The 278655-nt window shown below is 39.3% G+C and overlaps 1 protein-coding gene across 9 annotated transcripts; it reads right to left on the bottom strand.

The window, feature by feature from the left end:
• Positions 1-35306: 35306 nt before the first annotated feature.
• On the bottom strand, positions 35307-229399 carry HMGA2 (high mobility group AT-hook 2). Of its 9 annotated transcripts, none has more exons than XR_009155995.1 (7): positions 228855-229359; positions 226323-226409; positions 224825-224886; positions 202382-202432; positions 62413-62445; positions 36193-39156; positions 35307-36127 (listed from the first exon to the last, which is right to left on the bottom strand). XR_009155995.1 is itself a non-coding variant. In XM_058189969.1 (6 exons), exons 1-6 carry the CDS (start codon positions 228972-228974, stop codon positions 38973-38975), a joined length of 537 nt encoding a protein of 178 aa, XP_058045952.1. In that variant the 5' UTR covers positions 228975-229359; the 3' UTR covers positions 35307-38972. The 9 variants fall into 9 exon arrangements, 6 of the variants coding, with proteins under 6 accessions (XP_058045952.1, XP_058045956.1, XP_058045954.1 ...); XR_009155996.1 differs by lacking the exon at positions 35307-36127 and adding an exon at positions 178979-179070 and having other exon boundaries at positions 39059-39156; positions 228855-229387; XM_058189969.1 differs by having other exon boundaries at positions 35307-39156.
• Positions 229400-278655: the final 49256 nt, after the last annotated feature.

The following is a 278655-nucleotide window of genomic DNA, read 5'->3' as shown; positions in this document are numbered from 1 at the left end:
CTCTTATACAATAACAGGAACAGAATAATGGAAGCCTGAAGTTTCTAGGATTCTTTGATGTAAATTCTATTTGCCACTGATATTCTCCCTTTACACATATCCCTTGAGGATCAATTGCCTGCATAATATATGAATGTGTTGCAAATAAAAATACTTAGATTACATCATTTCCAGTGCATGGAGCTGAAAGAACGGTATCTTTTTTTCCTATGCAAAATTGCCAGTTTGGTGGCATTTTTGCTTCATAATAAATTCCAGACCGCTTCTCATGATAAATCTAAGTCTGCTGTAAAGTGATCTTATGGACTCTAAAGAATTTTGTCCCTTACTGCAAGCAGAAGCTTTTACTGTTTAAGTTTTCTTTGTTAAAATTGTTTTGAAAGTCATTTCATGAAATTGTGTTTAGCTATGTATATGCTCCAAAATTAATTTAGGTGATATCTGTCTGGTTGTCTTTGAAAATAAAGCTATGTTTCTTATTTAAGTTTAGTTACAAAATCAATATGTATATATCAGATTCATATTAAAAAGTTAGTACAACGATCAAGGGTATCTGCAAGCGAAGTCCGAAGTCAGGTAGCATGAAATGCATGTAAAAAAAGATGTGCTCTTCTAACTTTTCTGCAAACCACATAATAGTGACTTAGGGCAATAGTTACATTGGCATTTTGATTGCTTCATTTGTAAGAGGTTTTTTAAAAATATAATAGGATCCATAAAATATTTAGGGTGTGTCATTTGATGGGATGAAAAAAAAACTTTTTTTCAGTAAGAGGTTCTAAAAATATGTGTTTTTACACCAAGAATTCAAATTGCTGTTATTTTTGCAATTGCATAACACTTAGCCTGGTATGGTAAATCCACATCTGATCGTATACCCTACAAAAGTATCTTGTAACCCAAATACTGTTAACTTTATCTTCTCAAAATTACACCTTGTGCTACAAAAATTAAAGTTTTTTTCTGCATGAATCTTATCTAGCTAAGCAAAATATAATCCATCCAATCGTAAACTAACATCAGAAAGCATTTCTCTAAGTTACAAAAATGTTTAAGTGAGTTTCATCAAGTTTTGTTTTGATTTGTTCTTTGACATCAGTGCTGACTTGCTTCTTGGCCTCGGATATAACCCTCATGTTTCTCATGTGTATACACTCTGCTTGCTGCCTCTGTGACCTGTCTCACACATCTCTGTATTAATTGGGCATGACAAGGCCACTGTGGTACTTGCATTGGTTCATCAATGAATTTCTTTATTTTTGCTGTAATCACTTTGTATGTAAAAGATGGCTCATATAAACCTTAAGTCCAGTCAATCAGCTCCAGCAGAGTGGATGTTCTGGCCTTGATTAAAGGCATTTTTCTTGCACATACAGAAAAATCTCCCAGCGCATCATTGTCTGCACCCTTCAAGTCAATGATCTTTTGCACATCAGCTCTCCTCTCTTGAATGTCATCTGCACACAAGAATGTCTGAATTATCATTTCACTGCAAGTGTACCACACTGAGATCTTAATGGTTGGCAAAACAGCATCTACTACAGCCTTCTTTTGCAGTCCGACTTGCTGCAGCTGGAACGACACATGATGTGGGCCTTCAATCCAGGAATGTTTTATTTTGATGCAGAGGTGGGTGGCACATGAATTAACAACCGGTTCGCCCAGTAGCAAAAATGTGAGCACACCTTCCACGCATGCACTTGTGTGCATGTATACAGCTTAAGAAACACAGCTAAATAGGATGGCATAGCACCGGGGTGGGCGGGCCCACCTGCAGGTTGCAACTACCAATTCGTCTGAACCAGTCTGAACCGGCAGCAGCCCACCACTGCTTTGATGTTGAATCAGCAAGGGTAGTACATACCAATGATGTATACGACTATCATTCTTAAGTTCTGGAGAGTTTTGCCTTTAAAGCAATGTTTTGAAACCCATATTCGACAAAGCCTATTTGCAATTGTCAACCAGCGTGAATGGCTTACAAGGCCAATTTCCAGAAGAGTCAGATCTGTGGGAAGTTCTCCTGTCCTTATTGCCTGTGTGATCTTATATCCATACACTTGATCAGTAGACAGATCCTTTACTACACTGTCACTCAGTGAAATGAGAGGCTTACCAATTGAAACTCTGATGAATGAAGGATCAATGTCAAGTTCTGTTGCAGTGTCTAGCACGTTGCCAATTTTACCTGCCCATTTGTTGTTAGACAAGGTCTTTCCATCTAATTTTCTGATTTAAGTGTTGTAGGGGTAACTCATTTGTGTGGAGTGCACACACACACACACACACACACACACACACACACACACACACACACACACACACACACACACACACACACACACACACACACACACACACACACACACACACACACACACACACACACACACACACACACACACACACACACACACACACACACACACACACACACACACACACACACACACACACACACACACACACACACACACACACACACACACACACACACACACACACACACACACACACACACACACACACACACACACACACACACACACACACACACACACACACACACACACACACACACACACACACACACACACACACACACACACACACACACACACACACACACACACACACACACACACACACACACACACACACACACACACACACACACACACACACACACACACACACACACACACACACACACACACACACACACACACACACACACACACACACACACACACACACACACACACACACACACACACACACACACACACACACACACACACACACACACACACACACACACACACACACACACACACACACACACACACACACACACACACACACACACACACACACACACACACACACACACACACACACACACACACACACACACACACACACACACACACACACACACACACACACACACACACACACACACACACACACACACACACACACACACACACACACACACACACACACACACACACACACACACACACACACACACACACACACACACACACACACACACACACACACACACACACACACACACACACACACACACACACACACACACACACACACACACACACACACACACACACACACACACACACACACACACACACACACACACACACACACACACACACACACACACACACACACACACACACACACACACACACACACACACACACACACACACACACACACACACACACACACACACACACACACACACACACACACACACACACACACACACACACACACACACACACACACACACACACACACACACACACACACACACACACACACACACACACACACACACACACACACACACACACACACACACACACACACACACACACACACACACACACACACACACACACACACACACACACACACACACACACACACACACACACACACACACACACACACACACACACACACACACACACACACACACACACACACACACACACACACACACACACACACACACACACACACACACACACACACACACACACACACACACACACACACACACACACACACACACACACACACACACACACACACACACACACACACAGTTGCTGGTCTGAATTGTTTGCTTACAGCTCAACTTTAGGTGCATCTATACAGCTATCAAAGAAGGTGCATTCTATTTCACCCTTCTTACAGAACTCATCAAATTCTTGATCTAGGGATTTCATAATTTTTTCCTGGGCTCTCTTTATTGCAGTCAACTACAATTCTCTTGTCTTCTTCAGGGATCAAGTCAGCATCTATGAAGGAGGCTGTGGTAATGGCAGCAGTGGCACATAGATCGGCACCATATCTTATGCTCTACATAGCGATATTTGTTATTTTAGTCTATTGTATTCTCTCTTTTCTCTTGAAGTAGAGGACACATGTGTCTAAAACCTCTTCATAACTTCCATCACATTCTTCTTCATTGTCATCATCAGTTGTCTGTCCTTCATTTTCATCATAAGAGATAATTACTTCATTTTTCTGTATCAAAGTATTGAATACTTCTCTGCTTATATCTGGAATGGAATGGAATGGAATGGAATGGAATGGAATGGAATGGAATAGAATAGAATAGAATAGAATAGAATAGAATAGAATAGAATAGCAGAGTTGGAAGGGATCTTGGAGGTCTTCTAATCCAACCCCCTGCTTAGGCAGGAAGCCCTATACAATTTCACACACATGGTTGTCAAATCTCTTCTTAAAAACTTCCAGTATTAGAGCATTTACAACTTCTGTAGGCAAGTTGTTCCACTGATTAATTGTTCTAACTCTCAGGAAATTTCTCCTTAGTTCTAGGTTGCTTCTCTCCTTGATTGGTTTCCACCCATTGCTTTTTGTCCTGCCCTCAGGTGCTTTGGAGAATAGCTTGACTCCCTCTTCTTTGTGGCAGCCTCTGAGATATTGGAAAACTGCTATCATGTCACCGCTAGTCCTTCTTTTCATCAAACTAAACATACCCAATTCCAACAACCGTTCTTTATCTGTTTCAGCCTCCAGTCCCTAATCATTATAAAGTGGTATTAACACTTCATGTGATCTTAATTCTATCCCTCTGTTTATGCAATTTAGGATTGCATTGGCTTTTTTGGCTGCCGCCGCACACTGCTAGCTCATATTTAAATGATTGTCCACTAGGACTCCAAGATCCCTCTCACACTTATTACTATTGAGCGAGGTACCATATATACTGTACCTGTGCATTTTGTTTTTCTTGCCTAAATGTAGAACCTTACTTTTTTCACCATTGAATTTCATTTTGTTAGACAGCGTCCAATGTTCAAGTCTGTCAAGAACCTCCTATATCTTAAGCCTATCTTCTGCAATATTGCCTATTCCTGCTAGCTTGGTGTCATCTGCAAATTGATGAGCTCCCCATCTATCCCCTTGTCCGAATCATTGATGAAGATGTTGAAGAGTACTAGGCCTAAAACAGAGCCTTTGGGTACCCCACTGCATACTTCCCTCTATGTAGATGCAGTTCCATTGAGGACCACATGTTGAGTGCGGTTGATCAGCCAGTTATGAATCCATCTGGTGGTGATGCTGCCTAGCCCACATTTTTCTATTTTATCTAGTAGTAGGTTATAGTCTATCAAATGCCTTACCAAAGTCCAAGTAAATTATATCAACAGTATTCCTTTGGTCCACTAATTTTGTCACTTTGTCAAAGAATGCAGTGAGATTAGTCTGGCATGATCTGTTTTTGAAAAACCCATGTTGGCTTTTCGTTATTATTTTGTTTGCCTCTAGGTATTTCCTGATAAGGCTGAAGTTTCCTGCATCTATTTTTTTTCCCTTTTTTGAAGATGGGAACTACATCAGCTCTTTTCCAGTCCTCTGGTAGTTCCCCAGTGCTTCAGGATCTTGGAAAGATATAGTTCAGTGGTTCTAAAATCACATCTGACAATTTCTTTAGAAACTGTTCTGGTGATTTGAATTCACCTAGGGTGGACAGATGCTCACTTACCATTTTCCTCCCTATTTTAATGTGTTCTTAATCTGTTTTTTACTGTACTGTTTTTGATAGGTTGGACTGTTTTTTCCCTTTGTGTAAAGACAGATGTAAAAAATGAGTTGCTTTCTCAATGTTGCTTGTCACCTTCTTGCCACTTTCTCCCACCAATGGACCAACTGTTTCCTTGACTTTTTTCTTGTTTTTAACATGTTGGAAGAAGCTTTTTTTGTTATTTTTGACTTTTGTTGCAAGCCTTTGTTCATTATGAGCCATAGCCAGGGGTGAAATTCATTTACCTTCTCTACCAGTTTGCAAATTCATCCATGAAATCTTCTCAAACTCTCTCTAGGTTCATTGAAATTAGCTCTCTTTATTGAGAGAGTCTGTCATTTGCACCTCTATAACTGTCTGGTTTGGTTCTGCAACCCAACAAGAAAGACACAGACTTCAGAGGATAATTAGAACTGCAGAAAAAATAATTGCTACCAACCTGCCTTCCATTGAGGACCTGTATATTGCATGAATCAAGAAGAGGGCCGTGAAAATATTTACAGATCCCTCACATCCTGGACATAAACTGTTTCAACTCCTACCCTCAAAACGACGCTATAGAGCACTGCACAACAGAACAACTAGACACAAGAACAGTTTTTTCCCGAAGGTCATCACACTGCTAAACAAATAATTCCCTCAACACTGTCAAACTATTTACTAAATCTGCACTACTATTAATCTTCTCATCGTTCCCATCACCCATCTCTTACCACTTATTACTGTATGACTGTAACTTTGTTGCTGGTAATCCTTATGATTTATATTGATATTGATTGTTCCTGATTGGTTATTTGTACCCTATGACCATCATTTGTGTTGCAAATATTGTACCTTGATGAAGGTATCTTTTCTTTTATGTACACTGAGAGCATATGCACCAAGACAAACTCCTTGTGTGTCCAATCACACTTGGCCAATAAAAATTCTATTCTATTCTATTCTATTCTATTCTATTCTATTCTATTCTAGCCAGGGATGAAATTCACTTACCTTCGCTACGGTTCAGGAATGTGAGCATGTGTGCTTGCTACGCTTGCGCGCCTCTTCTATGCATGTGCGGAATCTTCTGTGCATGAACAGAGGGTCAAAATGGGACATAATGATGTCCTGGAGGGTGGACGGAGCCTCCCACCACCGGCGTTACCAGTTTGCAAATTCATCCATGAAATCTTCTCAAGCTCTCTCTAGGTTTATTGAAATTAGCTCTCTTAAAGTCAAGACTCTAGTTTGACTTTTTCCTATTGCTTGTGCTTGCATAATATTGAATGCCAATTTTGTATGATCACTCCCCTCCCCCATGGTTCCTGTAGATTCAACACCTTCTATCATGTCACCTCTATTAGTGAGAATTAAGTCCAATATGGCTGATCCCCTTGTTCCCTACTCTAATTTTTGGGAAACAAAGTTGTCTGCTAGGTTTGTCAGGAACCTATTTGATCTTCCAGTTGGTGCAGAGTTTGTCCCCCAGTTGATGTCTGGAGTTTAGCAAGCTTTTGTCTCTCATTGTCTTGCCACTTTTGCCTTTTGACTAGTTGTTACTCCTCAGGAACATCTGGCAAGCCAATCTGGTGTGATCCAAAATTGTCTCTCTGACCTTAACAAAAGCAAGTTCCTTCAATAGTATCTTTGTCTCCTTAGAATAGGTACAGTTAATGTGAGCTTCTTCTTCTTTTTTTTTTTTTGCAGCCAGCAGGGCAGCCGAATTTGGCACACAGAACAATTTGATACTTGCGTTGAGGATGTCAAACAGTTTTTCAAGTTTCACAGTGAAAGTCTCTTTTAAATCTAGCTTTCCTCTACCAAGAGATATGTTTTTGACTTGATCCCTGCTGTCTTGGATCTTGTTCAAAATTGTCACTCGTGAATTTACAAAAGAATAAAATAGAATAGAATAGAATATTTTAATTTATAGACCGCCCTTCTCCCGAATGTTGTTAAGTGAGACATTTGTTAAGTGACTGTTAACCCATTTTACAACATTTCTTGCCACAGTTGTTAATGAATCACTGCGGTTGATAACTTAGTAACCTAAAGCCTGAATTTGGCATTCCCATTGACTTTGCTTGTTAGAAAGTCTCAAAAGAAGATCACATGACCCAGTGGTGAAATGCACTTACCTTCGCTACCGGTTCAGGAATGTGAGCATGTGTGCTTGCTACGCTTGTGCGCGCCTCTTCTATGCATGTGCGGAATCTTCTGTGCATGAACAGAGGGTCAAAAATGGGACATAATGATGTCCTGGAGGGTGGACGGAGCCTCCCACCACCGGCGTTACCAGTTTGCATGAGCCAGATAGATCCAGCCGGATTTCTCTGCTGACATGACCCCAGGATGCTGCAATAGTCATAAGCATGAACTAGTTGCCAAGAATCTGAATTTTGATCACATGAGTATGGGGATGCTGCAAACGTAACAGTGAAAAATGGTCACAAGTCATTTTTTCCCCGGTGCTGTTGTAACTTTGAACAGTCACCAAATGAACTGTTGTAAGTAGAGGACGACCTGTAGGTCTAACCTGGGAAATCTAGAAGATGAAATATAGGAATATTTGATTTTTTTATGTATTTTTCTTTTTCATTTTAAAGATAAGTCTAGCTCTACTGTCAGTGCAAACTACTTGGCTACTACTACTTACAATATTGCAAATTGTATACTTCTGCTTGTCATTTTTAGGATACTAGGCCTGAAAATTTCTGATTGATGATTCTGTGTTTTGGTTAATGTGACTGGGAATTCCCATATATTTGAAAGTTGCAGGTTAGTTAAGGCTACAAAGAAGGAACAACGATGATGCTTCACATTACTGTTTGAAAGAAAACTCATATAAAATGATGTATCACTGGTATTTGACTTTGGATAAAATGTACAGAGGGGCTTCCAATAAGTGCTGGAAATGCAATAAAATTGCAGGTATCTTTTACCACATATTGTGGTCTTGTACGAATGCTAAATCAGATTGGATAAATATAATAAAAACAGCAAATATTTAAAATGCAAATACTAATGAAGTCTGCAGCTTTTCTTCTAGGTATTTTGAACAAATTGATGGAAAAATAGTTTGGAACGTTATTTCTTTACATGCAAGGATTGTTTATTCTAAATATTGAGAAAAAGGGACATCAACTGTTGAAGAATGGACTTTAAAATTGGCTGAACTGGCAGAGATGGTGAAATTAACCACATTGATTAGAAACCATGAATCAGACAAGTTTATCAGAGATTGGAAGCCGTTTGTGGACTTTACACATGTTAAATACAATAATAGATGGCTTGCAGAGGACTTTGAAGACAAATTTTACTTTTGGGGTTACCTGTTGATTTTCTTTTTTATATAGTGAATAGATGATGGGTCGACCTGATTGGCAGATAGATTTCCGCAGCAGTGACATATTTCTATGTAACAAATGGGAAAGTTCATTATTATTTGTAGATGTGTTATTTGGGGGGGGGGGAGAGAATGTACCAGATATTTTAGATATATTTTTCATCATTCAACCAAGTGGACATTTTATGTTCAATGTTAATGATATAATTGTCATTTACTTTTTTTGTACACAATTTTTAATATTATTATTTGGTTGCTCTGTTTGCAGTTGATGTTTTTTTTCCTTTTCTTTCTTTTTCTCTATTTTGTATTTTAACTTTAAAATAACTTTTAAAAAATTGATACTTGTTTCATGTCCACCTAGTCAATCATTCTTGCCATCTCCCCCAATCCCATTCTTTTCAATTGCTATATGGTTATTTCCTTGTATGGAGCTGCCTAGGGCTGCTGGGAAATGGGTAGCATACCAGTTTGATAAATAAATACATCAGGAACTCTGCTACCAGGAATTTTATTTGCTGGGCAGAAAGCCATGGCAATGCATTCTCAGATAATCACTTTTCTTCTGTATCTCTTTTATATAGAGGGATTTGTAGTTTATTGTTTTGTTATCCACAATGGCAACAAGATGGAACTTAGCATATATTCTGTTCGATAATTGGCTTGATAATGGGTTTTAATAGAAATGATCAAGAACAAGTTTTGGACAGGCAAGCCCTTGGAAAGTACCTAAACAATTGAAGATTGAGAATCTCTTATCAGTCCAAGAGTTTACAACTGTAAGTGACAATGATTCATTCCCTTTAAGTAATAAATACAATTTATTAAAACAGCTTAGTTCATCTGGGCTTGAGGACATTAGCCCTCTTTAATCACTGCAGCCAGGTTTACTGACACAAGGGGATGAACTCTCATTAATGGAGTCACAGCAGATGGCAAATTTATCAGCCCATGAGGTAATGGCCAAAAAGCCCATGACAGAAATAATTTCAGTTGATTTTATAGCAAAAGTGCCTCCCTGATGGCAGAAACTGTGACTTCAGTTTCAAAAACTATCTGTTATCACAGAAAAGCTAGATAAGCTTCAACACTCTTTTAATTGCTACTATAAAAGAAAAAATAGATGACATAAATAGAAAGGATTGCAAGTTGAATCACAACAAAGAAACAGATCTTTCGATGATAAAGTAGTTAGGGGCCACCCAACCACTCATATATAAGGGGTATCTCATTTTCATGTATTTCAATCTGCAATTAATTTTTTTCCCAAGGAAATCGGTTCACTTACAAAGCAATAATTTTAAACTGAAGTCAGCCTTTACCAAATGTTCCAGGTTGACTTGGAAAAGATGGAATGGTTTCCAAGGGCAATAATAGCAACGGAATGTAATTGAAGTTTAAATGTCCAGTTATATCCTAATGTTTTAGAAATGAAAATATTCTTGGTTCTTCTTTAATTGTATCTAACTGGATATGCCAAGGTATTGGTGTTAGATCATTCTTATCCAAACTGTAAAACAAAAATGGAAGGTTTAAATGGCCCATAAAGAGGTAAATAATTCTGATTAGTATTAGCAGAACTCCAAATAATCTTAAAATGGTCTTTATATAAAGTTTTTTTCTGATGATAATATGCTAAACAACTTTTAATTTATCATTGAAGGACAAAGAAGCTGATTCTTTTTGGAGACTGGAAGATTTAAAATAATCTCTCACATTTCTATACATAGTCGTTATTCTACTCACTACCTTGCTGCATTTCAGAACGCAAGCAAGGAATGTGGAAGAACAAATGTAGCAAAACACAAGATTACAAAGCAGACGGTGTCAACTTCAGACTGAACCTGGCAGAAGCCATTTTGTTGGTTTTCAGTAGCCACACAATATAGGGGGTGGGCTAGTGCCTTAGGCATAGTAGTGCCTAAGGAGCCCACCAATGAAGCTAATTGGACAATGTGACCTGTGACACTTGGGGAGGGGATCATTTACTATTTTAACTATACTGAAACTATGGGAAATATTCAGAGTTGGTTTTATATTTAATTGTGGTGATATGATGTGCCCAATAAAGAAATTATTTGAGAGAGATCTAAGTCTCTGAGTTCTGATTTGCTTGGTTTCATTAGTCAGAACCATAACAGATAGTTGTATGACTTTTCTTAGCGCCTGCAAGAGATTTATTTGCAAGTAATTTAAAATCTAATCCTCCATTTTTTAATTAACAAAGTGGAGTAGAGAAAAGTGGATTGAATCCTTGTAGAAGATGGCAAAGTCCAGAAAATCTTACTTTGGAGAATGAGCTAAGTTTTCAAACTGGACAAGAATTTGGCCATCAGAAACTAACAGCAAAGATAGGGCCCCTAAAGATTTTGTGCTGACTTCTAAGTTAGATGATAAAATCCTAGTTGAACCAATGTCCCAAACTTATGTGGTTTAGTGGAGCCACATGTAATAGATTCGGCCTATTATTAGAACATACTGAAATAATACCATGTTTCTCCAAAAATACAACCTATTCAAAAAGTAAGGCCTAGGCCAATTTTTTGGGGGGTGGGAGTAATATATGCCCTACCCCCAAAATAAGCCCTACTGAAGGGGTGGGTGTAGCCAGCTCAGGAGGCAACCCTTGCCTTCCCTGGTCATCTCATGGCTGCTCAGCTCCTTAACCATGGACAATGGATCAGCTGATCCAGCAAGGGCTGGGAGTTCTGTCTCTCCGGGTGCCTGGAGATATTTTGCTAGCCCCAGTCCTGCCCATGGCGCCAGGCAACCTTGTAGTCGAGGGCCCCTCTGTTCTGCAGTTTATTTGTGGCTATGGAGCAGGTGACCACCATGGTTGAAAGGGTTTCCTCTGTGCCATTTCTCTTCTCTGCTCCACCTGCCTGCCTGCCCACCCACCGCACCTGGCCCTGCTGGGTACCATCCACCCCAAAACAAATGGTGGGGAGGCTTCAGGACAGTGCCCTTCTAGCGTCTGACGCTCTGGCAAAAGCAAAGCTGAAGCAGGTGGGGTCTGCATGGGGCTCCTCTGATGGCCTCCCCACCCACCTCACTTGGCCCTTACACGAGGTGTGAGTATGGGTCGAGTTTGGCATTTCACCTTCCTGGCTTTTGTGAACTTTTGGCTGCATGCAACGAAAGCAGCAGAAGCAGTAGAAGTCTTTCTTTCTCTGCCTCAAATTCTGCCAGAAATGAGTCTTTGTGAGACTCGTCGCACCGCTGCAGCCCCTTCGAGCAGGATTCTGTAAGACTTGTTGTGCCATTGCACGCACAAATGGCAGCACTGCCGTGAGCTTTGTCATACTGGCACAGCTGGTGTCCTGCCCCTCGCTCAGCCATCCGCCCCCTTTATTGAGGGGTGGGGCCGGGAAAAAGCGAGATGTGTGGCGCGAGATGGGGCTCCTCTTGCCATCTCTTCTCCCCCCTCGCTGGGCATAGCAGGGCTTCTTGCCCCTCACTCAGCCACCCAGCCCCTTTATCAATGGGGTGGCAGGTGGGGAGGGGTGGAGTGAGGGAGAAAGGGTATTCCCAACTCCCGGACCAACTGGCTTCTTCCCAGTAGCTCTTTCTCTGCCTTTCAGTATCGGCCGTCAAAAATGAGGATTTTCTGGACAGAAAAGCTTGCACCACCACCACCACCCAGGTTCCCTTGTGTCCTCCAAGCCTTTCTTTGCTTACCAGTACTTGATTTCCAGCTCCATCACACTTCTCGCCATTGTGTGCAGGGAGACAAGTTTGTGGGACTACCATAACCTGGAATGGTTATGGTACAGGAACCTGGAATGTAAGATCCATGAATCAAGGCAAGCTGGATGTAGTCAGACAAGATGACAAGACTGAACATCAACATCTTAGGAATCAGCAAACTAAAATGGACCGGAATGGGTGAATTTAATTCAGATGACCATCAGGTATACTATTGCGGGCAAGAATCCCTCAGAAGAAATGGAGTAGCCTTCATAATCAATAAAAGTGTAGGAAAAGCAATACTGGGATTCAATCCCCAAAATGACAGAATGATCTCAGTTTGAATCCAAGGCAAACCATTTAATATCACAGTAATCCAAGTCTATGCCCCAACCATTGACACTGAAGAGGATGAAATTGATGAGTTCTATGAAGCTTACAGCACCTTATATAATTAATACCAAAAAACCCGATATCCTTATCATCATGGGAGATTGGAATGCTAAAGTAGGAAGCCAAAAGATAACCAGAATAACAGGCAAGTTTGGCCTTGGAGTACAAAATGAAGCAGGGCACAGGCTGATAGAATTCTGTCAAGATGGTGATAGCAAACTTAACAACCCAAGAGATGACTCTACACATGGACATCACCAGATGGTCAAAACAGAAATCAGACTGACTATGTGCTCTGCAGCCAAAGATGGAGAAACTCTATATAGTCAGTAAAAACAAGAGCAGGAGCTGACTGTGGCTAAATCATGACTTAAATTGAAGAAAGTAGGAAAAAGCACTAGGCCACTCAGATATGAACTAAATCATATCCTTGATGAATAAACAGTAGAGGTGACAAATAGATTTAAGGAATTAGATCTGATAGACAGAGTGCCTGAAGAACTATGGACGGAGGTTTGCATATGTACAAAAGGTAGCAACTAAAACCATCCCAAAGAAAAAGAAAGGCAAGAAAGCAAAATGGTTGTCTGAGGAACGTTTGCAAATAGCTGAGGAAAGAAGGAAAGTGAAAGGCAAGGGAGAAAGATACACCCAGTTGAATGCAGAGTTCCAGAGAATAGCTAGAAGACATAAGAATGCATTCTTAAATGAACAGAAATGCAAAGAAATAGAAGCAAACAATAGAATAGGGAGGACCAGAGATCTTTTTAAGAAAATTGGAGATATGAAGGAAATGTTTCATGCAAAAATGGGCATGATAAAGGACCAAAATGGCAGGGACCATTTTGGCAGAAGAGATTAAGAAGAGGTGATAAAATTACACAGAAGAACTATTCAAAAATGAGCTTAATATCCCTGACAACCACTGACCTTGAGCCAGACATCCTAGAATGTGAAGTCAAATTCCTAACAATCAGGAAGCAGCAGGTGAAGCTAAGCAGAATCACATCAGATACCTGTACAATTAGCACAGCCCCTGACTCCCCAAGAGTCCTTCGGGAGAAGGGCAGTATAAAAATCAAATAAAATAAATAAATAAATAATAAACTGTGTGCTCTCCCCACCTCTCCCCACTTCTCTTCTCTCTGTATACTAATGACTGCATCTCTAATGATCCATCTGTTAAACTAGTGAAGTTCGCAGATGATACAACAGTGATTGGTCTCATTCGAGACAATGATGAATCTGCATACAGACAGGAGCCTTATGGTGCCACCGGAACAGTCTGGAACTGAACAAACTCAAAACCATAGAAATGGTGGTAGACTTTAGGAGAAACCCATCCATACTTACAATACTAGACAACACAGTATCAACAGTAGAGACTTTCAGATTTCTAGGTTTTACCATATCGCAAGATCTAAAATGGACAGTTAACATAAAAAACATCATTTATTTATTTATTTATTTATTTATTTATTTATTTAATCACATTTTTATACCGCCCTATCTCCCAAGGGACTCAGGGCGGTTTACAGCCTATTAAAACACAAATACACAAATATAAATACAAGATAAAACATTAATTAAAAAACTTATTAAATAAGGCCGAATTTAAAATTTATAAATCAAAATAATAAAACCCCATTAAAAACTAAATTAAAATTAAAATCCTAGCCCAGTCCTGCATAAATAAATAGATGTGTCTTAAGCTCGCGGCGAAAGGTTCGAAGGTCGGGAAGTTGACGGAGTCCCGGGGGAAGTTCATTCCAGAGGGTGGGAGCCCCCACAGAGAAGGCCCTTCCCCTGGGTGTCGCCAGTCAGCACTGCCTGGCGGACGGCACCCCAAGGAGTCCCTCCCTGTGAGAGCGCACGGGTCGGTGGGAGGCAGTCGGTGGCAGCAGATGGTCCCGTAAGTATCATCAAAAAAGCACAGCAAAGAATGTTCTTTCTGCGCCAACTCAGAAAGCTCAAACTGCTATAAACCCTAATTATAAAGTTTAAATATGAAAGAGAGAAAATGGATAATGATAAATATAAATGGACTTAATTTGGCAGCTAAAAAAAACAAAATATTTCATAAACTAGAGAAATTAAAGCTAGATATAATTTGTTTACAAGAAGTACACATTAAAAAAAAGCATGAACATTTATTGATAAATTCAAAATTGGGGAAAATATTCACCTCACTGTCACAATGCAAGAAAAGGGGAATAGCTTTATATATAAAAGATATAATTGGGGTGAAGAAAATATTTACAGATGAAAACGGCAGAATTTTGATGGTGGAAATAACAGATAATAATATAAAAATACTCATAGTAGCAGTATATGCTCCAAGTGATAACCAAGAAGACTTCTACAGAAAACCACACGTGAAAATTGTAGAATTGGACTACGAAAACATCTGCGTGATGGGAGATCTTAATGGTGTAGTTAATGGAATTGTTGATTACAGAACACAAAAGACAATGAAGAAAAGCAGGAAAATCCTTCTGAAATCCTTCTTTAGGATGGTAGAGGAAATAAATTTAAAAGACGTATGGAGAGAAAGAAACCCAGTAAATAGACAATATACTTTTTACTCAAATAGACACTTATCATGGTCCAGAATAGATATGATATGGATGACAATGGAATTGACTCTTAACATTCAAGAAATAAACATAGAAACTAGCACATGGTCGGATCATAATCCAATAACAATGAAATGGAAAGGTCAAAGGAAAAGAACTAGATGGACTTTAAATACTACAAGTCTAAAAGAAAAGGAATTTGTACAGAAAATGGAGAAGGAGTTGGCCTTCTTCTTTAAGGAAAATAAAAAAGAGGACACAACAATACAAAACCACTGGGATACAATGAAGGCCTATGCAAGAGGCTTAATGATAGATTATACAAGGAAAAGAAATGCAAAGAAAAGGCAAATGTATAAAGCACTAGAAACCAGTTACAAGAAACTTGAGGAAGATCTACAGAAATGTCCTGACAAAAAAGATATTAAAATGAAAATGGAATTAACTAAATACAAAATGGGCTTAATTGAAAAAGAAGAACTAGCACAAAAAATGAGGCGCGAAACAGAATTACTTTGAAAATGCTAATAAGCCGGATTGGTGGTTAGCTTACAAACTGAAAAAGGAGAAAGAATCCCAGAAAATACTAGGACTAATGGATGACCAAGGCCAGCTCAGATTTGGGAATGATGAGAAGTAAAAATTGTACAAGAATTTTATAGGAAACTATATGAACAAGAAAACATAGAAGAAGAAAAAGCTAAGCAGTATTTACAGAAAGCGAATCTACCACGGATCTCCAAAGATACTGAAACAATGTTGGAAGGAAATATAACAATGATGGAATTGATCGAAGCACTTAAAAAAATAAAGAAGGGGAAAGGACCAGGCCAGATGGATTACCAGCAGAATATTACAAGACATTTCAGGAGTCGTTGGGACTCCCATTATTGGAAGTCATGAATGAAGTGATGTTAGAGAAGAAGTTACCAGAGACATGGACTGAGGCTTATATAACACTATTTCCGAAAGATGACACAGATTTGCAGCAAATTAAGAATTAACAAGAATTGTTAAATTCAGACTCTAAAATCTTTGCTTTAATATTGGCAGAAAGACTTAAAAGATATTTAAATAACTTTATACATTCTGATCAAAATGGATTTCTGCCTAAGAGACATATTAAAGACAACACGAGGATAGTTCTAAATACCTTGGAATACTATGAGGCCCATTTTGAAAAACAAATGGCTTTGATTTTTCTTGATGCACAGAAAGCTTTTGATAACGTGAGTTGGTGGTTTGTGCTATTACAATTGGAACAAATGGGCTTTGGTGGAAAGTTCACTAAGGCTATAGAAGCCATATACTATAAACAAACAGCTAAAGTAATGATAAAAGGGGAATTGACAGAATCAATTCAAATAAAAAAAGGTACAAGACAAGGTTGCCCACTGTCACCTCTACTGTTTGTCTTAACACTGGAAGTTTTAAACAGAAATATAAGAGAAGAAGAAGAAATAAAAGGCATGAAAATTCAAAAGGAAGAATATAAATTATAAGCCTTTGCAGATGACCTGGTCTTTATTATTGAAGATCCATTAGAATCTATAACCAAATTGATAGATAAGATAGGAGAATATGGCAGGACTGAAAATAAATAAAGAAAAAATGAAGTTTTTAACAAAAAACATGTTAATAAAACAAAAAACTGAACTGGCAGAATGCTCGAAGATCCAGATTACAAACAAGGTCAAATAGGTGGATTACAAACAAGGTTACGGATTACAAACAAGGTCAATGGGTGGAAACTAATCAAGGAAAGAAGTAACTTAGAACTAAGGAGAAATTTTCTGACAAAACAATTAATAAGTGGAACAACTTGCCTGCAGAAGTTGTAAATGCCCCAACACTGGAGATTTTTAAGAAGATGTTGGATAACCATCTGAGATGGTGTAGGGTTTCCTGCCTCAGCAGGGGGTTGGACTAGAAGGCCTCCAAGGTCCCTTCCAACTCTGTTGTTATATTATTAGTAGTAGTAGTAGTAGTAGTAGTAGTAGTAGTAGTAGTAGTAGTAGTAGTAGTATTAAATATCTTGGAATATATTTGACAGCAAGATGTAGTACACTTAAAGAGAATAATTATAATAAATTAAAACAACAGATTGCATCTGATTTGGCAAAATGGGAGAATTTGCAATTATCATTGATTGGAAGAATTTCAACGATTAAGATGAACATATTGCCGAGGATTTTATACCTGTTTCAGACTATTCCAATTAAACTGGGGAAAGATTATTTTAAAGAATTGAATAAGATAATATTGAAATATGTTTGGCAGGGTAGGAAAGCGAGGATAAAATAGAATAGTTTTTCCCTGAATGCCATCACTTTGCTAAACAAATAATTCCCTCAACACTGTCAAAATATGTACTAAGTCTGCACTACTATTAATCTTCTCATCGTTCCTATCACCCATTTCCTTCCACTTATGACTGTATGACTGTAACTTTGTTGCTTGTATCCTTACGATTTATATTGATATTGTTTCCTGATTGCTTATTTGTACCCTATGACTATCATTAAGTGTTGTACCTTATGGTTCTTGATGAACGTTTCTTTTCTGTTATGTACACTGAGAGCATATGCACCAAGACAAATTCCTTGTGTGTCTAATCACACTTGGCCAATAAAAAATTCTATTATTCTATTCTATTCTATTCTATTCTATTCTATTCTATTCTATTCTATTCTATTCTATTCTATTCTATTCAAATGGTTCTTAGAAAGTCTGAGCGACAACAAAGCTAGTGGAGAAGACTGTATTCCAGCTGAGCTATTCAAAATCTTAAAAGACGATGCAGTAAAAGTGCTACACTCAATTTGCCAGCAAACTTGGAAAAGAAATTAAAAGATGCTTGCTCCTGGAGAGGAAAGCTATGGCAAATCTAGACAGCATACTAAAAAGCAGAGACATCACCCTGCCAACAAAAGTGCATACAGTAAAGGCTATGGTTTTCCCAGTTGCAATGTATGGCTGTGAAAGTTGAACCATAAGAAAGGCTGAGCGCCAAAGAACTGAGGCCTTTGAACTATGGTGCTGGAGAAGACTCCTATGAGTCCCTTGGATTGGAAGGCGATCAAACCAGTCAGTCCTAGAGGAGATCAACCCTGATTGCTCTTTAGAAGGCAGGACTCACTGGAGAAGAGCCTAATGGTGGGAAAGATTGAGGGTAAAAGAAGAAAGGGACAACAGAGAATGAGGTGGCTGGAGGCAATCACTGAAGCAATAGGCGTGAGATTAAATGGACTCCAGAGGATGGTAGTGTTCTGGCTCCAGCCCCTCCCTGGGCCTGGCCCCCTGCCAGAGAGTGACTCAGAGAGTGAGAGGGAAGGGCCGTCAGAGCTCCCTTCTGCAGGGCTGGCTTCCCTGGCTCAGCTCCAGGAGCCAGAGGCAGGCCAGGTGAAAGAGGTGACGAGGCCTCTGTCTCCTGTATCCCCCCCCAGGTCACGCTTCCAGACCCAGCTGAGGATAATCAGTCCTGGTTAGACCCCAGGTTTCGTAGACAAGAGAGGCGGGAACAACAGAAGCAGGGGTGGGGCAGGCCTAGGAAGTGCTGAGTCACGGAGCCACACCCCACAGGGTATAAAAGCAGCAGGGGCTGCTATACTACTTTGTGGCGAACAAATCAACTGCTTAGAGAGAACTTGAGCTGAAGTACTGTTTGTTCCTGGTTTCCTGGTTGACTCGCCAGCATCAAGAAAAGATAACAGAGAAACTTGGCAGACACTCGCTAGTTTGCTGCCAGAGCTGATAGCTGCCGTGGACTGAATTGCTGGCTAATTAAGTCATTGCTCATGCCTCCCGGACTGAGGTGGGGGGGACAGAACAGATAGAGGACAGGAAGGCCTGGAGGAACATTGTCCATGGGGTCGCGATGGGTCGGACATGACTTTGCAATTAACAACAACAAATGTATGTATGTATGTATGTAAGGGACATAGTGGCTCAGTGGCTAAGATGCTAAGCTTGTCAATCAAAAGGTTGGCAGTTCAGCAGTTCGAATCCCTAGTGCAGCATAACAGGGTGAGCTCCTGTTACTTGTCCCAGCTTCTGCCAACCTAGCAGTTCAAAAGCACGTAAAAAATGCAAGTAGAAACAGGAACAACTAGCAGATATGTGCGAAGGGAACCTTTACCTTTACCTAAAGATAGACTCTTTGTGAAATTGGTAATCTCTTCTATTGACCTCTAATTATGAGATTTCATTAAGGTTAGCTGTGGTATTTTAGCATACTATTCATTCCACTTTCTATTCAAAAAGGAGTTAAGAAAGTTGTATCCTAGCCTCCTTCTTTTCAACATTCTTTTCAACATTTAATAAAATTAGAGTTCCACCCTCCAAAGTTGGGAAATAAATGTTTCAATGCTATATATGATGAAGCGTACTATCTACAATATAGGTAGATCCAAGTGGAGTTTTCAAGCCTCTCACATTATGGAGAGAGGAAACACTTATCAGTTCTAGCAAAACAAAAGTGATGGATCTTACTAAGAGGCCTGCAAGAGGTAGACATTGCTGGAAGATTAATAGCATCTGCCTAGAATAAATTAAGGTGTTTAAATATTTTGAAATTATTTTCAATCTCTTCCAGTTCGAAAAACAAAATAAAAGCTGTTGCTGATTAGGCCTACAAAACTGTTAATGCTATTACTTATTTGGTATCAGCAGATGTAGTAACTATGTTCCTGCTGATATAAATATTTTTAATTCACAGCTGATCAGCCATTTGTCATGTGGCTTCCAGACTTGTAGTTGCAAAGATTCAAAATCTTTGGAACTGGAACAGCCAAAATTTCTAAGTGCCATACCCTGATTTTCCAGGAATATTTCCATTTTTATTGCCCTTGGAAGCTGCACTAACTTCTCTAGTGGCTTACAAGAGGTTCTGACATTTAAAATTCGGGCTAAAATTTGAAATTTCCCCTTCTCTTTCTTTTAATTGTCTTGGAAGTTATCTTTGATCATAAAGTTTGTTCTATTTTTAAGTAAAAGAGTCTAAATTAAAAATTACTGAGAGGTAGCAACCTTTCTAATGCCTCATTTAACTATTAAAGGTATAATGTTTGCGTATATTAAATCCTAGATCCATATCAATGGAAATATTTTGGAGACACAGATTTGAAAATTATTTTAATGTAACTATATATTTTGGCATAGTTGGGAATATATGAAGCAAATTTATTAAAATATTAAAAGCAAAAGATAAATGGTGTAATATTCAGGCGTAATGGTATTATACTTTTCCAGATAGTTTACTTGGTAGTGAACATTAAAAGAACTCTATAGTTACTACTCAATAGCTATTTTAATGTTGGAGATATTTTATATATTTCCAAGCTCTATTAAGATGTCGTCTATCAAATAAAATTGAAATTATTACTTTTTGTGACAGCAGTGAATGGAAACATGGTATTTTAAATGAAAGACTTTATAGGCAGCAAATATTTAAAGAATCTGTGAATGGGCTTTGTATGTATGTCTTGGTATTTCAAAAAGTATATGCATATTTTTATCCCATTTTTATCTACCTCAGAGTGAAAAGGTCAATGGTGAAGTTACAATAATGAAGATAGGATTTATATGATATTTCTATATCCATGCTTCTGTTGGGTTATCCAGGAAATTTTCCCATGCAAAATTTGTTCTTGGTCATTGTGTTGGCTAATTAGGAAGGTTTATTGTGCTTTGAATCTCATCAACTAAATGAAAATGTCACCAGATGTTACATGCTATTCCAGGTCTTTGCTGGCATATTTTTTATATGTAGTAACAAAATGATTTGTGCAATTGGCATTGCCATTGTTTTTCAAAGCAAGCCACCACTGGGGCTGCACATTCCTGAGGTGTATATAGAACCATGAATATATTTATAATTTAGAGCTTGGAAGATAAAAAGAGTATATTTGCACTCTGAAACCTACTATATACTGTTTTGAGAATGAGGAAAATGCAGTGCTCAAGGTCATTTTTTTTCCAGGTCAAGGATAATTACTAAAATGACTGGGAACAACTCTGAAGTTGTTAATGGAAAGCAGATAGAATAGTGTGAATGTTTCTTGTGTTCTATATAAAATGAAAAAAGTACTATACATATTTCCTTTGGAACTCAGGAGATGCATCATATAACTTTATGTGTCTGCAAAGGAAAAGGATTGGCTTCATATCAACTACATTTGTGTTACACCTATTTTCTAAGGAAAAAATTATGGCTTTTGGGAAGCCTACTGAACTCAAGTAGTTGCTTGAGGATATTGCTATTAATACAACCTGAATTTAAACACATTTAGTTGAAAGAAAATCTTCTGATTTCAATGAAAGGTTCATTTGTACTTATGATTGCATGTGTAGTGCATTTTTGAGACATTGCATATGAATGGGGCTTTGTTTGCAACTTCTAATATTTTATTTAAGCATGAAACTTAATACAAGTAGTCCTGGATGAAACAGAAGCTGCATTCATACATTGTTGTGAATGCTCCAACACTGGAAGTTTTTAAAAAGATGTTGGATAACAATTTGTCTGAAGTGGTGTAGGGTTTCCTGCCTAAGCAGGGGGTTGGACTAGAAGACCTCCAAGGTACCTTCCAACTCTATTATTCTAAAAAAAAAAGTATTCTAACTGTATTAGGCTATAATAAAAAAATTGCATGAAAATGTGTGAATGCAGGCTTTTTTTGGTGGTTAATTTAATAAACCACATGTAATAAGCCATGGTTTAAATATATGTAAAGGCAATATTTTCAGAGTTGAAAATAGATGAATTGAAAATAGATGAATTGAAAGAGAGGAATTCCAGGAGATGAATACAGGTTAAGAGCTGAAATAAAAGAAAATTCAGACTGTATCATCAAATGTACAGAAAAAATAATAACCATAAAATCAAAGTTAGAGAAGAAAATTAAGCAGAGTCATCAGAAAATGAGGTGAGGTCTCATGTCATGAAAATAGAAAAAAATTATCTAACCAATTATCTTATTGTAGAAGAAAACAATATACTTTATCATAATAAAAGCTGGGAAATGGAAACATTCATTTTGATTTAATAAGAATAATATGTGCCTAGAAGCGCAATTAGTCAAACTCACCATTTTCTGATAACAAACTGGGCATGGCAATAGTTGCTTTGGGTAGGAGCTCCGTATGGTTTGCCCCTGCTGAAGACTGGGGTGCTCAGCCCGATCAGCTCACTAGTTCTGTCTGTAGCATTCTGCAAGTTGACAATTGGGGTTCCTGTTCTATCAAAATGGATAATTATTGTTTGATTGATGAGAAAGTTTGGAAGATCAGATAATTCTACTTGTGATTTAAATTTCACAAACAGCTAAGAATAATTAGTGACTGGCTGGGGAATTCTGGGAGTTGAAGTCCACAAGTCTTAAAGTTGCCAAGGTTGGATTTCCCTCGCCTAGATGGAAGATTGAGTGGAAAGTTAACATTTATTGTTTGAAGTTACATGAAAGAATGATGAGCTACTAATTTAACTACACCTGTCTATCATTTATCATCTCGCACTCTCTCTCATTTGATTAGGATCAGCATAAAATCAATGAAACTGTACAAAATGAGTGTAGAAAAAGCTATGGTGCTTTTTTATGTGATGGAAGAAAAGTAGCATTATCATTACTATTGAAATTTATGCTAAGAACATTTTTAAAAGCTGTATTAAATACTCTATGTATATAATAACTGTGCTATGTTTCTGACATACATTGAAAACTGGTTTTTTCTTTCTGCCAGTAAATAGGGTTAGGACAGGGGTGAAATCTAAAAATTTTCCCTACCGGTTCTGTGGGCGTGGCTTAATTGGTGGGCGTGGCTTGGTGGTCAGACGACTGGGTGGGCGTGACCAATAACAATAAATAATAAAAATAATAAACAAAGTATAAAAAAACAATAAGAGGTACCAAAAACCAACTTTCACACTTTACACACACACAACACAACACAACACAACTGACTCACACACAGTGTAAAAGCAGCTGCACTTCACACTTCACACAGCCACAAAAAGCTCAAAAACCAACTTTCACACTTTACACACACACAACACAACACAACACAACTGACTCACACACAATGTAAAAGCAGCTGCACTTCACACTTCACACAGCCACAAAAAGCTCAAAAACAAACTTTCACACTTTACACACACACACACACACACACACACACACACACACACACAAAATACCACATACAGCTTTCTGACATTTTGTGTGTTTGTGTAGTTAGAGTGAAACACTACAGAAACAAACCAAATCTCAGAAAGCTGCACAAATATTTTATTTTATTATTTTATTTTATTTTATTTTATTGTGGACTTCAATTCCCAGAGTTCCTCAGCCAGACAGCATTAATCACTCAGTGGTGAAATAGATTAGCTAAGTTTAGATTAGTTGAGTCTAGTGCTAAAAGCAAAACTGGGGCTTTCCGGCTGTGAGAAAAGCCATGAGGTCGATCAGTAATCAGGTAAGTGTCTTAGACTCTTTTAAAAGGAGTTTTTCTACATGTTTTCTACAGAAAACATGTTTTTTAAGGTTCTGCTGATGAGGAACTCAGGTGAGATCCCCAGAGTAGCCTTTAATTTTAATTTTTAAGTTTAAAGTCTGCCGGTCTCAGCTGAGGGGCGGGATCCTTAAAGGCTTTTTTTTTTACTTTTAAAGGCCTGTTTCGGCTGAAGCAAAACCAGCTTTTAAAAGTTTAAAAAAAAACACCTTTGCTGATGGTGCGGCTCAGCAGAGGTGGGGGGGCGGGGCCAGGGATTTTTGCTACCGGTCCTCCGAACCAGCAGTCGCCATCGCTACCGGATCGTGCGATCCCGTCCAATCCGGGAGCATTTCACCCCTGGGTTAAGGTTTACAATTGATTTAGGCAACAAAATGGCAACATTTGACTTCAGAATACTGGATTGACTTTTCTGTGGCATAAATAGTTGTAAATGGAACCTTCGTCTTCATGTTTATGTTTGTACTACCTAGGTTGGGAATCTATGGAGTGCTGAGCAGGGCTTGACTAATTCTTAGCTGAAGTCAAAGTCATCAGGCACCAGCTATCAGGTATCAAGGGAACAGCTCTTGGGTTGCAGGGAGCTGTAGAAATCAAGCTATTCAGAAACTGAGAAAACTCCTACAGAAAGCTGCTGATGAAGATGAAAGTTACTTTGATATGGGTGGTGAACTCACTAAACATCTAAATAATAAAGCAGGTCAGCCAAGTGCCCATACTATTCTGATAGCTGATAGGTAATAAGAATTTACTACTAACCACCCTGGGGTATTATCAAAATATCTCAAGGTAGACTTCTGGTAGCGACATCACAGTGAAACGGACTGGGGAAACGGAGCTCTGTTATTCTCACCCAATTTTGCCTATGAGACCTTTGATGGTCAAAGTTAACCCTGGAGGGCTTGACGAAGATAGAGGGGAAGCCCCGAAGACTACGTGGAGAAAGACAATCTTCCATCAGAGCGAGGGGAAACTCCTTGGAGCTGACCGGAGAGAAGAAAGTCAACATGGCCGAACTGAAGCTGTGACAGCTTGGTGAGAGACAGGAAGAGAAAAATCAATGAGTGGCTGTGCTGGTGAGAACATTTTAACTTTCTACAAATGAATTTATCCTGATTTAAGTATTAAAAGCCTTGAAAAGTGGGACTCAAAAAAAAAAGGTGAAGCAGGATTTACTGCTCCTTGAAAATAGCGGCAACTAAGCTTCTAGAGGTATTGATAGATCCAGAAAAGAATAGAAGAAACTTAAAGGAATTAAGTTTAATTTAAAGGAAAGCCTGGACCAATTATCTTTAAAGAACTTTAATTATCTGAAGAATATTAGAACACATATATTAGTACCTTTTGGGATTGACGTCTGATTTGGAACTCGTAAAGGGGGATTTTGAGTAATTAAAGGAGAGTAAGGGCACCATTTACTGACCAGAAGAGGGTGTAAGAAGAGGAAGTGATCTGTTGTTATACCTATAAACACCTACAAAGACTCCATAAAGACTCTTGGGATCTGTCAGATACAAAATATATCTCAAAGCTGGCTATAGTTATTGGTGAGATATCTAGAGACAATCTGTGAGGACATTGGGCAGTTTGAGCTGTGGAAAATTGAAAAAAAGAAATATTCATTGCAAATTTGGAAATAGTGTTTTCATCTAGGTACTGCTTTGAAATGAAAGCTTAGTGACCTGATATGATCTGGGGCCTTGGTGGATTACAAATTCTAATTCTTGAAAGGAAAAGGAATTATTGGCAGTACAGTATGAGATGTAAAGAATACAGTATAAAGAAGAAGAAGAGACACAATGATAATTGTGGTTACTGGGTATTTAAACATGGACGGTGAATATAGAACTCCTTGACTGAGGATATGGAGATATATATATATAGGTCTTTGTTATTCGGGTTTTCTCCCACATAAAATTGGAAGTGTCTTGGCGACGTTTCGATGAAGTCTCATTCGTCATCTTCAGGCTTCAGCTTTGTGCTTCTGGGAGCAATGTGTGATTGCAGCTGTTTCTTCCTTTTTAACTGCTAGTGGGGGTTTGAACTGATTGGGTGGGAGCTTGGCTGTGCTCTGATTGGATGGGGGATTTTTTGTGCTCTGATTGGCTGGGGGTGTGTCCTGTTTGGGTGGGGGCTTGGTTGTGCTCAGATTAGTCTGAGTTGCAGGGGGATTTGAGCTGGTGAGCTGCATTGCTGTTGTTTGGCTTTGTGTTTGTGGTTGTGCTACATCTTCATAGTGGGTGTCTGTCTGCTGTATGTATGGATTGGAGGGGTTTGAAATAGCTAATGTTGAAGCTGCGGTCTGGCTTCTGGTCCTTGGTCGTGCTTCATGATCAGTGTGGGTTTGGGTCTGCTTTCTGGGTGGATGTGTGGCGGTGACATCATGTGTGGACCTCGTGAGTGTGGGTCTGGTGTCATTCCTCGTGTTAGGGACTCGTTTGTCAATATGAGGGGGGTTTCCAAATGGCTGGTAGGCGGGAGGTATCATCTCATTTGTTCATGCTGTGTGGGCGTTTTTCTATCTCGATGGCTTCTCTGATTATTCTGTTGTTAAAATGTTCAGTTTTGGCGATAGTTCTGGTCTTTTTAAAGACTTCGTCAAAACGTCGCCAAGACACTTCCAATTTTACGCGGGAGAAAACCCGAATAACCAAAGACCTACATACAAAAACCCGCGAAAACCTCAGAAAACAAATATTATATATATATATATATATATATATATATATATATATATATATATATATATATATATATATATATATATATATATATATATATATATATATATATGAGAGAGAGAGAGAGAGAAGGACTAAGAACCAGATTAGATTGACATTGGACATATATGAGAGAGAGAGAGAGAGAAGGACTAAGAACCAGATTAGATTGACATTGGACATATATGAAATTGCTTTCGTTTTTGGCAAACACAATATCATATTCCTGCCAGAGATGGAGAATTAAAATAATAGGAGTTCTGTCAGAACTATGTGGATTATAAATTTAAACTGTAAAAGGAAGAAGGATAGAGGAAGCATCTATTCTTAAGGTAATTATGAGTATCCAACAAACTTGATAGGATTATTAATTCTGTAAATTACAAAGATTTATTTTTGTTAAATGGTGGGAATTGGAAATTTTAGATTGTGAGTGTATATTTATAGATATTATAACAGAGAATTGAAGGAAGTGTACTTGGGGGTTGGGGGAATAGTCTCTCCGTGTGTAGATATAATTCTTTGTTTTTCCCCATTTGATAAGCTCTTTTCTGAATGGTAGAGATGACAAGTATACTGAATATGTCTAAGATAGGAAAGAAAGCCTCATCAGCAATATCAGCAACAGCATCCAGTCCATCCAATCAAAGGTCAATAGAAAGCATGCTAGGCTTGGAGAAATCAAACTCCTTTCAGAGTATGCAATTGATGCTACAATCAATTCAAGAAGCTATGATTAAAAGTCAGGAAGCTATGTCCAAAAACCATGACTGGATTAAGAATGAAATAAGGGAGATAAAGGGGGAGATACGAAAGATGGATGAAAAATTAGGGTACTTCCAGCAAATGATAGCAAAGAATGAACAGTGGATACAGAAAATAGAAATAAAGGCTGGGTATACAGGAAACAAATGGAGGGAGTACATCAAAAGCTATCACAAGCTAATAAAGAATTAGAAGAGACAGTAATATTTCTAGAGATGGAAAAGGCGGCCTACTACCTGAGATTCCAGAATATCATGGAAGAAAAAGAGGCGGACTTGATGACAGAACTGCTGGCTGGAGCACTACAGAAAAATAAACAAGACATACAAAGGGAAATAGACGAAATATTTAGAATCCATACAAACTATGCAAGAAGTCATAATCTACCAAATGAGGTGCATGTGAGATTCACCAAAAAGACATTGAGAGATGAAATATATAAAAGAACTAGAGATGACCCTATGATGTATAAAGGGAGAGAAATCATAAATTTAAAACAGATACCTAGGAGAGTCAGAGAACAGAGACGACAATACCAATTTTTGACAGCACAACTAATTAAATACAACATGACTTTTAGATGGTTGATACCAGAAGAAATTCTGGTTACCTGGTAAGACAAAAAATTTAGGGTGGATATACTAGATAAAGCTTATGAATTCGTTGAACATCACTTTGAAGAACAGGAAAGCAGAGAAGAAATAGAAAGTAAAAGTCAGGATGAAATATAAACAGAAGAAAAACTATAGAACAAGAAGAAAGAGAGAAGGGAAAAAATGAGCAAGCAGAATGAAAGGGTACAAGATTAAAAGGACGAAGAGAGATAAGAACAACCAGAAGGACAAGACCTATATATAAATGAAAAGATGGAAGAAGAAATAAAGATGTTATCAGTTAACATAAATGGATTGCATTCTCCCATGAAAAGGAAAAAAAAAACTTCACAAAACTACAAAGATTAAAACTGGACCTAATTTGTCTCCAAGAAGTGCATATTAAAAAACAATTTGGCAACCTATTGGAATACCCCAAAATTGGGAAATTATACTCGGTGTTAGCAATCAAAAGAAACGAGGGGTGGCATTATATGTCCGAGAACCATTAAAAGTCAAACAAATATACGCAGATGAAGAAGAGAGAATATTAATGGTTGAGATGGTAATAAACCATAAGCAGATCCTTTTGATTGCAATATACACTCCAAACAATAAGCAGGAAGAATTTTATAAGACTCCACAAAAAAATAACTGAGATGGACTGTGAAAATATATGTATGAGAGGGGACTTCAATGCAATTGTGGACACAAAAATAGATTACAGAAGCAATAAAAAAAAAAAGACACTCCCCAAATCCTTTTTTGAAATGACACAAGAATTAGACTTACAGGATATATGGAGAGAGTTAAATCCAAAGACAGACCAATATACATTCTATTTGAATAGACATCAATAATGGTTGAGAATAGATATGGTATGGATGTTGCCAGAAATGAGAACGGACATCCAGGAGGTAGATATAGAAGCAAATATATGGGCAGACCACAATCTGTTAAAAATTACATGGAAGGGACAAAGGAAGAAACCGAGATGGACATTGAATCAAATTATTTTTGAAGATAAGGAGTTCACACAAATAATGGAAAAAGAAATGGAATTTTTCTTAAAACAAAATAGAAAAGAAACATCACTGCAAATTGAGATACGGCAAAAGCTTACATGTGAGGATTAGAATAACGTATATAGCAAGAAAAACAAAACAAAACAACAGCAAAATACACTACAAAAACTTTAAAAAACTGGAATAGAATTACAGATGATCCGCAAAAAAATAAGATAAAAGAGAAAATTGAATTAATAAAACATAAACTAAACCTGAAATGGCACAAAAAATTAAACTTAAATTAAACTAAAATTAAACTAAAGATGAAATGGCACAAAAAATTAAAATGGTGAAACAAAACTTTTTTGAAGAGGCATATAAGTCAGATAGATGGCTGGCACACAAGTTGAAAAAAGAGAAAAAAGAGAAATAGAAGAAAGTGATATACAAACTAATAGATGAGATGGGGACTCTTCATCATCAGAATGAAGATAAAAAGAAAATAATCCAGGAATTTTTTAGGAAACTTTACAATCAAGAAAAAATGTTATAAGAGACAATAAAACAATATTTGGAAAAAGCAGGTCTACCTAAAATACTGGCACAGTGAGAGTAATATTAAATGAAAGAATAATGACAATGGAACTAACAGAAGCAATTAAAAGTCAAAAAAACACAATAAACAGCTGGAGCAGACAAGCTTCTGGCAGAACTCTATAAAAATCTACAAGAGGCACTAGGGTTGTCAGTGCTGGAAGTCTATAATGAAATGCTATTAAAGGCCAAGCTTCCTAAAACATGAACGGAAGCATACATTACTTTAATGCCAAAGGAAGAGTCAGATCCTTAACAAATAAAAAATCACAGACCAGTTGTCGTTGGTCGGAAGGATAGCCACAACAAAAACAAATATTTTACCGATACTGCTACTTTTATTTCAAGCAATTCCGATAAAACTAGAAAAAACGTTTTTTGAGGACCTAAACAAATTCATTTTAAAGTTTAAAGAGCCGAGGTGGTTAGAGTGCAGTACTGCAGGCTATTTCAGCTGACTGCTAGCTGCAGTTCGGCAGTTCAAATCTCACTGGCTCAAGGTTGATTCAGCCTTCCATCCTTCCAAGATGGGTAAAATGAGGACCCAGATTGTTGGGGGCAATATGTTGATTCTGTAAACCACTTAGAGAGGGCTGTACTATGAAGTGGTATATAAGTCTACGTGTTATTGCTGTTGTCTGGCAAGGCAAAAAACCAAAAATCAAACTGAGAATATTACAAGACACCAAAAATAAGGGGGAGTTGGGACTACCAGATTGGGAGCTGTATTACCAGGCCTCAGCGCTACATGAATTTTATAATGGAAAAAGAACATGTAAAAGAAGCTATGATAGTATGGGCCAAAAATTTTGGATATACTATGTTGTTGTTGTTAGTTGCGAAGTCGTGTCCGACCCATCGCGACCCCATGGACAACATATTATATTTAACATAAGTATACTATAGAATTAGACAATTGGCAAAAACTTTGGGAAGAAGCTACAAACTCACGATGTCAACAACATATAAAGAAAACCTTTACAAAATGGTCTACAGATGGCATTTGCCACCAGCAAGAATGGCAAAGATGTTCCAAAACACATCACCAGTGTGCTGGAAATGTAAACAGATACCGGGCTCCTATTACCATATGTGGTGGACCTGTCCAATGGCGAAAAAATATTGGTTAAAGATAAAAAGGTGGTTAGAAGAAATGATAACACAACAAATAGTTTTAAAAACAGAAATGCTCTTGCTAGGTCTATTACTGGGAAAATATAATAAAAGAATTACATATTTAATATTACATGTGATAATGGCAGTAGCAAAAAAAATCTCAAGGTAAAAATAGATTGGGGGAGGGGCAGAACTCTGACTTATAACCTTGTCTTTGTCTTTGTAGGATGGCTACTATCTGTACTCTCCTCTCCTAAAGATTTTATAGGGGGGAAAAATAAGAGAGTCTTTGGTTAATTGTTGGAATGCTTGTGCTCTATATAAGTCTCTGTCAGGTGATAAGATTGTATAGAGTGACAGGAGAGCTCTACTTCATTGTCACTGTTCCAAAATTCCAATAGACTGATGACAAGCAAATACAAGAGGCTGTGACACTGATGAAAGACAGTAAGCTATTCACTTTTTACAGTCTAGTTAAAAGCCGATTCACTCTTTATATTTGGCTGTTAATACAGTTAGAAAGACATACTGCAATGTATTTGGATCCCCAAACTGAATTTGTTTTATAATCCATCTTCTCCAGGTATATAAAACAGATGTTTTTACAAAAAGGTCAAGAGATTTCAGCCTGTGGTGAGAATTTTTAAAATGTTCAGTGGAGGTCTTGAAATCTTCTCCCCACTATAGCATGTATAGTATGTCCAGCCAATGTGTTAGCCAGCAAAAGTAAATGCAGTAGGAACCAAAATGTTTAGAAACCACAAAACAACTTTACTCTGGAAACATTATTCATCATCATGTTTCCTATTGATGCTACTGTAAAAACCACCCCACAGCAATCAGAGACAATATGGTCATTTTTATGAGAGTTACTAAGAATAATTTGTGTTCAGGCATTAGTCTTTGTTTAAGTATGATCTGTTCTAGGATTTAGGAATTTGGAAACAGAGAAGATGGGACCACCATAAAGCGCCAATTGTAGATGGCAATGCAAAGCAATAGCACTTGTTGAAGAAAAACTGGTATAGATACTTCATTTCCCATTTTTCCCTCCTGGAGCATCCCTAACTATCCATGATACTTAGCTGTATATCTCAGCCTGTGGTGAGTTAAGTGATGCCGAGTCATCCCTCTGGAGGTTCTTAGGGGCTGGACGGGGAGCAACGGGTTGAAACTAAAGCCTGGCAGGTGGTGGTCGTGGCCAGGAGGGCCTTTGCGCAACTGCAGGTTGTGCGCCAGTTATGCCCTTTCCTGGACCAACAATCTCATGGTCACTCATGCCCTAGTCACTTCCTGTCTTGGCTACTGAAACATGCTCTACTTGGGGCTGCCCTTGAAGAGCATCAGGAAGCTCCGGTTGGTGCAAGTGTAGTGGCCCACATGATTTTGTGCAGACCTCAGTGTGCACATGTATTACCTCTCCTGCGGGAGCTGCATTGGTTACCGATTTGCTTCCGGGTGCAATTCAAGGTGCTGGTAGTCACCTTTAAAGCCCTTCATGGCTTGGGACCAGGTTATCTGAGAGACCGTGTCTTGCTGATCACATCTACCTGACCCACCAGAGCGGGGAGGCAAGGAATGTTGTGGGTCCCATCCTTTAGGGAGATACACCTGGTGGGACCCAGAAGAAGGGCCCTCTTCATGGTGGCTCCCTCTCTCTGGAACATCATTCCCCCAGAGAGTAGAATGGCCCCCATTCTAACACTCTTTCAGAAGGCACTGAAGACCTGGTTGTGCCAACAAGCCTGGGGAACGCAGAGCAGTATGGAGCCCATTAAATGGCTCACGTGATGTGTTGTTGCCAGAGCAGGGGGTTATTTTATTTTATTATATTATTAATTTATTATAGGATTCGCTTTTATTAGTTTTATTGTTTTTATATGAGATTTTTATATTCCTGTAAGCCGTCTTGAGTTGCCATGTGCGAATAGGCAGCAATATAAATTTCCATAGATAAATAAATACTGGTTGGGGCAATATAATCACCACTCCTTCTTTTGATCCTTGTTAAAAAATAGTTGGCTTTATTGTGGAAGATGGCTATTGGAACTGGTCCAATTGTTGTAATTAATTTCTCAGTGAGGAAGGACAGAGTGCCATGAGTTGTTTGACCTCGGGGGAGGCTGGCGGGTGTCCTGGGTGGGCGTGGCCAGCTCGATGTCACCCGAGGCTCTGTTTTTGGGTGCAACGGCCTCCTGCAGCCCTCTGCCAGTGAAAATGGAGCTCGGGAGGCTGCGCATGGCTCACCCTGGCTCCATTTTTCCTGGCACTGTGGCCCCGTCCTCCACTGTTTCCAGGGGGGGCTGTGGGCTAGATCTAAGCACCCCATTGGCCGGATCTGGCCCACAGGCCTTGAGTTTGACACCCCTGCCCTAGATCATGAATGATTATGACAGTTCTGTGACTGAATTGGCAATTAGAATGCCAGCTTGGTAGATTTTCTGAATATGCTCGAGCATTGGAGGGGAAATAAATTTTATCTTGCAGTGCTGATTGTGACACCTTTGCATCTACTTAGTTTCATTCAATTTAGTAAAAACTCAAATGACCAACCATCAGTCTAGGTTGTGGAATGTAGCAGCTTGAAACTTTAAATGTCCATTACGTTTTGTTTCTTAAATACTAGGTAGCATATAATAAACTGTTGATACCAGTATATTTAGTATATCCATGCTGTTACGGATTGAATATTTTTATTTTTGTGCATTCTGAAGCCATGGAGTATTACATGCTTTTTTGACTTTGGCTTACTTTTCCTTGTTAGTGAAATTTCCCAGGTTTTCTTGGAAGTGCTGTTAATAACTGAGCATCTTTATATTATTTTTTAACAAAATGAATGCACTTTTAATTATAATTGCAATTAGTCTAAGATGTTTTTTATGGTGCTTGCATTCTAATTACTATTACTTTCTTGGGTATCAGAATGGATAAAATTGCATTATACAGTAAGCAATTTCATGTTTTTCTGCCTTTATCCAAATTAGGATGCTTTAAGTAAAATTTCCATTCAGGCGAATTCGTTCTGCTGATTTCATTAATATACCCATTCAGTTTTTTTAGCAACAATATATAAGTGGTATGCCAACATATTTTTCTGGGATGTTCCTCCCCTTGGAAGTCCAGAGGAAGTTAGCCAGTTGCTACCAATAAGGTAAAACACCTTAACAAGTCTTCCTTGTAAATGTTACTTTCTGCTCTGAATACAATCAATGCTATAAAGATATTTATTGGATATCATTTGTACATTACCTTGCTTTATGCTATTTAAAATCTGATTTTCTGATTATTATTCTTCAGATAATTGTATAGCATATGAAATATTTTCAATTCTGCATATCTATATTTTTCTTTAGTCACTATCTGAATGTTTATATCATTCAATTGAAATAAAAATAAACTCATGATTTGGGAGTGTAATTCTTTATAAAAATTATATTTCAATTGAAGAACATAATTACATTATTGGAATGTGATTTATACTCGTTTTCCAGTTGACTTTACTATTGAAGATCTTTGAATTGCTACTATCAAAACTATTTCTGCTTAAATATTTTGTTATTTTTATCTTGTTCTTTCTTGAAACAGCTCAGAAAAGTATACATCCTGCTGCCCCACTTTTATCATTACTCATCAGTCTTGTGAGATAAGTTAGGTTGAGGCAATGAGTGTAATTTACTCATGAAGATTAGAAATTGCCTACAGGTGCTCTGCAATATCCTAATCATATCATTTTGGCTGTATTCATGTTATCTGTTGTTTAATACACTTTACCTTTATCTAAATAGAAGGCAAGATTAGAGTAACAAATTATTGTCTCTGTATTGATAAGAATAGGATAAAATGCATGATATTTAACTTACTAATTTTCATCAGCCAATTAAAAAACAAAACAAAACCCTAAAACTTAAATACAAGTTAATGGCTATGGAGTTTAACATTTTGCCAGGAAGTTATCCTTAACATTTCTTCTAGAATTAAGATAGAAGAACCCATAAATTCATGAAATTGCTAGTTATTTTTCTATATATTTGCCAATTGCCTTGCTTCAAAGTCTGATTGAGTACTTTCAATGAGAACACAGCAATTTTTTTTATAACAGTGGAGGTTAAATATAACTGTGTCAGGTATGCGTACATGGCAGTATCATGGCACTCTTGAGTTTCCATTTTTTGCTATACTTTGATCATTACATCAGATAATTTAGAAACGGTAGCAAGTACAAGGGATGGTACATTTCTGTTCACAACAGTTATCGTATGTACTTAAAAATTGTGTTGGGACTAGAACTCACACTCTCCTGGTTTCTAGCTTGGCACCTTAACCACTAATTGGTTCTCCCTTTCATGTATCATATATAATATATAGTTTGAATGCAGTAACATTTGTACAGCATTTTAAGTTTTTTAAAAATAAACTTGACTCACTAAGACCAAACTTTATTGCTTAATTATGAAGTATTGACAAAATACTAGCAATTGAACATGAAGATTACATAAACCATGAGTTTATTGTGCTGAACAAACTGTGATAATCCAGCAAAGTAACAAGCAAGCAATTCAAAATCATAGACAGCAACTCTATATGAATAACAAAGCAACGAGCTAGAAAACAGTTAAGGAAAATAGAAAAAAACTGTAGGTTTTTGCAAGTATATCTATTGCGCAGAAATGGCAGAAAAAATAATGTCCAGTCTTATTTAGGAGTGACCAATGACAGCAAAGAACAGTCCTATAAAATTTATCTCCCATAAAAATAAACTATATATATAAAAATTTTATGATGTTCCTTCTATTTCAATGGCCACAAGGTTATTTTCAGTCTGAAAAATGAGGTATAGAAGACCCTGAGAGGTAGTAATGTGTTTTGATTGTTCTACAATATACAGAAAATGTAAGATTTCATCAAAGCTGTAAACCCTAAGGAATTTCATGCCTGCCCCCATTTAGTTCATCTCACATTGTTAAACTGATTGAGAAACTCCATTGTAAGGATACTGATGCTCACACAGAGTTCCATGTAGATAAATTTACTAGATTTCCTTCAGTAATTCATGGTATATTCCTATGTGCACAATAGGGATTTCCTATTAGAGCCACACTGTTCCTTAAAAATACATCCCTTTTCCTGGATGGAGCTTTTGTACATATTAGAGCCATGGAATTAGGGAGTGTGGCCTATGCCAGTGTTTCTCAACATTGGCAACTTTACAATGTTCAGACTTCAATATTTAGAATTCCCCAGCTGGTAAGGCCAGCCGGCAATGCTGGCAAGACTAGCTGGGGAATTCTGGGAGTTGAAATCCACACATTGTAGTCACCAAGGTTGAGAAACACTGGCCTATGCTATTAAAATCCATAGTCTAAAGAAGCAAGGCATTTTTGAAGTCTTAACCAAGTGTTCCTCATCAGTCACTAAGCATTTTCTTCCCAATAATATCCCTTATGTCTCATCACTATTCTAAGTGATTTGTTTGGGAGGTGGGGGTGTCTGTTGGCTGCACCCAGAAGGAAACATTTGTGCACTTCCACTGTAGTTTGTCTTTCAGGCCACAGCTTGAATGGTCATGACTAAGTTCCATATGCAGTTATTGTATAATTATTTACAAATTAGGTAACATTAGGACACCTAAAATACACTTTTCTTAAATGCTCTTTTTCATTGATCCCTAACGCAAGGCACTCATGTTACTGGAGCTGGTATTTGTTCTTAACAGTCAATCTTGTGAAGCAGCCAGTAAGTAGCTCTCCTTAGTTGCATTTGACTAACACTAAAGTCATACCGAAGAATGTTTTCCTGAGAATCTACCCCTGGCCCAAATAATAAAACAATGTTTACCAACAGATATATCCACTGAGGGTGAGATAGACAGACAGACAGAGGAAATAAAAAGAAAGAAATCAAATAAGTCAGAAAGTATTAATCTCTACATAAGAAGCATTTAAAATAAATCTGGTTGACACATATTTTTTTTAAAATCACATTTGTGAAAAAAATGAAAATACTTGATGAGTATTCTCATATAATCTACTAGTTTTTACACACATACACACACACACAAACATACGCACACTTATTTGTGATTGCATTATGCAAAAAGCTGAGCTTGTTGCGTCCAACCTACAAAGATTCAAGTTTCTTTGAGGGGTGGTTTTAATATGAAAAAAGTTAATATGTGTTCATTTTTCACAAAGCTCTTTTACAAAAATAGTTCTAATTGGGGGGTTTTCTTGCTTGCTTTTGTTTTATGTTTTTGCAGTCCTAAATGTTTTCCCAAAAACAAATGTTGACAGAAACAGCAAGTTCATCCATTAATAGTCTGGAGGTAGGTCTTGTCAATCGACTAGTCCATTTCTTTTTTAAAAAAAAAATCAATTGAGGTACAAACCTGGACAGTAATATTTAAACACTGCAGTTAATTATTTTTATGTCATGTAGTGTCAATGAAGAAAATTATCATTACAAACCTTATGAGCAATTTGGTACAAAAATATATTCAAGTTAATGGTACATTATATAGAAATTTAGCAGAGAAAGGCATAGCGTACTTTAAAAAGAAAAAATATTGTAATGCTGAAAAACATTAACAGTATTGTGTTCTTAATTGCAATGAAGTGACAAAGTAAAAAAAGGATTGGGGGAATGCAGAATTTATGATTACTTATCCAATAACAAGTTCTTGCATTGTATGATCATAGCAGCAAGTGTTTATATGATTGTTGAGTTCAATGTAAATAACAGAGGTAGTACTGAAAAGTGGGGTAATATTGCAGTTGTTGTTAAAAGTGCTGCTTTTTAGTAAAAATAAAATAAAAATAAAAAATGGGGACATATAACTGGGCCAACCTGCCCAGATAAATATCCTATGTCAATGTATATTGCTTAAAAGTAATAAGCCCACTTGAGGTACATAGTATTGGCTCTTGAATGGAGATGTATTAGTGAAGATGATAAGGCCATTCCTTGAAGGAGTGGAATGGGCTGGCAGCACAGTAATAAATCAAACTAAATATCTAAACTATTTCCCTTGGTTCCAGTATGGTATGATTTAAAATCATTCTGAGGTATTGTTTAAAATTCACTAAAATCCAGATTTTAGTTGCTAAATTTCAGTCCTGAAAGAAAGTCTGATGTAAGTCATTTCTAAACAACATGACAATCTCTAGAAAGCAGATTCCCCCTCAGGGTGTATGAACATGTTTCCAGAGAGGGTGCTGTTGAGTTCCATTTGGTATTATTTCAGCAGATATGTGTATTGCTATTATACAGAGTATCTTTGTCATTTTTTCCCTTTTGTTGCAAAGTACCTTTTTTCTTTTGACTTTTGCTTCCTGATTATCAGATGAATTAATTGAAAGAAATTAACCTTTGATGTGTCTCAAAAGAACAGTAACATGAGAAACAAATAAGCACAAATCTACTCCAAGGCTAACAAAATAGTATCTAATAGGGCTGGGCATACTTCAAAAATTATTTCAAAGAAGCACTTCAGATCTTCCAAAAATAAACTCTCTGCTGTTCACTAAAGTTACCTAAAAATTATACAGCTGCTTTAAAGATCTGACTCACTGAAATTAGTGTGAGACAAGCACAACACTAATTGGGTAGTCATTAAAGGCATTTGCATTTTGCTTTCAGGCTGCTTTAATGAACAGCAGAGAGGTATTGTGTTTGCATGAGGTGTGAAACCCTCCTGAATCATTCTGAAGCATACACAATCCTAGCATCTAAATCCTTATCTTTGGTGTTCTAAAGGGGGAATTCACTAAGCTAGGGAGTGGGTTGTCAGAGATGTTGTAAGAACTAGGGTTAAACACCAGTCCTTCCAATTTAAATGCCCATGGTAATTAATATTTTAAAATAGTCATATATAGGCAGTGCAGTGAACAACTTGAAACCTGCTTCTGAGATTTACTGACCCATTCACCCTTACTTAGCAGCTCAAACTATTAGTAGGTTAAAGAAAAATAAGAGAAAACAGTAAGTATATGTTGGTTGTTAATCTGTGCCCCCTGTGTTACAGCAGTTTCACAAAACCTGGGACAATGAAGGGATTGCAGTAACAATTATTAATAAGTCCTTTTTAAGGTTATATGGATTCCTTCCCTCCTCCCCATCCAGGCCAAGTAGAAGATTGTAGAAACAGAAGCAAGTGGTCATGGCAGTATCTTCTCCCTTCAAAAGATCCAACTGCTGATGAGGTAGAAATAGAAATGTGTGGTTTTCTAATCATCTTCTGCTGATTCTTGTGAGGATGTCTCTTCAGGCTGATCCTGGAATGAGCAATTAGAGTAGTAAATTAATTATACAACTATTAAACATACTGTTAAGTTGAAATTAATAACGGAGTCAGTTCAAATAATTGTATTTTAGCAATAGCTATAGCACTTAGACTTATATACCGCTTTACAGCCTTCTCTAAGTGGTTTACAGAGTCAGCATATGCCCCCAACAATTTGGGTCCTCATTTTACTCATCTCAGAAGGATGGAAGGCTGAGTCAACCTTGAGCCTGGTGAGATTTGAACTGCCAAATTGCAGTCAGCAGGCAGTCAGCAGAGGTAGCCTGCAGTACTGCACTCTAACCACAGCTCAAATTTTAGCTTAATAAGAGTGAGATATTCTCAGAACCTATGTCCATATCTGCTTCCTTCCTTGCTTTGCAATATGAAATATAAACCAGGAATTTATTATCAATAACTTTCCCAGAATTATTCAGACTTACTCAGAATGTGCTAGTCAAGTTTCAAAGCGTAACTGAGTACACACAAACATGAAAGCCATGGTTTGTCTTAGCTTGTTGAAGAAGTCACAATGACTGAATTCATGTAACATACTGCATTAAGATTGACAAATTGCATTGTGGATGAACAAGGAATATGAAATGTGGCTACATTTTAAGATGTGAGGTAAACTGGAACTGCTAACAATGGGGAAGGGGGGAAGGAAACTATGATTGAATTCCTTTGCTCATGTTACACAAATCAAAGGGGCTACAAAGTCATTAACATCTTAACTCACTAGGAACTAGTTTATGCTGTTTTTAAGCTGTTTTCCAGAAGTACCGAAACTTAGAGACAGCTTTCACAATTAATTTCTGTAACTGGAGGTGCTGTTTCAGTTGTAAACTTTAGTTCACGCCATTCTCATATTGCTCCTTTGAAAGATATTTAAGATTCCAAATATGTAAATATGTAACAACAAAAATGTGTTTAAAACTTCAGTTTTCAGGTTAAAGAAAAGGCATGTGCATCTCATGTGCATTGTTCTCTTGATATTAATCACATCTTCAGGACTTTTCAACATACAAAGTACTTTACTGGGCTTATCTCATTTATCCACTCAGCTAAGAGTCCTGGGAAGCAGGTTATGCTGGGAAATGAAAAGCTGCCCAAGGCCACCCAACAAGCTTCAGAGCTAAGTGTGGATTTGAACTTTGGCCTCTCATATCCCAACCTATCACACCACACATGACAGCACAATAGTCTTCCAGTTCAGCTATTACTGAAATTTTTAACCAAACACCACACTAACATTCTGCCTGAAGCTTAAAACACATGTAAGCGTAACTCTGTTTTGGGAGGCAATGTCTAAAATCTAGGTTAATGTACAAAACCAGAAACTGTCGGAGGTCTATTTTGCTATGACTTTCATTCTTAGCTCCAGCCTCCCCCCCTCCCTTTGGTCTTAAAATACATAGGGCCATCTTCTGACCTTGCTCCCCTGTGCCATTCTTTTTACACTCCTTATTCAATTAATGTGAAATACCTTTCAGGATATGGGTGGTAAACTGGAGACAATAAACACTGCTGATAAAAGGGGCTGTTAGGGAGAAGTTGATTTTTATCAAATTCTGCACATCATCTTGTAAGACAGCATGTGAAAAAGATCTAGGGTGAATAGGTAAACATTTACCCATATAGCAAACTGAGACCTTTTAAGAATGACCAGCTTATAACAGTCTTCATACTTTAATAGATTTGATTTTCCACATGGCTTCATTTTGTCTGGGTGGCTAGCTGACACAATTTATAACTCTCTTCCTTTCCCAGGCCACTGCAGTACACCACTCAGCAAAGCCTGAGGTACAGCTTGTCTGCATTATGTGACCAAACTTCCATTCATTAGTGTTTGAAACACTTCAGCTGTGAAGGGGATGCTAAATGCTACCATGTGTGACACTACTGCACAAGAGCAGCATGGCGAGAAAAAAACAACAGTAGGCTTTAATCATAGGCCACTGCTTTCTGCAATCCTTTTTCAAAAGGTTTCAAACATTCGCCCCCCAAAAAAGGCTTGAAAAAAGCTGTAAATCCAGGGAATAAACACAAGTACAAATGAATGGATGACAGCTTTAAAAATATAACCATAGCAGCATCAAGTCATGAGATTTCACACTGGTTTTGTTTAGTCTGCTCTGGGTTATGTGGGAAATGGGGAAAGCATGAAGCAAAAAGGCCCCCCTGCTAAACTGTGGGCCTCAAATATTTAAGCCAGTAGGTTTATACCTCTTGACTAGGAAACAGGCCATGACCCTGAGATGGTCTCTGGAGAATGAGGCACAAAGAAAGATGTAGCATGATCAAAGCCATGGACAGGCGAAAGAGAGGGAAGCCAAGTGTCAGCTAACCTCTGGCCTTATTTTTTCAATTAATATTTAAATTATAAAAAGGCACTCAACTATTACAAAGATATAGCATTTTCCACAATCTCATTTCCAGTCACCTTCATGCTCTCTGGCTGCACAATTACAGAGGATGTATGAATACATAGAAACTGTGGTTGGTATAAAGGTTGTGAGTTACTGTTTATTATTTCAACTTATTTCCTAGACTTTTCAAAATATTTCACAACTATTGTCCAAAGTATTAAGTCGGGAATTTTTGACTTGCTGTAGTATAATCTAACTATTAAACTAAATTACTCATTACTTCCTCTTTTTTGATGACACTGCTAGCTGTTCTCTTGTATGTTTCTGCTTCAGCTGCTCTGATCTTATCAACTGCCTCCAGATATCATCAATGGAAGTGACATTTTATGCTTAGCTATGGGATTACTGTTATTGGATCTGGCCTACAAAAAAACAGATCATGGCTAAACAGGGGCAGGAAGTTAGATATGTCTGTATCTCTCTGATACCAATTAGTGGTCCTCCAGATTTTTGCAACCCAGAATTCCTAGCCCTATGAATGGTCACTAGCACCCAAACCTATTGCATTTTCTACTACCTATTTTCAAATACATGCAACAAGTCTTTCTGTCTATTTATCTTGTGTGCAGAATCTAAAAAAACCTTAGGAGACAACAATCTGAGCAGACAGTTGTTCACATACTAGTTCTGGGGTCATGTTGTAGCACTAATATGCATGTAACTGGTGTACAGGGAATCTCAAGGCTCACAATATGAGTTGTTTAAGAATTCTTGAAATAACTTTGTCTCACAAGAAATCCCCCAACATCCCCACATGCAGGTGAAGCAGAAAGAACATGCAACTGGTAGTGGTGGTATGCATGTGTGGGTATAGACACATTGTTGTTTTTATGATTCAAGAGTTAGTTCTTTTATGTATTATTCATGTGAAGGGGAAAACAGGGAACTTAAGCCCTGTCTATACACACTTACATTTTCGCATTGCTGTTTGCAACAACAATAAAAAACCTTTGCATGACCTGATAGAGATTCAAATTGCAATCTGTGCAATATCAAATGCCATCCTGAATGTAAAGTGTGGTCTAATTTTGTCAGCCAATTATAAGTATCCAAAAATATGCAAGTTATCAAAGTTTTCACCTTGTTTCATTAGGAAAGAGGTCCATGCATCAAAAGGGTGGTGATAGGATATTGACTTAAAGTCACAAGTTTTGGACTCAATGGCCTAAATAGCCTTTTTTGAATTGTATAATTCTTTGAAACTGTATAATTTCTAAAATTATATAAATGATTCAGGAGGACAATATGACTGAGAGTTGCCCTGAGGTCAAGAAGAATAAACACAGTTGCATTCTGCCTATCTAATCCAGAACACAAATACTAGGGCAACCAAGCTTACTTCCATCCCAAAATAAAGCTTGACCCTGGATTAACATCTCTGTGTGGGATTCCCTTTAATTCTTAACTGCTGCAGCTATCTTTAGAAAGTAGATGTTTCTAATTTATTCTTACCACATCTGCTCTCAATATGGCTGCTGCAGAATTATACAACAAAATGGGGTCTTTGGAAAGATATTTCTCATGATAAAGGGTCAGACTAGATGAGGGGAAAAGGATACAACAGTGGTTACTGCTCCTATGTATATATGACTAGGAGTGTCTATGGAGATTCTCAGTCATCCCGGTCGTTGTTGTCCCAAAGGTGCTTTTTCAAGAGGCAACTGGACTTTCTGGTTTTTCTTTGAAGAGATTTTGCTTCTCATCCAAGAAGCTTCTTCAGCTGCAATTTTTCTGGAAATCCATTAATCCATTCATACTCCCGCACCATTTGAAGGGTATTCATTCCAAAGTGCATAGCTAATCTCTATTGATGTTTAGCTATGCACTTTAGGATGAACAATTTCCAAATGGTGCGACAGTATGAATGGATTTCCAGAAAAATTGCAGATTACAGGAACCATTTGTTCTTCAGTTTGAGATGCAGGACTACTCAGGTGACCCTGAGGACACAGATAAATCTCCAAGTGGCCTTAATGACTCTCTAAACAAATACAAATGACCAGCTGTCTGCAAAGGATATAAATCCTTCCATTCCCCATCATCCAGTCAGAGCTGAAGAAGCTTCTTGGATCAGAAGCGAAACCTCTTCAAAGAAGAAAAAGCCTCTTAAAAAAGCACCTTTGGGACATAGGACTAGGAAAAAGATCTGTTGAACTCCAACTATTTACTTTATGGTAAATATACATAGAACTGGATTTCTATATTGCTGCGCTGCATGTATGAAAGAGCTGGGAGGTGCATTTTATTCACTAAAACTCTCATTACATACCTCCCATCAAATGTTAAAGGAATTGCTTTGAAGTTAAAGAGAAAGAGATTGAACATCTAAAGCCAAATGCTGTGCACACCTCATTAGGACCTAGCTATGTGAAGACCAAGCTGTCCCTTCCTAGTCAAGCATGCTTACCCATTGGAAAGGGGGCTCAGAAATGTAGATAAAAGAGCCTTTCAAAGTGGAAATGCACAGTGACATTATTGTGAGTCAAGAAAAATTTCCTAATACTGAACAGCTCACAATGTTACATAGTCTACTTAGCAGATAAAAATGGATGACTGCTACAACAGGCTATAATCACATTCTTGCTGGTTGAACGAGAAAAACTGTTTTTAAGTGGGCACAGTAAACGTTTTCCTGTTTGTATATTGAATTACTTTTGATGTTATAAATTATGATCATAATTACAACTGCTTGAAGAATGCTCAGAGGAAAGATATATCCAAGGTCCAAGACTGCCTCAAGTGATATGTTCATGAAGAATTTGGATAGTGTGTTGTGGTATTTCAATTTGGAAGGGGGTGGTGTTTTTGATGTGAAAAAACCATACAATGTCAGCACCACAACAAATCACAGTAAGAATGATGACAAATATGTGAGATATCCTCATATAAACACTGCAATTAAGTATTTTGATCAAAAAGAGAGAAACAAGTACACAATCTGTTGCATATAAGTGATATTGTTATGCATGTATTATTATTCATCACTCCTTCAGACCCCTAAAGGCTTTTTAAAATAGCTGGCTAGCTTTGACATTTGTCCCACAGACATTTGGACCAGCAAGAAAAAGCACCAAAGTATGTTTTTGTCCTACACCCATATAAACTATAGTGAAGCATACATATTTGCTAAGTTGCACCATTGGCCCACTAGACTAGCACAATCCACTTTTTTTTTTAATAAAGTGTGTGACAAAAAAAGAGATAAGACGTTTTCCAGTGCCTACTAGATGATCCTGTGTGAAAAGATGCTGGAGACTGAACTGGAGTCTATTTATCTGTGAAGTAAATAATGTCCCAGAGCTATGTATCAGCTCTTCACTTTAAATTATTGCTGATGGGCAGAAAGGCAGCCCACTCTTTTACATAATTTCCTTCCAATGGTTTGTTGGGTTGGAAAGAATAAAAATAGCAGTGCCAACTGGTTGATAGCTTTCAGTTCACTGAATACTACTCAGAATAGTAGTGCTTTTTATCACTAATGGAAAGAAGTTTCAGAATAACTACAGAAATCAAAACAGTTAAACATCTGTATTCATAAATGTTTTGCGGTATACTAAATTAAGTTTTTATTGTTCCAGATAATCAAGACTATTCATTTATTTACATCCAAATACCAAAATAGTGTACAACAGGGGTCTCCAAACTTGGTCCCTTTAAGACTTGTGGACTTCAACTCCCAAAGCTGGCTGAAGAACTCTGGGAGTTGAAGTCCACAAGTCTTAAAGGGACCAAGGTTGGAGACCCCTGGTGCACAGTACATAAGTGATACAGATACATCTTCATTAAAAATGCATAAAAAATTGAATCACCAGTGGAGACCCAGTGCTTCCTGATAGAAATGCCATTGTTACAGAATTTAGCCCTAATGAGAAAAATAACAAGCCAATTGTGTAATAGAAATTATGCTACCTTTTTGTTAGAGTGACCTAAGTATTTAGGAGGGAATATCGTAGTTTACAGCTCCAGCTACCATAAAGAGGATAATGCTGCAATATATGAAAAATTGCTACCATAGCATTATCTAGGCACAGGCATAAATATTTCAAGCTGGAACACTATACTTCTTTCCCCTAGCATCCTAGAGAGCGAGACATTAACAATTGCTATAATAAAAACATTTCTGTAAGTCTTTCTTTCTTTGTGTGTGTATATGTGTTAGAGAAAGGCCTGCAATAAAGGTCTTTGTTGCAATGGCTTCAGGCCTTATGGCTGCCCTTCAGATCCAAGTCAAGGACTATTTGACCACCATTAAGGCCTAGGAAAGGCAACATGATGAAAAATTCTGCAGAGAAGCCATAATAGGCAAAATTCTTGGCTATACCTGTTTCCCACAATACAGTTAACAATAGCAGCAACAAAACAGACTGAGCCAAGAGCCCAACCCAAAGACTAGTTGTACTCGACATTTTAATGACAGATCTTCATGCAAATCTTAACAAGGGCAAAACCAAATTCCAAGCAGTGAAGTGCATTAAGCACCAAGTAAAATTCTTAAAGCTTTGACTGCAGTGCATTCAAGTCTTTACAGAGACAGACCTTTTCTGTCTATAAAATGAAGTCAGCACCTTTGTTTACAAGCACTTGGTGGCAGCAGCTAGGAAGAATATATTGCTGTTTCATCTGGCAGAACTCAATATAGATTTGAAGGCTTCTGGGAACAGGTTGAGAAGTAGAAATTGATATCACCACACAGTGAAGGATTGATTCCAAATACTTAAATAGCTTTGTTCATGTTCCACTTACATTAAGAATTATTTATTAACAAAGGTTAATAAATAAGACAATTTTAGTTTCAGCCTACTTGATTTAAAGTTCTACATCAAGACAAGGTGTCAATTGAATTGCTCTTAGTCTCTTGACATTTATGTCTCTTCTTTTCTTCCATTACTCTCCCCCAAATGGAAATAAGATTGTTGTTTAGGTTTGGGGAAATTAAGATCAACCTACTTAGAAATAACACATTTACTTCCATTGTAGTGTTCAAATATCTTATAAATATACACAGACACAAAATTACTACTTAGCATTCTGAAGGCTTTCAGCCTTTCTTCTGCACCAGACTTCAAACTATCCTAAAGAATTCTTAAAGCATATTTTTAAGAAGTTTTAGAAGTTTTAAAAATTATCACTTTGTTAATCGTCATGTTTTTCTAAAAAACTGCTAAAACAATTCCTTTTGTATTATTTCACAATGTAATTCACCCATAAAGTATGGCACTTTGCATATGGAACACAGCTGTTGTAAGCTGCTTGTAAATGAGCAAACTGACATTATTTTCTCTATGTTTATAATTTAACTATAGAATTCACTTGACTAGAATTTTAGAATTTTAAATTTTAAATTTGGTTTTAATGGGGTTTTTACTATTTTATTGGGGTTTTAATATTCGGCTGTATTTAATAAGTTTTTTAAATTGGGTTTTAACTTGTATTTATGTGTATATTTTACTTGGCTGAGTCCCTCGGGAGATAGGGTGGTATAAAAATATGATTAAATAAATAAATAAATAAAATAGTATCAGTTTAATTTTAGTGACTGAAAGAACAATGATATGGGTATCTCCTACTTTAAATCCCAAAATAAGTAAGATTCTTTTTTCTATTTGGATGAATTTACTAGTGGCTTACAAGATGATATGGTATCTTTTCTAGCATAAGCTCAATGCTATTCTTCTGTCATTCTAAATTATTCCTCAAGCTTTCATGTGGATGTAACATAATTTAACAGTTTCTATTAATACAAATAAGTAGAACCTGTTATTAAATTCTCCAGCTACAAGGCGGAAAATCTTCAGGGTTCTGTAACTGTCTGAAGGTAGTTTGGGATTTAATACAAAATCTCCATGACTCTAAATAAAAAAGCATACATCCCTAATAGTGACTGCAATTTCTGCATGTGAAAACTGAAATATAAGATCTGGAAGGTATAAAGGCATTTCAAATGCATATTGGAAATGTGACCAACATGAAGGAATATTTTATCATGCTTAGTGGACATATAAAAAACTTTAAAATTTTGATTCACATATATTCAGATACAGAGGATTTTATGATATAAATGTCAAGAATTTATATATATGCAACCCTCAGAAAGATATAATCTTCATCAAAGTATTTCTGGTTTTGAACATGATAAAACTACATTTGAAACTGAGTTATGTACTAATGGCAAATATAGCTAAAATGAATATTTCTATTAAGATCGGACATAGAAAATGAACAAACTTAAAATGTTTAAGCTAAACTTTTTGGATATAATGAATAAATGCAGCAACAGGAAAATATGTGGACCAAAAACTTGAAATTTATAATTTGTTAAAATCTAAAGGAACAGTTCCATAAAATGATGTATGGATAGCGTACATCACCAGAGAGATTGCTAAATATATATATGGGACTTTTAACATGTTGGAAATATAAACACCAAGTAGGAATTTTTTATTACCTTTGACGGACTTGTAAAAAAGCTAGAAGTTATTGGACTGAAATACATATACATTTTACTATGCTTGGTGCACATACAGTATAAAAAAGCTAGAAAATTGATAATGAGGATTTTAAAGATTAATATTTAATAGAAGCCAGAACTTTTCCTTTTAAGAACTAATGGATAAATAGTTAGAAAAGAATCATGGAACATTATTTCAATATATTAGATTAGAATAGAATAGAATAGAATAGAATAGAATAGAATAGAATAGAATAGAATTTTTATTGGCCAAATGTGATTGGACACACAAGGAATTTGTCTTGCTGCACATGTTCTCAGTGTACATAAAAGAAAATATACCTTCATCAAGGTACAACACTTACAACACTTAATGATGGTCATAGGGTACAAATTTAACACTTAATGATACAATACTTAATGATAATCATAGGGTACAAATAAGCAATCAGGAAACAATCAATATCAATATAAATCATAAGGATTATCAGCAACAAAGTTGCAGTCATACAGTCATAAGTGGAAGGAGATGGGTGATGGGAACAATCAGAAGATTAATAGTGCAGATTTAGTAAATAGTTTGACAGTGTTGAGGGAATTATTTGTTTAGCAGAGTGATGGCGTTCGGGGAAAAACTGTTCTTGTGTCTAGTTGTTCTGGTGTGCAGTGCTCTATAGCATCGTTTTGAGGGTAGGAGTTGAAACAGTTTATGTCCAGGATGTGAGGGATCTGTAAATATTTTCATGGCCCTCTTCTTGATTCGTGCAGTACATAGGTCCTCAATGGAAGGCTGGTTGTTAGCAATTATTTTTTCTGCAGTTCTAATTATCCTCTGAGGTCTGTGTCTGTCTTGTTGGGTTGCAGAACCAAACCAGACAGTTATAGAGGTGCAAATGACAGACTCAATAATTCCTCTGTAGAACTGGATCAGCAGCTCCTTGGGCAGTTTGAGCTTTCTGAGTTGGCACAGAAAGAACATTCTTTGCTGTCCTTTTTTGATGATGTTTTTGATGTTAGCTGTCCATTTTAGATCTTGCGATATGGTAAAGCCTAGAAATTTGAAGGTTTCTACTGTTGATACTGTGTTGTCTAGTATTGTGAGAGGTGGAAGTATGGAAGGGTTTCTCCTAAAATCTACCACCATTTCTACAGTTTTGAGTGTGTTCAGTTCCAGATTGTTTCGGTTGCACCACGAGGCTAGTCGTTCAACCTCCCATCTGTATGCGGATTCATCATTGTCTCGAATGATCGTTGGAGATGCAGTCATTGGTATACAGAGAGAAGAGAAGTGGGGAGAGCACACAGCCTTGGGGCCGCCCTGTGCTAATTATACAGGTATCTGATGTGATCCTGCTTAGCTCCACCTGCTGCTTCCTGTTTGTTAGGAAGCTTGTGATCCATTTACAAGTCTGTTCAGGTACCTGTAGCTGGTTTAGCTTAGTTAGAAGAGTGTCTGGGATGATGGTATTGAATGCTGAACTAAAGTCTACAAAGAGGACCCTTGCATAGGTCTTTGGAGATTCAAGATGTTGTAGGATGTAGTGCAGAGCCATATTAACAGCATCATCTGTTGATCTATTTGCTCGGTATGCAAATTGCAAGGGGTCTAACAGCGGATCCGTAATGGTTTTCAAGTGGGACGGCACTAACATTTCAAAGGTTTTCATGGCTACAGATGTTAAAGCAACTAGTCTGTAGTCATTCAGTTCCTTGATGGTGAGCTTCTTTGGCACTGGGATGATGGTAGAGCGTTTGAAGCAAGAAGGAACATAGCACATCTCTAGTGATTTATTGAAGATATGGGTGAAGATGGGGGCCAATTGGTCAGCACAGACTTTTAAGCAAGAAGGAGTTATCTTGTCTGGGCCTGGAGCTTTTCCTGGCTTTTGTCTGTGAAATAGGTCCTGCACTTCCTCTTCTGTGATCACTAGGGTTTGTGAACCCAATGGGATGGGGTCAGTTGTAGGAGGCTTGGCGGTTGGTTGGTGTGTCTGAGATGGGGGTTGTGGAGATAGGTGGCTGTAGTTTCCTTTCAACCTGCCGTAAAACTCATTCAGGTCATCTGCCAGTTGTTGATTTCCTTCAGCTTGGGAAGGAGGTTTGCCATAGCCGGTGATGTTTTTAAGAGTTTTCCACATATTTGCTGGTTCATTTGTTGAGAACTGATCCTTTAGCTTTTCAGAGTAGCTTCTTTTTGCTGCTCTTATCTCCCTTGTTAGTACATTTCTGGCCTGATTGTACAGCATTTTATCACCTTTTCTGTAGGCTTCCTCTTTGGAATGTCGTAGCTGCTTAAGTTTAGGTGTGAACCAAGGTTTGTTGTTACTGTATATTCACAAGTTTCTTGTCGGTACACATAAGTCTTCACAGAAGCTAACATACGACGTTACAGTATCTTTGAGTTCATCCAGGTCTGCAGAGGTATCTTCAAAAATATTCCAATCAATGCAGTCAAAGCAGATCTGTAGCTTTAATTTTGCCACCTCAGTCCAGGTCTTCACTGATTTAATTGTTGGTTTTGTGGTTTTAAGTCTTTGCCTGTAAGCAGGTACAAGGTGAATCATGCAATGACTAGAGTGTCCTACAGCTGCTTGTGGTAAAGACCAATAAGCATCTTTTAGTGTTGTGTAGCAATGGTCTAAAATATTCTTGCCTCTAGTGGGACAATTGATATGCTGAAAATATTTTGGTAGCTTTTTCCTTAAGTTTGCCTTGTTTAGATCTCCCAAAATAATGGCCAGCGAATCAGGGTATTTGGCTTCAGCCTCCATGATTTGGTCAGCTAGAGTTCGTAATGCCTTGTTTACACCGGCTTGTGGTGGGACATAAACAGCAATTAGAAGAAATGAGGAAAATTCACGAGGCGAATAGTATGGTTTGCAGTTGATAATTAAAGTCTCTAAATTTTCGTCACAGAATTTGTAAATTACAGTTAAATCCTGACACCAGCTGCTGTTAATATATAGGCATAAGCCTCCTCCCTTCTTTTTACCAGATGTCTTTGTAATTCTGTCTGATCGTTCAATCTGAAACCCTGGGATATGCAGGCTGCTATCTTTAATTAATTCATTTAACCAAGTTTCAGAGAAGCATAGGACTGCTGAATTGTGAAAATCAGAATTGTATTTGTTTAAGAGGAGTATTTCATCCATCTTATTTGCAAGTGAACATACATTGGTTAGGAAAATTGAAGGCAGAGGAATTTTATTTCTCTTATTTCTTAGCTTGATTAGAATCCCCACCCGTTTACCTTTCCTTCGCTGCTTCCACAATTTGGTTTTTTTGGTAATCCATGGCTCCGGGGAAATTGCCTCTTCCTGTGTTAGAATCTCCTCCGTGTTTGTAAGGATGGGTGGGTGGGGGAGATCACAGAGCTGCTCCTTAAAGAAATGTTGCTTAATTTTTAGCAGATGGTCTCGTGAGTAGGAAATCCGTAGTGAGTCACAGAGAATAATTAGAAATAAAGAAACCATTAGAGACCATTTCATCGAGGCAGGTGTTGTGTCTTGTCCGCTCTCACCGCAGCCGGGGTCTGCTTATCTGCTCCCGAACACAGAGGAATGTATGCCTCCCGGCCCCAGTCCTGGCTCCATGCCCAGACAAGCTGCAGAGGAGGGGGCACCTCCCGGTCCCAGCCCTGGCTCCATGCCCAGGCAAACGGAGCAGCTAGACCCCTCCCCCTCCTCCACAGCATGTGAGCCTGAGGAAAGTTTACTTCCAACAACTGATTGGAGTGACCCTCGCATCAGAAGATTGGATAGGCGGAGGCAACAGAAGGAAGGGAGGGGCAGGCCTTAATGAGTGCTGAGTCATGGAGCCACACCCCATGGCCTATATAAAGGATCTGCTTTCTGGCAGTCTCTGAGTCAGGCAAAGTCGAACTTATCTTGCTGAAGTCACTTACTGGTCTCCTGCCTGCTCTGAGGACTTTGCTAGGACTTTGGGCAGAGCTGCAGAGGCAAGCCTGATTCGGATTTCCCTGACCTGGCCGTCAGCGGAGGAGTGGGACACGACATCAGGCTTCAGCGGCGCCCTCTTGGTGTGGGGGGATGAAGAATTATTATTACTATGATGACTAGATTCATAATTGGCTTAACCCTATCAGAGTTCCTTTCTTATGGTTCTGGCAATCCAGAGTCATAGTAAATAGACCAATGGCTACTATTTGAAGGAACTCAAGAGTTCTTGCACATCTTCACCAATTTTTCCTGTATCCCCTGATCCTACACCAGCAGGGAAATGGAAATAGGTCAATGGCTTCTTTCTGACTGGCAAGCAAGGCCATAGTGAATGTGACCTAGCCATAATATTTGAATGAGATGCTTTATTTTGCCAGGCCTTGGCAGTGAATATTGTAATACAGCTCACTGAATTTTCAGCCACGTCACATCTCTTTCTAATTTCTTGGAAAAATGACTAGGCAGAATTGTTTTACTATCCCACAGATGACTGGTTTATTTTAGTTTTGTACAACATAGCTGTCCGGGACAAGCTAATTTGACTTGCAACTGGTTTGGTACAAATTGGTTCAAAACTGCTCTAATCTTTCCCCAATAGTGATAGGCTTAGTAAGTTCATTTATTATTTATTTATTTATTTTATTAAATTTTTATACCGCCCTTCTCCCGAAGGACTCAGGGCGGTGTACAGCCAAAGATAAAACACGAAATATATACAATTAAAACATTTAAAACCTAGCAAATTACAAAAAGGCTGATAATTAAAAATTTAGTTTTAAAATTTTAGAAATATTAATAAAACCCCGAATTAAAATTTAATACTATTATGCCAGTCCCGCTTGAATAAATAGGTGTGTTTTTAGCTCACGACGGAAGGTCCGAAGATCAGGCACTTGACGTAAGCCGGGGGAAGTTCGTTCCAGAGCGTCGATGCCCCCACAGAGAAGGCCCTACTCCTGGGGGCCGCCAGCCGACACTGTTTGGCGGACGGCACCCTGAGGAGACCCTCTCTGTGAGAGCGCACGGTCGGTGAGAGGTATTTGGTAGCAGCAGGCGGTCTCGTAAGTACCCGGGTCCTAAGCCATGGAGCGCTTTGAAGGTGGTAACCAAAATCTTGAAGCGCACCCGAAAAACCACAGGAAGCCAGTGCAGGCTACGGAGTAGTGGTGTTACGTGGGAGCCACGAGTGGCTCCCGTTACCACTCGCGCAGCCGCATTCTGGACTAACTGTAGCCTCCGGGTGCACCTCAAGAGCAGCCTCATTTATTTATTTATTTATTTATCATATTTATATACCGCCCTATCTCCCTAAGGACTCAGGGCGGTTTACAGGCAGTTAAAACACATATAAATACAGATTAAAACGACAATTTAAAAAAACTTATTCTAAAGCCCAAATCATTAAAACAGTATAAATAATAAAAAACCCCTTAAAACCAAACTTTAAAAACCTAATCCAGTCCCGCGCAGATGAATAAGTATGTTTTAAGCTCGCGACGAAAGGTTCGGAGATCCGGAAGTTGACGTAGTCCTGGAGGGAGTTCGTTCCAGAGGGTGGGAGCCCCCACAGAGAAGGCCCTTCCCCTGGGTGTTGCCAGACGGCACTGCCTAGCTGACGGCACCCTGAGGAGTCCCTCTCTGTGAGAGCGCACGGGTCGGTGAGAGGTATTTGGTAGCAGTAGGCGGTCCCGTAAATAACCCGGCCCTATGCCATGGAGCGCTTTAAAGATTGTCACCAACACCTTGAAGCGCACCCGGAAGGCCACAGGTAGCCAGTGCAGTCTGCGCAGGAGAGGTGTCACACGGGAGCCACGAGGGGCTCTCTCTATCACCCGCGCAGCCGCATTCTGGACTAACTGAAGCCTCCGGATGCCCCTCAAGGGGAGCCCCATGTAGAGAGCATTGCAGTAATCCAGGCGAGACGTCACGAGGGCGTGAGTGACCGTGCATAAGGCATCCCGGTCTAGAAAGGGGTGCAACTGGCGCACCAGGCGAACCTGGTGGAAAGCTCTCCCGGAGACGGCCGTCAAATGGTCTTCAAAAGACAGCCGTTCATCCAGGAGAACGCCCAGATTGCGCACCCTCTCCATCGGGGCCAATGACTCGCCCCCAACAGTCAGCCGAGGACTCAGCTGACTGTACCGGGATGCCGGCATCCACAGCCACTCTGTCTTGGAAGGATTGAGCTTGAGCCTGTTTCTCCCCATCCAGACCCATACGGCTTCCAAACACCGGGACAGCACTTCGATAGCTTCATTGGGGTGGCCCGGTGTGGAAAAGTACAGCTGGGTGTCATCAGCGTACAGCTGGTACCTCACACCGAAGCCACTGATGATCTCACCCAGCGGCTTCATGTAGATGTTGAACAGAAGGGGCGAGAGAATCGACCCCTGCGGCACCCCACAAGTGAGGCGCCTCGGGGCCGACCTCTGCCCCCCTGTCAACACCGTCTGTGACCGGTCGGAGAGATAGGAGGAGAACCACCGATAAACGGTGCCTCCCACTCCCAATCCCTCTAACCGGCACAGCAGGATACCATGGTCGATGGTATCGAAAGCCGCTGAGAGGTCTAATAGGACCAGGACAGAGGAACAACCCCTATCCCTGGCCCTCCAGAGATCATCCACCAACGCGACCAAAGCCGTCTCCGTGCTGTAACCGGGCCGGAAACCGGACTGGAACGGGTCCAGATAGACAGTTTCATCCAGGTGCAGGGGAAACTGATATGCCACCATACTCTCTACAACCTTCGCCGCGAAGCGAAGGTTGGAGACCGGACGATAATTACCTAAAACAGCCGGGTCCAGGGAGGGCTTCTTGAGGAGGGGCCTCACCACCGCCTCTTTCAAGGCGGCCGGAAAGACTCCCTCCAACAAGGAGGCACTCGTAATCGCCTGGAGCCAGCCTCGTGTCACCTCCTGAGTGGCCAGCACCAACCAGGAGGGGCACGGGTCCAGTAAACACGTGGTGGCATTCAGCCTACCCAGCAACCTGTCCATGTCCTCGGGAGCCACAGGGTCAAACTCATCCCAAAAAATATCACCAAGACCACCCTCAGACGCCTCATCTGAATCGCCGCAATTTTGGTCTAAACCGTCTCGAAGCTGAACGATTTTATCGATAGATAACCGTTACACTCCCCACCACGTCCCTGCAACGGGCCATCCCGCTCCCCCTGGTGAAGGAGGAACGGGTCACCCGAACCAGGGCGGCTGGGCGGTTATCTGCCGACGCAATGAGGGAGGAGGCGTAACAACGCCTCGCTTCCCTCAGTGCCACCAGGTAGGTCCTAGTATAGGACCTAACTAGTGTCCGATCAGCCTCTAAACGGCTAGACCTCCAGGAGCTCTCTAGGCGTCTTCGCTGGCGTTTCATCCCCCTCAGCTCCTCGGAGAACCAAGGAGCCGGTTGGGATCTGCGCCGGGTCAGAGGCCGCAGAGGCACGACACGGTCTAAAGCCCCAGCCGCAGCCCGTTGCCAGGCTGCGGCTAGTTCCTCTGCCGTGCCGTGAGCCAGACCCTCAGGAAGTGGCCCAAGCTCCGTCCGGAACCTCTCCGGGTCCATCAGGCGCCTGGGACGGAACCAACGTTGTGGTTCCGTCTCCCTGCGGTGGTGAGTGGCGGTCAGAAAGTCCAGGCGAAGGAGAGAGTGATCTGACCATGACAAAGGTTCTATGACTACATCTCTCAAATCCAGATCCTTCAACCACTGACCAGAGATAAAAATAAGGTCCAGAGTGCCACCCCCGATGTGAGTGGGGCCATCCACTACTTGAGTCAGGTCCAAGGCCGTCATGGAAGCCATGAACTCCCGAGCCACTGTCGATGACGCGCCGGCAGATGGCAAGTTAAAGTCCCCCATGACTAAAAGTCTGGGGGTCTCCACTGCCACCCCGGCAAGCACCTCCAGGAGCTCAGGCAGGGCAGCTGTCACGCAGCAAGGAGCCAGGTACGTGACCAGCAAGCCCATCTGACACCTATGACCCCATCTCACAAAGAGGGATTCGCACCCAGCAATCTGAGGTACAGTGGTCTCCCTCGGCTCTAGACTCTCTTTAATAACAACCGCAGCCCCCCCCACCCCTACCCTGGGCCCTCGGCTGATGGAATGCACGGAAACCCGGTGGGCACATTTCGACCAGGGGAACGCCCCCTTCAGTGCCCAACCAGGTCTCCGTAACGCCTATAAGATCCGCGGTGCCCCCCTGAATAAGATCATATATTAGAGGGGCCTTATTGGCCACGGACCGTGCGTTGCATAACATCAGACGAAGGCCCAGGCTCTGAGGGTCTTGACCATCCGGGGAACAGGAAAAGTCAGAGGGATCGGGGCACGCGATCGCTTGCAGACATCGAACGCGTGACCCCCTAGACCGATACGATCCCCCCCTTCCGCCATATCTGCCCCTCCCACTTACCGTGCAAATGGAACCACCCTCACAAAAAGGAACACTTTCCCCCCCCATAACCTCCGAACCCACTAAATAATCGCCGCGAGCCCGCGCAGGGACTGGTTTCCCTCCCGACGGGTTACCCCCAACACCCGCCCTAACCCTCCCACCCCTTAAAAATGCCCTATCTAAAAAACCCCAAAGGCTCTTTCTCTTCGCATGCCACCTCTGTGGGTCCCAAGACCCGTCATTGAGGCCGGCCTTAGGTAAAGTAACAGGCCGTTCCCACGAGGCGGGGGCACCTCGCAGGCGCAAGAGTTCGGATCTAGAATAGCACATGCAATAAACAATAAAAGTCAGCAGAAAATAGATTGTCCCAGACTAACAGAGATGTTAACAGAGATGTTCTCATGAGGTAGCTCTCTAATTAGGATCCAGATATAAGATGACATAAGATGTAAAAATGGACAGTCAGCATCCATGGTACAAATGGGATATAAGATGTAACATATGGCATATAAGATGTAAAATATATTCTAACCATCAGACCCATGGTACGGTCCTGGTAAGTCCATACTCCAGAACCAATAGTCCAGGACTTAAATAGCATAATCTGTCCAGAGAAATATCCGGGTCCCAAAAAGAGGGGGGGAAGGGAAAGGCGCTCCATAGCTGTCATCCAAGTCGCCCTTGTAGAGAGCATTGCAGTAATCCAACCTAGATGTAACCAGAGCGTGAGTGACCGTGCATAAGGCATCCCGGTCAAGGAAGGGACGCAATTGGCGGACCAAGCGAACTTGGTAAAAGGCCCTCCTGGAGACGGCCGCCAGATGTTCATCAAAGGACAGCCGTCCATCCAGGAGGACGCCCAAGTTGCGAACCACCTCCTTTGGGGCCACTAACTCGCCCCCAACAGTCAGCTGCGGATGCCGCTCCGTCTTGGAGGGATTGAGCTTGAGTCTGTTTCTCCCCATCCAGACCCGTGCAGCTTCCAGGCACCCGTACAGCTTCCAGGCACAATACATTGCATTCTTAACTAAGGACAAATTGTGCTGATGCCACCAACTTTTGTATTCTTGCAACAGCTGCTAGAAAATGATGCCAAATCTACTTGCAGGGCATGTTAAATCAAACTTTACAAAAACATGCATGTGTATTTTATAATGGCAGAAATACAGGAATCTACTTTGGTGGCTGGTTAATTTAACTAAGTATTTTTCCTCAATAATCTGTTTTCAAATTTAAACTATTCTTGGATTTGTTTTTTTCTCCAGCTTGATGTTCTTCAGATAAGGTGGATGTCAGCTCCCATAATCCTACAGACACCACAGATGGGAACTGAAGTCCAACATATTCAAGTTGGTGAAATTGCACTTTAGACTATTCTAGCTCCTTAATTCAAAGGGCAAAAAAACCATTCTCACTGATCTCAACTCATCGATGAATATATTTCTGACTTAATACAAAAAGCATTATGAAAAAAACATCTGTGAAGATATTAGAAGGAAACAGATGGAAAAAGAAGTGACTCTTTAGAAGGCAGCAAAAGATTTACATTATTCTCCATGAACTTCCATGGAGTCCTATGTTTATATTTTATCACTACTTCCTCAGATAATTCAGATTAAGAAGTCTGCCTGAGCTCATCTTCTCATCCATTTTGAATATGAACTATATTTGCCTTTAAAAACCATTTTGATAGTAGGAAACAAAAGGGAATAGTAAAGTACTTTAATGTAAATTATGACAGGATTCACATCCTTCTTAGGTATGTCATCCCTCTCAGGCTTATCCTGTTCTTGTCTACAGAAAACAATTATGACTGTTTTGGGGCCTAGTTTCTGAAATTCAGAAAGGTTTAAAAAGATTAAAAAAACAGAACACGTTTGTCAGAGTCTGACATCTTGACTATTTGTTTCAAGGTTTTTTCTTTTCTATGCATTTTTGAAAAACATTTCTAAAATGTGTCTTTTTAGTATTTTCTTTTCTATTATACTTTTAACAGGCAGAATATGTGATGAAAAATACAGAAGCAAGCAGGAAGTGAAAATGTCCCTTGCCTTTTGGTACTTTGCTCTGAGATTAATCTTTTTTAAAAATACTGAGAAATAGTTTCAAATTTGATATTTTCATTTCATTTCATTCATTTATTAGATTTTTATACCTCCCTTCTCCCGAAGGACTCAGGGCGGTTCACAGCCAAATAAAACAATAAAAAGTGCACAATAAAACAATAATTAAAAAACTTATTAAATATAAAGCCAAATTTTGGATTAGATCCTATGGTCTTAATATTTTGTCAAAAGGTTTTCTATTTCTACATACTTCTACACAATTACTATTTCTAGTAATTGTAATTAGAATTGACATTTCAGTTCTCAAACAAAATAAGGAATGTGTTTGGTCACAAATTAATAACTAGAACAATTTTGAAGAAAAGATAATCACTCAATTAAAAAAAAAGCCCTATTATTACTAAGCAATATACAGGTAATTCCATCATTATTTTTGTAGCAAATTATGACAAATTGAAATAGTTAGTTTTTGAAAATGTTTTGTTCGAGAATGTGTGGTGAAGGGAAACCTCCAGTCTTCTTTTGAGTACACCAGAGTAGTAGAATATGAGTATCTGTATACAGTATAGAGACAGTATGGTCTAGTGCGGGGGTCAGCAACCTATGGCTCCGGAGCTGCATGAGGCTCTTTGGGGCCTCTGGGGTGGCTCCCTGTCACCCAATTGCAGCAGTGGCGTGGTCGGACCCTTAATGCGGGAGCGAAGTGCCCCTGCACTTGCCTTTGTGCGGCAACAACATTCCGCCTGGTACATTTGCTGTTGCCACCAGCAAAGACTGCTGGGAGAGAACAGCGTAGAGGTGTGGTCTGGCTCTCACAGCAGAACACGTCACTTTCTATTTCCTGAGCCTTCTCTGATCTCAGCTCTTTCAGAAATAGCTATATTTCTGTTGCTTTTGTTTCCCTGGGCAGCGATGGCTGGGGCCATGGGAAGGGGGAGTAAAGGCATCAAGGCTGCTTCCCCCCTTCAGCAAATAGACCTGGAAGAGCACAGGGAGTTGCGAGCGAGTGCCAGAGGGTCAGAAGACACGCTCCGACGTTGCCCCAACACGCATTTCCAGTGCGCACTCCTCTGTCCTGAAGTAGGATTGAGCAGGGTGAAGGGAAGGAGAAGCCTGGGTGGCTTTCCTTTAGCGTGGGGCATGGGGGAAGACCCAATACCCCTTCCATGGCCTGCAGCGAAAGCGTGCTTCACAATGAGTGAGTCTGGATCCCCTCCTCCTCCTGGAGCCCATTCCCTGCCCCATTCGCCCTGGCAACTCTCCCTCTCTCGGGGCAGAGAGCAAACCCAGAAGTAGCCACCCACCATCTCCCACCAATCAGGCAGTGGCTGGGGGAGCAGATTGAGCTCAATTCAGCCCTCGCCAAAGACACATCAGCCAGTCTCCCTCACTCTGTGTCTGTCTGTCTGTCTGTCTGTCTGTCTGTGAATAATGTGTAGCTGTCTCTCTCTCTCTCTCGCTCCCTGGCTCTGTTTCTTCTCACTCTCGGAAAGCCCTGCAGCCCTGCATGCTCTCTTTGAGGCTTTTTTGCCAGCTCTTTTTTTCCCCCCTTCCTTTTGGAAAGCCGGGCTGGCAGAGCAATGAGCGCAACCTGTGGCAGAGGCTTTCCTCCTCCTCTCGCACCCCCCTGACCGGCTATGGCGGGGCCAGGAGGGTGCACACAAGAGGAGGGGGAGAGAAGCCTCCACCGCAGGAGTTACCTATTTCCCATGGAAAACACGGAGCCACAAAACCTGGGAAAACGTGGCTGAGAGGGTGTCATGTGACTGGGTGAGAGTGAGTGGCATCAGTTGGCCATGCCCACACAGGTTTTGTGGCTCCCAGTGTTTTGTTTACTGTGGAAAACGGGCCCAAGTGGCTTTTTGAGTGTTTAAGGTTGCCGACCCCTGGTCCAGTTGTTAGGTTACCAGGCTAGAAAGTGGGAGACCTTGAGTTCAAGTCCTGAAAATCAGCTAGTGACTATAGGCCAGTCACATTCTCTCAGCCCATCCCATCTCACAGGCTTGTTGTTATGGGAAAAATTAGAGGAGAAAGATGTGTTGGATATCTTTGTCATCTTGAGTTGTTTCTAAAAATAATAAGATGGAATATTAACTAATTATATAATTAAACCTTAGTGCCTGCTAAGCAAGACTAAGCAAGACTGCTCTGATGAAGGAGCAGGTGTGGAGCTGGAGAAGGAGAGGATAAATGCTAGTGGGGACAAGAAGAGAAATTTCTACATGAGAAAACACCTGTTGGGTTATCCTTATCAGGCTTGTACATCCCTTCCACCCTCCTTCTATATTGCTTGGCCTGGTCTTAGCTCATTATCCAGGCAGAGAAGAAAGTTGTTTCCTCAAGGTCTTCCGTGGAGGAAAGAGAGGACCAGAGTCTTACACAAGTAAGGAGCTGCTTATGTACCCACAGCTGAGGCTAGATGGCTTATTTTGATTGCTGCTGATGGAGCAGGAGAACAAGTTCCAAACTGCTACTACAGAGGGGTTTAACTTCCTGGTTAGGCATTTTATTTTGAACATTCTTAGTTTGGATTGAGGAGATTCCAACAACCTATTTTTATTTCTGAATGCTCAAGAGACTAGGGAAAATAATCTTCAACAAGTTCTCTATATTGTTGGAGTCCGGGGTTTTCTTTTTGTTGTTTGCTCCCCACTTCTCTGTCTACTAGGTCTGCCATATTGGTGTTTGAAGTGGGAATCAGGAAACAACCTGGTTAGGGACCCACCCAAAAAGTGTAAGTAGTTGACCCATGAACACCAGAGGAGCTCCCTCGGGGTGCTAAACTACAGAAATGTACTGTATGTTGAATGCACTAGAATTATGTCCTAAAATCCAGGCTTATTCTCAGTTGGTCCAGCAAAAAGACTAGCCACAATTGAGAATGTGAATGAAAATGTGAGGACCCTATCAATACACAATTGAGATTCTGCCAAGCTTCTGCTGGGGTCGGAGTGATCTACAAAGTATCTGGCAAACACAATGAGGAAAAACTTTATAGATTCCTTAGCAGACTGAATTTTGAATTCCCCACATATTTTTTTCCCTGGAAATTGAAGGTGTTAGCAGGATTTAAATCAGTAAGATATATAATATCACAAGATTAATTAATGAAATTTCATAAGGTTATTCCACTGAGAGCCCTATCCATCTTAGCATTTCACCACTTCTGGCGCAGGAAAGGCTATCAATTTTTCATCCAAAATGTTAGATTTTTTTCAATTTTAGCAGCTTTATTTCAACACACATCCCCAATCTAAGCTTTATCAAGGAGGTTGCTCAAATACAAATAATTACTAATATTCTAATTTATATTCTATCCTATGCCCTTCTCATTAATTTTACTTCAAATGCACACATATCAAATATTTTTTTATTCTAATTTTCAGTAGTGAAAATTTTGCACAAAAGTGTAAGCTTTCATGACATTATGCCATGGTAGTAAATGGCCAGAAAAAGTTCACGTGCTGACTGGTAATTAAATTATATTTATTTTGAAGGTGGCTGCAGTTTTGAATTTTCTGATTTTTCATTGCCCCTGGAAATGGAAGTAATTTGGTTTTGAGCTTCTCTTCCCAATTCATGTAAAAAATTCTGCAACTTTAAGATAATCAAACCAAGGTAACCATAACCTGCTTCTATATTTCAAAATGATTAAACAGATCAGAGCATTTCTTGCATATTGTTTGAAAGTATGGTTAATTAAATAATACAGCAAAAAGAAGTTATTAGGAATCTAAACTGATAAATTGGTAATGTATGTCATGGTATAGTTTTAGTCTTTGCAAAAGACGTTTTAAAAATATGCATAGAATTATTTTGTCATTCTGTTGTAAGTACATAAAATGTATATTTCCATTCATTTTATAGTAACGTAACAAGTAAAGAACCAAGACAAAAAATTACAAGGAACTGAATTAACTATCTGGCAAAAACAATTCACTTTTTACCTTAGTTGGCTTCTTCTGGACCACTTGCTGTGGCTGCAAAACAATAAAACAAAAATAAATCTGGGTGATATATATGTGTATATTAAAATATCATTTAGACAATTTACATGAGTAAAACTTTCTATATTTTCTATTGTAATATAAATAGAAAAATGCTATTTTAGCATAACATGCAAGATGGCTTATTTATCCTTGCTTACAACTACATGTTGATGCATTTACAGTACTGAGGTTTACATTTACAGTAAAATAAATAGAATGTCAGGTAATTTGCATATTCTAAACGGTATGTCTAATTTAGCTGCAAACACTCTATTTATATATATAAACTGCAGATATGCATACTTAACAGCAGACTGAAATGGTTTTATTTTTTGAAGTTTTGAAATATACAGTAGTCTGAAAAGATAATATCACAGGGTGATGTGTGAGAAGTTGATTTTGGACTCAAATTCAGCTCCTTTTGGTTTGATCAAGTATTAGGAAAAGATGTAAATCTTTATGTGACTTATCATTCTGCGTCTTCATTAAGATCTGTCTAAATCAGGGGTGAAATGCTCCCCGTTCAGACCAGATCACCCGATCCGATAGCGATGGCAGTGGGTAGTTCGGATAACTGGTAGCAAAAATGGCTGCCCCCCCACATGCCCAGCTGAGCCGCACGATCATCAGAGCCTTTTTTTTAAACTTTTAAAAGCATTTTTTCGGAAAAGAAAAAAAAAAGCCCTGATGATCAGCTGGGATCGTCAGAACCCTTTAAAAACATTTTTTTCTACAACCTCTTTGGCCAAAGAGGCTGTAAAAAATGCTTTTAAATGATTCTGGTGATCAGGCAACTCAGCTGGGATCATCAGAACCCTAACATAACATAACATAACATAACATAACATAACATAACATAACATAACATAACATAACATAACATAACATAACATAACATAACATAACATAACATAACATAACATAACATAACATAACATAACATAACATAACATAACATAACATAACAACAAGAGTTGGAAGAGACCTTGGAGGTCTTCTAGTCCAACCCCCTGCCCAGGCAGGAAACCCTACACCATTTCAGACAAATGGCTATCCAACATTTTCTTAAAAATTTCCAGTGTTGGAGCATTCACAACTTCTGCAGGCAAGTTGTTCACTTATCGATTGTTCTAACTGTCAGGAAATTCCTCCTTAGTTCTTAGTTGCTTCTCTCCTTGATTAGTTTCCACCCATTGCTTCTTGTTCTACCCTCAGGTGCTTTGGGGAATAGTTGACTCCCTCTTCTTTGTGGCAACCCCTGAGATATTGGAACACTGCTATCATGTCTCCCTTGGTCCTTCTTTTCATTAAACTAGACATACCCAGTTCCTGCAACCGTTCTTCATATGTTTTAGCCTCCAGTCCCCTAATCATCTTTGTTCTTCTTCTCTGCACTCTTTCTAGAGTCTCAACATCTTTTCTACATCGTGGCAACCAAAACTGAATGCAATATTCCAAGTGTGGCCTTACCAAGGCATTATAAAGTGATATTAACACTTCACATGATTTTGATTCTATCCCTCTGTTTATGCAGCCCCAGAACAGTGTTGGCTTTTTTGGCAGCTGCTGCACACTGCTGGCTCATATATAAATGGTTGTCCACTAGGACTCCAAGATCCCTCTCACAGTTACTTCTATTGAGCAAGGTACCACATATACGGTACCTGTACATATATTTTTTTTTGCCTAAATGTAGAACCTTACTTTTTTGACTGTTGAATTTCATTTTGTTAGATAGCACCCAATGTTCAAGTCTGTCAAGATCCTTCTGTATCTTGAGCCTATCTTCTGGAGTGTTGGTGGCAGGATAGATGGGGAACTCATCAAGTTTGATGAGTTCCCCATCTATCCCCTCGTCCAAGTCATTGATGAAGATGTTGAAGAGTACTGGGCCTAAAACAGAGCCTTGGGGTACTCCACTGCATACTTCCCTCCATGTGGTTGTAGTTCAATTGAGGACAACACGTTGAGTGCAGTTGGTCAGCCAGTTACAAATCCATCTGGTGGTGGTGCTGTCTAACCCACATTTTTCTACTTTATCTAGTAGTAGGTTATGATCTACTTTATCAAATGCTTTACTGAAGTCCAAGTAAATTATATCGACAGCATTCCTCTGGTCCATTAATTTTGTCATTTTGTCAAAGAATGCAATGAGATTAGTCTGGCATGATCTGTTTTTTACAAACCCATGTTGGCTTTTGGTCATTACTTTGTTTGCTTCTAGGTGTTCGGTGATTTGTTACTTGATTATCTTTTCCAGAATCTTCCCTGGTATTGAAGTCAGGCTGATAAGTCTGTAGATTCCTGGATTTGTTTTTTTTCCTTTTTTGAAGATGGGAACTACATCAGCTGTTTTCCAGTCCTCTGGCAGTTCCCCTGTGCTCCAGGATCTTTGGAAGATATAGTTCAGTGGTTCGGAGATCTTGTCTGCCAGTTCCTTCAGAACCTTGGGGTGTAATCCATCCGTTCCTGGTGATTTGAACTCGTCTAGGGTAGACAGGTGTTATCATTTTTCCCCTATTTTAACTTGTGTTCCTAATCCGTTTTTTGTAGTGCTGTTTTTGATAGGTTGGATTGTTTTTTTTCCTTTTGTGTAAAGACAGATGCAAAAAATGAGTTAAGTAGAACTCTTTAAAAACATTTTTTCTACAACCTCTTCGGGCAAAGAGGCTGTTTAAAAAAAATGCTTTTAAAGGGTTCTGGAGATCAGGCAACTCAGCTGGGATCGTCAGAACCCTTTAAAAACATTTTTTCTACAACTTCTTTGGCCGAAGAGGCTGTAAAAATGCTTTTAAAAGGCTCCTCTGGCGATCCCAGCTGAGTTGCCTAATCATCAGATGCTTTTAAAAGCATTTTTCTCTTTTTTGGCCGAAGAGGTTGCAGAAAAAATGCTTTTAAAAGTTAAAAAAAAAAGTTGGCCACGCCCACCCAGTCACATTACCCCCCCACCAAGCCATGCCCACAGAACCGGTAGTAACAAATTTTACATTTCACCCCTGGTCTAAATCTACTTGGAACCTCAGCGTAGATAGAAGCCCATGTCAGAAACATCTGGGCTGGAATCAGCAACTTTTACTTCATGAGCAGCTATTTTATAAGAGGGCTACCAGATCTATATTTGGAGTATCTTCTAGAGCAGAGGTCACCAACCTTTCGGACCTCAGGGACCACTAAATTCATAATTTTAAATCCCACGGACCACTAATATGATTTTTTTAAAAAGATAAATAGTATTTAGTGCAATATAAAAAATGCAAATAATTTTTCTGTGGACCACCAAAATTTTCTCACAGACCACCAGTGGTCCACGGACCATTGGTTGGTGACCACTGTTCTAGAACAGCACCCCCCTTTTGGGGGGGGCACCAGGGACTGGTTTCATGGAAAACAGTTTTTTCATGGACCAGGGGAGGGATGGTTTTTAATTTGCTCATTCGCCTGCCGCTCACCTCTAGCTGTGTGGCCTGTTCCTAACAGGGCATGGATTGGTAGTGGTCCCTGGCCCGGGATTTGGGGACCCCTGTCCTAGAGCAAGAATTCATTATAGTAAAATTAGTCGTACAGAAGCATGAGAAGGAGCTGAATCTAATATATGCCACAATAATTCATTTTTTTATCTTACTTGGTAAAAGGATTAATTTTGGAATAGGTAGATCAGTGTTTCTCAACCTTGGCAACTTTAAGAAGTTTGGGCGTCAACTCCCAGAATTCTCCAGTCAGCATTCTGGCTGAGCAATTCTCGGAGCTGAAGTCCAGACATTTTAAAGTTGATAAGGTTGACAAATCATGCTAGATACCACATCCTTTTTTATATGAATGGCTAAAAAGTATTTCCTATTTAAGCTCAGGCTCTCACTGAATAACTTGCATAACCTGCCCCAGTTGAATACTCTCCAGCTGGCTGGGAATTCTAAGACAGCAGTAATATTATCAAAGACACCAGGTTGGTAAGTGTAATGATATGTAATATATAATCCCTCATCAATTCATTTTTGTTTTGTTTTTTAGCTCTCACTAACTTGTTACTGATTAAGCTTCAGGCTTGAGATCAAGCCGCGGTGTGGCTCAGGCTGTAAGAAGCCTGTTATTAAAACACAGCTGCCTGCAATTACTGCAGGTTCTAGTCCCACCAGGTCCAAGGTTGACTCAGCCTTCCATCCTTTATAAGGTAGGTAAAATGAGGACCCAGATTGTTGGGGGGCAATAAATTGACTTTGTAAATATACAAATAGAATGAGACTATTGCCTTACACACTGTAAGCCGCCCTGAGTCTTCGGAGAAGGGCGGTATATAAATGTAAACAAAAAAAAAAGCAAGATGTTCTGTATATATCAAGTTCATGAAATAGTGAAACAGATCACTATAGAGATACAACTGATGCTATTCACCATATATATATACATCTATGCTGAGGATATCAAAACAGTGAACTATTTTCCAATACAATCTCTCTGAATATGGCCAAATCTCTTAAAAGTGTGTGTTGATTTTTTCTATATGAATGCCTAAGTTTTGAGTGGAAAGCTTAGGATACAATGAATTAAAATATGGGAATAAGCATGAGGAATAAGCATTCACTGCCATAATAAAAGGAAATATTTGATAACTATTGAGCTCTCTTTTGTTCACGGCAAATTTGCTTTAGCAGTTAATATGCAACCAAAGTCTATATAATCCCTCATTTCCAATTTTTACAATGGAATTTTGATCATAATGTTATCATAGACTAAAATTTATATTATTATGTATCAGCAGCAGCAGCTAAACAATTTCTCCTTGTCTCAGATACCATTTTTCTTTGTAGGCATATGTAATCTAAATTTAGAAACATATTTACCCCTTTCCCAGCACATACACAAAAGCTGGAAGCCTGCTGAAAATATAAAAATGAAACTGTAAAAAAAAAAGGCAAACTTTCCTCAAAGTGAGCAGGAGAAGGAATAAAAATGGAAACGGGGGAAAAAAAAGAAGGCAGAACTAATTTATAGAAGAATAACCAAACCATCTCCAATCACAATTCTATGCTTTCTAAATCACAAACAGTAATCTAGATGGCAAAGCTTTTATCGGAGCTGTTAGGAAAAGCCCTGCATGAGTAAGATTCCTCTAAACTTTGGTCTGCATCCAATCAAAGTACAATGTTTCTTTTTGCTTTTTTTCCATGAATGGCTGCAGTATTGTGCCTCAGTTCAGTCAGACTCCTCTTCTGCAGTCATTCATAAAAATAAAAACAAATCAAAACAAACGCCTACAAAAACTTTCTGAGCCCAGTCTGGAGCCAGTGGGTGCCAGAGGCTGAGAAAACATACTGGCAGCTCCGAGCCTAAACAGCATTTAAGTATTCAAGGATCTGCTTGGTGGTCTGTAAAGTATGAAGTGTTGTGTGGAAGGGCAGCTGGTAGAATTATGTGACACATACTAGGCAGTAAGCCAGAGCTGGCCTTATTTCAAACATTGTCTTTCCTCTCATTGAAGTGTCAGGACCTAATTCATGGAAAATTTGGTGAGTTGGCAGCTGTTTCAGAGGATTTCATTGAGTTGCAGTGTGCAGGAGTCACATGAATGCCAGGAACACTGCCAAGAAAAAGGGGATTTCTAAGCAGTAGAAATCAGTTAGCCTACAAGAATGTACATGAGTTTGATGTGGTTTTGGAGTAAACATGTCGTGTACAGGTGTAATCAGCAGGAGAGAAGCAAGAGGCAAATGGGCTTGTATGATCAAAATTATTACAAAAGAGCTACAGTACTCATATGACAGCATCTCTTAGGTCTCTCGAAGTGATCAAAGTCATGGTTTGCAAAATATTTATGGGCAGAACTAGTAAAAATTCTGAATTTGCATATGGCTCATTACTGAGATATAACTGATTCTAAAAATAAGCAGTTTGTTGGGGCTTAGAAATAAAACATATTTTACCAAACATGTTTATACTGTACTTGCAAAACTATTATGAATAGACAGTACTTTGAATTAGCAAGTACTCTAATTTTGTGAAGAACAGCACAAAATGCTTTCATCCTGGCTATTCTGCATTTTCAGGTATAGATAATAAATCATTAATACTCAGCAATTTAAAAGGGAAAGTGAGACCAGTTCCTTGTGACTTAGTTCCAAAACTGAACATTCCAAAACTAGGGAAAAGTTGTCAGATGGATGAGATATAGATAGAAATGAAAAAAAAAAAGGACAAGTTATGACAAAGGACCTTTAGAGAATTGAGAATGGGCCTTTTCCAGATATTGCATTGCTCATAAACATCCACTTACAATAATACTTGAACAAATAATATAAAGGTATTTTATATAGCACATTTCACATATAACAGTCGTTTCTTATTATTACATTTTGGAAACAGGAACTATATCTCCTGAATGCCAAGCCCATACAATGAATGAGGAGAACATTCTCAACATGCTTTAAAACAGTTTAATTCACATATGCATGCTAAGGAATAGAAAATCGAAAGCACTAGTGGATATGGTAATGTATCTCAACTTAGAAGAGGTTACTCAAATCTCCTCAATAATCTGTTTTGGATTTGGATTTTAGAAGTAGTATTTTAACTAAATACTAAACAGCTACAAATTGTAAAACAGCAGTCTTTAATCTTCATCTTCCCTTTTTAAATTTGTAAGCATGAGCGTAATAGTATACATGCAATAGCATCCATATAATAGGGAACTTCAAAGATAAGGGTCAAAAAGCAATCCACCACTTAAAATTCTCTTGCCCTAAAGACTAAATTGCTGATCTTTCTGCTGATTATTGTCATTTATCTGATGAAGTAAATGACTTGAATTTTACACCAGATTCTAAAGGAGCTTCACCAAAATGGAACTGGATGTCAGAATTCCCAATTGCCAAATCATTCAGGAATGGTAGCGTTTTGTTCTGCATAGCTGTAATTAAAACCAACTGACATTATAAAGAATTCCAAAAAAGTTTAAACGTGTAGTCAGATTCCTTTTTAACCCGAGCTTGCAGTGGCTGGATATAATACCATACTTAGCGAAAGATGTATAAAAGAAAGGGTAGCTTTCTTTTAGTTTTATTTCTATAGATTTCATTTTGTTAAAAAAGCATTGGTTTCTGGAACACGTGGTTGCAATTTCTGCTTAAATTCTATTTTTTTCAGTTTAATACCCAACCTAGTATTCATAAAGTATCACAAGCAAGCATAATATATTGTGAATTCATTTTTTTTATATTTTCATACATTATTTTCTAGGTTTTAATTAATGCAAATGATATAAAAGGGCTGTACAACTTAGTGAATTTATGAAATGACTTCTTCCTATCTTTATAGGCAAATTCATTGTAAGATAGGAAACCATGATGGTACAGTGGTTAGACTGCATTATTGCAGGCTGACTCAGCCCACAGCCTGGAGTTCGATCCTGATGGGGCTCAAGGTTGACTCAGCCTTCCAAGGTTGATAAAATGAGGACTCAGATTGCTGGGGACAATATGCTGATTCTGTAAATCACTTAGAGAGGCTGTAAAACACCATGAAGTGGTATATAAGTCTAAGTGCTATTGCTATAATGTCTGATATTTCATGGTGGCAATATGTATATTATAATATGTATGCAAGTTTTGATGGGAATGACATTATGGAAAAACAATACACTTCAAAATTATTTGTAAGGATACTCTTTAAAAATTCAAGTGTGCTTTCATAAAAATCTCAAGCAATTAGAAGAAAGTAAACATTTGGTATTGGAAAATACTGTCTATAAATTTTTATTTATTTCTCATTTCAATTTATATAGTTGCCCTCCCACATACATGGCCTTGGGTAGCTTACACAAAATTAAAGTAATACAGAATAATCGAAAATAAAAAAGAATACAAAAATAATACAAAACAATACAAAAATTCACAGCTGAGGTAGTTACATCTTTAAACAACACTAAATATAACCACTATACCAGCGCTATCACATTCCCTGGGGCCCATGCTTGTTGATAGAATCATGTTTTTAGGTTCTTCGTTTTGGCCAATCTATGCCACTCTTGCATATTGTTGGAATCATGCCTTTGCTCCATGGTTGAACAAAGATTATTCTTACTGTTGTAAGCATAAATCTTATTATTAAATTATTGTATTTCTTGTTGATTTTTTTTCTGATATTATAATTAATGAGAAAAGTTGAAGCTTCATTTCAAATTTAAATTCTATTATTTTGTGCATCAAACGACATATATCTTCTCAATACTATTTTTTAAATATTCATTACATACAATAAGACATTCCTTCTGTTTTATGGCATTTCCAACATTTGGTACTATAAAATTTGTCTATCTCAAATATTATTGATGGAGTTGTATATCATCTATAAAACATTTTGTAGTAATTTTCTTTTATGATGTGTAACTTTGGATCATTTTCTTCAATAAATAAATGAACATGTATAATATTTTTGACCATGTGTGTAGTTTCCTTTATCTAGTTTTATGTTTTTTTGTGTAGAACAGATAGTATTTTATGTCATATTTATGCAGAAATATTGAAAATTCAAAACATTTCACAAACTCTTAAGCATTTCTGTAATTCCAATATGATAAAATAACAATAAATTTTGATTGTAGAAAAATAAATCTTCCAATACAAAATTATTATTTTCAACTTCATTCACAATGCAGTTGAACTGTCCAGCTTTTTCCAGTAGAAATGATATGCAAGTACAATAGTTTAGAATATATGTCTGTATATATTTTACTGATGCACTCATCACAGAACATTTCTTTTGGCAAACTAACCACCATTAAAAACTGCCAAACATATTTAATGGATTAGTTTGATGTTTCAAATATATCAAAAACAGATACTTCTTGAGGATTCTTTATGTTATTATTTTGTCCAGAGAGCAATGAGAATAAATAATTGAATGCTAAACACTCAATGATTTGAATGCAGCAAATATTTTGGAATTGAGGAAGAATTATTTTGCAGTAAAATATGAACTTAACTTTGTTTCAGTTTTATCTTTTGGAAAAGTGGATCCCATTAATGATTTATGTCTGTCTCCTTGAGGTAGGTTACAGATGAGAACTGTAGTTCATCTAGAGGGCACCAGTTTATGGAAGACTGGTGGATGGCATCATATCTTTCACGGCCAAACAATTCCTAGTTGTATCTGAAAATTCTCAGGGGACTATCATAAATCTTTATTTTTTATTGGTTTGCTTGGTTGTTAATATGTTGAGTTTATTTTAAATAGATCCATTAGGTTTCAGAAGTACTTTATAGCTCCAAACATCAGTATCAAATGGTTTTATAACTTTTCATAATGTTTTCCACATTTCCTTAAGTGATGAATTAAATTGTCATTAGATGATACATGTAATTATTGTTTAATTTAATTAAATAGAAGCAGAGATCTAGCTTAGATCCTTGATTTTTGCGGTACCTGGGGGCTCTACTTTGTTCTCATTCCTGTTTAAAATCTTTATGAAGCTGTTGGGAGTAAAGGCACCTGCTGACACAGGATGAGCTATTAATACACTGACACCCAACTATATCCCTAGGACCCTGATCACCCAGGTGATATTATCAAGACCCCCCCACCCAAATTTCTGTAGGCTATCGGCTTGGATGGGCTTAAGCTCACTCCTCCACACTGAATGGCTATAGATTCTGAGACCTTCATGAAGACTTTCCACCTTTAACTTTGAAGAGGCTGGCACTCTTCAAGGCACCCTTCACTTATGGGTCCTGATTAAACAGAATCATGGATAGGAGGCCTTTGCCAAGTCCAGCTTATGTGACAATTGTGCCTATTTCTGGATTGGAATGCTCTATTCATGGCTGTTCATGCTTTAGTCTTCTCATTTGAACTACTGCAATGTGTTGTACACAGTGCTGCCCATGAAGATCACTAAGAAGCTGCACCTTGTCCTTAGCCTCCCCTCCCTCTTTTTTTTCAGTAAGGTCAAAGAATTTCAAAGAATACAATTATTTTTGGAAATAAAATAAAATGACAGTTCGCAAAGATTACTAGGTGCAAATAGAAATACACATCATTCCCATAGCAAGGAAAATAAAGCAAGAATGGTTAAATTGATTGTTTCATTCAAAGAGGAAAATATGCTTTCATTTGGATATCACTTCTGGAATTTGTGCTTGTGAAGAAAAAAAATGAAACTTTGGCTTTGGTTTTGTGATTAGAAAGATTTGATGTTATAGGAATGGCTAGTTATATGTTAATGTGTAAAAGCAAAAAGTTGAGGTTGGAGTGTTTGTATCTTGTACTGTGTTAAGAAGAATTGGAAATCAATGCCTCTTTTCTTTCTTTTTTCTCTTTCCCCTTGTATCTCACAACCCCTTTTTCCTGCTCCCTTTCCTTCCCTTAATTTCCTATATTCTTCTTCTCTTCTCTTCTTTGTATTTTATATAATTAAAAAATAAATAAATAAATAAAAATAAAAAAAATATTTTTGAGATAAAGAAAAAAGAAGCTGCAACTTGTGGAGGGCAAGGCTAATCAAGGTGTTATCTACAAAGCTTTACAAGGACTAATAATTGAGGACCACTTGTTTTCAATTATTTCTTTTACCACGATCTAACAGAGTGGGCATATCTAGGTCCTCTCCATTGATTTCAGCAGGAATTCCTTGGTACCAAACCATATAAGGCTTTTATAAATGAATCCATCACTTTAACTTGACCTGGAAATCTATGGTTAACCAATGCAAGACCTCATGATAGGAATAATTCGATCATAGCAACAAGTGCAATTCAACAATTTGAATTTGAACGACTTTCATCAGTATAATGATGGAATTGCATCCCAAGCCACCAGATGAATTCTTCGATCAGTTTCATACATAAATTAAGAACCCAGTGGTTCACTACAGGAGAGTCTGCCTAGTGATCCTTTATGGTCGCTAACAGAAAATACTCATTGAGATAGGAGAGGAACCATTGTAGAATAGTGCAAATGGAGTTGCACACATGCAACTCACATAGAACCATCCCCTCCTCTCCCACCACCCCGGTCTGCAAAGCTGAAAGATTGAGGACCACTTCTCTAGCATATTTTAAAGTTGGATTCGTATTATGTGCCTCCCCAAGGAAGGCTTAAGATTTGTAAATAATTGTCACCCAATGATGAATTTATAAAGGCCTCATAAAAGGCAAACTTTACAACTTTCTTCAAGACTCCTTCCATTATGTTTGCAAAGATGTTGTAGAAGTTGACCACCTTTCTAATCCAGGTGAGGCAGGAATCACCCTAAGTAGCACTTTACCCCACCTTCTCAAAATTTACAGGCCAAAAGAGTCCATTATAAGAAAAATAAATGATGATTCAGTCACCTCATTAGATTCAGCCAGGAGGATCAAGGCTTTGATGAATGAGCAATTTTGTTGGCAAAAGGCTGAGCAAAATGGCCTGAACAGCCAAATAGGAGATTTTCCTGCCCATTCCTGCCAAGGATATAGTTCAAATATAATTAAAACATAACTGTTGATGTAGCATCAGGCATTCTCATGTTTAATAAACAAAATCAATTAACATTGATAGTGTATAGGATTATTCTCTGAAACAACTGAGGGGAAGCATTTGGCTACGGCTGTCTCTAGTTAAACACGTATCTTAACAACAACAAAGATAATACAATACTTAATTTTCCACATTCCAAGTATTCTAGGCTAAGAAAAATATTAAGTAAATGTAAAAAGTTCCCCTGTCAGTTGCCTCTGACTCTAGGGGAGCGATGCTCATTTCTGAACAGCCAGCGTGGTCCGAAGATGCTTCTGTGGTCAGGTGGGCAGCATGACTTACGGCATTTCTGGATCTTTGCATGTGGATAGCTACATTCCTATCAAGCAGATATCAAGTAGTTAAAATTGTAAACGCTATATCAAACCCTGCACCATTTAATAGTGGTGTTCCCCAAGGCAGTGTTCTAGGACCAACACTCTTTCTGCTTTATATTAACGACCTTTGTGATCATATTACAAGCAGCTGCGCCAACAATGTAAAACTAGTTAACAACACAGACAATTCTACTACCCTACAAAATGACCTAGATTATGTATCTGAATGGTCAAATAATTGGCAACTCCAAATCTCTGCTAACAAATGCTCAGTCCTGCACATTGGCAATAAAAATCAAAACATCAAATACAAGCTGGGCGGAAACAATTTAAAAGATGACCCACACTAGAAGCTAGGATCATTTCAAAAGATCTATGCCCCCGAGCTCACTGTAACAACATTGCTAAAAAGGCATTACAAGTTATCAATCTTATTTTACAAAGTTTTCTCTCTGGTAATGCTATACTTCTAACTAGGGCATACAAAACCTTTGCCAGACCTATCCTTGAATACTGCTCACCTGCCTGGAACCCACACTGTATTTTGGACATTAGTCCAGAGGTATTTTACAAGAAGAGTACTCAACTCCTCTGCTCGCAATAAAATTCTCTTTACCACCATGCTTGCAATTTTAGGCCTGGATAACCTTGAACTATACGGTCTATGTTCTGACCTAAGCTTAGTTCACAAGATTATCTACTTTAACGTTCTATCTGTTAATGACTTCTTTAACTTCAACTGCAATAACACAAGGGCTATCAATAGATACAAACTAAATAGTAATTTGCTCTAATCTTGATTGCAGAAAATACAACTTCAGCAATAGAGTAGTAAATGTCTGGAACACTCTACCTGATCCTGTTGTTAGTTTCTCTAACCCCCATACCTTTTACCTTAAACTGTCTACCGTGGACCGTACATGTTTGTTAAGAGATCCCTAAGGGGGCGTATATAAGCATACCAGCATGCCTACCATCCCTGTCCTAGTGTCCCCATTTATATGTAATCATTTTATGTGTTTATGGCTATGTTTTGCTTATTTATATCCATTTATTTGTGCCATTTTTTTCATGTGTTCATCTCTATGTCTATACTGATACTTGTTTCCTTGTGCTTGACAAACAAACAAACAAACAAACAAATAAATAAATAAATAAATAAATAAATAAATAAAATAAATGACTATATGTTGAAGGTGCATGGAATGCTGTTACTTTCCCACCAAAATAGTACCTATTTATCTACTTGCATTTACATGCTTTCAAACTGCTAGGTTGGCAGGAACTGGGACAAGTAACAGGAGCTCACTCCATCACACAGTACTTAGGTCATGAACTGCCAACCTTCCAGTTGATAAGCCCTGTATCTTAACTCAACCTCCATACTTTATGCTGGCATAAGTCTAGGATCCTGGTCAGCCTTAGCAAGTTCTTTTAAACGGTAGGAACAATCTATTATTAACTGGGGAATGAGTGGGTAAGAGAAAAACCTATCATACAATGTGGAGTGGTCTTGCTCCAATTAAAGGCTTATCCTTAACCATTCCTTTAAAAAAAAATACTTAAAATTCCCTAGTTCACTTTAGCATATAAATGAAGTCAAATGAACTATGGGCATGTTCACTGTCATGTAAGAAACTTCCTAGGTTGCCTTTAAAACTTTTTCTTTCTGGAGAGACTGACTTCTCTGATAGAAATAATATACTACCACACAAAAAAATTGTAAGATGCTGCATCATGATTAAAATGTTAGATTAACTCAGATAAAAGACCCCTCAGCCATGGAAATTCAATAAGTAACTTAGGACAAATCACTTCCTGCCAAGTCAACCATACAAAGTTGAAGGGAAAGAGTGAGAGAATCTAAAGAAAGAAAAGTGAGACATCATCATCATCATCATCGATTTTAGCCTACCAAGACTGTACAATACTGTGTCTGTTCAAAAAAAAATTGTTACGACAGAGTTCACATTCCCTGTAAAAGAAGTATGATTCTTTTGCACCTTTTAGAATTTCATTTAGGTACTTTCAGGATGTTGCCTAGCTGACCATCTTAATGCCCTCTAGGACAATGGGATAGTATCCATATGGTAATAATTTTTGCTTTCTGGCAATATAAACCACATTTGAATTCAGAGTCCTAAGCTGAAAAGGGTGGTGTCTTATTACCACCCTCTTTCCTTATTTGCTTAAACTTTTGCATTCTTTGCTTCAGGCTTCCTTTGTAAAAAGAAAATATGTGCCCGTCCCATCCCGTCTCCCCCCCTCCCGGAAGACATTTCTGTTTACAGACAGCTACTTGTGGTAAAATCAGAACTGAATTAAATTCCTGCAATTATCACATTTACCAGAAAGAAGAATTTAAATTTAAAACAACCCTCCCAGCCTCACCAAACAGGATAAAGCACAAATTTGATTGACAAATAAATATACATATAAACAAAGACAAAAACTCTTTCCTACTTATTCAGTTTAGGATTGCCAATACCAACTGCAAGCAATCCTGAAGATCTTTCTCTTCCCAGTAAATGTGAGTCTGCAACAAAGCTGGGCATGCACACATTTACATGACTGTATGAACCTGCAAGAGTCTGCATTAAAAAAAAGTATAAGGCTAGGACATCCTGCGAAACAATAATAATTGAATTAATACATATTGATTAAGAATGAATTGCTGTAAAATAATATGTCCCATACTATAAAATTAATTCCACATCAATAGGCCAAACAACATAAACCTTTCTCACACAATCAGATTTCCTTCCCTCTTTCACAAAGAAATCTCAAAAATGGGACTGAGTTTCTTCAAGGGGAAGAGGAAGATGTATAGGGAAGGGAAGAGAAAATTGAAATTAACTGGATGAGATAAGGTAAAAGACAGAGATAAGTAAGGAAAATGTTCTTTATGGTGTTTCAGAGACAATTACAACAAACTAAGAGTAGCATGGGCTACTCTTTTATTTTCAACAGCTTCCTTCAATCTTATCACAAGATAATCTTCTCAGTTCATAAAATGATTTGGGAGATAAATATTTAATTGCTCTCACAGCAGTGGATTAAAAAAAGTGTTTTATATGTGTATGTGAGCACACATACAGAGAGAATATAAAATGGCTTCCATTCTTCTTCTGCCATATTTTATTGCTTAGGGTTTAAGGCGCGTGTAATAGTTATAATGGAAAAATAGGTATTTTATCAATTATTTTCTTTAAATTCACCAATTTCAGTTATCAGCTGCTCCTACTACAAATACTCTACAAAATGGCATGGGTTTTTTAGTGAAATTCTTTCTTAGCAGATTTCCTAGGGCAGGAAAGGCCAGAAGCATGGTACTCAAACGAACATCTGTGATGTACAACAGAGCAACATGCGGAGAGATCCTATCCAAAGTAAAAATGTTTAAATCAGCCTATACAATATATAATACTTTCAGTTATTTAAATATAAGAAGCAAGACATTTGAAATATCTTTTCTTCTTTTAGCTGATTAGAACATGAAAGAAACAAAAAAAACACAACCTCATATTAATCACATGCTGTTAAGGCACTATCTTTTTGAAATGTATGTGTTTGTTTAAATATATGCCTACATTGAACAAAAGATATGACTCTTAGTTTTGAATCTGACAAGATAAGACATTTTTTGTCTCATCTACTACCGGTATTACAAACTGCTGCTTGTCTGCCTTACCACTTTGGGGTTAATCATGGAGAGGTTAGCTGTGTCTCAAGCTGCAATTTGGTCCCCAGATGGCTGTTGTTGTCCCAGCTATGACCTCATGAGGAGCTTTTTAGTTGCAATGAAATATGGTTGGCTTACTGGCATGCGTTAGAGATGATGCAGTCTTTGAACAAGATCCAGAAACTATATATTAAACTATAAGGCCCTAACTGCATGAAGCAAAGATATCTGAGTATCACACCTTTTTCTTAAATACGTGCCTGAATCTTCATCAGCTCCCAACCCCCACCCATCTATAATCCCTTTTCAAAGTCCTGAATTTAAAAAGGTGGGTAGCATTTACAAGGAAGGCCTTCTAAATTATGACACTCAAGTTAAGTGATAGCCTACCCTTTGTGCTTTTTGTGGATTAGGCATCCCCTTTAAAAGTTTTGTTTAATTTTTTTGCACACAATGCAATGCTAGGTTTCACTAAGTATTATGTGCAGTAGCAAGAACATATAAAATATCAAGCTTCCCTCCTCTGTTTCTCCTTTATATTTGAGAAGAGGAATAAAAAACCTGAACTAATAATTTTAAGCACATTCCTGAATTGTGTAACTTCATTTTAATGCCATTGTAAGTTAATTTCAAACCTTATATTCTTTTTCTAGTTTATTTAGTGCAAGAGGTTCTTAAAAGAGAGAGAGAGAATAGCTGGTTAGCCTGTTTTCTGGCACACAACAGAAATCTCCTATAGATAAAATAAGTACTATAGATAGTCCTCAAGTTATAACTATAACTTAGACCAGAATTTCCATCACTAACTGGTGCAATTCTTAGGCTATCTTGTAACTGCACTGCTTAGTGATGGCAGTTCCAGTAATCCCACACCCACAGAACCCGGTAGGAAAAATTTTAAAATTTCTATTCTGCCTATTTTCCCCTGTCGCGAGATGCCTATAGCCTCAGCCTCTTTTTTTCGGTGTACCTGGAGGTGCTTCTTGCACTGAAAGATGCAGCGGCTGCAGGCTTCTTGCAGCGAAAGTTACCGGAGCCGCTCATCTTCTTGAATGAGCTGCTGCCATCACCGCCCTATTCCATGCACCAGCCATGCACGCGCACACTGTTTTCTGCTGCTGCTGCTGAATGACAAATGAATAAATAGTGTGCGCAACCGGCGCATGGAACAGGGTGGTAACGCATTCAAGAAGGGGAGTGGCTCTGGTAACTTTCTCTGCAAGAAGAGTGAAGCCGCTGAATCTTTTGGCACAAGAAGCGCTCCCAGGCACACACACAAAAAAGAGGCTACGGCTGCAGGCATCTCGCGACAAGGGGGGGGTGAGATGTGGGCTGGCAGAGAGCCCAGCGGCAATGGCTGAGCCCTGGCTTGCCTGCCCTGGCAGCCAGCTGTGGGAGGAAGGTAAGGACGCATCACATGGCAAAGGGAGAGCGGGCATCTGGCGGCTCTGGGGCAAGGCCGGAGCTGGGGAATGGTGCATTCCCCAACCTGGTCGAGGTGGGCGGCAAGCAAGCAGCAGCTCTGGGGCAAGGCCGAAGCCAGGAAATGGTACATTCCCTGACCTGGTTGAGGTGGGTGGCAAGCGGGCGGTGGCTCTGGGGCCTTGGAAAATGGCTCGTCCCTGGGCCCTGGTCCACGACCCAAGGCGAAGGATGAATGGGCAGCATGCATTGCTTACCTTTGGTGAGCTGAGCGGGTGAGGCAACTGGCGAGGTGAATAGCTGGGCCGCATGGTGAACAGAACTCATGGCAATGTGTGGGTGGGCCAAGCAGCTGGAACCAGTGAGTGGCTGGAAGTGGTGAGTGGATGAGTGTGGGCAGGGTCAAACATGGGTGATTACTACTGGTTCAGCGAACCTATGCCAATCGTCCCTACCAGTCCTCCCGAACCGATCAGATTTTACCCCTGGTCTAAGAGAGTGCTATTGTTAGGTGAGGACTTTTACATTTATGTCTGCTGTGATTGCCTTTGATCAATTCTCCCAACCCACTAATCTCCTCTGATTTGTGCCCTTTTGTTGCCCTGCAGCCTGCTGCCTACCTTTGCCACCGCTGCTGCCCAGAGCCGACTTTCACCATGTTCTTCCTCCTGCAGCTGGACCGGGATCCAGACGATGAGAAAGGAATGCACAAGGTGAACAAGGTAGGACATGTGGAGTCTCCTCTGCCGAAGGGAGTTTGCCAGGCCTGGCCAGGGAGGAGGCAGAGACAGAGAGGCATAGCTGAGCAAGGCAGGAGAGAGGTGCAGCACATACTATACAGCTCATTTTGGAAGTGCTTGTGGAAAACTGGCCTATGGACTTAGCGATGGGTGAAGGTGAGCTCAACACAGCATACCCTACCTGCAGGCCCTCTCCTCAGTCTCATTCCAGCTTTACTCCTGCAAAGCCACATAAACCATCAGTAATTTTCAATATGCTAAAGCCTGAGACCAATTCTGCTGGGGCATATCCCTCAATTCTGCCATCACCCCAAACTGCCTGTTACACAGCTTTCACCTTTGCCCGAGGAGCGGCTGCCAGCTCTGCTTCCCCTTCCAGTAAAAGTGAGTGCCACGTCTCCTTCATAGCCAGGACTGGCATGCTCCCTTTGGCAGACAAGGCTCTGCTGCACTCACTGCATGCATCATAGGCTACACTCTTGCTTAACACATAGATTTGGATCAGTAGAAGACAATGAAGTTCACCTGGGTGAAGTATTGTTGGCAGGGGGTCATGTAGTGGAGTGCAGGGCACCCAAAAAGCAAATATGAAAGGGAAGATAGGTGGGCTATCTGGGGTAAAATGTCGTTTGACCGTTGTAAAGCTATTTAGAATAGATGAGTAAAAAGTTTATGTTAGATATAAACAAAATAAATGTTTGCATTCAACAGGAAGAATTTTTTTTCACTTCCAGCTATTGTTTCTCTTTGATAGCATATTGGTGTACTTTGTGGCTCATATAGAAGAAATACAAAAGAGAATTCAGCTTGTTTCCATTTATAGTTGAGTAACAAGAGAGCCTGATCATGTTCTTTTTTTCTAATGTTCAAAATATTTTTATCACTATGTTAATTGTGGCTGAATCCAGTGGTGGGATTCAGCTGGTTAAGGTGAACTGGTTGTTAAATTGCTGGCTGCTCCCCCCCCCCACTTAGTGGCCTCACACGCCTTGGCTGGTGCCTTAGAGTCACATCATGGCATAGCTGCAGCTGCTCTTTGGCTCCCTTTCCTTAACCATGTGGCCATGCGGCCCTGCCTGCTTGCCTGCCTTTGCCACAGCTTATGACGACACGGTGGCCTCCCACTCGTCTTGGCCTGCTCCCAAACACCCTCCTTGGCCTGCGCCCGACCACTCAATCACCAGAACAGGTAAGCACAGCTGGGTGCCCCCTCAGGGAAGGGGGAAGGGTGGTGGACTGCACCCACCCAGCTGCCTACCCCGATCCGATCACCTCACCCTACAGCCGGCACCCTAGGCCTGTGCCCGCTTCCCACCCAGGCAGCTGCTGCCTACCCCCGTCGGATCGACTCACCCTGCATTTGGCTGTATCCAGGCCCAGTTTCATCCCGAGCAGTGATCCCAGCACCGGTCCAGCAGCCACCATCACCTCGCAAGCCAGCCAGCCAGCCTGCCTAGCCCAAGCCCAACAGACTCCTGGCCAGTCTCCTGGGTACCGGGCGATTGTCCACAGCTGCTGGGTCTCACCTGCCAGTGAGTGGCGAGCGACCAGGGAGCACGAGGCTAAATGGCCCGCATCTCTCCTCTGCCAGTTACCCCTCCCTCACCTGCCCACCAGGCCGAGCTCTTCAGCCTAGTGCGGACTGCTGCTATGAGAACAGTGTGAGCCCCATGGCCTGGAAGGTAAGGCTGATGGTGCAGAAGGAAGATCCGCTACGAGCTTGCTGCAGTCAGTCAAAGGGACGACTTGCGTGGGGGACATGGCAAGGCTCAGCCACCTTTCAGGCCCAGCTTTGGCTTCCGTGGGGCGTCTGGGTGGGAGGCCTGAGAGAAAATGCCTCCCCCAAGGGCTGGCCGCTAACCCATCCACTGGCTGAGCTGCCCTGGAAGCAGCATGTCTTCCTTCCGGAGTGGATCTTCCTTCCCCCATGTCAGCCTTACCTTCCAGCCCATGGGGATCGCACATTTTCACAGTGAGGGCCTGCGCTCAGCCGATGTGTTTGGGCTGATGGGTGGGCAAAGGAGAAAAGGAGGGGCGGCTGGCAGAGGGGTGATGCAGGGATGATGCAGGTGGCATAGTCTGTTTCCTGCCAGTGGGCTGGGCAAGGCTGCAGCATATGTCTCTCTTGAAGTTCCCATCCCTTTGTTGAAAATCTCCCAAAAAGAGGGAGGGGAGGAAGTCCTGCCCCTGGCCCCTTTGTTGGACTCGGAAGCCTTGTATTCCGGCCTTTCTGAGCAACGTGGGGCCAGCTGCAATCGCCCCTTCACGCCTGGTTCCCGAGAGGCTGGCCAGGAGTCTGTCAGGCTCGGGTTAGGCAGGCTGGCTAGGTTGCGAGGTGGTGGTGGCTGCCAGACTGGTGCTGGGATTACCGCTCAGGATGAAGCTGGGCCTGGATATGGCAGATTGCCCTCGCCCGGGGGCTCCAAAATTAAATGCTTCCTTTTCTTGCAAGTACATACAAACATTATTTGTATCATCATGAAATGATGAGTAAAGGAGAAGGGAAGTTCTGTAACCAAAACTGAGAATGAAAACAATGTATTCCAGTTAAATTAGAAGTGGTTCTTTGTGAAGGATCTGTGAAAATTTTGGAATATTGCAATAAGGCCCAAGAAACAAAAATAAAGCAGAAAGATTTAATTAAAAGAAAAGAGAAAGAATGCTAAGACATCCAATGACTACTTTGAAAATGCGTTTCAAATGGATTGGAAATATTTGCTTGACTATATGCTTTTTAATATTCAAAAAAAATAATCTTCATCAGTATAAGCAGAAATGTATTGCTCAAGCTTTAGTGCATTTTGCAAAAATTATTGCAGTAAATTGAATACCACTGTGGAACATCATTTCTCACCCAAAATGCAATTTAATGGAGAATAAAGTAAGATTTTAGGCAAGAAAAAAAATAAATACACAGGTATAGTGCCTGGCTCAATTGGAAGTAACTGTGAGATGGATTTGTGAGATGGAAACTTATCAAACAGATCCAGCATAGAAATAAGAAGAAATTTCCTGACAGTAAGAACAATTAATCAGAGAAATGGAATGCCTTCAGAAGTTGTGAGTATACCATCATTGGAGGTTTTTAAGAAATTAGTCCATAATTGTATAGGGCTGTGATGGCAAACCTGAGGCACGTGTGCCACAGGTGGCACACATAGCCATATCAGCGGGCACGCGAGCTCAGTTCCTGCAGGGGGGTTCGTACGCATGCTTGCCCACACCCATAATTCTATGTGCCCCGCCCCTGCGCATTCATGGGTGATCCCCCCACTCCCCCCTGCTCCTGGCACGTGATGGCACAGTGGGCCCGGTAGACCCATTTTTCTCTCTCCCCAGACTCCAGAGCCTTTCTAGGATCTTGGTGAGGGTGAAAACAGCCTCCCCCCCCCCCGGGAGGCCTTCTGGACCCTGGAAACGGCCTATTTGCCAACTTCCGGTGGGACCGGAAGGCCCATTTTTTGCTTTTCCCCAGGCTCCGGAACTGTTCTAGGAGCCTGGAGCAGCTAAAAATGGCCTTCCCCTGCTACGGCCCACCGGAGGCAGGAAACAGCATGTTTCCCTACTTCTGGTGGACCTAGAAGGCCCAAAAATCAGTTGGCCAGCGCACGCATGCATGCCTGAGCTGAACTCACATTCCCACCAATATGGCACGCGTGCCATAAGTTCACCATCACGGGTATAGGGTCTCATGCTTGTCCAGGGGTTGGACTAGAAAACTCCAAGGTCCCTTCCAACTCTGTTATAATTTATAAATCTCTCCATTCAGTCTTATCAAGAGAATGGTGATAAAACAATACTTGGAAATGTACATCAGGTTTTCTGTTAGCAAAATCTCATCTTATTGGCTAGTATCAAGGGCAAAATAATTTTGAAAAAGCTTCCTGTCTCACCATAACATGCAAGATGAGGCAAGGTCTGGCTGGGAGGGGAGACCCTCCCTCAATGTGAGTGACATTGAGTTGGCCACCCCCACCCAGTCACATGACCACCCAGTCACGCCCACCAAACCACACCCACAGAGCCGGTTGTTAAAAAATTTGAATCCCACCACTGGCTGGATCTGATTTGTTATTCAAGGGAAGGACATTAGTAATTTTTTTAACACACTGCTTTAATTTTTCTTAGTTGGGGCAACACTTTTTGCAGTCATGTGTTTTAAGATTCTGTGGCAATAAACAGATTTTGTCATCTGTGCATAATCTATTGCATTAACATTAGCTACTAAACTCAGATAAACTCGTAGGTATTATGTCAGGGACGCCTGTGGCCACCCAAGAACTCTGCCACTGAAAATGGGCTCCTGAGTTCCATTTCTGGCTGCGACCACCTCCTGTAGCCCTCGTGAGCTCTGTTTTTGCTGGCAGAGGCACCATGGGCCAGTCCTTTGCTGTTTCCAGGGCAGCCTCAGGGGCCAGATCTAAGCACCCCTTGGGCCAGATCCAGCCCCCAGGCCTTGAGTTTGACACCCCTACTTTATACCTTTACAGCCTATTACTTCTTTCAATATCCATTTTAATGTCTTTACTAAATTTTTGTATTTAAAATAAAATATAGTTAATCAAAAATTGTCAGTCTTAATCTTGACCGTATAAGAAACAAGAAAGGTTCAAATAACATTATAGTAAATAAGTAACTGAAAAAAGCATATTCCTAATTATGGAGAAGTGAGAATTTATTAGAATCTTATACTTTTATTATTTCAACTTTTGAAATAAAATTCTACATTTTATGAAGCCATATCAATTTTTGTTACATAAAATGAAACATCTAGTTATTTCAAATGAAAGTGTCTTTCTTTAGATTATTTTCAGCATATATTCCCATTAATCAATAGCACATGCACAATTTTTGTTATTTCTTTCTGTATATTCATGGTTATTTCCTCCATTACAGAGTTATGAAGCCTTGGGGGGAAATATTCAGGGAAAAATGCATTTTTCTGTTTATTTCTGTATGTTTCTAGATTTTTGAATGTCCCCCGCACCCCCAAAAAAGTAGGACAATTCTTATGAATATTCCCTAACAATTTCATTTAAAATCAACACAAAAGGTTTACAATGTGCAAAAAAGTTTATGAAAATACACATATGAAATGAAGATATAAATTAGCATGCAGTATAATAGTATCATCCAATGCTTCTGTTTTTATAACTGAATAAAACTGGCAAAATGTGGGGTCCTTGATGCTCTCTGAACTTGGTTGTTTTCTTACAGATGTTTTATTACCAAACTAAGTACATCTTCAGTGCTAGGAGGGAGGGGAGTTTGCTCTCATTTTAAATACTAGTGCCTTGCCCTGTCAGGAGTGGTGGGAGTGGTCTTGGTGGTTTGTTTATTAGTCTGTTGTTTACTGTTAACTGGTTATCCAACTCAAGACAAATTCTGACAAAATACATTATGGGATATAAATCCTAGTTTTTGCAATACAAAACGAAGACAAGACATTTTATGGTATTAAAAACTGGATACTAGAGGAGATTAAAATTCTAGGCAGAGGGAGAAAATTTTTGTGTTACTACTTTTTGTGTTAATTAACTGGGACCGAGAGAATGAAAAACATTCTGACACTGAAAATACTGAAAGAGACTAATAGAAATATTGTCCGTCAAGCAATATTTTATTTTAATTAATGTGATTAAAAAAATAAATGAAATGGTTTATTAGTTGAATAGATTTAAATCTCCAGAGTCAAATGCATTACATTCTGGGATATTAAAGGTATTTGTCCCTAACTTCAAAAAGGAGGAAAGAGGAAATCTAGGAAACGACTCACCAAGCACAAAGAGACCTTGACATAACTGTATGTTAACAAATGATTCCTAAACTACTACTGACAGATATTTTATCCTTCCTTGGAGAAAACTCCTTCTACCTTTAGATATTAATCTCTGCTAACTGCCACTTAGCTACTAACTAAAAATAACATTCTTGCATTGTCCACCAATTATGAAACTTCTTTTTTATCCAAAAAGCATGAAGATGCTTTTGTTTGTGCTTCTTAATTCAATAAAATAATAGGTATTTTCAGACCTTAGCTACTAAATTCTCTTCCCCTCACTTTGTATTCTTTTTCTACTTAAAGCATTATTAGTTGAAAGAGCTAAAAACCAATTCTAAGCCATCTGCAGCAACCTATTATTTTATTAATCAATATTTTATTGTCTCTTTGCAGTTAAAGCAACATCTCATGTTAATGCCAAAAGAATATATACTTTTTTCCTGACCCAGGACTGAGGGCAGAAATAATGCACAACAGTTTCTTAGCATTTGTCATATTTAAAAAAGGTTCCTTGGGTTAGTTTTATTTTATTTTTACTTTTTCGGCTAAAAATGCTCCTTTTCTTTAAGCTGTATTTTTTATTATACGAAAGTCATAAGTTTTCAGGTCTCTGAATTTGTATACATTTAACTTTCTAGGGCAGGGGTGTCAAACTCATGGCCCGGGGGCTGGATCCGGCCCATGGGGTACTTAGATCTAGCTTCTGGGGCTGTCCTGGAAACAGCGAAGGACTGGCCCATGATGCTTCTGCCAGTGAAAATGGGGTCCCAAGCTCCGGTTTCAGCTGCCACACTCTCCTGCAATCCTCTGTCAGTGAAAACAGAGCTTGGAAGTGCTCTGCCAGCAAAAACAAGCTCCCAAGCTCCATTTTCACTGGCAGAGGGTTGCAGGAGGCCGTGGTAGCCGAAAATGGAGCTCGGGAGCCTGTTTTTGCTGGCAAAGTGCTTGGGCCACCACAGGCACCTTGAGTGATGTCGGGCTGGCTATGCTCATCCTGGCCCCCCAGTCAAAACAAACCCTGATGCGGCCCTATGTGAAATCGAGTTTGACACACCCCTCTTCTAGGGTGTTGGAGCACATCAGACTTACTGCTAAAAGAATTTGAACAGCATGATGGCACAAACGTTTTGCATGTATTGTACCAGTATTATGTGTAAAGCAAATAAGAGTTATTTGTTGAGATGGGAAGCTACAGCAAACAAGCAATAATCCTAGCATCTCATAAGTGAACATGTAGCCTCAGTGGTGATTCTCCAGTTTTCTTCCTCTCCTAATCCATTGTTTTTTATTTTCTTTTGGTCTTTTCTCAACCATCTTAATTTGGGTGGTATTCTCCATCTGGGACTTGTTTAAATTTAATTGATTAGATCCAATTTGAGGAGGGATTCTATGGGGGATCAACTGAATGCAAAATGGTGTTGCTTGTTCAGCTATGGGATGGAAGCAGGCTAGAGATAGCTTAATAGCTTAATTTCAGAACTCTTCTTGAGTCTTTTCTATTAAAAAAGAAAAATCTATTCCTGGTTATCCCGTATTTCCCTACTTCTGCAGAATATAAAAAGGGAGAAATGAGCTAATTAATTGATATTATTTCAATATATCCAGAAAACATTTTAATGGAAAATTAGTTGAAGCTGATACAGGTAGACCTTGATTTACAACCTCAATTGAGTCAAAATTTCCATTCCTAAGGGAGACACTTGTTAAGTGAGTTTTGTTCCATTTTTTGTTCCATTTCCACAAGCTTTCTTGCCACCATTGTTAAATGCATCACTGCAGTTGTTAAGTTAGTAACAGGGTTGCTAGGTCAATCTGGCTTCCCCACTGACTCGGCTTGTCAGAAGCTGCAAAAGATGATCACATGATCTGGGACACTGCAATAGTCATAAATATGAGTCAATTGCCAAGCATTTGAGTTTTATCAAGTGACTATGGGGATGCTACAATGGTCATAAGAGTGAAAAACAATCATAAGTCACTTTTTTCCACTGCTGTTGTAAGTTTGAAAGGCAGATCACAGCTTTAGAATAAATATTGGCAATTCTGGAGCTACCACCAGTGATTGATCCTAGGTTTATTACTCTAAGGGTTTGAGAACTTATTACTCAAACTGTGCATATGTCGCTACGTAATTCATACATCTTTAAGTTTGAATGTTTTTCCATGTGGTTTTCTTGGTAAAATACAGGAGTGGTTTACCATTTCCTTCCCCCACATAGTATGAAATGATGCTTTTGCTATTGTAATTAAAAAGATCATGCCTTTGTTGGTTGGCATTTAATAGGTGCATGAAGAAGAGCCGATGGTTTTTAGGAATACTTATGGTATACATGCCATGATTAAAGAGTTTGGAATGTCTAGTTGCTGATGTTGCCATGCAGGTAAAAAAACCACAAAGTTGGAAATGCAGAATCACAATTGGGAACATGGAGTATATAAGAAAAATGAACATGAGAAAGTTCAACATTGTGAAAGATGAACAGAATCAACTTCACATTGACAACAGGCATGAATAGATTTCATTTTCACTTAGAAGATTCTACTGTTTCAGAACATGAAAACTAAAAAAGAAATGGCATTGCTTATATAGTCAGAAAGAATATTGTAAAGACAGCCCTGGGACAAAATAAAATCAGTGACAAAAATATAAATAAGATTTCATAGGAAAAGACTAATGAAAAAGAAGAGGAGGTTGATAAATTTAAAATTGACAGAACATGCAAGCAAAATGTTCTGATTGTGGTTGAAAGCTAGAATTCCAAAGTTGAAAATTGTAATGAGGAAAATGCAATTAAACATGACCAAGAAACAAAAATGAAGGAAAATATCTTATCAGTTTTTGCCAGTGATTATTAGCACATTCTTCAAACAACCAAAAATAGTGCTTCAAACATAGCAAACAAACTGATTATATTAGTGGTACAGAGAGGTAGAAGAGCTAAGTTGTAACAACAAAGATGTGATCATATCAATAACTGCTTGTATGCAAATTTCAAGTCAAGCTAAAGCAGAAGAATAAAGCCAGCCAGTTTTCACAATATGATCTTGAGCACCTGCCCATCATTTTCAACATCAGGAATCAATTTGAAGTCCTGAACCTCATTGATAGAAAACCAGAGAAACTGTGGAATAAAATCAAAGTTGTTGTAAAGATGAATATAAAACAGGATGCCAGAGACATGAAACAGAGGAAAGTAACCTGGATATCAGAACAGATGATGGAAATTGTCAAGAAAGAAAGAAAAATCAGAAGGAAATTTAAAGAATTTCAAAAAGGTTAAAAGAAATAGGAAGCAATATTACATCTACAAAGACATTGAAAATGGAAAAATAATGGAAAAATAAGGAAAATCTGAAAAGATATCTGAATTCAGAAGGAATTTTCAGCCTTGAATTGGTAAAGTAAAGAATATGCTAAAATACAATAGAGATATCAATATCCAATATACATTAGAACCGTGATGGTGGGCCTGTGGCACGCGGTGCCCTCTCTGATGGCACGTGAGCCATCACCCCAGTTCAGCTTTGCTGTGCACACATGCACAACTCCGACCATTCAGCTGGGGGGCAGGGCACATATGGGGGTACCACGTGCACATGCAGGGCGCAGGGTGTGCATGGAGGCTGTGCGCGCATGCAAGGGGCAAGGCATGTGCGGGGTGCGCATATGCATGGGGGCATGCACAGGGACTACGTGCGCATTGCATTTTGCGAGTTCAGGCATGCATATGTGCATTTGCGCGCTTGCTTGCTTTGGGCACTCGGTCCAGAAAAGGTTAGCCATCACTGCCTTAGAATATATTCCTTTCTTATTTATACTAGAAGATGAACTTTAAAAGTTAGGGAAATTTGTGGAATACCTGCAGATATAGGGCAAGAAACTGAAGAAGAATCAGTAAAGGCTCGCTCTATTCAAACTGTGCCAGTAAATCTGGAGAACAATGAATGTTTGTGGAGCTTCTCAGTCATCTAGGTCATAGCTGACAACACAGTGGATGATATATTTCAAATATTACTCTGCAAATCAATACCAAAGAAAATCAAGAGAGTATGCAAGTAATTGCACAACTATATGCCTAATAATGCCCTAATCCTAACCCAACACAGATTAGAGTGCTACATTAAAAATGAGATTTCAGATGTTCGAGCTAGATTTAGAAAAGGCCAAGAAACAAGAGATATTTATAAAGATGTACCCTGTTAATTAAGAAAGCCAACATCAGAAATACTGAAAGTCAGTTTGTATTCCATAGATTATACAGTAAAAGCCTTTGATTGTGTTGACCATATTAAGCTGAGCAGATGGCAACCAATGGCTAGAAGGGCCTTCACACACCTTCAGTTAATGTGCCACTTGCAGCCATATTTGGATCAAAAGGCTCTATTCACAATAACTCATGCCCTTGGTACCTCTCATTTAAACTACATTTGGAAACTTTAACTGGTGCAAAATGTGGTTGTACTTTCTGTACCAGTTGAAGTAAATGGTGCCAAGTACACAACACGTGTAACACCACTTCTGTGTGAGCTTCATTGGTTACCAGTATTTTTCTAGGTGCAATTCAAGGTGCAGGTTGCTATCTTTAAAGCCCTACCTGGCTTTAGATCAGGGTACCTGAAGAGTCATCTTTGTCCAAGAGTCTTTACCCATCCCACCAAATCTAGCAGAATGGGTATGCTGCAGATCCTGTCAGCCAAAGAGTGTCAGCTGATGGGGACTAGAAGGTGGGCTTTTTCCACAGTGGAAGATCTGCCCTTTGGAGATTACAATGGCCCCAACCCGGTTTGCCTTTTGTAAAGGCCCCAAAAGCTTTATATTCCCATATCTGAGGTACTGAATGTGTCAAAGGCCCTATTTCCTGGCTGTATTGCTAACTGACCAAGAATCTTGATTTTACTGTTTTACAATGCTTTTAATATTTTTGATTGTAATATATTTTTTGAATTGTAAGTCTCCACGAGTCATTGATTATGATGAGCAGCTACAGAAATTGAATGAATGAATGAGCTGCATGAATGTCATTAGGATTACTCCCAACCGAAGTAAAACTCCAAGGCAGCCATTTTCCTCAAAGTTCCATTTTATTAGATGTCATATTGGCACTTCTGGGAAAGCCTGAATCTGAAAAGCCTCCGGGTTTTCCCCGCCCAAAGTAACGTCAAAGTTTCTCCCCCTGCACCCACATGGTCCAATCAGGTCTCTGTCCCAACTGGAGTTGTTTCCCAGTCACACCTCTCCAGGTGCAGGCTGAACGTCCTTGACTCCAGGGAAAGGAATATTGTTATGGCTACACATCTCACCCCGTCTCCATGCACTACCACCCCCATTTCCTACCCATCCACCAAGTGCAGCAGCCCTGAAGACCCAAATTTAAAGATGGCTTCCAGGGCTGGCACATAGAAGAGATAGCCATAGTCCAAGTGGAACATGATGACATGCACCGATTCCAAAAAATTGAGATGCTTGCTACCTGTATATTGAGGTAGGTTGGATTGGAAGAAGTTGACCGTGGTTTTGAAACTGGATAAAGAAACATCAGTAATGCACACCATGCTGAAATGCAAATGATCTAGTAATCAAAATCAAGAAGCACAGTGATACAATGGAACTGTAATTAAATACAGATACAGCAACCAGACTTAGATCTGACAATATAAATACTGAAGTAGTGGACTGTTTCTGTTTTATAGGATGGACTAGGAACAAGCATTCAATAAATATACCACAGATTACAGTTGGGAAAATAGCAGGGGGGGACTTAAAAAATACTCATATGGCATTTTGTGTCCATGCCTACACAGTTCAGAATGGTGCAGTTAATGGTTTTCCTTGTGACATTCAATGGAAACAAAATTTGGATTCTGAAGAAAACAGAATATTTATTTATTTTATTTTTATTTGCATTTATATATAGAATAGAGACAGTATCGATGCTTTTGAACTTTAGAGTTGAAGAATACTATGGATAGCCAAGAAAACAAACATATCATAGATCATAGAACAAATCAGTTCAGAGCATTCAATTGAGGTGCAAATGATCAGCCTGAAATTATCATATTCATGCTAGATCTCTTAAGAAGTCTATAATACTGGGAAAGATGGAAGGAAAGAGAAAAGAAAAATTAGCAGCATGTGATTGTATCTAATTACAGTGGTAATGTTAAAAGACCTGAAGGGCCAGGTTAAAAACAGATGATCCTGGGGAAGCTCTATCTATGTGGCGCCAAGAATCAATGTTACTTGATGGCACATAATCATGAATCAAAACCCTTTTAAACCTCAACCAAGGATGAACAAGCCTCACATATAGTTTTAACATTTGTGGAAGCCCCTGAAGGCTACATTTTTCCATAAGACAATCCAAATACTTTCATCAATAAAAGAAAGTAAGCTATATTTCTCCACAGTTAATATATTACGTAAGATTTTGTATGTTTTATTTTTGATGTTATTATAGATGGTGTCCATTATACATCACTGGGAGTTCATCCTGATTCTGGTGGTATATATAAATTTAACCCCTCAGCCACTCATAATTGCCTTGAATCACAAGATGGGCTGCAAATATATTTGACAAATAAAAATGGACCAAATCAGCAACGTGGGCTGAAAAGAATGCAGTAAATTATTTTTATGCTACCGAATAGTGCAAATGATTGAACTCTGTGCTCTCCTTCATGGACCAAAATATTATTTTTAAATAATTTACATTATTATTTATTTCATAGCAAATTTTATAGAAAAATTGCAAGGTAAAAAAGAAATATGTGAAAAATTGTTTTATTTTTGTAATTTTGTAAATTTTTTCATATTTCCTTTTTTGTATTTTTAAAATCTTTTTATTACATTTGTTAAGAAACAAATAAAAATAATAAAAATTAGGCAGAGATCTATTGAATTAGCCCATTATTTCAGATCCAATAGTGGCATAGAATGCATTTTTATCAACTGTAGGTGTAATTCACAACAAGCTCTATGAGTTAGCCATTATACTGTTATTTGCACACCACTGTCAAAAGGACAAGTCGGATCTTTTCTAAGCAAATTGTTTAAAATGGATCTGTTCAAACAAAAAGAATAATTTACCATGGATCAACATAACAAAAAAGTTTAAAACTTAACATATTTTACATTTTACCTATGTTGCCTATTGTGAACAACAACAACAACAACAAAATACAAAGACCTACAAATAGAAATAGAACTATGACTAAGGCAAGTAAGAGTAGTACCAAAAGTAATAGGTGCCTTGGGTGCAGTCCCAAAACAACAGGAGCACCACTTGAACAGCACAGACATTGACAAATTTGCCATCAGTCAATTGCAGAAGGCGGCTTTACTTGGAACTGCTTCCATCCTGCAACGATATCTAGAACACCATCAAATATCCAGATTTACCTATCTCAGGTCCTTGGTAAAGACTCGATAGGTAGACAAAAATGCCAAACTCAGTCTGAACATCTGGCTGACTGTGCAATGATGATGATGAATAACAATAACAATAAAAATAGCTGGTAGTGATAATCTTTGTATAGTTGAAAACTACAAACTACAAATTAAGAGATGTGCTGGATTTAACCACAAGGTTATCTAAGGAGTATTTTGTTCCAATAGAGGCCAGCTAGATCCCTGTAGAAAACTGAGTGCATCAACACCATCCTATTAATATTTTCCTGGATCTGGAATGGGAAATGAAACTGCCACTAATTCTGGCTATAATATAGCTACCAGCTTAGTCTTGGTTTTTGTTTAAAACTCTCTTGTGAAACCTGGCCATTTTACATGGAACTTTAAACAATTAATTATTTTTATGTTCAACTTGCCTGAAAGGAAAGCTAAAAATAGGTATTGCTTTCAAATAGATTCTGGGTGTAATTTGAACATATGCTGGCTGAGGCACTGTTTAAACAGACAAATATTTTATGAGTTTACTCATATGGAATGTAAAATGACCACTGGGGGGAAAGATCAAGTGATTCAATGACTACTGAGTTCATTTCATAAATAAATACTTTAAAAAATGACTGAATAATTTCTACAATTGCCATCTGCCCATAATCTAAAATGTAATCCATGCTCTCTAAAGAAAATCTAACTAACGTAAAGTTTTATTGCTATGAAAATATAACTATTTTATAAAACTATTTCATTATTTTGCCTATAAAAATTATTAAAACTATCTTACTTGTGAAGAACATTTTAAATATTGATTTGTCTGACCTAGATTGATTCAACATATTTCTACTACAGGTGGTCCTCAATTTATGACAATTAAGCCCAAATTTTATGTTGCCAAGTAAGAAATTTGTTAAGTGAGTTTTGCCCCATTTTATGACTTTTCTTGCCCCAGTTGTTAAGTGAATCACTGCAGTTGTTAAATTAGTAACATAATTGTTAAGTGACTCTGGTTTCCCTATTGACTTTATTTGTCAAAAGGTCGTAAAAGGGGATTATCTCACATTCTTTTCAAAGAGATTTAGGAATATTGTATTTTTATATTTTATACAGTTGTCATTTTGAATTAGCAATATCACTTCAACATGTTAGAATATTTGACAACTACAGAAAAAAATAGAAAAAAATGATGGTTAAATTATTATACAGATCAAGTTGTATGAATGAGATGACAGTGGATTGGAAACGTGTCTGATCATTGCTTTTAAAATTTTGTTTAAAAATATGGTGGAAAGCCTGCCTATTCACTTCTTAATGCTCTCCATGAATAGTTTTTTGCTGAGAGGTTCACTATGGCACAGAGTTTTTTCCCTTCTTCTATAACAGGGGTGTCAAACTTGCGGAGTCACATGTCATCATATGACGTATCGTGACTTTCCCCCCCTTTGCTAAACTGGGGGTGGGCGTGGCCAGCACGTGACGCATCTGGCCCATGGGCCACAAGTTTGACATTCTTGTTCTATAACATTAAGGTTAGTTCATTTAAAAGTGGGATCAAATTTAACATACGTCTCAAATTATGAAATGACATAAAATATACTATTCCTCAGCATCGTAATACATTATTTTCACTAATTAAAAAGACTCTACTTCATTATATAGACCTGCAAGAGTCAGATGACTGAACCTTAATTTCTTCTGGAGTTTTTGGTTGGAATTGGAAAGTTACAATTATTTTTCCAAAGACATTTAAAGTGTATTTGTGTTGTTCCAAAATTGTACCATCTTCCTAGTCTTAATTTATAGCCATTTGTTTTTTCAATACTGCCTTGCTAAATTGTATCACTGATGTTACACAGTGCAGGAAGTCATCACAGACATTTGTGGATCATATGGTTTAAGAAAACCAACTGGGTTACATAGTAGTGTAATCAAAATAGGAAAATGGTATTATGAAGCAGCCGCTGCCACTAGAGAAATAAAATATATCCAAACATATATTGATTTTCATCTATGTTTATGTGACTAATAATAATAATAGATTTATACTGAAATGCATACTTTGGAAGCAAACACAAACAATTTCATGTGATGGAGATGGTCTCTGAGACTGACAATCTCAAATCATTTTGATAACTCACAACCTTTAAAGCAGACGGGATTACAAACATCTCATCACAGCTATTACTCACAAATCTAGTGGCAGGTGGAAATCAAGGAGCTATCCCAAAATGCAAACCTTACCATATTTTTCAGAGTATAAGATACACTTTCCCTCCAAAAGAGGCTGAAAATTTGGGTGCGGCTTATACTCCATATGTAGCTTTTTCAAAGCTTTTTTTCAGCCCTAATGAGGTGCAAGCAAGTGAAGCGATCTTCCGGCTTTTCCTGCTCCCTTCGATCTCAGCTGTGCTTTAGAAGCAATTTTTTAGCCCTAATGAAGCACTAGCGAGTAAAGCAATCTTCCAATCTTCTTTTCTCATTGCTTCTCTCTCCAAAGATCAGCTGTGCTTTAGAAGCTGGTTTTTATCCCCAAGCAGGGGATAAAAAGTGCACATGTGCATGCAAAACCAGCAAACTAATGTGCTGAAGCTGACCAGACTAAGGACGCTAGCCAGATGAATACTTGGTAGGCAGATTTCAACCCCCCCCCCATTTTCCTCCCAAAAAAGTAAGCTGCGTCTTATACTCCACTGCATCTTATACTCCAAAAATAGTTTTTGCTGAGAGGTTCACTATGGCACAGAGTTTTTTCCCTTCTTCTATAACAGGGGTGTCAAACTTGCGGAGTCACATGTCATCATATGACGTATCGTGACTTTCCCCCCCTTTGCTAAACTGGGGGTGGGCGTGGCCAGCACGTGACGCATCTGGCCCATGGGCCACAAGTTTGACATTCTTGTTCTATAACATTAAGGTTAGTTCATTTAAAAGTGGGATCAAATTTAACATACGTCTCAAATTATGAAATGACATAAAATATACTATTCCTCAGCATCGTAATACATTATTTTCACTAATTAAAAAGACTCTACTTCATTATATAGACCTGCAAGAGTCAGATGACTGAACCTTAATTTCTTCTGGAGTTTTTGGTTGGAATTGGAAAGTTACAATTATTTTTCCAAAGACATTTAAAGTGTATTTGTGTTGTTCCAAAATTGTACCATCTTCCTAGTCTTAATTTATAGCCATTTGTTTTTTCAATACTGCCTTGCTAAATTGTATCACTGATGTTACACAGTGCAGGAAGTCATCACAGACATTTGTGGATCATATGGTTTAAGAAAACCAACTGGGTTACATAGTAGTGTAATCAAAATAGGAAAATGGTATTATGAAGCAGCCGCTGCCACTAGAGAAATAAAATATATCCAAACATATATTGATTTTCATCTATGTTTATGTGACTAATAATAATAATAGATTTATACTGAAATGCATACTTTGGAAGCAAACACAAACAATTTCATGTGATGGAGATGGTCTCTGAGACTGACAATCTCAAATCATTTTGATAACTCACAACCTTTAAAGCAGACGGGATTACAAACATCTCATCACAGCTATTACTCACAAATCTAGTGGCAGGTGGAAATCAAGGAGCTATCCCAAAATGCAAACCTTACCATATTTTTCAGAGTATAAGACGCACTTCCCCCCACAAAAGAGGCTGAAAATTTGGGTGCGTCTTATACTCCAAATGTAGCTTTTTCAACGCTTTTTTTTTCCAGCCCTAATGAGGTGCAAGCAAGTGAAGCGATCTTCCGGCTTTGCCTGCTCCCTTCGATCTCAGCTGTGCTTTAGAAGCAATTTTTTAGCCCTAATGAAGCACTAGCGAGTAAAGCAATCTTCCAATCTTCTTTTCTCATTGCTTCTCTCTCCAAAGATCAGCTGTGCTTTAGAAGCTGGTTTTTATCCCCAAGCAGGGGATAAAAAGTGCACATGTGCATGCAAAACCAGCAAACTAATGTGCTGAAGCTGACCAGACTAAGGACGCTAGCCAGATGAATACTTGGTAGGCAGATTTCAACCCCCCCCCCCATTTTCCTCCCAAAAAAGTAAGCTGCGTCTTATACTCCACTGCATCTTATACTCCAAAAAATACAGTTCATCCAGAACTTGCTTCATTGCAGTCCAAGACTAGCCTCCCCATTTCTTTATCAACAGTACCTGAAATGTCTAGATTTAATTACAATTTGCTGTTCTTCATGCAGACTACTATCAAGAGTATGAAACATTTATACCTATTCTGTTTAATATTTATATGAAGCCACCAGGACTTAGGATAGTGTAGAATGTTAGCACACATCCCACTCCTAGAAGAATGAAATATGCTAGGAAATATTAAAAAGGCAGAATATTTCCCCTAAAAAAGAAATAGAAATCTTAAGGGACACAGAAACCAGCAGATATTTTGGTGCCAGCTTATCTACAAGGCAAAAGACCTTCGGCTCCAATGTGATAGGATTAGCCCTAACTCAGGATCAAACCAAGACAAAGCATTAAGCCAAATTAGGGATTACCCAAAGCCCCTTCATTACATCACCCAGCAAAATTCAACCAAGTCTGGGACTCAAGACAACCTACAAAGTTACTCCTACATGATCCCATGGGAGTCTGACAACAATCAGAATACATTTCTTTCACAGGAAGAGGAAGCAAGTTCAAAGCCCAAGAGAGGGTATAAATCTCTCTCACACACACACCCATGTACTCAATTGCCCAGGACCTCAAACCTGTCCACCATTAAACCATCTTTCCAAACAGCTTCCATGTTTCCAGTGTCTTTCTCTCCACTTGTAACTAAACCCAGATGGACATTTCTTTCTACAATAGGACATTCTGAATATCTATTCTAGTACTTTTATGTACATGAATACATTAAAAGGTAGAATCCTGAGGAACACTACAGATAAATGACAAAATAATACATTTCACTCTGAAAGATCCGCATCACAGCAAAACAATGCTCCTAAGATCCACCTTTACCAGAAAATACATACTGTATCATAGCTAATGGCATCAAAAGCTACTTAACAGTCCAAAAGAACTAGTATGGCTGTATTCTCTTACCTAAATATCAGCATGCAGTTATTTAATGAGCAAAATAGGCTAAGTACCATATCCTGAATGGAATTCCAAATGAAATTGGGTTTGCTATTTGTCTTTAATTAAACCTCTACTACTTGGCCCATGCAATTTTGTCTGTTCTTCTCCTTCCACAGGTGTAGATAAAGTGTAAGAGGGGATTATCTTTTCAACCTTTGTACTAAAATTTCCAAGTATATGGTTTGCATGCGTTCAATGCCATGGAAGATGACTATCACATGTCCCAATCTGCAGCACATCTGTTGACACAATATCACTTTTCAGAATTGGCTGGATATAATTACTTCATTGGCATCAGAGGAATTATTGCCAGCACCCAAACATTCATTATAATGCTTAGTATATAAATAGCTTCTTTATTTATAGAAGTTCAGCTATATCATTTACATAACCTCCTCCTATATTAAAATATATTAAATAAGTAAAACTAATAATAAATAAAATATAATTAAGACTCACATGAAGTTAAAATCATTACATTTTTATGAATTTAGTCACACTTTGCAGATCTTATCAAACTGATCATTAATAGATCCCAGGAGGTTATCTAAATTTCAAAAAAATACAAATGAGACAGAAAAGTTGCTTTTCTAAGGAAAATATTCTGAGGAATATTTATACACAGACACACACACAAAATTAGGCCGATAAGGTCTCCCTGATTCAATTATATGGGTATTAAAATAATGTAGTTTTTGAAAATAAAGTTGGGAACATGTATTGTTCAAAATATTGTCCAATTTTCAAAAAGCTCACTGGGGAAAGATGCATTTTTATATCTCTTCTTCAATGTATAAAAATGTATGATTCAGTCTAAAAGCACTTCCAGGATGCCCAGAAATCTGAGTAATAGGAAATTCAGCAAGGAGAACTCTTAAATGTCTTTCTATACTGGCCAGAAATGTTCTTCAAAATGATAAAACCACAAAAAAGTATGTATTTACAACAAATGTCAACATTCCAGCACAAAGCAAATCAAAATCAAAACGTATGTAGGACAAAATGTTCCAGTGCCTTTTCTTACTCACCAATTATATGGAGGAAGTGAGGCCTCCAGAAGTAACAAAAATATTGATATTCTACAATAAGTCTGGGCACTGAAGATCCCAGAACTTGCACTACAGCTTCTATAATCCTTACCCATTACCATATTGGCTAAGGCTGAAAGTTAAAATTCTGAACATGTGGAAGTCAACACTTTTAACCATCATCTTCAAATAATTCATTCATATTTACTCATCTACAAAATATTGATTCTGACAGAATGCAACAATATGACAAAGGCCAGGATACATTTGTACATGTAGTACAAAATATTTACATATCATTTAAAAAAGGGGTATTAAACTTGATTTCATTGAGGGCCGCATCAAGATTGTGCTTGACCTCGGGGGGCCAGGGTAGGCATGGCCAGCTCGACTTCACTCATGTCAGGGGCACCTGTGCTGGCCAGAAAGCTCTGCCAGCAAAACGGGCTCCTGAGCTCCATTTTTGGCTGTGATGGCTTCCTGCAATCCTCTGCCAGCGAAAATGGAGATTGGATGGGCCGCACACAGTTCTCCCAAGCTCCATTTTCACTGTGACACTGCAGAGACACTGTGGCCAAGTTCGCTGTTTCAGGTCAGCCTCTGCAGGCCAGATCTAAGCACCACTTCGGCCAGATCTGGTCCGTGGGCCTTGAGTTTGACACCTCTACTTTATAAGGTGTTTATATTATTCTCGAAAGAGGGACTTTAGATAGCTTAATCTAAATTTAATTTCTTTTTTTCTTACATTTTTCTTCCCATCTTTGTGCATGAGGGCAGGAGAGTACATATTTTCATGTCCAGCTAAGAGAAGATCATAAAGATTTTTATTTAAAGGTGGGGGACTATTTTTCCTGCAAATTGTAATTTGAGGGCAAGCTAGCATTCCAAAGGAGATCTAATTCTAATTTGCACATACTTCATTGCAAAATGATGAACTGGGTTTGCTGTTAATCAGAAACAGAAACATCTAACCTTCTTGTCTTTGGCAAAGTGAAAGATAAATACAAATTACATAGGCCAATGCTTCAAAATAGGAAATACACCAGTTTATTCCATAACAAAAGTCCATATTTTAAAAACCAATTATCAGAAAAACACATCATCTAAACAAGCTGTCGTCTAAGGAACACTAAGCAAGGTATTTGACAAAAAGAGACCCAAATGAGGAAATTATATTAGATGTTGACTGATACATGGCCCAACATATTAATAGCTATTCTTGTAAGAATAGCCCCATTCCCTTTTAGCACTGATAATGTTATCTAGTCTGGTAATGAAATGTCTGCAAGAATAGAAAAGCTCAGAGAGCACTCCACAGTTCAACCTGGAACGATAAAGACTCTGAACTAAAAATATTCCATCAACACCCCAATCAACAATTAAAAAGCCACACAACAAGGCAGCAATAGCCCAAAGCACACATTCTAATAGAGAGAAGTTCCGTGAGGATGAGTCCAAAAGCTCAGAAGGCTAAATCTGGTGACTGACTAAGATTGGTTTCTAAAAATATTACCTTCTACACTATTCTTAACTAACTTTACAAAAATCAGTATGTTATTTCCTCAGAAATTAATTTAGATTTAACTGACTATACTATTCTTGTTTGCTGTATTAGGATTACCAAAATCTGACAAAGTTTTTTTATCTTTTTGTTTGCAATTATCATTTTTTCTTTAAAAATCCAGAACGTGCAATAAAATAAAGAATGAATTTTACAGCAATCTTGCCAAAATTTATCTAAAAATATATATATACACCTTATCAAGATATATTTATTTGTATTAGCTAAATTATGAAATTAATATGTTAACCGTGTAATAACAAAATCATAATTATCCCATTAATCCAATATGTGTTATGTTCAGGATATAATAAGATAAGAAAAAATAGCTAATAATTAAAATAAATGAAGAAAAATTGCATGAATTTCCAAGTTTTGTTTAGTGTGAACCCCAATTCACACTATTAACAATTTGAAGATTGTTAGCAAAATGTTTGAAAAGTTTCTGAGAGATGGTAACAGAACAAAACAGATTGAAAAATAGAAAAACAGATTAGAAATAATATTGAATTCAAAATCTGAACTACTTTTACTTTGAAGGAACTGCATAGTGGATACGTGTCAGCAAATAACATATGGAAGTGGACAGTCAGGAAAGATTTACAGTAGTAACCAAGAATGTAATGTATTTAAGCAGAACTTGTTTTTAATTTGTATTATTATTTTGAATGGGTTTCGCCCGGCAGTGAAATCCATTTACCTTCACTACTGATTCAGGAATGGGAGCGAGTGCGCGCTATGTGTGCATGCACCTCTTCTGCGCATGCACAGAGCCTTCTGTGCATGCGCAGTGGGTCAAAAACAGGACATAATGATGTTCCGGCGGATGGGCAGAACCTCCCACCACCGGTGCTACCGGTTCGCGCAAGCCAGATAGATCTGGCTAGATTTCACCACTGGTTTAGCCTTCATTGAAATATTTATTTATTTATTATTTTTCACCTATTCAGGAAAGAAATCCTATTAAAGGGTTTATAGATACTGTCAACAAATACAGTAAAAGTTTGATTTTATGAACGAAGTAAGAAACCATAATGTCCATTAAATTAAAATTTATGTAGCATACATAAATATTACATATTTCACATAATTTTTACATACAGTAAATTAAAGTGTATGTAAACTGTACCAATTGTGTCCTGGCTATGGATAAAATTGCTGTTTGACAAAGCAAATGGAATGCATATTTTGTCCACTGCAATAAGTCTACAAAAGTCTGATGTTTTATGCAAAAACACAACTACATTTAAAACCAAAAATAACAACTATTAGATCCTATCCATAAGCCAGTTAATAGCAATGACCTTGAAGGAGTGGAGGAGGAAGTCTAGCTGGAAAAAGTTAATGGAATGGTCTCAGCTCATCTTCTTTCTTTACTCTTATCTGGCCATCTGGGTTAGTATTAGCAGGATGAGGTGGAAATGCTACCATAATTATACATATATGTTCCCTTCAACATTTTATTTTGTAGCAAAATAAAAACAAACCTAATTTTTGTACAAATTGGGTTTCTATCACTTCTCTACCCACAGATACATAAACTTGGAATCTACTATCCAAAGTGATATTGGCCAAATATGGCTTGTTCTGCTCCCCCCCCCCAAAAAAAATACCAAGCATTACTCAACTGTAAGGAATCAGGGACACATTCTCCATTTCTATCCATGTAAAGCTAGCTAGTCCTTGACTTACAAGTATTCATTTAATGATGAGTCACAATCGGAAAAAAGTTACTTATGACTGGTCCTCGTACTTATGACCATTGTAGCATCCCCCCACAGACAAACAATCAAAATCTGGGTGTTTGGCAACTGGCATGTATTTACCTATTTTCCTGGAAAAGCTGCTAATAATAAGAGTAAACAACAGTAGTCAGTTTAGGCATTAGGCACTTTCCTATGTTCTGGATGTTCACAAAGTGATTGTATTAGTTAATGAATATCTGACAGTTGGGACCTTCATTCCAGTGGTAAAATCCAATTTTTTTTACTACTGGTTCTGTGGGCATGGCTTGGTGGGCATGGCAGGGGAAGGATGCGGCAAAATCTCCATTCACCCCACTCCTGGGGGAAGGATATTGCAAAATCTCCATTCCCACCCAACTCTGGGGCCAGCCAAAGGTGGTATTTGCTGGTTCTCTGAACTACTCAAAATTTCCGCTACCGGTTCTCCAGCACCAGCTGGATTTCACCCCTGCTTCATTCTATGTCAGCTATGAAAGCTATGTGTTTTCCACACAAGGTGGAAAATGTCATGAACGAATAAATAAATACATTGTTAGAATACCTTGCTAGCAAGCTCCTAATTGTACATTTTCAACTGAAGTGCCATGGTGACAGAGGTGGTCTCTATAGTTGCTAATCTCAAACCATTTCAAGATTTATAGGCTCATGCTAACAGATTGCATCTGGAAACCCATTAAACCAGTACAAAGTATAATGTGCTCCATATGGGAACAACTGCTAAGTGCAAAAACAGGCATATCCGACCGAAAGTAAATTTTCCAAATGGACACTCTAGAAAATGCACTTTGACAGTGACCTCACTATGGTCACACACAGCTAGCCACTTCAAACCAGAAATGGATAACTCTTTTCATCAAACAAGGTTGATGCCGAGTTATATGCCAATAAATAAAGTAATTTTTAAAAGATGTGTCCTCTCTAAATCTGCATGTATGCCCGCACACACACCCTTTTCCACACATTATTTTTCTGAGACATGAAGTAATGAATGCACATGAATATATATATATATATATTTTGGTGAATGTGCAGGAATTCTAGCAAAAATTATATTCAACTTTACAGTCTTGATTATAATTGTGAAGCTGTTTACAATTCTTCAGCAATTTTAATAAGATTTGTTAGACCTGTCTCACATCCTATTTGATTGTTGCCTGTATAAGAGGGTGAGAGACAGGTACCTCAGTCTATATACTAAACGAATGATCCATTGGGAACCCCATATCAAAACATCTTACTTTATGTGCAGCCAGAATTTGAAAACAACATTTAATACAGAACAGTACTTGAGCAAAATGGTCGGTTGAGATCAGCATATGTGGGACTGATTGGAGTAGATTGTAGGGGTGACACTGAAATATAATTTTATCTTATTTTATTTAACCATATATTAAATTATTGTATTTTATTCCAATCTCATTTTAAACTGTATTTTATTCCAATTCCTTTTTAAATTGTTTTTTATTGGATTTTAGTAATAATTTGTGTTTGGAATGTGGCACTTCGATATGGCCCATGGGCTAATCAATAAAGTAAATTTTAAAAAAAAGAATAAGATTTATTATTATCTAAATGTGGATGAATGCTCTACAATTTTAGAATTATTTTAACGTGAATCTTTGCATACTGGGTATATTATGGCATTTGGAGCACACATCTTGCATCCTCAATCTATGTCACAGGGAATAGCATAACATTTTTTGGACATGTATAATTTGCTTGTGTTCCATCAGTATTGCTTAGAAAGACATTAACTTTTTCCTGTGGGCTGCCAATACCCATACTTGTAATAACAATATTCTTTTGAAATGTAAGCATTCCATGAAAGTCATGACACCTCAGATATATTCTGCCACATGTGCAATTAAGTGTACACATGTGAAGAATATATGCATTATATCAAACAACGTAATTTAGAAACGATTACATGAAGTCAAAGATGCCAACAACTTTTTAAACAGATTTATATACCATTTTCATGAGTTTATTGAATATTAGTTTATTTAACTATGTATTGTGGGATATAATTTTATCTGCATAGTTTTAATATTTTATTACTTTTCTATTTATCTTTTTTAATCTGTAGGCCTCCCAGAGTTGTCTTAGAGGGGAAGATGGGGACATAAAGATTTAACTTCTCTCCCACTCCCTCTCTTTCTCTCTCTGCCTCCCTCTCCCTTCTCTTTCATTGTTGCCAGTGAATCATCCCAATGTGATACTGGGGAATGAGAATGCTAACTGGCAAAACTTTGCCCTAGCCGCCTAGTGGGAAAGAAAGGTGGCATGGTTCTTGTCTCATTTTTATTTATTAGAATCTAAATGGCTAACCTAAATTTACAGAGTTATGTAAAAATGGTTTTCTGGAAAAAAAATAGGCTACAGATTACTGTGTTCTTGTTCTTTGACTTGAGTCTTGGTTTCCCAAGACTCAACCAACCTTTCCCACCCACATTCCAAATCACAAATAGCAGAAATTATTATTCCCTGACTTAGCATTTAACTTCAGTGTTTGCAGTCTGGAAATAAACCAGAAAGAAGCAGACTGATATATCTAATGTCTCTTTTTTTGATTCAGCATGTTAAAATCCTAATGCTATTCTTTCTTTCATCCTTAACTATGAAGAAGACTCCCCTAGGTACATATTTATTTATTTTTTCACTCCAGAAGTGATTCAATCAAAGGGAAATCTCCACTGGCTTCTTCTCCTTCTTCAAGTAGTAGTCCATAACTGCCTTCAGGCATGGTGAAAATACACTCACTTCTTGCGAGGCCTCCGTGGCCAAATAATGCTATTGGCTCAGGAATTGAGGTCTTCTTACCAAAACTATTGTGAAAATACAGACCACTCTTTCTATCAGCTATTATTTTATATTGTATCATTATGGGAGTGTGGATTTGATTAAGAAAGTCTCCTTAAATCCTTTTGTTGATTTCGCTTCAGACAATTGATTTGTTGATGGACAAATATCTCTTCCAATATAAAAAAACTCACATTCAAGGATAAGAACGTCCTCACCTGTACACCCAGTGAAGTCTGATTGGGGGAGATAGGCCTAAGGAACTGTAGTGTCAGTTAAATCAGGAAGTGGAAGGCCTCAATTTTGTATGCAAAATACTTTCATTGCCACCCTACCCTTATCCTGATAACCTGAAAATAACCCCAAATTTGGGTCAAAAAGATCCACCGAGGGGAACTGTGCAGCTCAGTAGCCCTCCCCCCGCCAGGTGGGGCATCTTGCCATAGATCTTTTTCTAACACTACAGTTACCCATATTTTAGATATTATTTATTTATTTATTTATTTTATTAAATTTCTATACCGCCCTTCTCCCGAAGGACTCAGGGTGGTTTACAGCCAAATATAAAACAATATTCATAATAAAAATTAAAAACACTATAAAAATCTAATTAAATTTTGGCTCACATTAAAACTATTAAAAACGATAATAAAATCCCAACTAAAAAAACCATAGCACAATTAGGCCAACCCTGCGTGATGAAACAAGAGAGTCTTGAGCTCGCGTTGGAAGCCCTGGAGGTCAGGGAGTGATCGTAACCCCGGAGGAAGCTCATTCCAGAGGGTAGGAGCTCCCACAGAGAAAGCTCTCCCCCTGGGTTGCCAGCCGACATTATTTGGCTGATGGCACCCTAAGGAGACCCACCCTGTGGGAGCGCACAGGTCAATGGTAGGCTATCGGTGGCAGCAGGCGGTCCCATAAATAACCCGGTCCTAAGCCATGGAGCGCTTTGAAGGTGATCACCAGCACCTTGAATTGCACCCGGAAGACCAGTGCAGCCTGCGCAGGAGAGGTGTTATATGGGAGCCATGAGTGGCTCCCTCTATCACCCGCGCAGCCGCATTCTGGACCAGTTGGAGCCTCCGGGTGCCCTTCAAGGGGAGTCCCATGTAAAGAGCGTTACAGTAGTCCAGGCGGGAAGTGACGAGAGCATGAGTGACCGTGCACAAGGAGTCCCGGTCTATGAAGGGGCGCAACTGGCGGATTAGGCGTATCTGATAAAAGGCTCCCCTGGCGACGGCCATCATATGAACTTCTAACGACAGCCAGGCATCCAGGAGAACACCCAAGTTGCGAACCCTCTCCATAGGGGTCAGTGACTCAGGTCCAACAGCCAGCGATGGAACCAGCTGGCTGTACCGGGACGTCGGCATCCACAGCCACTCAGTCTTGGAGGGATTGAGTCGGAGCCTGTTCCTCCCCATCCAGACCCACATGGCCTCTAGACACCGGGACATCACTTCAACGGCTTCATTGGGGTGGTCAGGGTTGGAGATGTACAGCTGAGTATCATCAGCGTACTGGTGATACTGCACCCCATATATAAGTTATAGGAGTGCTGCATTTAAAGACTGACTAGAAACTTCACTTAGTAGTCTGTGACAGTATTTTGTATTTAACCTGAACGTGGTCTTATGAATTTCATATGCAAATTTATATTATCTTTATTCTCTCAGTTCATTTCCAATCCCATTCCAAGGGGATAGCATTAAATTAAATTGTGGTTGTAACTTGAGGTTGAAGTTGAGGACTACCTGTAAATGAAATTACATATTCCAGAATGACAAAGTATCTAGAAGATAATCAGATTCTGAAACCATACTTCTAGTTGGTTTCTAGACAATTTCCAATATCCAACATACAGTTTAATTCCTGTATGTTGGACATGGAACTTCCTACATCTTTTTAAATTTTACAAGTTATAACATTCATACATAACTGTACAGGACCCAGCACATGCCTGTAAATTACAATTAAAAAGTTTAAAATGTTTACAAATTAGATAAAATAAAATAAAAAGAAAAATAGAACGTGCATAAAAGAAAACAATAGAAGAAATATAAAGGAAAAAGAAAATATACAAAAGAAAAAGAAAATATATATAAAAATGGCTTTCCCTTTCATAACAATATATAAACAATTTTAATAACCTATCATCTTTTCTTAAAGTGCAATAAATAATCTCTCTGTCCCATATCCCATTTGTTATCAATCAACAAAGTCTTAATTACCAAGGATTAAGAGGGAGGGAGGGAGAGGGGGGAGAGGGGGGAGAGAGAGAGAGAGAAAGAAGAAAGAATTATAAAGATCCGGTCTACTTGCTGGCTCCACCCACTGTGGTTATTGACTACTTTTAATGGAGCTATCTTTAGTTCATTATTTATTTATTTCTTGGAAGTCCCAGGCATAGCAATAACTTTGGTGTGTTCTATTCTGAAAGCACTCAACAGGAATCAGGTTTAGTAAGCAGTGCTGCTAAAGTTAAAAAGATAATATATGATTTATTTATGTAATATGTTTTAGTGGGCCGAGTCACATGCATAGAGGAAAGAAAAGAATCAAACTAAAAATTAAAATCAAAGAATTCTTACTTTTAACCTTAATTTGTATCTCCTAAAAAAGTTTTAAACAAATGCATCTTCCCAAAGAAGGTGAACTTCAGACCTAAATTACATCAGGTAGAAATAACTGTATACAATGATACCTAAGTACTCATCATTAATTGGTTCCAGGAAGTGCACTGAGTACCAAAAACAATGAATATAAAAAAAAATTCCCATAAGGAATAATGAGTCACAAGGCAGTTGACAATGAGAAGTTCTAGTTTGTGTGTTTCATCAAGCAAATGATGAGTACTGGGATGAAATTTTCACATCAAAATTCGAGTACAAAATTCGATGAGTTTCAAAGCAGTTGAGTATCATGGTACCATTGCACTATATAAGTAATTGCAGTAGAATTTCAGTTGCTGTCAGAGAACAGAGAATATTACACTTTACAATGTGTAATTTTGGAGGATGGACCCTAGAAATCTTTCTGCCTCTTAACAAGGATGGGTCAAGAGATGACACAATGCTTCACAGTACATCTCTTTCCATGTGGATGCCAAAAAAACTTTTTTTACTGTTTTAGCTAAAAGAAATCTGGCTCATATGCTGTACAGAGGATGCAGATCAGCCACTCAGATTTGTTAGGATGCAGTCAAGTGCTCAGACAGACCCAATATGCATAATTTGGGAATCACATTGTACCTTAGAATTGACCTTTAGAGTCTGATGAGGAAGTACAGGTTGTATAACCTCCCTAAAAAAGGATGTCTGTCTCCATATTAAATGCCCACAGTCATTTAACTAATTAATTAATTAAATTGCATCTGAGGTCTTCTGAAAAGTCTTTGCAAAATATATGAATGAATTCTGTACTCAGAAACTCTAGGAAGCTCCCCTTTCTTATACAATGAGTGACTTCCACTTTCATGCAGTCAGGTGATTGTGATGTGGTACTCAATGCCACATTTGTGATTATGATGTTGTAGCAAGCCATGATCATGTGTTCACAATTTCCAACATTCCCTGCCAGTTTCTCACAAAGTCAGTAGAGAAGGCAACAGGAAGTAAGAAATCATGAACACATGAGATCCTCACTTAACCACCTGTCAGGTCCTTACTTTATGCTGGCAAGCAGGATGGCTGGAATTGCTGTCTGTGTGCAATGTGGTCACCTGACATCACACTTTATGACCATGACACTTAGCTATAAAAAGATATTATTAAAAGGTAATGACTTCTTTTGAACAGTCCATCAAAGTTAAGCAAGCTAAGGTAGACGTATAAGTATCAAGACATTCATATTACATTATTCCTTCTACTGTATTATTTAAGGATTTACATCCTACAATTGCATGTGTATCCCTCTTTAAAGAACTCCCATATTTCTGTTATTTATAACTTTTTTCTGTCTTTGACATACAAATCTTTTTTAACTTTAAAGTAAACCATGGTCTATTGTGAATCAAAAGCATGAAACAACAAGAATAAAGAGTCTTTTTAAAAAAGAATGTAAACCCTGCACTTTGCTGTTTCAGACTGAAGTAATACTTTAACACATATTGACTTATCCCAAATCTGCTATCTTTTCAGTTTTAGTGCTGTAATTAGCTCCATTTCCCTATCTCTAAAGGTTAACAGGATTTTTTCTCTCTAGGATATGGAAATTAGAATTCCTTTCATTTCTGAGACCCTGCTGTGCTAACCTTTTTTAATACACGATCGCTGCTCTGTGGTCTCATGCTAATTAATACAGTTCAATGTTTTCTCTGTGTGTAATGCAATCAAGGACTATACATTAACAGTTTAATGTATTAAACAAGAGGAACAGTTTGGAAGCTATATACTTATTTATTTTCTATGTTACAACAAAAGCACATATGCCACATGGATCATGCTGCAGTCGCAATAAAAGTAGGTCATGTGTATTGTTTCAGATTCCTTTTCATTTTTAAAAGCAAATAAATATAGTCAAATAATACAGGATTTCAGTTTTTAAATAGAAAAAATTTGGTTATTAACAGCTCTACAGCAATATGGATACTCCTTGCCCTTGCTCTCAAAGGAAGCAGGACACTGGCAAGATAGCTACAATTCCTTAAATATCTGATGCAGGAGAAGGAGTGGCAGAGCCTGGGGGCAGAGTCAAAAGAGGCATCAGCCTAGAGTCTCTACTTTGCCACAAGCAAGGTATATACAACCCCTTTTGAATTCCATCCAACCGCTTCCCCTTGAATTAAGTTCATTTTTATCTAGCACCAAAGGTAGTGTTGTTAGTAGAGAATAAATTCTCATGCATAGGCATGAGCAATAAATCATTTTAACTTTAACTTAACATGTGACTTATGGCCCTTGTCTTTCCCACATGACACCTTCTCTCCTTTCCCCAAAGTGAAGTTGTGTTAAAATTCAAAAATAATTTTGCCGCCTTGAATATACACCTATAGGAAGTATAATACCACTAGGTTAGATTCAATGGTCAATGGCAATCAACTTTAATTTTTTTATAAAAAGAAAAACAAAGAAAGCAAAGAAAATAAGGAACAATATCAAGAAAAGAGATTAAAATATATAGTGAGCCAAGTCCTACATGTTTATGAAAAAAGCAGGTGTTTATTGGAATAGTCATTTTTTTAAAAGGACATCTGTCTATTTATGAATTTTGTACCTGTTTATAGCTTTTTATAGCTATTTTAAAGGAAAACTACCTTTTTATACATGCTAAAGCTTAGTCCACATTTTTATCTTCAATCTCCCAAGACTGAAGCAGTAATTCATTATTCAAAGCATTTACATAAGTAAGCATTTATAGAGAGGAAAGTGAATAGGTATGTGAATATGCTGATGACTTTCCCCCTCCACAAAATACTCTTCTATATTCTTCATTGAGAACAGCAACTCTATATTTTCAAGTGGAGACAGACACTTTTTAAGGGGGGAACAGAAGATTTTACAATTCTACCAAAGGTAGTCTCTGCTTGCCTGTATTACCGCATACAGTGGCGTAAATAAATAAAGTACAAATTAAAATACTAATATGCTAATAGTAAGAAATATCAACTAGACATAACTGTGAGGGAATGTCTTAAGGAGATGGATTCCCAAGAAGGTGGGGGTGCATTCCAGAGGAGTAAGAAGCAGCTCAATCCAGATATTACCTGTGAGAGAAAGACAGTAAAAACCGCATCCTCCCCCATAAAAATTCACAAAGTATATTGTAGAAACAAGACAGACAAGTGCTCAGTCTGGAAAGATTTTGTCTATAGTTATGAAATAATAAAGAATTCAGCTTGGAAGAATCACCATGTGACAATAACAATGCTACCTCTGACAGATGCCACAATCTATGCCAAAAGCACATTGAAACAACAGTTTTTACATAGAAAGGATAAGATAAATCATGCCTTAATGAAAGCATATTCCCTCAACCTAGTCCCTCATTGCTAATAGGCTGTTTTTAGATGATATCCATATTAAGTTCTTTATTTATTTATTTTTATTTATTTATTTGTCGAGTACGTATTAGATAATATATATATAAGTATAAGCATGAATTGAATACATAAAATGAATACAATTAAAGGGAACATTAGGACAGGGATGGTAGGCACGCTGATGCTCTTATGCAAGCCCCTTACAGACCTCTTAGGAATGGGGTGAGGTCAACAGTAGCCATTCTAAGGTTAAAATTTTGGGGTTTTTGGGATGAAACCATAGAGTCTGGTAGTGCATTCCAGGCACTGACCACTCTGTTGCTGAAGTCATATTTTCTGCAGTCGAGTTTGGTGCAGTTTACCTTAAGTTTATATTTATTGTGTGCTTGTGTATTGTTGTGGTTGAAGCTGAAGTAATTATTGACAGGTAGGATATTGTAATAGATGATTTCATGAGCTATGCTTAGGTCATACCGAAGGCGGCGTAGTTCTAAATTTTCTAAACCCAGAATTTCAAGTCTGGTGGCATAAGGTATTTTGTTCCGAGCAGAGGAATGAGGACTCTTCTTGTGAAATATTTCTGGACACGGTCAATTGTATTAATGTCCGATATGCAGTGAAGGTTCCAGACAGATGAGCTGTATTTGAGAATTGGTCTAGCAAATGTTTTGTATGCTCTGGTTAGTAGTGTAATCTTACCGGAGAAGACGCTACGCAAGATTATGTTTACAACTCTTAATGCCTTTTTGGCAATGTTGTTACAGTGGGCTTTGGCACTTAGATCATTTGATATGAGTACTCCAAGGTCCTTGACAGAGTGAGGGTCATCTACAAAATCATGTCCACTCAGTTTGTATTTTGTGTTCTGATTCCTTTTGCCAATGTGTAAGACAGAGCATTTGTTGGTTGGGATTTGGAGTTGCCAATTTTTTTACCTTTCCAACACGAAGCCAAGTTCTTTTTGAAGGGTAGCAGCATTGTTGGTGGTGTTAAATAGTTTTACATCATTGGGGAAGAGAACGCAGTTACTTATAATACGATCACAAAGGTCATTTATGTATAGTATGAAGAGTGTTGGTCCTAGAATGCTGCCTTGGGGGACACTGTTATTAACAGGTGCAGAATTTGATAGGGCACTCCCTATTTTGATCACTTCTTGTCTGTTCGACAGGAACACAGTTATCCAATTATGGAGGGATCTGGAGATGCCATAGGATTTTAGTTTTAGAAGTAGTTTGTCATGTATCACTGAATCAAAGGCTTTACAGAAGTCTATGAAAATTGCATCTATTGCTTTGCCCTGATCAAGATTTGTAGTCCATATGTTTTTGCAGTGTAGAAGTTGTAGATTACAAGATAATTTTTTTTCTGAACCCAAATTGTTTATTAGAGAGTAGGTTTCTAGGTGGAGGATAATGGATTGGTTGATGATTGATTCCATGACTTTGCAGGTGACACAGCATAAAGAGATTGGTTTGTAATTTTCGACTAGGCTGGGGTCTCCCTTTTTGAAGATAGGGATGATCATGGCTAGTGACTATAGGTTGGGCAGGGAACTGGTCCTGAAAGATTTTTCAAAGATTATGCTTAGGGGTTCTGCTATAGCCCATCAGGTCTAAAAGATAGAGATGGTTTTAGTCTACGTAGTGTTCCAATGTTAAACCATGAAGTGTGTAAATGGCACTCAACCCCAAATGCTTGCATTTTTCAATGAAGTCATTTTCCAGGGCCATGCTGCAGAAAGCCGGATCCAATATGCACAAAATCCAAACAACATGCCAACCTACCAAAATAGTCCATCATCAAGACCTATCTCATCACTTCAAATTAATGATGCTTCTAAAATCCATGTTAATGTATGCCCAAAACCTACCCCGATACTAAGAACAAGATTATCAAGTCTTCCAAGGAGATGGCACACCCACTAATTACAGAAGCAATAATAACATTTTCTTCCTTAGAAATAAAGGAGTTCAAATAATTTCAGAACAAGTTTCTACCTCATCACAAACTGAACTGGTAAGTGATCAGTCCACAGCCTCATTACTGAAAGGCAACAATGTCTACTAAGCAATAACTATGACTTCCTTAGGCCTGCAAATGTAACAGATTCTGGATTCAATTCTTGACCTTGTCTTCCAAGTGGTGTACTTAAAGAGTATTTGTGCCAGTAACATAATCCTTGCTTACAGTAAGTTCACAATATCTGTCAAAATTAGCATTTCTTCCCATTAACAAAAAGGTAGAAAAATTAGATAAATGTCAATAAGGAAAATATAAATTATTTTCCAGGAACTGTCTGTCATACGCACCTCAGAAGAATCAGTGTATGAGAAGATGGAACAACTACACAAAGTACATTGTGAAACAGTGCCTAGAGGAGAATGCAAATGTCACAACTGTTGTTTCTCTTTTTGAAAGTAAGGAACAATGCCTGTTTTAAAAATATTCACACAAAAATAATAATTAAAAAAGACAAAGGAAGAGGAAGGAAAATCCACTCATTGCTATTGTATGAAATTCCCAACTGCAGGAATCTGAGGAAAAAATGAAAGCCTTGCTGTAGGCATGTTATAGAACATAATCTTGCAAGTCTAATTGTGTTCCTCCTTCTGTATCTTTTATAACCATGTAAATTAGGGAGATGACTGCACATACTTCTTACTTGTCCTGGACTTCTCATTTCTTTTGCTAATATCTTCTCTTTCTCCCACAAGGCCATTCTCTTTACTCTGTACAGCGGAGAAGGGCTGAGTAGGCTGGTAATACCAAGTTACAAAAGATTTAAATTGATTTTCTACACATACACAAAACCTGTATATGTGATGCATATGATGAAGAATCCTAGTATAAATATAAGGATGACTAATTGTAAAAGTTCTTACACATAATAAATCAAATAAATTTCAAAGAGGTTAGTATATGTTAGATAGACTTACACATGTTTATCAACAATAAATATTCAGACATTTAATATTTTCTTAATATTTGAAAACTAGATTATTAACTTTGTCTACAATGTTCAACAGATTTGATGGAAAGCCTCACTAATGTCTATGGAGCTTACTTCACAATAAATAACTACTTTAGAATAAATATGTATGTACTAAATATTTTAAGTTCCATTTTTGTTCATTTTAAGTAACAAAAATACTCATGAAATTAGTTTAGCACATATGTTTGCAATACTAAATAAAATTACCCAATCACAAAAGCCCTTATATATAGAACAAGGCATTCAATATTAGTACTACAATTGTTATTTATTGCTACACAAAGGAATGCCAAAAAGAAAGAATTCTTCTTGAGCTCAAATGAATGAGATAAGGCAGTAAATGAAACAAACTGCTAGATACAAAAAGATCTGAGCAATTTAAAATTGGCCAAAGAAAAGTAGAATCACATCCTTTTCCCTATTCCTATGTTGTCCTGAAGCTATTGCTTATCTAACCGATAAGATGGTATTCCGTTGATTGTTCATGTTAAAACATTGCATTTATTTTTATTTCAAGATTCAACTCTGCACCTACAAAAATGGAGCTTGTTCTTGAAGTTTCTGACCTCTTTTGATTTCATTCTAATTTCCAACAAAATACCAGATGGACTTCACTTCAATCATCTAAATGTGACCTATATGTGATGTTCCTTATATGGATTTAGCTTATATGGATTTAGCCCTCACATCCTGGACATAAACTGTTTCAACTCCTACCCTCAAAACAACGCTATAGAGCACTGTACACCAGAACAACTAGACACAGAAACAGTTTTTCCCTGAACGCCATCACTCTGCTAAACAAATAATTCCCTCAACGCTGTCAAACTACTTACTAAATCTGCACTACTATTAATCTTCTCATCGTTCCCATCACCCATCTCCTTCCACTTATGACTGTATGACTGTAACTTTCTTGTTTGTATCCTTACGATTCATATTGATATTGTTTCCCGATTGCTTATTTGTACCCTATGACTATCATTAAGTGTTGTACCTTATGATTCTTTATGCATGTATCTTTTCTTTTATGTACACTGAGAGCATATGCACCAAGACAAATTCCTTGTGTGTCCAATCACATTTGGCCAATAAAAAAATATATTCTATTCTGTCATTATCTTAATGGTCAGACATTATAAAAAATAGAATAGAATTAGATTTCAAAGCTCTATTCTCTGTCATTTGAAATTAATATACCAAATAGCAATTAAGCAGTGATTGGTATTTTATAGCATTAATCTTTTGAGAAGAGTAACTTTTAATGGAACTATAATCAAAAAAAGACTGCCCTTTTAAGTGAGCACTAAATTCCAAACAAGTTATAAATCAGCTGAATATAGTTATAGAAATCTTGTTGATAATACCTTATGGGAGAATTTGGAAACAAGAAGATAAGTACTATAAGATTAATAGATTTTCTGCTGAACTTTAAACTATTTTTTAAAAATCCATTGAGCTATTTAATAAATAGAAAAGAGCCTCATGAAGTTGTAAAACATTATGCATCAAAGTTAATTCAATCATACTAAATTCTGTTTTAAAGAAAGTTACAGCTTTTATAGTAAGATTGAAATATTTATAAAATTTATTTTAACTGCTTCACATATAAAATCAGATTAATAGTGTACCCTATAAATTGGGCCAATCTATTTATCCAAGTAATGCAGATAGAGTATTGAGGTAGATAGAAAATAGGTTTCCATATATCTAAAGTATATTTTATATGCTATGCTGTCTTTATAATCCTATGTTGCCATCCACGGGAACAATGGAAACCTCACTGGACAATTGGTAATTTGAATGGAAATGTTAACAATCTGATTCTTCAAATTACACATACCATACATTGTTTGTTCATGGACAATACACTGATTGACTGCAACAGGGACCAAGATAAAGACATTAAGAAATGCTAACTTATAGGATCACATGCCTGGTCATCTGCAGGTATGTAGGAAATTGACATGCAGAGTATGTGTGGGATAATATTCCTATCCCACGAATATATCCCAGCAGCTGGTATTTAAAGTTATATTATTTCTGATCCTAGAAATAATAAACATGATCACTATTAATCATTTATAGTCTTTTCTTCATGAGCTGGACTATCATATTGAATTTTGGAATGATCACCTCCTTCCCCTACCAATATTTGGTTAGCTTGACTGCTGGCCTTTAAAAAAATGTTAAAAACTTGGTATTCCCGTTGACATTGGGGTCAGACCAAGTAAGTTCCTACTGGGAGAAATATTAATGTGAACCAGGTAGCATTTTATTGATTATTGGTTACTGTGGATTATTTTATCTAGTTGTTTTCTGTTTTAAACCACCTAGAATCCATCATTCAATTCTGGTGGCCTTCTTTAAATATATAAATAAACGATTAATCTTGGCATGAATCATTCTGCAATATCAAAAAGTAAAAGAACTTTAGACAATCTGATTTAAATTTATACTACCCATTATTCATGTGTCCAATACAAACTAAGTTGTCAATGCTAGGGAATACATGGTCATGAATAATCAAGTATACAGTGGATCAGGCATCCTAGGTACTATGTACTATAATTCAGTTAATTTTACATTTTTTAAAGCACCCATAAAACATTTATCAACTCACATTTATTTTAATTAGTATTACTTTGAAGTTGCAGCTGGGCTGTTTAATTCATAATTCAATTTCTTCCCAATTTTCAGTCAGCTAAGGACATTTCTGTTCTACATCAAAGTGACAGAATACTGTTTCTCCCACTATCTTAACCTCCAATGTATAGTCTACATAAGAAAACAAGATAATGGACTTCTATGTCTAAGAAATATTTTGATTATGATCAAATTGAGATTTCAACGTCGATTCTTTTTCACTTATAAAAATGATTATGATTTGTCTTTATCAGTTATAATTAGGTAAGCTAAATGAAATAGGTATCAGCAATGTAGTTGGTAAATGCTATTAATTTGATTGTCCCAACCTTTTGGACCTCAGGGACGACCAAGTTCATAATTTTAAATCCCGCAGACCACTAATACAAATCCAGCGCACCATTTGCTGAAGCACCTGGACTCCCAGTGACGGGATGGGGTCCTTCAGGCACTGTCCCTCCTTTCTTTCTCCCCACCCCTTCCCTCTCTCTCCCACTTTCTCTCTCATTCTCTCTTTCTCTCCCCCTTCTCTTTCTCTCTCTCCCACTCTTTCTCTCTCATCTCTCTTTATCTCCCCCCTCTCCCCCCCTCTTTCTCTCTCATTCTCTTTCTCTCTCCTCTCTCTCTCCCCCACTCATTCTCTCTCTTTCATTCTCTCTTTCTCTCCCCTCTCCCCTCTCTCTCTCATTCTCTCTCCCATTCTCTCTCTCCCTTTCTCTCCCACTCTCTCTCTCATTCTCCCTTTCTCTCCCCGTCTCTCTTTCCCACACTCTTTCTTTCTTCCCCCCCACTCATTCTCTCTCTCTCCCACTCTCCCATTCTCTCTTTCTTCTCCCTCTCTTTCTCTCTCTCTCTCTCCCCCCCACTCTTTCTCTCTCTCTGATTCTGATTCTTCTCCTGAGGCTCTCTCTTTCTGATTCTTCTCCTGAGGCTGGAGGAGCTCAAGGGTTCAAAAGGAGATGAAGTAAGCATCTGAAGGACCAGGATTAGATCCCAGTTCGGATACCTGTGGACCGGAGGGGGACGCAGATTGTAGGCTCCCCTTAAGAAATGGCAGATACGGGGATGTTGAGAAAGTGTGGAGGTCCCGTCACAGAAAAGGACAGTGGCAAGAGCTGCAATCTGCCGACGGATAGTGTTGGTGGCCAGGCCTTTGTCCAATCCATCCTGGAGGAATTGCAGGATCTGCTGAATAGAAGCAGAAGTGGGGACTATTTGATGTCTAAGACACCAGCGGTGGAAGCATGAACACGTGGCCTCATAAATGCGCGTTGTGGATGGGCGTCTAGAAGCCAGGAGGGTGGAGATGACCCCTGCGGAATGCTTTTCCTTCCTTGGGATCTCCCGGTCAAGTGCCAGGCAGCTAGCTGATAACATTGAGGCTCCGGATGAAGAATGGCTCCTTGGCGTAGTGAAATCTGATCTGGTGGAATTCACCAATGTGGAGTGATGGATAGGCTCATCAGATCCGCAAACCAACTCCAACGAGGCCAGTAAGGGGCTATGAGGAGGATCTCCGCCTTCTGTTCCAAGATCTTCTGAATGACCCTTGGCAGAAGAGGGGTCAGAGGAAAAGCGTAAAGAAGATCCCAGGGCCACTGACATCGTGGGGCATCTGTTCCTTCTGCTCCTGGGGTGTGGAACCTGGAGAAGAATCTGGGCAGTTGGTTGTTGGTCAGGCTGGCAAAAAGATCTATTATGGGCAGGCCAAATTTGTTTGTGATGGAAAGAAACAGATCCGGATTTAGTTGCCACTCTGATTGGTTGATGGTGGTCCTGCTCAGCCAATCCGCTTGTGTGTTGGCGACTCCGGATATGTGTGCTGCCTGTAGTGATAGAAGATGCCTTTCTGCCTACAGGCCCATCGCTGCTGCCTCGTTCATCAGGAGGCGAGAGCGGGTTCGCCCCTGACGGTTTACATGAACCTTTGTGGTTATGTTGTCTGTCAATAACAACACATGATGGCCCGCTAACTGTGCTCGGAAGTGTCTTAGAGCCAGATTGGCTTCCCTCAGTTCCAACCAATTTATGTCGTTTTTGAGGTCGTTGGGAGTCCAGCGACCTCAAAAAGAGATGAGCACCCCAGCGGTAGAGACTTGCGTCCGTGGTAAGGATGAGGTGGTGATATTCCAGAAATGAGCAGCCTTTGCTAGGGCTGGGGACATCCACCACTGCAGGGATTTCCTGACCTTTGGGGCAGGAGGATCCTGGTTTCTGTATGACTGGTGCCTGCCCTTTGGTTTGGCAAAGTAACCATTGTAAGGGTTGTGAGTGGAGGCGTGCCCAGGGAACGATTGCCAGACAAGACACCATATTTCCCAGTAGCTGGGATAGCAACGATAGTGGGACCTGCCTGAGTGCCCATACCTTCTTTATCGTGTCTCTGATGTTGTTGAAACGGTCTCGAGAGAGGAACACCTGGCAAGATCTGGTGTTGATCCTTGCCCCAGATGGACTATGTCGAATGATGGCACCAGATGGCTCTTTTCTCTGTTCACAGAGAATCCGTGATCCTGTAGGGTTTGAATCGTTACCTGTAAGTCCAGCCTGTTGGAAGGAAAATGACTGGATTAATATATTGTCCAGGTAACACTGTATATGGATGGGAATTGACCGTAGGTGGGCCGCAACTGCATCCAGAATCTTGGTGAAGGTGCGAGGAGCAGATGAGAGGCCGAAGGGAAGAGCCCTGTATTGAAAATGGGCCCCTGCATAGCTGAACCTGAGAAAGTGTGGAGGTCCCGTCACAGAAAAGGACAGTGGCAAGAGCTGCAATCTGCCGACGGATAGTGTTGGTGGCCAGGCCTTTGTCCAATCCATCCTGGAGGAATTGCAGGATCTGCTGAATAGAAGCAGAAGTGGGGTCTATTTGATGTCTAAGACACCAGCGGTGGAAGGATGACCACGTGGCCTCATAAATGCACGTTGTGGATGGGCGTCTAGAAGCCAGGAGGGTGGAGATGACCCCCGCAGAATGCTTTTTCTTCCTTGGGATCTCCCAGTCAAGTGCCAGGCGGCTAGTTGATAACATTGAGGCTCTGGATGAAGAATGGCTCCTTGGCGTAGTGAAATCTGACCTGGTGGAATTCGCCAAGGTGGAGTGATGGATAGGCTCATCAGATCCGCAAACCAACTCCGACGAGGCCAGTAAGGGGCTATGTGGAGGACCTCCGCCTTCTGTTCCAAGATCTTCCAAATGACCCTTGACAGAAGAGGGGTCAGAGGAAAGGCGTAAAGAAGACCCTGGGGCCACTGACATCGTAGGGCATCTGTTCCTTCTGCTCCTGGGATGTGGAACCTGGAGAAGAATCTCGGCAGTTGGTTGTTGGTCGGGCTGGCAAAAAGATCTATTATGGGCAGGCCAAATTTGTTCATGAGGGAAAGAAACAGATCCAGATTTAGTTGCCACTCTGATTGGTCGATGGTGGTCCTGCTCAGCCAATCCGTTTGTGTGTTGGTGACTCTGGATATGTGTGCTGCCTGTAGTGATAGAAGATGCCTTTCTGCCCACAGGCGCATTGCTGCTGCCTCATTCATCAGGAGGCGAGAGCGGGTTCCCCCGACGGTTTACATGAGCCTTTGTGGTTATGTTGTCCGTAATAACAACACATGATGGCCCGCTAACTGTGCTCGGAAGTGTCTTAGAGCCAGATGGGCTGCCCTCAGTTCCAACTAATTTATGTCGTTTTTGAGGTCATTGGGAGTCCAGCGACCTCAAAAAAAGAGATGAGCACCCCAGCGGTAGAGACTTGCGTCCGTGGTAAGGATGAGGTGGTGATATTCCAGAAATGAGCAGCCTTTTGCTAGGGCTGGGGACATCCACACTGCAGGGATTTTCTGACCTTTGGGGGCAGGAGGATCCTGGTTTCTGTATGACTGGTGCCTGCCCTTTGGTTTGGCAAAGTAACCATTGTAAGGGTTGTGAGTAGAGGCGTGCCCAGGGAACAATTGCCAGACAAGACACCATCTTTCCCAGTAGCTGGGATAGCAACGATAGTGGGACCTGTCTGAGTGCCCTTACCTTCTTTATCGTGTCTCTGATGTTGTTGAAACGGTCTCGAGAGAGGAACACCTGGCAAGATCTGGTGTTGATCCTTGCCCCAGATGGACTATGTCGAATGATGGCACCAGATGGCTCTTTTCTCTGTTCACAGAGAATCCGTGATCCTGTAGGGTTTGAATCGTTACCTGTAAGTCCAGCCTGTTGGAAGGAAAATGACTGGATTAATATATTGTCCAGGTAACACTGTATTTGGATGGGAATTGACCGTAGGTGGGCCGCAACTGCATCCAGAATCTTGGTGAAGGTGCGAGGAGCAGATGAGAGGCCGAAGGGAAGAGCCCTGTATTGAAAATGGGCCCCTGCATAGCTGAACCTGAGAAAGCGTCTGTGGGCTGGCCTGATTGGCACATGTAAATAGGCCTCTTTGAGGTCGATGGATGTTAGATAATCTCCCTTTCTGATGCTTGCCAAAATTGAACTGAGCGAGTGCATCTTGAATCTGTGATACTTGATGTGCAAATTTAGTTGTTTTAGGTCCAGGATGGCTCTGCTTCCTCCTGATTTCTTCTCTACTAAGAATAGAATGGAATAGAAGCTGGTCCCCTGATGAGGTAGGGGTACCGGTTCTATGGCCCTGATGGATAGCAGGTGCTGAATCTCTGCTTCCATTTGAGCCCTTTTGGTGGACTCCTTGGGAATGGAGCATTGGATGAACCTCCTTGGGGGTTTGGAGTTGAATTCGAGAGTTAGGCCTAGTGTGAGTGTCCGGAGCACCCAGACTTCGGTGGTCGTGTTGTGCCAAATGGAAGCGAATTTGGCGAGGTGACCGCCGATGGAATCCTGATCGGTATAGTCATTTGTTTCTGTGATAAGGCCAGAAACCGGATCCACGGAAGGGGCATCTGGCCTGTGGTTGTCTGGACCTGTCTCGGAAAGACTGTCTGTCAGGTGCTCTATCGGGGGGCGACTGGAAGGGTTGTTGGTAAGCCGGGGATTGAAACCTGGGATCCTGGGAACGAAAGGGCTGCCTGCAATAAGGGAGAAGAGCCCGTCTGTCGAATCTTCTGACATATAAGGGAGGACCTTCTGCTTGTCCTTCCCTTCAACTAAAATTGGGTCTAGGGCCTCCCCAAAGAGGGAACCGCCCTTGAATGGGGCAGCTGCCAACTGCCACTTGGTTTTCATGTTGGCTTGCCATTGTCTGAGCCAAAGCAATCTTCTGGAAGTGATGCTGGAGGCAAGGGCTCGAGATGCAAATTTTGCCGAATTAAGGGTGGCATCAGCAGTGAATTCAGCAGCTGCTACCAATTTATTTATGTCCTGATGCAACCTGGAGTCCTCTTGAGGTATCCTTGCTTGCATTTGCCTAAGCCAGAGTAAAGAGATCCTTGCGAAGAATGAGGCTGCTGTGGCTGATCTAATGGCCCATGCAGCTGCTTGGTGGGTCTTACGGGTGGAGAGTTTCGCCCTGCGATCCTCGGTTCGAAGTCCCTCTGCTGCATCTGAAGGAATTATGTTAGAGGAGGAGGCCAAGGTGGCTACGGGGGTATCTACGGTTGGAACCTTAAGAAGGTCCTCGAGCTCCTGATCTGTTGTGTACATTTTCTTGTCTGAACCACTAGGGGTGGGAATGTTACCTGGGTGACCCCATTGACGTTGAATGATGTTTAAGAAGAGCTTAGGTGATGGAATTACCTGTTGCTCTGAAACTGGTTCAGTAAAAAGGAATTTGGTGGGGTCAAATGTATCTGAAGCACCTTCCAATTGGCGTGAAGCAACCCCCATGTTGGCTGTGATTTTGGCCTTGTGTAATAAGGTATAAAAAAAGTTCATGGCGAAAAAGCCCAGTGAGGGCAGGCTTGTCTGGGGCAGATTCCTCATGCTCTGATAAGTTAAAATCTGCCATGTCTTCTTCTTCCCCCAAAAAGGAATCCTCACTGTGGTGGGAAGGGGTGGGAGAAGTGTGCGTTGAATGCGTTGTCTGGTGTGATGGCTTTCAGAGTGAGATCTCTGGCCTGAAGGTCCAGCTGGAGAAGGGGATGGAAAACCTCTCTGAGTAAAGGCTGAATCAATGCCTTGGAAAATAGTTTGAATAATAAGATGGCGTATGTCCTGAGGAATACTAGGATTGCTGTCCTCTCTCTGAAGGGTCCCTGCTGCTGTGGGGGTAAAGGTGGCAGAAGGTGCCTGATGAGGTGGTTTTGGCATGGGTCTGGAAGTGTCCCCAAATACTGCAGTGACTGTCTCCTGGTTTTCTCCTGAACCACTTGGGAGAGTGGGAGACCATCCAGGTTGGTTTAACAGGGGCTGGTGAGAAGCCTCAGTCTGCTGAGGTGAGATTCTCTGATGCCCACTGGGGGGACAGGATCTTCCCTGCAATCCTCTGCTAATTTTTGTTTGGCCTATCCAGGGCACGCTGCCTTCTTAAGGCATCCCTTTCTGCAGCAGATTTGGATTTGGATCTGGTAGAGGGTACCCTAGATTTGGATCTGCTTCTATGAGGGGCCGGGGCCACGTTGGAATGGTGTCCCTGGGAGGGTGAGGAAGAAGCCCAGGAAGAAGACCTGCTGCGGTGCGCCATCTTGGAATAGAGGCCTGGAGTCAGTGGAAGCCTCAAATAAATTTTCAAGTCACTATAGGCCCGATTCAAGAATCCTGGAATGAGGTGAGAGGAAAAGGGCTGATTAGCATCAAGCCGACACCACGGCTTGAAAAGTGCCTTTAAGCTGTGTGGAGGGGTGCAAGGGAGGGTCCCCAAATTTATGGCGTGAAGCAGACACCACTGCTTCTCAGGCACCTAGTCACTGCAGCATTGGCAGGGGGAGCTTGCATCCGACAACACGGATCTTTCTCCACCCCTGCAAGCGCGAAGCCGACACCATGGCTTCTCCTGCACTCCGCTGGCCGTAACTCACGATTTTGAAGATCCAGTGATGTCCCAGGCAGTCCGGACGATCCTGCGAGGCTTGGATTCGGCGAAATGACCAAAAAAATGGCCGCCGCTGCTCTAGCGGCTCAGCTGAGAGGCGCTGGGCTGTGCACGAAGTGCGAGCCTCTTTCACCTCGTTTCAGGCTCCCAGCAGCAAGGAATAATAAAGAAAAGTTTTTTGGAGAGGTTTGAGAATTTTTTTCTTTTAATTTAAGGTCCAAATACGCTGATTGAAGAGTCAAAGCAATTTAGCTAAAGGAGGTAGTCTCTCTATGGCCGACTGAGTTAATAAACTGGAGCTAAGCAGGAAGAGGAGGCGTGTTTAAACAAATTCAACTCAGTCTCTGGCCAATCAGCTGAAGTTAACAACCCATTGCTTTGGACTTTCTAAGCAGCGTACAGGAGAAAGCATAATTCCTGAACTATGCACAAGTATCATCTGCTACATAAGGAAAAAAGAATGTGAAAAGATGAGAGAATTTTTTGCAAGTCAATAATACAATTTAATTAAAATTCTGTTGCTCTAGTCTAGTACATAAGAATGAATCATTTTGATGATATAGGTACTACCATACATTGGCAAACCCTTGTAAGAGTCAAATAATATGTGGCAATAAAGTCCTTAATTGAGATAACATATGAACTATTAAGGGTATTTGATGTTAATTTTATTCAGACAATGGAGTCAGAATATTTTTTTAAAAAATTAAACCTGTTTGTTTCCAACCTTGTGGATTGCAGCCTCCTATATACAGTACTTTTAACAAATCCCATCCTTCATATAGGGTAGTTCTGAAATTTGAAGCCTGGGTCTCTTCCTTCCACCAACTTGTTGCAATAAAATCACATAGATAGCAAATATAAAATTATTGATAGTATAGTGCAGAATGACAAGGCATTCAGGTCAGATTCAACATTCTACTATGGAACAGCTTACGATCCTTTAGAGTACAGGTGTCAAACTTGATTTCATTGAGGGCCACATCAGGATTGTGCTTTTTTTTTTTTTTTGTTTACATTTATACCCCGCCCTTCTCCGAAGACTCAGGGCGGCTTACAGTGTATAAGGCAATAGTCTCATTCTATTTGTATATTTTTACAAAGTCAACTTATTGCCCCCCCAACAATCTGGGTCCTCATTTTACCTACCTTATAAAGGATGGAAGGCTGAGTCAACCTTGGGCCGGGCTCGAACCTGCAGTAATTGCAGGCTTTGTGTTCTTAATAACAGGCTTTTACCAGCGTGAGCTAAACCGGCCCATGCTTGACCTTGAAGGGCCCGGGGGGCATGGCCACAGTGGATGTGGCGGGGTGGTTGTGGCCAGCTTCCTGCCTCCTCATTCCCATCACCCTCCCTCCCTCCCTCCTTCCTTCCTTCCTTCCTTCTTTCCTTCCTTCTTTCCTTCCTTCCGCACCTCCCTCCTTCTCATTCCCATCTCATTCTTTCCTCCGCACTGAGGAAGGGATGAGGGGAGGGGGAGAGATTGGCAGCACTGCTGGTGGCTATGCTTACTTTGCCTGTGGATTTCCTACATGAGGCAGAGCAGGGACAGTTCCAGGGAAAGGGAAGCTGCATGGGCTGCAAGGCTGGGCCAGCAAGCAGACCATAGAGGCAGTGGTGGTGGTCACAACACTGATACCATTTTAGGTGGCCATCTGGGCTGGAACACATTGAGCCTTAGATCCACTAGGGGCCATACCCTCTGCCTTGCCCCCTACCGGCCATGCACACAAGAGGCAGAAAGCACCCAGAGGGCAGGGCTAAGGCAATGGGATCTAAGGTTGACCTGTTCCACCCCGGATGGCAGCCATCAAGTTATAGATTAGTGGCTGGCTAGTCTTGTCTGGGGCTGAGGCACCAGGGGCCGGTTCTTCACTGTCTCAAGAGCAGCGCAGTGGGCCAGATCTAGCCATGTTGCAGGCTGGATCTGGCCTGCAGACCTTGAGTTTGACATCCCTGCTTTAGAGTGCTAATGGTGTTTATGATTGGCTAAATTAGACTACTAATGGTGATTATGATTGGCTAGTCTTTGGAACTTGAAGATGCCATGCTGGAAAAGAAATCCAAAGCTCCAAGGACAGACTTACAGAGGGGAACATGGAACATAAGCATATGGGAAAGCTCAGTGCAGTGAAAGACTAAATGAATCAACTACACATTGGCATCTTCATCATCTGTGAACTGAGATGGACTGTAATTGGATGCCTTCAGTCAGAACATCATATTAATTACCACTAAGAACATGAAAACAAAGATAGATTGGTGTTGCTTCTATTGTTAGGAAGGGTATTTGATTATTATCCAAGTTTATACTACAGCCTCTGACACATAATAAAAGAAAGCTAGTAAGCTTTATGATCAATTTCAATTTGAAATCGATAGAACATGCAAACAAGATATTCTGCTTTGTAGTTATAGACTGGAACACCAAAGCTGAAAATATTAAGAAAGAAAATGTAGTTGGATTGTATGACCTAGGAAACCAAACAGAGGCAGGAAAATGATATTAATAACTGGATTAACAGAAACAAAAACTGATATATTATTTTCCTTTCAATCCAATGATTTGTCATTTCGTTGTGGTGCAGTGGTTAGAATGCAGTACTGCAGGCTACTTCTGCTGACTGCTAGCTGACAAAATTCCGCTGTTCGAGTCTCACTGGCTCAAGGTTGACTCAACCTTCCATCCTTCCGAGATTGGTAAAATGAGGACGCAGATTGTTGGGGGCAATATGCTAACCCTGTTAACCCCTTAGAGAGGGCTGTAAGCACTGTGAAGTGGTATATAAGTCTAAGTGCTCTTGCTATCACCATTTTAAAACAACAAAAATGATGCCTATATACCTGGGCATTGCCAAATGGAGTGCACCAAAATCAAATTGTTAGAAAGAAGGAGACAAGCTCAGTTATAATGCCAAAGACATGACTAGTGTCTGAATGTGGAAGAGATCTGTTCCTATGCAAATTCCAAGTTAAAAGCAGAAGAAAACCAACCAGTTTCCATGATATGCTGTTAGGTGTATACCCACAATTTTCAAGAGGAATATCAAAAATTGCTTTTAAATCCTGAGCTTCATTGATGGTGAAGCAGAGGAACTGTGAAAATTAAAGAAGTTGTTAAGTAAGAATGTGAAAAAAGACCACCAAAGATCAAGAAATAGAACAAAGCAAATTGGATCTGAATACAAGCCATGGGAACTGCCAAGAAGAGAAACTAAAATCAAGAAAGACAAAGGTCTCAAAAAGAAGCATAACAAATAATTTCAAACAGTTTTTATCAATGGCAAGAAGCAACATTACAACATTTGTAAAGATACAGAAGGAAATTAACATGGAAAATCAAGGGAAGTGTTTCAAAAGAACTCTGAATTCAGAAGCAGATTCCAATTTCAAATTGGTATCCTAAATGATTCCAGCGGACAGGTGGCAACTGATTGAAAGAAGATCGAACAAAGACGAAAAGCATGCACTGAAATTCTGTATAGTAAAGATATCAACATCCAAATGACTACTCATTGGAAAAGATCCTGATATTGGGAAAGATTGAAGGCAAAAGGAGAAGGAAATGGCAAAGTATGAGATGGCATGGGTGCAATGAACATAAATTTGGACAAACTCCAGGAGGCAGTGGAGGACAGTAAAACCTGGTGCTATGGTCCATGGGGTCACAAAGAGTCAGACAAAACTTAGAGACTGAACAACAACTAGAAGATGAAGCTAGATCAGCACTACCAAGTTTGAAGGCTACAGGGATTGATGAAGTATCTGCAAAAATATGGCAGTCAATAGAAAAAGAATATGTAAAAAGAATATGAAAGCATCAATGAAATTCTGTCAGCAAATCTAAAGAAGACATAGTAGCCAATGCATTGGAAGAGTTAGTCTATATATCACTGCCAAAGAAAGGAGACTTAACAGAGTGCACAAACTATTGATCAATGCTTTTAATTTCAATTAATGTTTAGAATCATTCAACACAGAGAAGATCCTTAAATGGAAAGGAGATGCCAGATGTTCAAGATGCTTTAAAATGCCAAATAACATAAGACATTATTGCCATGCTGGATAATTGAGAAAGCCAAAGAATTCAACAAAAACAAATCACTATATGCTTCAATGATTATAGAAAGTCATTTGATTGTGTCAATCACTTAAAACTGTGAAAAATGCTCAGTCACTTAAGCACAAATGATCACATTCAAATTATCAAACTTGGGACATACTACATAAAGGTTTAGCTCTCTGGAAAAATCCATAATTCTGGGAAAAATGAAAAGAAAGAAGAGGATGACCAACAGCAAGATGGATGGACTCACTTATAATGGCAATTTGTACAATGTTGAAAGTAAGAAGTGGACTGGAGACAGATTATCCTGGGGAACATTTGTCTATGGAGTTGCTACACCAAAGTCATAGTATATAATCAATCAATTAAAATTATGTAATTTAAAATATTCCACTTCCCTTTTTAAAAGGGACAAAAGCTCCAAAATGGACTACCCATACTTTGACAAATTTCATTTGGAGAAGGAAACAAGGAATTAAGAAAAACAGATTTATCCAAATCTTTTGAATGAGTTTGTAAATGAAGAGGATACTGATCATTGTTTTTAAAATTTTAATTTAATTAATAATAATAATTAAAATGAAACAATAAATTCTCTGCATAACCTAAAAATATAATGAAACATATTGAGCCAGGTTGAGAGGTCATAGCTTATTTCCTAGAGCTAATAATAACAACCAACAAGTCAGGGAGCAAAGACAGATTATTCCATTTAATCTCAACAAAGATGATTACTTGCATTATTCCTTTTCATTTCCAGCTGGGAATCAAGTGACAGATTCAGTGTCATTTATCTTTCCAGAAGTCAGCTAGTAAAATAATCCATTTAAAAAATCCAAATCTAATTCTATATGCACTAAATTCTGAGACTACAATACTACGAAGTAAACAATTTCAGTATTTATCATGCATCCCTGTATGCACTGAAGATACCACTGTCATGTTTTTAATAAGTTGTCCCAATGTCTGCTATTATTTACTTAAAATAATATATTCAGTAAAAACTAAAACAAAAAAGCAGAGACAGAATGAGGAAAGAGGAAAACATGGCCCTTCTCTGAAACAGAAAATCTGATTCTTTCACTAAGATTAATGTTTTGTTTATGGTGAAAAGAGCCTCAGCCCATCAAACAGCAGACCAAGACCATGAATGACACCTATCATAGGCCAGACCAAATCCATGATTAGATGAAATTTGCCAAAGGGCCTTTGTAGTTGAGAAAATGCCTACTCCAGAGAGGAATGCAGAAAATTCCTGGGAGCACAGAACTTTCTTTGTTGGCAGTCTGATGTTATTCTGACGAAAATAAAAGCAGATAAAAAAGAACTTAGATGCTATGAAGAAAATGTCCAAAGCATTGTTTAAAACTTGCTATTTTATGAAAGTGCACCAGTTTTGTTTGGAATCAATTTGAAAAGTATTTTCTTTTGCAGAAATAACGTATTTCCTTTTCATTCTATTTGCCTGAATTAAACTAAATAATGCATTAGTCTAGTCTTTTAATTATAAACCACAGGTTGTTTGCCAAGAATTAATTCTGCATCTATGCTGCTTTCTAGCTATCTATATCAGGTTAACATTAAAGTAATGTGTGACACTTCTTTACACCAATAAGATGCAACCAATATTTTATTGGGGTAGTTTAGTCTCATCAAACAGTATAGAACTGATTGTGTAACTAAGAAAGCATGCACAGTCATTGAAGACAAATAAAACCCTCTCCTTCAGTTGACCACTTAGCCTTAGAAAAGCAACAGATTTTCACTTTTCAATATTTCGTTTTACTAACCTCTGAAATAAAGCAACTATAGCTATATATCTAAAATATGGATTTACAAATTCAATAATTACTTTATCAGAATAATATAAAATATAGTGTGTTTCAATCAAATATTTCAATCAAATTAAATACTTTTAAAATCAGTTTGTTTAAAATCTGAATTGTGGTTTCTGAAAAGCTATCTGAAAGTTTCATAATCCTTTAACTTTGTTTATTTCAACTCACTTGACAGGCAATTTTGCATTTTCCTGCTAGATAACTGATACATTTGACAAATCAAATACTATGTATATTATGTAAAATCATGTTTAGAGGAATAGATTCTAGAACAAGTTTCTTCCACTAAGTAAACCATATATTCATGTTCTTTAGTTTGTCTCTTTTTTAAATAAAAAAAACATGTTACTGATTCATGAAATATCTATTTTGTGATATTTCATGTTGCTTAACATTTTTACCAGTGTAGAAAGGACACATTTTGTTCCAGATATGAATTTTTTATATACATCTATTTCATAGGCCAAGTAAAGAATGAAAAGAGATACAGGCTGTCCTCAATTTACAACAGTTCATTTAGTGACCATTAAAAGTTACAACAGCACTGAAAAAAGTGAGTTATGACGATTTTTCACTTATGACCACTGCATCATCCCCATGCGCATGTGATTTACATTTGGATGCTTGACGACTCACACTTATGACAAGTGCAGTGTCTCAGGGTCATGTGATCGCTAGATTCACCTAAGAATTGTATTACTAATTTTAACAACTACAGAGATTCACTTAACAAATGAGGCAAGAAAGGTCGTAAAATGGAGCAAAACTTAACAAAGTTCTCACTCGACAATATAAATTTTGGGCTCAATTGATGTCGTACCTGTAATTTTCCAGTTGTTGTTTTTCTATTTTGAACAATCTCTATTTTAATAATCCCAGAAGCAATGACCCTGCTAGATAATATTTCAAGGAAACTAGATGTTCTTACACCTACCCCATCTTCTCCTATGTATCAGTATTCAAAAATGAAATGTTATTTCTAAAAAAATCCTGCTCAACTAAGAACAATTCTTAGTCTAATAATATGAGGTGATATTAACCCTTCACTTTCAAATCAGAACACCAAATGCAGAGCACTGTTAATTAAAACCAAACATATATAGTAGTATTAATTCTGCAATCATATTGCTATGATTGATTCATTACTATTTCTGAATAACTCGTTCTATTGATATTAGAAAGATAGAGCTCCAAGCAGATCAATCAGTAGCTTTGGTGGCTCAGCGGTTAGACTGCAGTATAAGGTTGACCAACCTTCCAGCCTTCCGAAGTTGGTAAAATTAGGATCCAGATTGCTGGGGGCAATATGCTCACTTGGTAAACTGCTTAGAGAGTCCTGTAAAGTACCATGAAGTGGTATGTATGTCTAAGTGCTAGGTACATGTACTAGTCTTTCTTTCTTTCTTTCTTTCTTTCTTTCTTTCTTTCTTTCTTTCTTTCTTTCTTTCTTTTTTTGAGACATACACTAGAACTGAACAAAGCAGTCGATAATACTTCAACATATTCCTGGCATATATTCTCATACACATTATATAGAGAAACATTCTATATCAGATTTTAGAAAGTGACTCATGGCTTCATTCCTATTTACTTTTCAGACATACCTGCTTTAAAATTATTTTTGTTTTGTTTGTGTGTTTATGTGATATGTAACTAACAATTTTTGATATAATAAAACTGACGTGTATGCTATAACCATAAAAATAATATCAGTGAAAAATTGTTGCAAAATGATTCCAGTTTCGTCAATTAGCGCTTTTGGGAACAGTGGCAGAACCACAGTTTTACACCAAAGTTTACATATTGCATACAAAATATCAGGGTTGGACAGTGCTTCCAATTTCAATCCCCACAAGATGCTTTGGTTCATGGGAATGTACCACCTGCTTCCAACATTTTAAAGCAGCTGTATTGTACAGTTCTATAAAACAGCTTACATTCATCTTACATTCATTAGTCAATCAGCTGCAATTCTGAGCTATGTGAACAAATGGTCTGCCTCAGTATATGGTGGTTTCATATATTCCTCAAGCTTTATTGGAATATATCTTTTCTTGCTTTAAATAGAAGAATACTTATTTGAATGATTCTTAAAAAATATTCTATTTCTACATATGTATAAAATTAGCAAATATCATTGGTAAATTTTATTTTTAAATTGCTTAATTATTTTGTAAAAAAAATTAGGGAACATTTGATGAGACTATGCAAACTTCATATTCAACATTTGATTATTTGGATCCTGAAGTTTGCATATAGCAGAAGCACTGCTATGGGGGCATTTTTAAACAAGGAGCCCCCTTATGTTTGTTCTTACTTCCAGGGTTCTCAATACTTATGGACTAATAAGATACGTGTGGAATGTTATCAACATATTAAAGCTATTCTCTGAAGGGGGTGTTAGGATGGGGTTTGCTAATCACAAACATTTGCTCGTTCAGAAGCAAAATTTGTGAAGTTGGTCTCTCTACCTTAGCACCACTTCTAAATTCCCAGGATGACCTCTACTATCTCACCTTATCTTTTTATTTCCTGGGTAGCTTGTGGGGAATATGTTTCCAAACAAAATACTATACTCATTTTATTTTTAAGAATGTTTATAAGGCATATATGGAACCTACAACTTAAATATAAATTAGGCTTGAAACTGTGCTTTGTTTTGCAGCATACTGAATTTTTCATTTGTATATTTTCAGTTAGAGAAAAATAACCTAGTACAAACCAAAAACAGGCATAAATATTAAACTCAAAATAAAGGAAACAACTAAAATTATTTAGAACTACTTTGGGCTTAAGGTTAACCTTAAAACAATTTTGGAAAAAAAGAGATGGACTTAACTGATTTATTAGCTTGAAAAGTTAAAAAGCCCAGCATTTTAAAATTGGTTTTTAACCACAGGGCAAAGCCTTGAATATCTCCTAAACAGAGGGTATACTGTATCACCTGCCCCAGAGCGTTTGATGAAATAAGAGCGGATATAATGTTCATTCCATCAGAAGCCAGATTCTCATGTTGCAAAAGACATCTGCTAATTTCTATTGGTAGAAGAATTTAGCCCAAATCTGTTATTTTGCTTGTTCAAAATCAAAGTTAAACCAAGTTGCTATTATCTGTTTACTATGCACAATTAGTTTTAAGTTGTAGAGATGACTAATCAAGCAATACTTAATCTATACTTACTCATTAATCTATATGTACTATTAGTAACATCCAAAGCTAAAACAAACAAATTACTCATATCAATAAGGAAACTCCAATCAAACAAAAATCCCTTTGGCGGAAAAATAAAACTGGCTATGTAGCTAACTTCAAAAAAGGATACAAATCCATTTGCCACCAAATAAAAACAGAATGTATCGATTACCACTGCAAGCAGGAGGGAGAGTTGTTACACACTTCAAAAAAGGTGACCCCAGCCTTGTTGAGAATTATAGATCAATCTCTCTTTGTTGTGTCACGTGTAAAGTCATGGAATCCATCATAAACCAATCCATCACCCTCCACCTAGCGACAAATAACCTACTCTTTGATAAGCAATTTGGTTTCAGGAAAAATTTGTCATGTAATCTGCAACTCATATACTGCAAAAATATCTGGACCTCTCAACATAACCAAGGCAAAGCAATAGATGCAATTTTCATTGACTTCTGTAAAGCCTTTGATTCAATTGTGCACAACAAACTACTTCTGAAACTTACGTCTTATGGCATTTCTGGACTCCTACATAATTGGATAGCTGTGTTCCTGTCAAACAAGCAACAAGTGGTCAAAATAGGCAGCACTCTATCAAATCCTGCACCTGTCAACAGTGATGTTCCCCAGGGCAACGTTCTAGGTCCAACACTCTTTCTGCTTTATATCAACAACCTTTGTAATCAAATTATAAACAGCTGTGTCCTCTTTGCCAATGATGTTAAACTATTCAACACCACAGACAAATTTGCTACCCTTTAAAATTATCTTGACTATATATCTGAATCGTCTAACAATCGGCAACTCCAAATCTCTGCTAACAAATGTTCAGTCCTGCACATTGGCAGTAGAAAGAAGAATTTCAAATATTTGCTAGCTGGTAATGATCTAAAAGTTGACCCACACTCTGTCAAGGACCTAGGAGTACTCATTTCTAAAGATTTAAGTCCCAGAGCTCACTTTAACATCATTGAAAAAAAAAAAAAAGCTTTAAGACTTGTAAATCTTATTTTACGAAGTTTTCTCTCTGGTAACGCTGTACTCCAAACTAGGGCATATAAAACCTTTGCCAGACCTATACTTAATTGCTGTTCACCTGCCTGGAACCCTCTCTGTATTTCAGACATCATTACATTAGAGAGGGTCCAGAGATATTTTACTAGGAGAGTTCTCAAATCTTCTGCTCAAAATAAAATTTCCTATATCACCAGGCTTGAAATCTTAGGTCTAGAAAGCCTCGAACTACATCGTCTACGTTTCGACCTATGCTTAGTTCATAAGATTATTTACCAAAATCTTCTACCTGTAAATGAATACTTTAATTTCAAACATAATAATACAAAGGCCATCAATAGATTTAAACTCAATGTAATTCATTCTAATCATAATTGTATGAAATATGATTTTTGCAATAGAGTAGTAAATGTCTGGAACAGTCTACCTGATCCTGTTGTTAGTCTCTCTAATCTCCATATCTTTTACCATACACTGTCTACTGTGGACCTTTCATGTTTCTTAAGAGGTCCCTAAGGGGGCGTGCATAAGCGCACCAGCTTGCCTACCATCTCTGACCTACTGTTCCCAATTATATGTAATCATTCTATGTGTTTATGGCTATGTTTTGCCTATTTATATCCTTTTTTTGTGTGCCAAGATTTTTTCAAGTGTCTATGTCTGTGTCTACTCTGTTACTTGTTTTCTTGTATTTGTCGACAAAATAAATAAATAAATAAATAAATAAATACTATAGGTTCTGAAATTCTGAAGTCCATGACATTCTCATCTAAATGCATTGAGAAAACATGACTTCCTTCCCATGCCTCTTAAATTCCTGTATTTCACTGATTTTAAAAGCTTTTCTCAATGTGTCTGAATTTCAATATGTTTCCTCATAAAACTGGCTATAGACTTTTATATTATTGGTTTTCCTCCTCCAGGCTAGGATGAAAGAAGAGCAAAGCAACAGTAAAACAGTTGAAGACTAATTTTGTATTTGCACTTACCTAAAACCTAATAAAATGCTATTTGGTTTGGTGACTAATGTTCTCATGCTTTTTAAGATCATAATGAAGCGGCAAACTGTGTTTTAATGGTCTGCAAGTGTTACTCATATTCTGGTACTAGCTAGATAAAACACCCATTTTACTATTTCTGGTAGATATCCATTTATAAAGTAATGAGATGAATATGAATAATAGAATGTCTTTTAAACATACCAACAGACTGCTTAACAATGGTTTGTTAATTTCCTAATTTCTCCGTTACAGGTTATATACAGATTTTTTAAAATCAAATAATGTAAATATATGATTCAGTGATGCAGCACATGGTCTACATATAAAAGGTTTTAGATGAAATCCCAGATATTTCCAGAAAAGGTTGGGAAACATGGACAGATGACTATCAGTAATCAATCAGTAGCTATCCAACTGGACCAGAGGTTTTAAGGCAGGTTTTGTCCAAAGTATATAAAATTGTCCAATATACTTGGACTTGTTTCAATCTTATGACTGGATGAGCTAATGCTACCATACTGTAAAGTTACATTAAAAGAATTTTGCAAGTCTGAAAGCATAGTTCTCGTCCTGCCTCCTTTACACCTCTGAGCCTTTTGTTCCATTCACTATCTAGCTGTGGGTTGTATCTTCCAGCATTTGATAATTCCCTAGGCAGCCTCTCTGGGCTCATTCTCTTGAGGTCATTCCCACACACCATTACATCTTGCTACATCCCCACTAAAGTTTGTCCCAGTGTTTGGAGGCTATGAATGCCTGAATGGGAAGGATAAAAAACAAGCTTTGGTTGGGGTATTTGAACCACCCAGTCCCAGATGTGAAATGGTATTTAATAGAGTCTGTACCACTGTTTTTCCAGTCTGATATTTGGTTTGGTGAAGCAGAAATGAGCATACATATCAGAACAATCCCATTTAATTAGTGTGTCTTAACTTCATCAAAGTCCACAGAAAGATGGCATTGAAGGTAAGCAACAGGGACTCACTATTTTATTTTACATTTGTTTATTTTTTAATCAATTTACATCATATCCTTCTACTCATAGGGCTCTCAAAGTTGTTAACTTCCTATGATATGTATAGTTGTCATCTGCTGGAGATACATGCTAAAATGAACTAGCTCTTGTTTCAACCCTTCTATATTATGGAAGAAAATACAACTTTATCTACTATGTACTAGTGCCCCTTCCATTTAACGCCAAGTGATAGTCTGTGAGATGATTGCCAGAAAGTTTCAGAAGTTAGGTGTATAACTAATGTTCAAACGTATTTGATATTATTAGCATCACCATTGCTTCAGTTATTATAAGTATTCTTAAACTGCACAATCAATAACCGCTTCCACTGTGATTTATCCAAACAAATAACAGAAAGGTCTAACCTTAATTCTCTCAAGATTCTTTAGACTTAAGAGAATCCAGTGTGAGAAACATCAGTTATCACTTCTGGTCTAGTGTCATCTTTTGATTAGATGTAAATAGATATTTTAAGGATGATCCTTACCATTCTTTCCATTCTCTTATTTTGAGCCAGATGAAACAAAAATAAATCTTTATTGGGCTCTGCTTTAAAGCTGTCCCATATTAATTGGTTTAATACAACCCTATTAAATGATCTGCTCCTCTATAGAACCACAATGTGACAAACAGAAAATCTACTGAAAGAATTAGAAAAATTAGTGATCTAAGACAGACAGATCAGGGATTAAGATCATAGAAGGCTAGTGGGATTAGGAATAGGTTTTAGACAGAAAGTAGGAAATGGGAGGAGGAGCCATCTTAGTAAAAGACTCTGAGTAGCAAAAGAAGGAACATAGAAATATAAATGGGCAGAAATGTCAGATGTGAAAGATGTGTGAAGATCTGAGGTGGGCTTCAGCCAGTTCGGACCGCTTCAGGTGAAACCTTTTGTTTTTTGCATTTGGAGAACTGGCTAATTGCACCACTGGCTGGCCCCACCCACCCCTCCCCTAACCTCCCAATCACTCCTTATCTTGCTTCACCCACCTTGGCCATGGCATTGCAGCTGCTGTTCTCTTGCCCCCTCACTCACTAGCTCGCTTGCCACAACATGGCCCCTGCGGCCCAGGCCACTTGCCTGCCTTCGCCCCAGCCTCCCATGTGGCCCAGCTACTTGCCAAGCCTTCCTTCACCATTCTCCGCTGCCTCCCATGCAGCCCAGCTACCTGCCTGTCTGGTGACCCTTCCTTCGCCTCTTTGCTGGCATGAATGACCTGTTAAAGGCCTTCCTAGAGCTCCCCTGGCCTCTTACAGGCCAAAATGGAGGGTCCCTGGGCCCTATTCGCCCTCCCCATCCCATTTCCCAGTACCTTAATGGCTTTACTTACCTAGACACAAAGGGAGATATTAAAGTGGACGCAAGGAAAAACAGAAAAATAACAAAACAACAGGTCCAGACAGACTTCCGGTAGAATTATATAGTCAAGGCAAATTGAAATCACAGCAAGAATTAAAAGAACAGGGTACAGACATTGATTGGTGGCCTTATATGCAAATACAATCAAGATACAAGAGAGATTTAACACAATAGAGATTCCAAAGAGAAACACACGAATTAGATAAAACTCTTCAAGGCACAAAAGATAAATTGATTAAAAAAATAATTATTTATTAAGATACAAAATGGAAGAGGAGGTAGTCAAAGAAAATATGATAATCTGGGTGAAAAATTTTGGATATAACATTGAATTAGATAAATGGGAGCAATTATGGAATAAACACTACAAACTGACAATGTCTGTACCCTGTAAAGAAAATATATATAAAATGTTCTATAGGTGGCATTTGCCACCAGCAAGACTGGCTAAGATGTTTCCCAATACCTCATCAACTTGTTGGAAATGCAAACAACAAAGGGGAACATATTACCACATGTGGTGGACATGCCCCAAAGCAAAACAGTATTGGAGTAAGATTAAATTACAATTAGAAGAAATAACCAAACAACATATTGAGATGAAACCAAAAACATTTCTATTAGGAATACTCCCAGGGTCTTATGAAAAAAAATACAATATTTAATCATCCATATTATCACAGCAGCAAAAATAATATATGTACAGAATTGGAAAAACAATAACATACCAACCAAAGATAATTTGATTAGAAAAGTCTTGGAATGTACAGAAATGGATGAACTTACAAAGGAGATACAAGAAAAAGAGGAAACAGAATATTATATAGTGTGGGAAAAATGATACAAATGACTAGAGGAGAGAGATAAAAGGCAAGGAAAGATCAAATAAGGAAGATATAGGAGTAGAAATGCAACAAGAAATAAGAGGAAATAGAAAAAATGTAGTTTGTAGAAATGAAATTGGGTACACTGTTATTTATACGTATATATATATATAAATAAATTATATTAAGATTTGTATGTATAAAGGATACATTGAAATAAAGGAGAAAAATGGACAAGTAAGAAATGTTTAACTGTTGTGAAATTGTTGGAAAGAAACTATTGTTTAAAGATTCCTTTTTGTTTTTTGAAAAATATTTAATAAAAATTATTTTAAAAAAAGAAAAGAACAACATAAAGGAAGCAGAAAAAAAGGCAATAGAATTCCGAAGGGAGCAAAATCCTTACAACTATATAATGAATGGTCTCTAAAGTCTTATTGCCACAGTAAAAAGCTAGTACAATGACTTTAAAATACAGCTATTAGCTGCTTCCATTAGCACAGCGGTTCTCAACCTGTGGGTCGGGACCCCATTGGGGGTCGAATGACGATTTGCCAGGGGTCGCCTAAGACCATCGGAAATATGGGAAGTATACTTGTGAGTTGAAGAATTGCGCTCCAATGGTTGACTTCACAAGCCAACTGCAGGCTCTTCAAATCGCTAGCCGAATTCGGCTTCAGGCATGATCAATTAAAAATCTAATTAAATCTAATCAATCTAATCTAATCAATTAAAAAACTAAATAATAATAATAATAATAATAATAATAATAATAATAATAATAATAATAATAATAATAATAATAATAATAATAATAATAATTAAAAGAGAGAGAGAGAGAGAGAGAAATCTTTGCTCTCATGTCTCCCTCTCAAGCCAGCTGCAACCACTCCCAATCGCTAGCCTAATCTGGCTTCAGGCGTGAGAAAATTAATAGGGGAGGAGTCTCCCCTTAATGCCTCCGTCCTCAAGGCAATCACAAGCAGTTCAGATCGCTAGCCAATATGGCTTCAGGCACGATAAATTCAAAACGAAAATAATTTTACGGTTGGAGGTCGCCACATCATGGGGAATTGTATTAAAGGGGTCGCCACATCATGGGGAATTGTATTAAAGGGGTCGCAGCACTATAAAGGTTGAGAACCACTGCATTAGCAGAAGAACAGCTTCCAATATAGGGGGGAATAAACAAATCCAGCAAGTTTTTATATTTGCTTGAGAGTCTGTGAGAAACCTGTTGCTAATGTTAGAATGAGACTTTACTGAACAACTAATGTAGTTTTGTCTTCTTGTAGTTCTTGAAATTCATGTCATACAATTCAGTGTTTCAAAGGTATTCATATCATTTTAGCCATATCATTTTAGCCATTTTTAACATAAGATCGCCAGATTTAAAAATTCGGAATGTTTAAACATTTCATGGAAAAATCGTTTTATAATGTTACTATCAAGCATTGTACATTAGGCTTCTTCTTTCTGATCAGACTGCATTTCATAATGCTTCAAGTTTATAATGGCTTATATTAACAGAATAGATATTAACAGTTATATTAACAGAATAGATATCAGTAAAAATTATACCTTTATAGCAAAAAAAAGTAAGTAATCCATGGGAAATGGGCTGGGGAAGAGTAAATGGAATATGAGATGCTAGCAAAGCAGGCCCAGTCTGTGGAGATCCAGCGAGGCAGGATGGGGTGGGGGAAGCAATTGTGGGTCCCCAGGGGAGCATGATTGGGGGAGGCCTTGGATGGTCTGCTCTAGTGCTAGGCCTCATATGCTGTTCCCCAGCCTGAGATACCTCATATGCATTTAAAGACCTGCACATTTAATTAACAAATGCATTGGGGAAAGCAGGGAATGATCACATTCATTTAACATGATTCAATCAAACAAATCCTCAGGTTACAAATGTAATTGGCAGGCTCTATTATATTTGTAACTGAAGGATTACCTGTATAATGAGAGTGAGGGAGGGTCTCAGGGAAGCCCTGCCTTAGCACCACACAAGTGCTTAGATGTCTATAGTGACAAAATATTAGTACTATCTATTATTAAGTACAATATATTTTACTACTATTATTTGATAAACACGGTTGAAATGGATGCTGATCAAGCAGGCTTAAGACTCTCCAAATGTGGTGAATTGTGTAGATTCCTTGGGAGATTAGTTGCTTATTTTTCAGTTAGCAAACATTTTTGTGGGGAAACAAATTTATAAAAGAAATGTACAATAGAAAGAAAGAATTCTAATAATGACAACTACTAGAGGACGGACTGCCTGCATGCAAGATACAGTTTAAATAGGTAACAGTACTCAGCTTACCATTATCATCTACAGAAAGTTCAACAGGGTCTGAACTGGTTAGCACTTGGATGGAAGATTATGAATTATCAGGGCCAAGACAATTTGACAAAATCTAAAAAAAACATAGTAAGCCACTTATATCCTGTTACCCAGAAAACTATATGCAGGACCCATGTAATCACTAGGAGTAGAACTTAACTCAAGGGAGTTTTTAACCTTATCTCCATTTCTTTTATTTAATGTAGCTACACTGTATAAATACAACCATGTAATATCAATAGAATAGAATAGAATAGAATTTATTGGCCAAGTGTGATTGGACACACAAGGAATTTGTTTTGGTGCATATGCTCTCAGTGTGCATAAAAGAAAAAAAAATACCTTCATCAAAGGTACAACATTTACAACACAAATGATGGTCATAGGTTGCAATTTAACCCTTAATAATAGCAATAAAAGTTACAGTCATACAGTCATAAATGGAAAGAGATTGGTGATGAAAACGATGAGAAGGTTAATAGTAGTGTAGATTTAGTAAATAGTTTGACAGTGTTGAGGGAATTATTTGTTTAGCAGAGTGATGGCCTTCGGGAAAAAACTGTTCTTGTGTCTAGTTGTTCCGGTGTGCAATGCTCTATAGCATTGTTTTGATGGTAGGAGTTGAAACAGTTTATGTCCAGGATGTGAGGGATCTGTAAATATTTTCACGGCCCTCTTCTTGATTCATGCAGTATACAGGTCCTCAATGGAAGGCAGGTTGGTAGCAATTATTTTTTCTGCAGTTCTAATTATCCTCTGAAGTCTGTGTCTTTCTTGTTGGGTTGCAGAACCAAACCATACAGTTATAGGGGTGCAAATGACAGACTCAATAATGCCTCTGTAGAACTGGATCAGTAGCTCCTTGGGCAGTTTGAGCTTTCTGAGTTGGCGCAGAAAGAACAGTCTTTCTTGCCCTTTTTTGATGATGTTTTTGATGTTAATTATCCATTTTAGATCTTGCGATATGATAGAACCTAGAAATTTGAAGGTTTCTACTGTTGATACTGTGTTGTCTAGTATTGTGAGAGGTGGAAATATGGAAGGGTTTCTCCTAAAGTCTACCTCCATTAATACAGTTTTGAGTGTGTTCAGTTCCAGATTGTTACGGTCGCACCACAAGGCTAGTCATTCGACCTCACATCTATATGCGGATTCGTCATTGTCTCGAATTAGACCAATCACTGTTGTGTCATCTGCGAACTTCAGTAGTTTAACAGATGGATCGTTGGAGATGCAGTCATTGGTATACAGAGAGAAGAGAAGTGGGGAGAGCACACAGCCTTGGGGGCCCCCTGTGCTAATTGTACAGGTATCTGAAGTGATCCCACTTAGCTTTACCTGCTTCCTGTTTGTTAGGAAGCTTGTGATCCACTTACAAGTCTGATCAGGTACTTGTAGCTGGTTTAGCTTAGTTAGAAGAGTGTCTGGAATGATGGTATTGAATACTGAACTAAAGTCTACAAAGAGGACCCTTAGATCTTTGGAGATTCAAGATGTTGTAAGATGTAGTGCAGAGCCATATTAACAGCATCATCTGTTGATCTATTTGCTCAGTATGCAAATTGCAAGGGGTCTAACAACGGATCCGTAATGGTTTTCAAGTAGGAAAGCACTAGCCTTTCAAAGGCTTTCATGACTACAGATGTTAAAACATCTGTAGTCATTCAGTTCCTTGATAGTGGTTCCATTCAGTTCCTTGATAGTCATTCTCTGAATGACTACAGACATTCAGGTCTGTAGTCATTCAGTTCCTTGATAGTGGGCTTCTTCAGCACTGGGATGATGGTAGAGCGTTTGAAGCAAGAAGGAACATAGCACATCTCTAGTGATTTATTGAAGATATGGGTGAAGATGGGGGCCAGTTGGTCAGCACAGACTTTTAAGCAAGAAGGAGTTAACTTGTCTGGGCCTGGAGCTTTTCCTGGCTTTTGTCTATGAAATAGGTCCTGCACTGCCTTTTCTGTGATCACTAGAGGTTGTGAACCCAATGGGATGGGGTCAGTTGTAGGAGGCTTGGCTGTTGTTGGTGTGTCTGAGATGGGGGTTATGGAGATAAGTGGCTGTAGTTTCCTTTCAAACCTGCAGTAAAACACGTTCAGGTCATCTGCCAGTTGTTGATTTCCTTCAGCCTGGGAAGGAGGTTTGCCATAGCCGGTGATATTTTTAAGAGTTTTCCACATGTTTGCTGGTTCATTTGCTGAAAACTGATTCTTTAGCTTTTCAGAGTAGCTTCTTTTTGCTGCTCTGATCTCCCTTGTTAGTACATTTCTGGCCTGATTGTACAGCATTTTATCACCTTTCCTGTAAGCTTCCTCTTTGGAATGACGTAGCTGCTTAAGTTTAGGTGTGAACCAAGGTTTGTTGTTACTGTATATTCACAAGTTTTTTGTCGGTACACATAGGTCTTCACAGAAGCTGACATATGTGAGTTCATCCAGGTCTGCAGAGGTATCTTCAAAAATGTTCCAATCAGTGCAGTCAAAGCAGGCCTGCAGTTTTAATTTTGACTCCTCCATCCAGATCTTCACTGATTTAATTGTTGGTTTTCTGGTTTTAAGTCTTTGCCTGTAAGCAGGTACAAGGTGAATCATGCAACGAGCAGAGTGTCCTACAGCTGCATGTGGTAAAGACCGATAAGCATCTTTTAGTGTTGTGTAGCAATGGTCTAAGGTATTATTGCCTCTAGTGGGACAATTGACATATTGAAAGTATTTTGGTAGCTCTTTCCTTAAGTTTGCTTTGTTTAGATCTCCCAAAATAATGGCCAGTGAATCAGGGTATTTGACTTCAGTCTCCATGATTTGATCAGCTAGAGTTCATAATGCCTTGTTTACACAGGCAATTAGAAGAAATGAGGAAAATTCACGAGGCAAATAGTATGGTTTGCAGTTGATAATTAAAGTCTCTAAATTGTTGTCGCAGAATTTGTAAATTACAGATAAATCTTGACACCAGCTGATATTAATATATAGGCATAAACCTTCACCCTTCATTTTACCAGATGCTTCTGAAATTCTGTTTGTCAAATTGTCAAAAATCATCAAATCAATTATTTAGAAATCAGACAAAAAATATGGTGCCTGCATATTTGAGTCTGCTGGATTTTTAAAAATCTAGTCCAGCAGATAAACTTCTTTAAATAAATTAAAGCTAATTTTAAAGGACATATTTTATTAAAACAATTAAACTCTGTATGGCTGTTTTAAGAACAATCTACATAGGCTCATTTGTTTAGATAACAAGATCTAAAGCCAAAAATCTATTCAAAGAAAATTTGCCGCTTCATTCCATTAGAGAAAGAATGGTGAGTATGTCTCTTAGTTTGTACTGAAAAAGATTTAATCTTAAAGGTTTAAGGACTATCTACCTCTAAAAAGCCAATTGCTTACATTTCTAGATACCTTCTACTACTTAAAAATAGATTGCTAGGTAAAGAAGGCACAATGATGCTATTGTGCATAGAACTCAGTTCAACCAATTTCTTGGAAAGAATAAGAGAAACAGGTGAATTTTGTGGCAAAGCAGAAGACTTGAGTGAAGAAGATTCTATGTACCAGCCCTGCCATTTCAAAGTAAAGTAGTGTTGGAAGAAATATCCATCTGGGTTCAGTTCCAAGTGGGGACAAAGACACTGGAAACATGGAGGCTGCTTGGAAAGATGGTTTAATGGTGGTCAGGATCACATGGCTTGAGATCCTGAACAGAAAAGGGGCTGAGATCCTGTGTGCTCCCTGGTTTTATGCTTTTTCTGAGCTTTGAACTTTCTGGGGCACAGGAAGAGTACCCTGATTGGCTGTCAGACTCCCAGGGGGTGAGAGTCTTAGCTAGCATTGTAGGTTGTCTCTCAAGCTTGCCTGAGCCTTGCCATGTGGTGAGTTTCTGTTCTAGATGGGTTCTATTATGATGCAGATGATGATGGCCCATTGAGAAAGGTGGGGAGAATGAGTGAGCTTAGCTGAGGCTTTAATGGCCCATTGACAAAGGTGGGGGGTGGCAGGAAGTTGCTTTGACTTTAAAACATGTTTCTCCATTTCTCATCCAGGGAAATATATTCTGCCTTTTAAATATTTTCTAAAATATTTCATTCTTCTAGGAGGGGGGGGGTGCTAAATTCCTACAATCCCTACTTTTTTTTTTCTCAAAACGTGAGTTTTGAAACATGCTCTTGGCAAAAAATTAAAATTGATCAAATCAGGGAAGCTTGATGGGTGCTTTTAATTTTTCTGATGCAAAGGAAGCCATTGACAGAGACAACAGAAAAAAGATTCCTTCAATGGCTCCCAAAAGCTTTCAACCATGAAGGTCTAGCAGCCAGGGGAAAAGTTCTGGTAAGAATTTTACAGTATCCAATTTTCTATGCCAATTAATTTCAGCTGTTAGATATCACTTTCTGTGAGCTTCCAGTCAGGTTTCAAGCAAGTACACATCCCAAAATTTTCACAGCCATGGTTTTCCTTTAAATTACAGGCTGCCCATTTCCAAGGGTTGGTTACTGAACCTGCCCTAGCTCTTACTTTAGTCTATCCAAGATTTTTTTTTCCAGTCCAAATTGAGGTTAATCAGTGTGCAATCCAGGCTTTTTCCTTTCTTTCTTTTTTTTTTTTTAAATGAGCCCTGGGACTTCTACTCATGAGACCACCAGCACAACATATCTTGCTTTACTGGGCAACTGGGCAGCATCATTTGTGAGTCATAGTCAGGGCTTGGGTTTTGGATATCACTTTTTCTGCTATCTCTTCAAGTGAGGAATTGCCTGAGGGGGATGCCCCTCCCCCATGGAATTAGCAGGGAGATCTGACTCCTTGGGCTTTTAGTGCCACAGAGCAAAAATCAACCTAGGGGAAGCCTTGTGTGGAGGTAAGTGAAGGGAATAGTTTCAGTCTAATTCTGAATGGTGTCTCTCTCTGTGTGTGCCTGTGTATGCAGCTATCTTTACAATTCAGGCAATACAAACAATACAAACATGCTGGACAAATTTCCCTACCATTAGACAGAAATCTCAGGTGTTCAGAACTAACTGTGGCAGCCACTCAAATACAATCCTTACATGAATACTTTAGACTGATTACAATATAAAGGAGACAAGACAGAAAACCTTACAATGAATTTCCACCCTTCCCCATAGTCTTTCTAGTTGTCTTCTGGGGATTGAAAAGAGTCTTTTAGTCTTTACTTGTACATCTCAGGGTCCTTTCTTTCATGTCTGCTAGGTGGCATGCTTGGTAATAAGGCTGGTTAGTCAGGCTTGGAAGGTCTGCTCCACTCTGGTTGCTGTGATAACTTTCAGTGGGGGCTGGATTCAAACTCAATTCCTGGCTCCAACAAATGGAAGGTCTCCTCTGGGGACAGCATATGGAACCATGTGCTCTGCTTCCACAGTTGCAGAGTCATCTTTTCAGAGCTGAAAGATATTAGAACAGAATCTCCTCCCCACTTTTGTGGGTAATCTTCTCAGGAAAGGCATTGTAACAGGATTAGAGATGGGGGGGGGTAGATATCTTGCAGGCAGAGTTTGAAAAGAAACAACACATCAATATTGCAGTTACTAAAAGATAATGCAGTTTCAACAAAATGGAGACACAACTGATGAGAAAGAAAAAAAACTGGATTCACATGCTTTAGGAAGAGGATGAACAGGTAAAATCATTTAAACACACAGTAAATGCAAGACTGAATTTTTTTTTCTCTTGTAAGTGAACTTAAAATGTTTCCTCATAAACTTGAGTTGTTACTTTAAGATAAGAGAGAGAAGGAGACAAAAAAAACAGAAATAGGATGAAAAGTCCTTTTTACTCTGTTTTGTTGGCCGGACAAAGACAGGAAAAAGGCTCCTTCCTTTTTTTCTCTCTCTCTCTTCCCCATTTTCATTGCTTCAACCTTTTGTTTTTCTCTAACAATTTAAAATTCTTGTCTCTAGAGATCAGATACATTTTACAGTTACAATTACCTCAAGGGCCCACAAAGACAGACATACACACATAAAAAACAAGGAGGACAAAGAGAGGAAAACAAAACTGAAATTTACACACACACTGATCATTCCCGCCATAAATCTCAGTTAAATTAGGGAAGGCACAAATCTTAACAGACAGACCACGTGGTTCCATAGAAGACAGAGAAAGAGACAAACAAGCAAACAAAACAAAAACCCAAACATTCCTATTTATATATTTCCCTTTTCTTTTAAGTACCTTTATTTAGCCAAATTTGTCTTCCTGGTGTTATCTCTTAGCAAAGCCCATTTTTTTACACAATTTCTTCAATTTCTTTTCTCGCATGCCAGTCAACACTGGCACCTGCCTGGCGTCCCAGGCCCCAAGCATGTCTCTCAGGGGATTTCCCTCTACCCTCGAGCTTACGCTTCCCATGATCCTCGGAATGTGAGGCTCACTTTGTCATAGCCGGGTACTCCCGCAGTTTCGGAAAAAAAGGTATCCGTGAAGGACTCCGACTCCCTTCTGTCGAAGTATGGTCCCCTTCCTTAAGGGAACTCTTATTTGAAGATCACCAATAAAAAAAATAGTGATCCCGGAGGACCTTGCTGCCCCTACAGCAGGTACGAGCACCTCCTCTCACTCTACATGCACCACTTTAGGCTTTGCTTTCCTTTTTAGATACACCGATAGTTCCTATATATTTCTTTTTCCCCTTCACACTTCTTTTCCTTTCACTCGGCTTCCGTTCCTTGAAAACACAAAGTTCCACATTTGGCTTCCCCCCCTTGCTTTCTCTAGCCTACCGGTCACGGCTTGGTGGAGCTAGCAGTAGGCAGAGGTGCAGCTAGAGGTTGCTCAAAGAGGTGGAATCAGATTGTTTCCTCAGGTGGAATCCCACACACACACTTCTTCCTTCCCTAACAGAAGGTCCTGTGCTCTGGCAAAACCCCCATGCTTTCCAGACTTTTGGTCTTTCTGCGGTTAGGAAATGCACAGAGGAAGAAAGATCCAGCTGTGATTGGGAGAAGGGCTCTCTCATTCACACACATGCAGGCATACACATATTTCCCATGCTTTTCCATGCTTTAAAATTAAAATTTAGAGGTACTCACCTTCTTTCCAAGCAGCCTTTGAGCTCAACACTCAAAACCCCTTTAAAACCTAGTTCCAAATGGCCAAGGTCCAGGAAAACTTACCCACAGACTCAATGGGTCTGCTGCTAGCAAGGGAGGCTTACCTGGGCCAGGTCCATTGGTTAGGTTAGCTTGGAGTCCCATCTGTGGATGCCAATTGTTGGAAGAAATATCCATCTGGGTTCAGTTCCAAGTGGGGACAAAGACACTGGAAACATGGAGGCTGCTTGGAAAGATGGTTTAATGGTGGCCAGGATCACATGGCTTGAGATCCTGAACAGAAAAAAAGGCGAGATCCTGTGTGCTCCCTGGTTTTATGCTTTTTCTGAGCTTTGAACTTTCTGGGGCACAGGAAGAGTACCCTGATTGGCTGTCAGACTCCCAGGGGGTGGGGGTCTTAGCTAGCATTGTAGGTTGTCTCTCAAGCTTGCCTGAGCCTTGCCATGTGGTGAGTTTCTGTTCTAGATGGGTTCTATTATGATGCAGATGATGATGGCCCATTGAGAAAGGTGGGGAGAATGAGTGAGCTTAGCTGAGGCTTTAATGGCCCATTGACAAAGGTGGGGGGTGGCAGGAAGTTGCTTTGACTTTAAAACATGTTTCTCCATTTCTCATCCAGGGAAATATATTCTGCCTTTTAAATATTTTCTAAAATATTTCATTCTTCTAGGAGGGGGGGGTGCTAAATTCCTACAGTAGTATATGATAGGAATAATCTTAGAACAGCATTCCACAATCTGGTGTCCTTCATGTCTGCTGGACTACACCCGACAGTATCTTCAGCCAGGATATGAAGAGCATCACGTTGGGTAAAGCTAGATGAGAGAACTATTGTTATTCAGAACTGACAGGACTGAGTTTGATGGCACACCATCTGACTTGGTATCAGGCAACTTCCTGTCATCAATCAATGTAAAGATGTGACACAATTTAAGAAAGAGAGTAGCTCAATTCATACAGAAGCATATTAGGCAATCAACTCAAAGTGTGGGTTCTCTGGGCTCCTAAATACTTCTTTTCCTCAGCATGCTAATGTGTCTTGGCACAGAACTAGGGAATTTCTGTTGATAACTGTAAATAAACCCAATCTAAAATTATGCTAGATTTATGCATGAGCCCATTTTGACTTTATATTTGAGATAGGCAAGGTCCCATTTAATGAAGAGCTGAGACACACCCCAGAACCCTTGCATCAAACAAAACTGAGCTTACAGGTTGTTAAAAAATGTTCATAGCTTCACGAAGACTGGTGAAAAGATTGCCAAGGTAGCCTTGAAAGCACACTCACATATCCAACACAAAGAGGTCCTACTATATTTCTCAAAGGTTTTCCTGTGCTGACAGCAATTAGAAAGTTCAACTGTAATTTCACCCCTTGTTCAGGCAGGACCTTGTCTCACTTTAAACAGGAAATGGGGACTGAGCTAGCAGAACCTGAATATAATGGAAGTCTGTGATGGCAGTGTAGGTAGCACAGCCATCAATATAAATCTGTCATAGACATATTCTTGAAGGCAGAACTTACATATGCTACAGACCCAATGATTTCTGATGGTGCTAGATTTATGGCCTTTGAGAAGTAAGAAGTCTTTGAACCAACACTGCCTTTGAAAATATATGTGGGTGTGGGTGTGGATGGGTGTGCGCCTGCAGAAGCTGGTATTATTAGAGACCATAACTCATATCGTATTATAGGATTTCAAACAGAAAAATAGATGCTTTCAATGCTACTGTTATAGGATGAAATTGCTTTGTTGTTCATGAAAAGAGACCAGATGAAAACATCATTTTTCCACATTTCTGATTAAGGCATTAAAATAGCTAAGAATTTTTAGGAGAATTATGGTCTTGGAATTTCCTTTGTGAAGTGCTCGAAGGAAGGAAGGAAGGAAGGAAGGAAGGAAGGAAGGAAGGAAGGAAGGAAGGAAACATACATACATGTTTGCTTGATGCTGTCATTATTTTTCCTAATTATACCAGCTGAAAATATATTATTTACTCTTACACTGGATGTTTTTTCCAAACAGCTTTGCTGTGGTTTGTTAACTTGTTTGGTATTTTCTATTATCTTTTTAGATTTACTGTATTCGCCTTTCTTCTTTTGTTTCTGCTCATTTGAAAGAAGCACATGCTCAGGCTCTAACCTGAAAGATGGGGCCTAAGAAACGGGCCTTTTCCATCCAACTGCCTGGCCTCTGAAACACTCCAGCCCCCAAGATTGGTAAAATTTTTGTATGTACTCAGCAGGTTCTCAAGCACATCATGCTTAGCTTTCCTGGCCAAACCAGGAAACAATTTTAACAAGTATAAAAGGAACTATTACATATCATCACAGAAGATGAGGAGTTCTGATTGCTCTCTATTTTGATTGTTTTGAATATTGGAGTTATCTTTTCCTGATGCATTGTATGTATTATGGTTCTTTGTTTTTTGTTGTTTGTATTACTTTCATCCTCTGTTTTTAACATTAATAGATGCCTAGATACATTCCAGTGACTCTAGTGCCATATATGTCAATAAAGAAAATAAATTAAACCAGCCTTTGTGAGATTTACTATCTGAATGTGTATTACACAGATGGCTCAGGTATGTCAAGATTATACCTAGCACTACAGTTTACCAAATGGTGATTTACTTGGCAGATCCAGTTTATCTGCCTCATCTGAGAAAAAAAGATTTTCCTAGATTTATTTAACATTAGCTTTACCAATAGATGAAACTATATCCACTTAATGTAAAATATGCATTCTCTCTGGATGAAAAACTGAAGGAAATACTATTTTAGTACATCAAAACAGCAGGTGAAATATGTTCTCATGGAATCATAATAATGGATATACCAGGTTATTCTGAAAAATTCAGACACATACATTTTTAGTAATTATTACCATTATGAGCAAAGCAATATGAAAACGGCTTAAGCTGAATCAGTTAGCTAGCTAAATACTGTCCATTCTTATTAGCAGCTGCTCTCTTTCAAACATTTTCCTAACATCTGCTCTCAATAAAGTTTTAACTGATTGAACCAGGATTAAGCTAGAGTTTTTCTAAAAGTATTAGGAACTATGGTCAGGATATACCTTTACATCTAGTTAGTATAACTGATATTTCTGTACATCTTCTACAGCTAGTTTCATATGCATACTACATATACCTATAAAGCATCATGATTTTTTTTAAAAAAACCAGCCAGCTATAAGCCACACCTGTTATCTATTATCAAAGACTCTCATATTTTGTTAGATAAATATTTTGTGGCCATAGCATTCAGAGCTAAACATTAATTCTATATACTTCAGCAAAACAATAAAACAAGTAGAACCAGGATACTGCCATAATATAACAACAACAACAACAACAACAACGAGTTGGAAGGGATCTTGGAGGTCTTCTAGTCCAACTCCCTGCCCAGGCAGGAAACCGTACACCACTTCAGACAAATGGTTATCCAACATCTTCTTAAAAACTTCCAGTGTTGGAGCATTCACAACTTCTGCAGGCAAGTTGTTCCACTTATTAATTGTTTTAACTGTCAGGAAATTTCTCCTTAGTTCTAAGACGCTTCTCTCCTTGATTAGTTTCCACCCATTGCTACACTCAGGTGCTTGGAAGAATAGATTGACTCCCTCTTCTTTGTGGCAACCCCTGAGATGTTGGAAGACTGCTATCATGTCTCCCCTAGTCCTTCTTTTCATTAAACTAGACATACCCAGTTCCTGCAACCGTTCTTCATATGTTTTAGCCTCCAGCCCCCTAATCATCTTTGTTGCTCTTCTCTGCACTCTTCCTAGAGTCTCAGCATCTTTTTTACACCATGGCAACCAAAACTGAATGCAATATTCCAAGTGTGGCCTTACCAAGGCATTATAAAGTGGTATTAACACTTCACGTGATCTTGATTCTATCCCTCTGTTTATGCAGCCCAGAACTGTGTTGGCTTTTTTGGCAGCTGCTGCACACTGCTGGCTCTTATCTAAATGGTTGTCCACTAAGACTCCAAGATCCCTCTCACAGTTACTGCTATTGAGCAAGGTAATACATATAAGGTATCTGTGCATTTTTGTACAGGTGTTTTGTTTTGTTTTTTGCCTAAATGTAGAACCTTATTTTTTTCACTGTTTAATTTCATTTTGTTAGATAGTGCGCAATGTTTAAGTCTGTCAAGATCCTTCTGTATCTTGAGCCTATCTTCTGGAGTGTTGGCTATTCCTGCTAGCTTGGTCTTATCTGCAAATTTGATGAGTTCCCCATCTATCCCCTCGTCCAAGTAATTGATAAAAGATGTTGAAAAGTACTGGGCCTAAAACAGAGCCTTGGGGTACTCCACTGCATACTTCCCTCCATGTAGATGTAGTTCCATTGAGGACTACACGTTGAGTGCGGTTGGTCAGCCAGTTATAAATCCGTCTCGTGGTCATGATGTCTAACCCACATTTTTCTACTTTATCTAGTAGTAGGTTATGGTCTACTGCTAATGCTTTACTGAAGTCCAAGTAAATTATATCGACAGCATTCCTCTGGTCCACTAATTTTGTCACTTTGTCAATGAATGCAATAAGATTAATCTGGCATGATCTGTTTTTGACAAACCCATGTTGGCTTTGGTCATTACTTTGTTTTCTTCTAGGTGTTCGGTAATTTGTTGCTTGATTATCTTTTCCAGAATCTTCCCTGGTATTGAGGTCAGGCTGACAGATCTGTAGTTTCCTGGATCAGTTTTTTTTTCCTATTTTGAAGATGGGAACTACATCAGCTCTTTTCCAGTCCTCTGGCAGTTCCCCTGTGCTCCAGGATCTTTGAAAGATATAGTTCAGTGGTTCTGAGATCTCATCTGCCAGTTGCTTCAGAACCTTGAGGTGTAATCCATCCGGCCCTGGTGATTTGAACTCATCTAGGGTAGACAGGTGTTCACTTACATATAATACAGAAGATCTTTCTATTCACTAGGTAAGGATTACTTGGGTCAAGGACTAAATAGTAGCTGCAATTGAACATGAATTCCATAAACAAAAAATAAGTGCTCTCCTCTTTTAAATTTCAGCATATTATTGGAAGTGGTTTAGAATATAATAAATGAATAAACTGCTCGGTGTCACTATTAATTAATTTTAAACCATTTTTCAAAATTTGCCTAATAGAAGGTTTCCTATGTTTTACCACTAATTTGATTAACTGAATGACTCAAGCCCGTAAAGTCACAATTGGACCTGCTATCTTCCTGCTGGCAGGATAAGTTCAAAAAAAATTTCTGTGAGAAATGACTGTACTATAAAAAGAATGTGATATTTGAGTGTGTCACTTCTCTCTCGTTATTGGCACTAACTTCTCTCCTAGGCCTTCTGCCATATTTCAAGAGTACTGTATGAATCATACTCATGTGGGTCACCTCACTGCCAAATACTCTTTTCAGCAGCTACCAAGGCAAGTTTCTCTCAGGTCTTTTCCAATTGTGATGTCCTTCAGCCAAGACCCTCAAGTGTATGTGTCAGTAGGAGGATTTCCCTACATACCTTTAATCCTCAAGTAGAAAATAAGCAAGCCACTTGCTATAAAATGGTAATTATGTAAGTTACTAATCAGGTGCATATGAAAGCATAGTTTTAAAGGCAAAAAATGAGACAAAGAACAGAGAAGCAGATATGAATATGGAACCCTTTTCATTCAGACTTGTTTCATGTAAGATAGTTGTCTAATTTTCATATCTGTGTTTCAAACATCCAGCTGACCATTAAACGGGAGCAAAAAGATATAAAATCCTAATTGTTTTCAGGCATCTATGGCTGTTTAAATTTTAGCAGGCCAGGTATTGGCACCCCCACTTCTAATTCCCATTTTATATCAGAAATCTTATATCAACTGACAAGTATATATACATATGGATACTATATGTATGCATATTACTGATTCATACAACCTGCTCTCATTAATCCTGTGAATTCCATAAGAATTGCTGCACAATTGTTTTAAAGAGAAAGCAATGAAAAGAAGAAAAATTATAAATATGGATAGAGGCATCTTTTACTTTATAAGGAAATTCAAAGCTTTTTCTTAGGTAAGGTAAGAACTCATATGAAAGATACTGTGTTACAGCTGTATGTAGACTAGGAGGAATAAAGCATTGTAACTAGTTATTTCTCTTCTATCTCTAGATAAAGCCCTCATTTCTCAAAATTTCTTATTGAATAACTAAAACACAGTACACCTTCCCTCAATAATAAAAGAATCTCAGTCTACACTGCAAGAAAAAAAGACGACTGTATTAGTTATGGCAATATAAGAAGCATTTGTAGGATATAAACTAGTTTAATGGTTATACTGCTGCAACAGGAAGAAAGATGGAGGCAATATTCTCTTCTATTGGAACAATTGTAAAACTATTTTTAATTCACCATATCGACATTTGGTGAACACTAAATCAGTCCGAGACAGAATATAAAGATTAATGCTCAATTTATTCAAAGTCAAGGAAGTGGAGAAGTTGCTGTGAATGATTATCCAGCTCACTTTGCAGGCTGACAAAAAGATTTGGCTACTTCCTGCAAATTACCTTTTACAATCCTTTTGAAAAGCTAGGAATATGGAAATGTAATACTCTTAATAACCCCTTCCGGTCATGGTTGCATTCCAGGAAGAATGAAAGGGAATGCCTATGTTTTCTCTCAGTTTAACCTACTAATATGTTCTCAAAGAGAACAGTGTTTTCTAAATGCACAGAAAATCTGAAGTTTTAGATCAAACTAGAAGTAGGGCAAATTATTTTTGATTTTTACATATAAAACAATGTATAGTCAAATGTCTCTTCCTTTCTACAGAACCATCTGTTCATTTGCCAAAAACAAAAAACAAGCACCAATCTAAAATAACTAAAAGTGCAAAGTTTTATGTTTTAAGGTCCACCTGTAAATTAAAATGAACCACAGAATTTGCTTTAAACGTAAATGGCAAACAAACTATTCTCAAAAACATCCTCTTTCCCTAACAAGCCAACCAGCCTGATTTATTTTTATTCTCTCAGCTAATAGCCTCATAGTAAACCTGATTTAAGTACTCATACAATATTTTTTCCTGTGACCAAAATATAGTTCATAATTTATCTCAAGTAATCTGCGCTGTTGGAACAATCCTTAGCTTTGCTCTTACAGGACCATTGTCTATAACTCTCATGGACCATCACAAAATGGCAAGCTGGAGGGAACCACCCTACATTTCCATTCATTTCAAAAATGGAAACTACTATACCATTAATTTTAAAAAAAAAGAAATCCAGAAAGAGCACAAAAATTGTAACTATAATATCAAGATGAAACCAATTCTCTAAATAATCAATTGCAAGTGTCTTCATGTTTATCTGTCCTTAAAAGCATCATATTAAACTGTGCAATCCTTCTGCATTTTCCATTTTATATTCAATTAAAAGGTACTATACAGAAAATAAGACTTTCCAGTATTGCTCCAGATCACATTTAATTGCAAGATTAAATCTACAACTCAATTACTTAAAGCAACACAGGCAATAAAATCACCCCACTTAGTTTGGGAAATACAGATGTAGCTATGAAATCTATAATTTGCAAAATTATTAACAGTCCTTATCTATATTTAGTCAATACCACATGCAAGCAAAGAAACAAAAATCAATAGCATTTAATTTTTCCTAAGCTAAACGGCTAAAACGTAAACATTAATCATTCTAAATTATGTCTTTGATAAGAACATCAATCAATTGTACCACATATAATGCACCTTATAATCTGTTATAATTACTGTAAAGTAAAGAATAGAATAGAATAGAATAGAATAGAATAGAATAGAATAGAATAGAATAGAATAGAATTGAATTGAATTTTATTGGCCAAGTGTGATTGGACACACAAGGAATTTGTCTTGGTTTGTTTTTTTTATTTACATTTATATCCCGCCCTTCTCCGAAGACTCAGGGCGGCTTACAGTGTATAAGGCAATAGTCTCATTCCATTTGTATATTTACAAAGTCAACTTATTGCCCCCCCAACAATCTGGGTCCTCATTTTACCTACCTTATAAAGGATGGAAGGCTGAGTCAACCTTGGGCCGGGCTTGAACCTGCAGTAATTGCAGGCTGCTGTGTTCTAATAACAGGCGCATATACAGTGGCCATAGGATTGGAAAATTTCACTTTATGTTCCAATCCCAAAGAGGGGAAATGCCAAAGAATATTGAAACTATTGTACGATTTCACTCATTTCACATGCCAGCAAGATTACGCTCAAAATCTTACAAACTAGACTTCAGCAGTATGTGAACCAAAAACTACCAGAAGTATAAAGCTGGATTTTGAAGGGGCAGAGAAACTAGAAATCAAACTGCCAACATTTGCTGGATTGTGGAGAAATAGCTTAGATTTATATACTGCTCCATAGTTCTTTAAAGCACTCTCTGAGCGACTTACAGTGTCAGCGTATTGCCCTCAACAATCTGGGCTCCAATTTTAGTGACCTCAGAAGGATGGAAGGCTGAATCAATCTCAAACTGTGGGCGGAGTTTGCCTGCATTCTAACCACTGTGCCACTAGGGCTGTTTGGGAAAACTTCCTGCAGAAGGGGGTTCCAGAAAAACATCTACTTCAGCTTCATTGACTATGTTAAAGACTTTGATTGTATTGAGCACAACAAACTATGGCAAGATTTAAAGAGATGGGAGTCCCAGACTTTTTTACCTGTTTCCTGAAAAACCTGTGTGTGGGTCAAGAAACAACAGTTAGAACCATACATGGAGTAACTCATTGCTTCAAAATAGGGAAAGGAGTACAACATTGTCACCCTGCTTATTTAACTTATATACAGAGTACGCATGCAAAATGCCAGAGTGGATGAATCATAAACTGGAATTAAGATTGCTGGGAGAAATATCAACCTCAGATATGCAGACAATTACACTCTGATAGTAGAAAAGGAACTAAGGAAGAGGAACTAATGTGCCTTTTGATGAGGGTGAAAGAAGAGAGTGCAAAAGTTGGCTTGAAACTCAACATTAAAAAATTAAGATCATGGCATCCAGGTCCATCATTTCCTGGCAAATAGAAATGGAAGGAGTGACAGATTTTATTTTCTTGGGTTCCAAGATCACTGCAGATTGACTGCACCTATGAAATTAAAGAAGCTTGCTCTATGGAAGGAAAGCTAAGGCAAACCTAAAAGCATATTAAAAGGCAGAGCATCACTTTACTGACAAAGGTCCGTATAATCATAGCTATGGTTTTCCAGTAGTAATGTATGCTGTGAGAATTGGGCCATAAGGATGGCTGAGCGTTGAAGAATTGATGCTTTTGAATTGTGCTGGAGAAGATTCTTGAGACTCTCTTGGACTGCAAGGAGAGCAAATTAATCCTAAAGAAATCAATCCTAGCTGTTCTTTGGAAGAACAGATACTGAAGCTGAAGCTCAAATACTTTGGCTACTTAATGAGACTGAAGGCAAAAGGAAAAGGGGGCAGAAGAAGGTGAGATGGTTAGATAGTTATCATCAGCACAATGAACTTAAATTTGGGCAAACTCCAGGAACCGTGGAGGACAGGAGAGCCTGTCCAGAGACACTTTTTAGTGACTGAACAACAAACACCAGTTCTTTAAATTATTCTAATACTTTTAATCTCAGCCTGGTTTAAAAGACAATCTGTATTTAATAGTAACTCTTATTCTTCTACATTTCCCACCCCAGATTTATATATTTCCCCCCTCCCCCAAAGCAGAAGAAAATTCCATGTGAAATTCTCATGAATAGGATATCGTATTTATGTATTGTAAATACAAGAGAGCTGATATGTTAGATTAATTCCTTCTGGTATTCAGTCCAAGACCAGAGTCATCTTTTTTCCATCAAGATCAGCTTGATTTTACCTATTAGGGGCAATACATCATCTGAGCCAAAGTTACTCTCTTTTTTCTTTTTTTTTCTTTTTTACTAATTTGTACTTTTCCTTCTTAAGGAAAGATAGATTTCTGGTTTATGCCAGAAGATTAAACTGATTGCCAGTAAAAATACTTTGATATTAAGTCAAGGATTTCAAGTTATCCACATGTCCCAAAGCTTATTCAATTTAATTCCTGTGGAGGTCTGAGAACTGGAGAAACCAAAATGAAAGTTCATTAGACTAAAAACCTAATAAAGTCATCCTTGGTATCTTGCCCTGGCCAGTTTTTTTTAAAGTTGCTTTAACCCATAGATTATTAATTTTCCTGTGATATGGAAGACAGACACATTCTTCTGCATAGATACAGAAAATTTGGGGTAGTTTAAGAAAGATGAAAAAAGCAGCTCCTTTAAGGGGTTTATGGCATTTTTCTGCTATTCTACAACTCTGATACATAAGAAGCTCCTTTTAAAACTTCTTTGTTTTGAAAGCAACTTGTCAAGCAACATGGGACAGGAAAGGCTTGTGATTTGTGTTAACAAGCCGCAAGTTTAACTCATAGATTTTCTTTCAGTTATGGCATTGATGTTCATGTTAATTATTTAGAGAGTATGCTGGAGGCATAGAAGAAGCCGAAGCAAAATTTAATCAAAGAAACCCCTTGCTTCTTCTTGATTATGATCAAATATATTATAAAGAATCTATTGAGCTATAAACAGGGATGATTTAATTGCCTGATCCAGTGGTTAATAAACACTTTTAAAAGTCTAGAAAATTCTACAAACTAGAAAAGAGAAAATCTATTTTAATAATTGTTACTTTCCTAGAACTTTAAATACTAGTTTAAAACTTGGTTCAGACTGTTTTGTCTTCAACCAATACATTGTTTTCACAATACTCCCTACTAAAATTATATGAATGAAACTTAAAAATGCTTACCTTTGGTTAGAACTTTTTGATTGTTTTCAATATGTTTCTACTGTGTTCTATTTCTGACCAGCTGATTCAAAGGACTGGTTTGTTTTTGTTGCTGCATGTACTAAATATTTCATTGCAGTTAATGGCAGAGCAGTTACAAATATCTGAGTAAGGGCTTCCTCTCTCACTATAGTTGCTGACTGTTTGAGCGTTAACAGAAAAAAATGGCTCTAAGCCAGTTGGCAAAACAAGAAAAATAGTGCAGGACACTAATATAAACAACTAAAAGGCTAGGAAACGCAGGCACACAGAAACACAATAGTCTCTTTCACCCCTCTTTCTCTAGCTGAGTAAGGTTTATTTGTTTATTTATTAAATATCTATGCCACCATCCATGTGCCTTTCTTCTGTCCCCTAGCAGTTTGAAAGCATGCAAATGTGAGTAGATAAATAGATACCACTTCAATGGGAAGAAACAGTGCTCTGCAATGTTACGTTGGCCACATGACTGCAGAAATGTCTTCAGACAGCACTGGATCAAGGCCTCGAAATGGCATCACCTTCTATAGTCGGCAAGGAGTAACAAAGTAAAATCCACAGGAATACGTTTTCTTTCCTTCCTTCCATCTTACTAATACAACAACGGTGAGTGGCTTACAATATAATAAAAAGTTAAAAGATTGTCTTTTATAGGTACCCTATACCTTTCTATGCTAATTATCTCTGGGTGAAGAAAGAAAAGTATAATTATGAATACAAAAATCAATAGCATTTGGCTATCTATACTTTTTGGGTGCAATATCTATGAATGACATGCAGAGTAACTGATATACACACTACATGAATATACATAAAACAATATTCTGCTGAAAGAAATCTATGTGTGTATGTGTGTGTGTGAGAAAGAGAGGGAGAGAGAGGGAGAGGGAGAGGGAGAGAGAGAGGGAGGGCGGGGACTCAGTGATACCAAATAATTTATGAAACATGGGCTCATTGTAAGTTTTTTTTTACCTATATAGACCTTTAGTAATTGATATAAGAATGTACACATTTCTAAATACGCAGAACCAGAAAGAGAAGGATATGCAGTATAATGTAATTTGTTCCTTTCATCAAAAAACATCAGTCAGAATGGTTTTTCCTTAAAATAAATATTTGCTTTTAACTAGTAATGGGAAAAATACCTTAATTAAAAGGCAATTGGCTACCTTGCAAGTCATTACTTTTTGGGTATAATGTCTATGAAGGAGATGATCCAGACATAGTGTAAGCATTTCCCAGTTGCTAGGAGACAGGAATAAATTTTATAAAGTATCATTCATGATTAATCTAAGAAATGTGGCAAGGCATTTAAATACCTCTTTTAAACAGGAGATTAATACAATAGTAACAAAAATGCTGGTCTTCTTTTAAGTGAAAAATAGATGTAGATTTTTGAACCAATTTAAGCCTGCCGAAGGCACATGGTACAGACCTTATTGTGCCGGATTACTGCATCATATGAGGGTGACAGTGTCATATATCACCTCACAAGTGGTTGCTTTAAAAGTTAACTGTTTTACATCCTTTTTATAAAATGTTCTCCTTCTGAAGGTAAAGTTCACAGTAAACCTGTCTGTCTCCTTCTGATATGCATTTTTAGAAATAACGCCCCCCCCATCAGAAACACACTCTTTAAAGTATTAACAGATGTGTTTTTAAGGATCTTGCTACGTCCTCTAAAAGTAAAAAAACTTCCACATGGATTGTGTCCTGCATGGATGGCAAAACGGATTTCAACTTAATATAAAATGTTGTTCTACTTTTCTTTTGTGCACTTTTTCCCACTAAAATAATATACAAGTTATGGTACTTTTCCCTGGGAAACGCTTCTCTCTTTATCTGTAGTGACCTTAAATCAGTGTCAAAGGTTTGTGAATGAGTTTCAGATTGAGTAAGTGGCACCTCCCATCATTAGCTGTCTACATTGTTTATAACCACTAAAATACTTTTGGTCAACCACGATAAAACAAACATTCCTTCCTAAGCGTTTTCTGCTTTTCTTTGACAGCATATAACTAGTTCAAACAAATGCTGAAAAATACAACAGCATTTGCCTGCTGCTATAAAGTTGACCTTTAAATTAATTTATGTCCATGAGCTTTCTTTCACTCATGACACCTGGTTTTTATATGTATATATATGCTACATGTAGCTAGAGCTGTTCTTAATCTGCAGAAAAGGTCTTATCTGGGGAATTTGGCAGGGGGGAGAGGTAAAGGAAGTTTTGTTTTGCCTGTAAGCAGCTACCCTGAGCCCTGGAAATTCAGTTATTTTCTTGCAATGACAAATTTCTCAGTATGAAAAAATGAAACTGAGCTGAGACTCCCAAGTAAAACCTAGTAAATGTTATTCCTTAATCTGGAGTAAATTAACCTGATAAATTCCATCATCATTAGAAACAGCCCTTTAAAATAATTATGTTGCCTACGATAACCTTAAAACTCTGTCATCCCCTTATAAACTGTTATACATACCTAGGAAATTTGTTCACTACCTACCCACTAATATTACTGTTCTATTATATATTTACATTATATTACATTACATTACATAACACCACACCACATTACATTCTTATATACCGTAACTGTTATGGAGAAGATAGTGAGCATTTACTTTTGTGAAGGTGGCTGTGCTTATTTTTATTCATCCTTCCTGCTAAAAACTCTATATCCAGGCTAAACATTCAAGACTCTGAGTTGTTATTTCGGACAAGCAAAAATACATATTTAGTTAGTCATGTTCCTGACAACTCAAAGGTTATCAGCTCAGTCTTCACACATGCCCTTGTAGAAACCAACTAGGAGATCCAAAGAAGTCTTTTCTGGCTCAGAGTGTTTCCAGCAGAGTGCAGTGATATACTGCTGAGTTTAAGTTCAATGTTAGAAAGCAAAGTAAAACAGCTCTCACGGGAAGAGGGAAGAGAGAAAGAAGCAAGAGCATCCAATCTACCAACCTTACTGAGATTTTTACTGATAAACAAGAAACAGTGTGAAAAACAAAGAACAAAAGCTGGAATGTGAAGATATCTTGTAGTTTTGAGGAAAATATTCCTAAACACACTTACATTCATGTTTAGGTTTCTTTGGCTTAATTATGTAGAAAAAAATACACAGAATCACATTTTTGTATTAATAGTCTATTAATTACCACTATTACTATTTATATGTATTATTTATATTTATTTATTTATATATAAATATAAATATTTATTATTTATTATTTATAATTAGGGACGTGGTGGCTCAGGGGCTAGGACGTTGAGCTTGTCGATCGAAAGGTCGGCAGCTCAGCGGTTCGAATCCCTAGTGCTGCCGTGTAACGGGGTGAGCTGCCGTTACTTGTCCCAGCTTCTGCCAACCTAGCACTTTCAAAAGCACATAAAAATGCAAGTAGAAAAAATAGGGACCACCTTTGGTGGGAAGGTAACAGCATTCTGTGCGCCTTTGGTGTTGAGTCATGCCGGCCACATGATCACGGAGACATCTTCGGACAGCGCTGGCTCTTCGGCTTTGAAACGGAGATGAGCACCGCCCCATAGAGTCGGCAACGACTAGCACGTATGTGCAAGGGGAACCTTTACCTTTACCTTAATTACCACTACCATTGTTTTTGCAATGGAAACACATTTTCCAAAAGAATTCAATACTCAGATGAAGGTTCTAACCTCAATCTGACATGCTAAAGAATGTCAATAGGCAGTTAATTCGCTGAAAATCAAACAGAGATGCTAAAAACTATTGCGTCTTCAGCACAACCTGTAAAAACTAAAAGATGAAGTCAGATCAGCATTCTAGGCATTACTGAGTCAGAAGGCTACAGTTCAAAACATTTGAAAGGTTCAGTTTATGTACCTACTTATTTATTTTATTTGTTCACTGCCCATCTCATTGCAAAGTGACCAAAAAAGGAGACTTTAGAGAATGTACAAACTAATGCACAATATCCTTACTTACACATGTTAGCAAAATAATGCTAAGAATCAGTCTACATAGATTAGAGCCCTATATGTAAAGAAAAATTCCAGATATTCAATAGATGGGGTACAGAATTTGAAAAAGATGACTGTCAATAACTTCTGTGTCGATGTAATACTATGAAAGCCAAAAATGCAAATGATCTGGAGGGTCTTATAAGTCAAGAAACACAGTTATATATGGGTCTTCAATTAAATATGAAGAAGATCAAACTAATGTGCTAATTTATTCTTATATTCAGCAAGCAGCCTTTGAACTGACAATGAAGATACTGAAATGATGAATAGTTTCCTCTTTTAGGATTGTATAATAAAAGTAAAGGAATCAGCAATTAAGAAATACACTGCAGATTAGTACTTGGTAGCTGCTAATGTAGGCCTTGGAAAGGATGGTGATATGTTTATACTTACAAAGATCAGAATCATGTAGGCAATAATTTTCCTTGTATACTGCATAGAATGAAATTTGAACTTGGAACAAGCATGATAGAAGGAATATTGACACTTTTGAGAAACATCCCCTTATCCAAGTTTCTCAAAAAAATAGCCAAGAGAGAAAACTAGTGGATCATATGGGCCTTAAATGACCAGGTTCAAATTATCATATTTTGAGCACATTATATAATAATCCATGCCCTTGTGAAGTCAATATTCCTGGATTAAATCGAAGAAAAGACAAGATTACAAGATGGCAGGAAGATGGATAGAAGGTGGATGGACCTAACTGTGGTGGCAATCAATGCACCACTGGAAGATCTGAAGGGCCAGGATGGAGACAGATCATTCTTGAGGAGGCCTGTCTATAGGGTTGCTAAGATTCAACAGTGATTTGATGGAACTGACTTGATGGAAGTAAGAACAGTGATTTGATAAACAATTGACTACCACTGCTTTTTCCTGCTGGGGACTCGTGACTCCAACCATGGGTAGTACTCTATCCTGCAGCTCTATGGACCGGGTTGAAGTTGAAGAGACGCCACGCCCCTTCCGCTGGTTTCCCAGTTTCAACTCGGTCCATAAGCTTAGAGGACACATTTCAGGTTGCTCCACAGCACCTTGGCTGAGGTTTGAGGTTTGACTTTTTTTAAAAAAAAAAATTTTTTCTTAGGATTTACTTTTTTATTCAGCCACAGGAGGCTGCAGAGGGGCTAGGGGAATAGAGGCTGATAAAATAGAGTGTGCCTCACTGCAGGAGGAGGGGGGGGGCTTTAGCGGCAGTTTGAGCTGCGTGTTTAAAGCAAGCACTTGGGAAGGCAGGGGAGCCCCAGGAAGATCGAGGGGACTCCCCAGGGACCACAAGCTACCAGGAGATGGCCAGGGGAACCCCAAAATGGTGCAAAAATAAACAGAAGCTCTGGCAGTGTTTTTGGCTTGCCACAGAGCTAGGCAGAGGTGGAGACAAGCTGCAGGACCCCTGGAATAGCCCAGGCTGCAGCAAATCACCATTCTCTCCTATGAGAAATAGAAAGTGAAGGAGAGAGGGCAAGATTCCATGGCTGGCTCAGGGCATTTGCGCGCCAAAAGTATGAGCCGTTGTAGGCTGGTTTTTTGGGGTCCGGTTTCGGTCTCTCAGCCACATGTGGAGCATTTGAGCAGTTTGTCAGCTCCTAAGGCCAATAAGCAGCCGGATTCAGGCTGTTGAGGCCTGGATTTTAACAGCAAGTATCAATAATATTTTTTTTACAATATTTTTCCAGACCAAATTGCTGGTGCCTGAACCTGATTGGAGGTCAGGTTGCCCCGTTATTGTCCCATTATTATCTCTAAAAGCAGCTGGTCACGGCTTGCAGGAGTAGAAGGTGAAGCACATCTTTGCTGTGAGCTGACTGGCAGTTTCATGGTCACAGATCATTCTCAGCAAGTCACACGCTGTTCCTATGGAGTTGGGTGAGCCTTCTCAATCCCAGGGGTCATCTGGCAGGGATTCCAGAGGTTTCCACTACAAGACCAGACGGGGGAGCAAGCAGCCTTCCAAGGCTCAGGAGAAGGCGGAGAAGAGGCTTCATAACGCCTTAGAGAGACAAGTTCAGAGGAGCCTCAAGGGAGCAAAAAAGACTAAACATATATCTGTCCAGGCACACCAGTACACCACGAAATGGCCTCAGAGACCAGATCATTGTCACCTACACCTGTGGCAGTAGAACATCAGACGGTTAGCTTGGCACCTACCCTTGGGGAAGGGGAGTAATCAGGATTGGTTGAGTCTCTTCCTCAACCAGAAATGGAGGAGGGTACAACTGGGGTCAGAGAGACATCAGAGATAAACGTAGAGATGCCTCAGATGGTGCAGCAATGGATTGATGCAGCAGTACAGAAAGGCTTTGAGGCAGGTAGACGGTTCAAGAACAAGTCCTCTCAGAAAGGGGAGGTGACATCTAGACAGAAAGGTCATGTAGTGGCTAACCGGAGTAGGCCAGAGGAGTCCACCTCTGATTCATCAGGGACAGGGTCAGACTCTGAGGACTCCTTCTATTTGGAAGAGGGAGAGTGGGAACAGGAATTATCAAAGGAGGTAGGTGAGCAATCAGAACAGCCAGCGTTCAGAGGCTTGTTTCGATCTCATCTCTTTAAACCTCTACTCATAAAGGCCAAGGCTGCCACTAAACAGGGAACACCATCGGTGTCCTCTGGAAAGGACGCTATGCAGGACCCGGCTCAATTACTATTTTCAGAATGAGCCATGGAAGTAGAAACTATCTCTTCTCCATAATTGTTTTTGGATGTCATCCAGAAGCAGTGGGATTTTCCAGGCGCCTATCAAAATTTGACTTCAAATGATTGGTGGTTCTTTAATCCGTCACCAACTTTGAAAGAGCTGCTTAAGGTTCCGGAAGTAGATGAACCGATGTTAGCCTTATCATCGGCATCTGCCACGCTGGTGGAACCAGAAGAGGTAATGAAGCCAGATGAGTGAAAGCTAGAGTTGGTCCTAAAGAAGGCACACCAAGCGGGGGATCAAGGTGGCTATGACTGCTTCCTTTTTCACTAGAGCCTCGTTACTGTGGCTCAAATAGCCACAAGAAAAGGTCCCAGCAATGGATTTAAGAGTACACCAGGACTTCAATAAGATAGTGGCAGTGGCAGAATACACTGAAGATGCAACCTTGACCTCGGTTAAATTTGGAGCGAGGGCCATAGCTTCATCAGTAACAGCCAGACGGCTTGTATGGCTAAGGAATTGGCAGGCTGACAAGAAACGCAGGTAGAGGCTGTCCTCGGTACTCTTTAAAGGTTCAACATTGGGGCAACATTAGATCCTTTGTTATCCGAGCCGAAGGAGAAAAAGAAGGTTTTGCCTGCCATAGGTCGTAGGACAGAGACATGGGAGACCACATCCACTAAGCGGCCTTATTTTCGTCCTTATGGAGGACATGGAGGGTTTAGAAGCCAGAGAACCAGATTTCAAGGCCATGGGGGGCAGGCATGTCAATCCTCTCAATCAGGATCAGGATTTCAGGATAGGAACAGATATCGAGCCCAACCCAGACGTCCTTTCCAAGGAGGGAACAATTGTTCCATCGAGGAAACCACTGACTACAGTGGAAACGCTCCCATTGGTGGCCGGCTCGGCCTCTTTGCAGACCAATGGGAGGCGATGGCCACAGATGCCTGGGTAAGGGAGACCATTGCAGCAGGGCTCTCCCTAGAATTTTTCGCAGTACCTCCAAGGGTTTTCATGACCTGCCCAGTGTCTCGGGACATTTCAAAATGACAGCTCATGAATGCCGCTATTCAGCATTTGAGAGTGATAGGAACAGTGGAACCCGTCCCAGTTTCAGAACTGGGGGACGGGTATTATTCAATGCTGTTTGTTATCCAGAAGCCCTTGGGGGAACTGCGACCAATTCTAAATCTAAAAGGTTTAAACAAGTTCTTGAGGTATCGGAGGTTCAAGATGCGCTCTCTCTGGTCAATTCTGCAGAATGTCTGAAGGGGGGACTTCTTGACCTCCATAGATCTCACAGAAGCTTATCTATATGTACCGATACACCGAGAGCACAGACAGTATCTGAGGTTCTGTTACAAAGGAAAGCACCTGCAATACAGAGCCCTTCCCTTTGGTCTTGCATCAGCACCCAGAATATTCACAAAAAATTTAGCTGTGCTGGGAGCTTATCTCCGGAACAGACCCATTTGCCTGCAGGCGTACCTGGACGACATTTTAATACAGTCTACATCCAGGGAGATGGCGAAGGAAGATCTGAGGGCCACGATCCAGTGCCTAGAGGCTCATGGGTTTTCCATAAATCTCAGGAAAAGTCATCTTCTACCGGCAAATCAGATATTACATCTGGGGGCCAAGATAGACACTCTCAGTTGTCAGGTTTTCCTATTGCCAGAGAGAATGAACAGCATCAGGGATCTGATAGATCAGATAGGCCAGGACAGACGGGTGTCATTAACACTACTTTCAACACTGTTGGGCAAGATGATTTCTTGCATTGGGATCGTACCTTGGGCCAGGTTCCATGCCAGACCTCTCCAGTGGTTCATGGTACCATTTCAGAAGACAGGGCGAGCCACCTCCAGGAACAGAGTCAAGATTCCGGGTCATCCCCCTGGTGGAGGTCCAGGCGAATGTCTAGGGGCTGTCTGTTCACAGACCAGGAGTTGATAAGAGTCACAACAGACGCCAGACTGATAGGATGGGGAGTGCACTGCCTGAATCAGGTAACCTAGGAGACCTGGTTCTTGTCAGAAGCTTGCAGAAGCATAAATTGGTTAAAATTGAGGGTGGCATGATTGGCACTCAAGAGAGTCAGGCACATAATCAGGGACAGACATGTCTTACTCATGACCAACAATACCACGGTCAAGGCTCACATCAACAGACAAGGGGGGATGAGGTCCAGGAGTCTGATGGAGGAGACAACAACACTGTGTCACTGGGCAGAACGCAATCTAGCTTCCCTCAAAGCAGAACACATTGCTGGGATGGAGAATGTCAGGGCAGATTGGTTGAGCAGGGTACACATAGACTGGGAGTGGTGCCTATTACCAGAACTTTTCGAGGAGATAGTAAGGAGGTTCGGGCAACCAAGAATCAGTCTCTTCTCATTGTCCAAGAACAGCCAACTGCCCCGGTTTTTCTCCTGGTTTCAGGAACAGGGAGCGGAGGGAGTCAATGCCCTTCATTGCAGGTGGCCTCAGGGTCTCTTGTATGCCTTTTCCCCTCTCCCTCTCTTGTCACAAGTGCTGAGCAGAATTGTACAGTACAGGGCGGAAGTGATACTCATTGCCCCACACTGGCCCAGACACCCATGGTTTGCGGATCTGGTGAGTTTGTCCAGCGTGCCTCCATGGAAGATACTGGGGGAAAGGGTTGCTCTCACCCAGGGACCAATTCTGCATCCAGAGCCACAGTGGTTACAGTTGACCGCTTGGCGGTTGAGCGGAGCTTACCAGAAGGGCAGCACTTCTCCTCGGCGGTGATTGAGACATTACAAGCAGCCACCTTCCACCAAACTCATTTATGACTTGACTTGGCGTACGTTCAATAAGTGGTATGGGAGCTGGAGGACCAGAATTAAGGTCCACCGACCAGAATTAAGGTACAACAACTTTTGGACTTTTTACAGGCAGGCTTGGAGCGGGGCCTATCCCCAGCTATCCTGCGTAGACAGATGGCAGCCACTGCATCAGTCTTAGTGGCTGGTAACAGACTTTCAGTGACACATCATCCAGAGTGAGAATTTTCCTACGGGGGGCTGCTAATTTATGACCACCAATAGTCCACCGCTATCCCACCTGGGACCTTCATCAGGGAACCCTTTGAGCCACTCAGGAAGGTGAGTCTGCATTTCTTGACTTATAAGACATCTTTTCTAGTAGCCATTACTTCGGCTAGAAGAATATCGGAACTGGCTGCACTTTCGGTACAACAGGATTTGTGCATTTTCCATTCAGATTGGGTGGTTTTAAGGTTAGAACCAACCTTTACACCAAAGATAAATTCATGGTTCCACAGGGCTCAAGAGTTAGTGCTCCCGGATTTCTGCCCAAATCCATCACATGAAAGGGAGCAGAACTGGCATAAACTGGATGTATGAAGGGCCTTGAGAATATATATTAAACGCACACAGGCATTCAGATGCACGGAGGTTCTTTTTGTCTCATATATACCATCGTCAATGGGACAGAATCTTAGTAGTTTGTCAGTAGGCAGGTTGCTACAGGCCACTATAGCTAGTGCCTATAGACGCAGTCGTTACCACGTCCCAGGGCGGTTACGGCTCATTCAACAAGGACTGCGGCTACAACAGCAGCCTGGGCGACACAAACATCGGTCGAGGAGATTAGCAGAGCAGTGACGTGGTCGACTCCATCACCTTTCATATGTCATTATCGAATCGACGCTTATGCTTCGGCGGAAGCAGCCTTTGGACATTGGGTTCTACAACAAGTTTTGGAGACGCCACCCAGTGAGGACCAGACGAGGGCCCACCCTTGAGGACTGCCAGCTTTGGTAAGTCCCATGGCTGGAATCACAAATCCCCAGCAGGAAAAGGGGTGTTGGTCCTACTTGATATGTCCTCTGATGGGGGGAGTGACTCCAGTCCCACCCTAATCCTGGGTTCCGGTCAGGGGAACATCTGTGGGTGTCTTTACAGGTACGGTGGAAGCTTAGTATCCTGGGACCTCGAAGGACATCGCTGAAACTGGGAAACCAGCAGAAGGGGTGTGGCATCTCTTCAACTTCAACCCAGTCCATAGAGCTACCGGACAGAGTACTATCCATGGCTGGAGTCACTCCCCCCCATCAGAAAATGGGTGTATCAGGTAGGACCAAAATCCCTTTTATTTTAAACTTGGCACATAGTTTACAGATTTATTGTCACCATTTCAGAATTTGCTTAAATTTCTTTCCTCTTATATAGTGTTTTTCATAGAAAGAGCAAGAAGGGTCAACTGGCAAAAAGCAATGTTGTAAAAATTGCCCCTTTCCTATGTGCATTAGACAGCCAATCGGCATGGAAATCCAAGAGCCTTTCTTCATTCTGATAAAAACAGCAGAATCCTGCAGGTGTCACTAGTCTTCCACAGTCTTCCATTTATCCCATACTCAACATTATTACATGCAATTGAAATTCAATCTAGAATTATTGTGGACATTTTTAAGTATCTAAAGAGAGTTTAGAAAACAGTTGATATTTCAATTATTTTTCATAATAACGGCAGATTTCAATTTATTTTAGCATCTCTCCTGCTTAGGAACAATTTATAGTGAAATGCTGAAAATCAAGAAGATCACTCATTTTCAGCAGAGAAATTTCATTGGTTGCATTTTTTTGCTTTTTAGCTAAAGCTCAGTCTTCATGCAAAAAGTCAACCCTTCCTGAATAAATGAATACTAAATTTTTAGGAGCTAACAGGTGCTGTGTACTGTGTTTGAATGTATCTATTCAATACTGCTCTAAGAAGGCAGACTTGCATCATTTATGGTTATAAAGTCTTCCAGAAATACCCCTCACTGTGACAGCTTGAGGCTGTAAGACAAACATTGCTATTGATAATCTTTCCAATTTGTTTATTTATTTAGTTGATTTATGTAGCTGTCCTCTTAAAATGATTCAGGGCTATGTATAATTAAAAGCAAACAAACAAAAAACCCAAAAGCTCTTGCATGTTTAATATTGGCACACGCTTAAGAATTTTTCATACAGATTAATTAGAATTTAGCATATATAAAGTGGAAAAAGTTCCATGTGGAAAAAGTTGAGATTCTAACTACAGTACAGAAATAGGCAGTGGTAGTTTATTAAAATATTTTTTTAAAAAATAAATTAATGCAAACTGCAAGAATAAGGCCTTTTGTATCTAGGATGATGCAGAATATAAAATGGCATCTGACCTTTTAATTTTTTTTAATCCTGTAAATTGTTAAATTTATGATGCTACTATTACATAATTGTGAATGCCTGGATATAGCAAAGTAGCCATGCCTAGAAACAGACTGTTCTCTTGTGTAACCTTTTGACCCTTCCTATTATTCTTATTGCTTTCCTTCTGGTCTGTTTCTTACCTTTAATGAAGTCAAAATGTAAAGCCTTCTTTGAGCCCTGATAAGTAACAATGACAAGTGTTGACTGTTTAACTACTGCAGTTTGCTGTAGGCTAAACATAAAACACAGCTAGTCTAGAATCCTTATCTTAAATGTTGATTACTTCAAGCCATGACAATTAATCTATAAGTGGAGATACCATTTTCTTGATGGTATTGTAAGAACATTAAACATAAACCTGTTTCCTGTTTATTTGCTATCAGACAATCCTGAATGCCTCCTAAACATAATTATACAGTATGAAAAATGGGAGACATAACTAAGTGGCTTTACCGAAGTATCATGTGATTTATTTACTGTTTTTGATTTTTGCTTAATGTGGTATATGGATTTATCCCACTGTAATAATACTTATTGTGCTGTGTAAATTAAGATAGCTGTAACAAACCATGATTAAACATATCATGGCTTCACAAGATGTCTATGCTTACTTAGTAAATGATTCTACATTATAGAAGAAATTATAAGCAGAGCAATTCTTTGTAGACACATTTTATCAAAGCTTTGTATCAAATGGCACATGACAAGTCTAACAGCACAATTCTGTATCTACTCTCCATTATTTTTGGATCTCACCAGACTCAAGGTTGACTCAGCCTTCCATCCTTCCGAGGTCAGTAAAATGAGGACCCAGATTGTTGGGGGCAATAGCTGATTCTGTAATCTGCTTAAAGAGGGCACCATGAAGTGGTAAATAAATTAAAGTGCTATTGCTATTTTACCCAGGATAAACAGACAAAAACAAATTTCTTTCTTTCTTTTTTCTCTTTCTCTTTCTCTCTTTTTTCTGTCTTTGCATATACATATATATGAATTTTAGAGGCACTGCCTCAAATCAATACACATTTTTAGCATTCCAATTAAATGATTGGAAGATAAGGTTTGAATTTATTTCCAGAAGCATGTCTTCCTTTATGTTTTGAATAATAAATTTTGAAGTTCATAGAAAAATAAGCCTGAGAGTACATTTGGAGATTTATTTTATTTGACTAATTTGACGTATTAGGTTGTAAGTTTTATCTGTCTTTTCCCTTTTGTCTCCATAACACAGCAAGGTCTGGACTGCCCTACAATTTCCAAACCTAAAAAAGAATCAATGTAATCTTTCTTTGTTTTAGTATGCTAAAGAAAACCTGTGTAAATTAACCTGTCCTTTCACCAATGAAAACACACTTTTATTAAGGGTGAAACACCTAAGACTGGTGGTCTTCTGTTTACTAAAAAAAAAAAAATATCACTGAAAGGCTTGGGAAAGTGCCGCTCTGCCATTCATGTCAACATTCCACCCCTTCTACTTTTCCCAAGGTCTCAGGCAGAAAATCCTTTTTTTTTTTTTTTGTTCTTATCAGTTCAAACAAGAACAATGAATTCCTCAAGCCTACAAGAATGTGACAAGGTGCCAACAAAGCCAACCAGGAAGGTGATGTATGGTCTATAGGCTTTAGCAACTCTAATAAATCACTTCTCGATCCAGCACTACAAGGATTGAGTTCAAGCAACTTGCAGGCCACATTTTTGTTTCTTCACTAGAGATTTCTTTCACCTGCCATCATCCAAAGAAAACCAGGAATACTGATAATTACATCTTGTGCAGCAGGAGTGCAATGAGTTTTAAGTCAAGCAAAATTGATTAATTTTCAAATTTATGTTATTCTAGATGCTGATTTTTCACTAGATCAACTTGACAAATCTATATATTTTACAATTTTTAAGTCTTTCGTTTCAAGGTACATGATATTATTTCTTTAAAGTTATATGCTTTTTTATAAATTTAAGAACGTCCTGAAATGTACTATAACTGAATACTTTCATTTGCAAAAAATAACTTCAGTGGATTGTGAGTCTTATTATACAGACTGCTGAAAAAAATATTGATTAGTACCATTCATCCATTAGAAAGTTCTCAGATAATAATTTATAGAAAGACCTTTTCTATTATTCATTGAAAAAATATTTAGGTTTTGTGTACAAAATTACAAAAAAGGTTGAATTTATAGAAAGATTATTAACGTGCAGTGAAATTGTTATTCTAATTCATTTTTTGCATTTACTGAAGAAATTATTGTAGCTAGGAAAAAAGGAATGGAGTTGTTTTTACTTTGAAACACTCAAGATGGATTTTATTCACTTAGTGAGTGAAGTTTTATCACATACCATAAAGGTGGGACACCTTATATGATATATCAGCACAAAAGTGATATTTTGCATGAAGACATCATATCAAATTGGCAATCATGTGCACAGTGAACGAGAGCAGGATGTTCTCTGCCAGTTTAATTCAGTGTATGAAGGTAGGTATATGTGTTTATATATGTAAACACACACATACAAGAACAAAGATTCTACATCTTTGGCTTCAGGTTCTGGTTAGTATCAGTGTGTACATTACTGAAGAGACGGAATATTATTTCAGCTATGCAGAGAGAAGATTCACTGCTGTTTTGGCAAGCACATAAAATAAACCATCTTTTTATTTCCCTTTAAACTCTGGATGAATACAAAATCCTGATCAAAATTAGGAAACGTTAGTAAATTGTATCCATTATGCTGGTCCATGAAATTAGAAAGAAGGCAGAACATATGCTTCCCAGGAGTAATGTCACAATGGTATTCTATCAGTGCACATTTATTCCAAAACAATAAATTTGAAATAATATGAACTGGAGGTATATAAAATCTCCTGAAATCTGCCCAGGAAGTTAGTTTCTGGTTAGTTAACCACAGACAGCTGGAGCTGTGCATCATTTAAACCAAAAGAATTAATAAATAAAATGAAAGTGATATATGAGGTTAGAAATTCAATCCTATGAGCTTAATAGCAAGCCTCAATATCTGGATATTAATCACTTTTTCTGTCTCCTCTTCCTATTTGTTATAGTTTAGTCCAGGGGTAAAAATGCTTCCGGTTCGGACCAGATCGCTTGATCCGGTAGCGATGGCGGCAGGTGGTTCGGAGAACTGGTAGCAAAAATCCCTGCTCCCCTTCCCCCCGCATGCCCAGCTGAGCCATGCGATCATCAGAGTGTGTTTTTTTAATGCTTTTAAAAGTAAAAAAAAAGCCTCTGATGATCCTGCGGCTTAGCTGGGATCGTCAGAACCTTTTCAAAGCATTTTTGTATAACCTCTTTGGCCGAAGAGGCTGTAAAAAAATGCTTTTTAAAGGGTTCTGGCGATCAGGCAACTCAGCTGGGATCATCAGAACCCTTTAAAAGCATTTTTTCTACAGCCTCTTCGCCAAAGAGACTGTAAAAAAAAGCTTTTAAAAGGCTCCTCTGGCGATCCCAGCTGAGTTGTCTGATCATCAGAGGCTTTTAAAAGCATTTTTTACAACCTCTTTGGCCGAAGAGGTTGTAGAAAAAATGCTTTTAAAAGTAAAAAAAAGTTGGCCACACCCACCCAGTCACAAGCCTGGGTGCCCAAGCCACGCCCACAGAACCAGTAGTAACAAATTTTACATTTCACCCTGGTTTAGACACTAATGTTTAGTTACCTGATAGAGTAATAGTTCAATTAAAAACATAGTTATGCATATAATAAAACCAATAAAATTGCATCAGCATGAAAACAATATGAAATCAGAGTAAAACCGACTTCCGGTGGCGCCACCTTTCTCACTGGGTGCTAATTTATGGCACTCCGCACTGAATATGATAAAAGCCGGTGAAAACAGCAACGAACAGCTGTTCCCGGCTTCAATTTCCCTCTCTGGTTGAAAGAGAGAGAAAGAGCAAGGGGGGGGATAGTGGTAGATTCCCCTAGGGGCTTTGTTTTTGTTATGCAAAGTCCCGAAAGGTTGAATCCCCTTGAATCCTCCCTTAATCTCCAGTATTCACTGCGCTTCTGCAAAAGCAGGAAAAGAGGAAGGTGTCCACTTCTGCTAACAACTGATTTCTTTTTGTGGATTTCTAAAAGCAGACGGAAGAAGCATGAGTGAACAATTATTGGTTTGCAAGTATTTTTGATTTCCTGACTTCCACCTTTTTTTAAAAAAGAGAAATCTTTTTTTCCCCCCTTCTTTTAATTGCTTAAAATGGCGTTTGAGAGCAACTGAAAGCAGAGCGATACATCAAAGGGAGCCTTGCTGTGGAATCGAAACTGAATGGAGATTTTATCTTATTGTGTTGGACTGTGGATTGTTGGATTATATTACGTTGTTTAAGTATTTCACAAGGGGATTCTCAGCAGGAACTTTGTCATGAAGGTTCTTTCAGAAGAATGGATTCGTGACTTTATACAGGACTACACATAAAGTATGTATTTAATTATTCAAAAATACGAAATTGATAAAAAATGGGGACGTTTTGGATGAGAGCTTGGCGGAAATTAACCAGTGCAACCACTTGGAAAATAGAACAGAGGAGATACAAACAAAAGTGGATAAATATGAAGATATGATTGTGAATAAACAAGTTGATGTAAAGAAGTTTTTTTTAAATAGTTTGGATGAAATGCCTGAATTTGTGCTACAGGAGGCTGTCTCCCGAATCGAAAAAACTCACAGGGTTAATGTTTTCCAAGAGTTCTCTTTTTGGACTGATGGAATATACGGCAGTAATTTGTGGATTCTTGGACATAAGGAATTACTAGGAAATATTGTGACTGACTTTTCAAAAGGAGTAATGAAGGAAAGACAGAGATTAATGCATCAAAAAAAATGGCAAGAGACAAAAGTATTATCCTTGAAACAAGGTTTTTTTGAAACATTAATAGACAAAAATATTAGTGTCCCGGAAAGACAATTTCTGAGGAAGATCTGGAAGAAATGGGTTGATTATATGTTTTATATCTATCATAAAAGACTAGATATTTGGATCTATACTGGATTTTGACGAGGAACAACTAAAGTTGAATAGATATTGTAATTTTCTGTATTGAAATTTTATAATGTGTTGCACTGAATTTTAAATAGAATATTCTCAAAAGATCTTATGTAAGAAAGACCTGAGGGGAAAATTATATGGTTATAGAAGCTATAAGGGAGATATTTTTTGAATTGGATTGGATTTTTATGCTTTAGCTGGTTTTAAATACTTTAGGATTAATTTGTTCTATTGATTTATATATTTTATTACTGTTAATTGTTAATTTTTTATTTTATTTTTATTTTTCATTTTTTGAAGGATTTTGGTTATGTTAGGAGGAAGTCAGAGCTAGAGAGGGAAAATTGGTATAATAGTTTTGGGGAAAAATTTTCTTAGCATATGTTTGTTTTATTTTTAACTATACCTTGTGCTTGTTCCGGGAAGTCAGGGGGGAGGGGGGAGGGTATTAGTGAAGGGAGGGGGGTTGGGGGGAAAGGGGGGGGAATTTTTTTTTTTTTGTAAAACTTTTTGAATAAAAAAAAAAGAAAAGAAATCAGAGTAAAACCAATAAAAAAAAGCAGTGCAGAAAACTAAAAAGGCTAGACAATTCCCCCCAATAAAGATGTGATTTTGGCAATTCGTACAATATTTATGAAAAATTATTTAAGACTATGAAAAGCAAGCACTTTTTAATGACAAGCAAGGATACCTAAAATATTTGAGTTACTGTGAAACTGTAGAAATAAAGAGTATGTTGTGGCTCCAGCCCCCCCCCAACCCCGGGCCTGGCCCCCTGCCAGAAAGTGACTCAGAGAGTGAGGGGGAAGGGCCGTCAGGGCTTCCTCTCTGGTTCAGCTCCAGGAGCCAGAGGCAGGCCAGGTGGAGGAGGTGACAAGGCCTCTGTCTCCTGTATCTCGCCCTGCCCAGGCAACGCTTCCAGACCCAGCTGTGGACAATCAGTCCTGGTTAGATCCCTGGTTTCATAGACAAGAGAGGCGGGAACAACAGAAGAAGGGGTGGAGCAGACCTAGAAAGTGCTGAGTCACGGTGCCACACCCCACAGGGTATAAAAGCAGGAGGGGCTGCTCTACTACTTCGTGACGGGCAAAACAAACTGACTGGAGAAAACTTGAGCTGAACTATTTGACTAAGCATTTGGCTTGGATTGCTGTTCGTTCCTGACTTCCTGGTTACTCCAGTAATGAGCTTCTGACACGCCGGCATCAAGGAAGATAAAGAAAACCTTGGCAGACGCTCGCTGGTTTGCTGCCAGAGCTGATAGCTGCCGTGGGCTAAATTGCCAGCTAATTGAGTCAGTTCACGTGCCTCCCGGACTGAGGTGAGGGGAAAGAACAGAGTATTTCACTTATATAGAATTACAAGTTTAATTTACTAGTACTTACTAGCAACTTAATTGGACTACTGCAATGTGCTCTACATGGAGCTACCCTTGAAGAGTATTCAGATGCTTCAACTGTTATAGAGTGTGGTGGGCAGTCTTTGGGGCCACTGTAGTGGCTCATGTTACACCACTGTTCCATGAGCTGCACTGGTGGCTGGTTGGCTTCTGGGTGCAATTCAAGGTGTTGGTTATTACCCTGGATGGCATGGGTCCAGGTTACTTGAAGAACTATCTCACTCCAATGGGATTGGCCTACCCATCCATGCTTGCAGGGGAGGCATGCTGTACCCTGTTGATCAGGGAATTCCAGCTGGCAGGGTTTAGAAGAGGAGCCTTCTCTGCCCTGGCCCCAAAACTTTGGAATATTTTGCCCCCTGAATAAGATTGGTTCCCTCCCTCCTGACCTTCCACAAGAGCCTGAAGACCTGCAGTCACTTTGCAGTAAGGTGGATGACAAGAAAATTTAATAAATTAATATATATAATGTAAGGACTTGCCAATGTGATGAAGCAACCAGGCTAATGGTGTGTGGGTGACTGACAGAAAGTTTAGAAGGTTTAGATATTTTATATCTCATTGTATCCTACATTCTGTCAAGTTCTGTAAAGACTGGAAAAATAAACCTCAGTACACAAAAGCAGTAACCAAGTCTGTTTATCCTGATATCAGTACCAACTGACCATCTTAAATTGTTAAAGAAAGGAATCTTTGTTGGAGCCCCAACCCATGCTCCCTATCACCTTTTAATCAGCATACAGCTCCACCCCATTGCAATCACTCAATTATCCAGTTACCTTGTATCCTCCCTCCCCCTCCCCAATCCATCACAAGTCACTTCAGTTGTTCTGGACGCTCATCTGTCCTTAAAGTGATACGGGTGATAAACTCCTTCAGTGCATCACCTGCATCATCTAGCATGCAGCTGGGAAGTCGAAATAAGAGGCATGCCTCAGGGCTGACAACCCAGGTGATAAGGCACACAGTAAGGGTCAGCGGTGGTGAAAGTGTGCAGCAGTGGAATGGCGATCCCCACACAAATGGTGGCCCCAAGTACCATCGCAGGGCTGGGGCTGACATGCAGCCCCCTCTACCACGGACATGGTGCTAAAACTTAGGAAAAATAGTGAGTGCTTTAAAATGATAGAGGCTCTGGCTTGTCTGGGTACCAATGGTAGTACTTGACAAAAAGCTGTGGGACAGTTACATCACCCTCCCAAGCCCATAAAGCCACGGACCAGGGATACCCTTTCCACAAAATGAGGTATTGTAGGATCCCCTATGCAGTCTAGTGTCTAATATTTCTTCTACCTCATATTTTAGGCCACTGTCTATGGGAGCCAGTGGTACATCTGGGACCCCTCTTATCTGGGCTGATTTTACAGGTCTCAGCAGGCTACAATGAAAAACCTAGAAGCAGTAGACCTGGAGGAGTCTGTTGCAGCAACAGAGGTGTGATGGCGGTAATTACTGCAATGGAGGATGAGGCTGCAGTGTGGGTGACCATCCTCTATGGAGAGCATGCAATGGAGCTGGGGGACCTAGGCCTTTTCCTGGGCACCCTGCAAGAATGTTTCAAGGACAGGACTGTAGCACTTCAAGCTGAAGGAGACCTTTTAGGGATTAGACAAAGGGGTCAGCCTGTTAAAGGGGTCAGCCTCTGGGACTTCCGCCGCTTGGCAGGTCAGCTGGGATGCGGGAGGGATATTATGCCAACCATCTCTTGGCCCTGGACCCCAAAACCCAGAAGCCCCATACATTTCTTGCAGGACCTCAATGGTCTGGCTATCCATAGCTGAGAAGTTGTCCTAGTTGTCCTCTGAGATTCTCCGCTCCCTCCATTGGAAAAAATGTGTGCCTGATGGCGTCAGGTCAGGACCTGCAGCAGTTGAGACCCAGGGCTCACCATGCTCTAGAGACCCCAACCACCATTTCTCAGTGACCCCACAACCTTCAGGTAACCTCTCTGATGCCTCCAACAGTCCCTGGGTCAAAGCTGACCATTCCTTTGGTCGCACATCCATCATAGCCTCTGCCCCATCCCCCGGCACACCCACAATTACCTCTGTTGCTGCAACAGACTCCTCCAGGTCTACTGCTTCTAGGCCTGGAATAGATCCCTCAGCCATCACTGTTTGAAGTGAGCTCCAACAATCTGTCAGGTTCCATAAAGATTGGAAAATAAACCTCAGTATACAAAAGCAGTAACCAAGTCTGTTTATCCTGATATCGGTACTAACTGACCATCTTAAATTGTTAAAGAAATTGTTGGATTCATCACCTTTTAATCAGCATACAGCTCCACCCCAGTGCAATCACTCAATTATCCAATTACCCTGTATCCTCCCTCTCCCTCCCCAATCCATCACAAGCCACTTCAGTTGTTCCGATGGTGATCCCCACATGAATGGCGGCCCCAAGTACTGTCACAGAGCTGGGGCTGACACATACATTAACTTTGGAAACCCAGCTTGAACAAAGAGATAGTGAACCAAATAACTATCTCAGTATGGTGTTTTAGATTATTCAAATTGTCAATCGCCAAGTTATGTATTCCCAAACAATCTATTGGAGGAAGATTTCATCATTGCCACCTCAGCCATTTCTCTTACTTGAAATAGTTTACATTGACATAAGTATTTTAGTAAATGGTTAATTAAAAAATACTGATTCTTTCAATTTCCTGACAAAATCTTCAGGAACTATTCAGTTGGCAATTGCCTAAAACACAGCAGCCTGCAATTACTGCAGGTTCAAGCCCGGCCCAAGATTGACTCAGCCTTCCATCCTTTATAAGGTAGGTAAAATGAGGACCCAGATTGTTGGGGGGGCAATAAGTTAACTTTGTAAATATACAAATAGAATGAGACTATTGCCTTATACACTGTAAGCCGCCCTGAGTCTTCGGAGAAGGGCGGGATATAAATGTAAATTTAAAAAAAACAAAAACCCAAGGTCATGATGGCTGAGGAAGATGGAAGGCAGAAGAGAAGACTCAGTTGAGCGGAGACTATGTGTTTGGTAAAAATCAAATTATTATACCTTTATTCTCCTCATTCTCCACTGGTGCTCCATATCATTACCTATTAATACAGTCTTCCACAAATACAGTACATTCAAAACTGGTGCCTTAAACTCCCACATGGATAGCATTTATTAACTGGGATAAATCTGTAATTATTTTTATTTACAGTGCAAAGCATATACAATAATTCTAAGTAACAGGGATTAAAGGAAATGTCTCTATAGACAATTGCAGAGGGCAAGGAAAGACCAATGACATGAGGCCATGATATAAACCAGGGGTCCCCAACACCACTGAACCACGGCATGCCAGAAACCGGGCCAAGCAAACAAGCGAAGCCCCATCTACGAAATGCAGGCAGCATGTGAAACCATGTCTTCCTCTAGTCCATGAGAAACCTCTCTCCACAGAACCAGATTGGGCGCCACCGATGAAAACCATAAATTTCATTCTTACGCCTGACATCAGGATTTACATATGAAATGTCAGGGTTTGGCCTGCAGATACATTTTGTCACTGCTATTTATACTCAACACCTAATCAATTGTCTTTCAACCATCTGAGATCTACCAATACTGATACATTAGGCCTACTTTGTGACTACAATAAAAAGTGAACGCATTACTCCACCATGCATCCTAAACTAGAAGTGCGAATTAACTCTGTCAAAAACAAATAGCTTTAAGAAAAATAAGAGAAGCAAGGAAGATGGCAGGTTTGAAATGTATGTTAAGAAAAGTGAATTAGCAAGGTTCTACTTCATGGGCCATTTCCTAGCTTGAATTCAATCTGACGAAATAAGAGACCAGCAGAATTGCATCTTTTGTATGTACTGGACAAAAAGTAAAACAGTTGTAAAGAAGCTATTCTGTTTTACTTATACGAAGCATTAATTAAAAAAAAAACCAATTTTGTATCTTGCTCAACAGATCAGAACAGTGGAGTGAATTATTTATAAACGTATTAATTTTGTAATTCAAAATGGACTTTCTTATATAGAAGAATCTTCATTTAGCAAGAATGCATTAGATTATAAGATTTCAAAGACACATCCATAACCACCTGTTTTATTTTTACTCAGTTCTTTAGTTCACGTAATGTATGCATTAGTACTAAAGAAATATTTAGCAACTATATTTTAGTAAATCCATAAGGAAGTCTTCAACTCTTAACAATTCTAAATTTTAGAATATCTAAAATAGCCTTTGTGTTAGACAATATCTAACACAAAGGCTAAATTAAAAATACAAACTAATCTGTATATCTTCCAAAATATATCAGGAAAAATTAATAAATATGAAATCCAGGATGCATCCAAAAGTAAAACAGTTGTAAAGAAGCTATTCTGTTTTACTTATACGAAGCATTAATTAAAAATACAAACTAATCTGTATATCTTCCAAAATATATCAGGAAAAATTAATAAATATGAAATCCAGGATGCATCCAAAAGTAAAACCATTATAACAGTGATTTCAATTGCCACTTCCATTTCACATGGAAAATAATCTGATAGTATCAAATTTAGCAGTGAGAGAGTTCAACAAAGAAATCTGAGGGCAAGTGATCAATAAAAACAACAATAAAAAGCTTTGCATGCAGTTTCTTTGATAAAGAGTAGAGCCAGTGTGGTATAATGCAGTGATCCCCAATCCCCAATCTGTGGACCACTACTAGTCTGTGGCCTGTTAAGATCTAGGCTGCGCAAATGGCAGGCAAGCAGCTTAGTTCTTCTATGAAACAATGTAAACAGCATGATACAGTAATCCTGAAATGCAATTCTGACTTCTGTTTACTTCCTTTTTTTTCAATCACTGGTCAAATTCAACAAGGCATTTTGAACACATCATCTTTTCTGATACCTATCCTTTTCCTAAGAGTTTTGGAAGGGGACAGGAAACCAAAAGTGTAAACTATATGCAACTTTCACTATAAAATGGCACTAAAGAAAAAGATTAAATCCTTCCCATCCAGCTTTCATTTTAACATGTCAGAGGCACTGCCCATTCAGTTACATTTGGGGAGGGTAGAAAGGGTGATCCTTCCTGTGGGGTACATGGTTTGACTCATAGAACTGCACTTAAAAGTTGAAAAGCCTTGAACTTTTTATTTATTTTCAATGAGGAGCTCAGGAATTCAAAGAATCACCCTGTATTTTAATGGAAATATAATAGCTTTACTTTAAATAGCCACCTGGTCCTTACAATCAGTTGAAGGAAGTAAGATAAAACCTGGCAGATTCCATGAGCAATAAAATGGCCCACTAAATATTAACTAAGAATATAGGAACTATTTAGCTGTTGTTTCTAATTCAATTTCATTCCTCAGCTATGGTGTATGGATGCATAGAAAGGTTGCTAAACATTTTTCTTAAGTAGAAAAACAATATACTATACTGTATATTACTATAATACTATATTATCAATAATCCCTAGATACTAATCTCATTTTGCAGCTATTGATGTGATTGACTACAATTCCAGAATTATAGAAGGGCACCTAGCTGTAGAAAACAATGCTAATATTTCCAAAATTTTCTAAATTGTTCTGATTAACATGCTTAGTTATTTAATTTAGATCTAATTTTATATTAACTCTAAAATTCAAGATCATACAAGTTGAGCATTGTGAACAATTGTTTCATTAGAACCTATTTTTATTATTACTTCCTAAACAATGAAATGTTTCTTTATCTGAAGTCTGAAATTTAGCCTATTATTACATTATATACCGCTTATAATCATTTAAACTTATGGTGATATACATTCTTACCTTTGTGCTCTTTCCTAATATTTATACGTGCCAATGCTATGCTAATGAAGTATACATAAAACAAAATCTTATACCCCACTCCACCCCATGATTCCTACTTAAAACATGTAATTCCTGAACAGGCAGAGGAGTGCTTTGAAGTTTGAATGATAAAAATGTACAATATATGTATACAAGACTTGCCAGTTTTTTGCATAAAAAATACTTGCATGCAGTTTCTTTGATAAAGAGTAGAGCCAGTGTGGTATAATGCAGTGATCCCCAATCCCCAATCTGTGGACCACTACTAGTCTGTGGCCTGTTAAGATCTAGGCTGCGCAAATGGCAGGCAAGCAGCTTAGTTCTTCTATGAAACAATGTAAACAGCATGATACAGTAATCCTGAAATGCAATTCTGACTTCTGTTTTACTTCCTTTTTTCAATCACTGGTCAAATTCAACAAGGCATTTTGAACACATCATCTTTTCTGATACCTATCCTTTTCCTAAGAGTTTTGGAAGGGGACAGGAAACCAAAAGTGTAAACTATATGCAACTTTCACTATAAAATGGCACTAAAGAAAAAGATTAAATCCTTCCCATCCAGCTTTCATTTTAACATGTCAGAGGCACTGCCCATTCAGTTACATTTGGGGAGGGTAGAAAGGGTGATCCTTCCTGTGGGGTACATGGTTTGACTCATAGAACTGCACTTAAAAGTTGAAAAGCCTTGAACTTTTTATTTATTTTCAATGAGGAGCTCAGGAATTCAAAGAATCACCCTGTATTTTAATGGAAATATAATAGCTTTACTTTAAATAGCCACCTGGTCCTTACAATCAGTTGAAGGAAGTAAGATAAAACCTGGCAGATTCCATGAGCAATAAAATGGCCCACTAAATATTAACTAAGAATATAGGAACTATTTAGCTGTTGTTTCTAATTCAATTTCATTCCTCAGCTATGGTGTATGGATGCATAGAAAGGTTGCTAAACATTTTTCTTAAGTAGAAAAACAATATACTATACTGTATATTACTATAATACTATATTATCAATAATCCTAGATACTAATCTCATTATAGGTTGAGAGATGGAGTGTCTGTAGTAAAACCAATATGTTCAAGTGGAGGCTCTTAGCACAGGGGTCTCCAAGCTTTGCTGGCTGAGGGACTCTGGGAGTTGAAGTCCACAAATCTTAAAGGGACCAAGGTTGGAGATCCCTGTCTTAGCAGGTAACAACATGCTTTGTGAATGTGGAAATATACGGAGCCCAGCCCATTTTATTTTTATTTATTTATTTATCAAATTTTTATACCGCCCTTCTCCCAAAGGACTCAGGGCGGTGTACAGCCAAAGATAAAACACAGAATATGTACAATTAAAACCAAATTAAAAAATAGCAAATTACAAAAAAAGGCTGATAATCAAAATTTAAATTTAAATTTTTTAAAAAAATATTAATAAAACCCCAATTTAAAATCAACTATTATGCCAGTCCCACTTGAATGAATAAGTATGTTTTTAGCTCACGACGGAAGGTCCGAAGATCGGGCACTTGACATAGGCCAGGGGGAAGTTCATTCCAGAGCGTTGATGCTCCCACAGAGAAGGCCCTACTCCTGGGGGCCGCCAGCCGACACTGTTTGGTGGACGGCACCCTGAGGAGACCCTCTCTATGAGAGCGTACGGGTTGGTGGGAGGCATAGGGTAACAGCAGGCGGTCTCGTAAGTACCCGGGTCCTAAGCCATGGAGCGCTTTAAAGGTGGTAACCAAAATCTTGAAGCGCACCCGAAAGACCACAGGAAGCCAGTGCAGACTACGGAGCAGTGGTGTTACGTGAGAGCCACGAGTGGCTCCCATTACTACTTGCGCAGCCGCATTCTGGACTAACTGCAGCCTCCGGGTGCACCTCAAGGGCAGCCCCATGTAGAGAGCATTGCAGTAATCCAACCGAGACGTAACCAGAGCATGAGTGACTGTGCATAAGGCATCCCGGTCAAGGAAGGGACGCAACTGGCGCACCAAGCGAACTTGGTAAAAGGCCCTCCTGGAGACGGCCGCCAGATGTTCATCAAAGGACAGCCAACCATCCAGGAGGACGCCCAAGTTGCGAACCACCTCCTTTGGGGCCACTAACTCGCCCCCAACAGTCAGCTGCGGATGCCGCTCCGTCTTGGAGGGATTGAGCTTGAGTCTGTTTCTCCCCATCCAGACCTGTACATCTGCTGATACATCAGCTTCTACCAGAAACATGTACCAATAATAACTTATTTTTGGCCAGCGAGAAAGCCAGGATGGTGGTTTCATTCTGGCAGTTTAAAGTTTGATCTAGACATGGAAGAAATAATTATCATGGTCATGGGGGATTTCAACTTGCCATCAGCCGGTGTGTCGTCAACGGCGGCTCGGGAGTTCATGGCCTCCATGACGGCCATGGACCTGACCCAATTAATTGACGGCCCTACCGACGTCGGGGGAAGCACGCTGGATCTGATTTTTGTCTCTGGACAGCGGTTGAGTGATCTGGAAGTACGAGAATTAGTCACTGAATCTGTGTCATGGTCAGACCACTCTCTCCTTCGTCTGGACTTTCGGACCGCCGCTCAACACCGCAGGGAGACGGAGCCAATGCGTTGGTTCCGTCCCAGGCGACTGATGGACCCGGAGAGATTCCTGATGGAGCTTGGGCTGCTCCCTGGCGATCTGGCCCATGGCTCGGCTGAGGAGCTTGTTGCGGCCTGGGAACAGGCCGCGGTGGGCGCTTTGGACCGTGTCGTGCCTTTGCGGCTTCTGACCCGGCGAAGGTCTCAACCAGCTCCTTGGTTTTCTGAGGAGCTGAGGGAGATGAAACGCCGGAGAAGACGCCTAGAGAGCGCGTGGAGGTCCAGCCGTTCTGAAGCTGACCGAACAGTAGTTAGGTCTTTTACTCAGACCTATCTAGTGGCATTGAGGGAGGCCAAGCGGGCCTATGTCTCTACCCTCATTGCGTCAGCAGAGAACCGCCCAGCCGCCCTGTTTAGGGTGACTCGCTCCCTCCTTAACCAGGAGGGCTGCGATGACCCCTTACAGGGTTGTGCTGAGGATTTCAGCAGGTATCTGTTTGACAAAATCGCTCAGCTTCGGGACGGTCTGGACCAAAACTGGGTAGTTTCGGGCGAGGTGACGGAGGCTAGTCTTGTTGAGACCATCTGGGAGGAGTTTGACCCTGTGGCTCCCGAGGACATGGACAGGTTGCTGGGGCGGCTGAATGCCACCACATGTTTATTGGACCCGTGTCCCTCCTGGTTGGTGCTGGCCACCCGGGAGGTTACACGAGGCTGGCTCCAGGGGATTGTTAACGCTTCTCTGAGGGAGGGTGTTGTTCCCACCACCTTGAAAGAGGCGGTGGTGAGACCCCTCCTCAAGAAGCCTTCCCTGGACCCAGCTGTTTTGAGTAACTATCGTCCAGTCTCCAACCTTCGCTTTGTGGCGAAGGTTGTTGAGAGTGTGGTGGCACACCAGTTACCCCAGTACCTGGATGAATCTGTCTATCTAGACCTGTTCCAGTCCAGTTTCCGACCCGGGTACAGCATGGAGACAGCTTTGGTCGCATTGGTGGATGACCTCTGAGGGCCCGGATAGGGGTTATTCCTCTGCCCTGGTTCTCCTTGATCTCTCAGCGCTTTTGATACCATCGACCATGGTATCCTGCTGCGGCGGTTGGGGATTGGGTGGGAGGCACCGTGTTTCGTGGTTCTCATCCTATCTCTCCGACCGATCGCAGACGGTGTTGGCAGGGGGCAGAGGTCACCTCGAGGCACCTCCTTTGTGGGGTGCCACAGGGTCGGTTCTCTCGCCTCCTGTTCAACATCTACATGAAGCCGCTGGGCGAGGTCATCAGTGGTTTTGGGGTGAGTTATCAACTGTACGCGGATGACACCCAGCTGTACATTTCCACCCCTGACCACCCCAATGTAGCTGTTGAAGTGTTGTCTCGTGTGTGGAGGCCGACGGGTCTGGATGGGGAGAAACAGGCTCAAGCTCAACCTCCAAGACTGAGTGGCTGTGGATGCCGGCATCCCACAAATTTTCTGCAACATATTCAAATGAATTTTATTTTCATTCTATTTATGCATATATGTAGCCAATAAAAGCAGTCTAAGGGACATTAAATGTGCGCACATACAAAAAAACCCTTACTGACATATTGAGGATGGTTTCAGAAAAAAAGCCATAGAATGACTTTCGTCTATCTAACTGCAGCATATCTGTTAACCATAGGATATTACTACACAAGTTAAATAATACCACTGGAGGTAATAAGCTTACCAGGGCCATTGACAGCTTCCTCCAGAACCAGAATTTTATGTGACATTGAATGGTAAGAACACTCAAGCAGTCCCTGACAACACACGTCTATTCATCTATGTGGACAATACAGCAGTGGCCACACAAGGATCAGCTTTTGATGAGGTAGCAGGAAACTTATGGTAGCATTTGAAGAATTAGGATGATATGACACCATCAACAATTTAAACCCCAACCCAAAGAAGACCAAGTGTGCGCTTTCTACCTCCAAAATCAAGATGCAAAGAAAGAGTTGGATGTTATGTGGCAAGGAAACCAACTACAACACTGTCCAACATTGAAGCATCTTGGTGTGATACTTGACAGGATGCTGCCTTTTAAATACATTGCCTAAACACTAAAGCTAAAGTTAGCTCGAGCAATATCATCCAGAAGTTGATAAATTACACATAGGAAGCTCAACCATCTAGTTTGCACACATCAGCTTTGGCTTTTAGTGTCTCCGCAGCAGAGTATGCTGCTCCAGTATGGCGTGCATCTGCACACGTGAAACAAGTTGATATCTCCGTCAATGAAACAGTACACTTAGTGACAGGATGTCTCAAACCTACAACAATTGAGAAAATATATCTCACTCTCACTGGCCTCACCAAAGATCAGGAGAGCAGTTGCAGCAGATTCTGAGAGAACTAAGCAAGAGAATGACCCTCAGCATCTTCTGAATGGATATATGCTCCAGCCCACCAACTCAGATCTAGAAACAATATTATGGCAAGAAAAACATTCTTGAGGGGATACAAGAAGAAAATTGAATTAAAAGATGGAGGAAGGAAACTGTCAAGCAAGGAATAACATTAAAGGATGATATGGCTGAAGAAACTAATCTCCCTTATAGGTTGAGAGATGGAGTGTCTGTAGTAAAACCAATATGTTCAAGTGGAGGCTCTTAGCACAGGGGTCTCCAAGCTTTGCTGGCTGAGGGACTCTGGGAGTTGAAGTCCACAAATCTTAAAGGGACCAAGGTTGGAGATCCCTGTCTTAGCAGGTAACAACATGCTTTGTGAATGTGGAAATATACGGAGCCCAGCCCATTTTATTTTTATTTATTTATTTATCAAATTTTTATACCGCCCTTCTCCCAAAGGACTCAGGGCGGTGTACAGCCAAAGATAAAACACAGAATATGTACAATTAAAACCAAATTAAAAAATAGCAAATTACAAAAAAAGGCTGATAATCAAAATTTAAATTTAATTTTTTTTAAAAAATATTAATAAAACCCCAATTTAAAATCAACTATTATGCCAGTCCCACTTGAATGAATAAGTATGTTTTTAGCTCACGACGGAAGGTCCGAAGATCAGGCACTTGACATAGGCCAGGGGGAAGTTCATTCCAGAACGTTGATGCTCCCACAGAGAAGGCCCTACTCCTGGGGGCCGCCAGCCGACACTGTTTGGTGGACGGCACCCTGAGGAGACCCTCTCTATGAGAGCGTACGGGTTGGTGGGAGGCATAGGGTAACAGCAGGCGGTCTCGTAAGTACCCGGGTCCTAAGCCATGGAGCGCTTTAAAGGTGGTAACCAAAATCTTGAAGCGCACCCGAAAGACCACAGGAAGCCAGTGCAGACTACGGAGCAGTGGTGTTACGTGAGAGCCACGAGTGGCTCCCATTACTACTTGCGCAGCCGCATTCTGGACTAACTGCAGCCTCCGGGTGCACCTCAAGGGCAGCCCCATGTAGAGAGCATTGCAGTAATCCAACCGAGACGTAACCAGAGCATGAGTGACTGTGCATAAGGCATCCCGGTCAAGGAAGGGACGCAACTGGCGCACCAAGCGAACTTGGTAAAAGGCCCTCCTGGAGACGGCCGCCAGATGTTCATCAAAGGACAGCCAACCATCCAGGAGGACGCCCAAGTTGCGAACCACCTCCTTCCTCTCCCGCCTTACCCATGCTGTGCGAGCCCGGCTGGGCTGCAACACCGCCGCCGCCGCTCCTTCCTCAGCCTCCCGGGCCTTGCGCTCTAGCAGCCGCCAAGCTCAGGCCGGACTCGGCAGCTCCCCATCAGCACTCGCACGGCGCGATTCGGGCAGGAGGAGTCGGGCTCGCTCCGTGGCCGCCTCCGCCGCCGCCGCCGCCGCCGCCACCGCCACGGAGCGAGCCCGACTCCTCCTGCCCGAATCGCGCCGTGCGAGTGCTGATGGGGAGCTGCCGAGTCCGGCCTGAGCTTGGCGGCTGCTAGAGCGCGAGCCCCGGGAGGCTGAGGAAGGAGCGGCGGCGGCGGGGTTGCAGCCCAGCCGGGCTCGCACAGCATGGGTAAGGCGGGAGAGGAAGGAGCCTTCGCTCCATTACTCCGATGGAATGACCTTTTCTTCTGGCCTTTGGGGTGGCTCTCGCGGCGGCGAGCTCGCGCGGTCGGGGAAACCCTCCCTCCCTCAGCCGAGAAGGACTGCACCGCCAGGGCTTCCCCGCGCCAATGCATAGCCTGGCGGGAGTTACTGCGGCTCACCCGGCTCCCGCCCCAACTGGTGGTGTCGGGGCAGCCGCTGCCGCTTTCTAGCAAAAAGGTCGCTCGCCCAAAACTCCTCGCCTTCTCCTGGGAAGGGCTGGATGGCTAGCCGGGAAGGGTTGAATAAGCCAACCTCCCTCCCTCCCTCCCTCCTCTCCCCATAGCGAAAGAGCGTTTTCCCGTTGGAAGAGAGAGAGAGAGAGAGAAAGGAGGGGCCGTTCCTCCCCTTCTTTCATTCTTTCTTCTCCCTCCGTGCTTCAGAAGCTGGGTGTGTGCGCGCCTGTGTGCCCAGTCCCCTTCTCTTCCGCGGCGCTGGAAGAGAGAGAGAGAAAGGAGGGGCCGTTCCTCCCCTTCTTTCATTCTTTCTTCTCCCCCCGTGCTTCACCGTGCTGGGCGACCTGGAGCAGCTGCTCTTCAGCCAGATGCTCGGTGAGTCAGCCCGTCCCCTTCCTTCCCGTGGGGGTCTGCCTTGCTGGTGAAGGTTATTGGGGCTTTTGAGCAAGGGAGGAGGAACGCGAGCACCGCCTTTCGCGCTGGCATTCCGGGATTTCCCTTTGTTTAGAGCTGGGAATCCTCCTTCCCCCTTTTGCACTCCCTCCCTCCCTCCCTCTCTCTCTCTCTCTCTCTCTCTCACACACACACACACACACACAGACTTCTAAAGTCGATTGGCACAATGCTAAGCAAACACAGCAGTGGGTCAAGGGTGAAGGGCTAGGAACCTGGCAGGTGAAAGGTTGAGCGACATGAAAGGCAAAGACCACAATTGTTTAAAGAAAGAAGCTTTAGCAGGGAGGGGGGGATGGGAGGGTGTTTTAAGTTTTGGCAAACAGCCAGGCCAACTGTATTGGAGAAGGTCACACAACTGGCCTTAACATTTTAGCTGCTGTCTTTTTCCTCACACTTGGGTTTAATGATATTAGAGATCCTTATTGCCCTGCCAAAAAAAAAAAAAGAGCCACCCCAACGTCTATGAAAATTAACCTTCTCTGCCAAGAGACACTGTGCAGGGTATTTTCACTATTGGTGTGCATACAGGCTTAGATTTGTGCTGGGTTCTTAGTGCTTAGAGCACTGACCTTCAGAGGCACCCTGGTCCCTTGGAAGCTAAAGGAGGACTCATTTTCATGCTTGCAGTTGTATTGTCAATTTCTGTGAGACAATGTTGTTGAAGTAACTCACTCACTCATTCATTCATTCATTCATTCCTTGTGTGTCCAATCACACTTAGCCAATAAAAATTCTATTCTATTCTATTCTATTCATTCATTCATTCATTTTATTTTGTCAAATACATATTAAATAATTATATAAATATAAGCATGAATTGAATACATAAAAGGAATACAACTAAAGGGAACATTAGGACAGGGACGGTAGGCACGCTGGTGCTCTTATGCACGCCTTACAGACCTCTTAGGAATGGGGTGAGGTCAATACTAGATAGTCTTTGGTTAAGGCTTTGGGGATTTTGGGAAGAGACCAGAGTCAGGTAGCACATTCAGGCATTAACAACTCTGTTACTGAAGTCACATTTTCTGCAATCTAGATTGAGAGGTTCACTTTAAGTTTGAATCTATTGTGTTCTCGTGTATTGTTGTGGTTGAAGCTGAAGTAGTCATTGATAGGAAGTACATTGTAGCAGATAATTTTATGAGCTATGCTCAGGTCATACCAAAGGCGGCGTAGTTCTAAATTTTCTAAAGCTGGGAATCCTCCTTCCCCCTTTTGCACTTTTATTGTTTTTCGTTCAAATAAATATTCATGTTATTTTACTTGGCTCTATCTTTATTTTTTACATTGACCAGTAGCTGCCTCATTTCCCACCCTCGGCTTATACTCGAGTCAATAGTTTTTCCCAGTTTTTTGTGGTAAAATTAGGTGCCTCGGCTTATATTCGGATCGGCTTATACTCGAGTATATACGGTAAGTTTTTTAAATAGTGTTTTTATTGAAATGTATTGTATTATTTTATCTGCCTGTTCACCGCCCTGAGTCCTTCGGGAGAAGGGCGGTATAAAAATTAAATTATATTATTATTATTATTATTATTATTATTATTATTATTATTATTATTATTATTATTATTATTATTATTATTATTATTATTATTATCAAAGTGACATTTTACCAAACAGAATAAAATGTGCTTTTTTCCTGAAAAAGCTTGCTACTGTCCTAGCTGAACCTTTGTGAACAATTTTTGAAGTATCATTTCGAATTAGTTCCCTGCCTGATCTATGGTGACCAACTATAGTTATACCAAGTTTTAAAAAGGGTGACCCTAGTTCAGTTGAAAATTATAGACCAATTTCTTTGTATTATGTTACATGCAAAGTTATGGAATCAATTATAAATCAATCCATTGTTCACCACTTAGAGACAAATAATTTGCTATCCAACAAACAGTTTGGCTTTAGGAAAAACTCATCCTGTAATTTATAACTTTTGCACTATAAAAACATCTGGACTACATGTCTTGATCAAGATAAAGCTGCTGATGCAATTTAAATAGATTTTTGTAAGGCTTTTGATTCAGTAGTACACGATAAACTGCTGTTGAAATTAAACTCTCACGGCATTTCTGGACCTTTGCACAAGTGGATTGCTGCTTTCCTGTCTAATCGACTGCAGAAAGTCAAAATAGGGAACATACTGTCTAATCCTGCATCAGTTAACAGTGGTGTTCCGCAAGGCAATGTTTTAGGTTCCATGCTGTTTTTGCTCTATATCAACGATTTATGTGATCAACTTAAAAGCAATTGCGTTCTTTTTGTCAATGACGTAAAATTACTCAATTCTACTGATAATTCTGTTGTTTTGCAAAGTGATCTCGACTATGTATCTGAATGGTCATTTACTTGGCAACTTCAAATTTCGATTAATAAATGCTCTGCCTTACATATTGGTAAACGTAATCAGAATATCAAGTATAAGCTAGGTGGCATTGATCTAGAAGACAACCTTCACTTTGTTAAGGACCTAGGTATACTTATCTCTGATGATTTATGTTCCAAAGCTCACTGTAACAGCGTTGCTAAAAAAGCATTAAGAGTTGTAAACTTAATTTTGCGAAACTTTTTTTCTGGAAACATTGTATTGCTAATTAGAGCTTATAAAAAATATGCTAGACCAATTTTAGAGTATTGTTCAACTGTTTGGAATCCCCACCACATGGAATCCCCACCAGGGGGCAAAGGTTTTCATGAATATGAGAACATGGAAAACAGAAGCCAAGACACATAGGGGCCATTAAAGGCCCCATTAGAGAAGGAGATGCTAGCATCCTTATGTGATTATCCTATGATACCTTTAGCACCACATCAAGAAATTGAGAGAGGACCATGTCAGTGTCATCAGCTCAAAGCCGAATGGAGCACAACTGAATAACCCCCTGCTCTACGCCTAGAGAAGAGGCATCAGAATGGCAAGCCTTGTTAGCTGGGGCTAAATCCTCTTACTCTGAACAATTTTACCAGGAGTCGACACAGAATTTAGATGGGGCACCCCTCCTTTTAGAGAAGGCCAGTTTTGTGCGTGATGACATCTCAAGCCATTGCAACAACCATACAACTTCCCTCTGTATAAATCAAATTTCCTGATGAGCTGCAAAAGAGGATCCCCCCTCCAACATAACCTGGAATATAGCGGGTTGGACTGTTTCATCAAAAGACCAACTTTTTTTTGACCATATATCACAATTTGACATTCTCTTCTTACAGGAAACCTGGGCCTCCACAGACATATAGTTAGATGGGTATTGGGTTAACTCTATCCCAGCTGTCCCAAGTAAGGTGGGTGGGAGAGCTAAAGTAGGTATTGTGACATTAGTGAATACATCCTTGCAATTTAAATGTGTATCACTGCCACCTTTGCAGCCATGGGTTGTGATTACCTTACTCTTATTTAAACAGGTGGAGATTTTGCTTTTTAATATCTACATTTCCTCACTCAATAAGAATAATTTGATCAACAAGATTTGGGACAGCATAGAAGATTTTATCCTGGGCTGCTTAGATAAATACCCTATAGCAGCAATAATTATTGGGGGGGGGACTTAAACGCTAGGATGGGCCCAAACAATCAAGCATTATTTAATCAATTTAAAATCCATTATGATGAGAATGTACCAGGAGAATCCCTGCATTCCAGACAATTTAAAGACACTAAGGCAAATCGAGCAGGTCTGTGTGTAAGACAGATAACTGTATGCTTGGACCTTTGTATCCTGAACAGTTCCACTTGGGGTGACTACCTAGCAAACTATACTTATTGTGGAGCAGGAAGAAAATCCACAGTTGATTACTGGATAATATAATACGACCTCCTGAAGTTCTTGCAGAAGATGGAAGTAGACTTGCGTCTGGAAAACGATCACGATTCACTTATCCTTACTCTTACATTACACCAAAAATTACTAAGGGCTGGCTCAATATACTTACCCAGGTTAGAGAGCCACAATACCCAGGTAAAAATTAAATGGACCAAGAAAAATGCAAAGGAAGTTACTAAATGGATGTTAGTTCCAGAAACCATAGAATTACATACATCTCTACTAAGAAATAAGTTTGAAGGACCATACTTAGAGGAGTTTGAAACTTTAATTTCAAATTTGAAATCAGTTCTCACTAACAGAATACTAGCTCACTCCAAAAAGCTGGTTTTAAAGAACAAAAAATGGTTTGTTAGAGATTGTGTGCAAAATACAAGGGCCGGTTTAGCTCACGCTGGTAAAGCCTGTTATTAAGAACACAGTAGCCTGCAATTACTGCAGGTTCGAGCCCGGCCCAAGGTTGACTCAGCCTTCCATCCTTTATAAGGTAGGTAAAATGAGGACCCAGATTGTTGGGGGGGCAATAAGTTGACTTTGTAAAAATATACAAATAGAATGAGACTATTGCCTTATACACTGTAAGCCGCCCTGAGTCTTCGGAGAAGGGCGGGGTATAAATGTAAACAAAAAAAACAAAAAAAATTAAAAAGGATATATAATAAGGAGTACAGAAGAAGTAAAAATGACCCTTCTGAGGATCACACTCACTTCTTAAAACAGTTGAAGGCACAAAATAAGACCCTCCTAAAAGAAAAGAAAAGTGCGGCTTTGAAGGAGTCTTGGCAGAAATTAATTACATCAGTCAGGACAAAAACTACATCCCTTTTTTGGTACATCAGCAGAGGATTGGGATAATCCCCCTTACCACAACTAATTCAGGCCTGATATTCTCTAAAACAGTATTTTAGAGAGTTACATACAGACCCAACTATGTAACTAAGGAGAACCAAATTAGTTTGGACCAAACTTCTTACTGGACCCCTTACACCAAAAGAGATATCCTGGTTGAGTGGAGCGCTTAAGGCTAATGAAGTACCTGGTGCTGATAATGTCCTCCCAGAAATAATCAAAAAGAACACCAGTTGGTGGGCCCCACTTTTAGCATTTCTGTTTACATTTATAGATAAAACGGGCTGTATGCCAAGAGATTGAGGATTAGCAATTATTATACCAATCTATAAAAAGGGTAATAGAAATGATCCAGGCAATTATAGACCCATTAGTCTTCTGAGTGCTATTAGTAAATTGTATGCCAAACACCTAAACTATAAACTTCAGGATTGGCTAATTTCAGGGGGGATAATCAAAGATGAACAAGCCGGTTTTAGAGAAGGAAGAACTATAGTGGGTCATATCCTGATATTTCGCCATCTGGTGCAAAAATATACGTATAAAAAAAATCCTCTCTCTACGTGGCCTTCCTTGATTTTAAGCAGGCCTTTTATTCAATATCCAGGAACATCCCATGGAAGAAATTAAAATGCACTAAAATCGATAAATGCCTCATTTTCCTCATACAAAAATTGTATGCCAATTCCACCTTGAAAGTGAGGTGTAATCCTCAAGGGACTTTAACCAGCCCAGTAAGGGTTCAAAAAGGTACGGCAGGGCTGCATCCTGTCCCTCTCCCTTTTTAACTTCTATATTAAACCCCTGATCGATCTCTTACAGAACCCTGATCTACATCCTCCTAACATAGCACAACGCAACATCCTGATTCTCCTATATGCCGACGATACTGCTATTATTTCACAAACTCCCATAGGACTGAAGAGAGCAAATAAAGCAACACTTGGGTTTTATAGGTAGATAGAACAAGTTAACTTTGATAAATCAAAAATTTTAGTTTTTGCTAAAAGACCCAGACAATACTGCTGGAAAATTGAAGGACACGGATTGGAACAGATTAGGACATTTAGATTCCTTGGGGTGGTCTTCCACTCGCAAGGGTCATGGAAGGCCACCTGGAGCAGACATTGCAAGCTGCCAATAGGTCTTCAAATGCAATTAAACATTTATTTTATACAGACGGAGGTCAATTAATACCTGCTGCCTTAAAACTTTTTGAGGCCAAAACATTGGCATAGATTCTTTATGGGGCACAAATAGGAATCCTTGCAAAGAAAAGCTTGCTATAAACCATACAAACCAAATTACTGCGAGCCATCTTAGCTGCACCCAAAGGAACTCCAAATGCCCAGCTAAGAATTGAGATAGGTATGCCTCAAATTTAGGTAAGAGTCTGGAAGATGATGATCATTTATTGGCTAAAAATTCATTTCTTTCCACAGGGACTGTCCCCGTTAGTGCTGACAACTTCCCCTCCCCCTGGAAACAGGTGATAGATCACAAGCTGGGCTCTTATGGGCTCTCATCGGTATTCTTAATGTCTCTAGGCTTTGACAAAGCAAAGCAAGTAGTAATTGATAGAATAAAGGACATGGAGTTCCAAGAAGAACTAAACAGGTTGCCTCTCCACAGTAGGGACAGAATCAAGCAGGGTGTGTGGGAATCAGCAAAATATTTAATGATCTGATCTTCCCAAAACAAAGAATAGCTTTCTTCACAGCCAGATTTCATATCATCCCCTCAGCACTTCTCCAGGGTAAGTATAAGAGAACACCAATAGCAGAACGGGTATGTATATGTGGTAAAGGAGAAGTCGAAGATATCTCATATGTTTGATTGTACTTGTGAGTTATACAGAGTATGTAGGTCAATATATATTCTCCCCTTACTAGAGAGATTGCCAGGCAGGACAGACGACTTTTATGTAGGCTTTCTCCTCCAAGACTCAAACCCAGCTACCATGCGGGCAGTGGCAAAATTCTGTGTCGCTGCAATGTCCACAAGAAAAAAATTGGTTACAGAATTATAGATGTCAACTTGTGCCAATTTTTTGGAGATATCTATAACAATTTTGGAAAAATACATTTACTCTTATACTTATTGGCTCATGTAAATTAGGGAGTGACCCTAACGGTTTGAGATTATGTATTTTCATAACAGGGATGTTATTATTCATGATTAATGTCCGTATTATTTTTAATTTATTGTATGTCTATTGCTGGTTGATGACCATAATAAAGTTTATATTCTATTCTATTCCACTATATATCTGACATCAAAACAATTGAATGGGTTCAGAAGTACTTCACAAGAAAAATCTTGCACTCTTCTGTACACAATAGAATTCCTTGTGCTACTAGGCTTGAAATTCTTGGTTTGGATAACTTGGATAATGTCAGATAGAACCCTGTAATTCTGAGATAGCAACTTGCTGGAAATTCTAGACTTAATTAACATTTCAAATGGATCTAAATTACATCAGATTAGAGTACATTGTTTTAAGTTGCATCTTTGTTCTTTACTGTTATTTATTTAGGTTTTATTTATTCAGATTTTGTTCACCTTTATTACTTTTATAAACAAGTCAAAGCCGCAAACATACCTAATATTCCTTTCTCCTCCTATTTTTCTCACAACAACCATGTGTATTGGATTGGGCTGAAAGAGAATGGCTGTCCCAAAGTCACCTAGCTGGCCTTTATGGCTAAGGCAGCATTAGAACTCAGTATCCTTGTTTCTAGCCTGATGCCTTAACCACTAGCCCAAGCTGGCTGTCTTACCTTGTCTATTTGTACTGAACTAGAAATAGAACTCCATATTCTCTATATATCATCTACTTTAGTAGTTATCGCTTATACTTGGAAACTATCAGGCTCTCATTAATTTTTGTGCCTAACCTACAAGAGGTATTTTTGCTATTAAAAGAATAATCATTATAAAAGTAATCCAACACTGACTTTCAAAACATAATGCTTAAAATGTGTTAATTCCCAATAAATTATTAACATAGGTTAAATGTCACATTTGGATTTATAAGTATAGAACACCATGAGTTTATGCAAATTGTTTTTTGATTGTAATATAATTGAAAACATATCTCTGAACTGAAAGGATGGATGGATGAATGGTTGGCTGGAAACCACTCCTAAAAAAAAACCTTTGAGAAGGTATGAACAGTTTTTCAGTTCAGACAATTTAGGTAACCATGAAAATTAGCAGTGGCTATGATTTACTACTGAAGGTGAAAAGACACTGTCAACTGACCCATTAATTCAGTTGCTTTTAAATAGAGGTAATAGAACTGCAAAGGAAACAAAAATGACATTTTTATATTAGGCTAAACCAACCCTCTTTATAATTCGATCAGTAATTGTTGAAAATGTGTAATATAGCTAAATCATTCTATATTACATATAAGAAATAAAATGTAGTAGTATAGTTTATTTCCAATTATTATCCAAAATTAAACTACATGCCACTTATATATGAAACAGGTCTAATTTTTATGTATGAAAGTCTATGAAATTTGTATGCAATTGGCATTATTGCACAGAGGTAAATAATTTTGAGACATGATTATCATTTGGTATTAAAACTATATATTTGGATCCCACTGAAATCAACAGTTAATATGAATCATCTAGTCTGAATTAAGACCAAAATGCTTACCTTTTTAAAAATACAATAATTGGTGTATATGAAACTAATGTACTGAAGCCAAATGTTAATACAATATTGGCTGTTCATGATGAATGAACACTTGAGTTTTTGTAAGATGTCCTGATGTTCTTTAGTCAAGCACAGAAACCAAAGAACTCATTCCCATAGCATATTTTCAAGATATATTATTTTACTGGAAAAATAATACATTTTACAATACAATTATGAATTTGTTTACACTTCTATTATTAAAGCAAGGTCAGAGAGGTGCAACATTTAGTTTTGCCAGGGGTTTATAGTTTTTGGAAATTTAAAAGATTTCATTTGAACTAACCGTGATCTGTTAGCTAATGCATCTCTTTATGTACATAGTGAAGGCAGAGCAGACATAATACTTCCTGCAGTTTGATAAACAACATACAGTATAATTCATAAATGTAGCAAAAACAAATTAGAGTGTTATTAAAAATGCATCTTATGTCTTTTCTGAACTAAAATTTAAAAAATCTCTAAGAACCCTATTATAAAAAATATTTTTTAGAAATGTTGTAAATATACTTGATTAAATATTAAATAACTCTAATGTCATCTTAAAGTTTAAATGGAACTTATGTGACAGAATTTCCTGTAAAATGCATAAAGCCAAATGGCTTTAGATAACACACCTCCATTGATTTTTGTCTTGCTATACTTTGCTCTTGGTACAGAGCTCTTGGTATAGTCTAATGCAAATAGGGAGCTCCTTCCTAAACTCTTTCAGCAGAGAACAACTCTACCTACACATATTTCTCATCAGAGCTCTGACATGCATAATGAATTACTATATCAATGAGATTTACTCAATCACAAAACATAGAACTATAGGGTTTGAAAGAACCTCGGAGATCTTTTAGTCCAGCCCCGTTTAAGACAGGATCATATAATTTACATATTATATATTCAGTCTAACATTTATTATAGCATAATCATTTTATCTCCATATTCTCTGGGTGCATCTAATATTTAAGAAATAAAAAAATGAAAAGATTGAATACAGCTCCTCAATTATTAATATACATCATGCTAGCCTAGCTCGAGGATAAGCTATTTCTATTCTACAGTATAGCAATATGAGCCAGTTTGTGGCTTAGCCAGTGGCTAAGGTACCCATCTAAAAAACAAGATACTGCAAGTTCTAGTCCCACCTTAGCCACGGAAGTCAGATGGGTGTTCTTGGGCAAGTCACACTCTCTTAGTTCAACTCACCTCGCACAATTGTTGTTATTGTGGGGAAAATATGAGAAGGAAGGTGATATATGTTTTACAAGTTATTTGTAAAAATAATAATAATAATATAAATTTGTTTGTATGTGTGTATTTCAAAAAGGTAATTCACTCAATTAATTGTTCAGCACGATTGTTGAGGAAAATTATGTTATAAATTGAGTAGTTCACAAAGGATTTTCAAGATTACAACTGATTATACTATAGCAGCTGACACCCCTTCTTTTTCCTTGCCCCCTCTCCAGTTTATTTTTCTGCCATGTTCTTTCATTTTGTACTGCATTGGTATTTTTTATTGTATTAAATGTTTTTAATAATTTGTAAACCATTTGGAGTCACAGGGAGTCAGGCAGCATATAACTTCAATAAATTATCATCATCATTGTATAGAAAAGTCTGGCTGCATCTGTCGCAGTTTCATAAAAGCATCTTTTATCCATTTATTGGTGCAAACCAAATAACTACAAATTATTACAAAACTCATACGTTGTTCTTTTGTTCTCCAGTGAGAATATTTCTTCATCTTAGACTGCAATATACTCTTAAACATTATTTTTAAAACCAGACGGCTATTAAACATTATCATAGTTGTGAGGCTATGTTATGTAAAAATTAAGACCAAAACGCAGATCCCAGTGCCCACCTGGACATCTGGGCCAGTCACTAAATTACCTTATATGATTGTTGAAGTGAGAATAAAGTAGAACAGTCCCATATCTAGAGTACAAGCACCTAGGTTTTTTTTTTAGGCTGGGAGTTGCATTTCCCTTTGAGTAAAATAACAAGGACAGTACTTTCAAAAAAAATGCATTGGCTAGAACAAAACTAAGTAAGATATAACCTAATTTTAATTAGTTTTATATGTATCTTCTTAAACTTTGGTAAATATGATTAATAGGTAAAAAGAACAACAGCTGAAGTCTTGGCAGAAAGGTTAACAATGATTGGGAGTCTACACATTAACAGAGAAATTTTTCTCCCAGTGATGTCTAATTCTTGGATTCAACATGGAAGAAAAATAGCAGCATTTTGACTCTTACTTTTTGGTAAATCAAGTTCTGACATGGAGATGTGCTTTTGCAGTGGGAAGCGAAGTGTACTGTCATTGTCTGTCCCATCACTTTATCTGGTAGTCTGAAAAAACTTTCTCTTTTAGGAGCTATAAGCTCCTCTTCATTTTATAAGAGAATACAGGAACGGTGGAGCTGTTACATGCCTATTGAGATGTTATTTTAGATCTCTTCACCCTACCTGAATAGTGGCAATAGTTTGTGCTGCAAAAGAAGCTACAGTGACAGGAACGGCACTGACATGATTAATACGCCCTGAACCAAGCATCCACACAAAGCAAAATTTTGAACTCTACTGATAGGATGTTAGGATGCAGGTAAGAGAATGAACCCAAACTAATGCTTAATACATACATCTGCTCTAGCTACACTATCCCCACTTTAAAAATTATACAATGATTTCCACTGTTGTGAACATGTGTACCTTGATTTAAAGACTGGCTTGAAAACCCAAGTTCACTTTGGTTAAGCCAATTTTTTTGTGACAGCCCAAAGAGGATAAATAATATAAACCACTGAGTTGTTTGGTATAAGTTTCTTAACTCTGAGGCAGAGTTGTCCCTGGACACTATGGAAAGAAACAAAGAAGTTTTGTTTATTAACCTTATCTTTGCATACACTCTGTTTGAATTTTATCCTCTTTCATAATCACTTTCTGATGCCTGATAAAGCCCTCTTTAACCTTTGTAACTGAATTACCCAACAAACTATCTCATTCTCTTTTTTTAAAAGCAAGAGCTGAGGTTCATTCATGCTGATAAGGCTCACACAACTATTTCCACTCAATAAATAAAGAAAAGTCTCTGAGCAAATTAGAGTCTAAAGGTAGGAAACCAGTTACTCTTCATGAGCTTTCTTTCAACACTTTCATTGAGCAGTGCTTGCAGTTTTCAGAGGTCCAGGCAAAAAAATATTAATCAGCTCCTACAGCCTACTTTATGTACCTATATTTACACATACAATGACATGTGCAATTTAATATCTATTACCACAAAATCAGTATACTACTTGTACTATTCGCTGAAGAGGTAACAAAAAATCCAGTCCTTTCCTCCCACTACCAATGCTGTAGCCAGAAAGAGGAGCAAGCTTTGGCTAAAGAGCTTTAAGAAAGTGAGGGTATGGTTGGGGATAGTGATGAAGAGAACAAGTGATAGCAGTCAGGAGCACAAAATTGCTGCAACATCAGGCACGCAGGACATCTGTTTAGGTTTCCTATAAACATCTATCTATAACCATCTTTCCTAGTCTACTCTGCCCAAATGTATTTGAATTACAGATCCTGGGTTTCCCAGCCTGTATAATTAACAGAAGTTGTCTAAAAAGGTTGCAATTATGATATAACACAAACTGATGAGGCAAATTAGGCAAGGCTAACCTACAAATATAGAGAAAGTATATGTATATAGCCCACCAGGAAGATGGGAGGTGATTTACTCCAAGCCTGGGACTACCATACTCTCTTCTATTTCAGATATTGCTGTCTGCTTTCTTCAGCTTTCTAGAATCTGCCTCTGCCACTATACTATGATATGAATCCTGGCTATTAACTAAGAATATCAATCATTAAAACCAGGTTAGGGTCTGCTAGAAGATAATGAAATAGAAAATAGCAATGAATTTAAACAAACAAAAATGAGATAACCATCTATATTAATGCTATGTTTGGGGAATGAAATAGCCATACTTATAAATGTAAAGTAATATTTACCCATTTCCTGGGTCGGCCTCTTGGTCGTTTTTCTCCAGTGGCTTCTGCTTTCTGTAAAAACAAAGATATATAATAATTATTTGTAATTACATTATTAGACAACCCTGGTGTTGGGCTAACTAGTGCATACTTCCTGCAACACAGTTCTTTTATTTATCTACTGATTAGATGGGAGCCACTGAGGAAAAAAACTGCTACTATCTATCTTACTCTTTCTCCCCCACCCCCATTCTTTCTTTTTTTCCCTTATGGAGAAAGGCTGTGCCCATCCTTTCATAAAACAGAATGAAAAGTTCATTGTTTAAGGAAGGAAATGGTTTTTTAAAAAAATGATAGACTACTCACTGTGATCTTCATGTGTCTAGACTATTGATAAGAATGTATGGAAAGCAAATCAACATTCTTGACAAAAACTATCTTTGGATGTATCTGTTTAAAGAACTTTTCTTTGTTTGTGGGCCAAAACAAACTAAAAATGTTAGCAATGACTGCTAACATAAAAAAGCTGTGACTAGAGGAATGTAGGAAGATCAGGAAACATACTGAAGTGAAATTATTGAATGAATTTAACTGAATTAATATGGTATCTTGCATGAACACTTTAGTTTTGTTACTTTTCCAAGTGATTTGCAAAAGTAGATAAAAAGCAATTTAAAATGTTGAATACTTATACCATTTCTATTCTGTTATTATTCAAAAGGAAATTTCCTTCAAGAGGTTAACACATTGTACAAAATTGAAACTATTACTTGTTTGAATAGGGCTCTATCTGGGTTCACACATAGCATAATCACATAAACCATGATTTAACTTGGTTTGGATGGGGAAGAACAGGCTCCAGCTCAACCCCTCCAAGACAGAGTGGCTGTGGATGCCGGCGTCCCGGTACAGTCAGCTTACGCCATTGCTGACTGTTGGGGGTGAATTACTGGCCCCCAGGGGGAGGGTGCGCAACTTGGGCGTTCTCCTGGATGACCGGCTGTCCTTAGAGGAACATCTGACGGCCGTCGCCAGGGGAGCATTTTATCAGGTTCGCCTGATTCGCCAGCTGCGTCCCTTCCTAGACCAGGACTCCTTACGCACGGTCACTCACACCCTCGTCACTTCCCGTCTGGACTATTGCAATGCTCTCTACATGGGGCTCCCCTTGAAGAGCACCAGGAGGCTCCAGCTAGTCCAGAATGCCACGTTCCTCCCATATAACACCTATCCTGCACTGGCTGCCGGTAGCCTTCTGGGTGCAATTCAAGGTGCTGGTTATCACCTTTAAAGCGCTCCATGGCTTAGGACCAGGCTATTTATGAGACCGCCTTCTGCCACCGATAGCCTCCCATCGACCTGTGCGCTCCCACAGGGTGGGCCTTCTCAGGGTGCTGTCGACCAAACAATGTTGGTTGGCGGCCCCCAGGGGGAGAGCCTTCTCTGTGACGGCACCGGCCCTTTGGAATGAGCTGCCTCCGGGGCTGCGCCAACTCCCCAACCTCCGGACCTTCAAATGCAAACTTAAGAACTTATTATTTCATTGTGCGGGACTGGCCTAAGCGAAATTTTAAATGGAAATTTTAATGGGTTTTATGTTGGTCTATGACCATTTTAGTTTGATTCGGCCTATTGTAAATATTTGGTTTTTAATTTTGCTTTTAAATTTGTTGTTTGTACTTTGTGTTGGTTTTTAATATGGCTGTAAACTGCCCTGAGTCCTCCAGGAGAAGGGCGGTATAGAAATTAAATTATAAATAAAAATAAAATAAAAACTTTTATAATGGATGTGTTCATAAAACATGCTAAGCCATAGCTTGCTTAGCTGCAATTCAATAAATAATAATTTGGTGAGTTCATACAAATTTTAGGACACGTTTTTACAAAAATAAATTGGTTAGATTGATAAACATACCAAAGCAAAACTTAACAAATTATATCATGGCTAAGCACAACACGTGAAGCCACCTCCTGACTCCAATGATAATTATTAATTATCCACACAGGACTGCAGCTGTAAGATTTAAGCAGCCCTTCCCCTGCATTACTTAATAAACAGCAGCCCTGTAAGTTAATATTATTGACTCCAGGAAAGGTGATACGGGGTGGTGGTCATTGTCTGGGGTACTAGGAAGGCATCCATCTGGCTCCACAGATTACTGATGTGAGATGCTGTTTCTTATGTTGGGTAGCAGAAGAGTTCTGTTGCTGATCCAGATGGTGGTGCATACAGACGCTGCAGCTTTGAGCTCCTGCTGTTATAATGGAATGAGTGGGCAAAAACTAGTCTATACCTGCGGGGAGTTGATTGGATTTTCTAGTCGACTAGATATCACCAGCGACTTCCAGCCATCTCATAATATACCGATATAGTAATGTAGTAAGACTGCCCGGTTCTCTATGGATTGTTGTTGGGCCTGGGAGGCGGCGTCGACAAAAAAGAGAGAGGAAGCAGAAGTGGGGATGCAGAGTTGGTTTGCTAGCTCGGTTATGGAAGCAGACTCACAGACCAGCATTACCAAGCATTTTTCTAACCAATGCTAGATCCTTTGTCAACAAAACTGATGAACTTGAGCTATGAACTTGAACGGCGAATAAGCTCATTCGCGACTGCTATGTGATGATTATCACGGAGACCTGGTTTCATCCACGTGTACCGGACATGTCAGTGGAGCTAACTAACTGCACCACACATCGCTTCGACAGAAACAGCAACTCTGGCAAAAGCAAAGGTGGAGGACTTTGTATTTACGCACATAATGACTGGTGTACTAGCAGTAGAATTACTTATACACACTGTTCTCCAGATGTGGAATTCTTTTTTTTTTTAATTAAAAAAAGTTTTACAAAATTTTTCCCCATACATCCCCCCCAACCCTCCCACCCTAACCCTCTATCCTCCCCCTTCCCTCCTTCCCCCACTCCCTCCCCCCCAGACTTCCCAGAGCAAATACAGGGTATAATGCCAACAATCACAAACTAAAATATACTAATCATTCAAAAGCTCCCACCCCTCTCAGCCCTTAACTCCCCTTTTCCATAAAAACGAAGAAAAGATTGTAGCAATACAATTTACAGTCTTTCCATTCATAAACTATTTAATTTTTTAGTCTTTCAGTCCAATTTTTAAGTATCAGTCTATCTTCTCCATTCCTGTGTATATCGTGCATAAGCAGTCCTTCATATATGATATTTCCACGTTGCCATCTAAGTTCATAAATTTTACTGTCCATTCTTCAACAATAAGCAGTATTCCAACTTCCGAATACACCATCAAGAGTTATTCTTCAATATACCTTATAATCCATGTTTGCTTTCTAAAATGTATTTGGCAATCAAAAATCAATTAGGAAATATACTTATAGTCCATATTTGTATGTCCATCAAATAAACATCATCCTTTTAATTTGTTTAAATCTAACATTTAACTCTAGTTCATTCCCATATTCCCAACATTGTATTCTAAACATTTTCTAAATAATCTTGACATATATAATTCCAACATTTAAATTAATAAGCATTTTCTAAATCCTTAACCAATTACTTTTCTTAACAATAAAATTCCAGTTATATCTCTCACTCTTAATTGATCAAATAACATTACTAAAAATACATCTCCAACTTATATCCAAAATAAATCTGTAATGTATCTTTAAATGGTTTCGGCGGGAAACAAGCACGTTGCTGATTGGTTAAAGCCGCCGGTTGAACTGTATATAAGGAGAGGTTTTTCCCCAACCTGGTTGCTGGGTTCACCATATATTAAAGAGCTGTTGTCACTACCCTGGTCTCCAGCCTCGTTACTTCCCGAACATAACACTGGCGACGAAGGTGGGATCTCGAGGCTAAGAGCACCAGGAGCAGGCTGAGCATGCGGAAGAACCGAACCCAGCAAACTCAGGGCAGAATCGCGTAGATGGCCAGCTACACTCCGCTCGCACCGTTTGACCCATCCAGGGAGAAATGGGGAACGTACATGACCCGTTTCGAGAGTTTCCTCGAGGCTAACAAACTGCAAGGAGTTCCAGACAACCGCAAAAGGGCATATTTCCTGAGCCACTGCGGTCCCGAGGTCATCGACATTGCGGAAGCCCTGGCAGAGCCAACGCCGGTACAGTCGGTATCGTGGTAAACTCTGCAAAATCTATTGAAGAACCATTTCGCGCCAACACCGTCCAAATACGTACGGCGTTTTGAATTTGGAGAGCGCAGACAGCAAGAGGGCGAATCCATCAGCGATTACATGGCCGCCCTGCGAAAAGCCTCAAGGACTGTGGGTACGAGACTTGGATGAGGAGCTGTTAGGGCACCTCACGTGTGGGGTCAGAGACATTCGTTTGCGGAGGCGGCTGCTAGCAAAAAAGCAATCTAACGCTGGCAAACGCTCTGGACGAAGCCAGAGCTCATGAGATGTCCACCCAAGCGGCGGAGACCCTACAGAAGCCACTCGCACCAACGGCGAGCACGAAATCAACCCCGGTCCACCATGAAGAAATCCAGACCGAATCAGACGGCGAGGATGAGGAAGGAGTTTGCCTCACCGAGAGAAGGGGCAAAGAAGAATGCGGAAGTTGCGGAGGGCAACACCAGCGTCAACGATGCAAGTTCAAGGACGCTACATGTCGGCGGTGCGAGAAGAAGGGGCACCTGGCTCAAGTCTGTCGAGCACCCCAACCTTCCCGCCGAAAATTCAAACCAACCAATCAGAGCGCAGGATCGGCAAGGCGACCCGCGATTGGTCAAAACAAAAAGGGCGCGAACTCAAATCGAACGACCGTGATCATAGGCCGTGCAGCAACCCGCGTCGAGAAGAAAATCTTCACTAAACCGAAAATCGAAGGGGTGCCGTGCCGACTAGAAGTGGACACAGGGTCAGCGATCACGCAAGGTGGGAGACGCCAATCGTCACCCCAGTGAAACCAGATGGGTCAGTTAGAATCTGCGCTGACTACAAGGCGACGTTAAACAAAGCCTTGCAGCAAAGCGCTTACCCGGTCCCCGTGGTGCAACACTTGCTGCACTCGCTGGGGCAAGGACACGTTTTTGCCAAGTTAGATTTGGCTCAAGCCTATCAACAACTGCCCGTAGACGCCAACACAGCCAAAGCCCAGACGATTGTGACTCACAGAGGTGCTTTCAAGTGTACCCGGTTACAGTTTGGGGTGAGTGTGGCACCTGGTCTATTCCAAAATTTGATGGAGCGACTTCTGCAAGGGCTCCCGGGGGTAGTCCCCTATTTCGATGATGTATTGATATCAGCCGAAAATTTAGAAGAATTGGGGGAGCGTTTGAGAAAAGTTCTGGGCATTTTCCGGTCAGCCGGGCTAAAGGTTAAAGTGAACAAATGCCAGATAGGGGTAGAATCCGTAGAGTTCTTGGGCTACAGAATAGACAAGGAGGGAATTCACCCCACTGAAAGCAAGGTCAAGGCAATACGAAAGGCTCCAGCGCCCAAAAACAAAACAGAGCTACAGGCATTCCTGGGTCTAGTGAATTTTTACGTGATCTTTTTAAAAAATAAGGCAACCGTTGCCGAGCCGCTACATAAGTTACTGGGAAAGAATACTGCTTGGTCTTGGGGAAAGTCGGAAGCTAGGGCTTTCGAAGCAGTAAAAAACCTACTCTCGAGCGATAGCTTACTGATTCAGTATCATAGCTCATTGCCATTGGTATTAGTCTGCGATGCTTCCCCTTACGGGGTGGGGGCTGTGCTCAGCCACAGGTTTCCAAATGGCACAGAAGCCCCAATAGCCTTCTACTCCAGAACGATGTCCTCGACAGAGAGGAACTATAGCCAGTTAGATAAGGAAGCGCTAGCTATTGTGTCAGGGGTAAAAAAGTTCCACGAATACGTTTTTGGTAGAGACTTTGAAATTGTGACAGACCATAGACCGCTGTTAGGGATACTGGCTGGTGACCGCCCAACGCCTGTGGCACTTTCGCCACGATTGACCCGATGGACTATCTTCTTAGCCGCTTATTCCTACAAACTGCAGCATCGGCCGGGAAAAGAGTTGGGGCATGCGGACGCATTAAGCAGATGCCCACTACCAGGGGCGATCGAAGACCCCACTCCGGGGACGCCCATACTGTTAATTGACTCTCTGGACTCTGGCCCAGTCACATCTAAGGAGGTGGCTCGGGCGTCATACCGGGACATTACTTTGAGAACTGTACTCGGTTGGGTACAAAGAGGGTGGCCCGCTGCGCCGGGCGAGTTTTAAAGAATTTGTAAAAAAACGTGGGGAACTTTCGGCTCAAGGGGGGTGCCTGCTATGGGGGGATAGAGTGGTGATCCCAGAAAAACTGAGGAAAAGGGTGTTGGACCTCCTCCACGAGGGTCACCCAGGGATCGTTAGGATGAAGGGTCTAGCGAGAAGCTACGTGTGGTGGCCCTTAATGGACTCAGAAATTGCTGAAAGGGTAGGGAAATGCCAGGCCTGCCAGGAGTCCAGACCGCTACCCCCAACGGCCCCGGTTCGGGAATGGGAGAAACCCCAGGGCCCCTGGTCTAGAATACACATTGATTTTGCCGGCCCCTTCCACGGCCAAACCTTCCTGGTCGTAGTAGATGCCTACTCCAAATGGCTGGAAATCATTCTCATGAGATCCATGACAGCCGAGGCCGTGATCTCAGTCCTCCGGCACCTATTTGTAACCCATGGGTTGCCCGACACGCTAGTTTCCGATAACGGCCCGCAATTCACGGCAACCCAATTTGAGGAGTACTTGGCAGAGGAGGGCATCCGACATGCCCTCTCGGCGCCCTTCCACCCTGCGACGAATGGCCTTGCAGAGCGTTCCGTCCGGAGTGCAAAAGAGGCATTGTCCAGACTTAAGCCAGGCGACTGGCAAACAAAAATCGATGTTTTCCTGGCCGTCCAACACAGAACCCCCTGTGTCACAACCGGCAGAAGCCCAGCCGAATTATTAATGGGCCGAAAGCTCAGGTGCCCCCTAGACCGGCTAAATCCAAACTATACGCCGGAGGGTTACAAGGGGGAAATAGGAAAAACAAGAGAAATGGATATAGGCGACCGAGTGTGGGCACACAACTATGGTGACGGCCCAACCTGGATAGCAGAACAAATCCTAAACAGAACAGGTCATACTTGGTAGAGTTAAAGGACGGCCGAGTATGGAGGCGCCACATAGACCAAATACGAAAACGCATAGCCGAACAATCTGAATTAATAGAAACGGGCCCTGACTACACACTGTTTGATTCCACAGCTGACTCAAACCCGGAGAACTCGCAGGACTTATCTGAAATTCCGGAGGTCCAGCGACGCCCACAGGTTCCAGTAGAAAACAGCAGGGACGACTCTGCTAATAATCCAGGGCCGGATGGCCTAGAGAAGGAACTGAGAGGAGCAAACAGCCCCTCCGGTCAGCTCGACCCACTCCCAGGGAATGTACTGCGCAGGTCCGAAAGAGTCAGGAGACGCCCAGTCTATTTGCGTGATTACGTTGAAAAATAATATGTAAATATCATGTAAATATGGGTAAAGTGTTTTCTGGGGGGAAGGAGTGTAATGTATCTTTAAATGGTTTCGGCGGGAAACAAGCACGTTGCTGATTGGTTAAAGCCGCCGGTTGAACTGTATATAAGGAGAGGTTTTTCCCCAGCCTGGTTGCTGGGTTCACCATATATTAAAGAGCTGTTGTCACTACCCTGGTCTCCAGCCTCATTACTTCCCGAACATAACAAAATCAATTATTAACAATTAAACCATATATAATCAAATAACATCATTACATCTTATCACATCTCCAACATTTAAATTATTATTTTAACTTTCTTCTGTTATTATATTAAAAAAAAAATTATCCTTTCCCATAGACAGAAACACCCTTTGATTTAGAAGCTACACGAATCCCTCCTTGTTCTTTTAATTCCCCTGTTTTCTCCAATATTTCTCCTCCCCTCTTCTTTTCTTGTATTTGTATTACATCCTTATCCCATTTTTTTTGCCATCTCAACACCAATCAACTTATTTATTTATTTATTTATTTTTTATTTTATTTGATTTGATTTTTATACCGCCCTTCTCCCGAAGGACTCAGGGCGGTGTACAGGCATAATAAAACCGACAATACAATATACAAGTTTAAAATACGATTTAAAAAACTTATTTAAATTAGCCCAGTGATTAAAATTTACCATACTAAGACCCCGTTTAAAATTAATAAATTTAACATTAAAATCCCAATTTAAGCCAGCCCCGCGCGGATAAAAAGATGGGTCTTGAGTTCGCGACGAAATGTCCGAAGGTCAGGTATTTGGCGTAAACCCGGGGGAAGCTCGTTCCAGAGTGTGGAGCCCCACAGAGAAGGCCCTTCCCCTGGGGGCCGCCAGCCGACATTGTTTGGCGGACGGCACCCTGAGAAGTCCCTCTCTATGGGAGCGTACGGGTCTGTGGGAGGCGTGTGGTAACAGCAGGCGGTCCCGTAAGTACCCAGGTCCTAAGCCATGGAGCGCTTTAAAGGTCATAACCAACACCTTAAAGTGCACCCGGAAGGCCACAGGCAGCCAGTGCAGGCTGCGCAGGAGCGGTGTTACATGGGAGCTATGCGTAGCTCCCTCTATAACCCGCGCAGCTGCATTCTGGACTAACTGAAGCCTCCGAGCGCACTTCAAGGGGAGCCCCATGTAGAGAGCATTACAGTAATCCAAGCGAGAGGTAACGAGCGCATGAGTGACTGTGCATAAGGCATCCCGATCAAGGAAGGGGCGCAACTGCCGAACCAGGCGAACCTGGTGGAAGGCCCTCCTGGAGACGGCCGTCAAATGATCTTCAAACGACAGCCGATCGTCCAGGAGGACACCCAAGTTGCGCACCCTATCCTTTGGGGCCAGTAACTCGCCTCCAACAGCCAGCCGCGGCTGCAGCTGACTGAATCGGGGTGCCAGCATCCACAGCCACTCCGTCTTGGAGGGATTAAGCTTGAGCCTGTTTCTCCCCATCCAGACCCGTACAGCCTCCAAACACCGGGACAGCACTTCAACAACTTCATTGGGGTGGTCCGGGGTGGAAAAGTACAGCTGGGTGTCGTCAGCGTACTGCTGGTATCTCACCCCGAAACCACTGATGATCTCACCCAACGGCTTCATATAGATGTTGAACAGAAGGGGCGAGAGAATCGACCCCTGCAGGACCCCACAAGTGAGGCCCCTCGCGGTCGACCTCTGCCCCCCTGTCAACACCGTCTGCGACCGGTCGGAGAGATAGGAGGAGAACCACCGATATACGGTGCCTCCCACTCCCAATCCCCCCAACCGGCGCAGCAGGATACCATGGTCGATGGTATCGAACGCCGCTGAGAGGTCTAATAGGACCAGGGCAGAGGAACATCCCCTGTCCCTGGCCCTCCAGAGATCATCCACCAATGCGACCAAAGCTGTCTCCGTGCTGTATCCGGGTCGGAAGCCGGACTGGAACGGGTCTAGATAGACATCTTCATCCAGGTGTTGGGGCAACTGTCGCGCCACGGCACTCTCTACAACCTTCGCAACAAAACGAAGGTTGGAGACTGGATGATAATTACCCAAAATAGCTGGGTCCAAAGAGGGCTTCTTAAGGAGGGGTCTCACCACCGCCTCTTTCAAGGCGGCAGGGAAAACCCCGTCCAACAAGGAAGCGTTGATAATCCTCTGGAGCCAGCCTCGTGTCACCGCCTGAGTGGCCAGTACCAGCCAGGAAGGGCACGGGTCCAGTAAACATGTCGTGCCGTGAAGCCTCCCCAACAACCTGTCCACGTCCTCGGGAGCCACAGGGTCAAACTCATCCCAAATGTGCTCAACAAGACGTGCCTCCTCTCCCTCATCCCAAATTCTTAGCTTCTAACAACAAAGGATTTCCAGCCTTTAATAAATTAATATTAAAATCTCTTCCTTTAAGAACTGTATTAAGGCAATACTTTCTTCCTTTATAATTCACTGTTAAACCAGCTGGAACATCCCATCTAAACTGTATCTGATGTTTCTTAAGTTCATCCACTAAAAAGGCAAATTATTTTCTCTTTCTTAACATTTTAGGAGGAATTTCCTTCATCATTATTATATCTTGTCCTAATATTTGAAATTTATTTTTATAAAATGCTTGTAAAATTCCATACCTAATCTTCTTATTTGTAAAATAAATCACCACATCTCTTGGTAATTGCCTCTGTCTAGCCAGCCAGGAGTTAACACGATAAATTTTTTCAATATTAACTTCAAAATCTTCTGGATTCTCTCCAGTTATCTGTGCAAAAGCCTGTGTAAAATTTTTTTTAAAATTCTCCTGTTTACATTCCTTCAATCCTCTCACCCTTACGGGATACTCCATTAACCTATATTGTAATATAACCATTTCTTCATCTACCCTATCCACCTTAACCTGTATTCCCTCTATTTTGTTTTCTAAATTCAAATTAACTTGATTCATTTGAACCTCCTCTATTTTCCTTTCCAAATCCAAATTAAGTTCTTCCATTTTTTCATTCATCTGAATAGTATAATCTGCTAAGTGTTTAAATGCATCCACTACACTTTCCAAATCCTTATTCTGAATTTCCACCATATTTTTAAAATCCAGTATTTCTTTTTCCATTTCATTAAATTTTTGATCTATTACAGAAATTTGAGCCTCCCAGAGTTCCTTAAAAGAGCCCTTAAATATTCCTTAAGATCTTCTTTTAACTTCTGTATTTGAACTAAAGAAATTTCAGTCCTTGATAACATTTGGCTTTACTTGCTTAAAAGACATTTCCTATTAAGCTATAATCTGCCAAATGGCAGAGAAAAATTAAAAAAAAATGGAAATTCAGTAAATCTTTTCCTCTTGAACACTATAATAAAAAATAAATCAGTTCTTGTTCATTCCATTTACTTAATCTCTTCTTATAGACTTCGTGTAGCTTCAACACCAACTGCTTTAACAAGCACTTCCTTAACTTTCGCTTTCAAAGAACAAAGCGCCATTTCCTTTTTTCGTCTCCGATCTTTCCAACAAAGTATCCTCTGGTTAGGGAGTTAGAATTTCCTTACAAATAACTGCCAGTACTCCTGTTTTGCTCCGTCTGTGTTAAAAATCCATTCACAGGTCCATATCGATCGCAGAAGTGGACGCAGCATTTTGTTCTGCCATTAGGGCAGAAGCACTCTGAATCTGGAGCTTTTCCTAGCTTAGGAAGGAGCGCTCACCCTCAAGCCTCCAGAAACTTTCCTGGGGCTTTCCAGGGGGCTCTACTTCAGCCCGAAAGCTCACCTTTCCCTCTTTACCTGAGGGAAAGGTTTCCGAGCCACCAGACAGCTGATTTGCGCTGTCTCAGCGGCTCTACGGGATCATGGAGCTAGCGGTCTAAAAAAAAGACCGCCATCAACGCAGCGGAGCCACCGGAAGTCAAATTCTTAACTGTCATTTGTCGGCCATTTTATTTACCTAGAGAGATTTCTGTTTAATTATCACTGCTGTCTATATTCCACCTGATGCAAATGTTAGCACAGTGCTAAATTACATGACGCAATCGAGAGGCAGCAGCAAACTTACCCTGAGGGCGCTTGTCATGGCTGGGGATTTTAATCAAGCCTGTCTACAGTCTGTTCTTCCTAGGTTTGTGCAATATGTGCAGTGTATCACCAGAGATAAGAAGACTTTAGACCATATGTATTCAAATTTAAGACAGTCATATAGAGCAATCCCCCTCTCCCATTTGGGTACGTCTGACCACACCTCTCTGCTATTGTGCCCAAAGCATATCCCTCTTAGGAAAAGGATACGGCCAGTCAGGAAAACTGTTAAAATCTGGCTGGAGGGAGCACTCCGCCAGTTGCAAGACTGCTTTGAGACTACTGAGTTGAGTATATTTGAACAGTTGGAGCTGCAAGAATTCAATAACACCATACTCTCATCAATCAAAACGTGCACGGATAATGTAACAGTGGACAAGTGCATTAGAGTCTTCAGGAATTGCAAACCCTGGATGTCAGCAGAGATACCGACACTTCTGAGAGCCCGGAATTCCACCTTTAAGGCAGGTGACAGGGATAAATACAATGAGGCAAAGCAAATCTATGGAGAGGCATCAAGGTAGCTAAACAAAAATATAAACAAAAGGTGGAGAATCATCTAGCAGACAACAACCTAAGGCAGGTGTGGCAGGAACTGCAACACCTAACCAATTATAAGGGCAATATGTTGAAGACAGTAACCTCCGATGCCTCGTTGGTAGAGGAATTGAACATCTTTTTTGCCCACTACGAGGTCAAAAAACCTGACCCTGTAGCCCCAGCCTGCCAACCCTCTAACTCCCAGCCACTCACCTTGCATGAATACCAGGTGAGAGCTGTACTGAAGGCCATGAATTTCAATAAAGCTGCAGGTCCAGATGGGGTGCTGAGGATAGTGGTAAAAACTTGTGCTGACCAACTATGAGAGGTCCTAACAAGGATTTTTAACATCTTCCTGAAAATAGCCAGTGTTCCCTCATGTCTGAAAGCAGCCACTATCATTCCAGTCCCGAAGAAAACAGCAATAAGCAGCCTGAATGACTACAGACCCATTGCACTAACATCTGTAGTGATGAAGTGCTTCGGGAGACTGGTTCTTCATGGAGAACCAGGTCATGCCTTCCATCAAACTTTGACCAATATCAGAGGAAATAGGTTGACAGGTGATGCCATTGCTACTGCCCTTCATTCTGTAGTGAGTCATCTAGAGAAACCTGGGAACTATGTCAGAATGCTTTTCGTAGATTACAGCTCAGCTTTTAACACAATTTTGCCGGACATCCTCATCGAAAAGTTCAGTGACTTGAATTTCCCTTTTCTCACCTGTGATTGGATTATAGACTTTCTGATGGACACCAGTCACAAACAGTGAGAGCTGGGTCTTTCACATCCTCCTCCCTGAAGCTCAGCACTGGCTCTCCTCAGGGCTGTGTGCTCAGTCCCTACCTGTATTTGTTGTACACAAACAACTGCGTATCTTCTGATCCATTTAACATGATAATAAAGTTTATGGATGATACCACCGTACTGGGTCTTATTACAGGAGGAGATGAATTAACATACAGAGAAGAAGCCCAGAAGTTATCCACATGGTCAGGAAGGCTCAACCAAGATTCCATTTCCTTAGGGTCTTGCAGAAAAATCAGGTGGAACAATGACTGATGACTTCCTTTTACTGGACTATGATAGAAAATGTCCTTACATATTGTGTTACGATATGGTATGCTGGCTTGACAGCTGCGGACAGAGAGGCCCTGAGTGATATTGTGGCTATCCTATTCTAATGGGACTTTATGACAAGCTGTGACTTAACTCTAGGAAGACTGGGTAGCTGTGGTAGTATTTGGACCCTCCTAAGACAAGGCTCTTCACTCCTTAGTTCTAGATGGGTGGTACTATTCCAGACAGACCCAATATGCATCTGTGATCCTCCTTGATTCACAGCTCCTGTTCAAAGAACAATGGCTAAGAGAACCTTTGTACACCTTCCAGTAGTACACCAGTTGCACCCGTTCCTGGCCCGGGAGACCTTGTTCACTATCACCTATGCCCACATAACTCGTTTAGATTACTGCAATGTATTCTACACTGATAAGAAGCCCAGTCAGGCTTTTGAGCGCATGGCAATAAGGCCAAGCACTTATTTCAGAGTTCAGAAAAATATAAGACAGGGTCTTATTTTCGGGGAAACACAGTACCTGTATCTCAGCCGTGGGCTACAAATGTGTTATAGGGCCCATTCTTAGCTTTGTTAATTATCTTGGCTGATGTATATATTTATTTTGAATGTTTTTATTGTTTAAATGTTTTACTGTTTTTATATTTTTAGAATTTTAAGCCACAGAGTCACCGGTTGAGGTGAGAGGCTATAGAAATAAAATTAAATAAAACGTGATCCTACTAGTGCCTATATTCTTTCTATACACTTCATTCTTTCAGTTCCTTACTGAAAATCTTTGTATAAGACGATGCCTTGTAAAAGGAATTCCGATACAGCATGTAAAAATACTGCAGCAGTTTTCTACAGTTCCTTGGACTATAAATACAGATAAATATCTATAACTATTATAGGGAAGAAACGTGAAAATATAACAGCACAAAATTAGAGAGTAAAATATCATTTAAAATGTTTTTTTTTATAAAGTCTTCATATTCAATCATAAATATCACTTCATAGTATAAATGCCATTTTCTTAAGATACCATGTTCAAACAACCTGCATAAGGAAATATCTATATTAACAATTTATCATACAAAATTCAGTGAATATTGCTTAAAATATTTCAGCAATCAGTTTTCTTTCACTATGGATCCAATTTTCTAGGCATGACGTTTAAAATCAAGTTAGATAGATTAATCCTGAAAGCATTTTTAAGGTACATCTCAATTTCTATTCAAAATATGAATTACTATCTTTTACTCCCTTCTATATAATATTGAAAAATATGTGTAGGCTATCCTAGAAGATAATTCCAAAAATCTGAAAGATCTGTAAATCTGTAGCAAAGAGAAAAAGAAATTGTTCCCATCTAATGATCAGCAAAATTTTAACATCCAGATTTGATAGCTCATCCTTGACTATCCATTTCAGTACAATTTGATAACTCCTAAAATACTACAGTATTTGCCAACACAAAATTGCTTGCACAATAAGATTAGGCTTGCTGGAAAACTATGTGTTGTTTATTTTTAAAAAATATTTATTTTCTGTAAATGGTGAGATGGTGGCCTTACAGGGGAAATCCTGAAATAGCTAGTCCTTTGAAAATAAAACAGAAATATTCAAACCACTTGCTCTTTCTAGTGAAGAAAAAGTTATTATTTATTCTCCAATGAAAAACAGTGAAAGGAAACATAAGCATGCTATCTCAGCCCAAGACTGCTTTGTGAAGCCATGCATCTTTGAGAGAAAAGGAATGCAAATAACAAATCTAACAGTTTTGCATTGCATTCCATTACTGTCAAAACTCCTGAAGTTAAAAACTGAATAAGAACACAGACAGCTAACCCAAGACTCTGATTCACAGAAGTGGGAAACCAAAATGTTACAACCTCACTTCAGGGCAACAACTGGAAATACTAAATTAATTTAATTCATTGAAGTACAGATATTCTCAAAAACATTTAAAGTATCTAAAAATGTTATGTCGAATCAGATAATTCATCTGACCCAATCCTAATTTATATTTTCATATAAGTAAAAAAAAAAGTTTCTGTTGAGAATGCATGTATTTTTTTAAACTATTACTGTAATACATCTCTTTTCCAGAGTGATAATTGTGCTATCCTTTTGCACAAATTTCTGAGGCTCTCCTTTAGTCTTTAGCTCTAATAATCAAAACAGTTCTTCAAATATAATGTATTCATCTTTCATATGTCAAAGTAGACTTTAGAAATCTTTGGAGCTTCACCCTAACTAGTATTTAAAACAAAGGACTGTTACAGTATCATGACTGAAAAATAAAAGTATCTAAAAAGAGAGGGAGAATTTGGTCAGTGGAATGTTTCCCCTAAAATAATCATAACAGCAATTTCCTACCACTGAATAGTCTCTTGGTGGAAAACTCTTTTGATTACAGGATGTAGGTTTCAGATTAGACTTTGTTCAGAGGGATAAGAAAGACAATGATATATTCCAGTTCAAAAAAAAGAAAAAAGGGACAAAGATTTAACAACAGAGTGATAATATCTTTCCAGCAATCCTATTCGTGTTACCTGACAGTAAGGCCCAATGAACTCACTGAACTTTATTCTCAAGTGACCATAGACAGGACCATAGGACAGTCAATGCAAATGTTCTTAAAGGTACATTAAAGTAAGAATAACAAGCACCCAAATAAATGTTCTTGAAGCCATATATGTCTATTCCTCAGTGGTAGCATTATAATGCAACTAATTGATATAACCATATAAGAGGAATGACGATGAGTTCAAAGCAATTAGCCAGGCAAAGGTGTCCATTAAGATTTTTCTCAATACTCTCAAGTAGGATCTTAAGACAAAGATTCTAGTTTCACAGGGGAAACTTGAAGCCAACCCAAGCATGTTCCAAATTTCAAACCTCTTTGAACAAAAAGCCTACAGCTATTGCTACACATCTTCCCTAGCACTGCTGTGTAAACTGTGTAACTCCAAGGGATTTTTTTTTTTTGCCATCTCCTACCAAGGATGTAGTTTAAAATCAAAGATACAAGAAAGCAAGCAAGTTCATATGACTAAAGCCCACTGAAGTATAATTGAAGACATTTCACTAGCAAAATACAGGTAGTCTTTGACTTGCAACCACAATTGAGTCCAAAATTTGTTGGAAGTGAGACAGTTAAGTGAATTTTGCCCCATTTTACAACCTTTCTTGCAATAGTTGTTAAGTGAATTTTTGCAGTTGTTAAGTTAGTAACACACTTGTTAAGTGAATTGACTTTGATTGTCAGAAGGTCACAAAAGGTGATCATGTGACCCCGGGACACTGCAACCGTCATAAATATGAGTCAGTTGCCAAGCGTCTGAATTTTAATCACATGACTATGGGGATACTGCAATGGTTGTAGGTGTGAAAAATTGTCATAAGTCACTTTTTAGTGCACTTTTTCAATTGTGAACGGTCTTTAAATGAACTGCTGTAAGACGAGGATTATCTTTATCAAAAATTCCTTTTCATTGCAAATGTATTACAGCTAGATTATCAACACTTCTTTAGACATATTCAATGTTTCCCTCAAATTTAGAAACATAGCTTCCTTAACCATTTTTCAAGTTCTAAGATTTATAACTTCTTCAGAGGTTTAGTCATACAGTAATCATGATTGGCTCAGGACGGACGTGGAGGCTCAGTGGCTAAGATGCTGAGCTTGTCGATCGAAAGGTCGGCAATTCAGCGGTTCGAATCCCTAATGCTGCGTAATGGGTGAGCTCTGTTACTTGTCCCAGCTTCTGCCAACCTAGAAATTCAAAAGCACAGAAAAAATACAAGGGACCACCCTTGGTGGGAAGGTAACAGCGTTCTCTGTGCCTTTGGCATTTAGTCATGCCGGCTACACGACCATGGAGACGTCTTCGGACAGCGCTGGCTCTTCGGCTTTGAAACGGAGATGAGCACCCCCCCTAGAGTTGGGAACAACTAGCATATATGTGCAAGGGGAACCTTCACCTTTAATCATGAGTATACCTGCATAATCAATTCACTGATTCTCTGTTCTTTTAACATCCTGTTAAGGTGAGTTATATCCTCAAATATGGGTGAACTAGATGAAGCCTGACTTCATTCAACATGTAAAATAGTTTCCCATTAACAGCAGAAAGACAAGAGGAAAAAATTCTTAATTAGATATACTATTTACGTTTTTCTTTTGGAAGCAAGCAAGATGTGATCGATGTTCTTTTAAACCATTCATAATTCTCCTACAAAGGTTTAGTCTAAAATCAGGGGTGTCAAATTCACGGCGTCATGGTGGTATCACATGATGTATTGGGATTTTTTTTTCCCTTCGGTAAACTGGGCGGGATGGAGCCAGCACGTGACACATCTGGCCTGTGGGCCGCAAGTTTGACACCCCTGGTCTAAATAATAGTTGAGGTAATCACCTGAGGAAAATGACTGCCATCATTTAAACATGTTCAGGTGGACAAAATACTAAAAATGATATGATTCCAGAGTCTGCAATCATCATCCATCAGTAACCTAGACTAAAACGTTTAGAAGAATAACATATTTACCATTTACCACTAGGTTTACCATTTTGAATCCTCCATTACTCTCTAGTCGGTAGGATGACCACATGAAAATATTTTGCATGAGTCAGTTCTGCTGACATCCAGTTTCAAGCTTCAGAATCATGGTAAGTACACTGTATTCTGTCCATTTAAAAAAATCTGCCTCTTACTCATAAGCTTATACCAAAGTTACTAAGAAAAGAGTAGCAGAAGACCTAGGAGTTTTCATATCAAATGATCTAAGTGCCAAAGCCCACTGCAACTACATCGCAAAAAAGGCTTTAAGAGTTGTAAACCTAATCTTGCGTAGCTTCTTCTCCAAAAACACTACACTACTAACCAGAGCATATAAAACATTTGCTAGACCAATTCTTGAATACAGCTTGACTGTCTGGAACCCATACCACATTTCTGACATCAATACAATTGAATGTGTCCAGAAATATTTCACAAGAAGAGTTCTCCACTCCTCTGAATACAACAAAATACCTTATGCCACCAGACTTGAAATCCTGGGTTTAGAAAATTTAGAACTACGCCGCCTTCGACATGAACTGAGTTTAACTCATAGAATCATCTATTACAATGTCCTTCCTGTTGAAGACTCCTTCAGCTTCAATTGCAACAATACACGAGCACACAATAGATTTAAGCTTAATGTTAACCGCTCCAATCTTGATTGCAGAAAATATGACTTCAGTAACAGAGTTATTAATACTTGGAATACACTACCTGACTCTGTGGTCTCTTCCCAAAATCCCCGAAGATTCAACCAAAAACTATTGACTTCACCCCGTTCCTAAGAGGTCTGTAAGGGGCGTGCATAAGAGCACAAGCGTGCCTACCATTCCTGTCCTATTGTTTCCTTTCGTTATATCCAATTAATATAGTTATTATATACTCATGCTTATATATATGCTTATATATTGTTTAGTTATTTCATGCTTATGCTTATATATACTGTGCTAAAATAAAAAAGACTACCAATCACAGTCAAATGGAACGGAGCAAATGCTGCCTGCATGGTTTCATATAAATCAGCACATGCTAAAGAAATCAAATCACTGCTTTAGCAGACATGGGTTGCTTTGCTTTATAAGATTACATTCTGCTTTTAATAACTATCACCAGTATATGAATATGGTTATGCCAATGTAATCTTATTTCTTGTTTTAATATGTGCCAAACCCTATGGCCCCACCACTTTCTATTTACCAATATGGTAATAGCTATAGTGTGATGTCATTTTTAAGAGCATACTCAAGATTAAGTATTGTTTAGTAAGTAACAGAGGAAGAATTAGTATCAGCATAGCACCTCAAGAATTATCCTGCCATAAACCATAAATTACAGGCACTTTGGAAGTAAAGGAAACATGCTAACAAAAGCAGCTCTAGAAGTGTTTTACTATTGGGAGTGGAGGGAGAAATCACTGTTCTAAATTTTAAAAAAATAGCTGGAGTAGCTAAAACCCTGCATCTTTCTTCACTCTCTGTTTGCAAATTTGACCACAAAGGAGGGGATTGGTTTCTTTTCTTGGCCCAAGTATAAATAAATGACAGTCTACATACAGATGTGATCTATGCTTGCAAATTAGGCTTTTTCCCCAGTGTCTGGATGATACTGTCTGAAGAATGACAATGCTGGTGATATTCACAGTTTAGGCTGTTTGTTTTAATTGACTGGTGAATAAAAGGCATATACGCATTTCAGAGATGTATGTCCATTGTCTCATTTTTTCTCAAAACAGATTTATTTTTTTGAAAGTTAATAAGCAACTTATTTTCTAATAAACTACAATTTAAGCTGGATTTATATTTTTTAAAATAGGATGAATTTGATTTGTCATTTCATCTAACATGTACTTAAATCCCATTATGAATCATGTGAATTCACTTCCAAAAAACAATTTGTAACACAATACCCCAAATATATATCTTTATTCTAAAAAAACAACTATATTTTATCAAGTATAAACAAAGAATATGAACTGTAAATCTAAAAATCTAGACTATGACCCATGTTTTAAAAGCTTGTTTTAAAAGTTATTAAACAATTTTCCTCAAATATTTAAAAAATCAATTTTAAAACAACAGCATAAGAATTTGTTCAGTGACAGAAACATCTGAATTAGAATAGAGCTATCCTGCTTCCTATCTTCCTTGTTTTACCTCTTATTTGATTTCTTCGTGAACTTAAAACTTTAAAAGAGCTAATACTGCTGCTGTTGTTTTAGAAAGCTCTGTTAATTATACATTCATTTAGTTGTGGGTTTTATATTACTGTTTTTATGGGCTATTCCCTGGAATTTGAGCAGCAGACATGAAACAAGCTACTCATTAGATCCTGCAGCATTTTTATGTATTGTCAAGTTTCACACTACTAATTTCCTAACAAGCTCAATTTGTTTTAAATGCCTCCCAGGCCCGATTTCTAAGTCTACCAGAAGCTGTGTAAGCTTTAAAAAAATGCAGCAATATACATCATTGAGCATTCCAGGACATTCCCAATAGATTTAATGGAATTTTCTCTAAAATATAACAACGATCCACATCATTCACCCATATATATCATATAGACACGGAGAGAGAGATTTTTAATTATGAAGTGTAAGAGTTCACAAGAGAAAATTTTATCAATTAATCATGAGCTTCTTTATTTGCCTGTCTGAATTCTAAAAGTATTCATTTATCTTATAATACATTTCAATTACTTTACTTTGAGGAAGATGCCATCTATTATTTATCATAAATTTTATCAACATTTCATTATCTACAGAACCTACTTTTATGGTAAAATAATTTTAGCAGTGACAACTCCGGCTTTCCAATCTAGGTTGGAAATAAGTGTGTGTGTGTGTGTGTGTGTGTGTGTGTGTGTGTGTGTGTGTGTGTGTGTGTTTAAAATTATTTAATAGCCGTATCCCAGACCAATAAAAAGCATAGTTACAGTTAACAATAATATATTTTTCTTAATAATTCAATTACCAAACGTGCACATTATGTTACTTTGTATACATTGAAATTGCAAAGTGGGTTATAATTCTTAAAGGTCCAAAAGGATAAAGCACTTCTATGATTTACACATCTTCTATACTTTATTATTTGTCCATTACACTTTAAAATTTGTTTCTTTATTAGCTGATTTAACAATGGAGAGGCACAATATAAATTATTTAAACAGTACATATATACAGTTTTCCCATTGGAGCAAAGAAACTGAATTCGTATGAATATACGTTTATAAAACAAATCTATTTCCACAATAGAGTATGGTTAGGATAGAGAACCATGCATATATAAAATTAATTACCTACATCTTAGAAATGATTCTTCAAAAATAGGCAAGTAGTCCTTTTATTAAGTAGATATTTAACCCACATAAATAAAAATTTAACCAATAATCACTTCTGTACATTCAATAATTACTGCAGGATATATTTTGGAAGATATATTTTGGAATATTTTTGATATTCTAGATATGGGCAGAATCCCCCTAAAACTTCTTTCAAACAATCTTTTTCAACCGTTGTAAGTTGCAAGTAAAGCTGCCTCTTCTATGACAACCATTATAAAACTCCTGTGTTTCACAGAGCCACAGCATCTAGTAAATGGTATATTTTTAATATAGCACTGATGACATCTGCAAAGTACAATTATTCTATTCTTAAAACAATCAACACTTTTAAGAATATTATCTTTGAATTATGAACAAAAATGTAGCCATTCCTTTGTGAACATTTCTAAATAAATCCCTAATTTTTTCTAAATCAGTTTAATATTATAAAATAATCATAGAAATATGTTAATTAACATTTATGTATATGCACAATCCTAAACCTATTTGTTCTGCAAACTGAATTTAATAGAATCAATAGTTAGTATCACCTGGAGAGTTGATTAATTATCTAAATTTATAAATCTCAAATATTGCTTGCTATAAAAATGGTAACTGTTTAATACAAAGACTAGAAGTATAAGTTTTGTGAATAATAGATTCACTAACTGGGTTCACTTACCATGTTAAGTTATTATTTAACTTAAATAAGGTGTGTTGAATAAACTATTATATATGAGTGTTAAAAATATCACTAAGCCATCAGTGATTTACAAAAACAGAGAATTATTTCACACATCACACATAACCAAAATCAAACACACTAGAGGTAGTTTTGACTTACAACCAGATACTTACTGATTGTTTAAGCTATGGCAGACCTCCCCAGGGATACTTACAACCTGATTTCAAAGTTCTGATGGACAGATCCCCCACTCTCCAGCAGTCATGTGACATTTTGGGTGCTTGATGACCGACCCACATTTATGGCTGTTTGTAGCATCCTGAGATCATATGACTATATTTTATAGCAGTTTTGCCCAAAACTAACATTTACTTCCAGTTTTTCTCAAACCTGGCCCATAGCAAACCACTGATTCACTTACTTAAAAACCATCGAGTGGGTGACCCAAATTACAACCATCACAATGTACCAGCAAAATGGGCAGGCTTCTTTACAGTAATAAGTCAAGGACATTACAGCTCAGCAAGACTGGCATTTTCTGTTTCCATAGTGGCCAGCTATGGGCCTAAGGAAAGCCTATAGCAGAATGTGAAAACCCTCCAGAAATTGTCACGAAATCTCTGAGAAATCTGGCGGGGGGATGGGGGAATTATAGTTGTACAGATTTACAACAAAAAAAATCTCAAGTAATTTACACCATGGATAGCTGTGTCCTTTTGTAAATGTAGTCTTTTCCCACCTGGTGCCCTCCATAGCTGTGGAATATCTGTTCCCAGCCTGCAAGACAATGGTCATGAAATTCTGGGAAGAAATAAAGAAGGCTGATTTAATTTTTCATTAAAGCTATTCTCATTAGTAGTCACTACTATATCTTGTTAGAGGGAACGTCATTCCTTGTCTTATATTGCCTTCTATCCATTTAGATTGGATTGGATAACTGTAAGATTCTGACTTTTAGCAGTATGAAACCTATTCATTTCCTTGATAACATCTTTAATTTTATAAAACCCTAGCATATCACCTTACTTGCATTCTCTTTTTTTGGGGGGGGGGGATTAAAGTTACAGATTATTTTTGTTGTGCTCAGCTGCAATCTTTCTGCAATATTCTTTTAAAAAATAGATGTGCCAGTGAAACATATTTAGTATTTTACATTCCATTTGCAAAAAGGGGAAAGGCAAAGGAATAAAGTAAAGTTTTCTGTACTGAAACTCAAAGGAGCTAAATTAAACAAAGACAAAAACATTGTCAGTCCCTAAATTTAAAAAAAAAACATTTATCATAGGTTGTTATGATAATTCATAATATCACATTAACAATATCAAAATTGATGTGCATATATAAAAAAGTGCTAAAACAAGTTTTAACTAAAAGAATGCCACAACTGTATAACAATAATAGTATTTGTGTTTTTGTTTCTTATGTATTTGTAAATGAAAACCGCTGATGGTAGCAACTGGTCTACCAAACATGATTCATGAAGTTTCAAAATTACTTAAAACTGAGGTGAGCAGTATTCTTATAAAGAAACTGTAAATAGCAAATCACTATGCTATCCATGATTTTTTAAATAAAAAAGTATTTTTTCTCGTGGTATTATGTCTTGGAATAAATAAATAAATAAAAATGGTCTGGAGGCAAAGTGGATTACTTCAATGAACTTGTCAATTCATGCTTCCTTCCCTTGACAATATTCAGAATGCAGCAATTGTTCAGAATATGGTGTTTCCCCCTTCCCCAAAATATGCTTCCTAAGTCAAGGAAGGAATATAGAGGACAGTCTGGTATTCAACCTTGATGTCTGATGATGATGATGATGATTATAATGAGTATATAAACATATATCCTGATACCCATCAATGTATTATCGAGCTTATGCTACCTATATAGTTAACAAAACATTAGAGTAATAATTTGCCTAAGTATATTAAACATTTTCAGAATATGAACATTTAATGTTAGACACTAACAATAGTAGAATTTATTTAACACTAGTATACACAGAGTTCATATATAGTGAAATCCTGAATTTGGAAATTAAACATATGTAGAAACTATGGGGAGGGAGAGGACTGTTTCTCATATGTCCAAGATCCTCCTCCAACATTCCTGCCTGAAATATTATTAAAATGGCCCAAATCCCGCACAGTTCAAAGGTTAAATGTGAAACTGCTTAGACAATAGCTAAAAAAATAGGAGGTAATGAAAGCAAATCTTTTGTTCTGGAATATTCTCACCTTCTGAGCTGCTTTAGAGGGACTCTTGTTTTTGCTTCCTTTAGGCCTTCCTCTTGGTCTTTTGGGAGATGGCTCTCCTATAGGTTCCTAAAAACAGAAAACACACTGTTGTCCCCAAAAACTCAACAGAAATATAAATACAAACAACGGAACTTAAAATACATACCACACTTGTTTTATGTCAACAAGTGACTCAACTTTAATAGTGAAAAAGAATGTTAAACAGGGAAATAACAGTATATGTTTATCTGCATTATTTAAAATGTTTATCCCTAGCAGCTTGAGCTCCATAGAAAAACAATGAAAAAGTATGTCAGATATTACAGCAAAGATACATTTCTCCAACCAAATACACCTAATAAGATTGTTTTATCATTCTAATCAGTGGAGGCTCTTCCCATTCACTTGATAATTGTTTATTAAGTATACATTTGTAATCACTTGAGACTGGGATTCCAACCTTAAAGAACCTTTAAGGCATTTTTTTTTCTCTTGTTATCAAAGTTACTAAAGTTAGCTTTGCTTTGTTCTGTAGTTTACAATCCACTTTGTCTAGCTTAAAGGAATCTACATATTATACAGTATGTGGGGGCTCTGCATGTTCTGGCCTGATGAGAAAGCAATTTAAAGTTTATAGCGTGACTGAGATTCAGAGCATATAAAACCAGTTTTTGTTCAGGTATTTCCCCCCAATGGTTTCTGTTTGATCATAAACAGAAGACTGCTTAAATGTGTAGGATTCCAGTTTTCAGAATTCAAATGTTTATTCAATGAATCATATGGACTAAAAGGAAAAAAAACATCCACTTTCAAATATTGAACATTTTATTTGGATTACAGGATGAAGTTCAACTAATTAAGTGCAGTTGTGAATGGATCTTAAAACTCTGCTGCATTCTTTAGGTTGCAAGAGAAATTAAGTCCCTAATCCTATACACGCTTACCTGAGACTAAAACCCAATATTCAGTGAGGCTTACTTCTGGGCAGGCATGCATAGAATTTCACTGCACTATAACTGACATAATTTCAAAAAAAGAAAAATCAAGCCAGATAGTTATAATGTTCAGCACTGACTGGGAGAGAAGCAATTTTTTTTCCTGAGTATAGTATATTTCATAAAACATTTCATTTTCAAACAACAATCTTCTTTCAAAAATAAACTGATATTTTAGTTTATCAGTTTAGTTTATTATTATGGCGATGATGGAAAATTTTGCTACAACTGAGGGAAGGGAACACTAAATCAGGATAGTTTAACAAAGGTAACACTAGGAGTGTGAGTGTGTGTTTACACACTGTCCTTTCCCAAATATATTTATTGCTTTATTGTTGGGGATGTGAAGAGAAAAGTAGGGTAAGTGTGAAGTCCTAGCTAATGATCATCCAACTGCGCCGCAAATTTAAGGGAACCCCCTACTTCGAGGTATTTTACATTTCAGGTTTCAGATCAGGAAGTGGTTTGATGCTAATGAATGAAAAAAAATTATGCCGCGGAAGTCAGCTTTAAATGCACTTAGTAGGCAACTCCTATTGCTGATAGCTGCCTCGGAGGAAATGGAAACCAACCCAAACAACAACAGAAAAAGTTCTCCATGCGGCTAGGCAGCGCTACAACTGCAACCTTAATTGGTTGCATCCGCAGAGAATCTCTCCCTCTCTCTCCACATGACTTGAAGGGAGTAGGACGACCCGGGTATCTCCGCAGGCTGTTTACTTTGCCAAATGTACCACATAGTAGTTATGGATTTCACTTCGTGGAAAAAAAAGGGAATGCCCAAGATTCAAACGTCCCATGAGGACTCACACAGCCCTAAACCCCGAAGCACCCTTTCCCACACAGAGCAATCAGTTTCCTGGAGGGGAGGCGGGAGCGGGGACCACACTAAACCTCGAGGAAGTCAAACAATCCAACAAAATGCAAATCCCACAAAACACGCATCCAACAATGGCTCCCCCTCTGAACCACACAATTGGGGAGTCTGACCCCCTCCCTCCCTCCCGGCCACGATGGGAGGGGGTGAAGTCGGATGGGACCAGAGGTGGCAGCAGCCACTGCGAGACGAGCTAGAAGACACATGGCACAAAGATTGAGACGTAGCGAAGACAGCCCTGATTCCCATTCTTCCTTTCAGTCCGCTCACAGGATCAGATTTAAACTTTGCTCGAAACAAGCCCGCGAGCGCTGGTTGGTGGGACCGGAGCCGAGTAAAACCACACAATAAAGGCAAAGATAAGTTTTTGCCAGTTCAAAAGAAACAAACGCGCGCGCGCTCGCACATTTCTCCCTCTTTCATACGCGCGCGCGCGCTCACACACACAAACACGTTCTACTCCTTCCCCTTGCCAGTGGGATTTGCAGCCCCGAGCCGCTTCATTACAGTTGCTAGCGACCAAAGAAACCCGTGTGGCCGCCACAAAACTTTTACATCTACAAACACACACCACCAATGCCGAGGAGCTTGCAAGGCACGTGCGCGCCCGATTCTCACATCTCTCCGCTCTGTTGTAGGTTAGCTAGAGGAAGTACTGACTTGTGGCTGTTTCCTGGGTCTCCCTCGTCCCCTCTTGGGCGGTTCGGCGGTGGCAGGTTGTTCTTTGGCAGCCGCGGAAGAAGTCGAAGGCTGCCCGGCTCCGTCACCTCGTGCGCTCATCGTGACTCCTCGCTGCCTTTCAGCTCTCCGCGGGCTCTGAGCTCGCTCCCGCTCGCGCTCTGCGAGGCACCTTGGAAAAACGGAAGGATTCAAAGGCGACCCCGTCCACTCGCAACCCCAGGGCAGCACCGGCAGCACCGCTACCCCTACCACCGCCGCGCCGGACGTCCTGGTGTTGCCAAAAGGAGAGGAGAAAGGGAGGAGGCGGCGAAGCAGAGGAGGAGGGAGATGATGGTGGTGGTGGCGGCGGCGGCGGCAGTAGCGGGGCTAGTGAGGCTGGTGCTGGCGGCGGCAGAAAGAGGCGGCGAGGGAAAGCTCCCCTCTTTACAATTTAGCGGCGGGATGGAAATGCGGGAAGATCGAGCCGCTGACTTTTTTTGTTTTGAGCAAAAGTGGAGGGAGTGGAAAGAGATAGAAGCGCTTGAAATGCTAGGAGAGAGCAAGAACGGTGGGTGGGTGAGTGGGTGGGCGGGCCGGCGGGAACGCTCCTCTTACGAGCGCAAAGCAAGTGGGGGCTCCGCAGACTCCGGTGCGTTCAACAGCAACCCGAGTTAGAGAAGGAACTCGGGAAAGTGTATATAACCCAGCGCGCCTTTCGGCTGGGCTGAAACCGGATCGTGCACGTTGGGAGTGAAAGAGATCACACGGACACAAGGGAGAGAAAGAGGGAGAAAGAAAAAGCCTCCGAGGCGTTCGTGTGTTTGCCTCCGTAAGGATATGCCGAGAGAGAACGGCCGGCAAAGGGATGGAAACACTAGAAGACGCCCGTCCTCGATAAGTAACCTGCGTTAAAAAAAGAAAGAAAGCTTTTGCCATGGGTGGGAAAGAAACAGGAGGCAACAAGAGAGGAGGGGGAGGCCACCATGAGGACAAGAGGAGGAGGAGACAAAACCAGAGAAAGGGAAAAAACAAATGAGGACTGGACCTAGACCAAATGCTGTAAACCATTAAAAACAGCACCTCAAAGAATGTGCCCTTCCAAGATGGTACTTGTCCAAAGTTGATGCTGCCCAACTTTCAAGTATAAAATGGCTGAATTGGTTGAACTGAGCCAAACAAATCAGGTTTCCTCATGCAGATGGCTTTTTCCCTCCACATTGATGCCAGGATCCTTTTGCTTGCGAGAAATACTCAACTTTATTAAAACAAAGTTCAGTATATAGTTCCGGAAAAATAATTTGAATGTGAAATAATGAACACATAAAAATGTCATTTGAATACATGCCACCACCTCCTCTTTGCCCTTTGTTAAATCCTTTAATCCATTTTTTCTCTACTGATGACATTAAGTTATACTTATCTAGTACTTTTTTTTTCAATAAAATCAAAATCAAACCGCTAAAATGAGTTTAGTTCCAATCTGCAAAACTCAAACACAAGCACTATTTTATGGCATCCTGGCCAGTAGTATGATAATAGTAGAAACCATAATAGCAACATTTCCTTTAGAAATGTTTTAGATAAACATTTAGATAAAGCAACTATATATCCACCTAGTTCCCTCCATTGCCTGTCCATTTCTTTGGCAATAATTTGCCTCTCTGTTTTGAACTCCTGAATCATTTTGTTATTATCCCCCTCAGCATGTTATTTTTCAAATACAGGCTTTGAGTTGCCCTCTTTAGTTTTTGTAGACTTCTACTTTCAACCACATCTTTTGCATTCTGATCAATTATTCAACATTTTTATGTCCAAAAAGTTTTATTGAGCCAAAGGAAAGGTCTTTTGGGATATCTATTTAGTTGCCTTCCATGCACCCCTGTAGTTTTCTCTGTATTCTGCCACATTAGAACCAGGGCAATTTAGCCTCCACGATGAAATAATTTAACCAAATACACCTTCCTGTTTCTTATTTTATAACACTCAGCTTGATATATATGGCAAAATAAAATATGAAACGAGAGGCAGACAAACTAACTAGAAAAGTCCAGGCAGCATCAGGCCAGTGGTGTAACAACCAGTTCACCCGGAACTGAAAATGGGAGCTTGCACCTTCCATGCATGCATCAAAAATATGGAATATTATAGCGCCACGGTAGGTGGGCGGGGCCAGCCACTGGTCAGAACTATCAGTTTGCCCGAACCGGTCCAAACCTGGCAGCAGCCCACCACTGCGTAAGGCCCTTTACATTTCTGTGGCAGCCCTACAACAGATGAATATTTCCACACCTGTATAGTGATGTACTGAAAAAAGAGAGCAGCAAAACCAGAAGAGAAAATCAAAACACCACTCAGAAAGGACCCATTGGGTGAGTATATGATTGGCAACGGGCATAGCACCATTTTGTGCCAAGTTAGGAATAGCACTTTAACTCAGCAATAGGACAAACCCTTCTTCAGTGACATCCAATTCTTTGTGGCACAAATGACACCATTTTATCAGGATTGTCTTAGTAATTTCTTTCTTGTAATTCATGCTTATGCCCTTAACTATACCATCTCATCATAGTGACCGTATCAAGCAACTTCATCTTCTTCTTTTTTTGCTTTTGATTTAATCTTGGATTTCACACACACGCACACTTTTTAAAGTATTCAGCAACATCCTGGCTTTTGCACTCTTCATTCTCAACCAATAGAATAGAATAGAATAGAATAGAATAGAATAGAATAGAATAGAATAGAATAGAATAGAATAGAATAGAATAGAATTTATTGGCCAAGTGTGATTGGACACACAAGGAATTTGCTTTTGTGCATATGCTCTCAGTGTACATAAAAGAAAAAGAAAAAGAAAATACCTTCATCAAAGGTACTTTTTTTCCTTAAGCCTCCTTATTTCCCTCCATTAAAATGGTATCATAATATATCTGAGATTGTTCATGTCTTTCTCAGTCTGACATTTTTTTTATGTTCTTTATGTAAATAAATAAAGTAATACAACCTTGGCATATTCCTTGTTTAATTTTGAACCATTAAGTTTTGTTTTGTCACATCCTGATCATTATATGTATTCTTCATTGGGCAAATGGAAGTGACTCAATAAAACATTTTTGAAGAGCTATTCACAGTTACAGGATATATAATTGAAAGCCTTAGTATAATCAAATAAAAAAAATATATAAACCTTTCTGGAACTCTTTTACCTTTTCCATTGTCCATCAGATGCTAGCAATGTAACATCTGCCTCTTTTCAATCTAACCTTTATTTTTGGGAGTTCTTATTCCATATATTGTTGAAATCTGGATTGCAAAATTTTGAGCATTATCTTACTACCATATGAGATAAGTACAATTGTTCAATAGGTCCAAGCATTATTTAATATGGGGCTCATTTAGTATTGGAATATAAGTAATTTTTTTCCTAGTCAATGGCCTTCGCTGAGTTTCATATGTGGACTATCTACACTAGAATATCCTTTGATATAGATCAGGAGTGTAAAACTCAAGGCCAGGGGGTCATATCCGGCCTGCGGGGTACTTAGGACTGGCCTGTGCGGCCGCCCTGAAAACAGCAAAGGACAGCCCTGTTGTACTCTGCCAGCAAAAACTGAGGCCATCGCAGCTGAAAACGGAGCTTGCAAAGGCTGCGTGTGGCCCTCCTGGGCTCTGTTTTTGCTGGCAGAGGGTTGCAGGAGGCTGTCACAGCTGGAAACGGAGCTCAGAAGCCTGTTTTCACTGGCAGAGCACTCGAGCCACCAAAGGTGCCACCAACACGAGTGACGTCTAGTTGGCCACACCCAGTCTGGCCACACACCCCAAGGTCAAACACAATCCTGATGCGGCCCTCAATGAAATCAAGTTTGACAACCCTGATATAGGTAAAAGATTCTAATGATGAAGAGTTTCATTATAACTTATGTAAAAATAGTTCCACTCCCCAAATTATAGGATCATTTTTTCTTCATTTTGCAAGTCAGTCTTGATTACAATCAATTGCCTGAACAAGGCCCTGCAGGTTTTTTGACATTTTCAGATATGGTTTGCCCTTGTCTTTTGAAAGAGTGACTATTCCAAGGTCACCCAACTGATTTTGTGCCTAACGTAGAACTAGAACTCATAATCTCCCAGTTTCTAGCACAATGTCTTTAACTCCTATATGAAACTGGCTCTCACTATCTTAAATTTATACTACATTGTTTAGGGATCATTATCTCAAGTATGATTCTATCTCCTAATGTTCCTGTGCAAACTTAAAAGCATTTATGTAGGGTCTACAGTCTCTACAGTATAAACTGTATTAATCGCATATTTAGCCTGAAAGAAACCTGATGCTGTCTTAACATTTCACACCACAGAAACAAATATATTAAGAAATAAAGAAGCACGTTCCACACTAGCAATTTAGATCATGTTTTAACATCACTAAAACATCACTTTACTGATACAAATGTATGAAATCACCTTTTCAGTACAAATGAAAAGGGGTGTGGAGCACTAGTGTGTAGATGACAGATCAGTTTAAATAAACCATGCCTACTAAATCTATCTCCCTTTGGCATCCATAGAGACATTCCAGCAATGCCAGCTTTTCACACCAAACAGAAAAGTTCTATGCCTCCATTATTATGACTTTTGGCTACTTCATCTATAAGGAATAAAAATAAAGGATCATCTCATGTATTGTTCCCAAATGCAGCTGGCACAAAATAGATAGACTCAAAACATATTTCGCATAAAAAGATCTTACACACAATATTCCTCGAAATTATATGATAATTCGATTAAAGTGTTATATAAAGCAGATTGCAAAGAGGAACATGTATTTTTTAGAAAGAGGAATGAAACCAATATAAAAATAATTTTATTCTCATTGATATCATATTAAAAACGAAGTTATCCCTCTTTCTAATAATTGAAATTGGCAGTGATTATAGTGGGAGACTGTTGGCATCAAAACAGTAATAAGCAGATACAGTAACTGGGTCTTCTGATGTTACCAAGTAACATTATTGGTACTATCTATGGACTATGTATAAAAAGATAGGGACAATTCAAGTGATTTATACCATTGGAGCATTATTCTTTCTTGCTGAACCAATCAATCCCTTAATTTACAAGGGAGCTGAGAATAATCAAGAAGTGGAATGATAGCTGGAGTGCAAAAGGGAGAAATTCTCAAGACACATCAGATCAAGCAGGGATTAACTCCTGACTGAAGTCCTTCTCCATGATAATGGGAGCAAGAAAGAAGGCTTGTTTGCCTTCATATAGGCACACAAAGCAGGCCAGCATGTTTCTTCTATATGGTAATACATCTCAATCACCCAGATGTGATGAAAAGGGAGCAAGAGCAATTGGTGGCTTATTTTGAGCAAATGCAGATAAAATAATCAAAGCCACACTTTAGTTGAACGCCAGTGTTGGGGTCTATTTCTAAGAAGGCAACCACAGAAACTGCTTGTCCTCTTATTTGGTGGTATTTTTTCCCCACAACATGTTGATCCAAACAAGGTGTGAACAGGTGTGGTAAAATTACAGTCTGGTTTTTTGCCACTTCTTTCTTAATGATTATCAGTTACTAATCTTATCATAATTAAGAGAATTGATAGGGTTTTCTTGATGAATGCCTTAAAGAAACAGTTAAAAAGCATTTAATGAAGCAACTCTCCCTTAGCTGGGGAACTCTGTGCAATTCTAAACCAGACTTAATAATTACATTTTTGAGAAGGATGTACCAGACACCTCTGGCTAATATTGATTGTCTGATCTATTTCAAATAGGTGTTCTGTTGTGATATGATGCTAACTTTAATTAATGACACCTCAGAGTTCATGGGGCAAAATATGGTTCCGCTTGTTTTCCTGGTTATCCTAGTTTATTTCAGTGCTTCCTAGAACATGTGGTGGGATTAGGTTTGGTTTGAAGTGGTAGTGATCTTCGTTGGACCATATCCAGAAACTGATACTGGGGGACTCTGACATCTAGGTCTACAAGATTCCATCTCGTCCCCCCATGCCATTCAATATCTACTTATAAATTATTCAGGGGATATCATGCAATATGAAATTCCACTGGCATGGTGATTACTAACTAGTTCATCCAATGCCAAAGAAACTATCAGTATTCTAGCATCCTGTCACCCTGAAAAAGAAGAGCCACCACCTGTTCTTATATCATCAACTATCACTGGATTAAAATATGCCTGGTATGGCATTTGTACAATTATGACCAATAGCCAATTTCAATTCTTCCTGTGCTAGTCAACTATGGTGTCAATAAATGATCATGTCTTGATTATTTTTCTGTCTTGAATATTCCAGTATGATCTACATGGGTTATATTTGAAAAGTGTCTTGTGCAAAATACACTAGTTGGGCTACTAATCATTGCAAGTTTTTTTAAAGAATAGTTTTTAATTTTTAGCCAATTCTGGTATTACTTTTAAGAAGGTTGTACCTTCTTAAATATTTTAAAATGAAAATATGGATTGCCTTGAATACACAAATGAACAGAAAGAGGGAGGGAGGGAGGGAGGGAGGGAGGGAGGGAGGGAAGGAAGGAAGGAAGGAAGGAAGGAAGGAAGGAAGGAAGGAAGGAAGGAAGGAAGGAAGGAAGGAAGGAAGGAAGGAAGGAAGGAAGGAAGGAATTCTGAACAGGTTATTCAAGTTGATAGTGAAAGACAACATTCTATTTCCAATAATATTATAGGTATTTTTCGACTATTATATTTATTATGAGTAGAGCATCACTCTACTCTCACTCTACACTCATAATGCCAGCCTCAAATACTCCAGCCCATAAAAAGATAATGCTCTTTCATGTCCAGTTTGATAGCTGGAGATTACCTAGACATGCCCATATAGTTTTCTAGAAGGGATTCAACATTGTCTTCTGCCCATGCTTAATTTTAAAAATAATTGATGGAGATCTTCCAGAGTTTTAGGTTAACAAATTACCAATACCAACATCTAGTGAGGTTTAATGCCCAATTTATATAAGTTCTGGAAAGACCTTTGTCTGAGGTCTAACTTCTTCTTTGGAGCAAAGAAAGAGTTTTTTTGTTCTCAAGGAATTTTTAAGTTTTGCGTTTTGAAAGTGAAATCTTCCATTTTTAATATTGTCTGTTTTTAATATTGTTGCTTAAAATACCAAGCTCAGTTTTTGTTGTTGAATGAAGCTTAATTACATATGTTGTGTTAGGCAAAATATGCCAGAGAAGGGAACCGGAGCTGCTGGAGAAATCAGATCAGCCTCCAGTTGCTTAGGTTGGCTGACTGATGTCATGGGTGAGGCTAAATGCAAGGAATCGCCGGTCTCCTCCAAAAGTGCCATCCTATGATAATCACTAATCACTAATTTCTCTGTGCAGAAGGACATAAGAAGCATTTTTTCACTTCTTTCTGCATAAAGAAAAATCATGAACTAGTTAGACAAGTACTTCCTAAATAGTCTACTTGGAGCACTTTTGTCCAGCATTTTTGTACCTTCCAAAAGTTTCCAGAGTATAAACCCGGAATCTTTCATTTCGAAGCAAGTTCTCTTCATTATCTTTCTTCTTCATTATGTTCAACAGTCAACTTTCTAGTCCCTGTTTGCCAAAATATTATTATTGGCAGATTACTTTATTGTAGCTTCTTTCTTGAGACTGATAAAGTGGCTTGTTTTGACCTTAATGCAGTGAACAAATCTCTGGACTTTCTCAGCATGGACTCATTTCTAGAATGAATCTGATGCTATGAAAATGATTCTTCTTTCTGATTCTGAATTAATGTTCTTCAGATGCACTTTCAGTATCTATATTAAGAGACCTTTCAAGGATACATTTGATGCTATTTTTTACACTCAGTAATCTGAAGACATTTAAAACAGGACTCTGATGTCTTATTTAATCAGAAAAATTGTAATCAGGAGTCATTATAAAAAACAGACGATATACATAATGCTTTTATGTGAGAGATACTCTTAAATGTTAGTTTACTTGAAAATGAGAGAAGCCTACAGTAATCATCTAAAAGTACCATTTCATAAAATTTGCTTTATCACTAAAAATATCTCTATGAATGATTATTTTGTTTTTGAAATTAAATAACTGTTTCATTAGTATAGAGAACAAGTAGTCCTTGACTTATGATCGCAATGGAGCCTGCTCAGTTGGCAGTTATGGTGGTTGTAAAACTTTACAATCTTTTTTTGCAGCAGTGGTTAAGCAAGCCAAACGGTCACTGTGGGTGTGGTTTTGCTGAAAACTGGAAGCAAATGCTGGTCATAAAACACACTCAGTGACTGCAGGACACTGCAGATGGTCATAAATGCTGCCCAATTGTCAACTGTGCAATGTTCAGTCACGTGACTGGGGGGGGGCAACCATGGGAACTTCAAATCCAAGTAGTCCCCAAACTGTAGATCTGTTGTAACTTTGAACTATCACTAAGTGACCAGTGTATGTCAAGAATTACCTGTAGTTTGGTATAGTAATTAAGGCATCAGGCTAGCAACCAGGAAGCCAAGAATTGTACTTCTACTGTAGGAATAAAACCAGCTAAATGTCCTTGGGCCAGTTACTTTTCCTCAGTCGTAGAAAGGAGGCAACTGCAAACTATTTCTGAAATATTTTGCCAAGAAAAGTACAGGGACTTTTCCAGGTAGTCTCCAAGAATTGAATATGATTGAATGGGGGAAAAACACATCTGCACAAACATATAAAGCAGCCTGCATTGTACTCTAAAGAATTTATTCACCCTACATATTTAAAAAGAAACATAAGTCTGTTCATACAACACACAAAGAAGTCTTATGTATTTAGGGAATATGAAAATAATTACGTTTCTATTAACATCTGTTGTATCATATACAGTATTTTAATTTGTGGATTCTATGCCATCAAGTCAATGTTAATTCTTAGATACCACATAGATAAGACCTTCTCTTGATGAATTGTCCTGAGGGTGACCGACAGTTTGGTTTAGTGGCTAAAGCATCAGTCTTTTTTTTTTCTTTTATGTACACTGAGAGCATATGCACCAAAACAAATTCCTTGTGTGTCCAATCACACTTGGCCAATAAATTCTATTCTATTCTATTCTATTCTAAAAATGACACCATGAGTTCTAGTGCTGCCTTAGCCATGAAAGCCAGCTGGGTGACTTTGGACCAGTTGTTCTCTCTCAGCCCAACTCATTTCAAAGGGTTGTTGTTTTAGAGAAAATAAGAGGAGGGAGGTATGTTGGATATGTTCACTACCTTGAGTTTTTTGTAAAAGTAATAAAGGTAAAATATAAATAAATAAAAATAAAAATGTGACCCTTCAGATCTTCCAACAGCGTATCTATTGGAATTGGAATTGATTCCGTGCACCTTGGTACTTTGACCCTTGTTTTCCTAGTATTATGGGCTTCTCAATGGAGTCTTCAGTAATATGTTCAAAATATGATTTGAGCCTGATCATTTATGCCTCAAGTGAGAGCTCAGGATTGATTTGATTATTTATTTGTTTGTTTGTTTGTTTGTTTGTTTGTTTGTTTGTTTCATTGACTATTCATAGTATTCTCAAACATCTTCTCCAACACCAAAGTTGCAAAGTCACTATGCTTTGTATCTTGCTTATTGAAAGTCTAATTTTTGCTTCTGTGGTATGTCACAGGGGAAACTCTTACTCAATTGTTATATTATTATTGCATTGTCATTGAGTTATTGTCACTTTGTGATATTTAATACTGCTATTATGTTAATTATGACTATGTATTTTGATTTTTTCCCCTTTGCTATGAAAGTGGGCACCATTTGGTCAGAAGGGAATTTCTGAATATGAACAAACCTGGTCTTGTATCAGGAACTCCCACCATAAATTGAGACCAGAATAGTATCATGTCATTTCAGGTCTGTACATTCAATTCTCTTGTTCTTAGCAGTGGAAAAAGACAGTACCACCCAGAGCATATTTAACTATTGTCAATAAGCAACAAAGTATTTCCATGAATTCCAGATTCCAGTCTGGAGTTCTTAGTTCAGAGTTTCAGTCTAAAATCAAGGTCTGCCCATGGAAGGTTTCAGGAGAAGGAGAAGCATTGCTTTGTTTTGAAACCTTCTTCCACTGTGCAATATTGCCCTGAAAATGTCAGTTTGGGGATTTATTGCTATATGGCTGAAGAGAAGGTTTTAGATGCCTTGGGGAAACTGCAATATGCTAGTTTGGGCAAGTCTTAAGTTGTATTTATTCATTGCATAAGAAAATGCCAAAGGGGTGAGGGCAGGAAAAATGGCAGGTCTTGAGAAGTGGAAGTGCAGGCATTATTTTCTCTTAACAGCTAGCTAATGCAGCATGGTTTATGCATGGTGTGCTGCATAGTCCTAGAGAACATTTTCCCTTGGAGTTCTGAATGTGTTCGTAATTCTGTTCCCCTCCACTTCACCTATCATTATCTGGTAGCTGTGAGGACGAGTACTAATTGCACCTTTGGCAGCAAAGAGAAGGAGAGGGCACCCTTTCTCCATTTCTTCATTACTCTGCTGTCTCCCTGGAATGTGCAAGAACACAGTAGTAATGGGGGATTTTAACTACCCTGACATCAACTGGGAAACAAACTCTGCACCAAGTGGAAGATCCAACAGGTTCCTAACAAACCTAGCAGACAACTTTGTTTCCCAAAAAATAGAGAAGGCGACAAGGGGATCAGCCATACTGGACTTAATTCTCACTAACAGAGATGAAATGATAGAAGGTGTTGAAGCTACAGGAACCTTGGGGGCAAGTGACCACGCAATATTGGAATTCGACATTAAGCAAATACAAGTAGTAGAACAAAGTCAAACTAGAGTCTTGGACTTTAAGAGAGCTAATTTCAATAAACGTAGAGAGAGCTTGAGAAGGATTCAATGGATGAGAATCCTCAGAGGGAAAACAACTCAAGAAGCTTGGGAAATTTTGAAAAGTGAGATTATAAAAGCACAATCTAACACAATACCAATGAAGAAGAAAAATAATAGATCTCAAAAGAAACCAGCATGGATGCATAAAGAACTATCTGACAAATTGAAAGACAAAAAGGACAAATATAAAAAGTGGAAAGAGGAGCAAATAACTAAGGCAGCAGTGTGCAGCAGCTGCTAAAAAAGCCAACACAGTTCTGGGCTGCATAAACAGAGGGATAGAATCAAGATCACGTGAAGTGTTAGTACCACTTTATAATGCCTTGGTAAGGCCACACTTGGAATATTGCATCCAGTTTTGGTCGCCACGATGTAAAAAAGATGTTGAGGCTCTAGAAAGAGTGCAGAGAAGAGCAACAAAGATGATTAGGGGACTGGAGGCTAAAACATATGAAGAACAGTTGCAGGAACTGGGTATGTCTAGTTTAATAAAAAGAAGGACTAGGGGAGACATGATAGCTGTGTTCCAATATCTCAGGGGTTGCCACAAAGAAGAGGGAGTCGGGCTGTTCTCCAAAGCACCTGAGGGTAGAACAAGAAGCAATGGGTGGAAACTGATCAAAGAAAGAAGCAACTTAGAACTAAGGAGAAATTTCCTGACAGTTAGAACAATTAATAAGTGGAACGACTTACCTGCAGAAGTTGTGAATGCTCCAACACTGGAAATTTTTAAGAAAATGTTGGATAACCATTTGACTGAGATGGTGTAGGGTTTCCTGCCTGGGCAGGGGGTTGGACTAGAAGGCCTCCAAGGTCCCTTCCAACTCTGTTGTTATGTTATGTAACACTGTGGTGCATGACAATAAGGCTCTCTCCCCCTGCTATTTTCCTTGTGACCCTCAAAATCAGGTAAGCAGGTGCAGCTGTCATAATTCTTTAGCTTGGATTGTAACAAGATTCAGTAAAGAATGATGATAGAGAGGAATGATTTCAATTTGGAATACACATGTGCCTTACCAGTGTGCCAAGTTTGTATTTTGAAGTAGTTAAGTTGCTTTGGAAATTGGAAGATGTCAAAATTTCCTGTTTGTGTCCAAGGGGACTGTGTGACAGTACTAAGTAAATATGTTAGAACATTCTAACGCAATGATTGGTTTCCAAACTTGTGCCAAAAATACCATTTCTACTTCTTAATATAGCTTGGAGGCATCCCCACGTCACCACAAAGGCTTCCTGGGAATTCAAATGCAGCTCCTTCATTATCTGTACTCCCCAAGACTCATACCAACAAAGGTAAACATATGGCATCCATTTGAGCTATTCAATAACACAATGTATTTTTTTCTAATATTTACACTAAAGATACTATTTCTGTGTTTCACCAGTAAACAAGAGACAATGGTAAAGCAGCTGCTTATATACTATAATTCAGTAGTTGTTAAAATACATTCTTAGGAAACATGCCCACTATCTTATGCCCACTTTAAAAAGTACATCTTGTACTACAACAACACAATTTATCATCTTTGTGATTTTAAAATAATATGAGCAATACATACTTTGAAGTATACAGATGTGAAATAAATACGTCATTATTATAGGCTTAAGCAACAAAACATCAATGAGGTGTGGCTCTAGTACAAATTTTGCTTCAGGTTCACTTTGTACCTTTATCCACCCCCATTAATTACATAACAAGGACATCCTCACACAGTGGTTAGTTTCCCTTTTATTTTATCATGGCTTCTATTTAACACCCTTGCAAATAAATTGCTTTGGGATAAACAGCAGCTTCTGCTTGTCTGTTCTAAATTTACTAAACATGGGCAGTTATAGTTTAAGGCAAGATTTCTAGAGCGGAATTGTTTGAAGAATGTCACTTTATGGATATATAAACCTCTTTTTCAGCTGGAATGGAAGAACTAATGACAAAAGCAACAAAGGACTGTGACTTATGAAAAAGCAAAATATGGAAACAGGTTTCCAGAAGCAAATCTGTGCAATATACACTTGCCACTTATACCAGAGATAAGCAACAGTAGTTCAAGAGACATGTCCTTCACTGTACTTTAATAGATTCAAGAACTCCAGTTTTTGCTACCAAAATGTAGTTGCAAAATGGTGGCTGTCCCACAGTATTTCTCATTTTTAATTTGAAATAACTCCCCAAAGAAGTGTTAATCCTTCAGCAGTGTAATACAACTATTGGTAGTAAAACAAAACCAGAAACCAATTCCTGCTGCCCCATATAGAACAAATAGTGATGTCAGTAGCTAATCTACCTTCTGTGTATGTTAACTGTCCAGTCTAAAAGGGGCTCTCAGCCTGCTTTATATATCCACTTATTTTACCTATTATCAGTTAAGAAAAACTCTTTATGAATTCATTTATTAGAGCCACAAATCATTTTTTAAAAAGTTATTTGTAATATGCCGTTCAGGAGTCCCACGGCTTAATTGGAATTGTATTTTTCCCCTGCTGCATCACCATATTCTCTGTAAACATGAAAACAGTTAAATCAAAAGAAAGTTTTTGAAAAAGATGAATTGCAGCTGCATTCTGTAAATGATTTGTGACTGCTTATTGCTCAGTTTCAGTTGGTTGTTACTTAACAAGGCATGCAAATCTGCCAAACTGAAAACATTGTTTTGTGTGTAAAATTAAAATCAGTTCCAAACAATAATTATTTATCATGAATGTAAAACAAGCATTTTTAATAATTCCTATTTACATTCATATCTTACCCATCAAATATTTATTATCATCCCAATCCGAAAGGACTTTAGATAGTAAAAAGCATAGGTTGTGATGATCATTGGTTGTTATTATCTAAAGTAGAAATCAGGAGAGTGACAGTTCTAGTCTTCTCTTAGGCACAGAGCCAGTCAAGGTAAATTGGGGCCAGGCATTCTGTCTCAGCCCTACCTGCATTGCAGGTAGTTATTCTGGGAGAAAACAGGAGAGAGGACCATGTAGGTTGCCTTGAGTGGTACAAAATAAAAATAGTATATAAATCTGATAAATAAATTAATGGCAATCAAATGTAACAATTCTGAGGTGGATGAATAGAAACAGCTCTTTAGTCCTTACTAACTTTTGTAAAACCGTATGGCCTACCTTGACCTCCAGCCTGTCCTTTCAGAGGAGGGGCCTCTGCATAGAAAATATTTGTGGTTCAGTTTCCCTTGGAGGAAACTGTCTATCTGGACCCGTTCCAGTCTGGTTTCAGACCTGGATACAGCACAGAGATGGCTTTGGTCGCGTTGGTGGATGACCTCTGGAGGGCTCGGGACAGAGGATGTTCCTCTGTCCTGGTCCTGTTAGATCTCTCGGCAGCTTTTGATACCATCAACCATGGTATCCTGCTGCGGTGGTTGGAGGGATTGGGGGTGGGGGGCACCGTTTATCGGTGGTTCTCCTCCTATCTCTCTGATCGTTCGCAGACGGTGTTGGCAGGGGGGCAGAGATCGACCTCAAGGTGCCTCACTTGTGGGGTACCTCAGTGGTCGGTTCTCTCGCCTCTCCTGTTCAACATCTCTATGAAGCCGCTGGGTGAGGTTATCCGTGGTTTCGGGGTGGAATACCATCTGTACGCTGATGATACTTAGCTGTACATTTCCACCCCGAACCACCCCAACGAAGCCGTCGAGGTGATGGGCCGGTGTCTTGAAGCCATGCGGGTTTGGATGGGGAGGAACAGGCTCCAGCTCAACCCCTCCAAGACAGAGTGGCTGTCGGTTCCGACGTCCCGGTACAGTCAGCTTACGCCATCACTGACTGTTGGGGGGGGAAGTATTGACCCCCAGGGGAAGGGTGCGCAACTTGGGCGTTCTCCTGGATGAACGGCTGTCCTTAGAGGAACACTTGACGGCCGTCGCCAGGGGAGCATTTTATCAGGTCTGCCTGATTCGCCAGTTGCGCCTCTTCCTTGACCGGGACTCCTTACGCACAGTCACTCATGCCCTCGTTACTTCCCGCCTGGACTATTGCAATGCTCTCTACATGGGGTGCCCTTTGAAGAGCACCAGGAGGCTCCAGCTAGTCCAGAATGCGGCTGTGCGGGTGATAGAGGGAGCACCGCGTTGCTCCCATATAACACCTATCCTACGCGGCTTGCACTGGCTGCCGGTAGCCTTCCGGGTGCAATTCAAGGTGTTGGTCACCACCTTCAAAGTGCTCCATGGCTTAGGACCGGGTTACCTACGAGACCGCCTTCTGCCACCGATAGCCTCCCAACGACCTGTGCGCTCCCACAGAGTGGGCCTCCTCAGGGTGCCGTCAACCAAACAATGTCGGTTGGCGGCCCCCAGGCGGAGGGCCTTCTCTGTAGCAGCACCGGCCCTATGGAATGAGCTGCCTCCGGGGTTCGCCAACTCCCCGACCTCCGGGCCTTCAAACGTGAACTGAAGACTCTACTATTTCATCGTGCGGGACTAGCTAAAGTATAATTTTAATTGTAATTTTAAACTGGTTTCAAGTCGGTCTTTGACCGTTTTAGCTGATTTGGCCATTAAATATTTGGTTTTAATTTGTTTTTAAAATTGTTATTTATATTTATACTTTTAATATGGCTGTAAACCGCCCTGAGTCCTTCGGGAGAAGGGCGGTATAGAAATTAAATTATAAATAAAAAAATAAAATAAATTTCACAACAGAATACTGAAAGGAAACTTCCAGCATACATCTCCAATTCTTCAAGTTAATGGGCAGAATCTTCATGGAAGAAGCAGTCTCTTCAACACCCAGGTCCCACCTATGTAAATGTAGTAACTATCATTTAAAGCTGTACTTAGAAACACACAAGAGCCAATGCAAATAGATGATCAGGGAAGTTTAAAGTAAATCTTAAAACCAAATTAAAAGTAACACCCATATAACCACAAATACCTTCACAACTGAATAATCCCATAGAAATATATGAAACAATGTACTGAGATTTTGAAAATATATTCAAAGTATGTGTGTGTGTGAGAGAGATATAAAATATTCCACACAAAATATAAAGTATCCTTTGAAAGTGTTAGACTCCCAACTAAAGAAATCTGTTTATTTATCATATTCAATGTAGTTCCTAAGTTTTGGTTTGATGCTGGACAAATCGTAGAACAAGTACTTGAAGCGCAAATAACGAAGCTCAAATTATCATATTTTGGACACGTGAAGATGCAACTCCCTTGAGAAGTTCATGATGTTGGAAAAAGTGGTGGTAATGAGAAAAGCCACACAGAGAATGGACTTGATTACAGTGGCAATAAGTATCACTTTTGGGAGACCTGAAAGGCCTGCTGGGCCAGATTATCCAAAGCAAGGTTTTATATTTTAATGCATGTTTTCATATTGCTTTAGCATCTTAACAATTGAGTAGCCATAGATTAAATGTCTTCAAAAAGTTAAAAAAAAAATTGTAAAAAAGATTATCGTAAAGTTCCAAAGTCTAGGAGCAACCACAAAGAATGCCCTACACATGCTCTCAATCAAACATTACCCATATATTTGGACATATTCTAAAACAGTGGTTCTCAACCTTTGATCTACAGACCCCTTGGGGGGGGGGTGCCTGCAATGACATCACGGGGCTTGAAGAAGGCTTGAAGAAATGTTATGATTTAAATCTTGAGATAGGTCTTGGGGGTCCGTGGGCACAAAAGGTATTTAAAGGGGTGTGGTGTGGTGAAGAAAAGGTTGAGAACCACTGCTCTAAAGTATTCTTCCTGATCTTCCCAACCTGATTTCTTACAGAATTAGAAGGGACCCTGGAGGTCTTCTAGTCTAACCCTCTGCTCAAGCAGAAAACCCTATAACATTTCAGACAAATTGTCAAATCTCTTTTAAAAAACCTCCAGTGCTGGAACATCCAGAATTTCTGGAGGCAAGTCTCCACTGATTAATTATTCTAACTGTCAGGAAATTTCTCCTTAGTTCTAGGTTGGTTCTCTCTTTGATTAGTTTCCACCCATTGCTTCTTGTTCTGCCCTCAGGTGCTTTGGAGAATAGCTTGACTCCCTCTTCTTTGTGGCAGCCCCTGAGATATTGGAACACTGCTGTCATGTCACTCCCTAGTCCAGTGATGGCTAACCCTTTTGCTGTCGTGTGTCAAAAGTGGGGGGATTGCGGGGAGGTTGTGTGTGTGTGTGTGTGCCCATGCCCATACTTCAATGTGCCCCGCCCCCACACATGCTTGCACGACCCCTCCCCACCGCAGTCCCCCCGCTTTTGGCACGTGATGGCATGGTGGGCCTGATAGGCCTGTTTTTCACCCTCCCCAGGCTCCAGAGGGTTTCTAGAAGCCTGGGGAAGGTGAAAACGGCCATTCCTACCTCCCCACCCCCGGAGGCCTCTAGAGGCCAGAAACAGCCCATTTCCAGTGGGCCCGGAAGCCCCAAAAATCAGCTGGCCAGCACAGCAAACAAACTAGAGCTGAGCTAGGGCAACACTCGCGTGCCCATAGATATGGTTCCACGTGTCACCTGTGGCACGTGTGCCATAGGTTCGCCATCACGGCCCTAATCCCTCTTTCGATTAAACTAAACATATCCAGTTCCTGCAACCATTCTTCTTATGTTTTAGCCTATGTGGTGAACTTCTCACAATAGCAAAAACATATAGTAGGGGAATTGAAATTATCCAACCTCACTCTACAACCTGGCCTGTCATGGAAGGCGTGGAAGACAAACCAGTTAAGAAGTAAGATTTAAAAATAAAGAGACATGGTAAACTGTAAATATACTTATGATGGCTGTTAGGATAATTAAAACTCACTTTTTATAATTTTTTTGTTTTTGTTTTTTTCTGTTTCCTTTTCTATCTCATAAAAAAAATTACATCTACTCCCACACACAATTTACACACATACAAACAAATACATAGAAAAGGAAGTAAGATTAAAAAAATGAGCAGCAAAATAGTATTTCTTATTTTATTTCCCAACACTGGTAGATTCTTCCAAAGACTCAGCAGTCTTTTTTGATGCTCAGAGACTGATATAAAAATATTTGAGCGTAATGTAAATTCTTCAGGGTATATTCAGTATTTGATTCTATGCCAAGGAATCCTTTTGCCTCCTCATACTTCTACTTGTAGCTTTATGCTGTTAAAAGTATTAAACTTTCAACATTTTAATGATAATACAGTCAATGAATATGAAGAAACAAGATATATTTGTCTAAAAGAGAATATATAATACTTTTTACCAAGAATAAAACATGAACCAGAATGTGTGTGTATGTGTATACCACAATTATGTGGTATACACACAATTATGTATGACCACAATTGAGCCCAAACTTTCTATTGTTAAGTAAGACATTTGTTAAGTGAGTTTTGCCCTATTTTATGACCTTTCTTGCCACAGTTAAGTGAATCACTGCAGTTGTTAAGTTAGTTACAGGGTTGTTAAGTGAATCTGATTTCTCCACTGCCTTTCTTATCAGCAGGTTGCAAAAGGTGATCACATGACCTTGATGGAATTTATCTCATGTACAGTAGGCAAAAACAATGATTCCACTTTCTCCATCATGAATAGCAAAGAGGAGAGCAATGTAAGCTGGGAGGGCTCTAAGGGGTAGACAAGTAATGAAATAATTGTTCAAACTGCCCAGAGTAGCCCTATGGCAAGATGGGCAGCAAATAAATTTAACAAATAAATAAAGAAATGAAGTATACTGAAAGGGAAATTATATTTACCTAGGTGTTCCAAAAAGGAAACAGATTACTTTGAGAGGGTAGAGGAGATCTGTGAATTAAACCACTTTTATGTACTATTATCTAATTTTCCAAAAATGTTCAGATATCAAAGAAATAACGGCTTTACATTACAAGCGTGTAACCAACATAGTTAACTTCTTGGATTCTTATTTTCTACATAATAATTTTTCAAAAGTTCACTGTTGTTTGATATTACAGTATTTGTCAACTGCAGCGAGTTGCTTTGGAATGCAGCAGTAGATAGTCTAAAATAATTAATTATATACATATGCAAAAAATTTTTTTGCAGATTCTTATCTTTTTTCCTGGTAATACATTTTCACTCAGTTCTTTATTTCTATGCAACAGTGGTCATTTTTTTCAGTTTCTCCCCAAAGGTCATCACTCTGCCAAATAATTCCCTCAACGATGTCAAACTATTTACTAAATCTGCACTACTATTAATCTCATCGTTCCCATCACCAATCTCTTTCCACTTATGACTGTAACTTTGTTGCTGGTAATCCTTATGATTTATATATATTGACCATCATTTGTGTTGTAAATGTTGTACTTTGATGAAGGTATCTTTTCTTTTATGTACACTAAGAGCATATGCACCAAGACAAATTCCTTGTGTGTCCAATCACACTTGGCCAATAAAAAATTCTATTCTATTCTATTCTATTCTATTCTATTCTATTCTATTTTGATTGTTAGGCGTCACAATCAAATTTGTATTCTTACTTTATTTTATTTATTTATTTTCTATTTCATATAAGAGTTATAGTATTATTGCAACTTTGTTTGACAGATACTTAGTATTTCAGTCATTACTACTTTTTTTGGATTCCTTCATTTTTTTACTGCAAATAAAAACTTCCCGCTAATGCTTTCAAGCAAATGTGTGCAAAGGTTTCTCGAGGCATCCATGAAATTTTAGAACTCAGCACTACTATGATTCGCCAGCTGAACTGCAACATCAAGCATATGCTAGGACATTTAGTCTTTAAGATGTGATACCATAAAACATAATTTACTTGGGAGAAATGTTGCTCTTTTGGTTGACTTTTCTTTTTACTAGATCGGTTTTTTAGTTGTTTAGGAGACTAGTGGTCCACTTCAGGAAACTAAGTTTTCCAGCAATTCTCAGCACCAAAGAGCTTACAATCAACAAGTCTCTCTTTCTCTCTCTTTCTCTTCTCTCTCTCTCTCTCTTTTCCTCCCTCCCCCCCTGTGTCTCTCTCTCTTTTCCTCCCTCCCCCCCTGTGTCTCTCTCTCTCTTTCCCTGTCTATCTCTCTCTCTCTCTGTGTCTTTCTCTCTGTCTTTCTCTCTCTTTCCCTCCCTCTCTCTCTGTCTCTCTCCGTGTATATATCTCTCTCTTTCTATCTATCTCTATTTTCTGGAGGCAGAGGAGGTAAAAAATGGGTTGCACAGATGCCCTGGGAGGGCGTGCCCAAACAAAATAAAGCAAGATACAAACTTATTTACTTAACCTGTATATAGATACAGTATATATTTTCAGCGCTAAGAGTAATTTATAAATGTGTGTCAAATAGAACAGGGGAATTTCAAAGATGACTTCCTAATGTGAGTTTCAGGAAAGTAAATGTGAATATGGAGATAAATATTTCACAAATATTGAGTTCAAAAGCATAATCCAATCCAGTAAGGGTACTCTTTTATATAGATGAGAAAATCTGTAAGCACAATTTTTCAATTAAATATTTTTCCTTTTTTCTTTTCTTCTTTTTTACTAGTACTTCCTTTGCTACACTTTACCTTTCAATATCACATTAATCAGCACTACAGATCAGATTTGAATTATGAATGGTTATAATTTAATCAGTTTTGAAGGAAACAAGTTGCAGAATGCTATCTAATTGATACTGAAATAATTTTGTGCATTCAGAGATAATGGGGTATCTAAAAACAGCATTTGTATTTATACAGAGTATATGAGTATAGCTTTCCTAGAACCTGGCTTGATGTGTATTAAATCTGCATTGCTATACATTTGATTAATTTGAAATGATATATTTTGGTTTGCTTGCTTTTTTATATATTACTGTAGGATGAATGTTGTTCTAAAAGTGTAGCATTCTTTAGCTTTTTTGTGGGGGGGGGAGACTTTAATAAAGACCTTTTAACTTCAGAGTATAGCTGCAGCTGTAGGAATAAGCATGCAACCCATGTTTTATTGGTTTTTTTAATAACTTACTATGAAAGCACTATTCTAAAGATATAGATCTTTCTGTATTAAAGAAGCAAGTTTGGAGCATTCAGTCACAAGAATGAAGTCTAATAAATATACCCACTTAATTAACCCTTTTCTTTTTGAGGAGATCAAAGTGTACTCTTTTGTAATAACCATTTCATACATTTGTTTTTTGCAAAAAAATTTACTGCACACTCTCCAGACCTTTGACAGAGATGACACTTGTTTTATATGATATGAACAAGCTGTCCACAATACAGAGATGAGGCATTTTTTGAGAATGTGGTAGCATGTCTTGTATCATAAAGAAAGAATTGAAATTAGGCATGGTCATCACATTGCTTCCAATCCAATTTAAATCTATCAGGTGGTATACTAACTAAAAATAAAAAAGAAATATTACAAATGTTCATTTGCATAAATTCTAAGCTGGTATGTAAATATATTAAAATTAATAAAATTATACTTTATTATATTACAACTAACAGAATTAGGTTAGTGAAGCTTGTTTTTTTATCTAGGTTACATTAGACCCCTATATTTTTCTCTGGCACATTTTGCAAATAATGTTATCATCATAAACTTTTTGGCTTAACAGTACTTGTGGTTAAGCAAAATAGCAATAGCAATAGCACTTAGATTTATATACCATTTCACAGAGTTTTACAGCCCTCTCTTAGCAGTTTACAGAGTCAGCATATTGCCCCAAACAAACTGGGTCCTCTTTTTACTAACCTCGGAAGGTTGGAAGGCTGAGACAACCTTGAGCCGTTCATAATCGAACTCCTGGAGTGAGCAGTGAATTAGCCTGCAATACTGCATTCTAACCACTGCACCACCATGGAATTTTCAGACAAAGATTACTAGGGCACATATACCACAACTTGCACCAGCCTTCTCTGCAGCATCACACATCCTGGACTGCACTTAACTATTGTGCCATACAGATAGACCTCGACTTACAATCATATGTTTAGTAACCATTTCGAAGTACAATAGCACTGAAAAAAGTGACATGATTATGACCATTGCAGAAGCCCATGGTCCTGTGATCAAAATTCGGGTGCTTGGCAACTGGCATGCATTTATGCCAGTTGCAATATGCAACCTTTTGTGACCTTCTGACAAGGAAAGTCAATGGAGAAGATAGATTTACTGTTGGGGCCCTAAGGAGCCTGGGTGAGCAGGCGAGAAGTGGGGGAGAGGGGAGGAGCGTGTAGAGGCTGGCGAGGCACCCCTTGACATGATTGACATGGAGTTGGCCAGGCCCACTCAGTCGCATGACCATCTAGCCATGCCCACACAGCTGATCATTAGGCAGATCATATTAGTGGTCCACGGAATTTAAAATTATGAATTTAGTGGTCCCTGAGGTCCGAAAGGTTGGTGACCTAGAAGGATTAATTTACCAGAAGGCAGATAACTACTTTGGATAGCTGATCTCTAAAAATTAATAAAAGTCGAAACACTGTATATCAATATTAGTATTCTATTTAATACAGTGACATGCTTACTTCAGCTGACCTTAAATTGAATAACAAAATGTTATTTTAATCTTATTTTTTAAGTATCAGACCATTGACTGAGCTTACCAATATTTTCCCTACTTCTACTAGATCACATTATTAAAAACAAGAAGAACGTAAGAGTTTCAAATCAGGAAAAAGATTTGGGGGTTGCAATTCTATGATGAATTCTGTACACCTCCCTAAAGGAATATATTTCTCATTATTCCATTACACAGAAGAAAAGGATTTAGGTGTGCTCAGTGTAACCAGGCAGCTGTGAAGGCAAACAAAATTCTGGGATGCATCACTAGAGGGATCACCAGGAGAAAAATGGAAGTCCTAATCCCACTAGAGTCATACCCCATTTAGAATACTGTGTCCAGGTCTGGAGACATCACTTAAAAAAATATTGATTAGATTTAGCAAGTCCAGAGTCCGGCAACAAAAATGGTGCAAGGTCTGAGGAACAAAACGCATCAGTAGAGATTGGAGGAACTAAATACATAAACTAGCTATTTAAACTTGCTTAAAAGTCTGTGCTGACCAATTGGCCCCCATCTTCACCCATATTTTCAATAAATCACTAGAGATGTGCTATGTTCCTTCTTGCTTCAAACGCTCTACCATCATCCCAGTGCCGAAGAAGCCCACCATCAAGGAACTAAATGACTACAGACCAGTTGCTCTAACATCTGTAGTCATGAAAACCTTTGAAAGGCTAGTGCTTTCCTACCTGAAAACCATCACGAATCCGCTTTTAGACCCCTTGCAATTTGCATACCGAGCAAATAGATCAACAGATGATGCTGTTAATATGGCTCTGCACTACATCCTACAACATCTTGAGTCTCCAAAGACCTATGCAAGGGTCCTTTTTGTAGACTTTAGTTCAGCATTCAATACCATCATTCCAGACATTCTTCTAACTAAGCTAAACCAGCTACAGGTACCGGAACAGACTTGTAAGTGGATCACAAGCTTCCTAACAAACAGGAAGCAGCAGGTGAAGCTAAGCAAGATCACATCAAATACCTGTACAATTAGCACAAGGGCCCCCCAAGGCTGTGTGCTCTCCCCACTTCTCTTCTCTCTGTATACCAATGACTGCATCTCCAATGATCCATTTGTTAAGCTACTGAAGTTCGCAGATGACACAACAGTGATTGGTCTCATTCGAGACAATGACGAATCCGCATATAGACGAGAGGTCGAACGACTAGCCTTGTGGTGCAACCAAAACAATCTGGAACTGAACACACTCAAAACCGTAGAAATGGTGGTAGATTTTAGGAAAAACCCTTCCATACTTCCACCTCTCACAATACTTGACAACACAGTATCAACAGTAGAAACCTTCAAATTTCTGGGTTCTATCATATCGCAAGATCTCAAATGGACAGCTAACATCAAAACATCATTAAAAAGGACAACAAAGAATGTTCTTTCTGCCAACTCAGTAAGCTCAAACTGCCCAAGGAGCTGCTGATCCAATTCTACAGAGGAATTATTGAGTCTGTCATTTGCACCTCTATAACTGTCTGGTTCGGTTCTGCAACCCAACAAGAAAAACACAGACTTCAGAGGATAATTAGAACTGCAGAAAAAATAATTGCTACCAACTTGCCTTCCATTGAGGACCTGTATACTGCACGAATCAAGAAGAGAGCTGTGAAAATATTTGCAGATCCCTCGCATCCTGGACATAAACTGTTTCAACTCCTACCCTCAAAACGACGCTATAGAGCACTGCACACCAGAACAACTAGACACAAGAACAGTTTTTTCCCGCAGGCCATCACTCTGCTAAACAAATAATTCCCTCAACACTGTCAGACTATTTACTGAATCTGCACTACTATTAATCGTTTCATAGTTCCCATCACCAATCTCTTTCCACTTATGACTGTATGACTATAACTTGTTGCTGGCAATCCTTATGATTTATATTGATATATTGATCATCAATTGTGTTGTAAATGTTGTACCTTGATGAACGTATCTTTTCTTTTATGTACACTGAGAGCATATGCACCAAGACAAATTCCTTGTGTGTCCAATCACACTTGGCCAATAAAATTCTATTCTATTCTATTCTATAAACCTAATTAAAATAATAAATTAAAAAGAAAACAAAAACAAAAACTCAAAGAGCAGATTCAATGGACCACAGGGTCTTTTTCTGTCATCAGTTTCTACGTTTCTATATGAAATTATGACATCTCTAGGAACTAGTGTAGGAATTTAGCACCCACCCCACTCCTAGAAGAATGAAATATTTTAGAAAATATTTAAAAAGGCAGAAGATATTTCCCTGGATGAGAAATGGAGAAACATGTTTTAAAGACAAAGCAGCTTCCTGACTCCCCCCACCTTTGTCAATGGGTCAGAGGTAGAAACTCATTCTCCCCACCTTTGTCAATGGGATCATCATCTGCAACATAATAGGACCCATCTAGCAACAGAAACTCACCACATGACACCTGGGAAGATTACATCAGCCAGCAAGGCTAGCTAAGATCCCCACCCCCTGGGAATCTGACAGCCAATCAGGGTATTCTTCTTGTGCCCCAGGAAATTCAAAGCTCAGAGAAAGCATAAAGCCAGGGAGTGCACAGGATCTGAGCCCTTTTTCTGTTCAGGAACTCAAGCCATGTGATCCTGACCACCATTAAACCATCTTTCCATGTTTCCTGTGTCTTTTCCCCACTTGGAACTGAACCCAGATGGATATTTCTTCCAACACTAGGATCTTGGAACCTAGTTTATTTGTGGCCAAAATAGATTAAAACAAAATTTTAAAATATTTGTACTATATTGGTTCAGCATCTTTAAAATTTTAATTTATATCCCATTTAATTTTTATGGGAGATAAACACGAGTGTGAGAGTGAAGAAAGTAATGGAAAATCATTCCACACTGCTGCCAAAAAACTGTTGGAAGTTAAATCTGGTCCATGTCATATTCCAAACTGGGAGAGAAATTCAGGCAGAGGAAAATAAGTCCGAGATAGGCTGCAATTGGAAAGGAGATTTATTGGCTCAGAGACAGCAATGACAACAGCAAGCATTTCTGGGGGCAGCTGGCAAATTTGTCTGATGAGTAGATGAATTTTTATATGTTTTGGGAACTTTGTAATTGAGCTGTCTGAGTGTGTGTGTCCTTTATTATTTAATTGTGTTGCAAGAATTCTTTTATGGTCTGCAAGGTCCTGATCAGCTCTAAAGGTAAAGGGGAAATGCAAATCCTAGATATTTGTCTCCCTCATCTAATCCTGCCAGCCTAGTCTGGTCAATTTCAGCTCTTGGTCTATTCTACCATCCATTTGGAGATCACTTTAGCCAAGTCCAGTTTTACAATGTATACATTGTTTTATGAATGAAACTTAAGTTTCCTTAAGCTTTGGCTGCAGGCTGTTTTAGTGGAGGAAAGACTGGGGCTGCTTTCTGCCTTTGTTAAGGAGATTTTTCTCCTCTAGGGAAAATACTATTTTCTGCTTCTTTTCTTATTCTGTGGAATGTTTTATTCTGGGGAGGGGAGGCCTTCCTACAAAACATTGCATGGATGGGCTAACAGAGGAAGCCTTCCCCTTATCTCAGTTTAATAATTTTTCCAAGATTGCTGCATATAAACAAAAATCTTCTGGCATCATAAAACCTGTAGTGGTGGCATAAGCTTTTAAATGCAAAAACTGAAAAGTAGAACAGGAGCAAATAAGATGGCTGAGATCAAAGAAATTGTGGAGATTTCCTCAGAAGAGCAATGAGTTCTTAGTGAAAAAAATCAAGATAATGAAATATCAATTCATAAAATTGAAACTAACTCAGTAGTACCTAGCATGCTGAGTTAGGTACTCAGTAGTACTAACATTTAACAATGACTGGGTTTTTAAAAAGCAAATTAATAGAAGTTATTTTTTATTGAAATCAGCCAGTCTACCCATGTTTCCAATTCGTTTAAATTACTGAATCCAACTCTTATAGTAATGATTTGTGGTCTTTTTCATATATTTTAATTATTTATAAAAATTATAAACTTAGATCCACAAAGAACCCTCATCAGGAAAGGGGAAAAAAGTAAAATCTGCCCACCAATTGCTGACACCTTCACTCGGGGATGATCCTTTCAACCTGCACTAAGAAGGAACGCCTGCATCTTGCGGATGAATATTTAAACAGTGACAAAGGACAAGTTTCAATATTGCCGGAGACCGCGCCATTATCTTGATTAGTTCTGTGGAACAACAATTACTTGTCTCCGAATGAACGGTTACTTTAACAGCTACGTCCGCGATCCCTCCTCGATAAACTCTACTTGCTAAGCGGACCCGCCTTCCAGCGACGAGATTACGCCGTTCCGCCGGGAGAGGGAAGAGAGGCGAGGAGGGATGCCGCGCGGCACAACCCTGTCTCCGCGCCAGAGCCGATCGATCTCGCCCGGCGGTTGTGTGTCAAGTGCTCGGAACAGCCTCCAGTTGGCGCCAGGCATCTGCATTTTTTGCGTGGCAGTGCCAAGTAGGCCACTGCGATGACGCTGAAGAGGAGGGGAAGGGAAGGACTGCCACCCTCTTGCCTGACACGGAAGACCTTGCGAAAGAAGGGCGCGGGGCGGACGCCTCCGCCGCCTCTCAGACGACGCTTTAAAACAAATTGGCGCTGTCTTAGCTTGGAAGGCGGGTGGGCTTCCTTGGGGCCGACCACTGAGCCTCCTTTCCCCCTTCTCCGAGGGGAGGGAGCGCTAGGAAAGCCGAGGGGGGTTAACTGAGCGCCCTGGAGGCGAGCTGAGGCGCTTCTCGCCTCGACCCCCAACAGCCTCCGCGGCCTTTGAAGTGTTCAGCCCCTCCACTTGAAGAGAGATCGATTGCAGAACAGGCACAAAGACTCCGCTGCCTTACAAACTATTTTCCCACGATCGGAGCGAGGGAATTTCACGGTAGCAAAAAAAATGGACGACAGTTTCCCGCCCACCTCTTCTCCATTAACAAATCAATATATTAGTAGTCCTCTAATCATGTAAATGGACGCGGAAAGTATCAATCTCTGTTAGTTTAAAAGGCGTAATTATGTTGAACAACGGTCGCCCTGGAGACCGAGAGAAAGACCAATCTGCTTAATTTATAAATCTAGCCCAGGATAATCAATAATATGCAACGTCTCCAAAAGTACTTCAGAGCACGGAAAAGGCAAAGTTAAACTAAAATGCAAACTGGTTCTGCCTCTTTCCTCAAAAGCGCCAAGTCACGTGGGTGTAATAGAACACACGCACACACAAATTCATTCATTCCTTCGTTCGTTCATTCATTCATTCTTGGCGCCCGATCGGATTGGGGGCGCGGAAAATGATGTTGAGGACAGGCGGTCGACTTATCACAAGGCGAGAGCATGTCCGGGCGTGCTTGGAGGCCAGGGACAGGGCACGCCGTTTTCCCTTTTGCCAGAACAGCATTTGTGGCCACGGTAGTGCTAATGGTGTTTGGATGGGCTACAGGAGGAGCGGCGGGATTTAGAGCAGATGAACGAAATGAAAACACACACCCGAACGCGCCGACAGGAAAATCCTTTCACAGCGGGCTACTCTCTTTCTCTCCCCACCCCCATTATGAATGATTGAGTTTGAATGATTAAGCGTGAGGCTGCTTCCTGAGCAAGTCTACAAAAATCTTGCCCCATGGAGATGATGGGAATTTCATCAGGTAGAAACAGACACCCTGATCCCAAGCACAGCTTTGAAGATGATTGATAGCCTATTTGCCAGCTTTAAGTTAATTAAATTACAATATAGATCCAGAACTTGAGTTACAGAAGAGAAATTCTGTATTTTAGACTGCAAAGTTAGGTTCCAGCCATTTCCACTGTAAAGACACTATGAATTTCGACTATTTTGTGTTAATTAATTAATTAGTTAATTAATAGATTGCAGTTTAAAGTAAAGTGCCTTGTTTGCATTTATCCAGCATCTTTGCCGCCTTTCTCAATGTCTTTTTTCAATTTGAAATAAAATATATGTTGGGGGGAGGGATTAAAATGGGAGGTAGCTGCTTTTGCATTGCATTCAGTCATCTTTAGAGTGTTTATATCTGTAATTAGCTGTCTTTTATCCAGTTTTCTGCATTCTATCACACTAAATCATAAACCATACTGCCTGAATTTATGCAAAGTGCTTCACTCAAATTTGGTTATCTAATTTGTGGTTTAGTGTTTTTTTTTTTGTTTGTTTACATTTATACCCCGCCCTTCTCCGAAGACTCAGGGCGGCTTACAGTGTATAAGGCAATAGTCTCATTCTATTTGTATATTTTTACAAAGTCAACTTATTGCCCCCCCAACAATCTGGGTCCTCATTTTACCTACCTTATAAAGGATGGAAGGCTGAGTCAACCTTGGGCCGGGCTTGAACCTGCAGTAATTGCAGGCTTTGTGTTCTTAATAACAGGCTGTTCTTAATAACAGGCCTTACCAGCCTGCGCCATTCACCGGCCCTGTGTACTGCACTCATATATACTTATATGTATATATCATATAAATTGAAATAAAAAATGTCTTAAGACAGAGAAAAAAAGTTTTATCTAATGCAGGGGTCACCAACCTTTCAGACCTTAGGGACCACTAAATTCATAATTTTAAATCCCGTGGACCACTAATATGATCTGCCTAATGACTGGCTGGGTGGGGGTGGCTAGGTGGTCATGTGACAGGCTGGGTATGGCCAACTCAATATTACTCACATCGAGGGGCATCGCTGGCCTCTACTTGCCCCTCTCCTCCCAGCCACTCCTTGCCTGCCCGCCTGGGCTCCTTAGGACCCCAACAGGAGGCAATTGTTGGAGCTAAGCAGCCATCACACAAAAAAAGAGTTGGCAAAACAGCTGGCTCAGTTCAAATTGGATCTGACCGAGAAGGAGGCTCATCAGAAGCACCTCACTGAGGACTATGAGCATAGGCTTTCCAAGGACAGGTATTGGCACGTGGAGGCTCAGCAGGCTGAGATGGTCAGCCAGTTCCAGGCCATGATGCAGTCCCACTGGAACAAGGCCCTCTAGCTCTTCGCCACCAGTGGCACTTCCCTCCAGCCTTTGCCCAAAGCCCCACACTAGGAGGCTGAAGCAGACCCCATGTCTGCACAAAAAGACGCCAAAGGGGGAGACTCTCTGCAGCAACACAAACATTCATTGCACGTATCCATCCAGGGGGCATAGTTTGAGGACCCCTTATTTAGTGCAATATTAAAAATGCAAATAATTTTTCTGCGGACCACCAAAATTTTCTCATGGACCACCAGTTGGTGACCACTAATCTAATGTATATCTTCTTAGGTAGTATGACAAAAGCCACACTAAAAATACCCTATGGGTAAAAATAGTACAGTGCAGCTGCCAAAGCAAAAGACAGGATGTAAATGTTTAATGAAGCAATGTAATAAAATAGAATCTGTATTCTGCAGTTGTCAACTACATGGTACCAACATATCCAGGAGAAAGAAATAGAGCTCTTAAAAGGTGTGGCAGACGGAAGGATGGAATAGATGAACAATTGTACATCCAGTGATGAACAAATGAGATTTGTAGCCTGGTTGCAACTCTTAATTTGGGACCTGTGAGTTGAGAGATTGGTCTGGAGAACCAGTGTACAGGTAGTCCTTGACTTACGACCACAATTGAGCCCAAAATTTATGTTGCTAAGTGAGACATTTATTAAGTAAGTTTTGCCCCATTTTACGACCTATCTTGCTACAGTTGTTAAGTGAATCACTGCAGTTGGAAAGTGAATCTGGTTTACACATTGACTTTGCTTCTCTGAAGTTCGCAAAAGGTAATCAATGACCCTGACACACTGCAACTTTCATAAAGGATCAGTTGCCAGCTGTCTGAATTTTGATGATGTGACCATGGGGATGCTGCACCCTTGTAAGTGTGAAAAATGGTCATAAGTCACTTTTTTCAGTGATGTTATAACTTTGAACAGTCACTAAATGAACTGTTGTAAATCGAGGACTACCTGTACTTGGAGATTATCAAGAAAGCGCTAGAATTTTGAGCATGAATCCTGTCTCCGTCTTTTTATCTCTGGTATAAATAGGTGCATTTGTCCTCTGTTTATTTTGGAGGTTATGGTTTTCATATAATTTGAGAACAATTTGATGAAGTCAATAACGTTTTGCTGAATTAAAGTCCTTCATCTCATTGGAAGATTCTGATCCAATGAACAGTTCTAACCATATTCAATCAAATTTTGTAAAACCACCTTCCCCCTCAAACATTCCTAGTTAGTACCAGTCGTCTTTCTGTTTATTGTTTGACAGCACCACCTGGAACCTTTCTATTAACCTAGGAAAATGTTGAGGCAAAAGAGCAGTTAGGGAGAATGTACACCCCATGCTCAAACTCTTTGACTGTTTGAAAAAGCTGCTTTGAAAGTGTGGCCTGCTGAAACAGAGAACTGGCCTCAAAGACAAGATTTGTTGATATGATGCAAGGCTTTCCCACCTTTGCCTTGTGTTTACAATCTTGCCTGAATTTTTCTTTATTTTTTTAAGCTTTATTTCTTATCCTTTATGAAGTGGCTTCTTAATTCTCTGCTTCTCTAAAAAGATGGAGGATTACTCTTGATAGATATTGTATGTACCTAGTTTCTTATCTGCAAGTAAATTGTACTGTTGGAATACAAGCAATAGTGTCTGATCTACTTACTCATTTTGCTCAGAAGAGCCAAACTTACAACAATCAGGAATTTGAATTGCAGACTTAGTTCAACTTGATTTACTTGCACTGGCTATCATTAAGGGAACATTAAACCATACACCAATCTTTGGGATAGCAAGGGGCATCTTTTAAAGCCTAGAGACTATGTCATTTTGTTGGAGGCACATAGTCCTTGTTCAAGAGAGTACTTCTTATAAGGAGATCACAACTGCCTATTGCCAGAGGAAGGTTAAACAATTGGAATTTAGGGATAGCAGAGTGGAGAAATGAGCATATGCTAGCTGGAGAATTCTGGGAATTAAAGTCCATACATCTTTAAGTTGTCAGTGAAAAACACTGCTCTATAGTGAAAAGGACAGTTTTTTAACAGCCACTCTTCTCCAGCTATCCACTCAAAGATGGTTTAAGGAGAGGTGGTTTTAGGAGAAGGATTGCTATTTCACTTAGTAAGAAAATATAGCACTCATAAATTAAGCAACAAATTGTCACAGGGCCACTCATCCACTTAAATTAGCACCCCCACCAAAAAAAAAATCAAAATGCAAAGCCTGCCCTTCCCACCACTACCACAGCAGTTTACTTACGAATAGCGACCATGCCCACTTCTGTTTTCCCACCCTCCAGACAGTTTGGCGTCAGAATGGAAGAAGAAATCATGTGAACCCAGACAATAAGCCCTGGCTGCAAATTATAGCAGGAAGTACTAGCTATAACCAAGCAAGAGTCATTACTTTGTGTTGGGGTTAATCTGCTATTTGTTCTTAACATTTACATCTCATTAGTTTATAGGTGAGCAAATGTTTTATAGGCATTTTTAATATAGCCAATATACCCATTGAATATGTGGAAAGAAGCAGGAATGTGTACATTTTAGCCTCTGGTGGCTCAATAGACTAATGCAGTCTGTTATTAGCAGCTGCTTGCAATTACTGCAGGTTAAAGTCCCACCAGGCCCAAGGTTGACTCAGCCTTCCATCCTTTATAAGGTAGGTAAAATGAGGACCCAGATTATTGGGGGCAATAAGTTGACTTTGTATATAATATACAAATAGATGAAGACTATTGCTTGACATAGTATAAGCTGCCCTGAGTCTTCAGAGAAGGGCGGGATATAAATGCAAATAAAAAAAACAGAATAAAGTTACATTTAAAACTTAGAAAATTATTATTACTCTGCAAAATCAGATGAGAAGCGGAATAGACAAAGATGTATTATAATGGGCAGTATATTGTATTGAACAGGTTAAGATGAGTAATTTGCTTACATGGATCAAAAGGGTTAATGTTCATCTATAAAATAATTGATTTAGACAATAATCCACTATAAATAAGCAAAGAAAATTATTTCTATAAAACTGAAGAATACATTTGTGCGAAGACTTTATACTTCTTTACAGAAAACAATTAGAAAAAAATTGTGTGTATTAAATACCTAAATTAACATGTCTATATTTGAAAGATGTTCCAGATCTAGAAGGAAGCAAGGGTACACCTGTGTGCAAATCATAAAATTGGAACACATGAGCATGGGATATATTTGCAAGGAGTAGTGGGGAAGATAACATCATCCATTTTGTACTCAGAAAGTAGCAAGTGGCAGCGAGCCAAGCGTGAACTGTCAATCTGCCCTTTGTTTCTCCTAAAATAAACGTTTTTCACCTTTGTACCTGGGGATAGGTAGAGAACCTGGAGAGCTGTGATACTACAAAGGTTCCCATACAAACATGAAAAGAAAACATGAATTAGTTTGTGATGAAAGATTCCCCCCCCCCCAATTAATTAATGTTATCTGCTGATGACTTCATGAACTTGTTCAGGTAATTTTGAAGGATTTTTTTTCCCCAACCAGTTTGGTGTATTGGGTAAGGTAGTGGTTCCCAATCTTTTGGGCACCAGGGACCGGTTCCATGGAGAGGTTTTTTCATGCACCGGAGGGGGTGTAGTTTCATGTGCTGCCTGCATCCCATGGATGGGGCTTCACTTGTTTGCACGGCCTGGTTTCTGGCATGCTATGACCCGGGGCAGACCGAGGGTTGGGTATCCTTGTGTGAAGGTACTGGCTCAGAAACCAGGAGACTGAATTCTAGGCATAAAAGCCAATTTGTGACTTTGGACTAGTCACTGTCTCCTTTAGCCGAACCCACCTCAGGATTGTTGATGTGAGAAAAATAGGAGGAGGCTGGAGCATTATGAATGTTCGCTATCTTAACTTACTTATAAAATAATAAACGTGGGGTAAAAATCAAATACATAAACTTCCCAGGGTCAGAGCTCTTTTGTGTCCTAATGAAAATTACTTGGGATATTACTTGGAATCCTGACATCAGGCTCAAATAAAGTTTGTCTGGGAATGGCATCAGGCAATGGATTGTTTATACTCCTTTTCTTTCCCTCTATAAATCCTGACATCTGAAAGAACAAACCCTCTACCTCAGTGGTTCTCCACCTTTTCTTCACCACGGACCCACTTTAAATATCGTATTTTTCCATTTTTCTTTAAAATATGTACTTGAAAATGGAGGGGTGTCTTATACACAGGAGGCAGAGGAGAACACCACACATACCGAGGAGCCTCTACCTTATATGCAGCTCTATCTTCCCTCTTTATTGTAGTTGTTTCTTGTGTCACGTTGCCACTCTAGGTTTCATCTCTATTGTTCCTGTGATGCATTTCCTGTTTTTGTATTACTCACTCTAACAAGATGGCTTCTGCACAATGATGGCTGTGTGGTAGTGTGCTTACTACAAGAAGCGTCTTATAGATGGGAAAATACAGTACCTTTTGTGGCAACAGACCATGGCAATGGACCACCAAGACTTAAGATTGAAATAACATTTCTTCAAGCCTTCGCAGACCAGCTGTGATGACATTGTGGCCCTCCCCCACCTTGTCTGTTGACATTGATAAAGAAAATTGTAAAATTTGTAAATAAATATATCAGGACTTAAAGAGAAAAACTGCTAATAAATCACATTTTAAAGTATATCTAAAATTAAGGAAGTTAGGGATGACTTTTGACAAATGACTTAACTTAGAATATTTCTTCTTCATATGGTCAAAGTCCAGAACAATAAAATGTACACCACACTCTTTCGAATTATAATGAACAATTGCTATTTTTTTAGGGAGGCATTTTAATCTTACGGCATTGCCCACAAGTGAGTTTTGGAATTCATTTGTTTTTCCTTTATTTCTCTTGTTGTTCCTATAAATATTGATTGATTGATTGATTGATTGATTGATTGATAAAATTTATATCCCCCCCATCTTATGGATAAGGTGACTCTGGGTGATACGCATTATGTGCACCACTAACGGGACAGAATGGGATTGCTTTGACTGTTTACAACTTTAATATCAAGTGGGGAAATTCTTCAAAACTGGCTTCTAGAATTCTTCCAACATCTTAGCAATAGCAGCACCAGCGCTCATGTGGCTTGGAGGGAGGGAGAAAGAGGGCTTAAGAGTGGAGCAGTCAGCAGCATTCTGAGCCACTGCCCAATGCTTCTCCCTTAGGGATGCAATTGGATTTTTTTTCCCCAGTGAATTGTTTTCACTGTAGCCTCTCGCTAATTTGGCCAGTTTTCAAACTCAATCTATGTTTGCTGGCTTCTCCTGCAATATCAAAGTTTGTCTTTTCTGAAAGTGATTATGCTAACAGACAGGGAATCCCACTCTACTGTTGAAGGATGTTGTTAAAATAATATGGTGGCAGTGGTGGCTGTACCCCTTTTCTTCCCTTAAAAAGCCTCTTTTTATAGCTACTTACGCTTTGTAAGAATTCTGTCTCACATTCTGCTGTGTGCTAAGTCACAATGGGCAGGATTTGGTTTTCACTTAGCACATTGTGTTGAGTTTTGTAGCCCAGAACTTAGAACATTGTTAAAAAACATCCATTTGTCAAGAGTCAGTGAACCATAATTATACATACTGTAATTGAGAATGGTGTTGAATCGAATTGCATATGCAGCCAGTTAGGATGGTGGTAGAAGTTCCTTGTGCCTATCCAAAGAAGCAAGATGGCTTCTTTGCACTGGGACCACCTGTAGGTTGTAAGGTCTTTACCTTGAGAAAGTGCCGATTTTCTTAAATTTCTTAAACAGGAAATACAGATTCAGCATCTATTGCCTTATTTGATCACTGATAAATAGCTGAGAAGAAGATTACCATAACTAACTTCAAAAAATTAAAAATGAAGACTTATTTACATAGCCTTTATTCCATATTTATTTTCTCTGAGATTTTTTTTATTTAGGCTGCACTCATATACACAACCCTTTCAAATCTGGAATTTGTCCAAATTGATAATTGATTGTGTTGGCTATAAGTGATGGGATTGTAATCTAGACAGAAAGGCTGCTAGATATAGAATTAAAAACTGTATTAAATTCATTGGGACTTTACACATGCATATAGCAGATTTATAATGAGTTGGGACTCCCTGTTTTTAATTGTATGGCTGCCCACTAGGACCTACTGATTATTCTTATTAGGTTCCATTTCAATTAATGTTAATGTATTCTTTCATTTGCCTCATCTTCCTTAATTACAATTTTTGATCGTTTCAATAGCTATTTCTTCCAGAGCAATTTACTGTTTCTCAAAACTTACAAAATTACATTTCCATTCCATTCCTCCTCTTCTCCAGTAAGTTTTTGTTGTCTTTTGCATAAACATCATCAGCATCTTAGTGTAATATTTTATTTGTTTTTCTTTCTCCTTAAGTCTAGTCATTTACTAAGAGGGCATTCCAGTTACATTTGTATGAAAACAATTCCATTAAGTTTAATTTGTACTATGTAGGCATAATCATGGAACAGACAAAGACCTTTGCAAAGAGAAATTAGCAGTATTTGGATTTTAAGCATCCATTTTTAAAAATTTATTATTTAAATTAAAATTAAATACAGACTATATGATTATATTAGTGTCATTGTGATAATTCTCTGATACTTCATTTAACTTCAAAGCATATAATAAAATTATTTCAAATTTTAAATTCAATCCGATTGTGCTTTTCTATAACTTAAATCCATAATTTTGAGGCTCCGGACTTTCTTTTGTAACAAGCTTTTTACTACTTAAAGTTTACATGTCCTTGATATATTGAAAATGGAGATGTATTATACTATATCTCTATTTAGTCTTCTTTTCTCACAGCTAAACTTTTTCAGTTCCTTCAATTTTTCATAAGACTTAATTTTAATCACTGATCATCCACATTGACTGTGTCTGAATATATTTTCAACGTCTGAATTCATTTTAAAGTATAATGCCCAAAACTGGACACAATACTGATCTGATGATAAGCTCAAAGTAAAATCATATTACTGGTTCATATGATTTAAAAATTTCCTTTTGTGCTTTCTAATTTACACACTGAACATGAGTCAATAATATGCTCAACCATTATTCCAAGTTCTTTTTTTCCATGGTACCATTACCACGTAAGCGTGTTTACGTTTCCACCCTCATTGCGTCGGCAGATAACCGCCCGGCCTCCCTGTTTAGGATGACCCGCTCTCTCCTACATCAGGAAGTGCGCGATGATCCCTTACAGGGGTGTGCTGAGGATTTTAGTAAGTATCTGTACAATAAAATCGCTCAGCTTCAGAATGGTTTGGACCAAAATTGGGTAGATTCAGGTGAGATGATGGGAGGCTAGTCTTGTTGAGACCATCTGGGATGAGTTTGATCCTGTGGCTCCTGTGGACATGGACAGGTTGCTAGGACGACTGAATGCCACCACATGTTTATTGGACCTGTGTCCCTCCTGGTTGGTGCTGGCCACTCGGGAGGTTACACAAGGCTGGCTCCAGGGAATTGTTAACGCTTTTGAGGGAGGGTGTTGTTCCCACCGCCTTGAAAGAGGCGGTGGTGAGGCCCCTCCTCAAGAAGCCCTCCCTGGACCCAGTTGTTTTAGGTAACTACTGTCCAGTCTCCAACCTTCGCTTTGTGGCGAAGGTTGTTGAGAGTGTGGTGGCACATCAGTTACCCCAGTACCTGGATAAATCTGTCTATCTAGACCCGTTCCAGTCCGGTTTTCGGCCCGGGTGGATGATCTCTGGAGGGCTTGGGACAGGGGTTATTCCTCTGCCCTGGTCCTCTTAGATCTCTCAGCGGCTTTTGATACCATCGACCATGGTATCCTGCTGCGACGGTTGGGGAGTTTAGGAGTGGGGGGCACCGTCTTTCGGTGGTTCTCATCCTATCTCTCCGACCAATCACAGACGGTATTGGCAGGGGGGCAGAGATCGACTGCAAGGCGCCTCGTGTGGGGTGCCACAGGGGTCGGTTCTCTCGCCTCTCCTGTTCAACATCTATATGAAGCCACTGGGTGAGGTCATCAGTGGTTTTGGGGTGAGATACCAACTGTACGCTGATGATACTCAGCTGTACATTTCCACCCCTGACCACCCCAATGAAGCTGTCGAAGTGTTGTCTCGGTGTCTGGAGACCGTGCGGGTCTGGATGGGGAGAAACAGGCTCAAACTCAACCCCTCCAAGACTGACTGGCTGTGGATGCCGGCATCCTGGTATAGTCAGCTGCAACAGCTGCTGACTGTTGGGGGCGAGTCATTGGCCCCAATGGAGAGGGTGTGCAATCTAGGCATTCTCCTGGATGGGCGGTTGTCTTTTGAAGAATACCTGACGACCGTCTCCAGGAGAGCTTTTTACCAGGTCCGCCTGGTCCGCCAGTTGCGCCCCTTTCTAGACCGGGATTCCCTATGCACAGTCACTCATGCCCTCGTCACTTCTCGCCTGGACTACTGCAATGCTCTCTACATGGGGCTTCCCTTGAAGAGCATCCAGAGGCTCCAGTTGGTCCAGAATGCAGCTGCGCGGGTGATAGAGGAAGCCACTCATGGCTCTCATATAACACCTCTCCTGCGCAAGCTGCACTGGCTGCCTGTGGTCTTCCGGGTGCACTTCAAGGTGTTGGTTACCACCTTTAAAGTGCTCCATGGCTTAGGACCAGGATATTTACGGGACCCCCTTCTGCTACCACTTACCTCCCACCGACCGGTGCGCTCCCATAGAGAGGGTCTCCTCAGGGTGCCATCAGCCAAACAATGTCGGCTGGTGACCCCCAGGGGGAGACCCTTCTCTGTGGGGGTGCCTACCCTCTGGAATGAGCTTCCTCCAGGACTTCGTCAACTTCCTGACCTCCGGACCTTTCGCCGCGAGCTGAAGACGTATTTATTCTTCTGCGCAGGACTGGCATAAAACTGGTTTTAATAGGATTTTTTATGGGGTTTTACGATGTTATGTATTTTATATTTAAATTATTGGCTAAATTGAATAAGTTTTTTAATTCTGATTTTATTGTATTGTATTTGATTGTTATTTTATCTGGCTGTTAACCGCCCTGAGTCCTTCGGGAGAAGGGCGGTATAAAAATTAAATAATAATAATAATAATAATAATAATAATAATAATAATTATTATTATTATTATTATTATTATTATTATTATTATTATTATTATTATTATTATTATTATTATTATTATTATTACCAAGTCAGGAACTTTCCCTATTTTATTTCTGTTTCCTTATTGAAGGACTCTGCATTTAGAATAACAGAGTGGGAGGGGACCTTGTAGGTTATCTAGTCCAACTCCCTGCTAAAGCAGAAGAATCTATACCATTTCTGACAAGTGGCTGTCCAATCTCGTCTTGAAAATCTCCAGTGGTGAAGCACCCATAACTTCTAAAGGCAAGTTGGTTGGTTGATTGTTCTCACTGTCAGAAAATTTCTCCTTATTTCTGTGTTAAATCTCTCCTTGATCAGTTTCCATCCATTGTCCCTTGTCTGGTCTTCGGGTGATTTGGAAAATAGGTTGTCGCCCTCTTCTCTGTGACAGTCCCTCAAATATTGGAACATTGCTATTATGTCACACCTGGTCCTTCTCTTCACTAGACTAGCCATGCCCAATTCTTGTAAGCATTCTTCATATATTTTAGCATCCAGGCCCCTAATCATCTTTGTTGCTCTTTTCTGCCCTCTTTCTAGGATCTCAACATCTTTTTTATTGTGTGGTGACCAAAACTGGATGCAGTATTCTAGGTGGTGACCTTATTAAAGCTTTATAGGGCAGTACTAGTACTCTCGTGATCTTGATTCAATCCTTCTGTTGGTGTAACTTTGGATTGCATTGGCTTTTTTGGCTGCTGCCACACATTTGCTAGCTCATATTTAATTCATTTATGTCTGTTAAATGTTAGTGTTGACCTATTTCTCTAACTTACAATAATGTTCTTTTTTTGGTCTTCTTGAATATTAGCTATCTCACTCAATTCTATGTCATCAACCAAAGTGATACGCATTTCTTCCATCTTCTGACATTCCTCTGATGACAAGTTGTTGATTAGCACCATTTGAGTGCAATTTTCAAGCCAACTTTATCTCTACCAAATGAAATTAATTTCATTCCTCCTTGGGGCCCTATATGTGCCCTGGAATTTAGAAAATTTTCCTGAACATTTGCCTAACAATAGATGTAATTAATTAAACATATATTTAATTTCACTTTAAAACATTTAGTTTTGCATCTAGTTTGTCATAACTTCTTACATGTTCATTCACCATTAAATATATTCAATTTATTTTCTCCTCAGCTAAAATATTTGCTTTAAGAAATTACATGTATCATTTTGTCATAAAGGAGTCTTAACATTTCTTCACAAAATCTTTGTTTTAATAATGAAAAATCTTCAAAATTGATAAATGTGTTTCATATGTTTCAGAATGATACCAGTTTTTGCAAAAAAAAAAAGTTAACGAGTCCTTCATTCAACAGTCTGTGTAATAACATTACTTGCTACATTTTAATGTATTTTTCATAAATGTATCACTCATGTATAGATAAACATTGAGATAACTTTTAATAGTAATGTCATTACAGTTTTGCTTAGCAAAGGTTTAGATAATAAAGTGTTTATGACAAACACTGACCTTTAAAATTACCCTAATAAAAAATTAAAACAAAAGATACTGATGGTATCAGAAAACTGTACTTTGGTAGCATACTGTTTCCAGTTACTTACTTATCAGCATTGTTTAAATTAACTGTGACTAAAATATGCTATATCCTTTCCTTCAATTAACTTTTCGTTCATTCAGAAATTCAGTGGGGCTCACTCTGTAATGGGACTCTTCATTCTTCAAAGAGTTCAGCTTCCCTGCCAGAGTTTTCAACCAGTCAGACAGGAAAAGGCTGAGATTAAACCCTAAGGAATTGTAGTAATCACCAGACTTACTTGTAACCATAACACTTTTGCACTTATAGAATATGTACATAGATATTTTGCAGACCTCAGAATATCTAGTGCCACAAACATTCTTCGCTTGATTTCCTATATTATCCAGGATGATTATCTTACATTATTCCAAATAAGTAAATTGGCATGGATAGTGGACAAAATGACATTTGAACATGTAATGTTTGACTCCCTCTTCTTTGTGACAACCCCTGACATATCGGAATACTGCTATCATGTCACCCCTAGTCCTTCTTTTCATTAAGCTAAACATACCCAATTCCAGCAAATGTTCTTTATATGTTTTAGCCTCCAGTCCCCTAATCATCTTTGTTGCTCTTCTCTGCACTCTTTCTAGAGCATGGGTGTCAAACTCATGTCATCACGGTGATGTCACATGACATCGGGACTTTTTCTCCCTTCATTAAAGGGGGCATGGGTGTGGCTAGTGCGAGATGCATCTGGCCCGTAGGCCGGCAGTTTGACAGCCCTGTTCTAGATTCTCGACATCTTTTTTACATCGTGGTGACAAAAACTGGGTGCAGTATTCCAAGTGTGGCCTTACCAAGCCATTATAAACTGGTATTAACACTTCATGTGATCTTGATTCTATCCCTCTATTAATGTAGCCTAGAACTGTGTTGGCTCTTTTGGCAGTTGTAGCACACTGCTGACTCATATTTAAGTGATTGTCCACTAGGACTCCAAGATCTCTCTCACAGTTACTACTATTGAGCAAGGTACCACTTATACTGTGTTTCCCCGAAAATAAGATCTTGTCTTATATTTTTTTGAACCCTGAAATAAGTGCTTGGCCTTATTGTCATGCATTCAAAAGCCCAATTGCGCTTATTATCAGGGGATCCTTTAGGGAAAACAGGGTATCTGTGCATTTGGTTTTTCTTGCCTAAAGATAGACCGTTACTTTTTTCACCACTGAATTTCATTTTGTTAGATAGGGCCCAATGTCCAAGTTTGTCAAGATCCTTCTGAATTTTAATCCTATCTTCTGGAGTATTGGCTATTCCTGACAGCTTGGTGTCATCTGCAAATTTGATGAGTTCCCCATCTATCCCCTCATTCAAGACATTGATGAAGATGTTGAAGAATACTGGGCCTAAAACAAAGCCTTGGGGTACCCCACTGCATACTTCCCTCCATGTAGATGCAGTTACATTGAAGGCTACTCGTTGAGTGCAATTGGTCAGCCAGTTATGAATCCATCTGGTGATGATGCTGTCTAACCCACATTTTTTTTTATTTTATCTAGTAGTAGGTTATGGTCTACTGTATCAAATGCTTTACTGAAATCCAAGTAAATTATATTGACAGAATTCCTCTGGTCCACTAATTTTGTCTGTCACCTTCTCAAAGAATGCAATAAGATTTGTCTGGCATGATCTGTTTTTGAGAAACCCATGTTGGCTTTTGGTCATTACTTTCTTTGCCTCTACTTGTTCACTGATTTGTTGCTTGATTATCTTTTCCAGAATCTTCCCTGGTATTGAGGTCAGGCTGATAAGTCTGTAGTTTCCTGGATCTATTTTTTTTCCTTTTTTGAAGATGGGAACTATATCAGCTCTTTTTCAGTCCTCTGGTATTCCCCATTGCTCCTGGATCTCTAGAAGATATAGTTTATTTATTTTATTTATTTTGTTTGTCAAACATGTACAAGATAGCAGGTATAGGTATAAAAATAAACATAAACAAAGGAAGTAAGTACGGATAAATGGGGACAGTAAGACAGGGACAGTAGGCAAGTTGGTGTGCTTATGCATGCCCCTTTTACGGACCTCTTAGGAATGGCGTGAGGTCCATTGTAGACAGTTTGAGGTTGAAGCTGTGGGGGTTTGAGGCTGTAACAACTGAGTCATGAAGAGCATTCCAGAGGTTGACCACTCTGTTGCTGAAGTTGTATTTTCTGAAATCAAGTTTGGAGTGGTTTTCTTTGAGTTTGTATTGATTGTTTGCCAGTGTATTATTGTGGTTGAAGCTGAAGAAGTCATTGACAAGTAAGACGTTGTAGCAGACTATTTTGTGTACTATGCTTAGATCGGACCGCAGGTGGCGCAATTCCAGATTGTCCAAGTCCAGAATTTCAAGTCTGGCGGCATAAGGGATTCTATTGTGAGTAGAGGAGTGGAGTACTCTTCTCATAAAATACCTCTGGACCCTCTCAATTGTGTTAATGTCCAATATACAGTGTGGATTCCAGGTGGATGAGTTGTATTAAAGAATTGGTCTGGCAATTGTATGCCCTAGTTAAAATACAATGTTACTGGAGAAGAAGCTTCGCAAGATTAGGTTAACAATTCTTAATGTCTTTTTGGCAATGCTGTTACAGTGAGCTCTGGGGCTTAGGTCATTTGAGATGAGGACTCCTAGGTCCTTGACAAAGTGAGGATCGTCTATGAGATTGTTTCCACCCAACTTGTATTTAGTCTTCTGATTTATTTATTTTTTTTGCCAGTTTGTAGGACAGAGCATTTATTAGTTGAGATTTGAAGTTGCCAAATGTGCGACCATTCTGACACATAGTCAAGGTTGCTTTGTATGGCAGCAGCATTGTCAGTGGTGTTAAATAATTTTACGTCATCAGCGAAGAGGACACAGCTACTTTTAATATGATCATTATGAGTCATTGATGTAAAGCAGAAAGAGTGTGGGTGCTAAAACACTGCCTTGGAGGACACCGCTGTTAACAGGTGCCAGATTTGATTGGGCCCTCCCTATTTTGACTATTTGTTGCCTGTTGGACAAGAATGCAGCTATCCACTTGTGCAGGGATCCGGAGATGCCGTAAGAACTTAGTTTCAACTGAAGTTTGGTGTGCACCACTGAGGCAAAGGCTTTATAGAAGTCTATGTAAATTGCATCTATTGCTTTACCCTGATCAAGATGTGGTCCAATTGTAAGAGTTGCAGATTACAAGACATTTTTTTTTCTAAAACCAAACTGCTTATTAGATAGCAGGTTGTTTTTCTCTAAGTGGAGGGTAATGGACTGGTTTATAATTTTTTTTTTTTTTTTTTTTTTTATTCAAAAAGTTTTTATTAGTCAAAAAAGGTTTATACAAATACATATCAGGTATGGTAAATTTTCATTTTTCTTATCTAAAATAAGAATTTTACTCAAATTTTTTAACACATACAACAGCCATAAGGCAAGCAGGTGACACGAAGTAGCTAAGTTTGCAAATTTTAAATACGTAATAAAGAAGAGTCAAGAATAAACAGAATATCGTACAAAAGAGAATAAGGAAAACCAACACAATCCCAAATATCTTTATCACTTCCTAGTTTTGGATCTCAGAACTCTGGGTTCAGCCTGACCCAACTCCAGGGCCGCAACAGCGCAGCCGCTCAGCCCCATGATCTATAACCTCCCTTCTTCAATTCCTGGGTCATCTGATTCCAGGAAGGCTTTGTGTTCCTCCACATAGGCCGTAGCCTCCGCAATTGTACTGATTTTTTCGTAATGCCCTCCCGGAAAATCATCAATCCTCTGGCATCAGCCATCTGAAGCCCACTCCTTCTGGTACAATTTGCTTGACAAAAATAATATTTCTTTCTTTTTCACGCACCTGTCTGGGAATCTGCCTCAGAATGGCTATCTCCTGCCCCTGTAAATCAGTGCCCCACTCCTATGTTTTCTAAGAATTTCATCTCGCCTCTTCTCACAAATTTGACATGAACCTCTGGGAACTGCATGCGTGCGTGCATATTGCTAATTAACTCTATAAACTCGATCCACATCCCAATTCATGAAATCAACACCTCTCCCAAGAAATTCTCCCAACAATTTAGTCACAACATCTCTCAAGTCTTCTTGGTCCACTTCTTCCAAATTTTGAAACCTAAGGAAATAAGACATTTTATCCATCTGTAGTCCAAGCACAGCATTGCCTGTCGTCTCCTCTCTTTTCTGCACTGCCCGCATCTCACCCTCCAAACCTTCCACTTTCTGCTTGTTTTCTGCTGAAACTTGTTGAGTATCCTTTAAATCCTTTTGGATAGTCACAATTTCTGCTCTTATTTCATCCAATTTCTTGTCCATATTAGATAACTTATCCAAAATTCTTCCATCTCTCCAGCAGTTGGTCTCTGACCTTTGCCATTAAGGAAAAAAATACAAAATCCTCAGGCAGGCACAGTATCCTTGTAATTTCCTCCGGATCCACCAGGGGCACTCACAGGAGCAACGAGTCCAGAGTACAGTTAGTCAACCAGGAAGTCAAGGGAAGTGATGTCATCAAAATTCTCATAGTGAAGGCGGAAGCTGGACGCCACCACTGTTCCCCAGAAGGAGGGGGGGCCTCAAACCTTCCCTCCTAAATTTCTCCATCACCTCTTCTCTCCAGAGCTCCACAAAACCCGTAATCTTCTTATTTTAAGTTCTCCTCTCTCCAGAATAACTCGTGCTCCTTCCAACCGCAGGGGAGAAAAAACCCCCCCGCACTCCGGAGCAGTCCACTCACGTTTACCGATATTCCCTTCCCTTCTCCTCCTCAATTCTTCTCCGTGCCCTGTTCACCACCAGGCTGCTGCAGTTATAAATCCAATGCCCCGGTGTCACCGGGCACAGCGGCCCAGGCGACGACCAAAATAATGGCCGCGGCCTGTGGCCTCCGAACCCCGCCGAGCCTAGGACGCGCCAGCATCGGTCCCCACAGTCCTGTATGTCGGCTGGGAGACCCCTGGCGAGCCGTCCGTGCGGCAGGTGTCCTTTTCGGAACACCTGGCCCCTGAGGGCCCCGGCGGCGGCCGGATTCGGGCGCTGGAGGCAGGAGAAGCCTTCCAGACGTCCGTTGCCGCTGGATACCGGAAGTCGTCTCTGGACTGGTTTATAATTGATTCCATAACTTTACAGATAACACAACACAGTGAGATTAGTCTGTATTTTTTTGCTAGACTAGGGTCTCCCTTTTTAAAGATAAGTATAACCGTGGCTAATGACCATAGGTCAGGCAAGGAACTGGTTCTGAAGGATACCTCATAGATTGGGCATAGAGGTTCAGCTAGGGCAGTGGCAAGCTTTTTCAAAAAGTAGGCACATAATCCATCAGGGCCAATAAATAGAGATGGCTTTAGGTTATGTGGTGCCATTTCAACGTTATCTACTGTAAAATCAATATGTAGTAAATTGTTACAATTTGTTATGGTACAGCTAGGAAATGGAGTGCAGCAGCCATTGCTGTCAACAAAGACTGAACTGAAGAACATATTGAAGAGGTTGGCCTTAGCAGCTTAATCGTTACAGTCTTCCCCGTTAGGCTCTTTTAGGTGTGGGATAGTTTTTGGCATTTATGAAATTATAGAAGGCTCGGGAGGAGTTTGAGATTATCAGCTCTTCCTCCTATTTGCAATGGTGATTGGTACATTCTGCTTTTATCTGGTGGCATAAGGCTTTGTAGCGGTTTTTAAAGTTGGCTACGTAGCCAGTTTTGTTTTCTCACCAAAGAGATTTTTTCTTGGGTTTTAACTTTCTTATTGTTATGGGCATTTTTTTTTTTTTGCTTTAGGGGTTATTTTAGTTACATATTGATTAATGACTTGATTGACTGAGCAAAAAAGTGTTGTAATGGTCTTCTGCAGTTATACAATCTGTGAACAGAAGATGCCAATCAAGAAATGATAGTTTGCTTTTTAAAAGTTATAATTTGCAGTCCCATCATTATGACCCTCTTTGTGAGAATACAAATTGAGACAAAAATCATTCATGCTGTGATCACTGTTGGAAAAAGGTTCTTTAACTTGTAGGCCATAAATTGAGTTTAAGCTATTGCAGAAAATGAGATCTAAGCAATTGTTGAGCCTAGTGTTGTTTGTTACCAACTGCTCCAGCCCCAGAGTTGTAACAGCATTTGTATAGGGTTTCATGTATAGGTTCATTTATACATTTGTTTAGGGTCCAAATAATAAGAGGCAAATTGAGGTCACCAAGAAAGATAAGGGGGTGCGGGCAGGAAGGAAGCTGCCCATGTTAGTAATGCAGTTAGCTTGTTTGTATGACCAAGCTCGTAATCGGGGGCTCTATAACATAGTAAGACATGAACTGTAGTATTTAGGAACAGTTTGCAGACAATGGTCTCAGGAAGAGCAAGTTCCTGTGTAGCATTTATCTTTTTCAGGCCTAGGGACTTTTTATAGAAGATAGCAACACCACTCAATCTACAATTATCACAGTCAGACCGGAAAACATGATAGCCACTTACTGTAATAATGGAGTCTGGAAAGGATACATTCAATCACGTCTCACAGAAAAAAATAAGGTCGAATAGGGCTGCACTTAGAAGCAAGGGGAATTCAGGCATTTTGTTAGCGAGGTGTTGTGTCTTGCCCGCCCTCAGAGCAGCCAGGGCCTTCTTACCTGCTCCCGAACACTGAGGAATGTATGCCTCCCGGCCCAAGTCCTGGCTCCATGCCCACACAAACTGCAGAAGAAGGAGAATCTCCCGGCCCCAGCCCTGACTCCATGCCCAGGCAAACGGAGCAGCTAGACCCCTCCCCCTCCTCCACAGCATGTGAGCCTGAGGAGGGTTTATTCCCAACAGCTGATTGGAGTAATCCTCGCATCAGAAGATTGGATAGGCGGAGGCAACAGAGGGAAGGGAGGGGCAGGCCTTAATGAGTGCTGAGTCATGGAGCCACACCCCATGGCCTATATAAAGGATCTACTTTCTGGCAGTCTCTGAGTCAGGCAAAAGTCAAACTTATCTTGCTGAAGTCACTTACTGGTCTCCTGCCTGCTCTGAGGACTTTGCTAGGACTTTGGGCAGAGCTGCAGAGGCAAGCCTGATTCGGATTTCCCTGACCCAGCTGTCAGCGGAGGAGTGGGACACGACACGAGGCTTCTTGCATTAAGTAGCTTGCATTTTAGGCCCTGTAGGGGTGGACCTGGAGAAAGCATGCCTAGTTTTGGTTGAGGGGGGGCAGTTGTTGGGATGTGGGCCACTGATCTTGCGTTTGATACAGTCAGTGTGGTAGTCTATGTACAGGCAGTCTCTCCTTGGTCCTGGCATCTTTTGAGCTCGGAGCTCGCGGGCGCAGGCACATTGCAGTATGGATAGGTCGGGCCATGAACGATGTTTCCTATGGTTTGTGCAGCTTCTGGTGAGTGAGTTTATTGTGGAAATGAATTTGTGTTTGCTGCTTTCACTCTTGCAAATGACTCTGGAGAAGCGTAGGGCCACTGAGCCATCACTGTTCTTGAATTCGGGGCCGTCGCAGAAATCAATGATTTCATCGGGAGTGATGGTTGATGGCCTGGAAGTTGTTGATGATGTCGCGAACCTTTGTGATGTCGGATTCCTTGGTGTCATCCAGTCCAAATAAGATAGCGTTGGGATGCTTCTATTCGCAGTCAGTCACGTCTTTGACAAGGATGGAGATGTTACTAGCAGGAATCCTTTGTCGGAATTCTTTTGCTGCTATTTTGTAGATTCCTAGAAACTAATTATGTATTTTTTGTTACTTTCATTATTTCTACTCCTATCTCTGAATTCAGTTACTGGTACTTTTCTCTACTTCGGGCTACCAGTGGCATGGCTATGCATCTGCCTTGGCCACCATCTTTTGCAATTCAGTTCAGTGGTTCTGAGATCACATCTGCCAGTTCATCAGAACCTTAGGGTATAATCCATCTGGCCCAGTTATTTAAACTCGTCTAGGGTAGACAGGTGCTCACCTACCATTTTCTTGTCTATCTTAACTTGGGTTTCTAATCTGTTTTTTACAGTACTGTTTTTGATAGGTTGGACAGTTTTTTCCCTTTGTGTAAAAACAGATTAAAAAAACAAGTTAAATATTTCTCCTTTCTCTCTGTTCCTTGTCACTTTCTTGCCACTTTCTCCCACTAGTGGACCAATCGTTTCCTTGACTTTTTTCTTATCTTTTACATGTTGAAAGAAGCTTTTTTTGTTATTTTTTACTTTTGTCACAAGTCTTAGTTCATTTTGAGCTTTAGCTTTCCTAACTTCATCTTTGCAGGCTTAGGCTATTTGCTGATATTCTGTGTTAGTTATGTTCCCCTCTTTCTATTTTTTATACTTGATAATTGTGAATGTGTCTGCAGCAAAGAGAATTTTTGTATAGCAATGAGATGCGTTTTTTTTAACAGTCCTCAATCCAATATCATCAGGCTTCCAGCTCACAAAGAAAACTTGTCATACGTATGGCTCCTATATGGCTCAGACTTTTCCTATTTGAAGGAACAACTTCTCTCCTATATTCTTACCTGGGAGTTATTTTCTGCAAAAAGAGACTTTTACAAGTGGTGGTCTGAAAAATGCCTGCTTGGAACTAAGATTAGGACATTTTCAGTGGTGGCACCAATACTTTGGAACTCACTGCCAGTTTTGTTAGACTTTGATTTTTTATATATATTTTTATTTTATTATTTATGGCTGCCCCTCACAGCAATGGCATACAATGTTAAAACAACAATTTAACAATCCAAACAATAACATTCAAAGTTAAAACAATAATCCCAACTTCTTAGAAACAGCCTTAGCCAGCAAAGTTGCTACGTAAGTTCATCTATCACCATGGGGCATTGTATCACCAATATGTTGTTGATACCCAGCTATCTATGTCTGTCTAAGGTGAGTGATGCAGTGGATATCCTTTCATGGTGCATGGAGACTATGGGGATCCAGATGGGGAATGACAGATTTCAATTGAACCCTGATAAGATGGAGTAGTTGTGGATGGGGCCGACTGCCTCCAGGAATTTATCAACTGTGTTTTGGATGGGATTGCACTATCCCAAACATCCAGTGCATAACTTGGGGGTCCTCTTGAACATCTTCTAGAAAGCAAGAGGCAGCTGTAGCCAGGAGGGCCTGGATCAGAGCTGTAGTTCATGAACATCTGGAGGACCATATATTGTTGCTCCTGTGTTACTAGCTTAATGTTTGCTTATAATGGAGTGTTCTCTATTATATAATGATATATATACCTATTTACATAACTTGCTTTAATCAAAATCAATATTTTATGCAATCATATTGACATGATTTATAGTTACTGAAAGGGAACCTAAATAATTATGCTAGTTCATCTTCAGCATAACTGGTGTCCATGTTCTTTTTTAAATTAGTACTTGTCCAGGTTTTCCTCAGCTAATGCCCATAGTTCACCAAATCTAAGGCTTGGTTTCTACAGTTCCAGCCTTTGAACCTTGTGAAACTTTTTTCAAATAGACACATTTAATAATTCATACTTCTTGATACAACTGGAAACATATCACTCGAACAAAGCCTCCAAGGCTGGAGGACTCTCAATGTAATAAGGTGTAATTTGGGATAGTAGAAAATATTTTGGGTAACATACTTCCAAATCTACATAAATTGTTAATTGTTATATGGAAGTGAGACAGATGACAGTGTCTTATGGCCAAACATTGGCTAAGTGCTATTTTAGGTTATGTAATAGAGAACATTCTCTTAGAGGTTGAAGTGCCCAACTCTAGTACTCTATTCAAGATTCAATGGATATTACTACTAGCAGTAGAAAAAGATGTATTTCAATTGTTTTTATATAAAAATAGCAAATTGCCATCTAT

This window comes from Ahaetulla prasina, chromosome 7 (genome assembly GCF_028640845.1).
Source record: "Ahaetulla prasina isolate Xishuangbanna chromosome 7, ASM2864084v1, whole genome shotgun sequence".
In the NCBI taxonomy this organism is placed as follows: Eukaryota; Metazoa; Chordata; class Lepidosauria; order Squamata; family Colubridae; genus Ahaetulla; species Ahaetulla prasina.
This window is presented reverse-complemented; position numbering and strand designations above follow the sequence as displayed.

Excerpts from the sequence above, each read along its gene's own strand:
- HMGA2 (XM_058189969.1), bottom strand. The coding sequence starts at position 228,974 with ATGAGCGCACGAGGTGACGGAGCCGGGCAGCCTTCGACTTCTTCCGCG. Across the intron at positions 202,433-224,824 it reads ACAGCTATGGAGGGCACCAG|AAAGCAGAAGCCACTGGAGA; the intron begins GTGGGAAAAGAC and ends TTGTTTTTACAG. Across the intron at positions 39,157-62,412 it reads TCCAGAAGAAGCCAACTAAG|GATCAGCCTGAAGAGACATC; the intron begins GTAAAAAGTGAA and ends TGCTCATTCCAG.